Source organism: Pecten maximus, chromosome 5, assembly GCF_902652985.1.
Source record: "Pecten maximus chromosome 5, xPecMax1.1, whole genome shotgun sequence".
NCBI classification, from domain to species: domain Eukaryota; kingdom Metazoa; phylum Mollusca; class Bivalvia; order Pectinida; family Pectinidae; genus Pecten; species Pecten maximus.
In genome coordinates, this window is record NC_047019.1 from 9,914,134 (window position 1) to 10,155,363 (window position 241,230).

General features: G+C 35.2%; 11 protein-coding genes and 2 non-coding genes across 22 annotated transcripts; 7 read left to right on the forward strand and 6 right to left on the reverse strand.

Annotated features, from left to right (window-relative positions):
- Window positions 1-2,722: 2,722 nt before the first annotated feature.
- LOC117327098 (C-Jun-amino-terminal kinase-interacting protein 1-like) lies at window positions 2,723-25,103 on the forward strand. Its single transcript, XM_033883927.1, has 11 exons — window positions 2,723-2,965; window positions 7,675-8,104; window positions 9,418-9,538; window positions 10,263-10,619; window positions 12,432-12,599; window positions 14,461-14,541; window positions 15,125-15,222; window positions 15,981-16,085; window positions 17,304-17,386; window positions 17,933-18,031; window positions 18,878-25,103. The coding sequence occupies exons 1-11, from the start codon at window positions 2,922-2,924 to the stop codon at window positions 18,948-18,950; spliced, it is 1,659 nt and encodes a 552-aa protein (XP_033739818.1). The 5' UTR covers window positions 2,723-2,921; the 3' UTR covers window positions 18,951-25,103.
- A 2,243-nt stretch (window positions 25,104-27,346) lies between these two features.
- On the reverse strand, window positions 27,347-39,758 carry LOC117327099 (transmembrane protein 9-like). Of its 2 annotated transcripts, none has more exons than XM_033883928.1 (5): window positions 39,649-39,758; window positions 38,508-38,650; window positions 36,900-36,990; window positions 35,969-36,100; window positions 27,347-31,663 (listed from the first exon to the last, which is right to left on the reverse strand). In XM_033883928.1, the coding sequence occupies exons 1-5, from the start codon at window positions 39,703-39,705 to the stop codon at window positions 31,511-31,513; spliced, it is 576 nt and encodes a 191-aa protein (XP_033739819.1). In that variant the 5' UTR covers window positions 39,706-39,758; the 3' UTR covers window positions 27,347-31,510. The 2 variants fall into 2 exon arrangements, with proteins under 2 accessions (XP_033739819.1, XP_033739820.1); XM_033883929.1 differs by having other exon boundaries at window positions 35,978-36,100; window positions 39,649-39,745.
- Window positions 39,759-40,866: 1,108 nt separating this feature from the next.
- On the forward strand, window positions 40,867-69,955 carry LOC117327100 (coiled-coil domain-containing protein 28A-like). The gene is made up of 7 exons (XM_033883930.1): window positions 40,867-40,974; window positions 41,927-42,051; window positions 42,302-42,448; window positions 42,934-43,033; window positions 62,732-62,792; window positions 63,235-63,257; window positions 64,604-69,955. Exons 2-7 carry the CDS (start codon window positions 41,973-41,975, stop codon window positions 64,623-64,625), a joined length of 432 nt encoding a protein of 143 aa, XP_033739821.1. The 5' UTR covers window positions 40,867-40,974; window positions 41,927-41,972; the 3' UTR covers window positions 64,626-69,955.
- An 896-nt stretch (window positions 69,956-70,851) lies between these two features.
- Window positions 70,852-104,308, reverse strand: LOC117327102 (mediator of RNA polymerase II transcription subunit 14-like). Its single transcript, XM_033883932.1, has 41 exons — window positions 104,217-104,308; window positions 103,536-103,678; window positions 100,182-100,208; window positions 99,774-99,879; window positions 99,366-99,460; window positions 98,796-98,874; window positions 97,704-97,833; window positions 97,047-97,087; window positions 96,530-96,617; window positions 96,126-96,154; window positions 95,835-95,913; window positions 95,578-95,621; window positions 94,951-95,039; window positions 94,637-94,663; window positions 93,800-93,917; window positions 93,596-93,664; window positions 93,266-93,305; window positions 92,547-92,675; window positions 91,828-91,906; window positions 90,246-90,405; window positions 88,887-89,082; window positions 88,348-88,394; window positions 87,618-87,746; window positions 85,409-85,485; window positions 84,714-84,825; window positions 84,410-84,458; window positions 83,507-83,644; window positions 83,071-83,162; window positions 82,808-82,957; window positions 82,037-82,111; window positions 81,376-81,455; window positions 80,107-80,200; window positions 79,440-79,694; window positions 77,964-78,147; window positions 76,942-77,130; window positions 76,167-76,360; window positions 75,516-75,639; window positions 74,869-74,930; window positions 74,071-74,178; window positions 73,823-73,945; window positions 70,852-72,857 (listed from the first exon to the last, which is right to left on the reverse strand). The coding sequence occupies exons 2-41, from the start codon at window positions 103,661-103,663 to the stop codon at window positions 72,588-72,590; spliced, it is 4,305 nt and encodes a 1,434-aa protein (XP_033739823.1). The 5' UTR covers window positions 103,664-103,678; window positions 104,217-104,308; the 3' UTR covers window positions 70,852-72,587.
- A 74-nt stretch (window positions 104,309-104,382) lies between these two features.
- Window positions 104,383-111,683, forward strand: LOC117327101 (reticulon-4-interacting protein 1 homolog, mitochondrial-like). Its single transcript, XM_033883931.1, has 10 exons — window positions 104,383-104,495; window positions 105,278-105,611; window positions 105,936-106,087; window positions 106,415-106,483; window positions 107,079-107,203; window positions 108,363-108,411; window positions 108,580-108,716; window positions 109,059-109,242; window positions 110,070-110,162; window positions 111,136-111,683. The coding sequence occupies exons 2-10, from the start codon at window positions 105,329-105,331 to the stop codon at window positions 111,244-111,246; spliced, it is 1,203 nt and encodes a 400-aa protein (XP_033739822.1). The 5' UTR covers window positions 104,383-104,495; window positions 105,278-105,328; the 3' UTR covers window positions 111,247-111,683.
- LOC117328572 lies at window positions 110,513-110,663 on the reverse strand. The gene has a single exon (XR_004532990.1). It is a non-coding gene; the product is annotated as a U12 minor spliceosomal RNA (small nuclear RNA).
- Window positions 111,684-115,587: 3,904 nt separating the features above from the next.
- LOC117327103 (acetylcholine receptor subunit beta-type lev-1-like) lies at window positions 115,588-117,244 on the forward strand. Its single transcript, XM_033883933.1, has one exon. It carries the CDS (start codon window positions 115,712-115,714, stop codon window positions 116,960-116,962), a length of 1,251 nt encoding a protein of 416 aa, XP_033739824.1. The 5' UTR covers window positions 115,588-115,711; the 3' UTR covers window positions 116,963-117,244.
- A 2,051-nt stretch (window positions 117,245-119,295) lies between these two features.
- Window positions 119,296-119,446, reverse strand: LOC117328571. Its single transcript, XR_004532989.1, has one exon. It is a non-coding gene; the product is annotated as a U12 minor spliceosomal RNA (small nuclear RNA).
- Window positions 119,447-125,701: 6,255 nt separating this feature from the next.
- On the reverse strand, window positions 125,702-139,948 carry LOC117327105 (protein FAM76B-like). Of its 4 annotated transcripts, none has more exons than XM_033883935.1 (10): window positions 139,772-139,948; window positions 138,642-138,706; window positions 137,047-137,107; window positions 135,922-136,077; window positions 133,682-134,103; window positions 133,141-133,233; window positions 131,864-131,920; window positions 128,772-128,958; window positions 127,879-127,980; window positions 125,702-127,096 (listed from the first exon to the last, which is right to left on the reverse strand). In XM_033883935.1, the coding sequence occupies exons 1-10, from the start codon at window positions 139,850-139,852 to the stop codon at window positions 127,025-127,027; spliced, it is 1,296 nt and encodes a 431-aa protein (XP_033739826.1). In that variant the 5' UTR covers window positions 139,853-139,948; the 3' UTR covers window positions 125,702-127,024. The 4 variants fall into 4 exon arrangements, with proteins under 4 accessions (XP_033739826.1, XP_033739825.1, XP_033739828.1 ...); XM_033883934.1 differs by having other exon boundaries at window positions 128,772-128,961; XM_033883937.1 differs by lacking the exon at window positions 131,864-131,920.
- A 189-nt stretch (window positions 139,949-140,137) lies between these two features.
- Window positions 140,138-176,951, forward strand: LOC117327107 (centrosomal protein of 57 kDa-like). Of its 5 annotated transcripts, none has more exons than XM_033883942.1 (9): window positions 140,138-140,285; window positions 160,708-160,897; window positions 161,580-161,759; window positions 162,309-162,565; window positions 169,245-169,322; window positions 169,870-170,091; window positions 171,292-171,497; window positions 172,685-172,838; window positions 174,145-176,951. In XM_033883942.1, exons 1-9 carry the CDS (start codon window positions 140,265-140,267, stop codon window positions 174,394-174,396), a joined length of 1,560 nt encoding a protein of 519 aa, XP_033739833.1. In that variant the 5' UTR covers window positions 140,138-140,264; the 3' UTR covers window positions 174,397-176,951. The 5 variants fall into 5 exon arrangements, with proteins under 5 accessions (XP_033739833.1, XP_033739831.1, XP_033739835.1 ...); XM_033883940.1 differs by lacking the exon at window positions 140,138-140,285 and adding an exon at window positions 153,153-153,366; XM_033883941.1 differs by lacking the exon at window positions 140,138-140,285 and adding an exon at window positions 153,156-153,366 and having other exon boundaries at window positions 172,685-172,829.
- A 237-nt stretch (window positions 176,952-177,188) lies between these two features.
- On the reverse strand, window positions 177,189-188,712 carry LOC117327106 (tyrosine--tRNA ligase, cytoplasmic-like). Its single transcript, XM_033883939.1, has 12 exons — window positions 188,582-188,712; window positions 187,549-187,647; window positions 187,151-187,297; window positions 184,640-184,815; window positions 183,742-183,871; window positions 182,904-182,984; window positions 182,375-182,426; window positions 181,878-182,060; window positions 181,291-181,376; window positions 180,550-180,682; window positions 179,800-180,230; window positions 177,189-179,291 (listed from the first exon to the last, which is right to left on the reverse strand). The coding sequence occupies exons 2-12, from the start codon at window positions 187,612-187,614 to the stop codon at window positions 179,181-179,183; spliced, it is 1,596 nt and encodes a 531-aa protein (XP_033739830.1). The 5' UTR covers window positions 187,615-187,647; window positions 188,582-188,712; the 3' UTR covers window positions 177,189-179,180.
- Window positions 188,713-188,873: 161 nt separating this feature from the next.
- LOC117327108 (1-acyl-sn-glycerol-3-phosphate acyltransferase delta-like) lies at window positions 188,874-207,699 on the forward strand. Of its 2 annotated transcripts, XM_033883945.1 has the most exons (10): window positions 188,874-189,011; window positions 191,595-191,786; window positions 193,454-193,623; window positions 194,412-194,579; window positions 196,444-196,603; window positions 197,246-197,351; window positions 197,983-198,058; window positions 198,950-199,148; window positions 205,330-205,439; window positions 207,405-207,699. In XM_033883945.1, exons 2-9 carry the CDS (start codon window positions 191,600-191,602, stop codon window positions 205,428-205,430), a joined length of 1,167 nt encoding a protein of 388 aa, XP_033739836.1. In that variant the 5' UTR covers window positions 188,874-189,011; window positions 191,595-191,599; the 3' UTR covers window positions 205,431-205,439; window positions 207,405-207,699. The 2 variants fall into 2 exon arrangements, with proteins under 2 accessions (XP_033739836.1, XP_033739837.1); XM_033883946.1 differs by lacking the exon at window positions 205,330-205,439.
- An 8,803-nt stretch (window positions 207,700-216,502) lies between these two features.
- LOC117327110 lies at window positions 216,503-237,116 on the forward strand. The gene is made up of 4 exons (XM_033883947.1): window positions 216,503-216,603; window positions 232,718-232,902; window positions 233,374-234,822; window positions 235,461-237,116. The coding sequence occupies exons 2-3, from the start codon at window positions 232,721-232,723 to the stop codon at window positions 234,470-234,472; spliced, it is 1,281 nt and encodes a 426-aa protein (XP_033739838.1). The 5' UTR covers window positions 216,503-216,603; window positions 232,718-232,720; the 3' UTR covers window positions 234,473-234,822; window positions 235,461-237,116.
- The last annotated feature ends 4,114 nt before the right edge of the window (window positions 237,117-241,230 follow it).

Genomic DNA, 241,230 nt, shown 5'->3' on the forward strand with positions numbered 1-241,230 from the left:
TCCAGTGAGTTTCATTTTGACGACCTAAAAAACGAAGGAATGACCCTTTAAATGAGTAAAACCCAAATGGCTTGCCAAAATCAGAGATATCTGTTTTTGATACATTTATATAAAGATATCACACAAAACAAGTATAAGTATCTGAAATACAGATATATCTAGTATCTAGTCCTAATAATAAAAATGACGAAGGAAGAAAAATTTAAACTCACCATGTACGGCTTGTGACAACGTACTAGCTCAGGCTAGTGGTTTTCCTATTTAGGCTAGTGACAGGAGGCGAGAGGTCGCTTTATATTTCGAAGCACAGGCCTAGGGACTCGACAAAATTCCGTGTGATTCGAGGCCCAGCGCGAGCAGAGTATTTTTCATTACTCCTTCCATATACTGTAAATCCACTTATATTTCGCGTGGGATTTATTTTCGTATCAATACGCGAGAAACGTCAGTCGCGAATTAAAATTCCTCGCGATTATTTGTTAGAAAATGAAACCTTTGGCTGGTGGCCAAGCTGTCGGTTATCACTTAATTTAAAGTTATTTCTAGGTCAGCTTTCGCGAAATCATATATTCGCGAAATTTAAGTGATTTACGGTATGTATTGCTATTGTAGCTTCAGTGCTGTTTTGTCATGAATGCCGCCGTGGTATATTATTAAACTGCTTTGTTGGCTCTGTGATGTTTTTCTTTTGTATATTTTTCGGCATAGCCGTTTAATTTTCTTTTGGCCCCGGATATGACGCGACAGGTTGCGTAACTGGTCAAGATAAAGTATGTGATTGGTCAATGTAGCGGTAAATGCAGATATGCAATTAAAAACGAAACAAAGATAAGATTGAATGCAAGCTGAATAAGTAGATTATCTTTTTAAATGATTCATTAATAAATCATATTCCTGATTCAAATGCAGTCTTATAATTACCAAAGATGATTCAAACTGATATAATTTTGTTATTCGTGCTAAAACGCTTTAGTTCGTTGAATTTATTTCACCATCAGTTTTACATTAAAACCACCAGCATTAAAACTATGCCGTTTATCTTTTTTTAGAGATATTTCTTGTTCATTGTTGTTTAACGATACTTCCATCTCCTATGCTGTGATGTTTTGTCACGATTTCCGCGTTTTATATGTCGACTATTCATTTCGAGAACGTGGAATTATATGGATTTCACATTCCGAAACACCGTGTCCGTATTAATGAAAGCATCATCATGCTCACAACATGAAGTCTGTGCTCAACAACTTCCTTTAAATTCGCTGAAATCATAAAATAAGTTTAAATGGAAAACCTCAACATTGAAACTGATATCTCATTTGAAATCTTCCCGAAAGTCCTTCAAATCACTGAAACAGTATTAATACATTTAACAGATTTATGACCAAACATATTTGAGCCTGAGCACAAAATGTGTGATCGGGCATGCGGATTGTTTCATGGGCACAGGTCTTTTACTCTTTGCACTATTCATGGGTCTCATTGTAGTAGTTGGTGACTACCTTCATAGATAACATACGGGAGGCCCGTCGCATGCCATCCAGAGTAATTTATGGTAAAGTTTCTTGCCAAAGGACACAACCACGCCAGCACAGACTGAAACCGAAACACAAACTGACCACGGGTAGGATCGAACGTTGGATTTGTTATTGTTTTTCTTGTTTTTGACTAGATAATAGATTTTTGAGGTCAAAAAGTTTTCTAACCGACAGGGCTATCGCGGCCCATTGTAGTCTGGATTGTGATTTCGTTTGATAACCAATACAGGATGTTGTAGTTACGATGGTTCATTCAGCAAACTAAGAATATGGTTTAATAGTCAATACCTAATCGCACTAGTCCCCACGACGGTGCAGTGTCTACGGGAAAAAGCAGGAATACATCTTCAAAATCCAGGGGTTCTTCTCTCGTATCTTTACCATTTCTACACCTTTGGGCTATTCGTCATAACAAAACTGTTATAAAACTCACGTGTAGCCATTTTAGAGATTCCATGCATAAAGATATACTTTTATCGAAGATGGAAGATATATTTTCAAAAATAAATCCAGGTCAGTTTTATCAGGATGCGAACGTATGATTCCTTTTACATATTTATCGATTCCGTTCATTCACAAAGTGACGTGTACAAATCCTTCATCATGAATTTCATTTCAAAAATGTAATATCACTGATAAATTTTGAATAAATGACTTACAATTTGATTCCACAATATATGCGATCTTCGATAACTCGACAGCAGGCTGCCGAACTCTAGATTCAGGTAATCTTATTCACTTTGGCGTTTGAAATGTTCCCACTAGGTAATAGATTTGTCCCAATGGCGGGAGAAACTTCAGGTCAAATACAATTTATTTCAGAATGTTGTATTAGACATTTAATTAAACTTTGTCCTCCCAAAATCATAACCGGATTGTGTCTGTCAAAGACAACCTACATCTGAACATAACGAGTCGTACAGTTAGATGGTAATTATGATTGAAAGCATCAGATAGCAATGAAATCTAGCTAAGCTTTGTAGTTGCCATACAGTTTTAAAAAAAATCCATATAAATGATTTTAATTGTGTTTTTAACAACCAGAAAGATAAATAAACTTATCTATTTCAGCAGTAGCCGAAACTTGTTTAGTTGGGCCCATTGAGAATGCTGCTATATCGATTCTAAGCCGTCGCTCCCTAGTCTATTGATTTTTTCAATGCCAATACACACTGTAGTTCTGCCTACGTCAGAACTGACGATGTCTCGCTTGCATAATTTATGTTTCATGAGACTGTGTATATTGGGAATCATCGTAATATATGAAAGCGCTACAATGGCTGGTTGCGAATGTTCATGTCTGGAAGTATGTGACAGTGCCCTTCTTTAACCTCATCCTCTGATTCTCCCGACCGGACACTAGAGGGTTTCAGCCACCTTCTCATCATGTTGAAGATACAACGTCCGCTCTGCACAGAACTCACATTCAGGTAAAATTAAACAACCCTCTGTGAGTTTAAACAGCTTTGGACCTGGGTTTATAAACAGAATGGTTAGAACGGCAGACTTCTCTACCTAATTATGACAGGAAAGAGCATGTGATCGGTGTGTCATACATTTCTGTCAGTCTATGAATCATTTAAATATGCATGTAGGTTTAGTGCTGCAAGTAGGTACCGTGCAGGGTGTGGATTTGTTTTGAAAACCTGTTTACATATTCGAAGAGGCTGTGAGATTGTTTTGAAATTCCATCTGGTGTCTCGGTTTCTGTGAAAGCATTACCAAGAAGAAGACACCAGGATTCTTCACCAAGCGGTTTACGAGTTTGGAAAAAAACAGGGCAACTTACTGGCTACGAAGATGAAGAATTTTATGTTGTAATTTGTGTTTTTGAAATATTTCATGTCGTTTAAATATTTCACTTTTATGTTGAGTTTTTGTTGCCAATAACCTCTCCAAATGGTATGGTCTTGAAATGCGTATATTGTAGATATACTCCGATAGGCCAACGGCATACCTCTCTGGGCAAATCACAGGGCACGAACAATGGCCGTATTGTCACAGAAAGATTATGATAAGCATTTTTCTTCTTTGGCTAAACATGCTATGCATGTTATCATTTTTTTTCATTTTTTTTTCATGGAAAATCGAAAGGAAAATATCACGTGATGACTGCATCATCATGTACATGTATTGCACACCTAAGGTAGTTTCAGCGTTTCCAGGAAATGATTATTTATGAACTGGACTGCACTGTCCTTGTGGCTTTTACAATTAGAAATGAAGAAGGAAACGGTACACAAACCAGCATGTTATTACTTTAAACATGTACCATGGCAAAGCAGTCATATAACGTTATTATCTTGTGACACAGCGCACCAGTCATGTGACACAACACATCAGTCAGGTGACACAGCACACCAGTCATGTATCACAGCACATCAGTCATGTGACCCAGTACACCAGTCATGTGACACATCAAATCTGTCATGTGAAACAGCACATCAGTCATGTGACACAGCACACCAGTCGTTTGACACAGCTCACCAGTTATGTGAAACAGCACACCTGTCATGTGACAAAACACTCCAGTCATGTGACAAAGCACATCAGTTATGTGACACAGCACATCAGTCATGTGACAAAACACTCCAGTCATGTGACACAGCACACAAGTCATGTGACACAGCACATCAGTCATGTGAAAAAGCAATTCTGTCGTGTGACACAGCACACCAGTCATGTGACACAACACACCAGTCATGTGACACAGCACATCATTCATCTGACCCAGTATACCAGTCATGTGACAAAGCTTACCAGTCATGTGACACAGCACATCAGTCATGTGAAACAGCAATTCTGTCATGTGAACAGCATACCAGTCATGTGACACAGCACGCCAGCCATGTGACACAGCACGCCAGTCATGTGACACAGCACGCCAGCCATGTGACACAGCACGCCAGCCATGTGACACAGCACGCCAGTCATGGGACACAGCATACAATTCATGGGACACAGCACATCAATTATCTGACCCAGTATACCAGTCATGTGACAAAGCTTACCAGTCATGTGACAAAGCACATAAGTCCTGTGACACAGCACATCAGTCATGTGACACAGCACGCCAGTCATGTGACACAGCACACCAGTCATATGACACAGCACACAGTCATGTGACAGAGCACGCCAGCAATGTGACACAGCACATCAGTCATGTGAAACAGCAGTTCTGTCATGTGAAACAGCACACCAGTCGTGTGACACAGCACACCAGTCATGTGACAAAACACTCCAGTTATGTGACACAGCACACCAGTCATGTGACACAGCACATCAGTCATGTGAAACAGCAATTCTGTCATGTGTCACAGCATACAGTCATGTGACACAGCACGCCAGTCATATGACACAGCATGCCAGCCATGTGACACAGCACGCCAGCCATGTGACACAGCACGCCAGTCATGTGACACAGCACACAGTCATGGGACACAGCACATCAATTATCTGACCCAGTATACCAGTCATGTGACAAAGCACATAAGTCCTGTGACACAGCACACAGTCATGTGACAGAGCACGCCAGCAATGTGACACAGCACATCAGTCATGTGAAAGAGCAGTTCTGTCATGTGAAACAGCACACCAGTCGTGTGACACAGCACACCAGTCATGTGACAAAACACTCCAGTTATGTGACACAGCACACCAGTCATGTGACACAGCACACCAGTCATCTGACCCAGTATACCAGTCATGTGACACAGCACACAGTCATGTGACACAGCACGACAGTCATGTGACACAGCACACCAGTCATATGACACAGCACACAGTCATGTGACAGAGCACGCCAGTCATGTGACACAGCACATCAGTCATGTGAAACAGCAGTTCTGTCATGTGAAACAGCACACCAGTCGTGTGACACAGCACACCAGTCATGTGACAAAACACTCCAGTTATGTGACAAAACACTCCAGTTATGTGACACAGCACACAAGTCATGTAACACAGCACACAAGTCATGTGACACAGCACACAAGTCATGTGAAACAGCACATCAGTCATGTGACACAGCACACAAGTCATGTGAAACAGCACATCAGTCATCTGACCCAGTATACCAGTCATGTGACACAGCACGCCAGTCATATGACACAGCACGCCAGCCATGTGACACAGCACGCCAGCCATGTGACACAGCACGCCAGTCATGTGACACAGCACACAGTCATGGGACACAGCACATCAATTATCTGACCCAGTATACCAGTCATGTGACAAAGCTTACCAGTCATGTGACAAAGCACATAAGTCATGTGACAAAGCACATAAGTCCTGTGACACAGCACATCAGTCATGTGACACAGCACGCCAGTCATGTGACACAGCACACCAGTCATCTGACCCAGTATACCAGTCATGTGACATAGCACAGCAATTCTGTCATGTGTCACAGCATACCAGTCATGTGACACAGCACGACAGTCATGTGACACAGCACACCAGTCATATGACACAGCACACAGTCATGTGACAGAGCACGCCAGTCATGTGACACAGCACATCAGTCATGTGAAACAGCAGTTCTGTCATGTGAAATAGCACACCAGTCGTGTGACACAGCACACCAGTCATGTGACAAAACACTCCAGTTATGTGACACAGCACACAAGTCATGTAACACAGCACACCAGTCATGTGACACAGCACACAAGTCATGTGACACATCACATCAGTCATCTGACCCAGTATACCAGTCATGTGACACAGCACACAGTCATGTGAAACAGCAATTCTGTCATGTGTCACAGCATACCAGTCATGTGACACAGCACACAGTCATGTGACACAGCACGACAGTCATATTACAAAACACATCAGTCATGTGAAACAGCAGTTCTGTCATGTGACACAGCACACCAGTCATGTGACACAGTACACCAGTCATGTGACACAGCATGCCAGTCATGTTACACAGCATACCAGCCATGTGACCCAGTATGCCAGTCGTGTGACACAGCACATCAGTCGTGTGACAGCACACCAGTCATGTGACACAGCACAAAAGTCATCTGACAGCACATCAGTCATGTGACGCAACACATCAGTCATGTGACTCAACATATCTGTCATGTGACTCAACACATCTGTCATGTGACGCAACACATCAGTCATGTGACGCAACACATCAGTCATGTGACACAACAAAAAACAGGTAGTAAAATGTTATATTGTATTAATGTCATTGATGGTGAAGCCAATCAAGGACACTATTTATAGCATCACCAGACTGAGATATGGATCTACTAGAGATAAAAATAGAATTAAAGGTTTTTGAGTGTTGTAATGGAGACCCCCCTCAGCTCTCATTCTATTTTCCACTAATGTTTCATACATAACACAATTTTTTTTGTGTTGACAAATTAGGCTACATCCACAAATTTTAGGGTGTCAATTTATCCAGAAACTTATCAGCGAGAATGCACTAAAACTTGTCTGTTTTAATACACTAAAACTCGTCTGTGACAATGCACTAAAACTCGTCTGTGATAATACACTAAAACTTGTCTGTGATAATACACTAAAACTCGTCTGTGATAATACACTAAAACTCGTCTGTGATAATGCACTAAAACTCGTCTGTGATAATGCACTAAAACTCGTCTGTGATAATGCACTAAAACTCGTCTGTGACAATGCACTAAAACTCGTCTGTGATAATACACTAAAACTCGTCTGTGACAATGCACTAAAACTCGTGTGTGATAATACACTAAAACTTGTCTGTGATTATGCACTAAAACTTGTCTGTTATAATACACTAAAACTCGTCTGTGATAATACACTAAAACTCGTCTGTGGTAATACACTAAAACTCGTCTGTGGTAATGCACTAAAACTCATCTGTGGTAATACACTAAAACTTGTCTGTGATAATACACTAAAACTCGTCTGTGATAATGCACTAAAACTCGTCTGTGATAATGCACTAAAACTCCTCTGTGACAATGCACTAAAACTCGTCTGTGACAATGCACTAAAACTCGTCGGTGATAATGCACTAAAACTCCTCTGTGACAATGCACTAAAACTCGTCTGTGATAATGCACTAAAACTTGTCTGTGATAATGCCTGTTTAACAGTCAGTATCAAATGAACATTTTTGATTTTGTTTTCTCTTCAGGTTAACTCACGATATAAGTCCAGACCTTTACTGCGATGAAGATGACCATGATCTGGACCAAGTCAGTCGGGAACAATTCATCTTTTCGTGTCTCACCAAAAAGCGTGAGAGCTTTCCTGATAAAAAAGTTGCTATTATGGACAAACTCTCAGACACACTAACAGAGAGAAAGAAATCTAGTTTAATCAACGTAAAACTACCATCATCAGAAACGGTGGAAAAAGCAGAGGCGGAAAACTTGATACAGGAATGTGTGAAGGAGAAATTAAACAAAACGTCAGAGAAGGAGAAAAAATTGGAGATAGTAAAATCACCGCTTGATGTAAAACAAAAAACAATAGAACAATTACATAATTCTATCAATGTACAATACCACTGTAAACAAGACAGTGCACCTACAAAACCATCAGGCTCTGAGAAATACGAACCAGTAAGTACCAATTATTGACATTTTTGTTTCGAATCTTCCACTAATTGAATGGTTTTAGTCCTTTAACGTCACCTGAGAGAAAGTCTTAAGTGACCTATTACAATCACTTTCTATCAGTCTTTGTCCATTGTCCTTTAGTAACCAATTTATATTTTTGATTTCTTCTCAATAACCAAAAGACCCATGGGCATGATATTGGGTCATTAGCATGCTGGTATGAAGGGTTACCAAATTTGTTTAAATGCATGACCTTGACCTAATTTCAAGTAACAGGGGTCAGATGTGTTTAAATTTTAAAACAACTTCTTTCTTATAAAAACAGAGGACCAGGGTTTTTGATATTGGGCCAGTAGCATACTGGAATAAAGTGCTAAAAAGTATGTTCAAATGAATGACCTTTACCTTTAGCTACTTTCAAGGTCACAGGGTTTTAATGCATAAAATATCTAAATAACCTCTTCTCAATAACAAAGAGGCTTAGAGTCATGATCAGTATGCTGGGGTGAAAGACTACTAAGTTTGACCTATTTTCAAGGTCACAGAGGTCAAATGTGTTAACATATTTGAATATCTTCTTTCCAATAATCACTAGGCCCAGGATCAGGCCAGTAAAATGTTGAGATTAAGGGCTACGAAGATTGTTCAAGTAAATGGCTCTGGCTTACTTTCAGGGTAAGAGGAGACAAATGTGTTAAAATATCTAAGCAACCTCTTCTCAATAACAATTAAAGAGGTCCAGGGTCATAATATAAGGTAATTACAACAAGCTTGGTGGGTAAAGGTCAGAGAAAATTACTAGCATTTACTAGGCAGCAATAAGTATGATTTGGCTTATTGAAGTACAATGGAACAGTATTTGCTAGCATTGTTACTGAGCTGCAATAAGCATGATTTGGCTTATTGAAGGACAATCAAACAGTATTTGCTAGCATTGTTACTGAGCTGCAATAAGCATGATTTGGATGATTGAAGGACAATTGAACAGTATTTGCTAGTGTTGTTACTGAGCTGCAATAAGCATGATTTGGCTTATTGAAGGACAATCGAACAGTATTTGCTAGCATTGTTACTGAGCTGCAATAAGCATGATTTGGATGATTGAAGTACAATTGAACAGTACTTGCTAGTGTTGTTACTGAGCTGCAATAAGCATGATTTGGCTTATTGAAGGACAATTGAACAGTATTTGCTAGCATTGTTACTGAGCTGCAATAAGCATGGTTAGGCTTATTCCCAAAAAATGTGCTTATTGTAGTATACTTACAGCTTGAAGGTTCTTTTTATTTATAATGGATCGTTTTATGCCCTGATAGGAACTGAAGAAAAGTCCACGGGAGGATCAACATTCAAGGCCTCATCAATCCACGGTGCCAAAGGCAACCATTGCTAAAACTGTGAGGAAACCTCGCAAACTTCCAGAGATCCCAAATAAATGTGAGTTTCTGAAAGCTCCGTTTCAGTGTTATAGTGTTCAGTATTAATGATTTTAATGATTAAGAACATTGAAATTTTGATTATTTTGTCTAAGTTCTAAAGAGAACCATTTTTTGTCTTTGTCATGAAATTTTCAAGAGTATTTAAAAAATATAGAGAAGCGTAATTTTAAACCTTCTGGAATGAGTACCTCAAAACTGCAAGTTTGAAGTTGTCCTGTCTCCTGAAATAATTAGTATTTAAAAGTTATCAGTAATGATATGGTTTTATTGCTATTTCCTGTCTAAATTTTAGGTCCAAAATCGGGAATCTCGTCCCTAAATAGGGAGCTAGGGTTGGCATATATGGGTACATTTTTTCCTTTTGTGAACATGTTAATACAAAATGTATAGAGTTCATATGTATAAATAAAATCTGTTAGGAACCCTGTTTAATAGAAAACCTGTTCAATAGAAAACCTGTTTAATAGAAAACCTATTGGATAGAAAACCTGGTTAATAGGAAACGTGTATAATAGAAAACCTGTTTAATAGAAAAACCTGTATAATAGAAAACCTGTTTAATAGAAAACCTGTTTAATAGAAATCCTGTCCGTGGAAACCCTGTATAATAGAAAACCTGTTTCATAGAAAACCTGTCTATTCTGTGTATTCATTAATAAAATATTGATGACTGTTATTTGTTTCATTGATGCAATTTTATAATATGTAACATTATTTCTCAGCTCCAGATGGAGAAAGTTCTTCTGGTAATCCAGTTAATGCTAAGTGCTTGGCAGACGAACTCCAAGAGGCTTTGGTTCGAGACAGTCGTCCAAACTCAACAGATGACGATGACGATGTATTTTATCCCACACCCTCTGAAGGGAAGAGCTCACCATCATCAAAAGTATACCCCAAGTTTAGCTGTAAATTTCTAGAGGAACTTAAGCTAATAAACTTTAACAGTGTTTCAAAGAATACCCGACCTTACACATCTTCTAATAATGTATACTTGGAGGAGGATTCTACCGCTGACAGCCAGCGCCACCTGTCTGTGGCAACGAGCAGTAGGAGAAGACGAAACAGCTCTGGAGGTGATGGTTAGTATGACCTTAAATATATAAATTCCATGTTCAAGGTTTTATTTTATTTGAATATTAAGCTACCCAGTTAAATGCAAAGTATACTAGGTATATGATGAGAATATTCAATCAAATGTAAAGGTTCAGCCAAAAGCTAATTTCAATGTCAGAGGTATTTAAGTCTTTTGCTATATCTATAACACTGATAAGTCAAATATTTATAGTCATCTAGTAAGGATGGGGGTATTACCGATTAGGTCCTAGTTACAGGGAAGTCATCAGGTCCTAGTTACAGGGAAGTCATCAGGTCCTAGTTACAGGGAAGTCATCAGGTCCTAGTTACAGGAAAGTCATCAGGTCCTAGTTACAGGAAAGTCATCAAGTCCTAGTTACAGGGAAGTCGCCAGGTCCTAGTTACAGGGAAGTCATCAGGTCCTAGTTACAGGGAAGTCATCAGGTCCTAGTTACAGGGAAGTCGCCAGGTCCTAGTTACAGGGAAGTCATCAGGTCCTAGTTACAGGGAAGTCATCAGGTCCTAGTTACAGGGAAGTCATCAGGTCCTAGTTACAGGGAAGACATCAGGTCCTAGTTGACAGGGAAGTCAGCCAGGTCTAGTTACAGGGAAGTCGCCAGGTCCTAGTTACAGGGAAGTCATAGGTCCTGTTACGGGAAGTTCAGCCAGGTCCTAGTTACAGGGAAGTCATCAGGTCCTAGTTACAGGGAAGTCATCAGGTCCTAGTTACAGGGAAGTCATCAGGTCCTAGTTACAGGGAAGTCATCAGGTCCTTGTTACAGGGAAGTCATCAGGTCCTAGTTACAGGGAAGTCATCAGGTCCTAGTTACAGGGAAGTCATCAGGTCCTAGTTACAGGGAAGTCATCAGGTCCTAGTTACAGGGAAGACATCAGGTCCTTGTTACAGGAAAGTCATCAAGTCCTAGTTACAGGGAAGTCATCAGGTCCTAGTTACAGGGAAGTCATCAGGTCCTAGTTACAGGGAAGTCATCAGTTCCTAGTTATAGGGAAGTCATCAGGTCCTAGTTACAGGGAAGTCATCAGGTCCTAGTTATAGGGAAGTCATCAGGTCCTAGTTACAGGGAAGTCATCAGGTCCTAGTAACAGGGAAGTCATCAGGTCCTAGTTACAGGGAAGTCATCAGGTCCTAGTTACAGGGAAGTCATCAGGTCTTAGTTACAGGGAAGTCATCAGGTCTTAGTTACAGGGAAGTCATCAGGTCCTAGTTACAGGGAAGTCATCAGGTCCTAGTTACAGGGAAGTCATCAGGTCCTAGTTACAGGGAAGTCATCAGGTCCTAGTTACAGGGAAGTCATCAGGTCCTTGTTACAGGGAAGTCATCAGGTCCTAGTTACAGGGAAGTCATCAGGTCCTAGTTACAGGGAAGTCATCAGGTCCTTGTTACAGGGAATTCATCAGGTCCTAGTTACAGGGAAGTCATCAGGTCCTAGTTACAGGGAAGTCATCCAGTAGTGATAGGGTCCTAGTGGCATGATGTCCCATGTCCAAATTAAGTACAGTGAGTCCTAAGGATGTATGTATCCAAGAGGTACACAGGCAAAATGTCTTCATGTCAATTTGACCTGAACAAAAATTGACCTGAAATTGACCTGAAATTAACCTGAAAATGACATGAAATTGACCTGATTCATTTCTGAACTTCACATAGAAGAAATTTCAGGTCAATAGGGTATCGGATATTCCAGAGAATGTCATAGTGGGAAAGCATCTTCAGTCAAAAAAAAAATCATGTAAGATTGATTGATTCAAAAGTAAACTGTAAATTATTATTCATTTATATTTTAAATTTCAAACAGGATCAAAAAGAAAATCAACCTCAAGTGTAGCAAGTTCAAATTACACCGACCTGGAGGTCACCCATCGTGGAATGCACCGATTCATTCCTCGTCACAAAGATGAGATTTCTGTTGAGATCGGAGATCCTATACATGTGTTCTCTGAAGCTGACGATTTGTGGTGTGAGGGTATGTATATATATCTTATTTGTTTCGGTTTTATGTCATAACATATTTATCCACTAATAAGCCCATGTCTGGTAATAAAACCATGTCTGTTAATATTTAAGCCTATACCTGCTAATAAGTCCATGTCAGGTAACAAGTCCATGTGTGGTAATAAGCCCAAGTCTGGAAATAAGTCTATGCCTGGTAATATGCCTATACCTGGTAATAAGCCCATGTCTAATAATAAGTCCATGTTTGGCAAAAATACCATGTGTGGCAATAAGCCAATGCCTGGTAATAAGCCAGTGTCTAGTAATAATCCCCTTCATTGCTCAGTAATAAGCCCTTGATTGGTTATTAGTTCATGTCTGGTAACAAGTCCATGTCTAGCAGTAAGTCTGTGTCTGGTAATAAGCCATGACTGTAATAAGCCTTGAATGGAAATAAGTCAATGGTTGGTAATAACCCTTGAATGGAAATAAGCCAATGGTTGGTAATAACCCTTGAATGGAAATAAGCCAATGGTTGGTAATAACCCTTGAATGGAAATAAGCAAATGACTGGTAATAGGCCTTGAATGGAAATAAGCCAATGGTTGGTAATAAGCCTTGAATGGAAATAAGCACATCCCTGTCTTTTGCAGCTTGCAGTGAAAATGCTATTTGATTTGTCACTCCCCGTGTACAAATATGTGTTGTTAGTTGTCCCTCTTGGATTTTATTAGATAAATATGGTATTTGTAAGAAAATTTCACACCAATCTTATACTGTAAATCACTTATATTTCGCGAGTACTTAATTTCGCGAACTCACCTCATTTGACTTATTCGCGAATACATAATTTCGCGAATTCTGACCTCAAAATGACTTTAAATTCGTGAATGACGTTAACAGGTCGGCGATATTTCCATGTTGGTAGCCATTTTGTTTATGAGAGTCATGTGACGGTACAAGAAAAGTCATGTTATATCGATGTCTGTCTATACTGAATTGTATGTACTGTACCCGCCACAGATCTCAAATTAAAAAAATACAAAATAGTAACCAAAGATAATTTGCCGGTCCCAATTACGGAAACAGTGAACAAACATGTAGAATCAAGCGATGTGAAGTTCGACATACATGTATGTAAGCTTACATAAACAACAGCGCGGGTAATAAAGTATGACGTCTTCCAGGTGACCATCCAGGATCCTCGGGACCGGACCTACTGCGCTTAAATTAACTAAATCGTTGTCTAGAAGGTATTTAAGTCCAAGTTCAACTACAATATTAGTGTTCAGCGGGTTTTTTGTGTGTGAAGTTTTGGTGTTTTGTGAATATAAAATTACACTCTGATATAAGTGTATAATATATCATTCTATTGTTACTTTAATGGCGATGTCTGTTCACCAACTTAAGACTACGATCGATTCAAAATGGACACTTATTCTTGTCATTCTTAAATACAATATATATAAATATTCGCGAGAGATTTGAATTCGCGTTTAACTCTCCTCGCGAATTAACGCGAAAATAAATCCCACGCGAAATATAAGTGATTTACAGTATTTTATGAATTTGAAACCTGTACCTGTGAATCATTGAAAATGTTTAAGTCCTTCAAAGTAGCACTGACAGTGATTGATTATTCGTTTAAAAAAATAAATAGTGTAAAATTCCAATATTGAAATTATTTTTGCATGGAAGACATGGGGATCCATTCAATTGACTGAGAAATATTGATGCTGAAAAATCATTAGAAATTGTACACAGGTATAACATTGGAAAGTATTCAGAACAATTTGTAATTAAGCTACCTACATGAAACACAGTCTTTTGATAATATGCTATAATTATTCAAAAGATCGCTCTTTTCATTATGATTTTATATCCCATTTAAGGTGTGAATCTGCGAACATTTCACCGAGGAATATTTCCTTCAATGTATGCAACAGATCTTCAGTTCTTGGAGGATGATTCAGGTAACTACCTGCATTGAGAGACCACTGTGGTAATCTCCAGGTGGTCTCCTTACACAGGTTTAATTGTAGTTTTCAATAAAATTTACTTATTTTATAATAATATGTAGTAGTTATAGGTAGACTAGATCATTGAAATGTTAATATATTTTGATTGACGGCTATTGAACTACATCATAATCTTTGATTTAAATAATGCTTTTTTGCAAACGTTTGTATTTACATCTTTGGCTGTGGATGCTGCTTTTAAAAAGCCACTGCAGGGCTTGTAATAAATATTCATTTCAACATTTTGTGTTTACATGTCTGTAAAACAAAACTGTTTATACCCTACCTGGAAATATCAAGTTTCAATCAGAATGTTAATTGTACACATCAAAATGAAACGAATTTTGACTTATTTTGTAGGTGTTTTATACTAAAAAGGTTTATCTAAATGACTAAATAATTGTCGGTGGTTGGGTGGGGCCCGAGTGGTTAAGGTGTCCCAACACTATCACTAGCCCTCCACCTCTGGGTCTGGATTTCACAAGCTGGTCAGTCAATCTTAACTAATGATAAATTACATTTCTTTTTTCTACTTCAGAAACTGATGGCACCTCCCATTTTAATATGCGCTTCCTAGGGTCTGTCGAAGTCAATGAACATAAGGGGGATGCTGTTCTCTGTCAGGCCATCAACAAGGTAGGTTATCATTAAAATTATATCTTTGACCTTGGCCACTGCTCAAAGTCGTCATTGACCTTGAACACTGCTTTAAGTTGTCATTGATGTTGGCCAATGCTCAAAATTGAGTTTGACCTTGACCACCGCTCAAAGTTGTCATTGACATTGGCCAATGCTCAAAATCGTCTTTGACCATGGGGACTGCTCAAAGTTGTGATTGACCTTGGTCATTGCTCAAAATTGTGTTTGACCTTGACCACTGCTCAAAGTAGTCATTGACCTTGGCCACTGCTTAAAGTAGTCTTTGACCTTGACCACTGCTTGAAGTTGTCATTGATGTTGGCCAAGGCTCAAAATTGTCTTTGATGATAGCCACTGCTTAAAATTGTGTTTTACCTTGGCCACTTCTCAAAGTTGTCATTGACATTGGCCAATGCTCAAAATTATCTTTGACCTTGGCCACCACTCAAAGTTGTGATCGACCTTGGTCATTGCTCAAAGTTGTCACTGACCTTGGTCATAGCTCAAAGTAGTCCTTGACCTTGGTTTTTGATTTTTCAGCTTGTCAAATTTCTTTTCAACAGTATCAGAATTGACTTTATGTATAATTCCCAGAAAGTGTATAATTACATTCTGCAGGTATACAATCAAAAGTATGTAAGTTTGGCATATCGCTGTATATTCCTGTAAAGTACATGAATACATGTAACAGCTAGGAAAGACTGTATTTAGTAGATTTGTACAATCATCAATTGATACTGTTTCTTGGTGAACAGATTGCTCTTTCCCGTCGCTCTGCCAAATGCTCAACTCCCCCACCGCTGTGTACAGTGGAAGTCAGCCAGTACGGAATTAGGATGTTTGACAAAAGTAAAAGTGGAGTAAGTTACTTTTATCTTTTTTCTCCATCAATTTACCTTATTTATCACCCATTTTCCCTTTCCTTCTCAATTTTCTTTCTCTTTCTTGATTTTTTTCTTCTCTTATTTTCTTTTTTCTCTATCTTTCTCTATTAATTTTTTCTGGTCATTGCTTGTAATTTGACTTCTAAATACGGAGTCTTGTAAGATAAGTGAATCAACTAAAGTACTTTTACGACTGGTTATGTGCTTGCAGATATAAAATGTTAATCTGGAAAATAGAAATCATTAAAATATTCAGAAAGGTGTACATGTACATTGCTTCCATTGTAGAAAATGTATTGAATGAATGAATGAAAATGAATGAATGAATGAATGAATGAATGAAAAAGGATGAAAATGAATGAATGAATGAATGAATAAATGAATGAATGAAAATGAATGAATGAATGAATGAAAGAATGAATATGAATGAATAAATGAATGAATGAATGAATGAATGAATGAATGAATGAATGAATGAAAATGAATGAATGAAAATGAATGAAAATGAATGAATGAAAATGAATGAATGAATGAATGAATGAAAATGAATGAATGAATGAATGAATGAAAATGAATGAATGAATGAATGAATGAATGAACAAACAAATAAAAAAACAAATGGACAGACAGAAGGACGGATGAACGAATGAATCAAAAATAGAAATGGAAGTGAAAATAGTGTAAGATAAGAAAGAGACCTCCTGCTCTCCTGTGTGAGGTGACGTTTTGTTAGAGTTGTTAGACAGAAGAAACCAAGGCTACCGAGCCTGCTGGCATTTCTTTAATGATGTTGAGGGAAGAAAAAAAAACTCAGAAATACATTAACACACCCAAAAAAAGTCACTATATTTGTCTGAAGTTAGACAAGAGTTGATCAACAGACAGTAGGTAATTTAAAGATTTAGACTGTAGATTTTTTTCACAGAAATGCTTGTAGTAAAATTTCCTTTATTGATGAAAGATAAGTTGCTGCATGCTGAAAAAGAAAAAACCTTTGAATCTGTAAAAAAAAAATGGAAGATAATTTGAGAATTATTCATGGTCTTCCTAATATGGTATCGGTCTAAATGGCCTTGTGTGTATTGATTGACTTAAAGATGAGCTTTAAATCTGGGGAAAACATCTAACCCCACACCATTAGCTGGGACAACAACATTTACGAAAAAATCAATAAAATGTGTTGTGTGTTTGCAGCACGAAAGCGAATCAGATGCCTACACCCACTTCTTTGCCCTGAAGAACATCTCGTTCTGTGGCTTTCATCCCCGCAATGAAAGGTGAGATGCGTTGACACATAATATTTGTTTGATTGCGACTCTGTGTCTGGGGTTATTGTAACGGTGGCTTTTAAGGCCAATCTGTGTCAATGGCAAGCTTACACAGATACTGTTATATAGCATGGCATCCATATTGATTAAAGTTGGATTATCATACCAGACATATCAAAGTAAGTGGAGCCATAGAAATCTGGAATATACTGTATTATCAGTCTATTGAAGACCACAATAACTCATGAAAACAAATTAGTTTAGATTTCAAGGCATATGAATTGGCATATAGCACACATTCTCAATGTAGATATACATTTGTAATTAAAAAAAAAAAAAAAAAATTGTACTTAGTATTTTTATTTTTTTTTGCTCAATTGAAATTTTAATTGACTTTATTATTCATAACATACTTTATTTTTAAGAAGCTTCAGTTTGAATTTATAGCTGAATTGATGGTGATGACCTGATAATGAGCCATGAATATTGACTCTGCAGTAAACTATATGGTCATGTAGATAAATTTAAACTGATTTTTTTTGGATTTGTTTTCAGATACTTTGGATTCATAACAAAACACCCTAAAGCATACAGATTTGCCTGTCATGTATTTCTGGGAGAAAAATCAACCAGGAGTGTCAGTGAGGCTCTGGGGTAAGACAAGTTTGATAACCTTCTAGCTGTTTCTCACACAACATTCTGCACATGTATATACTGTAATAAAGTGTTTGTCCTCTCTAGGATGAAGGGCTACCAAGTTTAAAGTTCAAACAAATGACAATGACTTACTTTCAAGGTCACAGAGGTCAAATGTGTTAAAATATTTAAAAGACTTCTTGATAAACAATCACCAAAATGGGGTAAGTGCTACAAGTTTGTTCAAATGAATGACCTTGACCTACATTCAAGGTCATAGAAGTCAAAACCTGATAACTAAAAGGCTCAAAGTCATTCTGTTAGGCCTGTAGCATGCCTGCTACCGAGCTACCAAGGCAGGCTTCTTAAAGGACAACAAAATAGCATTTCTTGAAATATTTACTGAACAGCTAATACACATTGATTGGGTAATTACCAGACCTGTGTGTATTGCCAGCACATGCTGAGGTTTCAATGGTATTCCAATTGACATGCTACTTAAAAACTCGCCGAATGATGGACTAACTTGTGGAGACTCCATCTTACGGAGTCTCTTGTTTACTTTGAAATTTACTGAGGGTGCTATCTTTGATTCATTTTAATAAGATTTTTGCATCCAAATAGCAGTTGAAAGTCATGTTTTTCATTCAAAAGGTCAGAGGTCATCTACTTGAAATGAAAATCTATGTTCAATATATCTTTAATAAAGATCATTCTATAAAATTTATTTATCTTTTAGCCTCTTGGTCAAATTGAATTTGATCTGATTTATGTATTAATGAAAATTTTAGTTCAAGGTCAAAGGTCAAAGGTCACTCATTTATTGATGGTTTGATTGATTCTATTTCTTTCTTGTTATTTCAGAAATGCTTTTAAGAGATTTTACCAGGAATATATGGCATTTACTCACCCAACCGAGGACATTTATATGGAATAGAAAAAAACTTGTGCTACCATCCATAAATGAAAACTTCAACCTCAACAGTTGTGGAATATTAACATGTAGATATGTCAGTTGTGGCAATAAGGAAACTGCATCAAAATGCTGACTTAAAAATTTCAAAAAACCGAAGGATCAGTCCTTGAGATCGAAGTTGAAGGAATCGGGAAAATTAACAATTTTCTAAAATATTTGAGATTTCATATTTTGAATTTCAATGTTATGTCTCTTTTGATGGTTATAACAAATGTATTTAAAAAGGATATTTCACAAAAATATTCCTATTCAAATTCCAGAAACAGGATTTCGAAACACTGTTTTTATGTGAATTAAGAAGTGAAACGTGAAACAATTGTATTAAAAAATCACAGAGCATTAGATTATTTATCAACCAGAAGGTTTAAATGTTAACTGTGAAAAACTGATTATGACAAATACAGTAAAACTTGAATGTGTACGAAGTTTGGCATCAAACGAAGCCAAGGAAGATCACATACAATGGTATGTTATATATTTTGTGAAACAACAAAAAAATAATTAAAATGTGAAACACTAATCTTTAACAATGGACAAAAGAAAATGTGAAACAAAAAACATGTGAAACATCAATGTATGAAATGTGAAAACTTTCAATGGTAGAAAATTAATGAAAAATATGACAGGTATACTGATGATTTGAGATCAGATATCATTGACTATTTGTGGAATTAGAAAATATGCCAACATTCGTAGCTTTTAACACTGTGACACCTTTGAGGCCCTAACAACATAATAAATGTAAGAGGATTTGAGACACTTTTTTGAAATAGAGTGACAACGAATCGGGCATGTGCAAAAGTGACATAAATGAAACCAAATTTTACAAAATTAAATCATAACCACTCACTTCATTCTCCCCAAGTGTCTCTTGCCCCTTATATGTTTACCCTGTATCTAAGAATTTCGAAAGTGAAATTGAATGTACATTTTCCTCATAGTGTATTGGTCCATACAATGTATACATCATAGAAGTTTTCGTCTGAAAGTGATATCATTCACTTATAGACTTATGAATGGGAGTCAATCAAGCATGAAGTTTTAACTGAAAATTAATAATTCAAATTTGTTAGTGAGATGGAGTTCGTTTTCTGTGAAGGTGGTAAATTTATCATCCATATCAACCCATATTGATATTCATGCACTCAACCATAAAATCATCTGAGCAGCTGTTTTCATTCATGCATGAATTCTTTCGTAAAACATTCTAGTTTCGAATTGTAGATTATTGTCAAAAGGATATGAGTTGCTGTTTACAGAATTTTTTGTCTATGTAATTTTTTTTTTTCTTTTAATTTCATAATAAAAACTTCTCAATTAAAATAATTATGTAAAATTTGTACCTCAATCATTTTCCTTAAAATATATGCATATGTTTACTATTGCTGAAATAAATGTTTCCAATGAAAAAAATACCAGACACTTTTTCCTTACACAAATCTTTTCTTTGTGAATTAATATATTTTGCTAATTTTAATTTGACAGTAAATTTTTGTGGTATTATCTTTACTCTGAGCTCTAATGTAATAAATAGTTTCCATTGTTGATCAGATCAGCCACTCAAAATACAAAGCAGGCGGTATTGGGAAAGTTTGGAATAACTTTTTTTTTAAACAATTTATGTCAAGATTAATAAAAAATTAAAGCGGTCACCTGAAGAAGAAATCAAAATGCAAACCTAATGAATGAGATCTGTGATATAGGTAGACTATTATGCATGTCTACAGACTCCACTTTCTGTGGTACTGGGTTTCTCCTGGATATCACTTTAGTGAAATGTGGAACTCATCCTGGATTTTTGTGTGAATTAAGTAATATGCTGTACAAAAGTCATCATGGGTTTTTTGTATGAAGTTAAATTGTACAAAAGTCATCATGGGTTCTGTATGAAGTTATATGTATACTGTGAAAAAAAGTAACCCATGAGTTTTGTATGAAGTTATACTGTACAAAAAGTTACCATGAGTTTTGTATGAAGTTATACTGTACAAAAGTCACCCTGAGTTTTGTATGAAGTTATACTGTACAAAAGTCACCCTGAGTTTTGTATGAAGTTTTACTGTACAAAAGTCACCCGGAGTTTTGTATGAAGTTATACTGTACAAAAGTCACCATGAGTTCTGTATGAAGTTATACTGTACAAAAGTCACCCGGAGTTTTGTATGAAGTTATACTGTACAAAAGTCACCCTGGGTTTTGTATGAAGTTATGCTGTACAAAAGTCACCATGGGTTTTGTATGAAGTTTATACTGTACAAAAGTCAGCCTGAGTTTTTTTGTATGGAGTTAAACAGTACAAAAGTCACCCTGGGTTTTGTATGAAGTTATACTGTACAAAAGTCACCCTGAGTTTTGTATGAAGTGATGCTGTACAAAAGTCACCCTGAGTTTTGTACGGAGTTTGTAGTACAAAAGTCAGCCTGAGTTTTGTATGAAGTTATACAGTACAAATTCACCATAGGTTTTTGTACAAATTTCTACTTTATAAAAGTCATGGTCTTTTATACAAAGTTATACAGTGTGTTTACATTGAAGTTATACAATACAAATGTTTTTTTTCACAAAACAATACAGGTTTTTGTATGAAGTTATAAAAAAAACTTTCATGGGTTTTTGTATGAAGTTATACTGTACAAAATCACCTTGTTTTTTTGTATGAAGTTTACAAAAGTTATGTGCTCACATTACTAAAAACTTGCCTTTGGGTTTAGTATATTTATGGCTGAAATTCAGGAAAACAATTAAAAATGGAATCTACATTGATAAAATTAATGCACACAATAATGTATCTACGTGTATTATTTGTCTATTTATTATGTTTTAATAGATTAAAAAAAAAAAATTAAATTAATTTTCAAAGAATTTAAATTTATATTTAAACAAAAAGTCTATCAATATTTTCCACTTACAATTGTTCAAATTGCTTTGATAGTATACTATTTCAAAATAGTGTGTGTTTTTTCTAGTCTTCTTTTCATCAGACTCATAATTTGTGGAAAGGGTCATGTCAATTTACTTTGACTATACAATTTTGTATATGCATATTTCATCATTTTGCCTTTATTAATTAATTAATGCTTATCTTTATTAATTAATGCTTATCTTCATTGATTTATGCTAATAGCTATATAGCTAGTTACTGTGATGATGTGATTGTGAATATGTGATAATGAAACAGTTTTAGAAATCACCAATGTTATTTAATACATTATTATTGTATTGTTACAGCACAGTTAGTTTATTTGATATGTAGTACATCACTTTACAGTTATAACTCTGTAGTGCATCAATTCTTCCTGGTAAAAATTAAACTGAGTAAGATGAAGTGCATACAAATCAACAATGTTATAGTTATATATTCTAGAATCACATAATTTATGGTAATTTTATTTCCAATACACATCATTATTTAATTATAAAATCACAAAAGAATATCTCTGTTTTAATTTTTGATCAGTAAATCAAAATATTCTATCACCCCACCGTTGGATGTTACATAAGCTGTACATTTTAAACTCTGGTGTAAACTGTGCTTGTGAATTGTTGTTCCTGTTTAAATGTCTGTGATATGATTGTGTCAGGATGATGATGATGATGATGATGATGATGATGATGATGTCTTTTTTTTTGTCAGAGTTAATTACCATCAAGTGAAACAGATGTACATTCAAATAAAAATTTGTATCCCTAATACAAGATTTGTCTCCCTTTTCTTGACTATATAACCAAGATAATAGACTTGCTATATATGTAATCATTCCTAACCAGAATTAATGTACCAGTTACCATAGTTGCAGATAAAATATTCATTTTGGTATGAGTTACCATAGTTACGGATGTAAATGTCGCTGTTGGTATGAGTTACCATAGTTACAGATGTAAATGTCCCTGTAGGTATGAATTACCATAGTTACAGATGTAAATGTCCCTGTTAGTATGAATTACCATGGTGACGACTGTAAATGTCCCTGTTAGTATGAGTTACCATAGTTACAGATGTAAATGTCCCTGTAGGTATGAGTTACCATAGTTACAGATGTAAATGTCCCTGTTAGTATGAATTACCATGGTGACGACTGTAAATGTCCCTGTAGGTATGAGTTACCATAGTTACAGAAGTAAATGTCCCTGTAGGTATGAGTTACCATAGTTACAGATGTAAATGTCCCTGTTAGTATGAATTACCATGGTGACGACTGTAAATGTCCCTGTTGGTATGAGTTACCATAGTTACAGATGTAAATGTCCCTGTTAGTATGAATTACCATGGTGACGACTGTAAATGTCCCTGTTGGTATGAGTTACCATAGTTACAGATGTAAATGTCCCTGTTGGTATGAGTTACCATAGTTACAGATGTAAATGTCTCTGTTGGTATTAGTTACCATAGTTACAGATGTAAATGTCCCTGTTGGTATGAGTTACCATAGTTACAGATGTTAATGTCCCTGTTAGTATGAATTACCATGGTGATGACTGTAAATGTCCCTGTTGGTATGAGTTACCATAGTTACAGATGTAAAAGTCCCTGTTGGTATGAGTTACCATAGTAACAGGTATAAACATCTCTCCTGAAGTATTGCATATGCATTTATGTTGGTGTGATAGCTTCTCCATATTTATGTGATTGCTTCCTATGATACATAGCCATGTTAATATAATTTGAAATGCTTGCCTTCTTTTGTTGTATGATTTGGTGCTTTGAGAAAAGTTTGAAATTTTACCTTGGTAATTAGTATAAACAGTGTTTTTCAAATTATTATAAGTGAAACATTCAAATACATATGTATTTATCACTATGAAATCAGTACCTAATCTACCTGTAAATAACCCCCGACCACAAATTAGCCCCTTCTTTATTTTTGCAGAATCAGCGATTTCAAAAGAATAATAAATCTATTTATGGTTCACAAGTAAGTCATATAAAACTTTAACTGAAGTTTTACACTAGGAGAGGGGCTTATTTGAGGATAAATATCGTACTCAATTGTTAGACCAGGGGAGTACGCTTATTTCAGGATAAATATGGTACTAAACTTTTACACTATTTTTTTTTGGGAGGGGGCTAATTTGAGGATAATTTCTGTATGGTACTAAACTTTTACACTACGGGAGCGCGCTTATAGGAGGTTAAATATGGTACTAACACTAGTACTCCACACTAGTGGAGGGGACTTCTTTAAAGATAAACACTGTATCAATGCATGTGCTGTCTAGATTTAATTTTTCTTTTCCTATAGATCCCTGGGGATTATTTTTCATTTTTTTCCATATTAACTTTATATTCTTACTTGATTAAAGATCTGGTTCATAGTTCAAGTAAAATACTTAATCTTTAATCAAATGTATGATAAAAAGTTAATATTTGACTAAATACAGACAAAACTAAGTAATGTGCTTCTCTGTACCATCTGTACCGACAAAGTCACACCAAGGGAAGCAACTCTGACACATCAGATGCTTCAGCCAGTTAAACGGTGTACTGGTATATACGTATGTTAATATCTGTCTAGTACTGTAATACAGTAGTGCAATCATTTGGTTATGTATGTATGCACATATACATGTTGAGTAATTAACAGGTCTTAATTAATGCATATCCATTAATTACACATACCCATATGGAGGGAAAATGTTTAGCAACGTTTTGCTTTATGCAAAATATTACAACCGAGGAGGATACCAAAAAGAAAAGAATTTTTCTCACCTTCTGTACAATGCAAGTGAAAACAAATTATCAACTTGATATACCAGTAATTAATTTTTAAATGCTAACTACTATTTCTGCAAAAAGGAGTTAATAATTATACTCCAAATGATGATCATCACATACATAACAAAGCCATTGTTAATATCTTACATTCTAGATCTACATGTATAGGCAATGCTTTAAACTTCTATAATCAATATTGATAAAAATTCTGATGTTTTTGGTATCCACCTTGGTTTGAATATATATCTTTATTTCATTTCTATCAAAACTTTCACCTTGCTTTAAAACAGATGAATGACATGGCTCCATTCTCTACTCATCATCATCATTAACTAAACTGTGACAACTGACATGTTAGAAATGTTCACTGAATCGAAATGAAGAAACCGATGCTGAATCCATTTGAGGTGTTCTAGTCTTTTTTTAAACATTTACAACAAGTATAGAAACAATATTAATGTATATTTAAGTGTTGGGACTTATAAAAGAATTATTTTTAAGACCATTTTGGTTGAATTTTTTAGAGGATTAAATACAGAACAAATCAAGGGCAGATAACCCATTCTAGTATGTTTCATCTGGCCCCAAAGACAGATTTCAATCGAAATGTCTAGCATATGGTGTTGGGGCCAAAAGAAAATCAGATTACCTATTCAAACATTGAAGAAATACACAAGGCCCATTTGGGAAATTTGTTTTGGTGATCGAGAACGACTCATCACAGGGCTGCAGGAATCAAATTTTGTAGAAATGAAGAGTTTCCTCCCCTGGATAGGACAGGTGTATATATCAGTTATCTACAGACTACAAAATGTTTATTTGAACATCAATATCTTATTTCAAATCATCTGATTTTAAATCAACAATATCTGAATGTCCAAGAAGTGACTTACAGCAGTATAACTATAAAATTAAACATTTCTCATTTGCATATGACATTTGTTTTAATGATACCAAAGGCCAAGACATGAGAAATCATGAACAATAGACCAACCCACCAAAATATTGATAAAATTCTGCTTACTTTTGAATATTTCTGAAGTAATGTTTCTTAGGACTAGGCACCAAAGTTTGGGGAAAATGCAGAAAACAGATGAAAATTATTGAGTTTTCTTTTTGTTTTTAATCTTTGGTTTATTTATTTATTAATTTGTTCATTTGTGTAACATCCTATTTACAGCCATAGTCATTTAAGCATGTGCCAGGTTTCGAAGGTGGAGGAAAGCCGGTGTACCCAGAGAAAAACTACCAAGCTATGGTTAGTGCCAGGCAACTGCCCCCTGTGGGAGTCGAACTCACGACCCAGAGGTGGAGGGCTAGTGATAAAGTGTCAGGACACCTTAACCACTGGCCACCGCGGCCACTTTATAATCTAAAATCAATAATGGACATGACCTACTTTTTAAATCTGCAGGGGTATATTATAACTATACTGTCTCAAATTTCAAATATCATAAAGAACAAAACTACCAGATCTTGTTTTAAAGGGTCACTTTTATTTTGTACATATACACTGTAAAATCACATAAATGTGTGATTCACATAGTAAGGACATGGTATTAATACAACATATACTCCCATTTGGTCTAGAACTCACTAAAGCAGATACATGTACAACATGTTACACTCTGCGACTCGAACAATCTTCACCTACTTAATATCAGAACGACACTCAACATTATATTTAGCACATACAACTTACCTAGTCGACTTACATCCCAAATACACATATATAATGTATGTATTGGAATATTTTTTACAAATTATACCCTCATTTTCTGACAAGGCTGTGCCCATCCAGAAAACTCAAAACTTTGATTCATTGAATTTTTGACTACCAGTAGTTGTGTCAATCCAGAAAATTTTCAAACAGTTATTTCTATCAAATTTATACAGAAATATTTGTCTATTGCCATCGACTGTAACAAATGTTTGCCAATGTTAAGTATCAATCGATCCTACATTTCCCTTTTTTCTGATTCAATGACTTATTATTAGGGAATTTATAAACCAGAGTTGGTTGAAGTGCAAATGTTATATAATGTGAATGTTTTATTATGTCAAGTTTTCGAAAAGTGGCAAGATGTCTGAAAGTATGACATAAACTGGCCTGATCAGGTCTTAATGATTGATGGGAACTCTGAGGTAACTAGGTAACTTGTTGTGCCATACTGTACCACACCAAGCCCCAACATACACTTTGGTTTATTTTGTTTAATGTCCTAGTAACAGCAAGGGCCATTTAAGGATGGTCCTGGTTTTGGAGACGGAGGAAAGTCGGAGTGCCCCTGGAGACGGTCAGTACCTGGCAACTGCCCCACAAAGGTTTCGATCTCGCGACCCAGAGGTGGAGGGCTAGTGACACCCCCCCCCCCCCCCCACCACCAAATACACACACACACTCCCCTCAAACCTCATAGCCCCCCCCCCCCCCCCCCCCCCCCCCCCCCCCCCACCCACACAACCCTCTCCCGCACCCGCACCCCCACCCCCACTCCAAACTCCCCTCAAACCTCATAGCCACCCCCCCCCCCCCCCCCCCCACACACACACACACAACCCTCTCCCCCACCCCCACCCCTCCTTTACACACACTAAGTAAATAGAACTTAAACAACAGATCTGATCAGATCTTATTCTTTGGCAGTCCCTAAATTTCAGGTCCTAACATTTTTTTTCTTTTTTAACCCATTTTTTTTCCTCCTCTAAATAAAATGGGGATATTTTTCATAATTTGAGTAAGAGGGAAACAAAAATATTTAGGGGAAAGTGAAATAAAAACAAACTGTATAAATAATCACACAATCATTAAATAAACAATCAACTTCACACACATAAATATCAATAATGTCATTTTATAAAATCACTCCAAGTAAGAGCACTCTATTGTAAACCATAAACTATATATATACATGTATATATATATCTCAACATTCTCACAATGTAACAAAAGCTTCTGCAAGTTTTGAATGAATCCACTCTATTGATTAATTTTTTACTTTTTTATTACTTCCAATGAATGTTTAAAAAAAAAAAAATGGTTTATGCAAAAGATTTCTAAATGTAAATAGTTCCGATAAAATATGCAAATTTTGAAACTGAATAACTTGAATAATTGTATGATGCATTTAGATACAATGTATATACAGAAGTTATTAGGATCAGGAGATACGAATATCTATATACAAAAAAAATATGTGTACAAAAACATCAACAAAAATATCACAGATAGAATTTGGATACGTAAACAAGACTTTTGTTCTGAAGATCTGACCTCATGTTCATAAGAAATTTTACCTAAAAACCTTTGTCCATAGTAAACTGTGACTTATTTTATAACATAATGAAAAATTTCCAGGAGGCACTATATACGATTTAAAATTAATTCAAAAATCAAAATTAGAGACAATCAAAATGATCACTTCAGGCAAACAAAGAAAAACTTTAAATTCTTTCTCAAAAAAAGAAAAAGATTTTCAATATATATTTTTTTGGCTTGTTGAGATGATCGGGTTGTATCCCAATAGAATTAACATTGACATTATATTGAGACAATGTGGAATGTTACTATTAGTACTTGAGCTTGTATAACTATATTCTCCACTTTTGGATTTCAGATTCTGTGACAAGATTTTTGACAGCATTACAATTAACAATCATCCTGGTCAGCATTATTTAATGTATTATTACATTACATAATGAAATCTAACTTTCTTGGTTTTACACTGACAATAGTTTCTTCATTATCTATATCTGGGCCAACAAGGGGAATTAGTAGAAGTTCAAAACTTATTTTATAATTGTTGCAAATCAAAGTTTATTAAGCTAGAAAATGTTTATAATTATCATGGTCCCCGCTCCTAGGGCGATGAAAATCAAAGTAACTGGAAAATTTGACAAAAGAAATGGAGCAAAATTAAAGTCAAATTCTTATAGATATCATAAATTTCATTGATCTATGATGTAGAGGCAAAAAATATTTATAACTTTAAAATAATCAATGATCGTAGAGTGTGATGATAATATTAAATTATGCATTAAAAACAGACAAATTTAAAGTTATATATGTATTTACATGTCACAAATATAAAACATTTGCTGTGTATGAACTTCAAATGTTGAACATCATAATTTGACTTTCAGTTAAGGACAAATATAACATAATTAATAAAACGTGAAAAATCAAACATAAATATCTGCTTGTTTGGACACGATGCCTCGACTAGCTTTAATAGAACTTAAGGAACTGGTACGTTCATCTTTCCAGTAGTGTCTCTAAATCTTTTTGGAGTTAATAAAATTCACGATAAAAAGATTTTCCTAGGTTTGTTTGAGGGACATCATCAATGAAGATTAATCCTAACGATGTACAGTTTGAGAAGCTAATATTTGAAATGTATTACCACATTCATCCTGTAATAAGCCCAGGGGACCGACACATAAGCTTCGACTCAAATTTGAGATTGGGCATATTGCAGGACAATGAAATAACATTTGTTATCACTGATACTAAACTGATAGACAATGGAAAACTTACTACCAGACATGGGCTTATTGCCAGACATGTGCTTATTGTCAGGTATATGCTTATTGCCAGACATGTGCTTATTGCTGGATAAACATGGTAATGTCTGCAGCAATATTAACTTCAAGACATTGCCACTAAAAAGGTATAAGTATGCATGATTCAAGAGTCATACAAGTCCGCAAATCTAGTATAGATCAACCAAATTTGAGGTCGTAGGTCGTGTCAGTAATATGCAATATATACGTAACAGTTTTTAAAACAAGTAGACAGACAGTGCATTACAAATACATGAAAATGTCCTCATGCATCAATTTCATACAAAAGTAACAAAACAAAACATTTTTTGGCAGTATCCACAGTTTCCACAAATATTGTATAATGATATAGACTCTACTTCTATGAATTCAACCTTTGTAGTTTGTAGATCAAGGGGGGATAACTCTTTAGTAACACATCCTTAAAGAGTCATCATGTTCTTGTTTTGATGGACAATTTTCATCATTTTTTCGTTCAATTCTTTTTTAATTAACAACCAGTAGTTGTTTCACATTTCATCCACTGACATCAAATGCTTTTGGGACACATTTCCCTTTTTTGATAATTTTCCCACAAAACCTAGCAATGGTGTGGAAAGACACAACATTGAAGACTAGATATTCAAATTATTTTTTTGTCTTGTGAATTGTAAGAATATGGAACAATTTTCTCAAAAATGTTGTATTAGCACCCAATGTAAACAGTTTTGAAAATAAACTGGATAAGCATTTAGAAAACCAGGAATTCCTTTATAATCAGATCCGAGATCAGTCAATGACCCAAGTAACGCCTCTTTCACCTATCATTAAATATTTGAACGTTACAATTTTGAGATTGTGAAAAGGACCTTCAAATATCCTGTATGGGTAAATAAACTTAACTTATCTTAATGAAGTTGGCATAACTAACTCCACAGAATGCAATCCAATCAGTGCAGTCACGTTTTTACATCAGGCTATCAAACTGATGTCCCCTAATACATTAAAGACCAACATCTGGATAATGCTACCAGGATTTTCAAAATACATATCAAAGCACAGGGACTTGTCACCCAATACTCACTGCCTCTGTCTGTATCAGTATCGGTTTTATATTTACAATACAATATACAGACAATTGGACTGGACATCAAATCCCTGTGATATAGACCTACTTTCAGACACACTGATATCTCTATTTTACACTTACAGGTGGTAACAATTTTATCACAAGGAAATTTTTAACACAATCCAACACACCTGACAATATCCACCTGTGGATGTCAAATACCTGTTATATAGACATACTTTCAGAAACACTGATATTTCTATTTTACACTTAACAATTTTATCACAAGGAAATTTTCAACACAATCCAACACACCTGACAATATCCACCTGTAAATATGGAGTCTAATAATGATTTGATGACATCGCTTTAAAATACAGTATTACCTGATAACTTCATTTTAGCAAATGATTCTAAGACACCAACATACAATACAACTTACCTCACCTATCACATCTATAGGCCCCAGTTTCATCAACATTCCTGAACTTAATGAAATCATTACAGATTTAAGGTGAAAATCTTAGTTATGGAACCTTCCTTTAAGTCTGTAATGCTTTTAAATGGAACATTAAAAGTTAAGAAATTTCCTAAAGTTAAGGAATTTAGCTGAAACTGGGCACTGTTTCTTACATCAACACTTTACTGACTTTGTTTCAATGATGAATTCTAACTTTAAGATATATTCAAATTCAAATTCTATTATTGCATTAAGATTTACAGCTCACCTGCACATATATATATATATACATGTATATCTGCATGTATACTTGTACCTGCATATATACATACCTATATGTATACATGTACCTAATTCACCTGTCATTACAGCATCCATCTTCAAAATCCAAGGGTTTACAGTCTTGATTAGTTATCTGGAGATCGCCTGTCATCCAGTCCGATTTACCTAAGTTACACACTACTTCAACAATATTGGCTCTATAATTTAAGGTATTTCTGCAGATGTAAATATACCTTATCACATTTCAAATTATTACAAATTTCTCAAATACATTAGCTGTTTTCACAATAAATCATGACGTTACAACGGACCGTGATAATGAACGTAAACATGAAACAGGTATCATTTATGATATCGTGAACTTAGCATATCACTTTCATGATCTTGGTTTACGATACGCTCTTTTAAATACCATCCTGCCTTGATGAGTGGAAGACAGGAGTGTGGAAAATCCTTTAGTTGAGGAGAGCATGTCTGTCGTAGATTGTCTTCCTCTGTTCCTGTACTGTCCCCTTCCATTTCTTTTGTTCGTCCGTCACACGATTTATGATTGATCGCTGTCTGGTCATTTCCGGACGACTGGACATCTGGGAAACGGAGTGATCATCCTACGAAATAGTCAAGGTAGTAGAGTGTTATATTGCTCAGTGACTGTACTATACACTGTGAGGCTATCAAGTCTGTTATATTTATTGTAATACTTTAAATGTTTAAATGCTAAATGCTTTTTTTTTTCATTAACAAACTCATCACAAAGTAATGAAATTTTTTTTTTCCATTTCCATTTTCCAGTATTAATAATAACTTGGATATTATAATGACAGAGCAAACTATTTTTACACGTAGGTTGCTTACAATTGAAATGAAACCCCTTTTGATCAAGAAACCGATTTTATATGACTCACTACAAATCAATCCTATCTTCACAATTATATAGTTTCCATTTTCAAATGATAGACAATGGAATTGAATACATGTACCATATACATGTTTACAAATTATTCATCTCACTGAATAAATAACACTGGATTTCAACATTTAGAACTTATTATCAATAATATGATATACATACAGAGGTTATTAAAGTGAAAGTAGATATTTGAATATTGCTGATAGTACATTCTAAATCTAAAGTGAAAGTTGAAATTGAATGGCACCAATATACACTACATTTTATTAAAGTTAGTACACTCTACATCTAAAGTGAAAGTAGAAATGCTACCAGTATGGTACCTGTATATTGTATCAGAGTTAGTACATTCTACCTCTAAAGTGAAAGTAGAATTAATAGAACCAGTTTGTACTTGACCACCGAAGCTTTTAAATCAAAAGAAAAAAAAATGTCATTCAAAACTATACCCATATCACACATCATCACAAAACTATTAATACCGTCTCACCACACAAATAAGGTACATCAAGGTCAAGAATAAGACTGTTTTAGTTAGAATGGATTTATACATATTTTTTTAATCTATAATATTTTGTTTAAAAGGAGAGTAGGCCTATTGATGATCATGTGACCACCAAGTAATGAAGTAGAATTGAAAGATGAATCAGTTCGCCTTTAGCAAGTGCTATAAATTTGTGTTCTTATGAATGTGTGTTAAAAATTAAAATAAATTCATTTCCATTCCTTTAACAAAACCATGATAATTTTAACGCACACCTGTATATCAGTCCAGTCTGATATAACCTAAAGTTTACTCAACAGAGAAAAGGATTCAGTAATGTAAAATTGAGTAAATGCCATACTCTCAGAGATGATGGAATAGAAAATAATGTACTCAGAACCACAGCGATGGCTTTACTGGAAACCACTTTAAATTGAATTAATCTATATTATAGCAATCATTCACTCAAATGTAATAAAAACAAAATCATATACTCTTGTTTTATCAATAAGCCGGGATATAAGTGCTTTGTAACATATACATAGTTTGTTTAATTAAAAAATGCTAAGGTATAATTGATGAAAAGTATTTTTATTTTGTTGGGTTTGGGGTTAATTAACTAAACATTTTGATGTGAGCTTGACAGGCGACGATCAACACGAAGACACCGAGGACATATAACGTTAACAGATATGGTCATTATCAAGAAAACATTGATCTATTGTCAACCATGAATAATTCGAAGTCCCGCTGTTTCGAAGTTTTTCTGCTAGTCCCCTGAACTTCGAAACATCAAAGTTTGACTGTATATCCCATCCCCCCTTATAAGTTGTATAAAGTGAATGTTAACCTTTAACCTTTAACATCAAAATCTAATCAGGTGTAGACCTCAATAATGTTATGTCCTGGGGTTCATCTTATACCCTTATCTTATATAAGTAAGTAGGGTGTACAATAAAATTGATACATTGTATTACAGTATATACCAGTCCTATGTAATGGATTTCAAGTGACATTGTTTTAACTTGGATTGTATATAAACGCAATACAGATAAAACATTATATGATACACTACTGGTAATTATACGTCTGTATATACAAATGTATATTTTGTTTGGTTTGTTTTGTTTAACGTCCTATTAACAGCCACGGTCATTTAAGGACGTCCCAGGTTTTGGAGGTGGAGGAAAGCCGGAGAAAAACCACCGGCCTACGGTCAGTACCTGGCAACTGCCCCACGTAGGTTTTGAACTCGCAACCCAGAGGTGGAGGGCTAGTGATAAAGTGTCGCGACACCTTAACCACTCGGCCACCGCGGCCCCTAGCTTACAAATGTCTTGATATATATATATACACATTTTTGTATACATTATATGGTACATTACTGGTAAGCATATTTACAAAATGTATAGCTTGTAATATACATATATACATTTTTGTATATACATTACATGGTACATGGCCTGAAGCAACTCTAATATAGCATACGATCCTAATCAATCCAACAACCGACTAGCTGTAAATTACCTAAATTTTCTGAAATCTTTATTTTCACAATTGCTTTACTAATGACCCTTTCACACAAATTCCTAATGACCCTTTCACACAAATTCCTAATGACCCTTTCACACAAATTCAAATAAGTTCACTGGAGGAACAATGAACAACTGATATTTTCTGAATTGTATTTGTGTGATATATTTTGTGACCATGACTCGATGTTAATTTAAGTGAAAATGAATATTTCAGAAAATAGATATTGAAGTTATTTACATACTGTAAAATCATTAATTTCCGAGGAGGTCTAATTTTCGTGTATTCCATGGGTACACTTGATGCATGATTTCAAATGTCCATAAAAAAGTCAAAGTACATACATGAAGATATTCTTTATCCATGAACTCATGTCCTTACGAAAAAGCGTTTTTTGGAGAAAACCACGAAATTGTAACCCCACGAAAATATATGACTTTACAGTATATATACCATTAAGTGGTTAAGTAAGAATGTTAGTAAAGTAAGAAATGTGCTTTGTCACCATATCCTCTTATAGACCGACGTTTAATTTAACACTGTGGTACTGTATACACAGTTTTGTCTAATGTCTACCTACTAACACAATCTATAGACTAATATTTAATATAGAATCATTGTATTGTACCCACTAATACATTGAATTGATGTCTACATGTTGAAATCAATAACAGCTTATGATGAATTTTCCAAGTTTTCAACATTTAACTTCCCTCACATCTTGCCCTGTTTTATATTTCTTGATATTAAAACAGACAGATTTTTGTTACAATCCTTTCTAGTACACATCAGTGATCATGATCATTCTATAACCATAAAGACCAATTTATTTAAATAGCTTAAACTTTTTTTTAAAATTTTGCAGGATGTATCAATTTGAGATTTTGTTGCTTGTTAATTTTAATTAGGTATATTGATTACTTTTATATTTTTTTATTGTATTTAATTTACCGTACTAAATGTGCAATTAAGATAATTTAGCCGATCTTGTATTGGAAAATACAATAAAACCATAAAATAACACCCTGCACTAAATAGGTCTTCCTAATGCTTTTTTTGTTTTTGTTGAACGTCCTATTAACAGCCAGGGTCATTTAAGGACGTGCCAGGTTTTGGAGGTGGAGGAAAGCCGGAGTACCTGGAGAAAAACCACCGGCCTACGGTCAGTACCTGGCAACTGCCCTACGTAGGTTTCAAACTCGCAACCCAGAGGTGGAGGGCTGGTGGTAAAGTGTCAAGACACCTTAACCACTCGGCCACCGCGGCCCCTATCTTCCTAATGCTACAAGGTCATATTTGATTAAACCTTAAAAAGGATTTCAAACATAATTAGTTGGTTTTGATCAAACCTCTACTGCTATATAATATGTTTTGATCTGTTTTGATGATACTATAGACAGTCACATTTAAATGATTTACAGTCTTAGTTAATGCTGACCAGTGCTGTAATGGGCGGCTGAATAAATCTAACAAATTCAAATGTTCTATATCTCTGACAAAAAGACATTATGATCAACTGAAAACAGGAGTAGGCTGTTGTTTACTTAAATACAATACCACAAGTTCCATATTTAGACAATTACCATGCTCCAAAAGTTTATTTTTATCTCTTACGTAAATAAATAATCAGTTGTGAGTTTTTATGGGTTTAATGTCCTTGCAACACAAGGGTCATATGAGTATGGGAATCAAGTGCATTCTTAATGCATTTGCAATAATCTCTACATAGTACGCAACTTTTGGTCATAAAGCGATTTTTTTTTTATTAATTGGCGTTAATCACTGGTAGATTTTTTTTTTTGATGAGGGAGCCATTTTATGCATTTTTCAGACAAGCTGTCATAGGATTCTCTTGTATTATAGTTTAGATTATGAAGACCGAGATTTAAGGCAGATTATGAAGATCAAGATTAAGGGAACTAGAGCGAGGATATGGTGACAACGTGTAAGTCAGTATTAGCAGGCTACCACACCCGCACACTTTACCAAATTCACCTCCTCATTTGTCTGTTGTTGGTACTGGGTGGGACGTCGCGCGATCAGCGGATCCAGACACAGGAGGAACAACATGTACACGAACAGTAGAGACACGACACAGATGATGAAGATCACCACCACCTGTTTAGGGAAATACAGTGTCATATAGTGAATTTAGATTCAACAGCATATCCTCTACATATCTATTATAGCTTTATTGTTTTTTGTTCAAAATTATGTTGAAATTTGAACTTAGTTTTTACACTAAGGGCAAATGTGGTAATGTTGTACAATTGACCTGTAATTTCAATAAAATTATAGTTTCAATACCTCTTTCTACAAGTACATGTTTCAGACGCATGAATTTATATCACTTGCATTAACTACGGAAAAATCTCCTCTTTTTTCATATACATTTGAACATGTATATTTTCATGTTTTTGTTTACAAAACACGTATTTTATTTCCCCCAGCAAAGAATAATGAGCTGCCCGGGTTGGGGAGCCCTAGAGTCAGCTCCTAGGACAAAAATAGGTGTCCTATGGAAAAATCTTCAAATTAAGATTAATATTTGTGAACTTCAGTTTTCCCTTGTAGCTGGAGTTTTAAGAAGCAATGAGAGATAATGACAGTGATTTACTTATCTATATCTACCTTTACCCTCGTAGCCAATCACAGACCATCTTGTCTGTCAAATGTCTGAGGAAACTGATATAGTCTGACCTGTAAAGTTTTCCCTAGGTTCTTGCATGATACCATGGTATTTACATAAATGCAACATCTCAATTTCACAATGAAATTAGTATTTGGTGAATGACCAGAATACCTTGTGAAGAATAGAAGCTTGATATTCATGTGTCAAAATATCACTACACAATAACAGCCCAGGCAGAACATCAGTGATCACTGACACAAATTTTGTAAAGAAGATAAAATATACCTTGATAGTGGTCGTGTTACGTTCCTCGTATTTACATTCACACTGAACACAGAGTTCATCGGTAGCATTGGTCACCACATGCTTGCATTTACTGGAAAACCAAATAAAAATCCATTACATGTACTATCAATTACTTTTTAACAAATCAAAGGGCCAAAGGCCCTGAGAAACGTCAGGGTCTGAGGTCATATTATAAGAAATTTAAAATTGGATTTTATAGTCAGACAGTTACATTTGTATCAGATGAAATGTCTTCATCTGGCCCTGGTATTCCTGTTCTATATATATTCAAGAAAACATGTATAACATATATATCAGCTGACAACTTTACAATAGCTGAGTATAGTTCTTTCCTCATTTCTTTAATGCTTGTGGAAAATTATTGATATACTCCTGAATCAGTAAAGCTGCTTGTAAACTTTGAAAAAAGAATCAACTGAACGACAAATCGGTCTATTAACACAACATGTTGTTCAAGTAACTACAACTAAAGATAAAATCCAAGATGTACACAGCCGAAGTTTTTTTAAATTTTATTTATACTATAAGTTATTAATAAGGCCTATCAAACATCTATTTTATGACCCGTAGTAACACATTTTCACTCCGATAGAAAACTGTGGTCGCGTTGTCCGACGAGACATATCTAGTTTTGACACCGCCGCCAGTACATCATGATCAGTCACGGATCATAATCATTAGATTCTTTTCAAACAACAAATAATAACCTTATTTAATAAAATCCTCACGAAAAACGGCAATGTAGTTTGTTACAACTTGCCCTCAATTCCTGGTCATATTTCTTGCGTATTCTAGCGACATTCAAATGAATATGAAACTGCGAACGGTCGTTGGTTTAGTTACAGTAGACATAACCGAGTCACGTGACAGCTGAAGTTATCTCGTGGAATGCTCAGGTGCATTTGACTACGTAAATAGGATTGGTTTTAAGCTATCAAATGTTCCTGCGTATGAACTCAGGATGAACAGATATGGATAGTTTCTCTGTGAATGCATGTAAATTTCCACGACGATCGAACTGATTTTTCTACTTTCGTTTTCAAGGGAGTATCGAGACAGAACTACGTAATCCTACGCCAACAAAATTGCATATACTGACGAGGAAAAAGGTTAATATTTATACTCTAAAATAGTCTAGAACACCAAACATTCACATTTCATTTTAAATAATTGCAGTAAACACGGTTTACATCACTTAAATTGTGTCAATAATTGCTATCAAAATAGGAACTATATTAGGCTGCGGATGTATATCATTTGTATGACAGAAAAGAGGAATAGTTAGCCGGAACAGATCTGTCAGTAACAACATTTTCCCACAACGCCTATAACGGCAGGTGCCAAAGGCACCCCGACGTTAAAAATGAAAAATGGCAACAACTCAAATAGTGCATTTCAATCCATTACTCCAATTCCAATTAAGCTTTTCTGATATTTTATGACCCCCCCCCCCCCCCCCCCCCCCCATTAACTAATTATGATAGTAAACAAATTACTACTGACATTATAAATATGTAAATTGTTTCTTTCAATTTCCTGAATTCTCTGACTATTGGGTAACATTTATAACCAAACAAATATGTTTACCAATCTTCAGGATCCAGTATATCTTTGATGTAAACACTCTGTTCATTTTTGGTAATGTTGGAGACAAGTTTAGGACACACACACTTGCATCTCTTGTCCTCAAAGCTTGTTTGCTGTAGGGTTGGTTGGGCAGTGGGAACTTTCTGTCAACGAATAAACATATTTACAGTACATTCTTTCAAAAATCCTTATTGACATAAACATACAGAAATAAAGAAAATTGCACTAATTATATCCTGTAATAAATTACTTTTCAAAAGGAGTTACATCCCCTGAATTAAATCAAGGTGTAAATAGAGATACATCTATTTAAACTACAGATACCTGAATGGAATGGTTAAAACCAAAATAGCTTGCCATATTTCAAAAAGAGATATCTAATTCAAATACAGATATCTGTATTTTAAATGAAGATATATCTACTATTGAATTTTTGACATTTATAATGTACATGTATTATCTCCAATTTCCATGGTCATGAAATAAAGATATCTCCGTTTAGAATACAGAATTCTCTGCAATTGTTTTAATTCGGATATCTGAATTTAAATACAGATATCAGAATTCATTAGGTAAAACCAAACGTCCTATGCCACTAATAAAGTATGTACCATTTTAATGTATCATATATATTAACATGTCCCATTTTGTATCATATATATGGCCTATATTAACATGTGCCGTCTTTGCAGTTTTCGACTATGCTAAATTTTTGTTCTGTATATGTGCACGCGGATGTCATCGGTCCATTCTACCAGATACATGCATTTTCTCCGTGTTGAAGAAGAAAATGATACAAAACTATTCTTTACTTGGCCATGGTCAGACTTTTAGTGACTGCAGCATGTGCAGGGTACCCTTTTCAGCTTACAAGGTAGTAAGACTATTATGTAGATTGAGGTAGCTTTCTACATGGGTATAAGACTATAAGAGGATACATACATTTACCATATATAATCGCCAATCGGGTATTCATGTAAAGAGAGGTCTAGGACGTAGAAGGGGCGGATTGGTTGTAAATTTGATTTTTGTAAACATGCAATGCACTAGCCTTGCAGCCAATTAATTTCAGCTGAAATCACGTCTAATCAATTCAAATATAATCAGTAGCCTTATAAACAAGATTAATGATAGAACTCACCTCTGTAAATACAGATTCAACAACACAAATTACGATGAGTATGGCAAGAACCTTCATCTTGTCAAATCTGAAGACTAGTAGTGTAGTAATTTATTTAAGAAGAGTGGGATAAAAGGGGGGTAACTCTTTCTTGCAAGTAATGAGGAAAGAGGTAACGACAAGATTTATTACCTTAATTGACCAGAACATAGTCTCATTCTCAAGTTAGGATTAAAAATGTTCAGTAACTTGTGATGGCAGATATTAGCCACCATAAATTTAACATTTTCACCTAATGAAATAATGGACTATAAGTGTTTTCGAATACGCACCAATTCCAGCATCATCTAAACCATTCTCTCTATGTTCATTTTTTTTAATTAATTAATTAATTAATTTATTTATTTTATTCAAAGATTAAAATATGAATACTTTAGAATAAGTATAAGTTTAGAGATGGATTCTGTGAATCAAGGTCAGTATTGTCGGAATTAGTGATAATTTGTGGATGTAGCTTTGCGAGATCTGAAAATTTGAGGTTACCATCATATACGCAACTGTCTAACTACCAGTGTTTGTATAGCTAAATTCGCACACTATTGTTCCCCATAAATTGATACGTAGAATCAAACATATCCAACATACCAAAATCGTATACCCCAATTATCTTATTTACAGTTTTAATATTCAAGAGTATGGCATGCAAAGTTGCATATACCTTATAATATATCTTCTATACTTTTCTTTGTGAGATATATCTTACGTATTACAAAAGATATCTTTCATGATATTTTTTTTAATAAAATATAGGCCTATACTGCGATATCTCATTAACATGAACAGTTTAATAATGCCTTGTAAAAAGAAATATTTCAGATATCTTTTACATATGTAAAATATCTTATATGATAAGATATATATAGATTATAACTTGACTTGCCATACTTTAGACATGAACCAGTTTACTTTAACGGACTCTACATCAATATCGATTGAACAATATCCTTTACTGGCGTCTACAGGTCACATCTCTGAAATTAACCTTTTCAGTTTCATATACTGCACAGTACTGTATTTAGTTCCTTCAATTTGAAATTCTCGGTTTCAACTTCTTCCTTTCTGAATTAACATGCATAAATGATAATAAAATATAAGTAAATAGATATATAAATAAATAAATATGTCACTGTAGACGGGTCGGGATTGGGGATGGAGTACAAGATTTTACACGCACACCAACAAGAGTTAGCTCCCCTCTGCTTCCTGATCATATCCGTCAACACTGGTTTTTATTCCGATTCACCGTTTTATGCACATATTTCAGATTGTCAACACTCGTTATATCAGGTTGGTTAAATTTTGAAAGTCATATTATAATTATTGATGGGAAGGTAATGATACGAGGTTTACTAGCCCGGAGATTCCCGTTCGCCAACACCTTAGGCCGACATGCAGTCATAAAAAATGGTATCCAAGTCGAAGCCGGCCAGGTGACAGACGAAGAGAATATCGCCCGAAGGCTAGGCGTAACGCCAAAGATTGGTGTAGAGATTTGCTATGGGAGTTCGGGCAGAAATAAACTTAATTTAGTGATCGATGTAGTGTAATATCTTGGCTTGTTGTTGTTGGTTTCAAGCCCTAACCGTCCTACCATATCTTTGTGGATTTTGTCAACTTAAAATTAGAAAATAATATAATTTTATGCGCCTACACGCACACAAAAAATTACTCTTCATAATAGGTTTCAATATGACACAATGAGATAAGATTGAGGATACAATCTGACAAAATGAAGTTGATGATATAAGATGATATACATTGTATGACATTTTCAGAAATGTGAAACATGGAAAGGAAAGGGCCGAAATGTAGGAGTTTTTGATGCAGAATACTAGTTTTAATAAGGAGAAAATAGCAGAAAAAATGTGTTAGCTGATTAAATAGTCAGAGACATTGCCTGTACCAGTATCATTAGACACGAGATAATCTAATTTGTACTATCCCTTGAATTGATAGCTTGAGCTTATATGTATATGTATTTTTGTTCGCCTAAGTATTTTAACTATCTATCAAATGAGGAATTTGATAAAAACTTTTTTTTTTATTGAAAAATGGAAATGAGTGTTTTGTTTGACTTAAGACGTCCAGTTGTGGGTATTAAACGGCTGGTTAATATTTCAATAAAATTAAATTGTTGGCTCTTTGATGCATATTCCATTTTGGACAGAGCCTACTTGCAAATCAATATACGCTGTTGTCATAGTCTTATAAACATTAATATTATTTTCCCCCAAAACAGGTCTGGTAAAAGAATGACAAGGAAATACTGATAATTAGAATTCAACATGGCATCTCGGATGATGAAAAGTGAAACTTACCCGGTCAGCATCCAGTCTAGTGCTGAGAACAATGCTTCAAAACAAGGTATACTGATCTGGTTGCATTTCGCAACTTCTATGTCATTTCTTTCTAAAATTTACAGTAGGTATTTGTGCAAATTTTCAATTTAGATTAAAAACTTATTTTTGAAAGTCACAAATATATTTGATGTTAGAATTTTACAAATAATGATTTGGAAAATACTTAATCATTATTTTCATTGCAAATAGCACAGACATTTTGCACAAATTTTGCATTGTGTATTAAATTCTCCAGAATATATTTATTATTACAGTTTTGAAGGGAGAGAAGTCTGCAGTTGGTAGTAGCCGTCCATGTAACGAACACTCTTTCCTGACGGATGTGGCCGACGTACGAACCATGGAACAAGGCCTGCTCCAGCTCCTAGAAGATTTTCACTCAGGAAAACTTCAAGCATTTGGTACAGCGAATCACACATTCCTCTTTAATAAAGACTACTTGTGTCATTTATATAAGTTTTTTTGTTTCGTGATATCTGCTTTTGTATAAAATGTTAGTATGATATTTTAAGGTGCCATTAAAAGAAGGCAGATTCAGAATTAAGGTGTCTGTATTTTATCTTAACTAGACATTTCACTGTATATATTTGTTTTCCTATGACATATTTAGGTATCAGTATAACATGTTGTCATGTGATATTCAGGTAGTAATATGACATTTTTCGGTATCAGTATGACATGTTGTCCTGTGATAATTCAGGTGGTAATATGACATTTTTTGGGTATCAGTATGACATGTTGTCCTGTGATAATTCAGGTGGTAATATGACATTTTTTGGGTATCAGTATGACATGTTGTCGTATGATATTTCAAGTGGTAATATGACATTTATTGGTGATGAGTTTAGCTGGTAATTCATATAAAATACATGTTTTGTCGTGTTAGGTGGAAGTATGACATTTGAGAAGATGGATCATATCAGGGAACAACAGGAGAGATTGGCCAGACTTCACTTTGAGATGGAGCTTCTCCAGGACATGCACAGGTAATTCACCATCATCATGTTTCAGTCAGTTTTGTATTTTTAAATTGAAAATGAATTTGGCTCACCTGGACTAAAGGGCTGTCCATTGTCACCCGGCCATCTTGCATTGACTTTTCCATCTAAATGGTTTTTCATTAACCAAGTTTCCCACAGTGATGATATTTGGCTCATAAGTTCTCTGGATGAGTCCACACGTCATTTGCAAAAATCAATGACCTTGACCCATACTCAAGTTCACTGGGGTCTCCTTTCTTAAAACATTTAAATGACTTCTTCTCTCAAACCAAAAGGCTTATAATCAAGATTTTTTAATGATAGATTCCTGCAGTGATGCCCAACATAAAGAAAAGACCTTGAACTATATTCAAGATCACAAGGGTCAGAATTGTTAAAACATTCAAAAGATTTCTTATTAACTGAAAGGCAGAGAATATTTAAAGAAGTGAATAATGGGTGAGTAATGCAAGCCCTTTGGGCCTCTTGTATTTAAAATTGTTGATACACCATAATTTTTATGAATCTGGAAAATATATCTGGAAGTTTTATATTAATTAACACAGCGACAGCCTGATGAAGAGTTTGTCACCCTTGAGTTAAATACTTGATATAATTGACATGCAGATGAACATGCATAGTATGCATGTGGACATTCAGTACTGCCAGTAGAAGTGTACATTACGATGGCTTTCTGAATCAAAGAGTCACTGTGGAAAGCTTATAAATGATAGAGCCATGCAGTAATTGATCACACCTTTTATTAACAAAACTACAATTTACAATCCACAAGCTGTTCATACATGTTGATATAATTATTTCTATATACATAGAGGTTGCACAACGAGTGGTTGTTGTATATGTTATTTATTTTACTCTCGTTAATTATTTTCCAAAGTTACAACTTCCGAAAAATCGTTAGTTATTTTTCAAAAGTTAAAACTTCGAAAAAATAGTTTATTTAATGCCTTTGGAGTTAAGTAACGCCCACCTATAGCTAATGTGGTAGAAAATTTATTACAGTAGTCTATATCTACATCCGTTACGATGTCTGACCTTAGACCTTATGTTAATTCACATTTTATTTTCCAAAACAAAATATAGAAGACAACATATTTATACATGTATATGCAGTTGAATATTTCATCACCATTTAAAAATTCCAGGTTATGAATGAATTAAATATCTGCTCGGAGTAGAGACAAAGTCAATCACATTTACATGTATTAAAAATATACGCACTGGTACATACAAATAATTTCAGCATTAATACATGATATTAGGTATGAAGTCTTTGGTACAAACTTTAATACTTAATACTGTACAACAATGCAACATGATGGGTTCATACTCCCTTAATACGACTGACTTCAGTAATGATACATAATACAAGGTGTGAAGTCACTGGTACATACTCCCTTAATACAACTGATTTAAGTATCTATGATACGTTGTACCCAATACAAGGTGTGAAGCCACTGGTACATACTCCCTTAACACAACTGATTTTAAGTAATGATACATTGTACCCAATACAAGGTGTGAAGCCACTGGTACATACTCCCTTAATACAACTGATTTAAGTATCTTTGATACATTGTACCCAATACAAGGTGTGAAGCCACTGGTACATACTCCCTTAATACAACTGATTTAAGTAATGATACATTGTACACAATACAAGGTGTGAAGCCACTGGTACATACTCCCTTAACACAACTGATTTTAAGTAATGATACATTGTACCCAATATAAGGTGTGAAGCCACTGGTACATACTCCCTTAACACAACTGATTTAAGTAATGATACATTGTACCAATACAAGGTGTGAAGCCACTGGTACATACTCCCTTAACACAACTGACTTCAGTAATGATACATTGTACCCAATACAAGGTGTGAAGTCACTGGTACATACTCCCTTAATACAACTGATTTAAGTAATGATACATTGTACCCAATACAAGGTGTGAAGCTACTGGTACATACTCCCTTAATACAACTGATTTAAGTAATGATACATTGTACCCAATACAAGGTGTGAAGCCACTGGTACATACTCCCTTAATACAACTGATTTAAGTAATGATACATTGTACACAATACAAGGTGTGAAGCCACTGGTACATACTCCCTTAATACAACTGATTTAAGTATCTATGATACATTGTACCCAATACAAGGTATGAAGCCACTGGTACATACTCCCTTAACACAACTGATTTAAGTATCTATGATACATTGTACACAATACAAGGTGTGAAGCCACTGGTACATACTCCCTTAACACAACTGATTTAAGTATCTATGATACATTGTACACAATACAAGGTGTGAAGCCACTGGTACATACTCCCTTAATACAACCGATTTAAGTAATGATACATTGTACCCAATACAAGGTGTGAAGCCACTGGTACATACTCCCTTAACACAACTGATTTAAGTAATGATACATTGTACCCAATACAAGGTGTGAAGCCACTGGTACATACTCCCTTAATACAACTGATTTAAGTATCTTTGATACATTGTACCCAATACAAGGTGTGAAGCCACTGGTACATACTCCCTTAATACAACTGATTTAAGTAATGATACATTGTACACAATACAAGGTGTGAAGCCACTGGTACATACTCCCTTAACACAACTGATTTTAAGTAATGATACATTGTACCCAATATAAGGTGTGAAGCCACTGGTACATACTCCCTTAACACAACTGATTTAAGTAATGATACATTGTACACAATACAAGGTGTGAAGCCACTGGTACATACTCCCTTAACACAACTGACTTCAGTAATGATACATTGTACCCAATACAAGGTGTGAAGTCACTGGTACATACTCCCTTAATACAACTGATTTAAGTAATGATACATTGTACACAATACAAGGTGTGAAGCCACTGGTACATACTCCCTTAACACAACTGATTTAAGTATCTACGATACATTGTACCCAATACAAGGTGTGAAGCTACTGGTACATACTCCCTTAACACAACTGATTTAAGTATCTATGATACATTGTACACAATACAAGGTGTGAAGCCACTGGTACATACTCCCTTAACACAACTGATTTAAGTATCTATGATACATTGTACACAATACAAGGTGTGAAGCCACTGGTACATACTCCCTTAATACAACCGATTTAAGTAATGATACATTGTACCCAATACAAGGTGTGAAGCCACTGGTACATACTCCCTTAACACAACTGATTTAAGTAATGATACATTGTACCCAATACAAGGTGTGAAGCCACTGGTACATACTCCCTTAATACAACTGATTTAAGTATCTTTGATACATTGTACCCAATACAAGGTGTGAAGCCACTGGTACATACTCCCTTAATACAACTGATTTAAGTAATGATACATTGTACACAATACAAGGTGTGAAGCCACTGGTACATACTCCCTTAACACAACTGATTTTAAGTAATGATACATTGTACCCAATATAAGGTGTGAAGCCACTGGTACATACTCCCTTAACACAACTGATTTAAGTAATGATACATTGTACCCAATACAAGGTGTGAAGCCACTGGTACATACTCCCTTAATACAACTGATTTAAGTAATGATACATTGTACCCAATACAAGGTGTGAAGCCACTGGTACATACTCCCTTAATACAACTGATTTAAGTAATGATACATTGTACCCAATACAAGGTGTGAAGCCACTGGTACATACTCCCTTAACACAACTGATTTAAGTATCTATGATACATTGTACCCAATACAAGGTGTGAAGCTACTGGTACATACTCCCTTAACACAACTGATTGAAGTATCTATGATACATTGTACACAATACAAGGTGTGAAGCCACTGGTACATACTCCCTTAACACAACTGATTTAAGTATCTATGATACATTGTACACAATACAAGGTGTGAAGCCACTGGTACATACTCCCTTAATACAACCGATTTAAGTAATGATACATTGTACCCAATACAAGGTGTGAAGCCACTGGTACATACTCCCTTAATACAACTGATTTAAGTATCTATGATACATTGTACCCAATACAAGGTGTGAAGCCACTGGTACATACTCCCTTAATACAACTGATTTAAGTATCTTTGATACATTGTACACAATACAAGGTGTGAAGCCACTGGTACATACTCCCTTAACACAACTGATTTAAGTAATGATACATAACACAAGGTGTGAAGCCACTGGTACATACTCCCTTAACACAACTGATTTAAGTAATGATACATTGTACCCAATACAAGGTGTGAAGCCAATGGTACATACTCCCTTAATACAACTGATTTAAGTATCTATGATACATTGTACCCAATACAAGGTGTGAAGCCACTGGTACATACTCCCTTAATACAACTGATTTAAGTATCTATGATACATTGTACCCAATACAAGGTGTGAAGCCACTGGTACATACTCCCTTAATACAACTGATTTAAGTATCTTTGATACATTGTACACAATACAAGGTGTGAAGCCACTGGTACATACTCCCTTAACACAACTGATTTAAGTAATGATACATAATACAAGGTGTGAAGCCACTGGTACATACTCCCTTAACACAACTGATTTAAGTAATGATACATTGTACACAATACAAGGTGTGAAGTCACTGGTACATACTCTCTTAACACAACTGATTTAAGTATTTATGATACATGCTTCTAGTTGTGATGTCACTGTTACATTTCCCTTTATAATACAACTGACTTCAGTGATAATTCATAAGCCTGCTGTAACAAACATATTCTCTGTAAAGCTTACATAAAAAAAACTGCTTAATAATGTTATTGTGATATTGGCTATATGTCCGGACACAGTTTAACCTGGTTTTCCCGACCTCAGTGGGGTTATGAACATTTTTGAGATATTTGAGGTAACAGGTACCGGTATATTTCATATACATGTAGTAATTTTACTATAGAAACTGATTTTTTTTCAAGTTAAGCAGGGTCTTTGACAGTTTGAGATAACAAAGTTTGACCATAAATGAAAAAATGCAAAAAAATTCAAATGAAATGTATACATTTTCATATTGTCTCCCTGTTTTATTTGGCTGTAAAAAAAGTTATTTTGATATATACAATGTATGTAAAAGTTTGAGCTAATTTTGTAAGAGGCATATATGGTATTGGTTAGAATTTATGTCAGATGTGCTTTGCTTGTTGGTATAAGTTTTCAGAGGGACATCTCATTTTGATTTAGGAGGGCTTAAGCTTTTCTTATAGATCTTTGGGTTCAAACTAGTTTTGGTATTTACCTAGTATTAAGATAAAAGTGTGGTTATGTGCGATTGTTTGAACTAGTTTTAGTTTATATCTTTAGAAATGGCCTGAACTTTGTGCTCCGGTGTTTGTGTAAAACGTTTTTTGATAGAATGTCAGAAGTGAGCTAGGATTTGCAGAAGCCATTCCTGTGATATCTAAGGCTTCAAACTAGTTTTCATATGTATTTGAGGGATGAATAGAGTCATAATAATGTTCATCTTCCTTGCTATGGACAGGAGCACTACTGAATGATGTCTCACCTTCAATGGAGCTTTCATATCTTGGATTTTCTAGTCCTAAATCGGTGGGTGCAGTTCCCCTCTGTTTGGCAACAGTTTGACGTCTGTTACGTATGAAGAGTAGAAGAGCTGTACACATAGCAATGAACAAAAGTATGGAGAGAGTTGCAATCACTCCGATGTTGACAGTTTGTGGCTTATGGTTTTCCCCTATGACAGGATTTTGCTCTGTAGCTCCTTCTGATCGAGCCTCTGTTGGATCCAACACATAACATTCTCTAATGTTACTGATCCAGACTTGATCCGATAATGTCACACACACAAGGTCTCCTGTCTCGTCACTGTCATCCAAATCTGCCCAGGTATCCTCACCTACTGATGAAAATGTTGGCAGCCAGCTTACATTCCCTAAAAATCTCAATGTTGGCCTGAGATTGTGGTGTAGTTTTTACTGTCTGTGAATGAAAAAGGTCCCATTTTAGATTTTGGTTCTCAGCTGTCAACACTAATCCAGTCCTACACGCCTGTATATTTCTCTTTGAAGAATACACCATTATATCTTTGTTACAAGAGGGAGTTGCCAGACAGGTAGCTGAGTTACCCTTATAGGGATAGCTACACTGTCCCAGGTCTGTGATGAGGGTGTGGTCTCTAAGCCAGGCTGTGGCACAGGAGCAAAGCAGAGGGTTACCGTGGAACTGGAACACAGACAAATGTGGCCACAAGGAGGAACCAGCATCGGGGACCGTCAGGATAAGATTTCCTGCCAGATTGAGTTTTTGTAATCTTGATAGACTTTTTATACTTTCTGGAAATACTGTCAGTCGGTTAAAACTCAGATCCAGTTCCTGGAGATATGGAATTCCGATAAATGCATTGGGTGTTATGGTGGATATCTTGTTGCCAGTCATTACCAGGTATTGGAGATCAGAGGAGTTGGCGATTGGTTTCATTATCTCTGTGAAGCTGTTGTGACTGACATTCAACATAAAAACTTTCTCCAGTAAACATGTTTCATTGTTGGGTAAGACTTGGAGGAAATTGTGGGAGAAATCCAAAAGTACTCTTCCAATGCAGTTTACGTCTCCTAGAGAATCACATGTAGGGAATTCTGTCAGCAGGTTTTTGGTAATATTGATGAACATCGTGGTTGGAGACCAAGAGTAACTACCTATTTGACCCACAGTGTAATACATTTGAAATGCTTTTTACTTTATTTCTACTATAATCGAAACCAAATCTGTAGTGGTGATAATGTCTATTGTAATACATGTAATCTAAACTAATAACATCTTGGATTGACTCTATGTGATTGTCTGATGAAATTAGATGAAATAAGAAGATATGAAAATTGCTTGTTATGTTGCTTCCAATACTTAAAGGAATAGTATGTTTTAAGTTATTGTTGCTAATATCTACAACACTATCTAATTCATCGATGTCATCTAATGTATATCTGATGGTATTTCCCCTAGAAATATTACAGGAGGAAAAATTGATAATTCTTGTTTCCATTTTAAGCTTGTTGAATGGATAAGGATACACTTCTATGGAAGGGAGTTCCTGTAAATTGTTTAAAGAGACGTTCAAATGTAACAATTTCCTGTGTCCAGTTAGAGTGTGCACAGTTAAGGGAGCCATATTGTTTTCAGCTATATCTAAGTCAACCAAATCTGACATTTCCTCTAAGATATAAGATTCATTCAGAAAACTCAAGTGGTTTCCCTTCAAAGACAGCAATAACACTGTTACATTGAGTGAGCATTCCTGTAATGTCTCGATTCCATTTCTGTCCAGATTAACACTGACTCTGCCTCTGTACGGACCGGATTCATTTGATCTCAGGTGGCATAGTAATTCAGAGGAAACACAGTTGCCTGCTAGGTCTAGTGTAACATTGGAGAAAATCCAAATGTCAGGGATAGTGCCTTGTTTACACAGAAATGTTGTGTTTTTTAAAATGACATCATGTATAATCCGGTCAGGTAGACGAGTGAGGAAATACGTGACACTTGTCGTAGAAAACGGGTTATGAGATCCGTTAAAGTTAATCCAGGCAGGTAGATGTGAAGGTATGGCTTCTAACGCATTGAAGGAGATATCAATCAAGCTGAAGGTGCTGTCCCGGTTTGAGGAGAGGCGCATTGTATTGAGTTTATTGTGATGAATGGAAAATGTACAATATAAACAATCTAGAATGGTCAGATCTACACTGACCAGGAGATTGAAGGACAAGTCAAGGTCAAACGAGTGCATAAACCTCATTCCTATGGGAAGAATACCTTTGGTAACCCTAGTGATCGTATTATGATGAAAAGACAAAACCCTCACAGTCTGTTGGGGAACAAACGCTAGTCCTACTTCAGAAACCATGTTGTATGAGATATCAAATGCCTGTAGATTTTTCATACTGGATATCACGTTGTCGTCGACATGATCTATCTGGTTGTGTGACAAGTTAAGATTTCTCACTTGTTGTACATGTTCCAAAGAGAGCCAAACATCTCCAGTAAGTTGGTTCTGGGACAGATTGATGACAAGGAGGTGACTGCCAGATACTACAAACGACCTTGGATGGATGTATTCAAGCTGATTTTCACTCATCTCAACATTTTCTAAATTAGAAAACTGTTGTAGTTCATTCTGTCTAATTCTGTGAAGTTTATTTCCTGTGATGTTGAAAGTTTTCAGTCGGTTTTTGTTGTAGACATCTGTAGATATGGCAGAACTTAGTGTATATATTTGGTTGTAGGATATGTCCAGGTGTTGTAAGGAGCTAGGTACACTGTGTCCAGGAATACAGGTGAGGAAGTTCTTACTCAAGGTCAGTTCCCTCAGATGGTACAAATTATTGACCGAGCATGCAGGAAAATGAGCCAGCATGTTGTTGTCCAGGTTTAGAATGACCAACTCCTGTCTGAAATGGTTAAACACATCACACGACAAGTTTTGTAATCCAATGTTTTCAATGTGAGCTGTTTCACAAAGGGTGCACCAGTGAATGATTCTTTGCTCCAGTTTCTCATTATCCACTTCCTATAAAATATCAGCTGATTGAGGGTCCCGTCGTATTGTGGGAAACTTGGTATAACATTGATCTGGTCCTGGTAACAGTAGATTGTTTTATAATATGTAGACAAACTACATCTAGTGATGACAGCTGGCAGTGACCACACTGAGAGGATTACAAGAGAAAGGAATGTATACTCCATTTTGAGTATGTAAAATTCCACTATTACTTACAGCTTGGCAATGCACTGTATGTAAAATAACTTCCTGGTTTAAATATAAAGAGGGGGGAGGTTAACCGCAACAAGGACAAGTGTAACCAGGTAAGTGGGTTACTTATAATTTATTTGTCGACTAGTTTCGCCTCTATATGCGAGGCTTCATCAGGACAAATTATAATACAAATTTTCCCCCTGAAGTACATTTTTCGGGGTTCACATATTGAGACTGACATCGTTTGCAACTGATGAGATAGATTGCATCAGTGGTTTGGCAGTCTATGTTCCCTTTTACCTTGTATGTTTTTTTCGTAGTATGGCTTGTGAATGATTCGGTGGTATTCATATGTTTACAGATTTTACATTTCTTACCACACGGTCCACTGCCCGTGGGTTTGCGTTCATATGAGATGTCGCTACGGACTAGAACGTTCCTTAGCGTAGGCGGCTTGGTGTAGGCTACTAACATTCTCGATGTTAGTATTTTCATTGTTTCCGGGTCGTATTTAAGTATGTGTTCATTATCCTTCAGAATCTTTGTAATATCTGGGTTGTACGGATTAAATGGGAGTACAAACGGTAGAACCTCTGTTGTTATTCTAGTATCTGTTTTAACTAGGAGGCTAGCTCTCGTGGTGTTTCTGGCTTTCTCAATGGATTTCGTGATTAATACCAGTGGATATCCTCTGGTCACAAATCTATCGCGGAGTTTCGAGCATTCAAGTTCGAAGTCCGTTTCGGCACTGCATATTTTCCTGATTCTGAGCGCTTGAGCGTAAGGTATATTGTCCTTCTGGTGCTTGGGGTGGCTACTCCTATAGTGTAGGTATTGAAATGCATTTGTAGGCTTATTGTGTATACGGCTACCTAGTGTCCAATCCTCATTGAAAAATACAGTGGTATCTAGGAAGTCCACAGATATGTCACTGATTTCCGATGTAAACTTAATTGAGTGGTGAAATGAGTTTAGGGCCTCTAAAAAGGAGGTGAGTTCCTCTCGGGGGTGGGGCCAGATGAAGAAGATGTCGTCTATGTAACGCCACCACATTAGTGGGATGAGACGTGTTGTGGAAAGGAATCTGTTTTCTAGGTAGTCCATAAAGATAATTGCGTAGTTCGGGGCCATTTTGGTCCCCATCGCTGTGCCTTGTATTTGTAGGAAATACTCTTTGTCAAATTTAAAGCAGTTATTGGTGAGAATAATGGCTATCATTCTCAGTATATCCTGGATTAAAATTATATTTCACTGCTGTATTTTCTCTCGCCCGAGAGGGAAATATTAACATTTTCTTGTTATAAAACAGTGTTGTGTCAGTACTTAGGTATTTCAAATACATGTTCCTTGTGACAAATTTAAACTTGGCACAACATTTGTTTGTTCCTGGTAACAGTAGAATGTTGGATGTATATCTAGATACATGGCACATTCAGTGACTACAGCTGGCAATGGCCACACCAAAAGGATTACATTAGAGAAAAGGACTTACACCCCATTTTGAGTGTTTGTAAAACTCCACTATATGTACAATATCTTCCTTGTCCAAATTTTTAAATTACATTTCACTGTTCTCATGTATTTTCTCATTAAAAACTGACCAATTAGAAATGTTTTTTTTATTTTCACAACAAGTCGTTTGGTGCTCCGTTACATCAAGTTAACATAGTAAGGTCATATAAGGTTGGTTGGTTAAGAAAACTTGCAAAACTTGAATGCATGATGAAACTTCCTGATTAAATATAAGTGATTTATATTCCATTCTACCATGTTTGCTATGCAACGCGAGTTTTGATTGGTTTAAAACCATGTATTATTTTCCAATAACCCACGCTCGTACCAATAATACACGGTCGGGAGTCATGGCTGTAACAATTTTATATATCTAATATTCACCGAGTGGGCTAATGGGTTAGTCTTTCAATAAATTTGTATCACGACGCGAGTTCGAATCCTACGGAAGCCCCCCCCCCCCCCCCCCCCCCCCCCTTTTTTTTTCTTTTTTTTTTTTTATTATCAAAATCAATGCCATATGATAGATGCTCTTGATCGTAGTACTGTATTGCCTGTATATTTCATCAACAAATAATGCAATACTCAAGAAATAAATTACAAGGTTTTCTCAGGGTTTCTTTGCTGTTTTTCTAATAGACATTTCTAACATAGCCTCAGACGCGAACTCCGAGACCGACACCGACTATTTGAGGGGTCATCTCAAAATGCTAAAATACCGAATACTATAGGATTATGTCATATTTCGTTCGATCATGAAAAAATAAATAATAACTAAATCGATAGATACATTTCAACACATAAAGATATTTTTGTGTATTGTATTCACTTTATTTACTTTCACCATACGTGTTATTGTCAATTGAATTTTGAAGACGGCCCGAGAGGTACATGTCCTTGACTCACCTGAGATTCTATGGTGAGCAAGAGGCGCAATACATTATCACTCAACTTTTTATATATTACTGAAAATCATAATAAGATTTGTATGATAACTCATATGGTTCTGATGACCGTTGGCCTTAATGTCCCTATCTTAAATAAATGCACCGTTCCACAGCGTTCCGATTACACGGTAATTTCATTTCATTTCTCGGATGGCATGCTCCACTCTGACTCTGTAACTATTCAAAATGTTGTTAAATTTTCGGCATTTTCGACGCTGCCTAACGTTTCTTGTCAAAATCTGTTGTCTTATGTTGGGTGAAGTTAATGGATAAACATCACACAAGTATCACACAAGTATCCGGAACATCCATCTCCATGTTTGGACCTACGTTTAGTAAAAAAAATTAGAATTTGCATTACATGTGAGAAAATAAAATTAGCATTTATCTCCTGTAATGCGTACCTTACCGTCGGATTATCATGCTCTTGAAGTTAAACGTGTACATTGAAGGTGGTATTAGACAAAGGATGTAAACCATATTCATATGGTTTCGTGCTGTATGGAATCAACTGTATCAGCTCCAACACAACCGAAAACCAACACATAGGTCAAACTTCTGACATTGATCCAACGTTGTATGGCAAGCCGTTTGGGTTTTTACCTATTGAAATGAATATATCTCTATTTAATTAAAGATATCTATTCAAAATGAAGATATCTCTATTTAATTAGAGATATCTGTAATTTAAATAAAGATATCTCTATTTAAATAAAGATATGTCTAATTTAAAAACAGATATCTCTATTTCTACTGAAAATAGAGATATCTCCTTTTAAATTACAGATATCTCTATTTCAAATTCAGATATCTATTTGAATTACAGATAACTTCAATTGTAATGAGATATCTTTATTTTAAATAGAGATATCTTTAATTCTTGTCCAATTAAAGATATCTTTATTTAAAATAGAGATATCTCTATTTGAATTAAATGTATCCCTATTTTAAATAGAGATATCTTTAATTTTGTTTGAATAGAGATGTCTTCATTTTAAATACAGATATCTAATTCAAATACAGATATCACTAATTCAATTAAAGATATCTCTATTCTAAATAGGGATATCTTTAATTGAATTAGAGATATCTGCAATTACTTTGCAATACAGATATCTCTATTTCAAATACAGATATCTCTATTTGAATTAAAGATATCTGTATTTACACGTGCTTGCTCAGTGCGAAGATTAATATTGAAACACAAAGAAAATAATGATTACTCCCTAATCCTGATCAGTTTTAACGAAACGCTTGTAATTAAATTGGTCTATCCGGATCCCATATGCATGCATGAGAGATGTAGGTCTAAACTGATAAACTTGCTACTTGGAGGGGATTTCTAAAGAACAAAACATGGCAACTGTTCTACGGGAAATAGAGCGAACTGTTGCGGCTATACGCAGTACCATTGAAAGCAGCACACGGTATGCATTTCCCGCCATTTTGCGTCACTACTGCTTTACTTCCGTCATGCGCAAAAGGGAGAATCAAGGGAGCAGTCGTTTTTCCTATTTGATGGTTGCATACAGATATCTCTATTTCATGTCAAACAAAGATAGCTTTAATTCAAATAGAGATATCTGTATTTAAAATAAAGATATCTGTATTTCTACAACAATTAGAGATATCTGTATTTGAAATAGGGATATCTTTAATTGAATTAGAGATATCTGTATTTGAATTAGATATATCTGTATTTGAATTAAAGATATCTTTATTTTAAAAACAGATATATCTTTATTTACGATGAAATGCATATATATCTAATTGAAATAAAGATATCTTTAATTGAATTAGAGATATCTGTATTTGAATTAGAGATATCTCTATTTCGTGTTTAATTAGAGATATCTGTATTTTAAATAGAGATATCTCTAATTCAAATACAGATATATCTAATTCAATTAAAGATATCTCTAATTCAATTAAAGATACCTCTATTTAATTTAAAGATATCTCTATTTGAATTAAAGATATCTTTTATTTCTATATTAATAATGATGTCTTTATTTTGAATACAGATATCTGTATTTAATAGGTAAAAACACAAACGGCTTGCCATAACGTTGGTCCAGTGTAAGTTTCCCGATATTGCCAACGTATAGCCAACATAATTATTTAAATCTGATGTTGGCCCAACGATGGGCCAACATGGATTTGTTCATTTTGACGTTGGACCAACGTAGCACGTTGGACCAACGTTGCGCCGATGAGCAACATTACGTTGGCCCAACGTGATTTACCGATGTTGGCCCAACGTAAGCTTGCTGTCTGGGTATCACCATGCAGGCCGTCGAAAACATCACGAATGGCAAAAAATAACAGGTCAGATGTGTTCCATGAATTAAAACAATTGTTATGCAGCACGTATATATATTAGCGACCATCTTATTATGTGACGGTAGGCTAATACATTGCTAAAATTTAAAAAAAAACATATTCGCTGTTTGAGCATTTTGAGATGACCCCCCAATCAGTCGGAGTCGGTCTCGGAGTTCGCGTCACAGGAGGTCGATCTCAGAACTAAACAGTACATGGTAGAATTAATAATTAAACGAATTTATGATGTTTGAGTATAATTTTCACTCATCAATTATCATACTTAGGATTCAATTGCGATGACGTCGATGATCACGTGATTCAGTATTTAGAGCAGTCAATCATTCATCAAGCAATTCAATAACCCTAGCTAGGGGAGGGTATTACAACCATGGGTGGGCAATTGAATCCTAAGTATGATAATTGATGAGTGAAAATTATACTCAAACATCATAAATTCGTTTAATTATTAATTTTCACTCATCAATTATATCATACTTAGTATTCAAATGAGAGTTTAGAGTTGATGAAAGATTGACAAATAAAGATAAGAAATGACAAAGAATAACGTTTTGTCCATCATTTATATAGAAACAACTTGTTTTTATACATTTCAATGATAAACCAACCAATGTTATAGTATATTTCAACAGTCAGGCGTACGCCCACATAACTAAGCAAATCATTTGAGAAACTACTCTGATATAGTCCAACACTCAAATTTAAAACAATGAACCAAGTCACATGTTAATTAATACTTAAAACTGCAGTCAGCGAGTTAACAGTATCTGAGCGCATAATTAACCGGTCGTTGGTAGAATTTCCGAAATGTACAGTCTTGGCTCCATCCTGCAGCCTCAAGAATGGTATGAAGTGGGATGCCTAAACGTGCTGCAGCACTGGATGTGGCAGATCGAACACTATGTGAACCAAACTGTTGAATGTTAATACCTGCACTAGCTAGCACCTGTTTGATCCAATGTGATATGGTGTCTCTGGACACAGATTGATGAGGCGGTTTTGTTGATATGAAAAGACGACTAGTTGGGTTTTCCCTGAGAGGAAGTGTACGTCGCCTATACTCAATGAAACAGGTAAGCACACAAAGAGCATCGTCTGAAAACTTCTCTACTCTGATAGGCTGTTGATGATGTCCTGGACGAGAAGATTTTAGCAAAGTGGGAAAAGTAATGACTAGGCTTTGACCCTCATTAGAGTCCTCTATCACCAGGTCATCAACACACATAAGGTGAAGCGTTTGCCCACGTTGTCCAGTTACCAAGGACAGTAACATACATAATTTCCCCGACAACTGTAATAATGACAAAGATTGCATTGGCCATAAGGTACGTAAGTACCCCAACACAACGGACACATCCCACGTAGCTGTATACTTAGGTAATGACGGTTTACGCGAAAACACACCCTTCATAAACCTAGTAAGCAGGACATCATTACGCGGATTGCGCGGAGAAACAATATCCAAAAGGGAGGTAACCGCAGATTTGGCAGTGTTAATAGCACTGTAACTAAGACCTTGACACAATAAAGTGTTTAAAAACTTTAATAATGATGTTACAGGTGCTCGAGATGGATCAACTTGTTGTTCTTTACAAAAACACATCCATCTTTGGATATAAGACCCATACTGCCTCTTTGTAGAATCTCGCCAGGAATCGAGGATGACCTCTGTAATGTCTGTCGAAAGTCCACTGCTGATGAGGGCTTGCCTGATAGGTAAAATACCCCTAAGCGCATAGTTTGTAGAGGGTGTTTCCAATCCGGAAAAGCTGGATGGATCAGCGATGTCCTGACAGGTGGAAGTATGTAACTGGGCCCCGCTATAAGAGCCAGCAGGCTCCCGAACCAATGTTGTGTTATCCATAGCGGGGCCACACACACCACTGTTGCCTCCTCTGTTGCTATCTTCTGCACAACTCTGTCCAGTACACTGAAAGGAGGAAACACATAAAGTAGTCCATGAACACCCCAATCAAGTGAAAACGCATCAATAGCGAAAGCATCAGAATCTGGCAAATATGACACATACATAGGAAGTTGATGGTTAATCCTAGAAGCAAACACATCCATGGTAAGCTGTTTACTATATCTATTGTAGATACTGTCAAAAACATGGGGATATAACATCCACTCTAAGTCTGGGTTTAAACGACGCGAAAGTCTGTCAGCTTCTACATTGTCCACACCTGGAATATGTGTTGCTGATAACCAGATGTCACGATCAATACACCACAACCATATGGACCGAGCAAGAGAGGCAAGATCACGACATTTGCCCCCCATGTTGTCAATATAGGAAATGGCTACAGTGTTATCCAAGTACAATCTTATGTGGAGATTGGATTGATCCACTGAAAAACACTTCAATGCCAACCACGCCGCAGAAAGTTCAAGGAAATTGATATGATGATCCTGCTCAGTGTGGGACCAATGCCCACCGGTGCGTCGTGTGTCCCCATCAATAGTCTTTGCTACAGCCCCCCAGCCATATGTGGAACTGTCAGAAGTAATAGTCATATCAGGTTGACCCACTGTGATAGGCTTGGAACTACACTCAATATTGTCAACCCACCATTGCAAGTCAGCAATAGCCTCGTCTGATACCAACATGTCAGCATCATAATTACCCTTGTTAAATTTTAGTTGTTGATCCTTCAGTTTCTCTAACCTGTCTGTGAATAAAGGGCCAAAACGGACCCCAGGCGCACAAGCAATCAATTTCCCCACTAGAGTCGCCCAAGTCCTGATTGTGACATTGGGCCTGTTAATCACACTATAACAAATTTCTTTAATTTCGTAGGCCTTATCCCTGGTAAGCCGCACTTTCATATCCAGCGAGTTCAGAAGGAATCCCAAAAATGCTATCTCCTGTGTAGGGGCTAACACTGATTTCTTAGGGTGTACCGTAAAACCTAAGGTGTCAAACAGAGTAACTGTGTCAGATATGTTGGACCAACAGTCTTGACATGTGTCAGATACGAGGAGACTATCGTCAATATAAGCAACATTCATATGTCCAATTTTCCGTAAAGTGGAATACACAGGTTTCATAAGCTTGGTAAAGACACGCGGTGCTGACGTCAGGCCATTGGGAAGAGAAGTGAATTGGTACAGATTACCCTGCCATCTAAACTGCAGATACTTCCGGTCTTTGTCTACAATATTAACAGAATAATATGCATCCTTCAGGTCCACTGAAGCGAACCAGCACCTAGGTTTTACCATAGTAATGGCTGAATGTAAAGTTTCCATTTTAAAATGGTGATATACAACAAACTCGTTAAGTCTGCTTAAGTTTAGTATTAAACGATGTGAGCCGTCCTTCTTAGGTCTGGTAAACACATTAGAAATAAACCCACCATTAGGTGCCTCCCTGAGCACTGGCTCGATAACACTTTTATCCAAAAGTTTCTCAAGTTCATTCGAAAGAATAGATGTGTCGGACTCGTTGAATGTTAAATGTGGGGGAGGGGCATGTTGAATTGGTGTAGATTCAAAGTCTATGTGATACCCCAAGACTGAATCTAAAATCCACGAATCTGATGTAATAGTTTTCCATGCACTCCATGACCCAGAAATTTTCCCACCAACAAAATTGTCTGGAGTATTGACTATACGTTTGAGTATATCATTGTTACGGTCAGAAGTAGACACTACATTTAACCGATCACAGTTACTTACACGTGGTGAAGGGCTTTCAATGTTCAATGATGTCCGCTCTGGGGTCCCTTCCGCTTCTGCTGACCCCGGCCCCTCCCTAAAAAAGGTGCCTGTGAATTCGAATGGGATCCCTGTCCAGCAGTAAACGATCGCTGGGGCTTGGGAAATGTTGATCTGTTCCCATGGTGTGCATTGGCATGGTATGATTGGAACCGGTGGTTGCCTTGAGACACATATCCTCCATGCGGAACAAACATGTTGTAAGGATGTGGTTGGTGGCGATGTTGTGGATTCCTACGATCCTGTCGTTGTTTTCCCCCATCCCTGTGTCGTCCTTGCTTTGTTACTTTGTTTGTAACCTTGGACTCATCATCCATAGTTTTGACCTTCGAGAAATAATCAACTTTGACTCGTGTATTGTTGCAGGATATACAACTTGGACTCGGATATTTTGCAATTTTAATTAATAACTCAGGCCTGCGGCCTTCGTTATTAATTCAATTGCAAAATATCCGAGTCCTCGTTGTATATCCTGCAATAAAACACGAATCATCGTTAATTATTTCTTAATTAAAATGACATGAATGCATGTGTGAGGGATCACAAAGAACTTTTTTATGTTTTGACTGTAGAACTATTATTTATTGAAAGCAACAATGTTGTTAACATTTAAAAATTCTGAATCGGACAAGAATGTTAAAAAAGCACTGTTCATGCCCAGAGACAATAGAAAATGTTTCCTTGTACTGATATGTAAAAGCTTACCACAATAGCCCATTGTCATCGCTGATGTAAACATGTCAAAATCTTGTTGGGCAATCAGTGGAAATGGCAGAATGATGCAAATATTTATCAAACAATAATTGAGTCTATTCAACGTTTGCACATCAAAAGTAAATATACATAATAATTTATGGCTTATCTTCATCGTCGGTAGACAGTTTGATCAAAGATTTTATTAAACAGTAGTTTGTCAGTACTAAGGAGAGTAGAGCTTAGGTATTTCACATATGTGTTCCTTTTGACAAGACCGTTCCATTGATATAACCGATACATTTGCGGATCCGCTGACCTGACCTTGACCACAACCTTTGACCTATCATGGGTACACACACTTTAAAACTTAGGCCACAGTACTACATTTGCAGACCTGCTGACCTTGACCATGACCTTTTTAACCTTGGCCACAGTATGTTAACTTTAAAAGATGGGGGCTTTCATATTTGACATATGTTCCTTGTCACAAGACCTTTCTATTGCTAATACATTTGCTGACCTGCTGACCTTGACCAACTTTTGACCTACTTTTAAAAACCATTAACCTTGGCAACAGTATGTTATTAACCTTGGCCACAGTATATAAATTTAAGTGGAGAGAAATCCCCAAAGAACCAACATTCATTCAGTCTAGTTTAGGAAAAAGTTCGTCTTCTTGGTCTTAGGAGGATGCCATGGTATGCAGAGCGCTCTTAAAAAGTAGAAAAATCAAGGTATGAAAGAAGAGCAGCAACTCCAGAGTCCAGGTTTAAATTTGATCATGCCGACATGTTTACAGTTTTGGCCTGCTAAGCAGGCCGTCATCAGGGCACAATTTATAAGTGTGACTGTTACATTTTGAAGCTGAATAACAATAACAATTGGCCACAATATGTTAACAGTTTGAGATGGGGCTTTCATATTTAACGTGTGTGTTCATTGTGACAAGACCTTTCTATTGGTACTACATTCACAGACATGCTGACCTGGACTTTGACCTTTGACCTACTTTTAAAAACCAAAATCTGAATTTCTACCCACTCTGTGAGCTATATTGTCTTCTGTGTTCTTCTTGTTAATAATTGCTTGATATGTATTGGAATAGAGGCTATAAGTCCTTGAACATTGATTTCATTTTCTTTAAAGTATTTTCAGCTCATAAACGGGGCCGCGGTGGCCGAGTGGTTAAGGTGTCCCGACACATTATCACTAGCCCTCCACGTCTGGGTTGCGAGTTCGAAACCTACGTGGGGCAGTTGCCAGGTACTGACCGTAGGCCGGTGGTTTTTCTCCGGGTACTCCGGCTTTCCTTCACCTCAAAAACCTGGCACGTCCTTAAATGACCCTGGCTGTTAATAGGACGTTAAACAAAAACAAACCAAACAAATCAATGCTAATTGAAACTTATAAAAACTTCCTTACCTCACTGATCTGCCAATATTGTCTTTGATCTTTTAACCAAAGACTCTAGATTGTTTTCACTACATGAAAATATGTTAATAAAAAAAGAGGTCATTTTTTCCACCCAGATTTCACATGTTAACATTTCCCTGTACATGGTTTTATTAAGCACTCCCCTTTTGTGTTTTTATAAGTGCACAGTGTGTTTATTAGGTCAAATACGGTAATACATTTTCAATATGAGTCAATCTTTTCTACACATATATAATTTGAATTGACAGATAGCATCTGTGATAACACTGCATATTTTCTTCACCTTCACTGTAGGCGGGACACAGAAGAAGGCAAGTCGGCTAGTAATGACAAAATGTCTAAACTCATAGACCAGGTAAGTATGATATGACTTAACAGCAAAACTCATTTTCATAGATTATTATTGAGTTAACCATAATATTGATTTAACATCAAAAATGAAAAAAATATATCAGAGCTTTTGACTCTCTGATTCGGAGATTTATCTTAATTCATAATTAAAAAAAAAATAATTATTTTTGCTAACATAAAAATATGGATGATTATGAAGTTATTAATATTATGATAAGTTATACTATGATATCTACTAATTTGAAATGACAAATAGCAGAAACATCTTCTCCAGAGACAAAGAATAAATTTCAGTGGCTGAGAAACTAGAAAATTGATCCTTCATGTTCCAAATTGTCTCTAACTGTTCATCTTGATTGATATATGCAATGCATGTTGATATAAACTGTAATTAATATTTTTTTATTTAGGGCTGTGTAACTAAATGAATGTTTTATTTCTTGCAGCTCCATGCCATCAGTTCATCAATGTATCCTTTTCATATATCACCATTATATCCCCATGCCTGGTAATAAGCCCACCCATGTCCAAAGAAGTTCAGTGAAAATGTGTTTTCATTACCCATCCCCTCTTACCTGAGAGTTATTTTGTAAACACCTATTACATACCAGTGGGGAGGTTTGCAAACTTGTCATAGCATGTGTGACCTTATACATAGTGGATATTGAATGGTTTCTCATTCAGTTTTCTTTTTATTACATTTCATAAACTTAAAAACAAAATTGAAAACATTGAAAAATTAATTAAAAATTAATAGTGTCAAAAAGTGCAGGAATCAGTAATGACTTTATCTCTTTGTGACGTTACTCCACGTCAACTTAATGGCGCCATTTTGAAAGGACTGATCAGCACAATTTAAGAGTTGTCTGCTGTTATCGGATAATCTATGCAGGAATAGCTAACATCAAGTGATTATTTTGTCAAAAACTAGTCAAAATATTTCGGTAATACGGCTAATTTATCTATCTCCGCTTCGACTGGTAAAATCAGCAAGTTTCAACGAGGTGAATACAAAGGTCTGCTCTGATTGGTCAAAAATGGAAAACTTATATTTTCAATGCAAAATTTTATATTTTCACTGCTCATAGCTGCAATGAAAATTTAAATTTTATTAGTTTGATAAATTTCTACATTTCACTGGCAAACATGCAATAAATCAGCGTATCCCATAGTACTGTTCCATGTAAACTTACAGAATGTTTACACAACAGTAGGTAATCTTGAAATGGCAGAGTTTTGCTTATCCAGTCTCTGGACCTTTTTACTATATGTTACTTTGTCAAGGGAATAATAAAAATCTCCCTACTTATAATACCACCTACAATTGCCATGTATTTTGAGTACCTTTTAAAAGAGTTATGCCTCTTTCCTCACAGTCCTTTGTGTGGTCTGTGCCCCGTCCATTTCTACCTATAATCAATGATATAATTGCTGACTTACTGATAAGTTTTGCATACTGAAATCATGCCACATACTCATCTTTATTTATGTTTAATAACATTTTGGTTTCTCAGAAGTTTGCTATTTGCTTAGAGATTACTGATAAATTGTTGTCAGAAAAACTTTTAATTATTTCATTTAATGAAGTATTTTTTTTCGAGTTCACATTTATTGAGCTTGTTCCTCATGCGATAAAAAGTGTCTGAAATGCTTTCAAATTACATGTTTATCATAATAAAACAAACAGAAATGTATTTTGATATTATCCTTTATATGTATTAAAAAATTGTGAAATGGTGGAAAGTTTGTTTCGATGACACTTGGAGCACGACCATACATATATTGTACCATTGTTCTTTCCTTAGCTTTTCTTAGACAGAGAATCCAGAAAGAATGAATGGATGAAAGCCAGAAAATCTCAAAATGTCTGTCATTACCTCGTTATGTGGACCAATCAAAATGACGTACCATATATTCTTCATTTCAATTCTGCAACAAAAAGGTGTATCCTTGTGTTAAGAGAGAATGTCTTCAAAGCATGATAAGACAACAGTTTCATGTGTCACACAGCATTATCAACTTTCTTAGTTACTTACCATCCATGACACATTTATGTCAATGATAAACTTGTTAATCATACTATTTAAATGAAATTCCCCAATGTTGAAAATCATATATATGTGGACATTTTTTTTCCAAATGTCCAAAATAAGATTAAAAAAATCATTGGGTTTCATTATCATGCAAAGGGCATCTTTGTTAATTTGTGGTTAATTTTCTTGCAATTGTAATAAAAAAAGGTATTAATTTTGTTGAGAAATTGTTTGTTAGCAATTCAACTGACTGTTAATTTGTAATACTTTTCTTACTTTTTTTATTTACCAGTATATATAACCGATATGTTTTTTTTTATAGTGAAGATATTGCGGATTGATCTGAGACAAAATGACACAAATTTAGGTGCTGGTTTATTTTTTATTTAAGGAAATATGCTACCCTTTTTTTTTTTTTTTTTTGCATAACTTTTTAGAGTTATCCCCCTTAAAAATCCTATGACATTATCTACAACTTCAAAAGTTCTACTGTAAAAAGTCCCATTATTGATTTAATTCTGATGATTTAATTCATTATTAATTAATAATATGTTGCTGATCATTAGATTTCATATTGGCAGTACATCGAAAAGAAGTATGTTGTGATATTTTAATGAAACTATTGATTATCAAACAAAAGATTACATGAATCCAGTACTTTCTACTGATATGAGTTACTGCACATAAACAAATCCAAGTTTAGTGTAAAACTGATATATAGTATTATACATTTATGATAAATAACTGTAGTGTAGTATTCACACATTTAAATGTACAATAGATTCCCAGTGTGAGGATGGTTGGTGTACATGTTCATGTAGGTATAACTCCCGACTTTGTTGAGGAACATGGTCTTTATATAACTGTACAGATATTGTTTACTTTGAGCGATTGTTTACTTTGAGTATGGGTATGTAACCAGGTAGTGCATATGTTTATTACATATATGTGTTGTAAACTTAATCGTGATTGGACGAGAGCTGTCATTTACTCCATCAATATCTTTCAATATTAGAAATGGTTCAAATTTTCTGAATTCTCATTGGCTGAAACATGCTCACATGGTTGTCAATATTATGAGATACTGACTTGATATTTCTAAAATATTGACCTCAGGCTTCGCCCTGTCAATATCTGATTCTACTAGGTCAGTATAATACCATATTGACCTCACCAAAAGTCCATAATTGATAAATATTGATATCACAAGCATAGTTATATATTCTTCAATTTTATTGAATATGTTTGCATGCACATACGGTGGTACAGAATTTGTTATAATTGATGTGTCACTTTTTTGTGCATGCTGTAAAACCTCTATATAATGCCCCCTCATTGAAACCAATCTATGTATATTTATAGACATTATAGGTTGATATTTTCTATTCATTTTATAGATAAAACCTTTTTGAAAAAGATATTGCTAACCCTTTTTTATATACAGTAAAACCTTTAAAATCTCCTCTCTTTTGTTTGCAATCTCACGAACAGTAAACATATATTTATCAATTTTTCAGTTTTTTTTTATCAATTCCTTAGTTTTCAATTTATTGCCAAACCTTCTATAATGCCAAAATTTCCAGCATAAATGGCAGCAGTATAATTGTATAATGATGACAGTGTAACAACGTTTTAATGTAAAGTAGACGGCAGTGTATTAAGAATTTTCTGTACATTAATATACATTCTGTAGTAGGAGTGGAAAAATGCACGGCCAGACCGGGGTTTGAACCCGGGACCTCCGAACACTAGCCGGATGCTCTACCGATTGAGCTACCTGGTCGCCGATGATCGACCTGGTCCAGTTCCGCTACACATTCATGTTTCAGACAAAAAATTTTTTAATACCATTCCTATTTGTCTGGTCTCTCAATCTCTGTGATATCTTTTCCAGATTTTCATTCTTCTAAGAATAAGATTTCTGTGATAAATTGGATATTGTAAGTTATTTGGGAGTTATTTGTTTTTAAAATCAAATTTTTGACTATCCTCTATAGCATAACTACAGATGTTAGCAGAATCCGGGACAAATTCAATCAATCTCCCCTGCATGATGTAAATGGACATGGACATCTTAAGCAGTGGCCCCTTTTCGGACGAGGAAATATTTTTTATAGCCTTAAAAAAAAAAGCCTATGCTAAACCCCCCCTCCCCCTTATCGAAAATCTTATCCTCGAAAGATTGCAAAATTTGCTATAATCATTATGGCCCCCAGACCCATCGCCAAAAAAAATTTCTGGACCACCTCCTTTTCAAATTCCTGGATCCACGCCTGATTACTGTCTACATACCAATGGGTTGGTTGTTTATTCCCCCCCCCCCCCCCCTTTCCTATTAGAAACTGCAGGTTGTAAAAGTATTTTTCCCCAGACTTTTTTTATTAGATACTGCAGGTTGTAAGATTAAAGAAATAAAATGCTTTGCGCCATCATCAATAGTACATGGAATGTTTTGACAAATCTCATGACATTCATCATTTGTCATACAATTACGCAGTGACCATGATGACAACATTCTATTAGGAGTCATAACATTTTTGAAATAAAAGTGTATGTGAGATCCTCGTCTTTTCCTTGATCTCTATATATATTCTGAATAGGTAAAGACAAATTTCAGGTTGTTGGGTGGTACATTGGTAACACACTTGCATTTTACCTAGGCGGCCTGGGTTCGATTTCTCGATCGGATGTGAAAAGGTATTGGGGCACCTGCCTGACCACATCGGGCTTTCTCTGGGTATTCTGGTTACCTTCCATGGTAGGACCCATCGCACACTTCAGTCTAGGCCAACAAGCATGGTTCAAATAACTTGGTATAACTTGTTTTGTAATTGCTGTAAAATAGGATTACCAAAATGTACCTGTGAAATTTGGGAGACAAGTCATCATATACATATCCTATAGTATACTGCTGTAAAGGAAATGATAAGAATTATACATGAGCTCGCTAATCATATTTGTAAGTTATGAAAAATATTTGAATATTTGATGTCATTTTCTAATTCACTTGTTCAAGAATTAAAAAAGTATTTAGGACAATATCACTGAAATTAACCAAGAGACCAAAAATAAACGATAAAACAGTCACTTTTAGTGAAATACTTAAAGCTATTTGATTTAAAATTCCAGTAATGCTGTATGCTTCATTCCGATGTACCTGTATATTAGCTACAAACAATATTTTCTCCAAACTCAAAATTTCATTGCAATCAGTTGTAATTAACCTGATACAGACTGTATGAAAGTATGAAAACCCCTTGTTAGGTTGTAGATGAAGCCAAATCACTCGAATTCATATTTATTTTATTCATTGATTATATAATTGTACCAAATATCGGAATATAAATAATTATTTATATATCGATATACAAAAAAATATCTTCTCTATCAAGGTCTGTATATAAGTAATAATTTTATTTTATAATTTTTGTTAATTTTATTGTCTGTATATTGTTTATATTTCGTGTTGTATTAAGTTCAGCTTCCATATTGTTGCCTGGGTTAGCTTTCACTGTCCATAAAAGCACTGATCTACTTAAGACCAAAATTTAATTGTTTTTGTATAGGTTGTTTACATGTATATAATTCATCTTGTTTATATACCTTCTCCTGTAATATGTGATAAATACTGTAAACGTTGAAATTTACGCGCGGGGGGAATTTACGCTAATTACGCAGACTCTTTTTGTTCGTTAAAGTTTCCCCCAAGTGTATTATTTTTATATTAACTTGCGTAATCTTGAAATACAAGCGAAAGTGGATCGATCACGAAAATTACCCCCTCACGCATAGTTTACGTATTGAAATCGTGAAATTACCCCCCCACCCCCCCATAATGTAGAAATACACATACATGACCAATTATCACTGTATTTTCACTCTGTATAAACCTTATGAAAACTTCAAATTAAATTGAACAACAAAAACTACCGTGGTAGTTTTCTTATGAAGAATAATATTGATTAAAATTTTATAAAGTTTGGTTTTAATATCCCAGAAACTAACCACAGTACAATATTTATTGTTGAATGAATGAAACCTGATACACAGGACTGTAATGAAATACTTCATTTTGTATAATCTGCATTCGTATCTGTGATGAGTTTTTTACATTCCAGCTTTAGTAAGTCCAGTGTATTGGTATGTGTGAATTTGAGCACTAAGTGTATCTGCTCCATTGATAATTTTTTCTACAACAGTAACTGTTGTCAATGCATGTGATTAATTGGAGATGAAGAGGTGAAAGCTCATGGCCATGACACAGAGGGTTTAGTGGTAATCTTATTTTAGCGGTAATCTTATTTTAGCACTTATCACACTATACCATTCCGCTAAATTATGTTTGCGCTAATTGCAGTTTTTATTAATTGTTCCTACAAAAAGTAATTTTGGCGCACCAATTCATCAATGCACTAAATTTATATGGGACGCTAGGGTAAATTTGAAAATATCACGCAAGATAAAGGAAGGGAAGTAACTCTGATATGTCAGAACAGCAAGTATAGGTGTCATATTGATCAAAAAGTTAAAATTGCGTAACCATTCAGAACTGGAGAGAGTATGCTATGGTGATAGTAATATCACTGTCACATTAAAAATAGGGAAGAAAAAAAAAAAATCAAAATTACCAACAATCTTCATTTCTCATAATATACAAATACAGACCATGGGATTGGAAAGTTATCCATGTGGATGAAACAATGTTATCTTTTCAAGAAATACATATATATTTGAATTTTCACAATTAAATGTACCTAAGCTCTTTACAAAAATAGTTAAAGTGATCCTTGCAAATGTAACCAGTGTGTTGAAAAAATGTTGAATGCGGGTATTGTAATCATCTGATGAAAGGTCAAAGTTCGGTTTAGTTTACATATCATGGCTGATAAAAATGGGACGGCAATTTGGTTTTTGTATGGAATCCATTTTGATTAATACAAATGTACAACACATACATATCTATATATAGAACATGCTATGGTTAATGATGCTTGACTTACTTTGGGTTTTGATATATTTTCCCGGTATTGTTGAGAACATTATTGGCAATTCACTAAGTTCATATCATGTACAAACAAAAAATCTAATTCTTTTGTATTTATTTTGTTGAAAGAATAAACAACCATGTCCAATACTCTTGTCTGTTTTCATTATTTGCCTTTTCATATGAAACTGGTTAAATTTCCCAAACAGATCAACAAACTAAAATCTGTCTGGGCCGAGTTGTTCAAAACGTGATTAGCTTAATCATTTGATTAGTGAAAATCTCATTTCTCCGTTACGTCAAAACCCGAGTGTATGTATTCCTTAAAATTGTCAGGTGGGAAGAGACTGAGGAGTATTTTGTTTCATGAAATTTTGTCAAGTTAGTTTAACCGGAAATGATTTTATCAGGGTTATAAAATTGTTGTTAAATTGTGATTAGCCTAATCACTTTTTGAACAACTGGGCCCTGTGAGGCATTTGTATCTTGTTAAATTCTCACTATGAAGCAAAAATGACATGGAGACAATCCTTGCTTGTGGTCCAGGAAAGAATGACTACATCCAGAATCAAGGAAGTGAATTTTATAAGTGCGAACTAGCATGACTGGAGCGCATAGCTTGCATAATCTGTCATTTCGTCCCACGAAGCCTATATCTATATACATGCTGTGCTGAAATGGTTTGCTTCAGATGAATGCTGTGACGAAATGGTTAGCTTCGATGCGTCGACAAATTGATAATTCGCCCTGAAAGTGAAATACACATATCACAAAATCATCAGAACGTGACCCCTTATGGGACGTTAAATGTTCATGTAACAGAGTGAGAATGAGGATCTGGATTTCAATTAGATTGTTGCCCTTCAGAATTCAAAAGGAGGGGATTTTTTTTTGGTCACAGTCTGGTAATAATAAACATATTGGTACCAGTCAAATTTGATACAAAATGTCAGGAAAAGATTTTGATGAACACACTGGTTAGTACTGATACAATGAAATTAAATTTAGATTTAATGAACTGCACTAAAATCAAACATAACAAGCACTGCCATGATTCACATATTTATTTTTCCTCAAATGTAGAAAGTTTTAATACTGAAATATTGCCACAAATGACATAAAAATGAGACTCAGTATTGTCTTATCAACATTTGACAACAATTAAGATTACAAATTGTAATGTAATATTTATATAGTATAATGGTATATTCACAATACATCAACAAAATTATTTACAAATACAAATGTGATGCACCAAATCCGACACTTCATGAACCATATATCAACTTAAGTTGTACACACTGTATACAAGATCATACAATGTACATCAATTGTATTTTTTGACATCTTTCATTTAAGAGCTTCCATCCCGAGTCTGAAAATTTTACAGAATTGAGCTCTCAATATATCTTTCCTGGAGAAACATCATTAAGTGTTACTATTCTAAGTTCTTGATTTGCGAATTCAAATTCGTGGAAGTTGTTTATCTTCATTTTAGCCTTGAAAATTAACTACCTAACTCGGATAAAGAAAATTTGTCTACTTGTCTTAAAAGAACAACAGCAATATGTATATTATGCTGAAATAACAAATATATTAAATTCAAATTCTCCATAAAATTGTTAGAGATGATACAGTATTTTTGAAAAATATTAAAAATTAAATACAGTCAAACCTGCTCTGACGACCGCCTGTTATCAAGAGTATCGCTTGATATATTACCTTATAGATATCACTTTTAATTAAATCCCTGTAAGTTAAGGAATTTACACTCGGGTGCTTTGGTTTCATTTCAAATTTAACAAAAACAATAGCATTGCAGCATCAATTACACATCATAATGAAGACACAAATTTATTGTGAAGGGAAATACAGTGTACACACGATCTGTAAAAGCGACAAGGCCAAGCAAAGAGAAAACAAACTTGATTTTCAGTAATGCTGGTTGAGTTGATCACGCTTAACAAAAAAAAAATCTTCATAATTTGTTTTTCTTGCTTTTTTTGTATCTGAACATAAAACACCATACAAGATCACGTTAAAACACGTGGTTGGAAACGGGTATAGGATTGAGATTTTATCGACACAATTGAGAATTTATCGACACAATTAAAGCAAAGTGACTTTTCAATAATTTACACACATAATTATCATTACCACTTGTATTGGCCAGAGATTCACATCAATTCTTCAGAAAGTTAAAGATATGTTCCTGCTGGTTTTCAGTAATTTTACACTACATTTAAAAAAAGTTACAAAATGTATCAAAAGATTTCTATCCAGTCTCTGGTATCTGATGCAGCCAAGGTCAAATGTCACCACGGGAGATTGTACTCAGTAAGTCACATGATTATCGGGTACAAATCGGTAGAACATAATTATTCAAATAAGAAATGTATAAACTCCTGACTCTGGTTTGTAGACAATGTTTCATTGCCTATATACAGTAAATACTAGGCGTCTGTAAGAAATCAATGGTTTCCAAAACTGCCCCGTAACAGTAATCTCCAACAACATAACCACTGTACCACAGTACCACCGGAGTAGTCCCTGTCAACTCTACCCTAGTACACTAGAACCCTGAAAATCCCAACTCAGTGTCACAATACCTTATGCAAGTAGTGATCACCAATTCCCAACAACTTAACCCTCAACCCCACTGACAAGTTTTCTCCAGTATTACTAACCCCATGACAACTTAACCAAAGTATGGCTAAGCCCCTGACAACTTTACCCCTGAATCACTTATCCATGACAACTTTACCCCAGTATCACTACCCCCTTAATTTTGCCCCGGTAATACTAGTCCTTGCATGAGTTTATGTACTGTTGGGAAAAGGGCACATTCATTGGTGTTCTGGTGCATTTCGATCTTCTTCAGGAAAGCAGAAACGGCAATATGTGCCGGTGTAGGTTGCTGTGTGGGCTGATTCCGTGAGGGCACTTCCATCTGTATCACTGTATTAGCATTGAAGTCGTACAAAAGCTGGACAATAATGGACTGAGGTTCCACCCCCATGGGTGGCTGGACATCCGCTCTGGTCAGCTGCAGCTGTGGATAGATAGCGAAATGTTGATGAAAATGCTGACACAAAGCATTAGTACACTCTATCAGATCAATAAAATGTATACAAAGTTTAAAAGTGTTGGTAATGATAGAATTTTTCACCCCTTGGGGGTGAGACTGGGGAATCTCAACCCGAGGAGGAAGATTCTTAAGTTTCCATACAAGAGGCTTGCCGAGTGTTTGGCAGCTTAATTATCTTACCCCGAGGGTTGTGATTCCCCTGTCTCACTTCCATAGGGGTGAATGATTATTTTTCTCTTACCCTGTTTACCCTCTTATGTATCTAATATTGACGTTACACAATGGAAGGAAATTTTTACGTGACGTGATTGAACTGTCTACATGACATCATTGTATTGTCGCCGTGACGTCATGGAATTGTTGATGTGATGAAATGCAATTGTTGTAGCTCGTCTTTCCCCTAGGGTGAGACAAGAAAATCTCACACCACTAAAATTGAGGATATCTCTGTCCAGGGTAAGAGAAAACATGCTATCTATCACTGATCATTACGGATAAAAGTTTCAATATTTCTCCAAAGTTAACAACAATAAACAAAACATCATGAGAACAATAACAACAGATAGGCTAAAATTGCAACAGAAAAATACAATGACCAGACCGGGACTTGAACCCAGGACCTCCAAGCTCAAAACAGACACTGTAATCATTTTGAGCTACCTGGCCATTGGCACTCCGTCCAGTCCAGGTCTGCTATATTCCTTCCTCCTTCAATAAAGTCTTCTAATAACCTAGACCCTATACCACCACAGGGGGGATTTAGTTGGGTGCCAAATGTAACAGGAGAAACATGACAGGACTTGAATACGGGACCTCTGAACTCTAGACAGACACTCTTGACCATTTGAGCTACCTGGCTACTGGTAGTGTCCAGTCCAGTTCTGCTACAATAGCATGCCTCTCTAATTCTTACAGTAACTGAGCCTTACCATTAGGACCATCTTCTGTTTTACTGCAATGGCTGCCGCTCCAGCCGGGGCGATGGACGCAGCTGAGGGCGGAATGGTCAGACAGAAAGCTACTGTCCACTTCGTGTTACGTGTTTCATTCATCTGAAAGAAACGGGAATCAAATAATATCATTTGATATATACTACGAATAAATGTCGGATGAAACATTATCATCTTTATATCGCAATACTTGAGACAAATGCAATCATTCTTAACAGACCACTCACCATCTCCAGCCTCATGATCTGAATACAGTCCTTAAGAATCCTGCTTGGTAGGGGCAACAGTCTGCAGAATGCTCGAAGGGCATTCACCTTGTAAGGATGAGTAGCAACCTGAAGAACCCAAATGTTATCAAAACTAGGCATCACTTAAAGTAATACAAATGTTAGAAATAAAATCATTGTCACTTCAATTGTAAACTTAATTTGAGCAGGATACATCGCTATGGAATGGTGAAGATCAAAACAGTACATACTATATACATTGTAGGTAAAATGTTATTTTCAGAATTTGTCCTGCAATAAGCCCATTTTGAGTAATAAGCTCACCAAATTAAATAGGTACGCAATTATAATGAAAATCAGCAGAAATGCAAACAAGTGATATGCCCTTTTTCATTGTTCAAGCTTTCAAATCAAATAAGATTGGTAGGTATTTTTCAAAGTACATTTGGTTACAAGTTCTGTTCGATTAATTAAAGGACAATGTCCATGGACAGATTTAATAATCAGTTTAAATGAAGTTAAATTTAATACAATTTGAAAGAACTTCTAATTCAGATCTTTTAATTTGAACTGACCCAAATGTATAGCTGATAAAAGCTAGTAAGAACTACAAGTAGCTCTTTTGGTTCAAATGTTTGATAAAATCTGATATGGTGGAACTTTTAAAGAGATGAATACATCTCAACTGATAACATAAGCTTCCTGCATTTTGTTTTGCCCTAAAATATAAGGCCATGAGTTATGACAAAGAACAGAAATTGTCCTTACCAGGGCAGGTGATCTGAGAGAGGTACTTACCTTAACCTCGAAGAATCGCTCAAGGATGTTGATCAGTTCTGTGGGGAAGGGGTCTCGAGAGTCTGTAAAATTTTATATAAATACATTGTGTGGCACTATGACAGATATAACAGTGCTCGGACTTGTATTAATATTTCAGGTTCAGCCAGTGAGAATGAAGACACAACACTGATTAAGTGTTGATCCTGGTAACAAATTTAATTGATGTCTTTAATATTAGTTTTTTCTCTCAACTTGACTAATAAATCAGGAATTTTTTTATCATAAATCACAGTAATTTAACTATGAAAACTTTCAAAACTTATATATATTGATTGCAACATATTGATGAAAATTTATTAACTCAGTATTTTTGTTTTAAACCTTTAAATAAACTGTTATAGTATGAACATTTCTTTTCTTTATTAAGGTATTTCAAAAATATTCATATGTGATATTATCTATATGTTGGTTAATGCTTCTCAATATATTAAAACTTAAAACAATACTAAGATCTAAAAATCTAACAAGTATAAGTAATTATATTGGCAGACACCCAAAACAGTCATCAAAATTCAAAGGAAAAAGTTTTCTCAAATCATCCATACATATTTGATACTAGCAATTACAAAGTGCGTACCTGTCTTACTTGTATGTAGAATACCTACCTGGCAAGTTTGAAGCATTCATATGTAGACTTTGCAGAGTTGTTGCATTAAAGCTGACACGGAACTGTAGGTTGTCCACTTTAAATATCACTACATTGGCATCCGATGACCGGACCAAATTCAGCTGTAAACAAAATGTTTGAATGCAGAAATCCTTTTTTGTTGGGTTTTCAAAATATATGTTGTGACATAATTATCAATACCATAAAAAAATATTTGCTTTCTTCAAACATCTATGAAATTTTTTTCTGATGGTAAAAGAAAATTTACATTGAAATTTGAAAAGGGTTATGAAGTTTTTTCCATTTTGAAGTAAATATTTTATCTTATTCCTATCTATTGTCAAAATGTGTAATACATTTCCAAATCAATTGTTACTACAGGAAACATTTAAAATCTGGTTGTTTGAAGAACCTTTATCTAGTATTAATTTTCGATCAAATAATAAATGAATATTTTCAAAATTAATAAGTTTTAAGTTTTTAAATTAGACTGAAGTGAAATTAATTGTGGTGTTTCAGATTTAAACTTTTCTATTTATTTTTTTTTTTTTTCAATTTGAGTCAACGACCCAAAAAATATCATTTCTTTATTTCTATCATTACAAGGCAGACTTATATAGATCCCGGTGTAGCACAAGCATCAACTCACATTTTCCTCATTCTGTATAATACGTGGCAGATTCCTGGTAAAAAGCACACAGCCAAAGAACCTCTCCAAGGGCGATGTGACCTTGCCCTGTCCCGAGGGCGTGAGCAGAGTATCAAATGCATTATGGGATAGAAGTGTTGGGATGGAGGCTGCCCATGATCGATGTGTAAACACACGTGACGGATGGCCCATCACTGTCGCCAGGAAAGGAAAATTGATGAAAACATGAGAATATTCTATTTCACACATCAGTTCATTATGCCATTCACATTATTGGTACAATTAATATCAGGTAGCATTTCCAGAAGAAACTGTGATACTTAAAGAATATATTGATATTAAAAGAAACTATTCTGAAGAATAAAGCAGGCTAAGTTCAGTTTGTATGAAAAACATTTAATTACAAGGCCTAGGGTTATTCAAGTAAAATTGTTACCAAATGGCATGGGAGGGTTCCGGTTTCTCAATCAGAAACCATGTCACTCTGCCTTTAAAATAGTGATTTAATCAAAACAGTACCATATAATACGATTAATTTTCTACTTTACCTTTCCACAGAATACCTTTATTTCTGAATTCCTCCTATTGGATATATATTTTACTGAAATAGCCCTAAGTATGAATCCCTCCTTGCCATAATTAGTGTTAGGACAATAAAGACACCTGGCCAATGTCTACAGAATCCCCTGTATTATGAGCCACCTAAACTTTGTGTGTACTGATACATGTCAATTTTTTTCAGGGAAATTTTATTGGAGACAAGACTCAGACTTACCTCCAGGCTTGCTATGTTCCCCATCCTTCAGTGTTTGAGGGGAGTGGAGGGCCGGATGCCCGGGTGATGTGGCTGTCCCGTGACGTGACACGGGTGAGGGGCCCGGTACAGATGGTGAGTTAGGCCAGTTACGTTGTCCTGGCGATGGCATGGCAAGTCCAGAACTAGCAAACGGGGAACCTTCCATACCTGTCAACAACAAAATCAACTCAGGAAATGCATATGTTGTACACTTCTGTATATATGTTGTACACTTCTGTACATATGTTGTACTTGTACACCTCTGTATATATGTTGTACACCTCTGTACATATGTTGTACACTTCTGTATATATGTTGTACACTTTTGTACATATGTTGTACTTGTACACCTCTGTACATATGTTGTACACCTCTGTACATATGTTGTACACCTCTGTACATATGTTGTACACTTTTGTATATATGTTTTACACTTTTGTACATATGTTGTACTTGTACACCTCTGTACATATGTTGTACACCTCTGTACATATGTTGTACACCTCTGTACATATGTTGTACACCTTTGTACATATGTTGTACACTTCTGTTCATATGTTGTACACTTTTGTACACTTTTGTATATGTTTTACACTTCTGTACATATGTTTTACACTTCTGTACACCTCTGTACATATGTTGTACACCTCTGTACATATGTTGAACACTTCCCAAAGAATGATGTTTTTGCAATTCTTCCCACCACATATATCATCAAGAAAGAAAAAATCATGGTGTAATATATATCTTGGCATATGAATGAGTGTACTGTCTACATGTATAAATATCAACAATTAATTCACACCTTTTTACAATGACCACATGTCTAAGTGCAGTCTACCATGCCAAATTATCCCCAAAACTGTCAATAAGTCATAGCTTATCGTCATTACTTAATTAGCATGTCAGTATCAGAAAAGTGTTATCTTACAGCTTCAATATCTAGCCACTTTTAAATGTAGGCTAACAGTAAATAGACAAATAATTACACTCATACACACCTTGTGACCCCATGAACTGCGACGCTGGAGACTGCATGTGGATCCCAAGGGACCCAGGGGAGGGCGTCGGCACAAATGAGCTTGGGGAAGGGACATGGAGCTGTGGATTGCCTGGAGATCCGGCCCCGAGCAGAGTTCCAGGGGAAGGAGTACCAATCAAAGCTGTTGATGGTGAAGGGACGATCTGGAAGTGGAATTTACAACATTACACCAAGAGAATATATCTTACCTGTTCTAGGATCAATACCCTTATTTATCCTCAAATAAGCCCCCTCCCAAAGTGTAAAAGTTTAGTACCATAGTTATCCTCAAATTAGCCCCCTCCCCTACTCCAACAATGTTAGAGGTTTTACACGGCGAGATACTTTTGACAGGCGCCGTGTAACCTCTAACTGCCCATAGCTGATTTTCCCGATGCTGACGATGAAATTTTCAAAGTTCGTATATTGAAAAAATATAGCGTGTCAACTTACATTTAAATGATCAACGGGGTCCAATATATATTTCTTTACATAATCCAATGATTAAATTAGAATAATTTCGTAACAAACACAAATTATGAAGTTTTCTTCTTCCGAAGCGGAACAGAGCTCAAGCAGACAATACTGCCGGTAGTGATAGTAGAAATACCACGTGATTTGCCGGTTAATACAAAAATGGATTACAACCTATGTCCTACAAGCGGAATACAACAAAGTCCGTATCATTTCGTTCCGTTTGAAATAACCACAACTATTTTGTATCAACCTTTAGGCAGCCATTTTTAAAAACGACTAGAAAAGTGCTACAACGACATGGGCATGTATTTTGTGTGTTCTACACCGTATTATACTATATATTTGTGTCAGTGACATATATATGGGATATATATTGCATACATGATACGTAGGCATCGTTGTAATGACCTGTCAACCACTTAAGTGTTTTTTTCAAGCATATTTCGTTGCGCCCGGATTTCGGGCGGAAACTGCATCAAAGAATTAGTGCTTCAGAAATAAGAGGTCGCAGTCGGCAAAATAATATCCGATAGAAAAAGAACCAACCAGCGGCCTCTTATGTTATAGGAGTACCCCCTCCCCTAGAGTAAAAGTTTAGTACCATATTATCCTCCAATAATCCCCCTTCCCTTGAGTAGAAGTTATGTACCATATTTATCCTCAAATAAACTCCCTCTTCTAGTGGAAAAAAAAGCACCATATCTATCGTCAGATATACCCTTAACCTAGTTTAAATGTTAAGTATCATATTTATCCTCAACATTAAGTCCCTCCCCTTGTGTAAAAGGTTTGTACTGTATTTATCCTCAAATAAGCTCCCTTGTAAAAGTTTGAGGAGGGGTTATTTGTGAACCACTCTAAGCTTACTATTTTCTAAATTGATGATTCTGCAAAATAAAATAAGAATGGGGCTTTTTTGTGGGCAGGGGCTTATTTGCAGATAAAAATTGTTAAAACAAAAGTGAAACAGAACACATACCCCAGACATGCGAGCAGCGCTGGGTGAAGCAGGGGTGTGGGGGTTTGAGGGAGGAGTCATAGGACTTGGAAAGCGTAGTCCGCCATCTTGCCGTTGTCTTGACGCAGGAGATCCCATAGATGGCCCTGACGACAGACTGAACATGTCCATGGTATCCATCCCAACCGGCGAGGAAGGATTATCATCTTCTGTCGTCGACATTCGTCGATTGTGTCGGCCGATAATGGCATCGTCCACATACATATTTAAAAATGCCTGCATAAAATATGTAAATACATACAATTAACTTATCTTTATTTATAGGAATAGTTGCCAATGTAAGAGTTTCTATTAATATTTCTTCTGTTTCGCGAACATAGAAACAGGTACAAGTACATTGAAAATACAAATTGTGATCAGTTTCACAATTTCTGGGAAAGATACATCATTTTTATTTCAACTGTTTACTAGTAAAACTATAAAATGTGATAAGAAAACAAAAATATATCTTTACATGTGCACATCAAATCAGAGCATTTTTCCTTGGAGGGTTTGTGTTACAGGTCCATTAGTCAATGAAGTGCCGTTACGATGTCACTCAAAACTGGAACAATTTATTATAAATTGAGTATGGTATCTTCGAACAACACAGGTTTCACAACTTAGCCACCAGACGTCCTGTACATACCTTTAACAGTGATATCGGGTTGAAGCCCTCCACCACTTTACTGCTCTCTATGGCTACGATCTTGTTGCTACGGAAATGGACATCTATGGAGCTTCTGACACAGGTTAAGGTCAACAATTATACCTGTAAGATCTGCGTACATGAAAATACATGTATCTGATTCATGAAATAACTGGTTTTTGTCAAAGATTAACAGATAAAATGGGTATGGGGCAGGGGGGATATTTCCAAAATACTGAATTCCCTATTGATACTCCATACTTTCACACAGAACAGTGGTCTCACATCATACATGCACTACCACAGGTTGTAATAATTTTACAATATTTCTTTTCAGGCTTTACTTTTATTAATAACAGATTATATCTGAAGACAGAGAGTTCAATGGCCCTTTTTGTTTTATGTTTCTAGTACATGTATGTTCTTTTTTTTTTTTTTTTTTTTGTTGTATTTTTTGTTTGTTCTATTTAATGTTACCATCTTCATAGTAGTAGTTACTGAAGATAATCATGGACTAGCTCTATATATACATCTGCATATCAATACCTTTAATTATATCACATATAATTAAAAAAAATAACTCAAACAGATATTAATTTAAAAGTAAGTAACACTGTTTCCACATTATAGAAGCCATGTGAACACAATGAAATTCAATTACATAGAACGCATGATATCTGATTACATTCTCGTCTTTCAGATTGTGGGAGACTGGTCTCATGACTATTTTATTATTATATCGCTATGCCAGGATATTTTCTCGCCTTAGGAAATCCTAAACTTTCTTCTTCATACTCATGGAGAGAAAACATCAAGACAGATAGATTTGAGGGGGAAAGATAATGAAAATTAATTTTCTTAAGTCTGTTCATGGAGTTCAATTTCTTTTGAGACATTTTTTCAGGAAACTATAGCCCGAGTTCCTAGAACCCAGATATGGGACTAAATGGGTGTTTTTTGGAGTAAATAAATATCTCATTTATCCATATATGTAAGGTAAGTGTTATGTCACACCCGATTTTATTGTGTTTGCATCAAAATCTTAGTGACACCAAACAGTGTCAGAGAATTCCTCGTTTTCATACAGAAGAGCGCTCTGGCCTTACAGCCAGAGGAAACTCGGGCTAAGGAAATTAAATATAGAAGTGGACTTCATGCTCTACGATTTCCTGCTGTAAAAAGATTATAAAAATGTCCACGACTTTTCAATGTACTTTTTCGGCTGGAATAGAGAATCCCAACATTTAATGGTCGAGACTAAAAGGATACATGTTGCGGTAGGAGATTCGGATGTGTGTCGTAGACTGAGGGATGATACAGAAGGACTGTGCCAGTCTGTTGGTGTTGTTCTACAAATATAATAAAATTGTTTTAATATGCATTACAAATAAACTAATACTGTAAATGTGGAAATTTACACGAAGGGGAAATTTATGCTACTTACGCGGATCCCTTTTGATCACGAAAATTTTCCCTACTTGTATTATTTTGATATTAATTAACTACAAACGAAGGTGAGTCAATCTTGAAAATTACCCCGCGCGTATAGTTTAAAGTATCAAAATCGTGAAATGAAGCCCCCGCGAAAATCACCATGGTTACAGTAATACATCATGAAGCACATTAATGCATGAAACATCTCCATGATAATTCATCTCAAATACCATTAATCATAAATACTATATTATCGTCACATGAATACTTTCACAACATTAGTTCTCTCTATTACCATTTATGCTACGTTGTACATGTATATGGACAAGGCTGGTTGCCAAGCAACATGAAAACAAAAGTATTTTTAATCCTATGTACGACAAATATCTGTATTTTTCTTGAAATGAGTTGTGCTCCACAAGTTTCACTACCACACCTTTAAAATTCCTTTTACTGATAATAATACGATTATTTAAGAACTATTTTAAGAACTCACCCCAATAGGAGCATGCATAATGATGTTGGTGAGTTTGTTGATGGACATGAGCGGAGACCACGTGTCATGTAGTACCTGTGGCAAAAAATTTAACATGAAGGATTCAGTAAATGTATAATTATACATACATAAAACAAAATTGAATAATCCTGGTGAAGGGGTTAAAAGAAAAAAAGAAATAACTTAGATATAAATATGCAGATAATCGAGCAATTTTGCAGTTCTCCAAATGCTTACAATCTTATACAGATATTACTATCCCGAGCACTTTCGCAGCTCCTCAAATGTTTACAATCTTTAACAGATATTACTAATGATTGTTCAATACATGGAAGAAAGTGATAGAAGTACAAGGCACAGGCAAATCACAACTCAATCCATCAATCAATCCTATGGAATATCAGTCACATAAAGATCTTTTTTTAACTTCACTTAAAAGCTTTAGCAGATTTGAGAAAGTTTCTGATAGAATTACATATACAAGTCTGTGACGACTGACCTGAGGAATCTGGGCGAAATTTCTGACGACTGACATAAGCAACCTGAGCAAGATTTCTGACAAATAACCTGAGCAATCTGAGAGAGATTTCTGACAACTGACCTGAGCAATCTGAGAGAGATTTCTGACAACTGACCTGAGCAATCTGAGCGAGATTTCTTACAACTGACCTGAGCAATCTGAGCGAGATTTCTGACGACTGACCTGAGCAATCTGAGAGAGATTTCTGACAACTGACCTGAGCAATCTGAACGAGATTTCTGACGACTGACCTGAGCAACCTGAGCGAGATTTCTGTGACAGCTGAGTTCCTGCTGTATCTGTGTTGACATGATCACGTGAGGGTTGATCGTGATGGAGGGACCAATCGTACCGAAAGTCACCATAAACTGTTTACTGTCGCTCTTCCACTGGATGTGTACCTGAATTACAGCACAAAGTTATATCAATGAAATCTAATAAAGTCTATTAATACGTGACACAATGTATCAATTCTGGTTAAACAGGAGACAAAGTACACACATGTTGTACTCACCAGACTTGACCTGTTTGGGCCGTACACCAGGGTCAGTTTTCTGTAGCTGTAGGAGTGGACATCAACAGTGCTCCGCAGTCCAGACCGCTGATCTGTCAAACAACATGTCTGTTACAGTATGCTTTCACTATTTGTTTAAAATCATTAGTATAAGATCTGTTTCATCCAAACAGATGTGCTTTAGAAACATACATGCACAGACATTATGAAACAGATCATGATTTTTTCTTGTAGTTTTATTTCAAAGGAAATCATTTTTAGCAATTTCATTCTTTTTTTCTTCAAAAACAACAAAGAAAAAACAATTCCTTGAAAACAAACATTCTCAGTATCAAAAAAATCCTGTTGAAGGTGGATTTTCCTTTTATTTCAAGCTATCAGATCAATATACCATTGTAGATTTTCATTTCTATTTCAAGCTATCAGATCAATATACCATTGTAGATTTCAGCGAAGTCGGCGACGAGGCTATGGAGATGACAGATGGAGTACCACTCGTCAATCACTTCCTTTACCACCTTCTTCAGATTGTCCAGGTTTAACTCATGCATGAAAATCACACGCTGGACTGGACCTATAACCAAGATTAATTAAGAATATATAAGATTAGGGATAAAGCAGTATCTCATTTTACACAAAAAATGATTTTTTTTCCTTTATAAAAACAACAGTCTGTGCGCAGTAAACATATGGATAGTGAAACTCAAATACACGTAGTATCAAATATCATTTCATGACAGTGGATTGGCCATGTTCTGACACAGACTCGTACCCATGCGTAGCATTTGGCTTGGCACCAGAAGGAGAAAGAAAGATAGGAAGACCGAAAGAGATGTGGAGGCCAACCAAAGCAAAAGAAAGGATCCAGCTTTGAAATGTGGATAGTGGCAGCATGACCAGGCCAGGACAGAGATGAATCTTGTTCACTGCCCCGGTTCTCCAAAACGAGAAAAGGCACTAAGGCAGTGAAATATGATTTTCAAGTCAGACTGAGGTCAAAAGTCTACATTTAAGCTACACTGATATTCAACAGTTGCCTCCCTCTACCAAAATATCATGAGATTAGTCACCATGACAACAGATACTAGATACCCTGTCAACCAAGAATAGTTAGCTTGACAACTGAGACCAGTAACCTTGACTACAGAGATTAGTTACTTTGACAACTGAAATTAGTTACCTTGACAACTGATATTAGTTACCAAGACAACCAAGATTAGTTACCTTGACAACTGAGATTAGTTACCTTGACAACTGAGATTAGTTACCTTGACAACCAAAATTACTTTCCTAGACAACCAAGATTAGTTACCTTGACAACCATTATGACATATATTACCTGATTCCTTCTTGTTAGCAGTCTCTAAGGGGGCCTTGGCAAACAAGAACTGGAAAAGAAATGTAATGTTATATAAATTTTAGCTCCCTTCATTTGAAATGCAATAATTTTTTATCAAAAGTATGCAATAAAATTTTATGATTTATTTTAGTTTAATTCCTTTATCACATTTCATCAATAGAAGTAACAAGATATTTTGGGCACCTATGAAAGATAATGAATTTGTCAAAAATGATCAATTTGTCGAAAAATCATAACTTGATTTATTAATATTGCAGTTTTAGTTTTAACTCATAAAACCAACCTCAACAATCCAGTTCCGGGATGGCTTATTGAGGATGCGGAGTTTGAGGGACAGGAGAGCCTTCTTGAGACCATCACATGCTCTCTTTTCACAACCTTCTACTTCTGGCAAGCTACAACAAAACACTGGCTATTAGTCCTACAAGTCTGACGGTTAGACGAGAACACTGTAAGGTCATCAAAGAACTTTACAGTGTCTGATTATTTATCCTCAAATAAGCCCCGGCCACAAGTAAGCCCCCTTTTTTCTTTGAGCAATATCAGTATTTCTAAAATAGTAAACTTAAAGTGCTTCACAAATACGCTCTACATAAACTTTTGAATTAATTCTTAGCTTTTACAGAAAGGGAGGGGGCTTATTGGAGAATAAATATGGTACATTCCCTCATAATCACAAAGTTGAAGTTATTATCATAAGGAGGGTGATTTATCAATGAGGAAATATGGAAAGAGAGAGAGAAGGGGTATGTTTCTTGTAATTCTTTACAAAAGAATTCACTGAAAAATTAAATTTGGATTGGATACTAACACAATGAGCTATACTTGGAAGGAAATCAAATTATGATTTTGGAAACTTATCAAATGTAAACAAAATTTGGACAAACAGACAGATGGACAGCTGGAAGAGATGGTATATATTATCACATTATTTAACTATCAAATTTTGTTTGGGTAGAGTTGATCACAGCATCTTACCTGATGAGTGAGAGACAGAAACAGCTACCCTCCGAGTCCACCTGTATCCCAGAATGCACTACACCGTTCCTTTCAAACTACAAGACATGAAGTGATTACAATTGGAGATATACCTCACTGCATATTCCTGTGTTCAGCATAGGCCATAAATGAATTCTCACTTATACCTCAGACGATACTGTAGGCTGTACAGTAAAATTAGGAGGAGAGGTATCCATATAGAAACCCCTAGTGATGGCTGGTATCTATATAGAAATGCCTAGTGATGGCTGGTATCCATATAGAAACCCCTAGTGATGGCTGGTATCCACATAGAAACCCCTAGTGATGGCTGGTATCTATATAGAAACCCCTAGTGATGGCTGGTATCTATATAGAAACCCCTAGTGATGGCTGGTATCTACATAGAAACCCCTAGTGATGGCTGGTACCTATATAGAAACCCCTAGTGATGGCTGGTATCCATATAGAAACCCCTAGTGATGGCTGGTATCTACATAGAAACCCCTAGTGATGGCTGTAATCTACATAGAAACCCCTAGTGATGGCTGGTATCCATATAGAAACCCCTAGTGATGGCTGGTATCTATATAGAAACCCCTAGTGATGGCTGGTATCTATATAGAAACCCCTAGTGATGGCCGGTATCCATATAGAAACCCCTAGTGATGGCTGGTATCCATATAGAAACCCCTAGTGATGGCTTGTATCCACATAGAAACGCCTAGTGATGGCTGGTATCCATATAGAAACCCCTAGTGAAGGCTGGTATCCATATAGAAACCCCTAGTGATGGCTGGTATCCACATAGAAACCCTAGTGATGGCTGGTATCCACATAGAAACCCTAGTGATGGCTGGTATCTATATAGAAACCCCTAGTGATGGCTGGTATCTATATAGAAACCAATAGTGATGACTGGTACATATATAGAAACCCCTAGTGATGGCTGGTATCCACATAGAAACCCCTAGTGATGGCTGGTATCCACATAGAAACCCCTAGTGATGGCTGGTATCCATATAGAAACCCCTAGTGATGGCTGGTATCTATAGAAACCCCTAGTGATGGCTGGTATCCATATAGAAACCCCTAGTGATGGCTGGTATCTATATAGAAACCCCTAGTGATGGCTGGTATCCATATAGAAACCCCTAGTGATGGCTGGTATCCATATAGAAACCCCTAGTGATGGCTGGTATCCATATAGAAACCCCTAGTGATGGCTGGTATCTATATAGAAACTCCTAGTGATGACTGGTACATATATAGAAACCCCTAGTGATGGCTGGTATCCATATAGAAACCCCTAGTGATGGCTGGTATCCATATAGAAACCCCTAGTGATGGCTGGTATCTATATAGAAACCCCTAGTGATGGCTGGTATCTATATAGAAACCCCTAGTGATGGCTGGTATCTATATAGAAACCCCTAGTGATGGCTGGTATCCATATAGAAACCCCTAGTGATGGCTGGTATCCATATAGAAACCCCTAGTGATGGCTGGTATCTATAGAAACCCCTAGTGATGGCTGCTTATTTGAAGTCAGAAAATTAAGAAGAAATCTCTGACAAGGTTTTGTTGTACATGTATCTAATTGAAAACATGGATTCAGCTTACACAAAGAATGTCATAAAAGGGTCTCTTACTGTTACTGAGAGGCCCAAAGAAAACATAAATTTGGAGTTTGAAAATGCACCGAAGCTGGAATTAACTTAAATTATTGAGGAATATTTCTTGCAAAGCTCAGTCTAATAAATAACCTGTATATCTGAATCTTTGTATTATTCACAGGCTGTGGCCTCGGGAAACATTCCATCATTGGGTTGGTCCCAACACCTCAGGGGAAGAGTTTTGACTGTTCACCGATAAGGCGTTAAATTGTATACTGTAAAACCTGGAAATTTACTTGAGGGAGAACTTTATGCTAAATAAAGGCTACCCTTTTGATCGCGAAAATTCCCCCCTACGTCTATTATTTTGATATGAAATTGAGTAAACTCCAACTACAAACGAAGGTGAGTCAATCGCAAAAATTAACCCCATGCGTATAGTTTACGTATCGAAATCGTGAAATTAACCCCCCACGAAAATAACCACATTTACAGTACTACGTTATGTATTTTTGTGAGAAACAGCATACACTGACAGCAATGAAGCATCTTTAAAATGATGGAACTTTACAAAATAATTGAATGTACTGTACCTCATGTCCGACAGCTACCAGGGGTATCCTTTCCTCACAGCTTGCCAGTATATATGACAACTCTGGTACATAGTAAGCAGCACCCTTCTGTCGTTTAGCATGCGGTTCTTCCATCTCGCCTAGTAGGACCTATAAAAAGGAACGTCACTGTTTCAGTATAACTGTGAATTATAAGAACTCAAATTTTGCAATGATTTAATAGGGGTATAAATGGGAACAGCAGATTTTTTAATCAAGACAGTTCAAAGAACAACAGTCCCTCAATGAATGTGAAATTATATGCCAAGGTCAGATAACTGTTTTTCTTTGATGTAGGTCAAGGTCAAAATAGTGACCTACTATTGATACACGACACTTTGGCTGACTCGTGTTCCAGTATAATGTAGAAGACACATTTTTTTCGAAATTTCAAAGGCCATTAAAATTTGCGAAAATTAACTGACGCGAAATAGTTTCAATCACCAGTACAGTAGGACATTTATGACTGTAGACGTCATTAGACATGAAAACGTGAAATTAAGCCGCCATGGAAATACGTTTGTTTACAGTGTAGTCTCAACCCCCTCTCAGTGGGGGAACTGATAATGAACACTTTCATATGACATACTTACTATGTATATTATCGTAGACAGAAGGGGACAATTTCAGTAACAGAATACAAGTGTAACATATTACTTGTCACTGACTTGGTAGTTACATATCATTCTCTAAATTCAACAATAAAGATTACCTTTCTTTTCCTTCGCTGGAGTTCTACCTCAGTTTCTTCCTCGTCATCTGTAAGGGAAAGATTCTTCTTAAATTTATTTTCAATTTTAATTTTTTTTTAATTCTAATTTATATATAATTTTTTTTAACTTCATGTATAGCATTCTTTTTTTTTCTTTTTTTTTTGGTGTATTTTTTTTTTAACGTACTATTATTAACAGCCAGGTTCATTTAAGGATGTGCCAGGTTTTTGAAGGTGGAGGAAAGCTGGAGTACCCAGAGAAAAACCATTGACCTACGTTCAGTACCAGGCAACTGCCTGCCCCACATGGGTTTCGAACTCGCAACTTTGAGGTGGAGGGCTAGAGATAAAGTGTCGGGACACCTTAACCACTTGGCCACCACTGCCCCTACATAGCATAAGTCTACATCAATGATTCAAACTCTTCAGTCAAATCTCTCACATTTACTTATGATGGATTCTTACAACTTGAAACAATTTTAAGAGCTTTGAAACATTCTTGTTTAGACTTTGACATATTTGGGAGTAAGATAACTTACCAAACACTTTACTGTAGGGACCGTGTGTGAAAGCGAAGGTGTCAAGGGGCAGCAAACGTCCTGCAGACTTAAACAATTTGGCTCCAATGTCATCGGAGAGGTCGAGCTCCGTACCGTCGGCTGTGCAAGCAGTGGTCTCCACCAAGTAGTACTTAAACTCCACACATCGGTCTTTCTTCTCACGAAGTGACAGGACCTACAAGGCATTCAATACTGATAAATCTGTCTTACAAGGCATTCAATACTGATAAATCTGTCTTACAAGGCATTCAATACTGATAAATCTGTCTTACAAGGCATTCAATACTGATAAATCTGTCTTACAAGGCATTCAATACTGATAAATCTGTCTTACAAGGCATTCAATACTGATAAATCTGTCTTACAAGGCATTCAATACTGATAAATCTGTGTGACAGACTATCGCTGTTATGTTACAACTAGTACCAGAAAATCCTTCTCACCCTTTCATGAATATTTATATCTCAAACAAAACAAGCATACTTGGTATTGTTAAAGCAATACATGTCCCCTAATGGCCTCTGCTGAAAATGATGACAGTGAACTTGATCCAAAAACCCTGTCACTCAAACTAAGATATTATCACCCTTTATGATTGTGTAATATTATCACCCTTTATGATTGTGTAATATTATCACCCTTTATGATTGTGTAATATTATCACCCTTTATGATTGTGTAAAGTTTAATTAAAATCCGTTCAGTAATGAAGCCAATAAACTTTGGTGTTACCTACATATGTTTGTCCACACACATACAAGACCGACGGAGAGGAAACTTGTAGTCCCCCTCCCCCCAGTTTTACCGTTAGGGGACTTATAATCAATGTTGATGATATAAATCTTTCGAAATCATACTTATATTGAATTGATAAATCTTATTACAAATAACTGATGAAAACTTTGTTATCATTACACATCCAGAAGAGTAAGATCTCCAGTTAGAAAGATTCTCAAAGAATTAATTTCCTGCTACATCCATGTGTTATGGTTCATCTACCAGTCTTGTCATCATAATGCTTCAATGCTCAATGTCAACTCTTGGTCACATGACAATCAAAACTTTTTTTAAGATTATTGTTAAGAAATACATTGCAATCTTATGTCATGAAACCTGATGTATGCATGTATTCCTTTCCCTGTATTGCCCTGTAAAATTTGCATTGAAAGATGAAGTGAAGACAAAATATTCCTTTTTAATTTTGTTTTGGTAGTAAAAAAGTCCTCGATAATGACATGGAAGGTTTAAGATAAAACTTTCCTGCTGCCGCCAAGTAATTTTATGACCATGAGAGTTAAATTAAGTGCAGAAGCACCATGTCTACGACCTTTATACTCACCACATAATGATTGGACTGTTTAGGGATACGTATGTAAAGCTTGTGTGGTCCTAGCGTGTCCAACGGATGGTTCTCCAGATTGATGAGGGGCAGATGGCGCAGACAAGTTGTTTGTAAATACTGTATGGACTTTTCACAGCGGAGTAAACACAGCTGTAATCTAAAATCGAAATTCCAATGATATCATCAACACTCATCTTATAAAAAAGTGTATCCTACACTGACCTAAGAATGACGATGAGTTTATCCTACACTGACCTGAGATTGACAATAAGTTTATCCTACACTGACCCGAGATTGACAATGAGTTTATCCTACACTGACCTGAGATTGACAATAAGTTTATCCTTCACTGACCTGAGATTTACAATGAGTTTATCCTACACTGACCTGAGATTGACAATGAGTTTATCCTACACTGACCCGAGATTGACAATGAGTTTATCCTACACTGACCTGAGTGAGATTGACAATGAGTTTATCCTACACTGACCTGAGATTGACAATGAGTTTATCCTACACTGACCTGAGATTGACAATGAGTTTATCCTACACTGACCCGAGATTGACAATAAGTTTATCCTACACTCACCTGAGATTGACAATAAGTTTATCCTACACTGACCTGAGATTGACTGAGTTTATCCTACACTGACCCGAGATTGACAATGAGTTTATCCTACACTGACCTGAGATTGGCAATGAGTTTATCCTACACTGACCCGAGATTGACAATAAGTTTATCCTACACTCACCTGAGATTGACAATGAGTTTATCCTACACTGACCCGAGATTGACTGAGTTTATCCTACACTGACCTGAGATTGACAATGAGTTTATCCTACACTGACCTGAGATTGACAATGAGTTTATCCTACACTGACCCGAGATTGACAATGAGTTTATCCTACACTGACCTGAGTGAGATTGACAATGAGTTTATCCTACACTGACCTGAGATTGACAATAAGTTTATCCTACACTGACCCGAGATTGACAATGAGTTTATCCTACACTGACCTGAGATTGACAATAAGTTTATCCTTCACTGACCTGAGATTTACAATGAGTTTATCCTACACTGACCTGAGATTGACAATGAGTTTATCCTACACTGACCCGAGATTGACAATGAGTTTATCCTACACTGACCTGAGTGAGATTGACAATGAGTTTATCCTACACTGACCTGAGATTGACAATGAGTTTATCCTACACTGACCTGAGATTGACAATGAGTTTATCCTACACTGACCCGAGATTGACAATAAGTTTATCCTACACTCACCTGAGATTGACAATAAGTTTATCCTACACTGACCTGAGATTGACTGAGTTTATCCTACACTGACCCGAGATTGACAATGAGTTTATCCTACACTGACCTGAGATTGGCAATGAGTTTATCCTACACTGACCCGAGATTGACAATAAGTTTATCCTACACTCACCTGAGATTGACAATGAGTTTATCCTACACTGACCCGAGATTGACTGAGTTTATCCTACACTGACCTGAGATTGACAATGAGTTTATCATACACTGACCTGAGATTGACAATAAGTTTATCCTACACTGACCTGAGATTGACAATAAGTTTATCCAGTCCTTTCTTGTCACTGTTCAGACATTCTGTTATATCTTCAATGATTTGTAAATCTGAAATGTTGAAAACACAATTGATTATAAAACAAAGGATTTTTTATTAAGTAATCACAAACACATTGTGAAGGAAGACATTGTCAATAAAGCTCTTTTGGAAACACATTTCACAATAATTATGCAGGCGTTTAAAAATCTAAGTCTCTGAAAAACCTGTCTGACATATAAGTATAATTTTGATTATTCTAGACAAGAGTCCAAACAATTTTTGTAGTAAAGTCAAGACCTGTAAAAGCTGAATAATTTTCACACAGAATGAACAAATTTCATCTGCACACTGTCTATATTCACATTCTGGATCCTTCAGTATTCAAAAGAGATCTTATTCTAAGCATAATCATGACAGAATCTGTAAAGAGTTGTGCATTTCATAATGATTTTCAGATAGGACAATTAATTTAGAAAGGCTCTAATTAGAGGTTCTTAGATCTTGATAAGTGTCCCCAGATAGCTAGGGCAAGGAAAAAGTTGCCATATTATCTGCAAATAAGTCCCCTTCATCATTTTTACGGAATTGACAATATCAAAATAAAAACTTTAAAACTTTTACACCATGGGAAGGGTCATTTGAGGATAAATACGGTAATTTATTTAATGTGTAACTATACTTAGTGGTACCACAGGGACTGATCAATACCTGTCTGTGCAGGGGTGGAGGCCATCATAGTGCCTCTCTGTGAGTCGATCATGATCCGAAGATGTTCAGATTCCATACACGGCTGTAACACAGGGATATGGAGCGCTGTGGGCAAATCCTTCATCTCACCTACAAGGCACCACCAATAACATGTTATGTCATTTAATTTTTAACAATTATCTACTTCATGTTAAGTCATTTAATTTCTAACAATTATCTACTTCAATGATAAAACTAGAAAAAATTATTACAATATTAATATACAAATTATGTGAATTGAACTTTTGGAATTTCAAAATTTTGCAAAAATGTTCTACATTTCTTTATGGGGAATTTGACAGCTTGGTTTCTGTAAAATGCAATAGCACCATATTTTCTCAAAACTCTTCAAATAAACATTTTTTGTTAAATTGATCATGTCAAATACTTTGGAAAATGATAACAAATCCTTGTAAAATTGTTTATATATAATAAAGATATATCAATATCTAACAACTTCCTGTAAGGGCTATTCCAATAAAATATCTACCCGACCCCAGGACTCCACATTAAATCACATGGATGGATTACCTTCCTGTTACTTCTATGTAATTTTATCAAATAAATTCTATAGGTGGTACCCATTAACCAAACCTGGAGTCCTGGGGTGGGGTAGATATTTTACTGGATTAAGCCCTTAAGTGAAAACACAACAAAACATGGAAGTTAACTCTACTTACATTTTTCCACTTTGTATCTTTTCATTTCTTTTGCAAGATCCTGGAATCATAAATTTCATAATCACAATTTCTGATTTTCTTTATCAAATTGGAAACCATTTTTTTTCCTTTATCTCTTTTCCTTCACCCTCCGTTAGATAGAGAATTTTTTGATAAGCAGTTTTTAAGGTACTGACTCTGAGTACATATACTGAGTTTTAGTTGGACACTACAATTTAAATGAAATTTAAACTAATATTCACTATACATAATCATAACCTCGTTACTTAAAGAATATTATGTTGATTCTGTTAATCACACATTTTTATGTCTAGAAGAATTTTGATGTACCTGTAGTTTGGCATGTGTGCGGACCTCAATAGTCTGCATCAGAAGTCGTTCTATCGACAGGTGGTTACTCTGTAAAGGAAATAGAAACAATTAAAAACTTCTACAGGATCATAATATTTTTCAAACAGCTAGATATGCAGAGTAGGAAATTGACTGAAAAATTATTATCACTAAAGCTAATAGTATGTACTTTCAACACCATACCTTGATTGCGAGTCCGACTCTGTGACTCTCTTCAGGGGACATTGGTGGAGTGTGACTAATTTGTAACGGACGACCCCAGTCTTCTTCAGATACATGGATTGTAAGCTTGTATACTGAAATCAATGTTATTTCATATTAATTATTCCAGATAATTTGCAGAACAATGTTAAGTTGATTAAATATTTCATTAAAGAATGTTTTTGAAGCATGTATTGGCTTTCTCCCACTTCGGTGAACACATGGACCTAATTGTAAAAGTTAATTAAATTTCAGAAAATATCAAAATTCACTGCAAAATAATGATGTTCCTTCTCAAAAATATTAGTATCCTATCATAATTAATGAGCAATTGGTAAACTCTACAAAACCTCTTAGAACCAAATTTTTTGAACAGACAAACAAAGGATACGGTATAGTTGGTAATATATTCTGAGGGATTTGATTTCACTGTATTCAGTCATTAAATATACAGCACATAAATAAATACACAACGGAAATTTATATACACACACAAATGTTCACTGAATGATGTTAACAAGACGGTGTTAGTGCGAAATTTAATACCCATGAACTAGTTCCGCCTGGGAAATATCATCATTGAGAAATTCAACAAGTACACAGTACCATTATGTGTAGGAATAAATCAATAATACTTTTTTTACAAAAAATTTCAATGATTTTTTTTAAATATCCGATATTCAAAAGGAGGAAATTCTTTTCCATATGTATGCGAGACAATAGGAATAAGAATATATTTTAAACCATTTTCTCCCTTTTTCCGTTATGTATATGTTTTATGTCACTCACCAACAGGTTCCTGTTGTGGCTGCTGTTGTTGTTGTTTTCTCTCGCTTTAACTGGTCTCTGTCAAACAAATTGATAATGACAATGTAGGATCATTCTGGAATGGGATTTTGGTTTCTACAGTACTCTCTCCTACTCCTTTTAAAGCAGAGGTCTCAAAATTGTTGCAGGGGTCAATTTTATATTTGAAATTTCAATCTGGATAATTTAATCCTTTTATTTATTCATGATCAAAACCCTGAGTCTTACACAATTATATAATGAAACAGAATACATTCACAAAGTACCATGCTTTTTATGTATGCAACACTATTTAAACTAAACCGTAGTTTGGTAAGACAATATACCTCCAGTATGATACGACCAAAGATTTTCCGACCAAGTATTCTTCCACTCGGATACTGTCTCCCATCCTCTCCCTGATCAATCTTTGTGTCTGTGAAAAAAAATTCATTGATTTTTCGACAAAAGAAACAAGAATATATATATACGTAACTCGACTGAATTTTTTATTCATTTCTATAATACTGGACCTAGGGGTTAAAACAGCTGTAGCACTTCACTAAACTTCAGTTAGACATGGTTAAATTATTAATCACTTTTAGCTTGGCAGGAAAAGTTGACGGTGGAGCCCATGTAAACAGCCGAACTACATGTAGCTTGATAAAAGAATTCTTTGGGGACTTGAAAATTTTGTCATGAAGTAAGACGTTCAAATTGAAGCTTTAACACAGCTAAATACCTCTCTAAAAGGCAGAATCATATTTCTACATCCCACTCATTCGTAGAATTACAACACCAAAGCCATTTTCCCATACTTTATAAGGTAACATATATAACGATTAATACTCCTGTTACAATAGTTGATGTGATTTTAGTTGAATTACTTGAACAAAAATGTTCATCTGTTGTACAACAGATAATGATGTCATTTCAAATTACAGCTGAGGGTAGTATCAGCCACTTCAACTTACCTGTGAGTTCAACACCTCTAGCTGTAAGGACTGGCAAAATGAATCTTCAGAGGAGTTAAGAATGTTTTCAGGGGAGTTCACCAAAGTATTAATTTTAATATCACCTGAAAGACTTCTAATTTGAGACACGAATGAAGTTTTCACATAACATATTAAGTTTTTTTCCCCATAAAACAGAAGTTTTTAATATCATGATATTATATGCGAGTGTCTAGAATGAAGAAAACTTCCGGAATAATGTTGAAGAAAAAGGATACGAAGCACTCTATAAAGGTCATGAATTGGTCGATCGTTGTCAAGGAGACGGGACTGAGCCAGCTGATGAATATAATTCACCTTAAAAAAACAATAGTGAAACATCAAAAATACAATTAGATAATACATATATAAGATGAATGTAACATTGAAACCATAACAAATTTATTTGTTGTATTTCATCTTGGTTAAACACAATGATTAAAACAATTATATTTCATTTAAGCTGATAATTCTTAATTGTCTGTTTTTCAATTATCTTCTTTTCTGAATAAACAAATGTTCTTTCTTACCTGTAATGAGTGAACCAAGGACTTGCCATCTGAAATTAAAATTGTTCATAATTTTGATTTTCTGTCATTGACAATAAAGATGGAAATGAAGCATAGTGCAACATTCCTGAGAGTAAAAACACAGGTCACAGTGACCTACATTTATAGACTAATGTAGTTAGTTCTTGTAACAATAAAGATTTGTCCACATAAGGTTTTAAACCTCCAGTGGAAAAGTAACAGAGCTGAATTCAAACCAAAATATTGTACAGAATGACTGATGCAAAAATACATGGAAACCAACTTCACTATATTGTGCGGCAAATATGTCTTTTCTCTAAAATCTGAAAATGAGATTATTTAAAGCTCTCATTCCTAAATCCTTCTAAACCTCTGCCTTCATCTACCTTGACAAGCCTACTTACTGCCAGTTTCTGGGTCGTCCACTAAGATATTAATGTCCAGCAACCTCCAGGGAATGGTTGGGCTGTCACCCATCAAGGTCAAGGTCACCTGTGTAAAGTGAGGTCATCAAATTGCAGAACTTCAGGTTTTACAATGACCAGTGATTAAACACTGATTGATTTACAGATAATTAAAGACAGTTATAAAAAAGATTTCGTAGATTTAATAAACCGTGATCATGGAAAACAGGTTAAATGCAGTTTTGAAATTTGATAAATATTTTCAATGTATTTCCTGCCTATATATATGCTCCAATCCTAATCATCAAACTGGCTAACTCTAAAGATTAAATCAATCTCATAATTTTTATGTGAAGACACGAAATCCAGTAACCTTACACATTTGCAGAAAAATCCCCAATGTTCCACTATATGCCAATTCCTCGACCAGGAAAAATACTAATTTTTATGGATCAACCCTCACAACAAGACTTTGACCATAGTCATGACCCTTTACATAGTATGGTTCAAATCTTACCTCAAATTCATGTTCCACAACAAACTTCACCCGTCCATTCTCTGAAAATTGAAATAATTGTTTTAAAATCATTAACGATATAATTTGAGTCCCAGCATTCTGACGGCACAATTTCTTGTAGAGTAAGACAGCTATGTTATACACACTGTATTTTTTTTTTATTTAAGTTTCCCCATCCTAAAATAACTGCAAAGCCAAAACAGTGTTAACAGTCAACTTAGACAGAGGTCTAATTCTATGAAGACATTGTTTGGTATACTGTTGTTTTTACATTCTTGGTTACTGTAGGATTAAGTGAGATCTAAAGACACTAGGCATTAGTTTCCATCTATACTTTGTTTAGGTTTATCACACCATAAACAGCAAGCATTATTTCAAAGTGTGGTCTCCTTGTAGTAGCTGGTGGCTACCTCAGAGAACTGAAAACATACAGGATGCCCAGCTCATGCTTTCCAAAGTATTAAGATTAAAAGTGCCTTGCTCAAGAGACACCCATGACAGTAGAGGACAGTTTCCATGATGATTTCAGTATCCTGAGCAACATAAATTTAAACCTCCCAGGTAGGAATCGAACCATACAGCTCAGATTTCCCCCCAATGTTACATTCCAATGCTTTACTGACTGCCAGAGCTATCACTTCCCTTTTCTGTACATACCAACTCGTAACTTCCTCATCTGCTGGGGGAGGTCTGTGGATACCAGGCGATACTGTATCACCTGTGTAAGCTTGGACAACGTCAGTCGCTTTTCTGCAGGTGTGATGGAATCTTCTGGGACAATCTTTTCCTGTTGTTCACACATATATATTGTTTCATTAGTTGCATACTTCATGAACTAATATGATTTTTAATATACATACATAGTAACTTTTCGAGAAGTTAAGATGCCCACATTTTCCTATACATACACTATTACTTTTCGAGAAGTCAAGATGCCCACATTTTCCTATACATACACTATTACTTTTCGAGAAGTCAAGATGCCCACATTTTCCTATACATACACTATTACTTTTCGAGAAGTCAAGATGCCCACATTTTCCTATACATACACTATTACTTTTCGAGAAGTCAAGATGCCCACATTTTCCTATACATACACTATTACTTTTCGAGAAGTCAAGATGCCCACATTTTTCCTATAACTCAAATTTACCAAATCCAGTGGTACGTACATACTTCACATTAATTATTAGACCTAGATTCTACAAACTTTGATTTCATTAAAGGAGTCTTATTAAACTGATATACTGATGTAAAATGATGTTCAATCACTTCCATGATGAAATCTGCTATTGTTTTAATGTCTTACTAAAACAATAAAATGTTACTCAAAGGATGACCCTGATGGAAAATTACAAACAATATTGTGTTCAACTTCAAATATCTATTTAAGACTTGTCCATAAGAAGAGCCTTTGAAGACAATACAAGCTCCACTTAATCATTTCATTTCAACAAATTTTATTGTTAAGAAAATTTAATCATCTAGAAAGAGAAAAAAAAAAGGAAAAAAGAATATTATGTTTATAAGACCATATTCCCTCACATAGGTAGAAAGCTGTGGAAATAGTTCCCTAGTGTTGAACACAAATTTACAGCCTTTATAGAAATTTTGATGGTATCCAGTCTACAGAAATGTTGATGGTATCCAATCTACAGAAATTTAGATGGTATCCAGTCTAGAGAAATTTAGATGGTATCCAGTCTAGAGAAATTTAGATGGTATCCAGTTTATATATAACCTTACCCTGATACATGTAGGTAGCCGTGGATAGGTTCCCAGTGTTAAAACATCTATGGCACAGGGGATGGAAAAGTTGGGAAGTCTGTAAACGCAAACAAGTAATTGTTAAAAACTCAACTATTTCAGAATATCAGATGAAATATACCATTCTTAACAAAAGCTGATGAAATACTATAATATAAAGAGCAACTGAAAGTTAAGCATTCATAGCTATAGGGTCCTTATTTTTGTATTGGGACCCCAAAATACCAAATAGATTTTAACAGGTGTTTTAGATTTCATCATAAACTTGACATTGACCAAATTTTGGCCATTTAAGATTTCATCACTTACCTGGCATTGACCAAGGTTCCTCTGGCCATTTTAGATTTCATCACTTACCTGGCATTGACCAAGGTTTCTCTGGCCATTTTAGATTTCATTACATACCTGGCATTGACCAAGGTTTCTCTGGCCATTTTAGATTTCATTACATACCTTGCATTGACCAAGGTTTCTCTGGCCATTTTAGATTTCATTACATACCTGGCATTGACCAAGGTTTCTCTGGCCATTTTAGATTTCATCACTTACCTGGCATTGACCAAGGTTTCTCTGGCCATTTTTGCCAACATGTCGGCTGTATCCACAAACCACATGGACTGTTGCTCCAACAAGTTACAAATTTCCTGGTATAAAAACAAATTTTTTTTTTAATTTCTCTTCAAAATGTGGATAATTTTTTAGCACTGAGGAGTACATGACACAAAATTTGGATCATTTTTCAGCTCTTAGTATATGACATAAAATAATTTGTGTGTTTTAATGTTTCATTATTATATTTCAATATATTTACATTTATTTCTGTCCAATGTTTATAAATAACCCATTTTTTTCCACAAAATCCATGGAATCTGTCCTGGATGCTACATCTCTCTTTAATACTAATGTTATATCATTTAAACGCCTTTTATATAGAACTGGAATTATTGTTCTACTTACAGAACATTTATCCACTTTTGTAGCACTGCTAGCCCACTTCACAAGAGCCAGTAATCTGATGAACAACTGCCTTGTCCTTGTTGCAAATTGAACAATCTCAATTTTCCTGTAAAATAAAAAGAATGATTTAATAGTATTTTATTAAATGCCATTTCATTTCTATATCAATAAATGCTATCTTAAAATCTTTAATTAGCAAGTTTTTTTTCTACTTTCATTGAACTAATAAAAATCAACATTTATAGTATACAGTAACACATACAAATTCATAAACACTTCTACAAGATTAATATGATTTAAAAAAAAATTAATTTGCTGATAATAAATTTTATGATAGCAGTAGTTGAATTAATATATTATTGTTCAAAAACTTAATAATTATGATTTTGATTAGACCAAAGTCAATACCTCTCCATGTCTGTTTTTCTGGGTAACCTGAAATTGATAATACAAAGGTATGATTAATAATTAACCTCTAAAAATTAAGTTTTAATTAGAAACAAATCTAATTAACAAGTTAGCACCTAAAAAAATCATTACAATTATAACTTTTCACAATTTTATCTCGACAAACTTTTGAATCCAACATCAACATAAATAATTGTCTGCAGATCAGTCAGCAGTCACAACATTGAAGGATTTAAAATTACAATTCTGTGGGGTATAATTATAACTTGATGATGTTTTTTCTTCTTCTGTACATCACAGTTTCACATGACTTTCTTGGCATTACCGGGAGTGTGTGTGTGGGAAGCCATATTAGGGCATGTTCTGGGCATAGTTATGAAAATACATTTTCCTTCAAACAACATACAGTGGACCCGCGATAATCCGGACGCCGATAGTCCGGAAAACTCGCAGTCCGGACGGAATAGCACGGGAACGGATTTCCGTAACGTTATTTGTACTCACCAGTCCGGAAATTCGGTTTCCGATTCCGGAAGCCCATTTTGGGAACGGAAAGTACTTTTCATTAGTAAATTTCCCCCGATAATCCGGACGATTTTTTCACCACGAGGAGAGAAAAATGTCGGGCAAGTCACCCGTGTCGACAGCTGTACAGACTATCGCTTGACACTGTGCGTAGTCATAGCGACCGCTGCCAGGTCATAGCCCCGGGTGTTTACCTGTGTTACAATGTAGCTCATTGAAAGATGCATGTTATCAGAGACATATATACAGAGAGATTGGCAGCTCTCTATTTGCCCTTGTGTTTACATAGTGGCCCCTGACCTTCCCACAATCCTTTGCGGTCGCTCGGTTCAGTCTTCACTAGACGCCATATTGGAGAAAACTTGAAAACCAGACACATAATTATCGATAATTTCTATTTGAAATCATCACCAAGATCCAATTATGTGCTTTAATTTTATTAATATCAAAGTGCAGAAGTGTCATCAATATGAAATATATCACAATTTGCTGTCCAAGTGTTTGTATTTTGAGTATGAAAGTCAAGCACAACGCAGGAAAGATCGGCGGGAATCTCCAATTTTCGAAAAGTCCCTATGGGGTTTTCGAGAATACGGATAAATGACAACAATGTGCATGATAATCAAGACCACATTCCATAAGTATGATAGTTTTTGGTTAATGTGGTAACTTTTGTAGTGGCCTAGATAAAACAATGTGCTTTTTGTGTGCGTTTAAAATTGACGATGTTTTGGTCTGACGTAATGGCGGCTTAATTACAAACTTGGACATGTCGAATAGGACCCAATGGATTTTCGAAAATACGGATAAATGACAACAATATGCATGATCAATAAGACTATATCCCATAAGTTTGATAGTTTTTGGTTAATGTGGTAACTTTTGTAGTGGCCAAAATAAAACGATGTGCTTTTTGTGTGCGTTTAAAATTGACGATGTTTTGGTCTGACGTAATGGCGGCTTAATTACAAACTTGTGACATGTCGAATAGGACCCAATGGATTTTCGAAAATACGGATAAATGACAACAATGTGCATGGTCAATAAGACTATATCCCATAAGTTTGATAGTTTTTGGTTAATGTGGTAACTTTTGTAGTGGCCTAGATAAAACAATGTGCTTTTTGTGTGCGTTTAAAATTGACGATGTTTTGGTCTGACGTAATGGCGGCTTAATTACAAACTTGGACATGTCGAATAGGACCCAATGGATTTTAGAAAATACGGATAAATGGCAACAATGTGCATGGTCAATAAGACTATATCCCATAAGTTTGATAGTTTTTGGTTAATGTGGTAACTTTTGTAGTGGCCTAGATAAAACAATGTGCTTTTTGTGTGCGTTTAAAATTGACGATGTTTTGGTCTGACGTAATGGCGGCTTAATTACAAACTTGGACATGTCGAATAGGACCCAATGGATTTTAGAAAATACGGATAAATGGCAACAATGTGCATGATCAATAAGACTATATCCCATAAGTATGATAGTTTTTGGTTAATGTGGTAACTTTTGTAGTGGCCTAAATAAAACGATGTGCTTTTTGTGTGCGTTTAAAATTGACGATGTTTTGGTCTGACGTAATGGCGGCTTAATTACAAACTTGGACATGTCGAATAGGACCCAATGGATTTTCGAAAATACGGATAAATGACAACAATATGCATGATCAATAAGACTATATCCCATAAGTTTGATAGTTTTTGGTTAATGTGGTAACTTTTGTAGTGGCCAAAATAAAACGATGTGCTTTTTGTGTGCGTTTAAAATTGACGATGTTTTGGTCTGACGTAATGGCGGCTATTTACAAACTTGGACATGTCGAATAGGACCCAATGGATTTTAGAAAATACGGATAAATGGCAACAATGTGCATGATCAATAAGACTATATCCCATAAGTCTGATAGTTTTTGGTTAATGTGGTAACTTTTGTAGTGGCCAGAATAAAACGATGTGCTTTCTGTGTGTATTTAAAATGACGATGTTTTGGTCTGACGTAATGGCGGATTAACCAGAACATGTCGAATAAATTCCAATACTACGATACACACATGCGCATAGCCCGATTTACCTGCGCACGCGAGTGTTAGATAGGAGACAGGACGCTCTCGATAAGGGATATGCTTGAGTGGTCACGAATAAAGGGAGCCACTATGTGTACGGGGAAATAGCGATGTTACTAATCTCTCTGTATATATGTCTCTGATGTTATTAATTACACACATGGTACATTTACGTATTAAGCAGTGATCACAAGAACCGGGTTAATTACACACTAATAAGTCGTCAGATACCGCTGATTTACTTCAGTAAGTCACATTGTTAAGTGTCTTTCATTTCAGGTATTTAACGTTTGTAATTTCTACTCGTTTGTGAACCTCTGGGACGTAACCCATGTGTGTTGTTTGAAGGTCACATATTCCCGCTATCAATAAAACAACTTTCACTTCACATGTTCTTTTAAAAACATTGTTTATTTTTTAGTTTCTACAAAATAAAAGAAAACAAGAATCATATCAAGAACATAAGTATATTTATTTTTTTAAAAGACTGACAATTAGACGTGTTTATGAAACGTCATTAAAACGTCCCGTATTGTATAGAGTCAAGGGAGATAACTCTTACACAACAATTTTTTTTTGACCTGGTAGACGAAATTCGGTAGTCCGGAAAACTCGTAATCCGGACGGTTTGGGCTGGGAACGAAGGTGTTCGGATTATCGAGGGTCCACTGTATATCACTTTATTTTAATTAACTATCAGTACAGTATATAGTTTTTCTGTACATTTTATATATATTACATCAAAATTAACTGTTTCACTTACAGCTCTGACAAAACTGTCAGGTCATGGTAGGTACGTTGGATGATGTAGTTGATCAGGACGTCCAGGGCTATAGTACCTCCTCCTTGTGGGACCCCTGGAACCTGCATCTGCCCATCAATCGGTGGCATCTTTATATCTTACACCTGTACACACAAGTTGTTGGTGCATTTTAGGCAAATCTCTTGTGTACTTTTATATTATAGATTTCTTTCCCAGGTTCATTTTATTGAAAGATTCAAGTAATATAATGAGGTATTATTTATGAAATTCTGTGGAGTATTAATTTAAGATACAAGAACTTTTACTTACATCAAGTTCAACTTACTTACAGTCAGAATTCACTGGAATACAGGAATTTCTTTCCAAGATACAATTTTAGATTATCATTTTAGAATAAAATTGCATGCAAACGTGTAATAGTCTATTTCATCAGATTTTATATTGAAAACATCGCCTATGAATATTAAGGCAATAAGTACACGGAGTGTATAGAATAATATTTAGCGGGTCTTTTAATTTCTCAGCAGACTGAAACCATCATCTTGTATTATTTTTAGCGATGAATCTGGTTCAACAATGATTATTAGGAGTTTTCTGTGAAAATAACTGACAGCGAGGAATTAAACGGGTTTATACATCTATCAGGAACAGCCTTACGTATTTCTTAATGGATTATCTTACCTAAAGTCTTCAAAACAATCTGATTTTTAACGCAACACAATTCCGTTTCACATTTATGGCCGCCATTTTCCTAATCGATGTTTACTGGATGCTTTATTGACATAGCCCTAAGAATCAAGCGTTTGCATCACTCATTAAAAATTCGGCTACCGGCTTTCAGGAACGATAACTCTGTTATTGTTACCTAACTGAGCTGCAAGTGCAATATTATTGTGGACAAAAAAGGTTGAAGAAGAGGCTGCATTACTTGTTAATATAATTTGTGTTTAGCTGGTTTTGGTAGGTTGTTACACAAATCGCTTCATGCATGTGGTCTTACAATAGTTTGAATGTCTCTCATGAATTGAACACTTATGCAGCTGATGATCTAGTAAAATATAAGAGTCTACTCTAGTAAAATAATATTCAACAATTGGTACATGAATGACATTTTTATGTAAATTTTTTTAATAAAATACTGGTTAATGTTAATAACAAAATGTTGTTATGCTCTGTATAGACGTTTGAACATTATGATATTTCTGTGCGATCAGCTGTCTAACCAGTGAATTTGTAATAGAAGACTGAGTAAAATGCAACCACAAGACTAGACTCCATGGACTCGAACCTGGGACCCCCAAACTCTTGACAGACGCTCAAACCATTAAGCTAACTAGTCACCGGCGTTTAGCCCAGTTCTGTCCCTCTACACCATAATTTGACACTTGTTGTAACGTTTGGATAAAGACTTAAAAGACTAATTCAGACTTATGGTTTAAACAATTCACATACGGTACACATTAAATAGAATGATTAACATATCAACTTGATATATTATAATATGGTAAATCAATCTATATGTCTGTAAAAGAGGAAATTATACTCTACACTTTTACATATGTAAAAGGCCTTTATGTAGACTTATATAATTAATTGCCCTTCCTAATCCGTAATTCAACCAAGCGCCACTGCATCCTTAAATAACCTAAATTTTTATCATTATGTGTTGATAGGACGTTAAATGTTCACAACCGACCAAATGTAAAGTTAAAGTCACAAACATATATTTTTTTTCCTTTTAGATATTGTCATGAAAGACTCCAATTCTGAACTCTGAATAAAAGACACACAGAATGCATGTGAAGTTGGTGCGACTTTTGTCCCACCCATTATTGAAGTGCCAGCAGGGTTTGACGTGTTCACGGCTGCAGTACTGGCGACGATATGCTTCGGCCGAGGCAGAGCGAAAACCTCTACGACGAGCAACAATGGGATCTTGGCAGATGCATGATTATGGTGGCCCTGATGCTTTGACATTTTCCTCCACTGCACGTGTTCCCCGTATACACAGTCCCAATGAAGTGCTGGTGGAAATACATGCTGCCAGTGTCAACCCAATAGATGTTCTCATGACAAGTACGCCGTCCTCTAATCTGTTGTTAATTTAATTTATATGCACTATTTTCTTATTTTATTCAAAACACAACACATGATAACTTGATAGTTCATGATCAAGGGCTCTGATAGAGTATGATCAAGACTTGTTTTAAAACATTTGTTTCTCTAAGTGTGAAAGCTGTGAGAAATGTGTGTCTAGATGATGGTGATGATGATGATGATGATGATGTAGCAGACTGTTTAATTCATAATTCTAAATTTTATTCTGTTGGAGGATAAGTAGGTATGTAACAAATAACATAATTTATTATTTTAAAAGTTTTTTTTTTTTTTTTTTTACAGAGGGTTATGGAAAAGATATTCTGAATATCATGAGGGGCAAAACCTCCCCAATATCCACGGCTGCAGAATTTCCTTTGGTGTTTGGCCGGGACTTCTCCGGAGTGATTGCTCAGAAAGGAAAGGCAGTCCGTAACTACAAGATTGGAGATGAGGTGTGTTTTATATTAGATTAAAATTTTATTTAAAATTATTAATCAAAATTTTTTTATTAAGCAATATGGATAACGGAAAAGATATTCGTCAAACTTTTTTTTATTCAAGTTAAATATATATCAAAAACCTTAACAGAACAATGAGCAAAAATAAGAAATTATACCAGGTATTTATATTTAGCAAATGGCTCAAGAAGATCTCACTGTGTTGTTGCTTATTTATTGTTTTTGTTTTAAATATTCACCAAAAGGGCTACTTTTGTATTGTAAAAAAATTATATATATTGTTGTCATGACTACTGCCATCCTTTTTTTTAATTTTGAAAGGTTTGGGGAACTCTCGGAGGTCAGAAACAAGGATCACATGCCCAGTTCGCAGTAGCAGATTTGAATGAGGTTTGACATCACCTTTCCCTCTCATAATGGTCATTTGATTTTCCACCAATTGCTCACATGTAACATGCAGCTGTATAAATGGGTACCAGTTTGCTGGGAAGAAGGACTGGCTTTCTTCCATAAGATTTAAGAGTCTCTGACTTTTGTTCACTTATAGAAATAGCATTTAAGCTCTGCATACATCCAACATCTCAAATTTGACACTTGGAAAAATTATATGCAAGAATTAGAAACATATCGCCTAATATATGTCACCTAGTAAGGTAGTTTTTATGAACTAATTCTTTAAAATAATTCTGTGAAATTATATTTTGAAATAATTCTTTGAAATAATTTTACATTACTTTCACTGCGACTGTAAAAGACACTTGCAAGCATTGGATCTCTTGTGAAATCTATTGAACACTAAAAATATCTGAAAAGTCATCTGAATAAATTTGAACTGCTGTCTGGTTGAAATACAGCACTGAGAACTATTTTGTTTATGTAGTTATTAAAAGCCTAAGATCATCATGTGGTAATATAGCATGTTGATCTCGTTTGTTAAAGCCTAAGATTATCATGTGGTAATATAGCATGTTGATCTCATTTGTAGATTTCTAAGAAACCTAAGTCTCTCAGTCACACTGATGCTGCATCTATTCCATATGTAGCAGCTACAACCTGGGCAGCACTGGTTCAGGTCGGAGAATTAAACTCTCAAAATACACAAGGAAAAAGGTTGGTGTGATCCCTATAACATGATAATCTAGAAACTATTGAATAATTTAAAAATAATTACGATTAGTTCATAGAACAGCACTCAGATTAAAAGAAAAAAAAGGATCTAAAGGCGTGCCCCAAATTTTTTAAAATAATGAAATTAGGCCTTCGATCTTTCTTAAAACAAGAAATATCTTTAAAAAAGATAAACAGCATAGTTTTAATGCTGATAGTTATAATGTAAAACTGCTGGTAAAATAAACTAACGAACTAATGCATTCAGCACGGATAACAAAATAATATCGGTTTGAATCATTTTTTTGTGATAATAAGATTACATTTGAATCAGGAATATAATTTTATTAATGTGTCATTTGAAAAGATACATCCACTTATTTAGCTTGCATTCAATCTTAACTATGTTTTGTTTTTAACTGCATATCTGCATTTTGCATTGACCGCTACATTGACCAATCACATACTTCATGTTGACCAGTAACCGTACTAACGCTACCTGCCGCGTCATATCCGGGGCCAAAAGAATATTATACGGCTATGCCAACAAAGGAGATTCAATCTGAATCACTGTTCTATGTTTCCATATACAGAGAATATTCCATCTGTTCGTGATGTAGAGTTATCTGCTCTTGTGAGTAGGTATTGATCATTGTATCATTCATTTGTGGGAGTAACAACATGAATTTGTGAGATCTCATGCAAACTAATAATGTAACAATCAATACCTGCTCGCAATAGCATTACAAAATGACAGAATATACAATATCAAGTATGATTTTTATTATTCATGTGGCAGTCATTTCCCTTATAACTAAAATTACATGACAACTTTCAAAATTACTTATCAGTCATATAAGCATCAGTATAGCATGATTTAACTAAATGTGGTTTCTGCATTAACAGTTTTTGGTTGGAATAAGATAAAGAAATGTGAAATAATCAAAATAGTGTTTATATTTTGAACATGGGACAAAATGTTTTGTGCCAATAAATGTGTTTTTATAATTTACACCTGGCAGAATTTTTTCTAGAAACTTTGGCCTGTTTCTAGTTTTATAAAATTCATGTACAAAGCATGATTCAAATCAACAAGAAACAGCACACAGTTGGTAGTTTTTTTTACACTACTGGAGATCTGTTTTCTCATGACTTGTTTCAGGATTTTGGTTCATGGTGCATCTGGTGGAATCGGAACTTTTGCAATACAGGTAAATGCATATCCTTAAAAAATTTAATTGGTCCTTACTGTTGCAGAAGGGTCTGTACTCAGTCTGTCTGTTTTTCACTTCATCTGTGGCATAAATAGATGGATAGAAAACAACCAATATAATATATCATATCCATGTTTAAAAAAAAATGTTTTGTTTATTTGCCAGCTGTTGAAATCTTGGGGTGGTCATGTCACTGCTATTTGCGGTACAGACGGAGTAGACCTTGTCCATGAATTGAGAGCGGATGCTGTCATCGATTATAAAACCCAAGATCCTAAATCTGAACTGCTGCAAATGGAAAAGTAAGATCCCTGGTTGTGAGTGGCTGTTTGGACAGTGAACCTTTTTTTATCATAAAAGTAAAGGTCAAGGAAATATCTGTTTGACCTGAACATGGCAAATCTCACTGGGAAATCTAACAAAAATTGAAAAATGAATATTAATATTTATCAAAGTTGCATCAAGTAATTAACAAAGTAAGCAATGACTGTGTTCTCCAGTAAACCATAAAAGCATAAACATTGTTTAAGCTTTCCATGATTTTTAACAGGAATACTGCCTTGTCAAACCAGGTATAGAATGTTTGTTTATAAGCGAAAATGTTTTGTTGTCATCTTTAAATGAAACATTTTTGTCATTTTTAGATTTGATTTAATATATGATCCACTTGGAAAGGAGAAGACAGGCTATTCTATTGATTTTCTTGAAAATTGGAAAGGTGGAAAATTTGTAACGATAGCATCTCCCCTTCTACCAGAAACAGATAGCCATGGTCTCCTCCCTGGGGCCCTCAAATGGGGAGCTGACCTGGGACTCAACATCCTCAAGGTACATATGTTTTAAAAGATTAGTGTGTTGATTAAATTGAAATATGGAGTTTTTCAATAAGTTGCAGGTTTAAAACAGTTCGTTTTATGCTTCAGTGTTCAAAGTATAGATCAAAACCTTTTTCAACCTAGCAGAAATAAATCAAGATAAAGAAAGACAGAGACTATGGAGGGAGAGGGGGAAGGGTTATGGAAGAAAATAGAGAGAGAGAGGGGGGGAGAAAGATAGGGAGGCACAGAGAGGAATAAGGAGGGATGGAGAGAGTGAAGGGAAATAATGTTGAGATGGATAGAGAAAAACAGAAAGCAAAAAGTTAAGGAGACTGCAGAGAGAAATAGGACAGAGAAGAGGAATGGAATGAAAGAGATCGGGATATGGAAGAGAGAGAAAGGGGTCATGGAAGGAAGGAGGGTAGCGGAAGAAGCTTGGGGAAGGAAAACAAGAATGGGAGAATAGAGAAACACTGCTCACAGGATCTTGATTTATTTAAGATGATATAATGCTATATTTTGGTGCAGTGTTGAATTTTTGTGTTGTCCAAAATGCTAAATCTGTGGTGTTACTTCAGTATTTTGAGAAATATATATCCAATTTTACCAGGGACATACATGTATGTTGGTCCCTGATTTTACCTACATCTGCTGGAATATTAGTTACATGTAGTTGTAATCGTGCCTTCGCGACTCAGTCCACAAATGCAAAAGCTCAGACCATGTCAGTCTCCAAATTAGTGGAGTCTCTAATCCCTCTACGTACGTCCCTGGTTTTAATGAATATTTCTACAATAAGACGGATTCAATCATTCTTTACATGTTTATTTAACAAAGGGTTTCAGAGAAGGGAAAAATTACAGAGTTGCATTCTTCATGCCAAATGGGAAAGCATTGGGCACCATTGCCAGCATGGTGGATGAAAAGCAGGTGAGTTTGACAGGAGAGAATAGAAAGCATGCTCCATCTTAAATTCTCTTTGAATTATTTTTACCTCGAATTTGGTTTTTCAATCATTATCACATTCAATACAATGCAAACTAAACTAATGAAATTAAGGGAAATTTGTGAAAATACAAATTAGCTGCAATTATTTTTTTGCATATTTAATGTTGTGGATAGGGATTTTCGAGTGTTATAAATAAAACACGCCTGAAAAAAAAAACCACAAATGACATTCTATTTCAAAGGCTATTTATTTCACAATATGGGGCCAATTGAAATATATATATCATTGGTCTTATGAAATTTTTTTTTATTATATTGTTTTTAATTGGGGCAGGGCAGTCCACTACAACCCTGGCATCCTGCAAAAGTAAGCAGGTCACCTGGGGGTGTCCTGTACCCCATGAAGAAATTATTCCAAGATGAAACTTGGGAGCCTGTAGCTACCCAGGCTCATTATTTTCCTTACTCATTAGTTTAAGGCATAATTTGACATTGGAAACGTTCATGTCATATTCAATAAGAAAATGCTTTTTATTACTAGGGTTAATTTGCATATCAAATTATTCAAAGTGCTCTATGCAATGAACTTTGCTTTTATTGCAAGTTTTATTCAAAACAAACAGAAAAAATACTCATATGTGGAAATTAAGATGATGACTATGCATATAGAGTGCAAAGAGTTTCTAATTTATTATTTATTTTTCATCTTAAAAGCTTAAAATTGAAGGACGAAAAAAACATTGAACGTTCATGTAACGTTTTTCATGTACAAGGGAAGTAACTCTGTTATTCAGGAAACGTTGTACATACGTTTTGTGCAATCGGAAATCAGTCAAATCACTCGGTCTTTTCCGTTATATATTTGGAAAAGTACTCAGGGAGACGACGGAAAGGCCCGAGTGGTTTTCCGATTGACATTTTGAGTGCTGTTTTTAAGTACTTTCTTCAATTTCAGATTAAGCCTGTGGTAGAGAAAGTGTTCTCCTTTGAAGAAGTACCTGAAGCTTATGAGAAAGTTGGACAACTGCATGGACGTGGCAAAACAGTGATATGTGTGAAAACATGACAAAAACGATGTGATTCAAAGACAAAATTTTGAAATTGAGAATTTTCAATTTAAAAGAGATTTTATTGTATTAAATATCCCTGTGTTCATCTGTATATTTCAACATAATCATTTGCTTGTGTGTTGCTTCTCTCATTTTCACACAACCAGACAGAGACATATAGGAACCGTTTCCAAAAGAACAATTATGATAAGTCAGTTATTTCTCATATATTTGTCCCTGCTATTTTAGGTTTTTTGTTTGGAATAAGATTTTTGATAGGACCGACAGGAACTTAGCACGAATTCCCCACCCACGGCCCATTTATTAAAATGTATGTATGTACAAAAAATGTATTTATATGTGTCGTGTATATTTAGGACTTCGGCGAATAATTCGTGTCAAGTCCCCATGATACGATAAGACCTTTTTTGTTATTGAGTAAAAATAAAACCCATCCATTGGTGTCGTTGTCTGTTCATAACAGTACTGTTACCAACTACACAGTGCTGTATGGTGGTTACTGTATAGTTGGTAATATTAGCGGGATTTAATTTCGCTACATTTTCTGTCATTAAATACAGCGGGAAAGTGTTTACTGTATAATTAGGGTGGTTACCGAAATTCGACACCAACAACTAGGGTTAGGTCAGATTGTGAATATATGCAATATCGGCTCCATGAAATTTAACAATCAGGCAGTACGTCTCTGACATAATTAGATTAAAAACGAAAAAAAAAGTTAAATTTATCAAAATGTAATTATAAGTGGTTCAACCGAGGAAGAGCTAGGACCTGTCATTTCATAGAGAATATGAAATGCCTCGCAGAATATGTGGCCACAAAGGATTTTCTGAACCACAGCTAGTTATTTAAGAATATGTTTTATGTCAAATACGAAACCAAAACGCCTGATGACAAACAAGCATTCTGTGTATTGCTAAAGCAATGCATGTCCCCTATCGGCCCCTCTAAAAATAGTGACCTTGACCCCAAACCCCTGAAACCCGAACTAGATTTGTAGCTACTCATACTGAAGTTACATACTAAGTATACCAACTTTCACCGACATACCTTGAAGCAAATCTTGGTACCCACCGAACCGAAAGTTTTCTCATTGCAAGATCCTCAGTCAGAATGGAATTTCTCTTTCCTGTGAAATGCCAACTCTACTGGCTATATATCTTTTTGTGACTCTTCTGTCAGACATAACAATATAATGATCTTTATTGACCATTTCTGGGGTTGCAACATTGACAGGCCTTCCAGGACGGGTTCATTCTTAAGGCTCTGTCGGCCGCGCTTAAATTCCGCCACCCACCTTTTCACTGTGTCATATGAAGGGGCATTTTCCCCTAGTGTTGCTACTGTAACATTATGGATATCCTTAGGTGTTAAACCTTTTTATGCAGTCATTGGATCACTGCTCTTTCACCGATTTTGTCCATTTTGCAAAAGCCTCTTGTCTTGTTTGAACTAACCAAATGCGACCAGTCCATAAGTACACGGCTCTATATATAGTCGGAGAATAGTATGGCTTACAAAGAACCGTATCCTTGAGTACCTCCTTAAATACGAGGCTCATAACATATCAATCATTCCTTGTAAATATCTGCCGTCAAATTTAACGGCTGGTACATTTAAACTTAAGCTTTTTGTTAATTACTATTTCCAAATGATACATAAAAATAAACACACCAAATACCGAAATAATTTCTGAATCTGGCCTCGAACGTGACAAAAGTGACCAAAACAACAAAATGCAAGTAAAACGGTACAAACAAAGAATTTCACGGAGACCATTGAAAAAGCGCCATTAGGGATCATACCCCGCCTCATCAAAGGTATTTAAATTAAGGAATTTCCTTAGATTCATTAAAGAATCTACGGAAGGCTTCTAAGCTAAGATCTTCCTCTTGAAATTTTAGTGCTTTCTTGTGAAAAAAAATAAGCTAAGGAGTTATCTTAATTTAAGGGAAAATGATGAAAATGGACCCAGGTAATCCGAAAGGGAAAGCTCTCATTTTTAGTCGGCCATACTCATCACTTTTTACAGTGGGGGACAAACATATCTTTTTGCCCCCCCCCCCCCCCCCCCCCCCCCCCCCCCCCCCTTTTTTTGACATCTAAAATCTAAAAATAAGGAAAAAATGTAATGAATTTTTATATTTATTTCGATAAATATCTGAAATTTTTTGAACCGAAAATGTTTCCTTGAAGGCAACGATAAAAACTCAATCTTGTACATCCGGAACATTTTATACACCGACTTTTATACTAATATATCAATCCTCAGGCCTGCGTGTCGGTCGTCTGCACTAGCCTGGTAAGTCAATATTTATATCTTAATACGAAATTTTGCTTAACTTCGTCACAGAGATTCGATAAGTTGAGGATAATTTGTGAAGTTGATTGATTTCATAATGTGAACAAGACAGAAACACAACACGGATAAGAAAGCACGATTTTAACGTGAATAGAGTACATTTGTAATATTAATTACCAACAGGTACGAATACTGCACTGGCATCTGTTGTCGACAAATTAGCAGCATATAAGGTTCGCTTTAGATACACATTCTATCAGATTTAAAGTGAATACCTATTCTAGGAAAAATTTCCCTTTTTCGGATCGGCTCGCGCCTAGGGCGCTCGCATTATCACTAAATTACTGAATCCCCCTTTCGAAAATCCTGGCTAACTTTGCGGAGATGGCATACGATTTGTACTATAGTGCGTAAAAAGTTTAAAAAAAAAAAGAAGTATATATTGCACCCCACCCCCACTCCCACCCCCACCCACTTTTTGACGACTTCCTACGCCACTGCGGATTGGTCCGTTATAATTTTGTTACTTCTAGATGCTAACATCCTAGATAACGCCAGCTTTCTGGGTATACATGCAACAGTTTGCGAAACTTTTTTACGGAAAGAGTATTCCTTTACCAAGAGAGAAATCACCAGAACATTTATCCAGAATAATTTATGAATAATTATGAACAGTTTGATGTTGGAACTTTACGGCGTCATTACTTTCGCCGCGGTGGCCGAGTGGTTAAGGTGTCCCGACACTTTATCACTAGCCCTCCATCTCCGGGTTGCGAGTTCGAAACCCTCATGGGGCAATTGCCAGGTACTGACCGTAGGCCGGTGCTTTCTCTCCGAGTACTCCGGCTTTCTTCCACCACAAAAACCTGGCACGTACCGTGGCTTGTTAAAAGGACGTTAAACAAATAAACCAAATCATTCACAAAAGAAAATATCCAGCGACCATATATGATTATATATAAGTGATCCACGCGATAATCTGCGCGGTGGACAAGAGACATTAAGAGACGACTGTATCAACTTTTGAGAAATAACACCGAGAAAGTTTTATTCTCTGACTATTATTTACTGTTGGAGTTTGTATAACTATTTTAACAGATTTGTGTTTTGGTTAATGTTTAATACTATTTAGAAACACCGCTATTCGTAGTTTAGTGAGACTAAGCACTTTGTATCGAAGACAAGAAAAACATGTTCATACCTTTAAAGAAACAAACTCACATTCCTTAAAATGTATTATTAACATGTTGATATTTTGCCAAAGATTTTCAGTTCACTTATATACCGATATAGGTAGGAGTATGGAATAAGATGTCATGTGATTGTTTAAGACGAAATTTTACTTTTTATTTCCAAGCGTGTTCATATCGTTTGTACGCGAATGATTTGAAGCACAATTTAAAAAAAAAATTAAAAAAAAAAAAAAAATGAAATAAATCTATCGGTGTTTTATGAGACAGTTTTATACCTATCATTACCCCCATACCCACCCTAAGCGTTTAGCGCTGCTAGTGGACTTTATATCCCCGAGGTTTGTCGCTACCCTGAATGCCAACGGTTGTTTAATTCTTACGAATAAGGGACCGCTTCAGAATGATCTATTAAGATTATACATTATCCAAAAATATCTTATTGATAAGATTAAGTGGTTTATGTGTATCTTACAAAAAACAAACAAAGATGAGAAGTTCAATTAAGATTTTTTTTTCAGCAAATGTTTCATTAACGAAATCCACACCAAATTCGCTAGAAATAATCAATTTTTTTAGAACAATAACTGAAAGCTGTCGTTCGTGTCAAGAAGAAGAATGTATGCATGTCACCTGTCGGTTGGAACAAATGTTACCGGCTTTATACAATACTTATATTGTAAGGCCAACCAGTGTGGGTTTATTATATTGACTCAGGACTAGGTCATCAAATAAGCGGATCATGGCACATTTAGAAATTGTAAGATTTAAGTTTTGTTTGGATTACACATACTATAACGATTAAATCTTTTATGAAATGAGAACTTATAAAAACAATCAGTTCGGGTTCATGCTGCCAGAGCGATAGCGATACACAACCAAGTCGGACGCCTTGGTTTCATTCGGACAGATTCCGTTAAGAAGAAGCTAGACCATTTCTCCTTTCGAGTGAAGCTGAATCTTGTATTCATGATGGGGTTCAATATTTTCTGTGGTAGATTGTGGTTAGTAGTTTTCATATTAGTGAGCTTTACACGTGATGGAGTACTTTGCGCCAATTCTACAGACAAATCTAACCTGAACACAGCCTTGCTCACTGGATACAAAGCGAGCGTTCAGCCAGGATCCGACTATACGTCACAGCTTGGTGTAAATGTCAGTTTCATGTTCTCATCTCTCCAGTCCTTTGTGGAAGTTACCGGAGAACTTTCAATCGTGGGGTATTTTGAAATTTATTGGATAGATGAACGATTGTCGTGGGACCCTTCGAACTATGACAATCTGACATACACGACCATGCTACAACAGGAAATCTGGACTCCACCATTTATACTAGTAGACAGTGCTGGTGATCTTAATCTTATTGGTGACGATAACTTGCATTTACAAATACTCCACACCGGAAAAGTGTACTGGTCTCCACCAGGAAGAATATTGTCGTCATGTAACGCTGACGTCACAAACTATCCTTTTGACAAGCAGTCGTGTTTGTTACGTTACATGCCTTGGGCATATTCCTCTAACGAAATTCTGCTTACCGCCATTTCTCCTACACTTACTCTAACCATCTACAGTGAAAATCCAACATGGAAATTAATTAGCACTGAACTCAAAGCTGTCAACGACCCACAATTTCAACGTTTTGAAATGACTATCACGTTTAAACGAAGATATGCGTTTTACATCATCAATCTTATATTACCAATGATCTTCATGTGTTTTATCAATATGTTTGTTTTTTGGATTCCGATAGAATCTGGAGAAAGAATGGGATATTCTACGACATTGCTGTTAACAATAGCAGTGTTTTTGTCCATAGTTACGGACGCCCTTCCACAAACCTCCTCGCCGTCCATAGCATTGCTATGCTATTTATTAATCATTCATATTTTACTTAGCACGATGATAATGTTCTGTACTATCATTGGACTTAGAGTATATTCAAAACCCGCGGATGAACCAGTGCCGAAATTGGTAGAAAAATTTACTAGATTTGTACATGTAGTCACTTGTAAGAAAAACAAACCACGCTGTGACAATACCGTCGCAGCCATGACCAAAGATGGTGAAGTCTGCAGCGTGGACTCTGTCAAACCCGATGATAATGTTATAACGTGGATGACCGCCTCTGACGCTTTTGATAAAGTATGCTTTGGATCGTTTATGATGGTTGCAATGATTAGTAACCTGTCGTTTCTCTTTTTACTGTCTTATTCATAAAGGGCAATTCCTTCGTTCGGACATCAGGAAACAACATAACCGAATTTAAGGGAAGTTCCTTACGTAAGATTTTTCTCCTTGCATCCATTAATGCTTTCCTATCGCCAAGTTATGTAGTTTTCTTGAGGAACGTTGATGTAACCGAGCCAAGGGGTCCCGGGTTCGACCCCCTAATAAAGACATTGAAATAAATATATCATATTGTGTATATGTTCTATATACATGCGTTTTCAGTGTGAAATAATTTAAACTGTCATCCATTTTATCTAATAAAACTGAAAATCCCACTTATTTTAATCTTTCATTTTCTTTATACACGTTGCATGCTAAGAGGAGATTTGTAGATTTGAAAGAGGCGACTAAAAATTATGATTTTATCTTTCTGTAGAAACATTTTAACTTATTAATGTGGATTTTGGCCCTTGAGACGGGTGGTTGTCCCTGTCAGGAAGGCTGTGGAACCGGTCTCTTTGTCGTGACATAGCAGGTTTGTTAAAGTAGTATTTGCTACAAAGACATTGCGGGCCAATCCCGGTGTTGCTATATTGAATCTGGAAGGATGTGTCATATCGATCTTGGAAAAAAACGAGGAGTTCCGGATGACCGATATGCTTTTAATGAAAGACTAATGATCGAGCCAACAGATAATTAAACTGCTATACACAGCTATTAATCGTCAGTCTAGGACTCGCAAGTGATGCTAAGGGACTTAAGTGCTATACCTAGGGGTAATCCGAACATTTCTGATGCTTTATTAGGCTTTGAAAGATCTGACAGATTTCAAAGCCCGATAAAACATAAGAAACTTTCGGATTAACCAGCGAGGAGACTCAATAAATAACGAAGTCCGGGGAAATGTTAAAATATTGATGGACAGGTGCACGTTCTGTAGATTTGATGATTATCAATATTGAACACTAAAATATCGTCAAGTACATGTGTATATTTTGAACAATGTTACTATTCAAATTAATTTAAACGTAAGATACAGGTTACGGTAAACCTCAGGAACCAAAGTCCACCAGCAGCGTGTACCGCCTGCAATCACGAAGTATTGTACTCAAGACAAACATACAAACACGTACGGTATTAACACTCGATTTCAATTTCTTTATTAACTGTGGGCCATATTGCCCATTATTACATATTACTGATACACAATCGCAATACTAGTATACGTGAACAACGGCAATATAAAATACAAAGTTTTAGCCTGGATTCACCAAGTGTGGATAATAAGTTGACCTCATTCAAACAGGGACCGTCCTTACATGACCTTGTTAAGGGTAAGTATAAAAAGGTCTCTTACGAAACCAACCAAATAGGGTTAATCAGCATAGCATATTTATTTTTTAAAATCTACACTAAGCTTCAATATAAGCAGAGACGTCTATATAAGCTGGCATAATTTTCAATATACAAACCTCGGAAAATAAGTACATGTAAGCCGAATAATATTGATATAAAATTTATCCTGGCCGACATAAAACCGTATTACTAAATGAAATAGCTTAACGTGTTCCGTGTACTAAGTTGGAATCATGTTGCCCATCCTTCTTACATTCTGTGATCCTGCAGTTTTCCTTTTATTAATATTAATGGACATTAAATTCTGTAGTCGGCATACAAATATTATATCATCGTTAATATGAATTCCTGTTCTGTTTGTCGTCCGAGTACTCTGAAGACGCTGTGACATCTCGCCCGGATAACTTCTACAATGTTGGGGAAGTTTTATATATAAACGAATGTTATGTTAGACTTCCCTAATGTTTTAGTTTACGTACTGTTGTATTGCAACGTTGAAACAAAAAAAACCCCAAACAAACAAACAAAAAATAAACAGCAAAAAAGCAACAACAAACAAACAAAACAAAACTGTCTGGTAAGTTGCATAGGACGAGCCAGGTCTGGCAAGTTGCTTGCAGCTTGATTTCTAATGGAGTTCTTCGGTCTCCTAGATAACCTCTCGTGAAAAAAGCTTACTTCACCTTAAATACACACACGGATGATCCTCAACCCCCTCGGGGTTGTAACTAAATATTGTACAGCTACACTATTCTAGTAAAAGTTGTTTAGGATCAGTCCTACATTTCTGTCGGTATTTTTCACTTTCTAAGTAAATACCTCTTCTATTAATTTCATTAATCTATTTTCACGCACGATTCAAATTATCATACATACTTACCATACGTCCCTGGTTTTTGTCATGGCTTTCGTTGAATTCCCCACTCACTTTCATTTCGTCATTATTAAAGCAAGAAAAAAACATTTGATTACAACACTGTTCTCTAACCTTTATCCGATTTTCTTCTTTATTGATTATTTTGGGCAGGGCAGTCCACTACAACCCAGGCATCCTGCAAAAGTAAGCAGGTCACCAGGGGGTGTCCTGTACCCCATGAAGAAATTATTCCAAGATGAAACTTGGGAGCCTGTAGCTACCCAGGCTCATTATTTTCCTTACTCATTAGTTTAAGGCATAACGAATTGAGAGGAATATTTTGTTTATATGCAATTTTAAATACCAAGAAGAGAGAAGTATAATTTGCATGTTTCGGAAGTTTTAAGTAAATATTCCTTTAAATTTGATTAACAAGCACGAGTATTTATACATTCTTTAGGATAAATTTGAAATATCAATTCTTAATAAAATATTTTAACGATAAATACAAAAGGTACACAATCGGATAACGAAATTCAGTAATTTTTACAGTCATTTTAAAAAGGGAAGTAACTCATTTTTGGTAACAGTTGACACAAGTTTTCTTGGTGCAAGGGAGGTAATTCCGATTTTTTTAATTGAAATATGTGACTGAATTTTGAATGAAATTCATTTGATTTGATTTTGTGAAATTCAACACTGGATAGTATAATGCATAACGTATTTGATGAATTGATAAAAAACAAGGGACCAATATGGCTAACTCATTCAGTACTTAATTATGACTTTGTAAATAGGTTAAGATCATTCAACATCCAATATTTCTCAAAACTCTGACCATTGTAAAACCTTAATCTCAAGCATCTCCATTTTGTTTTCATGTTTGTCTTCAGAGCGACAACAATGTCATGATGGTTTTTTTTTTATTCCAGCGCCATCTTGGATGTGCTAATGAAAAAAAATGAATAGCAATAATTCTATATCCCTATACGCTTTCGATCTCAGAATGTCACTTAACCAATTACTGTGAATTAAAAATCTGTTGCATATAAATAACAAACACATTTCAATATTATGCTTTTTTTTTTAATTCAGCTACACTAACAAATGTATACACAATCATTATTGTACAAATATTAATTTACTTAATAAGATAAATATTCAGTACAACAGAGTTTTGGATGTAAATGAAATTAAAACTTTGACAAAAATACTATGAAATAGATGGTTCTGTCATGAACACATACATATGAAGTGGATTTAGTCAAACTATTTGACAAACTAATTTCTTAGTATCAATGAATGTTCTCTTAAAGAATGCCACATTTCAGATATCAAACAAACTACTATTACAATTGTATCCAAGACTACCATGATATGAGAAAAAAAAACCTAAATATATATGTTTATAAATGTAACAAAGAGCATGATGAATTAAATTTATTTCAATGCCTCCATTATGGATTGGTTAACTAGTCTTATGGAAACCGATTGAGCTAAAGAGATGTTCTCCCAAGCCAAGTGGTATATTGCAGCTAGTTCATAATTATGATTTCAAATTCTATTGCAATTATTTAAGAAAAAAAAATCAAATTTTCCTAAGGGAAAATCCTGGAAATTTAAAACATTTATTTTAACAACGTCCTTCTGTTGTGCAAAATAATATAAGCTAGATGAAGTAATAAATACTCTGTTACTATAGCACTTTTATAAAATAGTTGGATGTAACACCAAGAGACATTTCTGATATACCAGTGAAATCGTTCATCTCCATCATTCACAAATTAATCAATTCTTCATTAGGTCTCATAGTATTTCAAAGAAAATGAAATGGGAGATATCTCTTAATAAGAAAAATTGGGAGTCCTGGGGCAAGCTTGATGATTTCATTGAAAAAATCTGAACAGATCTTTGAGTTAATGTTTTTGAGTTTTTAATTACGTAAGAATTAAATTTAAATCCGAAAGTTTGGAAAAAGCTTTATCAACAAACTACCAGGTAGCTGTCAAGCATTTCAGCATCTGACTCGGGCACAATAAAAAAAAAAAAAAAAAACACGCAGTTACATATATATGAAATACAATATATACGTAATAATAAAGTTTTTCTTAAAGGAATTCTGGCTGTAACTCAGTGATTCTGGTTGATTTCAGTGAAGATAATATCTCTTAATAAAATACATATAAAATGAAACATTAAAAATCTAACAGTAAAATCAAATGTTTTTAAATCTCTGACAGCTGGATTAAATGTATAGTGATGGAAATATCAGTTACTTTACTAGGAAGACTATCATCAATCCAACAATGATTTTATGCTTATTTTGTAAATTTATGTAAATGGCTAAAATGCTGTCATTATTTTGGTTTACCTGTTGAGATGATTTTTTCTTCTTTTTTTTTTCAGAATTTCTTTTTAATGATTTGTTACGTCACAGTCACTTGTACTTGAAATAATCATCATCAAAAAATAAATGACATCGATATCATTTTTTTTTTCAAACGAATCAATTGTTCTTCACAGGGGTTAGGTAAATATCATTTATTTTGGGCTTTTAATTAATTGTATTTTAATTTATTTATCATGTATAGTTTTAATTAAGATGATACCAGAATATTCATGAAAGTTTCCACATACATGTACATATATGTAAAAAGAAAATTTTCCTTTCAATTCAAAATGAAAGCTGTTACATATTTTGAGACAAATGTAATACTTTGCCACCTTTCTACCATAAATATTTCAGTGCTGTGTGCAAAATAATAAATAATTTCTAGTGAGACAATATATTAAATAAAGTTCACATACAATGAGGATTATTTTGGGTATAAATATTACACAAGAATAAAATATTTCTTATTGAAATGTCAACAAAGAAAAAACACAACAAGCAACTATTGCGTTTCTAATGCCTTTTGAAAATTTAAATCCAGGTCTTTAACTCTTGTGAAAATAGTCATGGCAAGAAATAAATTGATTATGATTTATCATTAAAGTGGGACCTGAAAATAATTATTTTTAAATTTATTTTTCTAATTACAGAGGGAAATTTCACCACATTTTAACATTGATATGAACTTTTCTTCTGTTTTATAACAAACAACTTGATACAATACTTGTCATTTCACATATATATGAATTTTTGAAATACAAGGTACACTGTACAAGTAATCGTAAAATTGCCCTGATAATGATGATTACAACGTAACAACATGCAAACATACAAATGTAAATACCATTGTCTTTGATGTACAGAAAATTCATATACAAAATGTGTATCCTTATACATGTATTAAGTACAAGTTTTTGAAGTGTGACAGAACACTCTAAATCCTACACACTCTAAGTAATATTGTTTCCTGTACTGCTAAATTGTTAAATGTCTAATTTCCAACTGTTTAATAAAATACAAAAAAAAAGTGGATCTGAAATTGTAATAATTAAAACAACATTATGGGATCACTTGTAATGATATGCCATTTACACTTTATAGGCGAACTGACAATTCTTCAAATATCAAACTCTTATTTACATGAATACATTAAAATACTGGTATGTACAAAACATGTCCCCCTCCTCAAACTTCTTAAATATTAAACATAATGGGTGGCAGAGACATCAACATGGGGCACAACATATACGGTTCCTGTTTTGTACATCACTGCTAAATAAGTTATGTGAAATTTTTCGTATGTACATTTTTAAAAATTTATGTTCATGATTGGTCTTTTATATCCGTGACTTTTTTATGATACACTTTAAAAATTTCTCCATCATGTTAAAGTAGGTACCACAGCTTATCTGCATGCTGTTAAAAAAACCCATAACACACAAACTTTAAAGACACATATAAGATTTAACACGTGTTACATGTTGTTCACGACGGTCAGTTTGTATTGTTGGTTTAAATGCTATTAACCAACATTTAAATGAAAATGAATTTAATTTAAAAATTAATTAAAAATTCTAAGATGAAATTCTGAACAATAATTTTATAATATGTATCGGTAATAAAATGTTAAAACACAAATTCATCAGAGGTAGTTAAAACCTATATCTAATCCGTAGTAACTGTAGGAAGTCAGTGGACTGTAAACGTGATGACAATTCAAATGAACAAGAATATAATCATCATGGACCAACCTTCCAAATGTGTATTGTGGATAGTTTCTATTGTATGGAAGCACAGAGACCTCTGTCACACACTGTCATTAAATCTTATTGGAGTATAATTGCTTTGTTTTGTTAAACGTCCTATTAACAGCCAGGGTCATTTTAGGACGTGCCAGGTTTTGGAGGTGCCCGGGGAAAAACCCCTGCCTACGGACAGTACCTGGCAACTGCCCCACATAGGATTCGAACTCGCAACCCAGAGGTGGAGGGCTAGTGTCGAGACATCTCAACCACTCAGCCACCTCTGTCTCTAAGTATTAGTAAGCAGCACAAAATGTATGCCATGATATTGCCGAGCATACATTGCTACAAATTCTGTTTGTGAGCTTTCCATTGAATTTATTTTAACAGAAATTTTCAAGCAAGTAGCTGAATGTATTCTATGGATATTAATTTCTGTCAAAAGTTGTCATGAGGGGAGAGATCGCCCACTGAAGAGTTTCATCAGCAACTGATAATTGCCAATGTATCTCTTGTATATCAATGCACTGTGCACAATTATGTACCATGCATCGTATCAATTACCATATTTTAGCAGTTATAAGCCCTTGATCGAGAATATGCCCACCCCCTATTTTCCACATTTTCATTGCCTTGGCCCATATTTGGGGAAAACCCACCCCCTATGTTCCTATGTTAATGTTGTCAAAAAAAAAAAAAAAGGAAAAAAAAGATTGTTTCTTTTGATGAGAACATTTTGCAGCTGCAATAATTTGAATAAAATTTGTGTATAGTGCTTGACCTGGGTCAGAGTGCCACCCTTTTATTTAGACATACTCTTTCAAACCACATGACCCCCATTAATAAATTAATAAATTACCTGACATCCACTTTAACTTGGCAGTGATTTAATTTATTTTCAAGGACATAACAAAAGCATATTGAATAAAAACTTTTTCAACTTTAAAACTTTAAATATTGATTTATATTATTAAAAACATACCTGAATGATTTTCATACATTTGTAAAATAACTTACGACATTAAAAACGGGCAGAAACTCCATTAGGATCCAGTTACAACAGTATAGTACCATATAAAATAATCATATACCTCCAGCAATTCTACACTGCATTTCAAATTAAATAATAAATGAACTGTACAAGAGGGAGAGACTAAAATTACTGATACATTTTTTTTCTTAAATATAAATATTCTAATCACAAATCTCCATTATATTTCAACATACAGTGGAACTTCGTTAACTCGAACTCGGATAACTCGAATACCCCGCTTAACTCGAAGTACCTCGCCGGTCCCGGCCGAATTCTCTCTTTATCTTATTTAAAAAAAACTCGGATAATTCGAATTCGGATAACTCGAAAAACTCGGATAATACGAAGTAAAAATTTGGTCCCAACAATAAAAATCCTACTTGAAATGTTCGAATAACTCGAAGTATAATTTTCGTCGATTGGTGGCAAACACCGACATTTTTTAAGAGCTAAATTCCGTTTGTAATACTGAACATATCGGCACTACTAACCTACATGCTATTATAAGTGTTTCATAAATTCATAAAAGAAATTGTCGGTTGAATCTTTTAACAACAAGTCTTGGTGATAAAAAGTACTGCTTTACTTACATCAGGTAATTTCCCAAGGCGGTCGCCGATATCAGTACACACGATAGTCAACAACTCATCTACCCGTTCGCTCAAGCGGAACTAATCTCTGACACACCGGTAGATCTACCCGGCTGATGTTTTTACAGGTGTAGAAATGACACAGTCACCGGCGCCTATTAAATCTTTAAACTGCTGAAACAATAGCGTAATTACTGCCGAGGTGTTCAGAGTACAACTGTAACGGTCAGTGCTGTCTATTAAATCGGATAAAACGCCAACTCAGTTACAGTAACATTTTATACGCACATGCGCAGCCCAACTTCCGGTGCTAATACACATGGAAATGGCGTGGTTATCAATAAAAAGTAAGTAGGCCGATCAAACAGTATTTTATATATGTCCAATAAAAGGTAATGGTTCTGTTACGTTTTGTATGCAATCTGTGTTAAACTTAAACGGTTATTTGTTTTGACATTAATAACTTGTTATTTTGTCGAATTCCGTTTTATCGTTTACCTTTTGCAAACATGACTTGCACATCAGATCGTTATTGAAATGACTAAGTGAAAGAAACTTTATCGTGACTGTATATCGGCAAAACTACACCAAATAACAAGTGACATAACGAAACATTACATATATATTTACATGCATTGACCAGTCTTCACACTAAACTGATGAGCGACAGAGCGAAGTTATAATGATTATATAATGTTGACAAATATTGACCAAACTTTTCACCAAAAACGATAACTCGCTTAATTCGAACACTCGGATAACTCGAAGTTTTTTCGTGGTCCCGTCGACTTCGAGTTAACGAAGTTCCACTGTACTTGGACACTAAATAATCTGTAAATCATCTGAACCTCAAAGTATCATTATGTGCCAAGATTTCACTTCTACTGTAAACAGATGGTTTGAATTATCCACAATTGCAAATGTGTAATATCAAATAATTTTAAAGAGAAGAAATTTTCAGTACCAAGTACACACCTTTAAAGAGTTTCTAAAAACTCTTTTCCATTTATACTATGGCACATATGTTTTTCATGTTACGGAAACAGTTCATTGTAATTGGAACAAAGGTTCTTTCATTAACAGTTTAATGTGAAACTTTCACTATAATTTACTTCTTGGACAAATCAAAAATTTTTTCTTGCCACCTTCTACATGTTCACATTGTGGACTACAGGAGCATAGAGACTTTCATCACATTTTGAAATATGTCCTCTTTTCTTCCCCCGGAAAAGGCCGCCTTTAAACAGTGACAGAATGTTCCGAGTATCAGAAGTATATCTAAGTATGTACTGAGTAATTTTTATGAAATTTTTTATTGGTATGAAAAATATTACCATGTCTATATATGGTGTGAACTTTTGACGTCATCATGTTTCTATTGCCAGGGCATACACAATAAAAAGGTTAACATTATGCATTATAATAAAATACTATAAACGTGATACAACCTCCCATAATTACCTATATCGCTGAGATCTTACATCATCAATTATAAACGATACGAAAAAAACATTACATGATAATACTAGTACTATTTATGATAATTATATAATATACACATTTCAAATAAAAAATACTTGCAACATCCGCTTTCTTTAGAATTTGTAGATCAAGAAAAAAATATCCAAATTGGGCATTTACTAATCAAATTCAAAGAATTTTACATTTTTCATCTTTCATAATACCTTTGAGTTTGTGAAAAGAAATATGTGATGGATGCTATTTTTATTTTGTCTTCCTAATAAAAGAAAATATGTTAGTTTCTTGGTTAAAGGATCTGGTCAAGGATTGGTGAAGCCCTTTGTATCCTTTAGTTTGGCCAAACTGTAACAAATGACCAACAAATAATTTGATAAGAACTGGATATCAAAGCATACACATTCCAAAATGACCAGGGCTGCATGAACCGTCTTTTTTGTTCATCTTGCTTTCAAAGTCCAATTCATTCATCATGGCACCGTGTCCCTGGTTCTGTACTGCAAGCTTTAGCACAATAATGGAATACTGGGATTTAAAACAAATATGTTAAGGAGGAAAAAGAGGTCTTCACAATTACAGGGTGGTGTTAATATGTATATACTCTTTGTACAGATCTTTTGCTTCCGCAGTAAATTATCTCCCTTCCTAGAACTCTCTTCTAATCAGGAGCGTATATTCTTCCCTTTGGCAGGTTTCATTTCTTTAATTTGTTTCATTAGTTCTGCGTTCTTGCCCTGCAAATAAACAAAAAAGGTTTTAGAGTATATCTGATAGAGTAAAGGCCAATTTACTTATAAGGGTTTTTGCAGTAAAACATCTACCCCACCCCAGGACTCCAGGTTTGGTTAAGGGGTACCACCCATAGAATTTATTTAATAAATTACATAGAGGTAATAGGAAGGTAATCCAACCAGGGATAGAAGTGATTTATTGTAGAGTCCTGGAGTCAGGTAGATATTTTAATGGAATCGCCCTAAGGCAATCAAAATAAATTGATGCTAATGAGATTTCCTGTGAGATTTCAACAGATAAACAGATTCAGAGCTATATATCTCGATGAGCAAGGTCAAACATTCTGAAATTCAGAAATTATACGTATACCATATTAGGATCCTCATCCTCACTAGAGTTCTCTGAGAAGTATCATGACAGATTACTGAGACAACACCAAGGAGTATAAAATTTGAATGTGTGAATAAAGATATGACGGTAGGCTAAAACATTGCTAAATAGCATTAGAAATGTTTAACTATACCAAATATTACTGCAAAGTTACATGACATCTGCTATTTATAGCATTTTCGTGGTTCATTGTTTTACAAAACTACCATTAATGGAAGGGAATGGTAACTCTGACGATGACCATCTGTTAAATTGTCCATCTGTTGTCCTGAGCTATATTATTGCTGCTAAGAAGGGCCTAGTTTTCTTGGGTTTTTAATATACAATGTATATATATTAATAAGAAAGCGTACTCCTTCAGACTTAGTTAGAGATATAGTGGATTTCTAAATACCGTGAGTGACTCCAGTGTGCCAGCATGGTGTTTGTGGATGGTCTGAATCTTCAGTCTGGACTCCTTCTCTGCCTCGTAAGCCTGGGCTTTGAGTTCATTTATCTGTAATTGAAGAAAACCAATGATTCACATTTTATCTATAACTGAAGATAACCAATGATTCACATTTTATCTATAACTGAAGATAACCAATGATTCACATTTTATCTATAACTGAAGATAACCAATGATTCACATTTTATCTGTAACTGAAGATAACCAATGATTCACATTTTATCTGTTTTTGAAGATAACCAATGATTCACATTTTATCTATAACTGAAGATAACTAATGATTCACATTTTATCTATAACTGAATAACTAATGATTCACATTTTATCTGTAACTGAGGATAAACCTATGATTCACATTTTATCTGTAAGGGAAGAAAACCAATGAAAACCAATGATTCACAGTTTAATGGGATGTCCAACCACAACAAAGCAGTATGCACCAATAATGTTTCCTGAAGAGCTAAATTCATAATTACAGCAAAACTGTTATTTTTTAAAATAATACTGGCTCCCGACCTTATAATGCAACATGATTAATAACTCTTTTGAAAGTGTTTATCATCCTTTCTTTCTTAAAAGCTATGAACCAGATACTGAAATCCTTTATTTGATCAAACTACATAAAACTTTGCAGAGTTTGTCATAAAGTGCCCTAGGACCAAACCAATCACAGAAAGTTACAGAAAATTCCCCCTGCTGTCGTACGAGGTCCTTTAAAACTAGTATTCAGACGAATGATAAGTGAAATCATTACAAAATATATGAAGCCTGTTTTATCAAACTAATAACGGTAAGGTGAAACAGGTGTGGATTACACGTAGGATCTGGTGACCAAGTACCTGTTTGTCCTTCTCGAGGAGTTGCTGATCCTTGGCCTGAAGTTGTTTACGCGTTGCATCCAGTTGGTCCTGTAGTTGTTGCAGGGCGATGAGATGCTCGGAGCTGTGGGGGTCGTCTACTTTATCTGTGGCACTACTGGCATTCAGCATGGACAGACTCGACGAAAGGCTCATGGAGAAACTACTACTGCTATAACAAACAGGAATAGACCAGAAATAATCACAACAACAAAATACATCATTTTCTATAAAAAGATTTTATGATATAACAGCAAAATTTCTCCTGGAAATTCTTGTGCGCTTTTTGTCGCTTCAATTTTAATTTTTGAGACAACTGAAGTCTTTCACAGATACAAATTCCATTGATGATTATCAAAAAATTTGAAATATCATTCTATCACTTCAGAATTCAGGCATTTTCAAACAAACTCTACAGAATTTGCAAAACATTATGTACACCAAACAGTAAAGTAATTTATCATGTAGTTAGTAACAGTCATTTTTTCCTTAATATATTTCAATCTGATTAAAATCAACTGTTCATGGCTTGTACAACACAGTACAAATCTTCTGTTCATGGCTTGTACAACACATAGTACAAATCATCTGTTAATGGCTTGTACAACACATAGTTCAACTCATCTGTTCATGGTTTGTACAACACATAGTACAAATCGTATGTTCATGGCTTGTACAAACACACAGTACATATCATCTCATGTTCATGGTTTGTACAACACATAGTACAAGATATGAACAGAAGATTTTAATCAGACTGATTATACACTATGTCACATATTTTACACTGTAGACAACGTACTTTAAACACTTCACAGCAATATTGTATAGATATGCAAGTGCAGCAAGTTGACTGGCTTGCTCTAAGGTGCAGAAATGGTTTGTGAAATATCAGGGTTTCACATTTTGAAAGGATATACAGTTTAAAGAATGCAAACATCTATTTTGGAGAAAAAAAAACTCAAAAAAAAACAATTTGATGATGTCAACATTTAATATTACATTAAGAACAGTTTGCCTGGCTTGTTCTAGATGCAGAAGACTAGTGAGACACTAGGTTACAATTGTTGAAAGTAGACTGAAAATAATTTTACTTTTCATTGAATAAATTCAAATTCTTCCCTACATTAATTTATATGATAATACATTTTAATATGGGCAGAGTAGGAAAAATATGAACATGTTTCAAAGAAGCTTTAGTAAAATATCAATGCAACTTTTATAGTGAAACTGATTTAATATAACGATACCCTAGCTATTTATTTTAGAGTATGAAAAAAACAAAGAAATATGAAAAATTGCAGGATCGGAGAGGAGTTTAGATAACAGGTTTTATATAAAGTTGGATTTCATTTAAGACTATTTAGAAGAAAGAATGACAGAATACTAGGGGATCTACATTAAGCAGGCTTCCCTGTGTTGTGTGAACAAAACATTCAACGACTGGGCTTAGTTAAAGGTTAACTTCTTCACGGCACTGAAACAGATACACATTTCAACTGAATTGTGTTAAGAATGTACAACATACACAATGAAAGTCCACATATAGTTGTCTGCTTATAAACAGACAAACATGATACAGTATATCAGTCAACACCATTTAAATGTTTACATGTACATTACATAGTGAAACCTTTTTAATACAGCAACTCAACTTCTATAAAGAGGTCACCTCTTTTAAGAGACCACATATGTTAAGAGATCTATATTCAGAGATCATCTCTTTAGGAGACTACATATGTTAAGAGATCATCTATATTCAGAGATCAGGGCTTTTTCTGAGGGCTTTCTGGGGCCGTTATTGGGCCCCATTCCCAATTCACGGCAATTGGAATTATTTCATTTTTTCGCCAAATTCCCAAAATTTGCAGTTTACTCCTGAAAAAATCTTTCCCAATTCTCCAATTTTCTTCCCAAAATGGGACAAAAAGGACCCTTCCCAAACCAGTGAGAAAAAGCCCTGGAGATAATTTTTTTACGGAGACCACATATGTTAAGAGATCATCCATATTCAGAGATCATCTCTTTAAGGAGACTACACATGTTAAGAGATCATCTATATTCAAAGATCACCTTTTAACGAGACCACATATGTTAAGAGATCATCCATATTCTGGGATCACCTCTTGAAAGAGACCACCTCCATAAAAGACCATCTGTATATATGTGAAACAATCTATCAAAATATCACTTCTATCAAAAATATTAAAGATATCACTTTAACCTACTTGTTATTTTGAGACATCTTAACAGTCTATGCTGTGATAGATGTTTAATGTATTATAGAATTTCTATATAGGTTCTGGTTTAATTGACAATAGTTTATGTATCTCTAACACTTCGTTATCTTTATCATTCATAGATATAGACAACTTTCAGGGAATAGCAAACATAAGATATTCTCACACGGACCTGTCCTGAAATCTACAACACCAATACAGTAATTTTACAGCCCTGATACGCAGATTTCCACATGAATGAGACTTGGAGTTTTACCCACACCAACCTGCACACCGGGGCACAAACACTGGCGATTACTAAAACTCACACTTACTGTTGTAAAAATATGTAAATTAACACCTTAACAACATGCAGTACATGCTCAACATGTCAAACCTGATTGACAACTGCACTCACATGCTTTGAAGAAATGGCACCAACACAGACAGCAGGGGGATCGGGTTGGGTAGGAGGCACAGAACCAGACAGTATTGGGGAAAGGTATATCAGTGCTGAAATGGGATGGAAGTGAAAGCAGGCACGGAACAAGAGCTCTTTGGCCAAGGTGTGGAAATTATAAGCTCAATGAAGCAACATCAAACCAACAAAATCAGTCAAATTTAAATACAAATACTCTTCAAAAGAAAATAGTTGTATTTTAAACTTGTTATGTAAGCAAAAGATGATGTCAAGGTAAAGTTTCTCTCTACCGCACACTAAATGTGCTTAAAATTCCAAAACCCACTGTCAGTCTGAGGAATGACGTATACATCTAGTTAAAAATAAAACGTTTGAACAAGCCCCTTCCAGTTTTTGTTTGCTACTTTTTTTTTAAGATTTCTGAGATGGCTTACTCTCTTAAGAACGAGTATCGGCTCTTCTCGGTGAGGTTTGACACTTCAAGATCTTCTCTGCAACAACAGATTATATCAAGTTTACACACCCAGACAGGAAGAATAAATCGAGACCACTACAGTGACCAAGGGCAGACAACACACAGGTAGAGCCCAGTATATACACAGGCATCCTAAGAATGACAAGGGTTACTTTTAAACAAATCAATATCGGCAATCATGATTTGTTTGTGGACGTCAAAACTCTTGAAAACAGGCCAAACATCTTACAGGCACTTTATACTTGCAATAAAATAAATTATATATTAATACACAGAAAAATACATAAAACGGAGCATGCTTTAAGACAGGAACAGGCAAACGCATTGTCACAGAATTGTTCATTTATGTGGTCAAACCAGTTTGTCTGTTTTTAAATGGAGTATTTCAGGCATATATCTTGACGGACCTGCAGATGTTAATACAGACATTTAAAGTCTTTATCAAGGCTCATCTGACAACAACCTAAAATCACCAGGTCCGTCCTAATATCATAAACTAACGACTCTGGTCCAGTCCAACCAAATGGACCGCGATAAACAAAAAAATGGCCCAGGTTTTCCAAGAGATTATCCTCTAGTATCGTAAACAAACAATATTTAATATTCTTTACTGTTGACCTGCTGGTTTCTAATAATTGCCCTATATATCAAATTATGTCTTTAACAGTATTTTATTTTTGTTTTTTCTTTCTTTCTTTCTTTTTATTAAAACTCTTTGCCATGCTTTGTAGGCTGTTAAAACCGGAGAGTGCCTTCTCTTAGTTATCTCTTAGTACACTTACTGAAGAAGGGGAGCAGACGTTGGAGTCTTTCTTCACATTTAATGATATCAGTAAGGTCCATCACAAGACATTTTAGAGTCTTTTGTGCTATTTTTTTTTCGTATGCTTAAAGTTTAAATATTTTGGATAGATCCCAAATCAGAAAGCAGCACTTTTATTTATAAATGACATACAGATTATTTAGAGGCATCATCATCATGAATATTAATTTATTACAAAAACAGGGTGTTAATCTTACCTAACTTTGTTATAGATTCACAAATAATTTGAATGTTTTGAAGACTATCTGTAATATCACACTCATTCATTAGAATTAGTATTTCAATCTCCATGAAGTTCGCATACAAAATGTTAGAAATACCTACATATAATACTACTTGATACTAAATATTCACATTGTCCTTTTGACAAAACCTATTGTTTTTCACAGACAGGTGATTATAACAGGATTTACCTTTTTGTTGGTGTCATTCCGTTGGCACTACTGATCTCTACACGAGCTTTCTTTGTGGGGGGTGTCTGAGATGATGTGTCTGAGTGACTGGATCTAAAGGAGATTAAATTTAACTTCAGAAAAACCTGTAAGACATGAATTCAACAAAAAACATCTAAATTCTTTTTTTCAGGCAAACATTACAAGGAATGCCTTGGTATAAATCGTAGGAAACTGAATCATAACTTACCATGTAGCTGCTTAAATATTTTTCTGTATTTTTTTTTTTTTTTTTTAAATAAAATAAGATAAAAGATGTACATACCTGATACCTTATGTGTAATCTACTTTTTTTTCTTTTATTGTCTATTTTTTTCCCCAGAAATTTTGGAATATATATTTTTGTTAATGAAAGATAATATTATTATGGTAAAATGGTTGATTAAGGTTAAAACCTGTGACCCTGTATCTTACTAATTTTGCTCCACAAGGAACAGAGTGCATTTTAAAAATGGTGATAATATCATTTACTTATAATATCTTAAAACAAGATGCCACCTACTTATGAGATGATTTTGATTTTGTTGAATGAGACCGGCGATGGTCTTTGGACCTTGAATGCTTGTGATGATGATGATGGTGGTGGTGATGTTTGTGACCTCTTTGTTCCTTTTCCTTTGAGGAAGCACCTTCCTGTCCATCGGAGACACCCTTCTCGCTCCCATTGGACACTCTGTCCCCTTGACTACTATTGCTATGCCGGCTACTGGTACTTCCGCCACTGTCATGTTTTGAACTGTCTTCCTGCTTGTTGTTATTTTTACCCACAATACTGTCAAATAACTTTTCGGCTTTATCCGGTTTCTCTTTTGATGGCCTTAGAGATCCAAGATTTTTTCTATCCTCATCTTTCCGTTGTTTTGCCTTCGCTAAAGCTCGTTTATAAGCAAGAGTACATAACCAACACAACAACTTCCCATCAACCTGAAAAATATTATCAAAAACTGATGTCATAAATCATACTTCAGTCAAACTTAGTATATCGTCAAAAGTCCACTTTCTACTACTTCTCTCTTTGATATGTCAATCATTATATTTTCGTTTCTTTATCACATTTTTGAATATTATATATACAGAGGAGCCCACTTATTTGCATATTGGTTATTTGAATATCCCGCTTATTTGCATAAAATTCTCAGGTCCCGATTTTTTCCTTCTTTATCTTTGTATTTTAATCCCGTATATTTGCATCGACTAAAACACCAACTCCCGCTTATATGCATATAAAAATTCCAAAAAATCGAAAAATTTCAATTGATTTTAGGGTATTTTTGTGATTTTCCCGTAATAAAAGTTTTATGAAATGTGTTTTAACTTACATATTGATTCGACACGATGTACAACGTTATCTTATCATTGGTTCACACTTCGTCATTACAGGTTACGTTCGATGCATCGATATCGACATTAAGTTATTATTCAGACCATATCAGTAGCAATGTGCAGAAGAATTACTGAATAAAATATGTATATGCCTCATCTTTTGATGAGATTTGTTTATTTATTATAGCATCGATCCAAACCTGTGTTCTGTGCACTTGAACACTTGCTGAGGCAGGTTGCGATCGCCATGATTGTTTACTAGGCGCGTTGCATTGTGGGGGCATATGTGTAATGAACGACAACTCTTTGTGTGTGTGCGCCATTTTCCAAAACAAACCCAAACGACAATAACATGTCACGGTCATTTAAGACAGTCTATTGCTTCAGCAGTTCATCATCTATGATCAAACAACTATTATACTCATAGCAGGAACACAACGCATCTCGAGACGATAATGAATGTTAATTGAAACGATGACATTGTACATCGTAGTGCCAACCCACACGCGTATGACCGATATCGGACCCAGAGACTCGGAGTGACAAGTAGTAAACGATGAAGTGTATGCAAATATTTGTACATTTACAAAGAATAAACAACCCATGTATTTCGTATTTACTCTTATATTTTAAATAATGTGTTTTTTTTTAAATATATATTTAATGCAAATAACGTAAACAATCATAAAGCGCCCATTTTGAGTACCGACCTGACGATCTACAGGTGTATAAGAGGGGCCAAAACCCAACTCCGCCTATACGAATACTCCGGTTATTTGCATATTTTGTCGTGGAAAAAGGGGTATGCAAATAAGCGGGTTGCTCTGTACCGTCATGTGACTATGTTATTGTTTATTATTTTGTTATCATTATGGGAGAAGTTGTTTATAAGTTGGTAAAACTTGCTGACTAATCCCTTTGTCATTTTTGTATGTCAATAAAATATATTTAAACTAATAGTTGATAACCTGTTTTTAATTCAATAGCATTTGTCATAATTACATTATTACATAGAGGTATTTAAACATACCAATGTTTTTAAAGTAACATTTTTCAGGGGGCAAATAATTGCCAAGTGCAAACTATAGATATTAGGAAGACTAAACAGTTGAGACTTTGATGATTTGTCTTCATGCAAACATACAATATATTTTTTTGAAGATACTACATCGCTAACAGTATATACATTGCTGACTTCAAAACTTCATCATATGGCTTTCACAATATTGAAATATATCTCATTTTAAACACCAAAAATTGAAAAAAAAAATGTTTATTGTAGCATCCTCATATTTGCCGCTTGCAAAACCAAAAATTACACAAAAATATAGAGACGGAGCACTTTAGAATTCCTTTGGGATGCAAATACAAATAATTGTCCACTAGAAAGTTGATGTGGTGTGTAGCTGAGGAAAATACCTTTTTCCTTGTGCCATCTGTGCGGTCAAATGCACACTTCTGTTTACACTGCTCACATGTTAAAGGTGGACCCCATCTTCGTTCTGAATTGGCACATCTCTGACACTTATTGCCGATGAAAGCAGCGAGAATATTGCAATATTCACATACCGAAGGCTACAGAAATAACAGAAAAAGCATTTATCATGATCACATGTGAATATTCATCAAATTTTCAAAAATATACAATTCATTAAGGACATACATTTGTCCTTATTCCTATATATCTTACCCAAAAAGAAATATGATTTGTTCAGGTTTGATATTTAGAAACAATTATGAATTTTGTACTGTCAAGAAAAATAAAACTCAAGATTTCAACAGATCATTTCCAAAACAATGAACATACATTATATCATATATTCTCAATACATGTATTCTTTCTATTTCATTTCTTCATAAAGGACATTTTTTTCATAAGACATTTATACTTGTTCAGTGCCCAATAAAGACATATAAATTCATATTTACAATACAAATTGCAGAATTTCAATAATATATGCCAATCAAGTTATATGTATATTATATATATCAAACAAATATATCATGGGTATCTGTGCAATAGTCCAGAATATTTGACATGAGGTACTGGTAATTGACCTTTGGCCTTGTGCAATAGAACAATGGTCGATTACCAGTACCAGGGTCGACGTTGAATATTATGGACTATTGCACAGACACCAAATAGTCTTGCTTTATTACATAATCATTAAATCACAGTTAGAACCACTGACATCTTGACTTTCCTTTAGGCCTAAAAGTCAGCATGACTGTCGTCGGCAGTGTTGGCATCTGAGTGACTTAGATGCTTGAAAGGGTAGGACAAAAATTCAGTTTGCATGTGTCAGTGCAATAGTCATTTTAGCCATGAAATAGTTCAAAATATAGCTTATGTGTAAAGTTAAGGAAAATAAAATGCATTATGTAATAAATATATATATAGCACAGTTCTTGCTAGTCTCAACATCTATGGAGTGAAAGACTAAAAGAATGTAGCTTAAAAATATTTTTAAAATATCTGATAATTCAAAAATAATTTTACACCATTTAAACATCACATATGGATTAGAACTCAGCGCTGCTAACCTTTCCATGGACTTTCACATTCTGATCACACTTCTTACAAATGGAGTTGGTATTGCTCTTGCTGAAAAGAAAATCATACGTATAATTTTTCAATCCTAGCTATCTGTTAAGTTCACTTAAAATATATATCTCTTGAAAATATCATATTCTGTGTCAGTAATATAATCTGACCTGAAAATTGGTCCAAAACAGGATAAGATTTTTAGAATTTAAGATTCTCTCTGGTAATTTTAAAAGTTCATCACTGAAATATCCCATTCGGGCAACCCAGACCCCAGAAAAAAATATGCATCTAATTAGGCCACACCAGCTTGATAAGAAGTTCTTCGCTGCATTAGTATTATAATATTTAAAACTAAAGAATGTTTGTGAAACATGAACATGACCCCACGAGATGCTTTGATAAAATAAGGACGTTTCCATCCAAATTAGTTTTTCACCTCAGAATATTTTCAAATAGAGGAAAAGAGTAACTCAATCAAGTTCAGTTCAACTGGATTTCAATAGCTTTGTCGAAAGTTTTTTACCCAAAAAATACATTACCAGAATGTGGTATTAAAAATCTATTCTTCACACATTACCAGAATGTGGTATTAAAAATCTATTCTTCACACATTACCAGAATGTGGTATTAAAAATCTATTCTTCACACATTAACAGAATGAGGTATTAAAAATTCATTCTTCACACATTACCAGAATGTGGGATTAAATATCTATTCTTCACACTTTCCTTACGTGTTCTGATGGATGATTACTGTCAGCTTAACAAGGTTTTAGTTCAGTCGGATGTGTTTAAAACTTTGTCAGAAGTGAACATAAACACAAAAGTCAACATGTGTTAACGCAGTGTCAGACGAACGAGACAAACACTTAATTTCCCAATCACTAACATGGGCATATTAAACATCCATTTTTATAATTATTTCATTCCATTGCCGAAAAAACATATACTTTTTTGTATTTTGATGTAGTCTCTGTAATTTAAACACTTTATTTATGTACTCTTTGTTTACACTCTTTGTTTACAAATGCAGGAATGATTCAATTTGAGGAGAACATTAACTTTTGAAAAGTATATCTGGATTCGTAGAACGGTCGTTGTGAAAAGCGGGAGTGGTAATATTTTCATTTTATTTTTTCGTGTTCCTATCCAAAGTGTGCGGTAAATCTGATGAACTACTAATCCAATTTGAGTGGCCTAAAGCACTTGACCTAGATCAATAGTTAAAATGTTTCTGTGTTTAGACAAGAAAGAATTAAGCTTCTTTTTGGTCCTAACAACATAAATTGTGGTAGTTATAATGATTATTATACATAGTTAAGTGCCAAATTTTTGTACAGCAGTACCCAGAAGGCTGTTACAGCTGTCCCAACAGCAGTACATAGAAGACTGTTACGTAGGAGCTGTCCCAGTCATGATCACCTGCCATCTGGACTGCTTTATAAGATACTTATAATAAAATTTGATGTTATCGCCTTTAATCTGTAACAATGTTTTACCACTTCTATATATAGTTTGTTGAAATACAAGCTCTTAATCTTAGGTTAATTGTGACATATATTTGACACAAAACAAGGATTCTTGTATCTTACTCTTCTTGTTGAAACTCGGCTCTACAGTAGGTGCATTTCACTACTGGGAAATTGCTGCGGCACTCCTGTAAAAAAAAATACAGTAAACCTCAGATACAATGTATATACACAAACTTACTCCTTTATGTCACATGTACATTGTTCATTAAAGCTTAACACATGATATTATGTTAATGTTATATATACGTTTCTTAAAGGAAGTAATTCTCAAATGTAATCTCTGGATTCAAAACAAACAGGATATAAACATTATTCTTATTTCCTGATAACCTCAGCATAAGAGAATCATCTTGGTTAAATGTATTTTCCATCATTATAAAAATCAAGAGGACAGGGAATGTTCCTTTTATTGAGAATTAGCCATACTGTATGCCCTATATACATATCATTTCTGAAGGAGTTTTTGTTATTGATACCCCTTCCCCCTTAAGAGACCACATCTTTAAACGGCCAGTCCACAGGGATATGTCTAGTCCTATATTATTAAATTAGACACTGGAATAACTTGTCTAAGGGATTTACGTTCGCTATCATGGCCTTCCAGCTGACGAGTGAAGAATTACATAAAAATAAAGATGTAGTAAGAGTGGAAAAATGCACGGCCAGACCGGGGTGCGAACCCGGGACCTCCAAACAGTAGCTGGATGCTCTACCGATTGAGCTACCTGGTCGACCTGGTCCAGTTCCACTACAAAGACTTCATATTTCTGACTATTTTTTTTCCATATATATTCTCCAGATGTGAGTGCGAGTCATGGTCCAGAGTCCTGTACTCTTAGAATTTTAATGAGACTTCCTGTACTCTTAGAAATTTGATGAGAGCAACAGAATTTCTGGAAATACTTAAATTCAACATTGTGGGACTAATTGTTTTTGAAAAGGATTCAAGAAAATTAATTGTACATCGATCACTGATTCTCACACGTATATATGTAGCTGCTCTTATTTGTATAAGATTGTTCAATAGTAAACTTTGATTATTTCGTCACTCAATAAATGGATACACTCAAACGTGTTCAGTAACTTTTGTTTTTCAAACATAGCTTGTCTTATTTGGGCTTCATTTGACAAAGTCAACTTCACTGCTTGATGTTGCTATGCAAGCAAGTGATGCTGGGCATTAAACTTACTTTACACAATTGTTCGGCTTGAGATAATTCTTCAAATGGATGTCTAGTGTGACATTTTGTACATGCAAACAAAGCTGCCATATTATGTGTAGATTTTACGAGATTTTTTCTGTGAAAATCACCGATTTCACAGATATCTTCGCTTCAGCGGAAGTGGAGTTCATCCGGAAATTTGAATTGCGCATGTCTTTGTGAAGACCTTTGAATTTTCCTTTTTTAAACTAAATTTTTATTTCTTTGTCTTTTAATAACGATTTTTTGGTTATTTTAATTAGTTTTTTTTAACTAAAGCGTTAATCTCAATTTTGATTATATCTTTCAAAATTGACCAATCAAACATTGGCTTTTATTTCTAAATCCGGTTGCAGTTCCCCGGATGTTGAGGTATTTTCCCACTCAACTCAAATTGTTTACCTGAGATTCCCTTCAGCAGTAGAAAGTAAGGTGTTCGTACATGTTTGGCCGGGCAGAGTGAACTGCAGATGTGCAAGAGATGGAAGATTATTACAGCTCTGTGAGTAAATCAGAATCGCATTAAATCGAATGATGTATTTAGAACAGAAAATAACTTATTAATTCATGTTTAGAACTGAGGAAATGTTTTGTTGTCAACCGTTTGACAAATATGATACACGCTGACCTTAGTCTGATCCATATTGTACCTTTAAAAAGCATAGAGTCCTGATACTTTTTGACAGATAATTATATTAAATGAAAACAATACCGACTGTAAAAAGAACGAGTTTTCACTGAAAACAACGGCACACTGCAGGTTCGATTCGTTGATAGCTCGATGATCACGATCGATCGAATTAAAGTATAAATGTAAGATGTTCGACGCAGTTAGAGATAACACAACTCTGTCACACATTCTAACGCACATGACATACAATACAGGAACATGACTTTAATATAGGGTGATTATAGAAAGGCCCAACTTTCAGCAGACAACATCGATCAGTCATACAATAATAGTACTACGTGTATTGTATATAAAGCTCCTAGCAACTATTTGATAGAAAAAATTAAATAACTACAAAAACACATTCAAAAATTCTACATAACTTTGTTGCGATAACTTATATACTGTGACCAGTACAATTTCAACATTAGCCTAATATCCTACAATTTATATCTGCGAATTGTTACTGGAATAAACGTGATCATCATCATGATCACTGCATGTGTGTCTTTGAGACTGAGTGATATAGCGCTATTTAATTTTTTTGTGGATTTAATGATGGATTCTGAATTTCATGAAAGAGGTAATAGTATGACCTTGTTAAACACTTAAAAGTAATATGGCTGCAGCTGTTTAATATAGATAATCAAAATCTTAACGTTGAATACCTGACATTCTGCGCAGTGTAATACTAATAGAGGTTATAATATAGATAATCAAAATCTTAACGTTGAATACCTGACATTCTGCGCAGTGTAATACTAATAGAGGTTACACATGTACAGTACTATAGCTAGTGTTCATCATAAGTTTCTCACTTTGTTAGTACTAGTAAAAGTGATTGGAGCTATATGTTGTTGTTTGTATATATATATGTTTTGATTTATCAACATGCCAGCAACGCTCTCCAATAAATCGGACAATTTAATGATTGAATTTCCGTGTTGTGCACGCCGTTTTTACGCACACGTTTTGATTTATTTTTGTCGAAATACAAGTTCTTTCAAACTGTTACTCTGTTGTGTATGTTCGACATACAATGAAGTTTCTTGTACCTTGCAATTGTGACTTGTACCCTATATAATATAACTACCTACTATAAAAAGATAGCAACAGAATTCAAGATTCAATTCAAGAAAACAGTTTAAATGCAGTAGTTTTAGAGAAAGGTACCGGTGACACCAGAACCCTTCAGATTACGTTGATCCATGCAAGTTCTTTGTCTCTAATAAGGAAGCCTCTTAATTATATAATCTCCCATAGCTTAGATATTCCATGGTCAGTGGTACCAAATGTGTAATAGAGTAATATGTATACGTATGTATATATGTATACATATCCTTCCTGTACAGGAGCTTGAGCATAGATAGGGACCTCTTATAAAAAAATAATCTTGTTACCTGTGCAATGCCACCTACCACAAAGGTGAAGGGATATTCCCATTAGCCTTATACAGCTATAGAAGTCTCCACTTTTATTATATATACACATTATTAATTTTCTGAATGTTTTTATCAGTATTAATTCAAGTTGATCATGCTTTTCTGATGAATTATCTTAAAATGGAGACCATTTACTAAAATAAAAATTGTATAGGAGTAGTGCTTGTTTCGTGGTCATGAGACAAGATGAGTCAATGATGGAATGACATGTTTCCATTGATATCCATATTGTAGTATATATTTATAATTAGGTCAGTTATAATTTCTGAAGTAGGTTTGGGGTGGGGTGTCTTCTTGATTTTCCTGTTTTAGTGCACAACTTGAAAAGAAAAGAATAATTCATTAATTTTCTTTTCCAATATTGTATGTATGTATGTATATTTTGTCCAAAAGCAAACATGACAAGCAATTAATGTAGTGAAAATAGAATGTGAAAATCTGTGTTGTTTTATGAACATAAGACTAACTCACTACCCTGTAGAGCAAACTTCCAATTACCTACATAAACCGAATTATGCATGTTTAAATAACATGAAACAACTTCATATTTGAATGTGTTGTATATTAATTACATGTCATTGACTCAAGAACATATTTCTACTTCTATTGCAATTAAGTGAAAAATGCTCTCAAATGCTATTTTAATATGTATACCCTCCCTATACTATGAATAAAAGCTAACAGTTGGACCTTGGCCTTATATAGGGCCTGGCCCTAGGCCTGCATCAAAAATATATAAATATGTATATAGAATTAATGGGACCATTAATTTTACCTGTGTTAGAGAGATTTAATGGATTTCCATGTCTAAATTTAGTTGCTTTACTGTGATAATTATGTTGGATTGTATGTCAGTCATATATATGCTGTCCAACTATTTGATGTCAGTCTGAACTCTAGTAATAGTTGTTTATTAGTTTGCCCTAGCCTTTACTAAATATACAATCTCTGTGGAAGATGAGAATTCAATTTGATAAAGTCAGTATTTCCATAATATAATATATACAACGTAAACACAGACAAGATGTAACTTGTATATATAATCTAATGGTAGAGTTTCTGGTGTAGCATTCATTGTAGTGTAAAACTGTATACACACAAGGTACCTGTGTGTGTGCCTTATAAATTCAATCATAAACAAGGGAAATTCTTATATATTCACAATTTATTATACATGTACGCAATAATGTCAATTTCAAGTGTACACAAGACTTACATATGGCCATTGAGATAACAGGATGCTCCGTTATGAAAATTAAACATTGGCATTTTCAACATAACATTACCGTATATGTTTAAAGGTCCAATGACTAAACGACTATGATTAATTTTCCCACAGCATAAAATTCTAACTACGTGACCCCCAGTGTAGCCACCATATACCATTCCAACATGGACACTGTTGGACGTCCGATTTAGGGCAACGTAATTGGACATGCAAACACCTATACTGTTGACAGATGATGGTTGTCAACAAGTTTGATTGTAAACCAATCAAAATGTTATTGTGATTCCATAGTGTTGGCGAAGGTGCCATGATAACAGTATTCATTGTTATCAGACAGACTTTAAATATGGTGGATTATTGATACAATATCGTAGGGTTCTATATACAAGTTATATTGAATGTAGCAGGCTGGCTGAGATTGGAATGATAAACACCAGTTGCAAGATAACACAGAATTTATAGGCTCTGAAATTTAAATGAAATATTGTTGTTTTTTCTTGTGTACTTATAATGTATAATTATTACTTATACCCACTGATACATATCTAGCTACAAAATGTATTTCAATTTTGTATAAATGAAGGCAATAACTGTATTTTATTTGAAAATTTTCAGCAGTATATCTAATGTATTAATTTGGAAAGATATTCATGATTTTGTCATCTTTTTTTTTAAGGTAATATAATAACCACATTTTTAAAATAGGGTTTAAAATATCCCTGCGGGCTCGGGATGGGTAGTAAGTACACTTGTAACCTCAATCCCTGAACAGGAAATAATAAGTAAATCAAACTCCTGTAGCAGTAGAAGAATTTGAACACATTTAATTTGGTATTGACAATTCTGTAATTATTATTATAAATCAGAAGTCTAAATAAACAAGTCTGGAAACTTCAAAATGTAAATTATGTAAACATTATTTATTTTACAACAATTGCAAAAGCAAGTTATTTCAAGTTACGTATATTAATCATGCTTGTTGGCCTAGATAGAAGCGCACAACGGGTCTTAGTATGGGAGAAAGACAGAGTACCATTACCTGGGAAAAACTGATCGGGCTGTTAATACCTAACCTTTTCACATCCGATTCAAACCCCGGCCACCTCTGCCTAGGTGAAAGGCAAGTGTTTTACCACTGTGGCATCCAACCACCCAACTTCAGGTTTTGCATATCATATGAAAGTGTTACGTTTGAGCCAGAAAGATGTTGCATCCAATTTATACTGAACACCAGAAAAAGTCTAATCTAAATTTAAATGTCAAACACCAATATGTATATCGTACATGGTTATTACAACTTATACCAGTTTTAAGAGATCTGATCATAAACTGTGAAAGGAGATCTCCAGACAAGATTCAAGATCTAAGACAGTTCCATGTTCTTATTCAAAAGTTGTATATTTAAGGAACAAGTTTGCATTGGCATGTTCACAAGTCAAGAAATATCCAGATGTGCAGTAAATACAGGCCTTTGGATCCTTTTGTAGATTTTATCCTGAAGTGGACAAAACTTTTTGCAATACCATAGATAATTATCTGTATTTGAATATTGATAGACATGACAAAAAATAAAGAACTGCTTTTGTTTGTAAACCATTATCATGTGTCTGGGTATTGTTACATGATAGGATAATACATGAAACATGTAGTTACATAATGCTTTTGTTGTAACAGTGAATATACTACAGTGGTGTATGAATTATCAGTGGATTGATATATATCTTCTTGTACAAATACAATATATGACAAGGTCAACTTTACCATTTGTAAGAAGGGATTTAATTTTGAGGCCATGTACTAACATTACCATAACATTGATGTTGCCCTTTTTTTCGGCACACAGTGCATATATTTGTGAATTGTTACGGAACCTGTACATATGCTATATAGGTCCAATAGAGTCACTATTGATTGACACAATGGTTTCCAGGCGGCATTCACCCTCGTGGCCGGCTCAAACAAAAATGCAGCAGTCACAAAAATGTACATTAAGATTTGATGACTTTAAAGTCCGTCAACTGATCTATTGTTATGTATTGGACAGCCAAATGACAGCTCTATCGACAGTTGGACTCACGTTTCCAACATCTGCATAAAGACAATTGTTCAGTTGTAATCTGAATTGTATTAGTCTTGTACGGCTTTATCTGCTATATTGTAGTATTGTTGTTTACACGACTGGGTGGGTTTTCGACAGGTATGTACTCCCCTACCTACGATTAGTGTAGTATAAGTAGTGACAATCTATTGTCTCGGTCAGGTAAAACATGTGTATACATATATATATGACTCTATTGAAGACTTTGATACACATGTATATACACTATATGTGGGAGTATGATATGTTCTGGAACATTATAACATACCGTACATTCTCATGCATATATATATAAATTTGTGTTAATTGTATTCCTTTAATTTGGTTTTCGACCAAATATGTTAATGATTACCGGTATGTTTTGACATGAATTGGATTGTAAATAAGCATTTCTGGGACTTCTGCAACCTAACATGCATATCCGTTCTGTGTCTTCCAAATATCCAGTGGGATTTATGAAGTGGTGAATCTGTTCTGGTTTTCGGTAGCTGAAAAAAAAATGGAATTATTTGAATGTAACCTGTTTGAAATTAATAAGTAGTTGATAAGGGTTGTCTTTTTAGATGGAGATTTCTGTTATAAGTATAGAAGACAATATTAATTGTTTCAATTTGGATTTGTTTGACAAGTAAACAAAACAAAAATTCATCCTGGACTGGAAGTTTTCTTCAGACTCCCTGTTATAATAAATGTAGCTCTTATATATATATAATTACTGGTTTTTGGAATTTCCTATACAAAGTTATTTCAGCTTCTTGCATTTTGGTCATCTTGTTCCATTTCACCTTATACAAGTGGAAGTGACATGCACTACATATATGTGTAAAATCACCCAGAACTTGAATTGGTGCATTTGGATTTAAATATAAGATCAGCATGGCATACAACGTCAGTACCCCACAACGTGACGCTGGAGAGAGAAGTTTCGGATCGTTTACATCAACATATCGATCTATACCAGGCTCAGTTACACAGGTAGGAATGTGCTTAAGAAACTCTCAAACTTTTGTCATACTTGACTTATTGATCATGGATGATGCTAAAGGTATACAAAATTCCTGTGGTTTAGTATGCAAAGATTTTTGGTAATGCTCAAAGAAAGATTCTTGCATTGCATTGAGATAGACTCAGCGAGGGAACTGGTTTGAATTGGCAAGACTTTCAGGAAATAAATTTAGCTAGATATCAATTATTTGAACTGAAAATTTTCATTAAGCAATTGATAAAATAGATCAGGTAAAAAAACTAGTATAAATGTAGAGTATTTATTAATATGAAAAGTATACATTATGTAACAGCTTGATATAATTTTTAAGTAATGATAACATGACTTATGGTGGGGGTGCACATGTATGTAAATTGATATTCTCTGTCATTCAAAATCATGTACAACAATGCAAGAAAAAAATGTGACCAGTCTCATTAACTTAAGAAAATGTAATTTGTGTACTTGGTCTTCTTTTTGAATTTTAGAATCTTGTCTAATAAACATCTCCAATGAAAATTAAAGACGTTTTATCAGTTAACGAAAATAAATTATGTGACTTATATAAAACTCTATAGTGTGTACATCTTGTAATAGTCAATTATAGCTCATGAGCTAACACTATATAGACATTGTATATATAGATTTAGGTTAATTAGCTAGAGAGAATATTGGTAATAATTAGTGTCTTAAAATATAAGCTGTCCTGAGCCAAAAATACAGCTTATATTTTAAGACGTTGACCATATATTCTGTTTATCCTGCAACAGTCAGCAAAAATATGTATTTTAATGTGAAATGGTATCAACAATGTTCCAAATATGTTTGCCTGTTAAACGTCATTTCACTTGAAGTAGGGGCCGTGGTGGCCATGGCCGAGTGATTAAGGTGTCCCGACACTTAAACGCTAGCCTTCCACCTCTGGGTTGCGAGTTCAAAACCTACATGGGGCAGTTGCCAGGTACTGACCGTAGGCCGGTGGTTTTTCTCCGGGTACTCCGGCTTTCCTTCACCTCAAAACCTGGCACGTCCTTAAATGACCATGGCTGTTAATAGGACGTTAAACAAAAAACAAACAAAATCACTTGAAGTAGGTCAGTCAGTTGAACCAAATATATGTGCTAAGATTTTAAAATACACAGCTGTTTTCCGTCATTCCCAAATACAGCAAAAATATATGTGGTGGGTGCATTCCGACAATAGGGATGCCAGTTTCACAATAAAGATCGGAACATACACTTTTTACATATTAATTACGTAGGTAAGTGACACAATCTGGTAGAACACGCTCCAGAGAAATTGCTGTAGCTTATTATACAAGTCATATAGAATTACCAGTATTTAATGTATGTGAAGTGTTTGGCTGAAGGTGTTATATACTTGTGAAGTTCTGAATGTGAGGTAACTTGGTGACTGTACATTGGAGAAGATTCATACAGAAAAGTATCAGTGATCAAACATTTTATAATAGCCATAAATCAGAAAAGAGAAGTTCATGATTTTAGAACTGTCCTCTCCATTTTAAGAATTCCCACTTGATACAACTTTAAAATAACCTGGTTTATTTGTATTTGTAGATATTAGATAAGGGTTCACTTGACTCTTGTCTTGGAAATAAGCTTACCTGTGTACACCTGTTGTAGACAGGTATTTTGATTAGTTTTCGGTTCCATGACACAGCGACCCATTTATATGGCTGTAGATATCTTACCCTGAACAGATACACATATAGAGGGAAGTCTCATTTCATGCAGGATAATATTGGTAACTTGGTTGGTTGGTGGGATGGGCTTGTGCTTTAAGTTGAGGGGCCATGGGGCCAATGGCCTGGATCCATTCTAGTTATATATATATATGTACAGGGCTAGACAGCTTCCTTGAATGGATATGGGTGTGGGGACAGGTCCTCTATATATGTAAGTTTGTTTCAGAGTCAAACACCATATGGACTATATTACAAATTATATGCATTTACCAGGCATATATACCTGTGTATACTGGAATTGAAAGTGAATGAATTAATAAGAATATTAAAACCCAGTTACAATATATATACATATATATAAGCCATACAAAAATGTTATTTTGTATACTTGTGAAAATGAACCTAATTACCTGAAGAGACCAGAAATGGGCGAAAGCTGCTTGTAAGTTTGTATTTTCCAGGGATCACCATGGCTTCAGATTTTACTATGGAGGAACCTGCGGGGACATTTTCCCAGCGCGCCGCCAAGACCAATATTAATTAATTAAAGGGAGATAATTTGTTTACATGAGTTATGTCCCTTTTCATTTTTAGGGAGATGATTTATTGTACAGTAGTTATATCCTCTTAGAAATTGTTTTCAGAAATAATGATAAACTATTTTAATCCTGGTAATATGAATTTATTTATTCAATATGTAAGAAAAATAAATACAGTATTTACCAATCTCTGACTCATCCATATTTGTACATCCTTAAATAAATACATTGCTCGTTCTTCATTCTCTTTACCAACTCAGACTTTCTCAAACTCATGGTATCTCTCTATCTCTCTTTAAGATTACCAATTAAATGTTACTGATACACTTCCAAAGCTGAAGTTTCTTAAAATAATAAGCACTATGATATCACACTAAACACAATAACAATATGTAATGTCACAGCACTAATATAATATGATTTCCAATGTCACAATTGTCAGTCATTTTCACACACAAATTGTCCATTTTCTTACAGCCCAACTTCACACTTCATTGTCCTCAGGATCAAACAATGTGGTGATGGTGATATTTCTTTTTCTGATCTGTGTCCATATATAGGTCTGCTGTCCTGTTTTTAAAACATGCCTACAAATCAAATGAAACATTCAAAGTTAATAAAAATAAATTAATGAAATGTTTAAACATGAAACTTTCACTCTAGGTAAATACTTGGACCTAATCACTGAAAATATTGAAAAAGAATTAATTTTAATTTTTGGTTTTATGATTAAACAAAGTCAGTATATATTAGTCACTAATGTGAAATTTGGAAATAATACATTTTTTATCAAATATCAACTATTAAGTTTGTTTACATTAAATATACAAACTAGCCAATAACATTTTAAAAAATAATTTAAAAATTATATTTTTTATTATGACATGTAAGTTATTTATATTATACAAAATACATTTTAGTAACCATTTGACACCTAAATAACTTACCTTCATCTTCGTGGTACTTTAGCCATAAATATTTCTTCATTCAGTCGGTAAAAATGACGATCTGTGTTTTGACTTTGTCGGTGAACAGACCGGGCTAAGCCTTCTGTCATTTCGGCGAATTCTCGAAAAATGATTCAATAGACTGCTGCTTTAGTTGTAGCTTCATGATTACAGAATAAAATTATAATCATCGGTCTTTTTGTTCTATAGTTCATGTTACTTTCGTTTTGCAAACTCCTCATTTCTTCACAAACGCAACATCCATGTCACGTGTGTTATAAAGTAATCGGGGTCATATATGCGTTTTACTTTAATTGTCGAAGCCATTTAAGCCTTTATTCGACACAGATCGACCGCTGTCAAAACACAAACACGCGGTTCGTGGCCCTATGATCAATTAAGCCATCAATTAATATTGGTATGATTGATATAATTACATCGGTTAATTCGTCGGGGTATTGGACGTCCAGGTCATTGAATGAAGTGTCAAAAGTCGCCCTGGCGTGTGAACAGGTAATTAACTGGCCTCGAGCTCTTACCTGTGCAGTCGGTAAAACACTACACTGTTGGCGGTATCTGGGGCTCACCACGGGTTAACAGAGTTTTGAATACGAAGATCGGCGGGGCAGATTTTTTTTTTACTATGGCGCTACACGATTTTACTATGGCGGGTAGACATTTTACTATGGCGCTGCTCCATAGTAAAACAGCCCGTGGTGATCACTGTTTTCTCTATATGTCCCAACTCTGTGTGGACACAAACTGTTACTATATATAGGTGTAGTGGAACTGGACCAGCGACCAGGTAGCTCCATTGGTAGAGCATCTGGCTAGTGTTCTAAGGTCCCAGGTTCGAACCCCGGACTGCTAGGTACTGATGGTAGGCTGGTGGTTTTTCTCCAGGTACTCCGGCTTTCCTCCACCTCCAAAACCTGGCACGTCCTTAAATGACCCTGGCTGTTAATATGACGTTAAATAAAAAAAAAAACAAGTATGATCCTTGCCCCACTTTTTGAGTGGCAAAAAACAATATTTCGCTCAGAAAGATGAATTCAGTATAGTTCGAGAGGTTTGGTACACCATATACTTAGTATAATAGTTTCTGAATTAATATATATTTTAAGTTGAATAGACTCCAGTCAATGTACAAAGATGCACATGTGGGACTTTAATATCATACAGAAAATTTATATCCCATTCTGTTGAACCATATTGCAATGAAATATATTTAAACCTTATTATACATTACCGGTAATTGGTATGGACAACCAACATTACCAATTTGAAAAGTTCATGGTTGTTTCAGTTGAATAAGGTTCTTAACAATACGATGTTGCATATATATGATTATGAATAAAATTATATGGTACAATTATTAATATATATGTACTGTAAATTCTGTATATAGAGGTATACGTAGTTCTTTCAATATCTGATTTACGGTAAACCTCCGATTAATTCGAACACGCGGATAGTTCGAACACACATTTTTTTCTAGAAAAACGGTAATTTTTTAGCTAGTAATAGTTCGAACTCTGGCTGTTTATATCAGATACCATTTCGGATAGTTCGAACTTGTCAAATGAAGAACGTAAAGTAAGAAGCTCGCGACGACCCGGCCCCGATGACCGGGCGAAAAAAATTGCCAAGATTTAAATTTGATCAACAAGCACATTTAGTTTATTAGATTGTATGCGTGATCATTAGAATGCGTCTTTGATTTAATATATGCCGCATATTTTAGCGTTAATTCAGTTTTTGTTACATTGCAAAACACACCACGCACGAGACAGCTGATTGCAAATTTAGGCCCCGACAATGTATAAGTAACATGCGATATTTGTATTCGCGCTGTGTATGGCAAACTAAGAAATCGTCCGTGTATTTTCACATATAACTAGTGTTAACTTAGCATTATGATTATTTAATTGTGACTGGACATCTCTTAAGTATTGCCAATCAAGGTATTACATGAAAACCTGGGACCTCACGCTAGGTAAGCAGGCCACGCGAGGTGTCGCTAGCGGCAAAGTTGAAAGGATCGGCTGCCCGATCGTGCTGAGTGACGTGAAAAGCATTCATATCTAGTCAAAACAATCCACAGGTGTCCCAATTAGTGATGGATAATTATGCAGGTATCAACTACGTTTGGTAGATAATACGACTGGGCATATTTAAAAGCAGACATGTTGATATTCTGGCCTAATTTTACCAACATATAACGCCTATTTTTACAGTAGTGCTTTCGTAAACGCAACAGGTTATGTAGACTGCTTTTGACGTATTTAAGAGACCATTTCTTACAATAATATAGCGATAGTTTCTCATTCAGATAAAAAAAATATAACCATGCAAAGATTATACTGTACAAATGTTTAACTTTTGTGTCATAAATGAAACGTGTACTGTAATGTTTTGGGGCCTACTGACAGTACTGTAGCTACGCATTGCCCGAGCGGCTTCGCGCAATAACCATCATCAGTTATCGCGAAACGAAGAACGTTAACGATCAATTAACATTGAATTAAATGAAATACTATCATTTTACTTACTTGTAAATGTGCCATTGTTCAGGCCGCCGTTATTACGTATCAGATTTACGATGGATGTGTTTGTGTCTAATGATTTTACTCCGCCGAGATTTTCGCCGATATTGACTCGAATAGTTCGAACTCACGCTTATTTTCTTAAGCATAATTTCGAATAATTCGAACAGGTTCGTCAATATTTATTTAATTTTGTTCGAACTAACCGGAGGTTTACCGTATGCCTGAATACTTCGAATTCAGAAGTATATGAATACCCCTGGTGCCGTACAGACAATTTTGTTCTGTTACTTCATTTTTGGCCTGGAATTGAATTCAGCATCCTCTGTTCTCCATATGATTTTGTTCCCCAAAACTTCTTTGATGAAAAAAAGTTTTGTAGAAAAAGCGTGAAAAACATGATTTTTTATTTAAAGATTCAATAAAAAAGATTACATCCAAACAGCAATACACCACTGACTGATATGTTTATTTGACAGTTGCTAAAATATGTTTAGAAATAAAGCATAAAAAAAAATCTACCAAAAAAAGGTTACCCGTATTAATTCCATTATGTAACGGACAACAAATTAAAACTGCCAGAAATGAATCATCGTGATGAAGGGCAGGATCGATCTATACTATATGTATTAAAAATTCAATGGTATTTTTAGTCCAATGCCATGAATTAAATTGCCTTTAAAATTGTTTCTGTCACTGTACGTATGTTTCATAATGAAAGTTATATGACTACTTAATTGTTTGAGGAGAGCTACTAGCCAGACATCAGGTGTACTTCACAAAATTATCCAGGTGCATGCTTGACAGTACTAGTGCTTATATATATACAATGTACATTATATATGTATGAAGTATGCAGTCTTGTGTTACCTATGGAAATATTGGTGGATATAATTAACTCCATAAATAATTGACTTGTCCGATTAACAGGTATTGTATGTATACTGTCATTGGGGTAATTATGTTTGTTTGAGATCAGTTCACATTGTTTGTACAACACCGCTGTGATATAATTACCACACGGAACTCTATATCTCAGTCCAGGATTATACCACCTACCTGTAACAGTAATACTTGTCAGAGAATTCTTACAAATGATCATGACCATTACACATCAGATTTAGAAGGTTTATGATCAACAGTCATATTTTTGTCTGACGAAAGTATACATAGTCCACTGTAGAATATATACCAGGCATCATTCCAATGGGACTTATGTTATAAATTTCAACATGCAGTGGTGTTAACATCTTCAATTGTATCTCAAAATACTGTATTTTATCACTTTTTGTGAGACAAAGGAACATTTTAAAGATGTCAGAAAGCAGTGTTTCCCTGATGGAGTTTATGGATACAGGTATTGATATAGATGATGTGGACAGCGTGTCAAGTTACAAAGTTCTTCCTCCCGTCCAAACTTAAGGTAATTAACTTAAAGTGCACATGATTACCTATATATATACATGATGCAGCATGTTGCCTCTGAAGCACAACATGTAATTTAAGGATTGTCTGCATTATATTGGACGTATCATATGATGTCTACGGACGAAAATTTATTTACACGAAAGTATTTGTACAAGTTTGATCTCCAGTACTGGTAATATATTTTGTACTGTATAGTTTTCGGATGATCAAGTTGCACAGTGGTAACATATCACTTTTCACCTGAATATTACATTATGGTTTGATTCTCCAATCGGATGAGAAAAGTTATATAGGGAGGTCTTTGCTCTGGCCTTGTACATGGGTTTTTCCTGGTACTCCGGCTTCCTCTCGCAGTAATTATAACGTATGTACCCCTCACACACTTCTGTTCTTTCCTGAAGAGTGATATAAGCTGTGATACCTATTTGATTTTCAAAAGTGTTGTCAAATAAGTTATTTGATTGTTTATTAAATATTCCGCACGTTAAATTTTCACAAATGTTGTCAAATTAATGATAAATTGTTGTAAAATATTTTGTATGCATTGTACATAAGTAGCCTTTGTGGCCACAATTCAGTTGATTCAGTTGTAGAACAGGTACACTATATATGGTTAATATGTATACTGTATACATACTGGACCACCAGTATAGAGGAAATGTATAAAAGGCCTTTATATTATGGGTCCTAAATTTAACATGTACATAAATACAATCGTACATGTGTAAATAACTATTCAACAAGTGCTGAACAAAAACGGGACCTCCCTGTCCCTTGTATACGCCCTTAAGATGTAAGAACCGCCCCAATATTCCCTACTACAAGCCAAAAAAATATCCACACATATTCCACAACACTGATCAGTCCATGTCTCTGGTTTACCCTCACAGGTATTCAATCTGTATTCTAGATTCAACCCAATAAATCGAGTCAACTTTCCTGCACACATTTTGAAAGGAAATTATGTAAATAAGCAGAAATTTCCGTTCCATTGCACAGCAGTTTAGATTTGATGGTGATTCTGAACCAGATTTTCATGTTGTTTCCGAACCCAAGTCATGTAGGATTTTGTCAATTTCATGGTGGAGCCAGGATAAGGTTGAATTGATGTTTGGAGTGTAATCCTGACTGTATTTCAATATGTTTTAACGGTTTAAGTCTATTTATCAAATTATTCCTCTCACACTCTATAGAATTCAGCATGTGTTAAATGAGATTTTTCTGCAAAAGAAACATACATGCCATACCTCCCGGCGTGAGACAAAATCTCCCTTATTTTCAAGTCATTTATTTCCTCCCGGCAGGAGAGCCAAAATTCCCGTATTTTGTAATTCCCTCCGGTATTTTTGCCGACGCCATTTTTGTTTACAATTCAGTGTTTTTCTCGCGAGATTTGGCTAAATTTAGCGATCACGTGATCCATCTGTTCACGTGGTCACTCAATCAAAATGGCGCCTGTTCGACACGGCTTTCACACGAAGCTCTGGCTAGTGTAATGTTTGCGCTAGAATATCTATCACCATGAAATAAAGGCAAGTCGCTTACAAAAAAATTTAACCCCCTTAGCTAACAGACTTGAATTATGGTTTGTTTTCTTTTAGGACCATACTTTGATGATGGTAATTGATACAGAGTCTGGTCAGACGCAAAATCACACGTGTTTTTCATTTACCATGTGTATCGTTGATCAGTGATAGCAAGATGAAATCCGATAATTTCTTTTAGAAAACTATAAAAATTAGCACATCTGTTGGTCGTTACAAAGTGGTCAATCATGGTGTTTACAATGACTGTACAGTCCATGACAGAGACGAAATGATTACCTTAGTCTATTGAATACGGTACGTAAATTAAAAAATGAATGAATTCACTTATAAGTAGCCATTTAGTGGAGCTAATTTCATTTACCCCTCGAAGGAAATTATTTTTATGTCGATTTTTATTATGTCCATTATATAGTTTATCCTGTCAATGCCTCTGAAATCAATACATTAGTATTGATGATTATTAAAACGCTTCAGTAGATGTGATGAATTCTCTGACTCCGTTTGGGTTATTTGTCTAAAAGGTGCTATGTACATTTCAGTGATTTGTGAATAAAGAAACAGGAAATTGAAAAAAGGTCAATGATTTTAATATTTACATATATACAAGTCGATTCCTGTGTTTTTATGTGAAGGTATATGTAGCATATACCATATTTATCCTATAATAATTCCCAGGAGTCTTTTTAACTGAACTGTAATAGAGATGCAGGGGGCTGTGATAATGCATTCATTTAGAGCGTCAGCCACGTAACCTCAAGGGAATATCTGAGTTGTGTGGTTTGATGCTCCCTACCTGTACTGTACATGTGTGGGTTTGTTTTTCGGGCGACTAGGTGAGAGTGGGCTGGTCTGTACTGTCGTTGTGTCCTTTACAAGGCAAGACAATTTATAATTAACTTTAATGCTCTGGATAGCATGCAACGGGCCTCCTGTATGTTGTTCAGTGAGGTAGTCACCAACTACTACAGGGAGATCTAGACACCACCTCAAAATAACCCTTGCTGTTTACGAGGTGATAAACCCAGCAAACAAACAAACAAACAAACAAATCAATAGAGATGGGTGGGCTTATTTCTAGGTATGAGTTTATGCTGTTGGATGAAAATAGTACTAGTACTATAAATAACAGAAAATTCTTTTGAAGTTGTTGGAATTTGCATGTAAATTTGTATGAAAGAAATGCATACAGCATCAGTGTGATTATTCGATCCTTTAATTTTTGACCAGGACATGGTATTGTATCCTCGGCCCCAAGTGAATATTGCACTATCACTTATTTATTTTGTAATAAGCAAATATATAATGTGTTTTGATTCAGAATATATATGTTTGGATGTACGTGTCTATCTAGATGATGGATAACTTCTCAGACAGCCAGTGACCTGCTTTCTTTTGCAATAAGTATATAGATTGTAAATAGTAAAACACACTAAATATACTGTCAAGGAAATATGTACATTAGCAGGGGAAGTAACTCTTAAGCTAAAATAAATAATAATGCTTCATTTCCTTTTGCTTATGAAATAAAAGTTCCGCTTACGACTAAAATTTCTTTATTAGAAATCTAAAACTGACAATGATGCCCTCTGTCTTGACTTAAGTTGTTCTAGCTAGCCATACAATATAGTTATACTTTCCCATTCTACACAGAAATACACACACTAGTTAAATCATATGGCACCACATGCGGTTCTACCAGCTAGATCCTTCAAATCAGTTTTTAAACTTTTTTACATGTACATCATGATCACTTTTCAATAAAGTGTTACACAAATGTATTTTGGGTTTCAATATACAGTTTCATGTTCTTAATTTAAATTGACAGATCCTGAATGTATGATTGTTCAATAGTGTACATTTCAGTTAAAGAACTTGTGGGTTTAGACAATATAAATTTCCGATATTAAAAGGACACAAAAGTTCACAAAATTAAGCCTTCCGCTCTAAGATTTATTAAATTTTGAAATCAAAATTAAAGTTCTTTCAATCTCTTTCAACTTATGAATATTGTGGTTGGTCGTTCAATATATAAACAGCCAATATCTCTTACAGGTAATTGAAATCTTAACGGGAGAAAGCATATTACAATATAAATTGGACTTTTACACAAAAGTGGCTATATAGGTATTTATATATAGCCAAAATGCCATTATCCTCTCGAGGTATACTTGGGCCAAGTGTTGGTGCTAAGCCTTATCCTCAGACTTGCCATGACCTTTTGTCTGGCTAATGATATGCAGGTATTATGCTTGACAGTAGGGTGTAGTTATTTATCAGGCTTGTTAGCCGGGGCCCTACGACAGGTGGCCACTTGTCCTAGCCAAAACGTCACTTTCACCCGAAATCTGATCACAACATTATTTATTCAATCTGTACACATGTGTTTACTATATTTCTGGAGTAAATTACTTCATCGGGATTTATTTAACTTAATTAGCAATTATGCTAAAGGTAGGTAAATTGTGTTGCGTGTATATTGGAATTTTTTTTTTTTTTTTTTGATCTTCAGCCCCTTGTGGTCAGTACTTTACCAGTGAAAGGCTAGGTAACCCAGACTTGACTGTTTGGGTTTTGGACAATGTCCAGTGGGGACTACCAGGCACGTCTATGTAACTTAGTATAAATAGGTGACCCTGCATTAAAGACCTTTGTAATTAACTATGACACCGATACAGGTGTATAATCATGAAACTCACACAGGTACACCTTGTCATTAATGGAAATAATACATTTGAAGGTTACTTTAGCAAAGTCGACTAATTTTAAGATTACTAGTTGCAAAAATGTAAACCCATGTCAACTAAGCATGTCAAGTATTTAGAATCATTGAAGTGATCACGACCAGGGCAGGACTATTTTAGCCAAAGTTGCTCGGTGTGGGAATTTTTATAGAGAATCCATTTATGCAAAGGAAAATTAGTAGTTTTGAAAACATTTTCAAAAAATATTTCAGGTACAAGGTATCAGAAATATTGTTTGAAATAACTGATAAAAATAATCACTTACTTACTGGTGGAAAAGTTCATAATCTGTAACAAAGGTACGTACCGGTTGTAATGAAATCGTGTGTTTTCTTTGTATGTCTTGATCTTTAACTTTTACCCTTGAAGTGCCAAAATATTTTTCATTTATGAATTTTTTTCAGCTGACACTGAGCTATATAACATTTCAAAGTGAACCTTGTAAGACATTTAGGTGTTTACAGAATGGGTTACGTTTAATTAATTAACACAATCACCAATATATATTTATGTTGAAGTAATGCTTCTGTTATTATTATATATTGGTGTGTATATTTCAGAACCCTGACACGCTGGGTTATTCTTTTCTATTGTGGGACATAGAAATGAAAATTGTCAGAATTAATCATGTTTATTACAGGATATTGATGTTTGCCAAGTCAGTATCTGGTTGTCTGGTAGAACTTGATCTCACCAATATCTTTCTTAAATCTATGAACAACAATTCTCTAAATTTGAAATTGAACACTAGAACACTTCATTATGACCGCTATATACATTGTATGTCATATGTCAGACTCGAGCTCTGGTCTCTAAAGCAAACATCTCGTAAATGTATAAGTCCTTTTTTTTTTAACATCAAATATTTTTCATTGTCACCTGTAGTAAGTGTAATAATATACTTTGGTAAGAAGGAAACTTGAGATTTACTTACATAGAGGGATGGGCAGCCATGGCCTTATAAATGTGATTTTCTTTTAGTGTTTTATAATTAAGATTGATTTTAAACACTTTCATGAATGTTTAGATCAATTCAAGCTTCCTTCAATACTACTTGACACAACGTTAACATTCTTATACAAAATTTACTGCAGGTGTAGAATTATGGGCAAGCTCTTTCTGTCGTAAACTAAAATTTTATGTCAACATTTTAATTTACAGCTGGTCCGTGCTTGTCTTGCCAAGTTTATTTACTATGAACATTAAATGTTCCATAAACAATTTGTCTATTGACGTAAAAAAATCAGATTAAAAGTTTCACATTTTTATCAACTCAAATCATGCGAATAAATTGATATGACCCATTTACGATTTACTCACACCAAAAAAATACTTATTGCCGTATCAGGTTTTGGACTTATGGCATGCAAGCATGCGAAGTATCTGTCCGATATCAAAATATTGTATTTGTAACTTTAAATTTTATCGGGGATCATTGTTGTACTCATTGTTCCGTTATCAGATCGTGCCAGGAAACGGTCGTTGGGATCACCTTTTTTTACCTGGAAGGCTTATATAGGGAACTTTATACACAAGTACAATACAAACCTGAAGTCAAGTATCGGGTAATGTTAACTGTGTGTGTCAGACTAGAGTTAATTAATTAGAATCCTTCTGATTAGCTTGTCATCACGATATAAACATACATATATCGTAACCAAATGCATGTGGCTATGTATTTGGCATTTAATTAAAAGACCTTCAGTAAAAGATTTTTTTTTTTTTTTTGAGAAATTATATATAATTAGTACAGATTATAATTACATGAACATGTTTTGCCCTTTCTTAATTTTTGTGTTTGAAAAAAGTAAATACAACTTGCAATTGTAATGTAGATTGAAAAGCAACTATTAAATGTACATGTTGAGACTTTGTAACTTAACTATACCTATATAGTTATATATATGTTTGCCGAAGGGTTCATTGTTGTTTCTCCAGTTACTAAAACATTATTCTTATTGTATTTCATTGTATTTCCAGTACTCCTTATATATATTATGTGATTGTATTTGTATTTTTTGTGTTTTGATAAAGGGGCGGATTGCCTCGAAAATTTAACAAGCCTCATTGTCCACACTGTTTGAATTACTTCTTTGCCCCATATAGTTGAATTACTTCTTTGCCCCATATAGTTATATATATATACATGTAACATAGTAGCACAAATGATGAAGGAAGACTACTTTTTGACTCGTACCCTGACCGGGCCTCGAACTCATGATATACGACACCCAATCGCCTAGCCAGAAATACCCAAAGCTTATACCACTGCGCCACATCAGCTTTCTTAAAAAAGAAGTTTCAATGGCGCAGTTATGGTCAGCCCAATACGTATACCCTGACATGATCATTGTGGAAGTCGTTTATTAGCTGATATGAATACCTGGATCGCAATGTATTTATATACATGGATGTATATACTGGTATATATCTGAGCATGGAAGCTTATATTTATCGATGGCAAATGCTGCAGAACTAGACCTATTGCTGTTGAAGGATTCTGTACATGATGAATATATATATCTGAAGTGGTACATGTATACACCTATATGTAAACTGTGAAAGAGTTCTACTTCTGCTGATTTTGAGGATCAAATAAAGACATGTAAATCTAAAATGTTCAAAATGTAATGAATAGCAGAAATTAAGGTTCTTTTCATCCTAAATTCTGCAAAACACACCCCTCAACCCCAACACTTTCAAACTTTGTTGAAACAATGACATTTTGAACTGCTGAAAAAAAAATTGTACAAATATTAATGAATCAATGTAAGGGGGCTGTGATGGTTCGGTTGCAGCGCCTGCCACATAACTTCAGGTGAAGATCCCAGGGGCATAGTTTGAAGCTCCATCACACTTTACCCTTAAGCTTATTGCTCTAGATGGTGTGTGACAGGCCTCCTATATGTTGTTCAGTGAGGTAGTCACTAACTACTACAAGAGATTTTGTCTTAATATGACCCTGTCTGTTCTAAGGGAAATAATCCCAACTTATTAACAGAATCAATATGACATCAGAATGACTTGTGTTTTGTTTGTCCATCGCAGACCTATGCTCCTCACATCTCGGGCAGCCACTCAAAGAGCCCTACCAAGCGAGCCCTGTACCGAAACCAGGAGGAGTCCATGCATTCTACAGCCTACTTCGACTACCCCACAGAAAAACCCTTCATCAACGACAATTACCAAGATAATCCGGACAAATTGGTGTCTACATCACCTGAAAACAACAGACTAGGTAAGGTTATATTTAAACGACATCTCTACAAACTGGGCTTTGACTCCGGTGTATGTTTTGACTTCATATAATTAACAGGAAATGGTGATTTGACTTATGACAGAAAGTCCTATACAAATATAATCAGTTTATATTAGTTATACTTACTTTTGTTAATTTCCAATCTCCGCTAGAGGGCCAGAGCTGACGACTATATCTGCCAAGGGTTCATGGAGCGTAATGCAATCAGAAGCCTTGGCTAACAAACATATACAATTCAGTGATCATATGTTACACAGCACTAACCAGGGGGCCGCGGTGGCCGAGTGGTTAAGGTGTCCCGACACTTTATCACTAGCCCTCCACCTCTGGGTTGCGATGTTCAAAGCCTACGTGGGGCAGTTTGCAGGTACTGAGCATAGGCATGGTGGTTTTTCTCCGGGTACTCTGGCTTTCCTTCACCTCCAAAACCTGACACGTCCTTAAATGACCCTTGGCTGTTATATATATATAGGACGTTAAACAAAAAACAAACAAACAAAACCGCACTAACTGTCAGTCTTCTTAGTAATGTCATCGATAGTTGTGATTCATTACAATTTTAAATACACAGAGAAGGAGGTTATACAAAGATTTGAAACATTTAATTCAATCATAAAAAAAAAACCTTGTGTAATCTCGAAGTACTCTCTTCTTTTTCCAGCTGTGATATCGGCCTTGAAAAATTTGCGAGAAAAAATCAGGAAGCTCGAGACAGAGAGGGCTGCAGCAGAAACAAATTTGAAAAGTTTGGCAGCAGAAACGCATAGATACAAAGACATCTTTTCAAAGGAGCCAGAAAATGTGGAGCCAACACAGACTATCATGTCTCAACAGTCCCAAGGTAACTACTCGGATCATCGACAAAATACTGGTCCATGATAAACTCTGATCTGTGATAAGCATAATTTTTGTAGGAAAATTTCTTAAGGGTCAACTGCATAAAGTATGCTATTCAAATTATTTATTAGTTTGCCTGTTGGTTCATGGATAGAACATTTTGGGTTCAGCGATGTTGTTGGGGTGTAAATTGAAAAGTTTATTCAAATTCAATACTAGAATGAAAATTAGAGTAATTGCATTCTCTGTTAAATAAGCACTGGTATCAGATTTGAGGAATTCATTTGAAAAATTTGTCAAAATATCAGAATAATGTTTCTATGTCCATAAATGGATAACATTTAAAATTTTCCTTATATATGTTTAATCTCAGTTGAAAGTCAAATGTTCTATAAGACATTGTCTGTGATGTTCTGTCTTTGATTTAGATAGAATCCTCAGTACACAAATACAGCCAGTAATGTAATGAGACTTTGGAAAGTGAGATTTTTAAATACAAGTCTCATATATACGATCATGATATGCTAACGTAAAATTCATTTTCCATCACCAGAATTGGAGTCCCAGCTGACGGCAGCTGAGACACGGAGTGGACTGCTAGAGAAACAACTTCAACACATGAGAAAGTTGGTGGAAAATGCTGAGTCGGACAAACGTGACACAGCCACCAAGTCATCGCTTTTACAGGAGAGGCAGCAGCGTCAGGAGGAGTTTCATAAACCATCCATAACCTTTGACCCCCAGGCCGAAAAAATCAGTTACCTGGAGCGAGAACAGCTCAAGTTGACAGCAACTCAAACACTAGCAGAGGTGAGTTCACGATTGTTAAGTCTGCATGCTTCTTTTAATTAGGACATCAGGTGGCTTAGTGGGTAGTGTGCTCGACTTTCTCAAATACAGCAGGGCTCAGGTTCTCTGATGGGATGTGAAAAGGTATACATATTGGGTCACCTACCCAACTATTTGGGTTTTCTCTGGGTTCCACAGATCTGGTTTCTTCCTGCATTAAAACAGCAAATTCACTTTCATCCAAGCCAACAAGAGTGACAGAGATCAGTCGGAAGAACAGATTTAATGATTGTCTGAAAACTGTGTTATATTTAATCTATGTCACTGTTGATGTAAAATACATGAACAGTTTTATCTTGTTATGGATATTCAAATTTTCAGTTTTTGGTTTTTGCCTTTTTTGAAATTTATCAGAGAAAAGAAAATTAGGAAAGACATTAAACAAATTTAAAAAAAAAAAATAAGATAAAAAAAACAAAAAATACGATATATACCTTCATGAGTCTTTGGCAGGAGTGGCCTGATTAAAGATGTTTCAATCATTGGATCAGTCAATAACTGTCTTTATGAATGTACGTCAAATGGTTTAATTTGAAATTATTTTTACTTATAAATTTCTACGTATACCTTGATCGACTTATATCAATCTTGAAGAAGTACAAAAGTACCAGTTATCCTTGGTATTTAAGCAATATAAATACATGTCCAATAGAATATACTGTGACATGCATTTACAGGTAAGAAATGATGATTGAAAGTTTTGAAAAAAAAATTCATAAGATTGTTTTGAATTCATTGTGGTTTATTAAACTGATGATTTTCTTTGTTAATGATCATAATTGAAATGTTTTGTAGTGATTGTTATTGAAATATCTGTTAAGTAAACCATCGTACTGAGCTGTGTCATTATTTCCAATGATATCACAACATTGTAAAAGAATAATGACTGTGTGTTAATTGAGGGCTTGGATCATGCATCGATACTTGCATGGTAGTTTGTGTATGAGAGTTCTCTTTATGCCTATCCAGAATTCGCATTATTCAGTCTTCCATAGGAATGTTCTCTCATAGATATTTCGAGATCAATTGATGTCATATATTCCTAATGATAAAAAAAAATCCAAAAAAAATCCTTCCGTTTCAAGAAAACCATTCCATCATGCGTTTAAACATAAATGCTCTTTTATGTTGGAGGTAGAAATGGGTATTTGACAGCATTCGTACACACGTTAAATCCCTGTCATTACTTGCCCCATTTGTGGCTGATTCTATGCAAGGTGTCAGAGTAAATCAGATGTATTGTAGGTAATGGTTTTGTGATAGTGAAAAATGTAAAGGAAGGAATCTATGGCTTGTTTATGGCTCCCCTGTACTGTGAAGAACCATCACACCTGACAGGTCGATGAAACCAAAAAAAATCTGACCCGAGATTACAATTACACCTAATTTAATGAGATTTCGGGAAACCGTGAACATGGAATGACCCCTATTAAACAGCAATTGTAGATATGAAGCCATTTAAAAAAAAATTCAATTAGGTACAAATATTCGATCTGTAGCTGTCATTCTACTTACCGAATTGAGAACCAACATTATATGAGCATTCAGATATTCAGATTTACTCAAATTTCATGGAACATACTCGTACAGGATAAAAGATTTTTTTTGTCACACCTTTATGTAAATATATATATGACAAAAATTTCCCTCTTACTTATTTAAATGCATGTTTGACAACTCCTGTAAATTTGGAGTGTTTTCACGGCTGTTGTCCCGTACCTACTCAAAATCTTATCTGTCATTTCCTCACATTGACAGGGAAGTTCAGTGTAGGAAATTCTATTTGTTTGTGGTCTAGATAGAATCGTTTACTTTCTGGGGCCACATTTTCACCAAATTAAGGAAATTTAAAATTCACATCGCTGTATAAAGTTATTCAGAATATGTAATCAGAAAGTGAAACCAGTCCCAGCATGTACTTTAAATTCCCATCTGATAATTTTGTGTCCGGTTTGCTGATATCAGGATCCATATTTGTTTTTCTAAGTCAACATTTTTAAGAGATATTCCATAATCAATTTCAGATACTAGATGGTCTATTTTCAATTTCAGATAGGTTATTGTTTTAATTTTTTTTTTTTTAAATCTATATTGATAAACCCAAAAGTCTTTCAGCTCCAGTATATACCTGATAATGGTACATATATATTATATATTTGTACTCTCTGTAGTCAATTTAAACTTTTTTTAGGGCATAGCCTATCTTCAATTTCAGATATAGGTGATATTTCAAAAAAGAAAAATCTATTGATAACCACGAAAGTCTCTCAGCTCCAGTATATACCTGGTAATGGTACATATATATTATATATATTTGTACTCTCTGTAGTCAATTTAAACATTTTTTAGGGCATAGCCTATCTTCAATTTCAGATATAGGTGATATTTAAAAAAAGAAAAATCTATTGATAAACCAAAAAGGCTCTCAGCTCCTATATATATATTATATATTCATACATTCTGTACATCTACTATGTTCAATTTCTTTAATGCATTTCCAGTTCATTTAACGGGAGAAAGGTATGAACGTTTCTACAGGACGATTCATGTTCACATCATTTTAGTTTCTAGATCTACTGTCCAAGGTTTTGTAAATCACGCTGTGAAGTATGGGTCATTAAAGGTCAATTAGAACTTGAGATGAGTTTAAATGCCTTATCACATTACTTTAATTTAAATGTTTACCACCAAGTAGTCAAACATCACTTTTTGCTATATCCTATTTTTTTGTTTGCATATGTATACACATGAATGTTGACAACTTTTTATCCAACAAAATCACCTTTGACGTTATATAAGACTCTATCATATGTGGTCATGTAGGATAGGGATATTCCACCCGAGGGGTCACAAAATGTGGTAAAACCCGAGGCTCTGCCGAGAGGGTGAAATATCCCTATCCTACATGAACCACATATGATTGAGTATTTTTCTCTCATTGCCCAACCTAAAATATGCAAAAATAGGCACTATCTGTCGATAGCTTTCTCAGATAGACGCCATTTTTTCTCAATCCAAACTTTTTTTCTACTGCATATAATAAAAAAAGAACAGCGCCAATCGATTAACCATACCCCATGTATGCAAACAACGTTTGCTGTTCTAAAAACGAAGGAAACCATTCATTTTCACAGTCTAACGTTGTTTCAGCAGCCCTGTCATTGCAAGCGAAGCCAAATCACTTGATGTCGGCCAAGCTAATGTGTCCTTTCGCGTGAAAATATAGTTTCATGTTTTATTAATAATAAACAAATTTCGCATTAGATCTGGCCTAGCACATGGAGCAGACGATGTGTTTACAAATCTATAGATAGATCTACTTTCGGTTCGGCGACCTACTTTTGTATCATTGCGCGCGCGTGGCTATCCTACACCGGAAGCGAGGTAATACACACACAGCAAGCATGGGTGTATTTACCTGGACAGACCAGTATGATACCGGTAGGGATGAGAGATTTATTATGTATTGACTGTGGACTAAGAATTCGGTGAAAATTTCATGATTCTCCTTGTTTCTCAGAAGTTAATTATAGAAATCTAATTGTCATTTATTTGTGCATGAGTGATCAGATGGGGAAGATGTGCACTGTTTAAGTCCCAATTTCAATTGATAGTTAAAAATTTAACTCTTTGCTGAAATATTGAAACTATATGTGATAATTTAGGTACAGATACAGAAAACAAATCTGTCCTGGAATATTATATCAGCAATCATCCTCAGGTGAGATTTTCTCAGACATCTTGGTGTAGTTCTCAACAGCTTTTAATGAAAAAATTGTAAAACTGGGCGGGTGATTTTTGAATTTATAAATATATATCTTGTTAGAAAAAATGAGCTATAAATTATGTGTGTGTGCATGTGTATGTGTGTAAATTGACTAAGGATTCTGTTTAAATAGAGAATTTGGTCATGATTGCTCAGGGTCAGTTGAGTGTTTGTTATTGCTCTGGGTCCATGAAGTGTTTGTTATTGCTCTGGGCTAGCTCGGGTGTTTGTTTTTGGACTCAAGAGGCCAAACAAGTGAGCAGAGTGTGTTTACTGTTAGTTCATAGAGATAGGTTTATCAGGACAAACTCTCTCTGACCAAATCACAGTTTTAAACAATTCCCTGTTAAACTGTTTATAGGTAAATGTATATTGTGAGATTATCACTCGTGTACAATATTTGTTAGTCATCTTAACACCTTCCTTCAATACTATACTGTACATAAGGTAAATGTTCTGACTTGGTGAAAGTGGAATGGATGGTTGGAATATCTGAAGGTCAAAGTTCATCACATTTAATATTAATCAGTGCCCTGATAGAAAATAAGGTTGAATATATATATATGAACAGACAGTTGAAGATTTTAGACCTATACACAAATTTAAATCACTGCCTCCACTAGGGATCTAACCCGGGACCTCTAGCTTACAAGTCTTACGCTCAACCGATCGAGCTAAAGAGAAGACCTCCCTAGCCGAGCGGTATATTGCGGCTAGTATTAAATACTAGCCGCAATATACCGCTCGGCTAGGGAGGTCTTCTCTCAAACATTACACTAGCCAGAGCTTCGTGTGAAAGCCGTGTCCAACAGGCACCATTTTGATTGAGTGATCACGTGAACAATCACGTGATCGCTAAATTTAGCCAAATATCGTGAGAAAAACTACTGAATTGTAAACAAAAATGGCGTCGGCTAAAATACCGGAGGGAATTACAAAATACGGGAATTTGGTTTCTCCTCCCAAGAGGAAATAAATGACTTGAAAATAAGGGAGATTTTGTCTCACGCCGGGAGGTATGGCATGTATGGTATTTACCAGGGTTACATACTCCCCCTCCAGGAAAGAACCCGTCCTCGAGTTTCCAGGGGTAACAGCGATGCTTTTGCAAGCAGCGATGAGTATCATTCCCGATTCCCTACCACTAGGAATTACATCTATATACTGGCATGTGATATTTAGTCCAGACATGAAGTGTAGTACATGTATATGTGTTCATTAATGTAATCTAGAACCTTTTCTGAGTTTGAAACAATATAATATAGAATATAATGTGAACTTTATTACTTGGAAGCAATATGATATCAAATATAATCTTAACCCTTTCTAATGTGGAAACAATATTATAAAGAATATAATCTGCACCCTTTTCTAATCTGGCTGTTATATATATATATATATAGGATATTAAACAACAAACAAACAAACAAACAAAACCGCACTAACTGTCAGTCTTCTTATTAATGTCATCGATAATTGTGATTTATTACATTTTTAAATACACAGAGAAGGAGGTTATACAACTACAATACAATTCTAATCTGGAGACAAGCATTAATTTACAGATCTTACGAGTAATTGGGAAGTCTTACATTTTGTCAATTGCATTTTTCATTGTCTTAGGTGGATGGTTTCAGTTCCTCTGGTTATAAAACCTATTAATTTGAAATCATTATATAAAGTGATGTTTAAGACGATATTGATAATTCACATAATTAATGTATATTGTGTGTTGTACAGATTACGTGGATTACAATTTGATTGTTAATAATTATGGTCTTGTATAATTTTCATATTTTCTACATGCTTATTATTGTCAGCTTATAATCATGTACAATGCACTGATATTGTCTCTGCTAATGATCTGAGGACAAAAGTAGAATTGATTTTAGAGTGACACAAATTTGATCAATACATTCTTGACAATGAATATTGTTTACCATCATTATCAGCGGTTCTAGACATTAAATATTTATCCACCTTGGGCATAATGATGGTCACACTTCAGTGGGATTGTGTTTATTAAACTATTCTATCATTATCATACTACCTGTTATTTCGATCTAACAACAATACACTATTGTTTCTGTAATGGGTAGTTCTATAGTAGATGGTTCTGTCACATTTAGTCAATTCAAGTATATTTAGTTTACAGATTCAGAATCGGGAGATGAATAGTTTTACAAGGGAAGTAACTCTAGGCAAGAAAACTTCATTGGAAATATTTTGCACTTAGAACTGTTCTAATGGTGCTTTTTACCTGAAATAATGTACCATATACCCCATATATACTAGTATTTAGGGTATATACATATTTGTATGTTTCTTAAAAATTGATTTGTCAATATTCACAATCACAATTACTGTAAACTCACCCAGTAGCAATGCTTCATACTTCATAAGTATGTTGTGTAAGAAAACAAAGCTGTCAGAGCTTAAAAATTATTTTTCAATTATTTTCAAAGAATTTAATTTGTTGCCAGCACAATTGTTGTTATGTAATATGTGTTTGAATAAAATTGTTCATCAGATGTTTGAATCGAAATGATAGATCCCCTCCATTAGTCACACCTGAACATTATACAAATGTACACATTTTCAGAGTGGATTGCAATTTGTCTTTTGTCCTGATCACACCTCTAAACATGAAGATCCTTGTACATATAATATTGTCAATTGTACTGTAAGATACAGATTGGAGTTACATTGGCCATGGTTTGTCTGCAAATGAAATTACTTTCACTCATGTTGTTTATTTTTTATAAAATTTGGTTGAGTGTTTTGATGTATTTAGGATATATCTATAATCAAAACTGTTTCTTGGATCAAGAAAAAATTAATATCAGTTTAATGTTTTCTTGCCTATTATTTCAGGGTAAAATCCGAGACTTGGAGGAAAAGATTAAAGAAGAAAGGCACCAAAGACAGCTAATGTCAGAAAAAACAGCTGTGGTATGTCATGCTATCAAAATTAACATCTATTCAGGTCACTGTAAATTACCATTTATCCTCCAATAAGCCCACAGACGCTAACATCACTGTCTCAATCTAGGTAGGATGGCCTTATTGTAGACAAAGGATAAGAGTTAAGAAGTTTAAAAGGTATTGTCGTCTTGCCAGAGCTACCCGGCATAGGCTTATTGGCAGATAATATTGATATCATTTTGTCACATTCAGTTTCCATTATAAATGTATAACACTTTCAGTTTCCATTATAAATGTATAGTACTTTCATTTTCCATTATAAATGTATAGTACTTTCATTTTCCATTATAAATGTAAGTACTTTCATTTTCCATTATATATGTATGTAGCACTTTCATTTTCCATTATAAACGTATAGCTCTTATTTCTAATTAAAACTTCATATAAGTGATTTTGTGTAGTGTCTTATAATATAAGCTGTCATAAATTAAAATTTGACAAGAGCAAAGATTTACTGATTGTTAATATGTCAGCTGATATTCAATATTCTTTGCATATATTTCCCCTTAATTAGCTTGAGACAGAGGCACAAACAAACAGAATACTGATGCATGCTGGAGGATTAAATGAGAAACGACCAACATCAGCTCGGACTAAGAAAGTAAAGAAAAAGAAAAAATCAGCTTCCAACAAAAAGCAGAAGACACAACCCGTTGAGCCGGAGCCAGAACGGCGCCGAGAGGCACTCAAGCATTACAGACTTAACCTCGCTGACATTCCTTTTGTAGCTGGCAAGGTCAGTATAGATATATTATGCCAAGGTCAAATAAAAAAATTATCAAGATTAGTGTCTCAAAGTCATCACTAACATGTCAAATCTGTGAACCAATCTGTGAACCAGGTCACTATCTAAAGGTCATCGCTTAAAGGTCAAATCTGTGAACAAGGTCATTATCTCAAGGTCATCGCTTAAAGGTCAAATCTGTGAACCAATCTGTGAACCAGGTCATTGTCTCCAGGTCATCCCTTATTCAAATCTGTGAACCAGGTCTTTATCTCAAGATCATCCCTTATTCAAATCTGTGAACCAGGTCATTATCTCAAGATCATCCCTTATTCAAATCTGTGAACCAGGTCATTATCTCAAGGTCATCGCTTAACGGTCAAATCTGTGAACCGCATCAGTGTTTAAAAGTCATTACTTCAAGATCTGTTAGGTCATGTGACTCCTTTGTGTGTTTTTGAACAATTTACTGACTTCTCCATTGGACTTATGATCACATATATACTAAACAAACTAAAAGGTTGATATTTATATTTACAATATTTTCTTTTATCAATACACCATGTAACAGTATTCAAAAGTCAGACACAAAAATTTACCTTGCAATGCATGATCTACGTTTGAAATTATTTTAATGTCAAGTTTACCTGCATGCACATCAAAAGCCATCGGGAGCTAAACCTGCCCACTTTCTCCATGACACATGTTTTACGACAGCAAATTTGGTGGTGTTATAAACTCGAAATTATTGAGAAGTAAACAAACTTACTCACACTTATCAATCGAAAAACAGTGGCAGTTATAAATGTTTTAATGTTAAAGGACCAATATTACTCCCTGTTGGATTAATGGTTTGGCAGTTATGGACTTACAGAGTTTTGGACAATACTGTACACTGCCATACGCCCCACCCTGACCCGACCCGACCCGACCCGACACCCGACCCGACCCGACACCACCCTGACACCACCCCGACACCACCCCTTCACACTACACAAGTCTTGTAGGCTCTTTCCATAATCGGTGTGTTTGTACATTTTGCAGTCCTCTACCCCTAGTAATTCTGTTGGTGCTAATGTCCAGCGTGTGTTGTTTTACAGTCCTCTACCCCTAGTCATTCTGTTGGTGCTAATGTCCAGCGTGTGTTGTTTTACAGTCCTCTACCCCTAGTCATTCTGTTGGTGCTAATGTCCAGCGTGTGTTGTTTTACAGTCCTCTACCCCTAGTCATTCTGTTGGTGCTAATGTCCAGCGTGTGTTATCGCTAATGAAGTCACACAACATGGCCCTGTGTTCTGCTGACCAGTGTGATACTCAGAGGTCATCCAGTACATCATCCGGGTCAAGTTCTGACGGCCTGGACCACGACCTTGCCGAACTCTTGCTACAACTTCAGGACGAGTTTGGCCAGATGAGTGTGTAAGTGGTTTCACTCATAGTTAAAACCAGCTATTATACATTGTTAAATATTTGATATTTAGTAGTGGTGGGCCAATGATTAGAAATTATAGAAAAGTAGTCAAAGGGAAAAAAACATTAACAAAATGACCATCAATGATGATTTTCAATAGACATTTTATCGAAAATTTCTATAAGTGTTTGTAAATTTACTGCTTCGTGATTTTTATAATCTTATATTTTACGGATATATTCATTAATAGTTAAGAAGCAATTAAGGAGATTTAAATATATTAAATGTTAAAGGTGTGTTTGTGTTCAGTATTGAAAATATTGATAACAAAGGCTAAAATGTGTAAAAATTATACTTAAGATGTACATCAATTTTCTACAAAAGGGTAATTCTGTGCTAGTTTTAGAAAACAGATTATAATTGATAATCGATTGATTTTGAAATTGCCAATTATCAATTCTGAAAATGAAACTGATTCCCATCACAAATATTTAGAGTATATCAACAAGTTTAAAATAGAAATATCAGCGTTTTAAATATTATCACATGTGAAGGTTATACTCAAAATTTCTTCTGTCTAAATTTTCCTGAGGGATAATTATGAAGTTCTGATCTGATAAAAAAAATATGGTTTGATTTCATCTCAATTTGAATTAAAAGACTATAGCAAATCGTGGTTTAATTATATATAAGTGGTCTTAAAACTTATTCAAACAGAGTAATTAACTGTCTCAAATATACTCAGGTAGACCAGTGTATCATGTACTAGGATAAATATGTGTTGATAATTTATTGTATGAATAGATTCCGAGGTAATCTACAGTTTAAAATATGTGCTGATAATTTATTGTATGAACAGATTCCGAGGTAATCAACAGTTTAAAATATGTGCTGATAATTTATTGTATGAACAGATTTCGAGGTAATCACCAGTTTAAAATATGTGCTGATAATTTATTGTATGAACAGATTCCGAGGTAATCAACAGTTTAAAATATGTGCTGATAATTTATTGTATGAACAGATTTCGAGGTAATCACCAGTTTAAAATATGTGCTGATAATTAATTGTATGAACACGTACAGATTCCGAGGTAATCAACAGTTTAAAATATGTGCTGATAATTTATTGTATGAACAGATTCCGAGGTAATCACCAGTTTAAAATATATGCTGATTATTTATTATGTGAACAGGGAGCATCAGGAACTGTCGAAGCAGATAAATGAGGTGACAGATTCACGGGTTCGTGAGGACCTGGAGCGGGAATTAGACTCCCTAGTGGGGCGCATGGAGTCCAAAAGTCAGCAGATATCAAAAGTCAGGAGGCACCAAGATAAGGTACTACAGGTATAAACTGTCTGTTATGTCAATCAACGCTGATAAGGTACTACAGGTATAAACTGTCTGATACATCAATCAACACTGATAAGGTACTACAGGTATAAACTGTCTGTTACATCAATCAACGCTGATAAGGTACTACAGGTATAAACTGTCTGTTACATCAATCAACGCTGATAAGGTACTACAGGTATAAACTGTCTGTTACATCAATCAACACTGATAAGGTACTACAGGTATAAACTGTCTGTTACATCAATCAACGCAGATAAGGTACTACAGGTATAAACTCTGATACATCAATCAACGCTGATAAGGTACTACAGGTATAAACTGTCTGTTACATCAATCAACGCAGATAAGGTACTACAGGTATAAACTGTCTGTTACATCAATCAACGCTGATAAGGTACTACAGGTATAAACTGTCTGTTATGTCAATCAACGCTGTTAAGGTACTACAGGTATAAACTGTCTGTTACGTCAATCAACGCTGATAAGGTACTACAGGTATAAACTGTCTGATACATCAATCAACACTGATAAGGTACTACAGGTATAAACTGTCTGTTACATCAATCAACGCTGATAAGGTACTACAGGTATAAACTGTCTGTTACATCAATCAACGCTGATAAGGTACTACAGGTATAAACTGTCTGTTACATCAATCAACACTGATAAGGTACTACAGGTATAAACTGTCTGTTACATCAATCAACGCAGATAAGGTACTACAGGTATAAACTCTGATACATCAATCAACGCTGATAAGGTACTACAGGTATAAACTGTCTGTTACATCAATCAACGCAGATAAGGTACTACAGGTATAAACTGTCTGTTACATCAATCAACGCTGATAAGGTACTACAGGTATAAACTGTCTGTTATGTCAATCAACGCTGTTAAGGTACTACAGGTATAAACTGTCTGTTACGTCAATCAACGCTGATAAGGTACTACAGGTATAAACTGTCTGTTACGTCAATCAACACTGGGAGGGAAAGGTTCTCTCATGGTATTTATAGATGTTATAAATGACAGAGCATTGCAGGCAAACATAATATTTTGCCTTCGTGTGTGTATGCTAGGTTTTCATGCAAAGATTAATTTCATTGCAACAAATTTTATTTACAAAGTTGGTTGAGGTCATTTGGATGGAGTGACAGCCTGATATATAAATTCTCTCCAAACAAGGCTCAAATAATGGATGATTAATTTTTTACCATCAGTTTTAAAATGAAAATTAAAAATCCAAGAGGTAAAGGGAGATAATTCTTTACTGATATTCATTTGTTTATTATTTCAGCTTGACCTGAAAAAGAAGAAAAAGAAAAGTTCAGATAATTCGAAGAAAATACAACGACCAAAATCAGCAAACACCAATTATACACAAACAGCATCTGAAGTAGAAGTGACGACCACTATAAAAACGAAGGGACGTGGGGCGGGTCTAGTACACGTACGGCCGACTAGTGGTCGCGAGGTCTCACTCAATGTGTTAAAGGACATGCGCAAGTTACAAACGACGTTACGACGAGATGATCTCCATTGGGAATAACACTAGATCTTTGTTATACATGTTTACAACTTGTCCTGTGTTCTGATTTTGGTTCTTTTTGTGAGATATCATGAAAAATACAATGTAGTTGAAATGTTTAGGTTGAAAGTGTAATGTTTTTTCAAAGAACACTGTGAAAAGTGTTTGACAAACATCTTGTCAAATATGTATTGCAGTATTTTTGACAAAATTTAGACTTATTAATTACCCCTTTTTCATCCCTAGAATAAAAGTAATCAAAATCTTGCCTTTTTTTTATGGTTGATAAACTCCAGTAATGATTTCTCACAAGAAAACCCAGAAGATTTGTCGGTATGTAAGTGTTGTGTGTCTGTGAAGAAGTTAAGACAGGAAACCTTATCCTTGCCGAGTGTGTTTTGTCCATGTGTACCTAATAAATATCCATTTGTCTTTGTATCAAACTTATATGTTTAAATTATACTCATAGTACAGTAAAAACCTCATTAGTCAAGGCATTTAGTGTCTGTTGTATAAATTCTAGACAAATGCAGCTTTCAGATTATCAAAAACAAGAAAATAAGATTTATATGTGACGAGTTAATAAAGTGAGAGCAGCTTTAGAATTTCCAAGGTTATAAAATAGGGTTAAATGTTGTACTTGGAACTGTTATACAGAAATCAGTTACCACAGGGACATGGCACAGATCCTTATCGTGGGCCATATCTATATATTATTACCTTGATATATATTGTTCCAAGTCCCTGTGTCAGTTACTTTATAAGCTAAATCTCTCAAATCGAATGCATTCTCCTTATACCAAATATGTGTATACTCCGATATGAATATTTAATCATGACAAAACTATATCTTTTGAAAACTTAAGTCATCCTGGAAATGATTTCGTGATAATGTGATATAGGTATATTGGAGCAATATTGAATAACCAAGAACATTTTCAAATTGGGTTTGGGTTACAGATTTTCAGATTTAAAAAAATCGTTTTTTATTTTTTCAATGCAGGTGTATGTAAAAAATTTTTTTATTAAAATAAAGAATTAGGAAATTTTAAGAAGAAACAAAATCTGCATACTGTGTGTAAATATGACGATATAATCAAAATATACACAATGTTGTTCTCCAATATTCCACTTACCAGATTTGCATTTCAATTATAATAGAACTGTATTGGATGTTTAAAACCTCTGATATAGATCTTTTTTTACTCTGTTGTAAAGTTGGAATCGAAAGGTTGTCACTAAAAATGTTGGAAATGTCTTTCAACATCCATCACAGAAAATTAATAAAAGGACCTGTATGGAAGAGTGCTCAAAAGTATACATGTACACATATTTGCAGTACAACGACAATTTACTTAATGTGGATATTGTGCATTGTACTAAATATGGAAGCATTGTCCATTTATTATGCAAGTACTTCTCCATAAATACCTTCAAAATACAAGAGTTATATTCATTTGATGTGTAACCCTGGTAAATGTTAGATGCAATAAACTGCTCTTCTCTTGAGCTCGATCAGTTGAACGTAAGACTTAAAGTCAGAAGTGCGGGGTACAAATACGATCTCCGCACAGATGAGATAACTTTTATGGTTTTTGAAAATAACGTTAATTGGTCGAGTTGTTGTCTGTGGGTATACCTGTTTTATAAAGTGTCGCATACTCCTCTATCCCAAACGACATTTTTACACTGGCCACAAGGATTCATGTTTGCTTCGAACAATAAGTGATATTTCAACGATTCATCTTGCCTACTTTTGTGAAAATGAACATGCAAGTCTGTGATAATTGTTTAGTGTTCATTTACAAATTTTTCATTAAAAAACATAACTCAATAACATAATTCGAAATCGAAATCAAGCCTGTACATGAATATTACATTATGTAGTATGGTCAGTTAGAGTGATTATTCATACTTATTCTAAAGGTTAATTCAGTGAAATATCTACCCCACCCCAGGACTCCAGGTTTGGTTAAAGGGTACCACCTATAGAATTTATTTAGTAGATTACATAGAGATAATAGGAAGGAATTCCAACCACGGATAGAAGTCCTGGGGTCAGGTAGATGTTTTAATGGAACAGCCCTAATTGACCATTCTTATATAAAAGTATGACTTCATTAAAAGTAATTTTATTGACAGAATATTTTTTTATATTCTTAATGTTGAGTAATATTAGGGGAACACAAGTAGGAAACAGATTTGATTTACATGTAGATGAAGAATTATACATATTAGTTTTATTTGCTTGCAGAGAAAAAATTTGATTAATCTGGATGAGAAATCTTTGATAATACCCCGGTACCTTTTCATGTTACATTTTAATCTGAGAGAGTTTGGATGAATAGTATCATTCTATTTCACATTCCGCATTGGAAATCATCTGTCCTTTACTTGTGTAATTCCACATTGGTTAAAAACTGAACTCACATTCCTATCAAATGGCAAACTGTGTAGATTGGGGTAGCCCTACTGAATTGTCTGTGATTCTCATGTGTAAATATTTGTATATAGCTGTATAGTTATATCCTATAAATCTGATGTACATGTAATGCAATAAATATTTTATACACTTACGATTTCTTTTGTGTATTTGTATTGAAAATAGTAACAGCGACCTAGATCTTAACTAGACAACCAATAACCTTGAACTTGTCCGAGATACCATAATGGTCCTTTAATTTGTATTTGTTTGATCAAAATTCCTCAAAGAATGAAGGAATATGTTCACATGGATGAAATCATGAGCCCAAGACATGGTGAACATTTCCATATCGACAGTCAACAGATTCAAAGAAATATGAAAAAATCAATTTGACATTTTGTAACATTTATTCACCATTCTCACATTTTTCATAACATTTCATGCACATTCACAATTTCAAATTAATAAGTAGATAAGGAAATCATGCATATTCTTTCTACCAAGAAATAGTTCACACATATTTCTTAACAAATAAAGGTAATGTTATATAACAGACAATTAAAAGTACTCCATGTTTATAGCAAGACCGTGACGGTCTCTGTCTCCTTTTTTTTTTTTTTTTAATCTTTAAAGAAGCATCATCATTGAGAAATGATAAGTTCCTATAAAATGATGTAATAGTTAAAATCCATGAAGTGATTTACATATTCAATTTATCATATTATTGACAGCCGAATTTTCGTAACAGATGTTGCAACATTAGCTCCGAGTGATTTGGCTATTAAAAGACGGAACTTCAATCTCGGTTTTAATGTAGATTGTACAAGGTTTATGTGACAACTCTTTTCTGGAAATTCTTTTTATCCCTTCTGTAGAAGGAAAAAAAAATGTTTACCAAAAGATTGCTCAGGGGCTGAATGCAGGTCTCCTCAACCCTGGTAGCCTTATCATCAACAAATCTTACGAATTTTTTTTCTAATTCATTAAAAAAAAAAAAAATATTCCAAATAGTTATCTTGTTAGTATAAATAGCGTTTTTCATTAATATGCTAAGACTTCTATAAAACAAAAACAAAAAAACTGAAACAAAGGGTCAGTAATATGCTAAGACTGCTATAAAAAAACAACTAAAAAAACCTGTAAAACAATGGATCACTAGAGACGCTTAGTCCATGAAATTCATTTCCTGTGTACAAGAATATCATCTGAAAACATTCACTTCACGTTTCCAATAAGATTTTTACATCATAACAAAAACCTTAGCACTTGAAATGAAATTTCTGTGTGAAAATATTACACTAGCTAGACCTTCAAACAAGATGTGAAGGTCAAGGTGACATATCATGGGGCAATAAAATGTATGTATATCAGATTTTCACTGAGATTTAATGGTTTATACTGTATACATGTAGTTGGGGAAATCCTCAGGGGATTGGCTACCCAATTCTTTCCCCGGGGAAACTTTAACGGGGGAAAGAATGGACTCCTACACCGGAATTTGCACTCATTAATGTAACACAAAAATAGGTACCCAGTGAATATTTATATATACACAGGTATACAAGTGTTTACTGCAGAATGTTTACAAGACGTGCTTGCACAAAATTTACTACATTGTACCTGCGAATAAGGTCCAACTGGGGCAAATGTGAAATATAATCCCCATGATATTTAATACCTATACAGTATACAGTGTACCATGAAATAAAAGAGTAATAGAAATGAAAGAAGCAGGACTGACAACAGATATTACATGTATTGTGTTTCCTGATAACAATGGAAATATAATTGTCTTGTGATAAATCTCCCTGTTAAAGTGATCCTAAACAATATCAGCTTTTCATATCTTTATAATGAAATTAACCTTTAAACATATGATACAAACAAAACCTTAAATGTGGTTTGATAATATGAAAATATTGAAATAAATAAGATGTGTACAAAATGTACAGCTGTACTGCATCCAGAAAAACGTTGATCTCCACACACCTGAAGATATTTGTATTTCGATGCGAAGGGTGTGCTTTGAATTCATGAGAGCGGCAGATCTCTTTACAACATCCTCAACAAAATATGCAGATTGATTTTTGTTGGCTTTTGAAACAACCTCACACGAAACCTTGGATAAAATTTAAGAAATATACAGAATTGACTTCAGCTTCATCATAGCAATAAAATGGTGTACAAAAAATGAAAGCCCATTAAAGAGAAATCTGAAATCTTCATTCACCTATAAAGACAAATACTGTAAGTGAAATCACAGTCAATATTCTTCTGTTTTTATACGCTGCGTGGGAAATACCTATTTAACCCATGAGTTGTTCTGCAGCTGTTAAGTCCTGTCAGAGTAACTTGTTGAGATTTTGGTAGTCTACCCTGACTACTTGATGGGCGAGGATTTGAGCGTTTTACATGTTATGTTTCCTAGTTTTGTCTTCATTACACTTCCCTGCCATTCCGCTTCACGGTCTCCATTGGTTCGTAGATCAGGCTATAAAGAAACATTATGAAAAATATTGAATTTCCATTTTGTTTAAATTTTTGAACACTACATGAGCAAAATACATTTTTAATGACTTTCAATGACTAAGGCACTGAGCCAGTTGTGCTACAATGACATAAATCTCAAAACACTGAATTGTTATAAGCTTAATTCTTACCCAGTTAAAAAAAAAAAAAAAATTTCCTTGTGATAAAAGAAAACAATTTGGCAAATTAAAATCCCACCATAGGTCAATGGTCAAAATGAAGTTAAGAGTGACTCACATTTAATATGTGATACACTGCCTAACCTAGATAAACTCATGTCCAAAGCAAAGAGTTTCAGTGTATGAGATAGAGCCCAGACAAGCTCAAGTGCTGAAGGAGGGTCCGAGGGATGTCCGGACAGACGTACAAAATACAATCCTTTAGGCCTTTGATTCCCAATGAGGGGATAATATTGCTACATAAAGTGTTTGAGAAAAATTTCTAATGAATAACTAAACTTGATATCATACCTGTAAACTTTCCCAGACTTTCTTCTTTGGTTTGAGTTCCTCGTCGGGCTTGCCGTCGTAGCCATCAAAGAATACTTTTTCACCGACAGCACTTCCCTCTGGCGGGTCGAGGGGCTCTACAACACGTGGTTCGTCCACACTACCACACATGAGCATCGCCTGAGACTCGATGCCTCGCATCTTCTGTGGTTTGAGATTACACAGAAATACACCCATGCGATCTTGGAGAGCCTCCATTGGCACTAGTCCTGCCAACCCACTGACCACAGTCCGTGGAGACTCCTCCCCTAGGTCGACTGTCTCCACAAACAGGGAGTCCGCATCAGGGTGTTTTGTCACCGAGGTGATTTTTCCAACCCTCAGGTCGAGTCTGGCTGGTGTAAGTTTGTCCTCTGTGGACGTTCCTGTGGCTCCCTTCTGGCCAGGTTTCTCTAGAGTCATAGAATTATCAAATATCAAACTTTTCGTTTAGAAAACATGGGAACCCAACACATTTAATTTTTCATAATTGTCAGCTTTGAATAAATTGCAATACTTCAAAATATAACCTTTATCAGTCTCTATAAAGTTATGAAGAAATGTTTATAATGATAGATTAAATTCACTTTAACTATATATAAAAATATGAATGAGAGAACTCACATGAAATTGCTAATAACATGTAAAATTTGCTGTCAATCTTATATGAGTACTCATGATCAGTTTCCGATATACAACATCTGTAAACAAATGTTCTCTCATCAAACCTACTTTTCTTCTCGACTGGGTATGCTTTACCAGTCAGCTGCTTGAGCTCAACAGAAGAGAACTCGGCTCTGATTGGCTCCAGTAGCTCACTAAGGTAAAACTCCACTGCCACCTTCAGGTCTCCAGGATGTACTTCCTGAAGTAGACACTTACAGAGTTATCTCCCTTATAATAAACCTTTCGATCTAGGTGATTTCATTGAAGAACAACTGGATATATGAATTAAGGGCTATTTAAGCAAAAATATATGTCCCATTGAAACAAGGAAACCAGAAATAAAGAAATTCTATGCATGGTGGGTGCCATCTTCACTTGCTAAGGCTGTGCAATATGATGTAAAGGAAAGCATTGGATCGTAACAGTGTCTTATGTGTTACTGTTTGAATTAAATCATTCCTTCATTGGTTCCTGTTTGATGAACCTGCATGCCTGCCCCATTGAGGAAATATTTTACTAAAATTACACTTTCGGTGACATTTTGCTCTGTTCTAAACCGTTTAACACTCAGAAACACACTTTTACTGGCAACTTTTGTTCTTTCAGGAAAACCTATTGTTAAAATAATATTACATCAGAGGTTACGTTGTTCCCAGACTGAAGCATACAGTATGTCTGTATTTTCATATGGATTTCAACATGAATTCTACATTAATTCAACATTAATTCAATATCAATTCAACATTATTTTAATGGTTAAAATAGGAACTAAAATTAGAGCCTTATATATCACAGCAAACATTTTACCTCTTTTTCAAAGGCTGCTTCAAGGTCTGCAAAACATGAATAGATAGAGTCTCCACCGTGATCCGGTGACCTTGTAACCTTGAATTCTGAAAAAGATCTAATCATTAGTCTAAGCTTCCTTCTTCATCCTTAAGACTCCTACACACCAAAAATTACTCTTTTTAATACCAACAAATTAGAAGATTCTATTTCTACTTGGAAATATATGACTATATAGAACACAAGTCAATTATGGGGGAAAAACAAAACTGAACTGATACACCTACAATAGGAGTATAATTTTTTTTCGCAATTCTCATTGAATTTTCCTTTCAATTTTAGTAGAATGACAAACAAATCTCAAGTCCAATGACCAAGAAATTATTGTTTTTAATGATTTATAAGCACTTATTGAAACAAAATTTTCTTTGTAGATTTTAAAGGGAAAATCTCCACTTCAATGGCCAATTAAAATAGATTTGTGGTTTTTTTTTGGTCTTCTTTAAACACTGACCTGTGTTTTGAGAATTTTGTTCCTAGTGTTAGCCTTTATACAAAATAGAGATTAAATATTGTTTAGGTTATAAACAAATTGTTAGAATATATACCTCCTGTTTTCGACAGTGGGAACAGCACAGATTTACAGAAGGACAGGACACCGTTTTCCTTGATGTTTCCTGGCTCACAGAAGGCAGACTTTAATTTCTTCTTCAGCTGGGCAGGGGAGTCGAGAAGATCGATCTTGGACGATTCATCTGATGAACTCATCTTAGTCCCAGTAAGTCCAGGTACTGAAGATTGAGGAAGCAATAAATACACAAAGATCAATGTACGGACTTCCAAGAGTGGTCTGTCATGACAATTAAAATATATACAATATATTAGTCAATACACCTCGACATAACTTTATTCAATCCTTACATATAACATACATTATTCAATTAAATCCTTATAGAAGTGGGATTTGAATTTTTATCTCTGGGTATTTTTTGGTCTGGTAAAATTTTGTCCGGTCTGGTAAACATTTTTATTTCATCAGACCGAATGTCCTGTAAAAGATTTGAAAGTTTGGCACGCACTGGTTGGTGACCTTTACATTACTCACCCATGGGGTTCATCAAGTGGATCCTCTTTCCATATCCCAAATGTGGAAGGTACTGAAAACAGGTAACAATTACTTGTGTTATATAACATGTTTGTACTTTGAAAATATTGGTTTCCTCAAACAAGCCCTTTTTATGTCTAAAATACATGTTTTGTTTTTACCTGTAGCCACTTTTACACTGGAAACTACCACAGTGACATAATAATCATGATTAATGGTTTACTAAGTCATAAACAGATGAAATATATTTCCAAGAGGAACATTATAACAGAAATATAGGATTCTAATTGAGTTTTCATTTCAAATGAGTTTACATGAGAGAAGTTTAAGAAGTTTTCATTTTTACGAGCCTTGACGAGAGAAGATTAAAACGAGACAAGATTCCTAAAATCACGATGAAATGAAAACTTTGAGATACTTTTTGATCACATATCTCAGGTTAGTTTTTTAGAGAAAAGGGCACAGATTGAGCCAACACAGCTATATTTTAACACTGAATTTCAATTTTGAAAAATATTGAGGAACTTACCTTTTCTGCAAAAGTGAAGATTTTACGTTGATCAACTCCTCCAAATTGAGCATCAACCTTGAGGTATTCCTCATCAAGGGCCTGAACAGAAAGTGACACAAGATGCTGACAATGGTGTACATGTATATATAACTCAAATATTATGCACATATACAACAATCAATAGAACAGATCAAGGGGTGGGGGGCAATATTTGGTAGTAAAACCGGCCATACCCTATTCGCCATAAAATCCTGTGACAAAGTTATATTAATTCAAAACACAGACACAACTTCCTTAAAAGGACTGTACCAAAAATAAAACAGGGGGAGGTGGAGGTGGTGGGGATGGGATATATCAATGTTACAGGTTGTTATTTTTCATTTCACAAGTATGACCACCCCTATATAATTAACAATAACAGCTCCCAATATCTTCACCCAAGTAATATTCATATATCTCAAATTGTTTGGACATGATGAAGCCAAAAACAAAAACAAAATTCTGTTACCCTTAAAACTCTTTCTACAATTTGATTTTTACTATAATTATATTCATGATTTTACAAGAACCAAAACCCAGATTTAGTCATCATAAACATACATTTCTATTTAATTCTGACATTAATTTTACCTATTTTAAACCTTCCTTTCCAACTTTCTTATAACCTCGCAGTTTTGTGATAAGTAACATATTAATTCTCAAATTAGCCCCTCCCTTCCCTAATGAAAAAGTTTGAAAGCTTACCAGTATTTCTAAATTGATTTATTCCGCAAAAATGAGGAAGGATACTTATTTGTGGGCAGAGGCTTACAACCCCATTTGCCCATCCCTTCATTAAGAAATGGACCAGTCTTACCTGTAGACCGGGGTAGAGCAGTCCACTAAGCAAGGGGTGGTCTACCTGTTTCACCACCTCTGCTCCGGCTTTCTTGGCATCATGCTCCGTCACCAATGACGACAGTCTGTAGACATCTAATGTGTACTCTCTATAATTAAAAGACAAATTGTCAGACTTGGTTAATACCTTTTTAAGAACTTTCTCAAAGTCATTTAAATTCATCTCAGAAACTGATATATCGAGACTGTTTTTGGCAAACAGGATGTAAACATATATTTGAAATTAATTTGAAAATTCTTGCTTATGCTTCCATTTTTAGCTGGGGTTAATGCTCTGTGAACCATCGTGGTCTTTTTGAGACAGAATTTCCTTGCAGTGGCTATTTAGCTGAACAATATACCAAAAGCTCTCATGAATGTAGTCTGGATCAAATGGGGTAAAGTTATTCACCCAAGGATACAACCATGACAACAGGACAGCCCATCAAGCAAGCTGCCTGAGAAACACAAACTATCACGAGTCAGGGATGAACCGAACACCTCAGAATGATCTTTACTTGAGGTCTAATATACATGCTGCTTAAACAACTGAGATTTCTTTCATCATTCACAGAATTGTCTCCCTTTTTACTTGTTGTCAAAATTTTCTCTGTCAACCCCAAAGTTATGACTGATAACATGTGCAGGCGTTCTCAACTGGATTTAATCGTAAGCTTCTTTTATACATGTCGGTTATAATTTATAAACCTTTCTACCCTGCACGATACTGTAGTGGAAGATTCTATTAATCCAAGTATCGTATGGAGTTGTATAAAGTTTGGACAGATTCTGAAGATCTAATGTCCTCTCCATGCAGTCTAACACTATTATGGAAAGAAATCCTAAGAGTTGGTTATGTAAAACTCTGTCTCACTTACTTGCTGAGCTGGTAGTCTGTGCCTTTAACAAACTTGAGTTTATCAAGAGGTACACCAATTGACTTGAGCATGGCTTTTATGGCTGATTCGTAGTATATGACACGTAAATTCAACAACTCCCATGGGGCCTTCATGTTGTCAAGGTAGGCGTGGAGGTCGGCAAACAGGATTGTCACCTGGCAGGAAATTCAACATTACAGTATACTTAACAATTATAGCTTTTTGATAAGGTTGACACTGTACAATTATCAACCTTTTTTCATGTGAATATGAGGATTTATTAACCTGAAAAAATTATATTTCCAAAGGCTTAGGGGAGTATTTTATTTGTTTTAAAGCAAAACGAGCTGTGCCTGTTCGTAAACATTCATTTGGAGGAAGTCGGTTTCAATGGCCTTTGCCTCCATGTAGGAGCGCGGGACAGAAATTGCTATTTCCATGGCTCTCTTTGATTTTTTTTCGTATCCTTTTCGTTCAAGAATCTTAGATTCTTGCTACTTCCCCATCAGAAACATTTCCAGAAGGCATTTTGTCCGGTTTTTTTTACGTCTGTCATGACTGAAGCGACTAAGATGTCTGCCTTTTTACTGTACGGAGTTAATTTTTACTGACCTCTGATCATGATTGGTCAATATTTTTCAGCGGGTGTTGTTTTAGATTCAGGGGTTCTTGGATTTCAATATTAACCTCTCGTGCAATTTTCGTCATTGCAGGTTAATATCACATCCAACATTGACCTATGTGGACTGTTTAGACCAATCAGCGATGAGTAAATAGTGCAGTCATACAATAGATTAAAGAAATATCAATGGAGGACAATTCATAAATGATTCAAAAATTTAAACTTTCAGAGTTATTACTTGACTGTGTGTTTATTATGTGTTAGATATTTAACATTGATGGACAATAACAAAGGGAAGTAATTCACAATCTAATTTCAGAAACACAGTCAACCAGCTTTTTTCACCATTTTCTTATTTTTTTGTATATTTTCTATATCTTAATCATTATCAAAACAAGTCTAAATGCATAAAATTCATAACATTTAATTCATTATCAAAAATTAAAAACTAGTCTAAATGCATAAATATTGTGTCCATCTTTCATGTAACCTCCAGACACACTTATATATACATGTATTTCATCATTTATGTTTTACAGCAGATAACAAATCATATGTTTTAATCTTGAGTCTTAATTATCCTATTATATTAAAATGTGTTAAAATGAAAAACACACTTCCCAAATATGCTTATAAGAATTATTATGAATTACTTAAGTAAAGAAGAAAGGTGAATTCCAGTTTAGGTCTAAACAAAGTAAATTAATCACACAATCACTAATTGTGTGCACCTGAATATAATTAATCAAAGGGTAAAGATAACCATAACAACGTCATGCCGGATTACGCGGGAAGTGCCCGGAAAATCATTAAAATTTCCCCTAAATCCTGATTTGGTACATTTCCCGAATCGGTGTTAAATTTCTCCCGGATTTGAGCAGTCTTCCCTCATAAAACCCCGGAAATCTCAGACACTTTGACCCTGAACTGATTATGTAAACAAAACACCCCAACCACCTGTGTAGCTGCCCTGGCCTGGGGCTTGGTGAGAGAGGGGAGTCGGTCCGGTCACCATGCATGCGTGCCTGCTGACTGGTGTATACATTATAACCCATGTGGCTTCATTTGACACGGTCAGTTAATTTTGTGATTACAACTAGGATACATCACTTCAAGAACAAACACTGATACTATCTGTCAACAAGATTTACTCACATGAAAGCCAATAATGCCTTTCTTAATCGTAGCTGTCAGTACCAGCGTTTGTACTGCCGCCTTCTTTAATTGGACAATTATATAATATAAAGTTGTAAACTGCCACAAAAATCCGGATTTCAATTTGGGTCAGAAAAAAATAAAAATAATGTCATAATAGAACTACAAGTAAGACAAAAGTTAATAGATTACTGTGTAATTATTATTTGAGAAAGGAAGGGAGATAATTTGATAAATACATTTAGAAATATTTCAGAACAAAATAATAAAAAAAAATTCAGGAGATAAGTAGTTGCTTTGTATACTGGTTGCAAATTTCAAGTGACTACATCATTAATAATATAATTCACTAAATACAGTTTTTAAATGAATTTATCTTTTTTTTCCTATTTTTTTTTTTAATTATTATTATTCTTTAAAATTAACCATTGTTGTCAAATTTAAATATCAAAATGTATAGCCCGAGGTAATTTACACCTGCGCAAGCCCATAAGGAACATCACCTAAAGTATTAAAAATGTCGCGATTTTTTTCACTCACTTTCTCCCTCATTTTGGATGTGGAATGAGGGAGATCTCCCTCATTGGAGGTTCCAGAGGTTGACATGTATGGGTAGCACAGAACCATACCAAACTGTTTACAGAGGTTGGATCTCCAAGATATCAAGATTGGTACATAAATTATGATTTAACCTATCAAAATGATACACATTTCCCTGAATTAGCAGAACATACCTCACAACCAGCCTTGAGGAAATCTGCAATCTTTGACATAGGCACAAAGTAGGCTACATGAGGTTTACCAGTGGTGGCCGTTCCCCAGTAGATCTTCAAGTCTCGCTCCTTTAATATTGTCTTCAGTTTCTCCTCACCTATGGTCTCCTAGATACCAAAACATGCGTCAAATTTCAAGTATCTTACAACACAACTTTTGAGACAGAATTAAAGTCCCTCCATTAAAGTTCAACTAAATTTTTATCCCAAAACTTTGATTCTTCAATAAGATGTTTTCAATTTTTAACAAAAGAATTTGTTTTTTCCAACTTGTTTAGAATCATGAATATCATCTAGAACTAAATTCATATGAAGATCTGTAATACAGAGCTAGGAATGACTAATTCTTTTGTATTTACCTGCAAGTTTCGAGTAATTAAGGAAAACTTTTCCTCAGGTGAGAGACTCGTCCCGTTTTCTGCCATTCTTGATTCTCAACCACAATTGACCTTATAGTTCTGAAAGCAGCAAGAAAATCATGGTAAGAATTTTGAAAATTACACTATGCATTTGACATTGATATACATGTATATATGAAGTGAATTTCTTCTCGCATTTTGAAAATTTATAACTATTATTAGGACATTTTTTTCAGTATCTACTTACCTTTTAGTAATACTATATATATGAATCTTCATAATAAATTTTGGTCCAATTATGATGCAATACTTGCACAATGAATTAAGATACAAATGTAAGTGAGTTAATTATTTTGATAACCATTCATTGAACTACAGTATATATATCTGTTTATTTTTAGTATCCCCTTTACCTGTGGTATCATTAAGCTTTTTTCTTCATAAATTTTAAATGGGGTCGAAATACAGGCACTACTCTTATGATAATACTAATATAACTTCCTCTTTGATGTGCTTAATTATTGGCCAATGAAAATTCAAAACTGCATGTATTGTAACTATATATAGGCCATAGTCATGTACGCATTCAGAATATCCAGCTGGCCATGAATTTGAACTTGGGGCTTGCTGTATGCTGAAAAAAACAGTCCGATTACGTGTAAGGCCACTTGATACGAAATCTGGCTGACCCTTGTTTTGTTTTAGCAATTTGAGCACTCTACTCACTATTTCTCACGATATCTGTAGCGTCAAAACATAGGCTACATCATTATGAATTTGACGTGTCCCTTCAATCCGAAGTCAAGGAGACAAAAACATACTCTTGCTTTACCTCGTCACTTTACAGTCCACTATGACTAGTGCATTGTGATCCTCACAATCAGCTACTAAGGGCAATAACAATTAAATTAGTCTATGACAAGTCCCTGTGCTCGTCCATTCTATTACGACAGTGTGTCGACTTATTAATTGTTCTCTGAATTTATCTAAAATAAATTAAGTATCCCTACATATTTTCTATGTGAATACAAACCTGTTCGTCCTCTCAGCTCCGATCAGGAAGTGCCAGCTCTCTAGATTTGACAGCAATATTCACGTAACAGATCGACGTTACAACTTTCTGGATTGGAGTTTCATCATCGTCCACGCTTTTGCCGTATGTCGCAAAATATTCTGAAAGAAAATCTGTTACTGATCAGTAGTTAAACATATATTTGATATCATACTTGTTTATAGAACACAGAAGAATTAATAAAACACATATAAACGATTAAACAAAAATAATTATATTTTACGACAACCGAAAAGTAACACGTGCTGATTTTCGTGTGTTTGCTGTGTTTACGTTACGATAAGCCCACACGTTTGACCGGGCAGAGGTTTATTGTGGACTTCGCCCCTTTGCTCACAACTGCGTGCGTACTCAGAGGTTTACAACAGAACAAAAAGACAAGAAACCGTCCGTATGTTTAACTTTTTACTACTTTCTGTCTGTCCATTTTCGCAAATTCCAATCACACGTCATGTTAAATATATATCCTTAGCATCATGTCATTGATGACCATAACAAGGTAGGATATATGATCCACGCTAGTATATACCCCTTCAATGTCCCCACCATCAAATCCACACTTTGTTCGTTTAATTTGTTATTGGTTTACCATCTTAAGAAATAGTTTTCTGGTTTCCATTCCCACCGATGGAATCCTGTCATCATATATAATCACTGATAATAACCTTCCGATTTCCTGTGGATGACTTTCACAGCTCATACAAGTTACATGCTGCACTGTAAAATTGGAGCCTACACAAAGGACGAATCCAAGTTGTAAGCAACTTAAAGGAGCACTAATTTCAAATTAGCACCAGCAACATTTTATTCTAATATTTTTTTTACTTTCATTTTGTAGAGGATTTTTACCGAGTAATTGTATGTAAGAGAGATCACATACATTTACTAAGTACAGTGAAACCTGACTTTACTGTGGGTCCTCCTAAAGACACGAATGAACCTTAAAGGACCCAGATAGGTTTTAAAGTGTTTATTGCTTATGTGTAATTTCTCAGTGTTTGATACAAGAAGGGCCGATGTTATAATTTAAACCATTCTTATTCAAAAAGATGTTTTGATGATGTATTTGATTTCAAAGCTTGATAAATGGGTCACTGATCAAACTGACAAACATGGCAGATCTGAACAGGACCTGAATGGGGTCTTGTAAACCTAAACAGGAATTTAGCTGTAATATAGCTAATTTTGTGTGTCATTTTAGTGTAATGCAGGTAGGGTCACTCAAGTTGATTTTATTCATAATTATACATATAGCTAACACACCCTACGCAACGCTGAGACCTCCCCACATATTATCTACAACATATAGGTGTACCTGAGGTCAGCCCTGTAGCAGCCACCACTCCCATGACCTCAGCTTGCTTTTAATCCATGCCCCATTCCCTGATATCATCTCATTACTCTTAATACAATACACAATTAGGGATACAAACACCAGTTTATCACACTGCCCCATCCTGGAATGTGACCCACATATGCCCTGTTTGAAACTTATACCAGTTTTTTCCTATACTATGGAGTCCCAGTGATATCTTGAGCTAGACTTGATCAACGTCAGGGATTTTCCTACAATTTTTCTTCCGGTTCCAGGGTCAACTATATTCAGAGTTTTTACGTGAGAAAATGTGAAATTGGGAAAGCAGAGGAAAGTGAAATTAAAACAAATTCATGTTCTTCTTATAAATATAATTACCTTATATTTAATTCTGTTTTAGTTCAATTGGTTTTTACATCTGTTATTTATTCAAAATTGCCTGAGGTCTTTTCACATCGAGCAAATTTAATCTTGAAAATTTTCCCTTTATTACTACCCAAATAGACATTGCCCATTGTCTACTTCATCTGTCACTGTCTCTCCTCTCATCAGCACATTCGTACAGATAGTGTTTACATATATCCATATCTGTCCGAAGGTCTACTTGACATCTTTCCACGTCAATATGTGCATATCCGGTAGTGTCATTTAATAAAACATTAAGAAATTACATATTGATAAGTGATTAGTTAGTTTTAAAACTATTCAGGTCCAATCGCTCCCATTCAGGTCCACACTATCATACAACAAGCTCGAAATAACGTTACTAAATAATATTTTTATGAGTAAAATCTTCATGTTTAACTTAAGATCCCATTCAGGACCTGTTCAGATCTGTCAGGCCGTCGGTTCAATTAGCGACCCAGTTATTGAGCTTTAAAACACATCATCAAGAATATATTTTTAATAAAAATGGTATTTCAATATTTAATTACAAATTAGATTCAATGAGCTCCTTTAAAATCCATTCAGGTGCAGATTCAGGCTGAGTCGATGTGTCAACCTATCAGGCTAAAGAGAGGTTCTCCCTATATCTAATTAATCTTGCAGTATAGCCAGTATTACACTAGTGTCTGTTGTTAAACATGTACATATGCTTGTGAATTGTGATCTCTTGGTGCTAAAGTTACAGATCTGGCCTATTCAGGAAGTGAAGGATGTTTTGGTTTTGCAAGAAACCTTTGTATTTTAAAATTGCTATTTAAGTTGAAGTTTGTGCAGGCTATATAAAAAAAAATCATTTTTCATTTCAGTATATTACATTGATTTACCAGTATATAGTACTGTTAACATCTTAGGTTACTGGACACGAACAACACAGTTTTTAATTTTTTTTTTATTTCAAATGTTTCATGTTTTTATGGCTTGAGAGGCTATGAATTTAACAAAGAAAAAAAGAAATTTAGATAAAAAAAATTGAAATACAAATGTACATAATTTGGAATCATGATGTTCATCATATTTAGGGATAACATTTATATTTATGATGTCTGTACATGTGTTGACTCAATATTATATTAGTCAGCTATCATTTAATGGTACACAATAACTACAAAATCTAGCTTGTTATATGTATATATTGAATATTTTATTTAAAGCCAATGTATACCTTAATAATTAAATCAATTTCCTGTATCTTTTTTTCCTTTTTTTTTCCAGACAAAATGGCAGGCCTTCCACTTCCAAATAGGGTGAAGAAGTCCTTCCTTTTCTTCTTGGTGTTTATGTATACGTTTGTTGTCAGTACTTTAATCATTAACTTCCTCATGGTATGGACGCTACTTATTTGGCCATTTGACCGAAAATTGTTCAGGAAAATCAACTACATTCTTGGATACTCAAGCTGGTCTCGTAAGTATGCAGTATCAGTTTTGTTCAATGTACAATCTTCTTAATGGTTTGAAGGCTAGGGTTCTCATATGTTACATCACCATTTTAAAACTGTCTTCAGTGCCTTTCCTGTCTATGTATTAGAGGTTGATATATATTTACCCCATTCCCAATGGAAGAGGTAGAATTTTTTTTCAATTAAGGAACAAAATTACAATTTTATTTTTTGAAGATTAAAAGTCTGGCACTTAATATGTTTCATAATAAAGCTTATTGTCCTAATTATAATATATAGACATAAATCCCCAAACAGTTTTTGCACAGAACTAAATTGCTGAAAATTTCAGCTAATTTACTTTTCCAATTTCATCGAACGCCTCAATTTTTTCCCCAATTTCTCACTTATGTTGTAAAAAAATTACCCTCACATGGCAATTTCCAAAATTAACCAGGAAAAACACTGGCCTTATATATATGTACATGTCAATTTAATTGCATATATAGATATCTGAGGTGTAGAACTTGAATGAATATATACATGTATCCACCTTTTGTTATCTAAATATCTAATAAAAAATCTATTATGGTAACATATTCCCTTTTTGTTAATTAAGATGGTAAAATATCCACCTTTTAATTAAAACTGTAAAATATCCACCTTTTGTAAATTGAAACTGTAAAATATCAACCTTTTGTTAATTAAAACTGTAAAAATATCCACCTTGGGTTATTATCACGAGATAAAATTGGTAAAACTGGTTATCCGTGTAGACCGGCCACCAGCCCCTAAGCTTTATTGCTCAGCTAAGTTTAATTTTAGATTATCTCCCCCTAGTTTAAAACTTAAAATCAGACATATCCTTGAGACCAAAATCATAAACCTGAATTTTGTTTATAATTTCAATATTCTAGAGAGAGGGGCTAGTCTGACTTGAATGTTGATTGTCAATTTTCAGTTTTAAAACATCCGATCTGTGCCTAAACAATATTAATTGGTTACCAGTTTGATTTTGAGCGAGGTCTTTTATTAACTATTTACCTTAGGCAGCTGGCTGTTCCTTCTAATGTGAATACAAATGTGTAGCATAAACAACCAATCACTGTCGTGCTTCCAAATCTATGTGTAAATGAAGTCTTGATTTGTTTGGTCGAACCAAAGTAAAATCGGTGGTTGAACCTTAGTCGACCAGACATGCACTCCGTAACTTCTTGTTTCTGTACAAATTCATGTACTGTAAAGGTGATTATTTCCATGGGGCGTTAATTTCGCGATTTCTATATGTAAACTATATGCATGGGGGTAATTTTCGTGATCGATCCACTTTCGCTTTTAGTTCAAAATTACGCAAATTGATATCAAAATAATACGCACAGGGGAAATTTTCGCGAACAAAAGGAGGCCACATAATTAGCGTAAATTTCCCCCTCTAATAAATTTCAACGTTTACAGTATAACCAAAGTGAGTTCGTTCCAACTCTAGTCACTATAGTTTCTGAACAAGCAAACTTTGGCTTATCCGTCTGCTGCTCTACCAATCAAATGCAAGCTTAAAGCCAAGTTAAGGGAAGTTCCCAGTAGAGCAACACTGGAAGTCAATCGGTATAGATATACAGCTAAAACCTGCCACATGTTGTACAATGTATTTCACCAGCAATATTCTATTAATGTTAAAATTTGTATGTTCCAGAGTTTACTTTCGTCGCCCAGTGGTGGTCAGGGTGTGACATCATCTTATACATAGATCCAAAGGATCGGTTATTCGCAGGAAAGGAGCATATCTTGGTGCTGATGAACCATACTTATGAGATAGATTGGCTCATGTTATGGATCCTAGCGGAGCGATACGGCGTCCTCGGGGTATGTTTTATTTATTTCATACTTTACAGAGAACCACCAAGTCTTGTATAATGTCCTGAGGTACAGATCTAGGTTTATGATATTGTACTGAGTTTCAAGATATCTTTTTGATCAATAGACAGAAAAAAATTGTTTCATGCATTTTGTCACATTATTTTATACTGATTATGCTGTCTTCTATGATTTTTTTTTTTCATGTACAGTCACCTATTAGCTATAGCTAAGCTATACATACTTTGTATTCAAGTTATATATATATATACTGTTTGTGTATGTAAGTGTGTGTGAAATTTGTCTTTGTTTCTTTCTGTATCATGTGATTACTTTTATGTTGAAAATCTGAATAAAAATGTCAAAGTAAAAAAGTTTCAAGATATCAAAGAAACATATACAGTAAACCTTCAATCAGTTTGAACAGATATTGATGAGTCTTTTCGAACAATACACAATTATTTGAGGCAATATTTCTAGACTGCTAAATATTCATCAAGCCTTGTGTTTGTCAAATTAAAAATATCCCCCTTGGGTTGATATCCTCTTTTCTTATCCCAAAGGGGATAAAAGATTCTTTTAGTTCACTACTTGAGCTAAAACTGAATTTTTACCGCTTTTAATGAACGTAATAAAGAAATATTATCAATCTTTCCGATCAGGAATAAGTTTTGATAATGTCAAAGAAAAAAACTCCTAAAAACTAATGAGAAAGTATAAATCTTTTGGTTAATTGCAAATTTTACCAGATAAAATTGTAGGTAAAATTAATCACTTTTAATTTTTTTCTTAAACAGGGTGCAAAAGTTTATGGTAAAAACATGCTACGATATATTCCCCTGATAGGATGGGCATGGTACTTTACAGAGTGTATTTTCTTAATGAGAGACTGGGCTAAGGACAAGAAAATCATTCACGACACCATGAAAGAACTGCTCGACTTCCCCGACAATTATTGGTTTACGGTAAGTTCATGATTCTAAGAATTTAGTGCTGTTCTATTGAATTCTCATTTAAGAATAATAATAAAATCTTGCTTGTAACAAACATTTCCATTGGTTTAAAAATTTGTGTTATCAAATAACGTCGGTTTTGATTGGCTGATTCAGCGGTGGCTTAATAATTTCTAAGAGAAAAAAGTTGGACAATAAAAGTAGATTTCCACAGGGATTGTCTATAGTAGATTCAATTATAAGGATTAACTTGGCTATTCAAATCGCCCTGTGTCCGTGGTCCGTCGTCCGTCCGTCCGTCCGTCCGTCCGTCCGTCCGTCCGTAAACAATTCTTGTTATCGCTATTTCTCAGAAAGAACTGAAGGGAAGTTTTCTCAATATATTTTACAGTATTATCTTGACTTTCCATCATAAGTGTTCAAGACATAGTGGAATTAACCATTCAGTGTTTCAGAATTCCTCGTTAGTATTAATCATTTCAAATGATTCCGTTCATGTATTTCAGCTTATTATCAATTATTTCAAGTTGAATCCGTTTATGTATTTCAGCTTATCAGTTATTTCAAGTTGATTCTGTTTATATATTTCAGCTTATTATCAACTATTTCAAGTTAATCCTGTTTATATATTTCAGCTTATAATCAATTATTTCAAGTTGATTCTGTTTATATTTTTCAGCTAATTATCAGTTATTTCAAGTTAAATCCGTTTATGTATTTCAACTTATCAATTATTTCAAGTTGATTCCATTTATATATTTCAGCTTATTATCAACAATTTCAAGTTGAATCCGTTTATGTATTTCAGCTTATTATCCCCTCTCGACGAAAGTCGGGGAGGGGATATAGCGTTCCGTTCGTACGTAAGTACGTATTTTCACTTTTTGTCAGCGCTCTTGCGACTTCATTTTTGAACGGATTCTGACCAAACTTCGTATATGGGTCCAGCATGGGAATACCTCGAACGAGTTCGTGTTTCAGGGTGCCAAGGTCAAGGTCAAGGTCAAGGTCACCGTTACTATTTATAGAAAATCTTTGTCAGCACTCTTCCAACTTCATTTCTGAACGGATCCTGACCAAACTTCATATTTGGGTCCAGCATGGGAATACCTCGAACGAGTTCGTGTTTCAGGGTGCCAAGGTCAAGGTCAGCGTGACTATTTATAGAAAATCTTTGTCAGCGCTCTTACGACTTCATTTTTGAACGGATCCTGACCAAACTTCATATATGGGTCCAGCATGGGAATACCTTGAAAGAGTTCGTGTTTCAGGGTGCCAAGGTCAAGGTCAAGGTCACCGTTACTATTTATAGAAAATCTTTGTCAGCGCGCTTGCGACTTCATTTTTGAACGGATTCTGACCAAACTTCATATATGGGTCCAGCATGGGAATACCTCGAACAAGTTCGTGTTTCAGGGTGCCAAGGTCAAGGTCAGCGTTACTATTTATAGAAAATCTTTGTCAGCGCTCTTGCGACTTAATTTTTGAACGGATCCTGACCAAACTTCATATATGGGTCCAGCATGGGAATACCTCGAACGAGTTCGTGTTTTAGGGCACCAAGGTCAAGGCCAATGTCACCGTTACTATTTATAGTAAATCTTTGTCAGTGCTGTAATGCGACTTCATTTTTGAACGGATCCTGACCAAACTTCATATATGGGTCAAGCATGGCAATACCTCAAACAAGTTCGTGTATCAGGGCGCCAAGATTAAGTTCAAAATCTTTGTCAGCGTTGTTGCGACTTCATTTTTGAATGGACGCGAGGGGATTTGTATCGTTTGCGATACCTAGTTATCAGTTATTTCAAGTCGATCCCATTTATATATTTCAGCTTATCAATTTTTTCAAGTTGATTCTATTTATATATTTCAGCTACTTCTGTTCCCAGAAGGTACAAGATTTACAGCAGAGAAACACGAGGCCAGTTTAAAAGTTGCTAGAGAAAAGGGTTACCCTGAGTTTAAGCACCATTTACTGCCGCGCACAAAGGGGTTCAGCTACACCATCCAGGCCCTCCAGGGCAAAGGGGCAGGTAGGTCACAAGTCATAGGTCAGGTCACAGGGCAAGGGCACAGGGCAAGGGCACAGGTAGGTCATAAATCAGAGGTCAGGTCACAGCGCAAAGGCGCAGGTAGGTCACAAATCATAGGTCAGGTCACAGGGCAAGGGGTTGGTAAGTTTCAAATCATAGGTCAGGTCAAAGGGCAGGGTCTAGTAGGTCACAAGTCATAGGTCAGGTCACAGGGCAAAATATCAGGTAGGTCATAATACTTGTTTGTAATCACATGATACATTGCTGTCATGAGCATAGAAGATGAGAAGGTTATGGTGATATAACCATCGCACGGAAGACAGAATTAAAATGTGTGAGTTCACAACTTCACATAGGCAAGTTCATCAGAACAGTATTGGGATACATTACTCCAACAATGTTAGAGGTTTAACATGGAGAGATACTTTTGACAGGTGCCGTGTAACAGTCGGCAAAATCATATCCGATAGAAAAAGAGCCGACCAGCGGCCTCTTATGTTATAGGAGTAAGGGATACATATGTCTAATTAGGACTCAAACTGACAAAACAAAACAAAATTGGACAAATTAAGATTTCCATCAAATGGTGACATATTTCCTTGTCTCCAGCAAATTCCTTTTAGGTTCTGTTTGTTTTTTCAGTTGGCGCTATCTATGACATTGCCATAGGGTTCAAGGGAAACAGTGTTAAACCAACATTGATGAACGCCTTCAGAGGCAACACCATCACAGCTGACCTCAGAATGAAGTATGTATGACATTTATCTTAGAGGTAACACCATCACAGTTGACCTCAGAATGAAGTATGTATGATATTTATCTTAGAGGTAACACCATCACAGTTGACCTCAGAATGAAGTATGTATGATATTTATCTTAGAGGTAACACCATCACAGCTGACCTCAGAATGAAGTATGTATGATATTTATCTTAGAGGCAACACTATCACAGCTGACCTCAGAATGAAGTATGTATGATATTTATCTTAGAGGCAACATAATCACAGCTGACCTCAGAATGAAGTATGTATGATATTTATCTTAGAGGTAACACCATCACAGCTGACCTCAGAATGAAGTATGTATGATATTTATCTTAGAGGCAACATAATCACAGCTGACCTTAAAGTAAAGTGTATATGACATTTATCTTAAAGACAAGTCCATCATGGCTGACCTTAGACAGCCGCCACATACCCCCATCTTCGCCAGCCAAGACTTCTGATTACATTTCCCTTGACGAACGTTCTAAGAGAGAATGAAAAGCTTCTCTTTCGCGACTACCAGCTTTGAGTGATCCACAACACTGCACATCAGTACCATTTGTATTGTTTTATATTCCAAACTGTTACTAGAAATTTTACTCCATATTTTTTCAGGCGTTATGAAATGGACAGCCTGCCAAAGGAAGAGGAAGAGTTAGCTAAATGGCTCCGGGATTTGTTTAAGGAAAAGGTGAGCATGCAATGTGATGTGTAAGACTACTTCTTTATAAGATGATCTTGTTTGAAGTTATAAATATCTCGTTGGCATTGGAGTATCTGTTTGAACCAGCTTAATGATTTGGTTCAGGCAATGACAGTATATCACCTTTTATTTTTAGCTCACCGGTTACGAGTAACCGAGAGCTAATGCTGTCACCCCGGCGTCCGCGTCCACATCCCACCCCAAAACTTTAAAGTTTTTGGGGTAAGTTTTTGGAAAGCTTGTAAGTCCAAAAGTATACACCTCATGCCCTTCTAATTTGGTTTATACATTCATTAGAGGTCTAGGAGTGATGGTATGGCAAAATCATGCAGAAAAAAATTGTGTTTTTTTCGCATTTTACCATTTTGTGGACTTAACGTTTTTGGCACCAAAACCCACTTTAAAGTTTTTGGGGTAAGTTTTTGGAAAGCTTATAAGTCCAAAAGTATACACCTCATGCCCTTCTAATTTGGTTTATACATTTATTAGAGGTCTAGGAGTGATGTTGTGGCAAAATCATGCAGAAATAAATTGTGATTTTTTTTTGGCATTTTACCATTTTATGGACATACTTTTTGGCACCAAAACCAACTTTAAAGATTTTGGGGGTTAGTTTTGGAAAGCTTGTAAGTGCACACCCTTCTAATTTGGTTTATACATCCATTAGAGGTCTAGGAGTGATATAATGTGACATACAATTTCAAATTTACATGCTTATACATACATAGAAAATGAATGCATAGTGTGATTGCTGCCGCCGGTGAGCTTTCACTTGTTCTTCGTCTTCCACTTTAAGCAAACACTATCTATCAATCATTTGTTTCAGGTTTCGACTTTGAACACTATCAGTGTTAAATTTGTGACAATTCAATTTTGCAGGATGATCTTGTAGACGAGTATTTTAAGACAGGAAAATTTGACCTCCCAGCATTCCATCCTCCCCAGCGACCAAATGACCTGTTAAACTGGATATTCTGGTTACTTGTGACAAACGTTCCACTGTATTTTTACTTAGGGAGTATAGTAATAGCAGGGACCATCACACAGCAGCTTATTGTTGTGGGTGTTGTGATATTAAGTAAGTATGATTTCTACCGTTGGTTAGTTATCTCCCTTGGTTGAGAAGCTAAAAACTTCAGGTCATAGCAAACAATACATTGACAAAAAAAAGGCAAAAAAAAAAAAAAAATTTAAATTAAAAAAAAAAAATTACAAACAAGAAAAATCTTTCAGAACCTGAAATACATTACATAATTATCTACATTTTGGTGGGGAACTGCAAATATCAATGCAATGTTATTAAAAGAAAATTGGTGAGAATATTCAATCTTATATAATTTCTGGTAACTATTTCTAGATTTTACTGTGACCAAAAGTCTTGATTAGAAATTTGATAGAGACTCCATTTCTTAGTCACTGCACCTCTAAGGACAGACAGCCATCTAGCTACATGTAGAAGCGGGGCGTTATTGTCGGAGGTGTACCACACTGGACTTTCTGATCATGTTACTGCTATATATTATATCATTACATATGATGACATACAGCTATATACACAAATCTCTGTACTACCAATGTTGAAAACGTTTGTACTGCAATATAACTGTAATTTTATTCTTTCCTGCATTACCATTCTATACAATAACACAAAGCTACCTAGTGGCGGGACATCCCATCCAAAATCAATTGTTCCGTATCAAAAATAAAGTTTATGTTGATGTAGAGATATTTCAGCCTCCAACTGACCAAATTAAGATTCTGGCTATTTACAATTTACTCGGGGAAAACAGGCACCATCCCCCAAGGCTATTTGCAGGTTAATAAAAAAAATTTAAAATTCAGCCACCGGACCCTCACACAATAGTTTTTCAGTACAGACAATATTTGTGGTACAGAGATCTCTAGTTATCTTGCTAGATTCTGCTAGTTGTGCTATATCTACAATTAAAAAGCATTCAAATTATGGAGGTCACTTCTATTTTAAGAGAAAGATATATTCACTTTAATTCACTACTGGAGAAAATCATGAACTTACATGTTTCATGAAATCTTTCTTCATGAATATAATTATAAATGTGTAGAACAGGGGGGCACATGTTCTGTAGTACTTTTTACTGTAGCAAGGATTGGTGGTTCGCCGATTTCTCAAAAGCTAAGTCAATCTCACCTGTGCTACGCTAGAGTAGTCATTGTATCACCAACTAAAATATACTAGAGTAGCCATCGTATCACCAACTAAAATATACTAGATTAGCCACCGTATCACCAACTAAAACATACTAGAGTAGCCATCGTATCACCAACTAAAATATACTAGAGTAGCCATCGTATCACCAACTAAAATATACTAGAGTAGCCATTATATCACCGACTAAAATATACTAGAGTAGCCATCGTATCACCAACTAAAATATACTAGAGTAGCCATCGTATCACCAACTAAAATATACTAGAGTGGCCATCGTATCACCAACTAAAATATACTAGAGTAGCCATCATATCACCAACTAAAATATACTAGAGTAGCCATCGTATCACCAACTAAAATACACTAGAGCCATCGTATCACCAACTAAAATATACTAGAGTAACCATCGTATCACCAACTAAAATATACTAGAGTAACCATCGTATCACCAACTAAAATATACTAGAGTGGCCATCGTATCACCAACTAAAATATACTAGAGCCATCGTATCACCAACTAAAATGTACTAGAGTAACCATCGTATCATCAACTAAAATATACTAGAGCCATCGTATCACCAACTAAAATGTACTAGAGTAGCCATCGTATCACCAACTAAAATATACTAGAGTAACCATCGTATCACCAACTAAAATATACTAGAGTGGCCATCGTATCACCAACTAAAATATACTAGAGTAGCCATCATATCACCAACTAAAATATACTAGAGTAGCCATCGTATCACCAACTAAAATACACTAGAGCCATCGTATCACCAACTAAAATATACTAGAGTAACCATCGTATCACCAACTAAAATATACTAGAGTAACCATCGTATCACCAACTAAAATATACTAGAGTGGCCATCGTATCACCAACTAAAATATACTAGAGCCATCGTATCACCAACTAAAATATACTAGAGTAGCCATTGTATCACCAACTAAAATATACTAGAGTAGCCATTATATCACCAACTAAAATATTCTAGAGTAGCCATTGTATCACCAACTAAAATATTCTAGAGTAGCCATTATATCACCAACTAAAATGTACTAGAGTAGCCATCGTATCACCAACTAAAATATACTAGAGTAGCCATCGTATCACCAACTAAAATATACTAGAGCCATTGTATCACCAACTAAAATATACTAGAGTAGTCATCGTATCACCAACTAAAATATACTAGAGTAGCCATCGTATCACCAACTAAAATATACTAGAGTAGCCATCGTATCACCAACTAAAATATACTAGAGTAGCCATCGTATCACCAACTAAAATATACTAGAGTAGCCATCGTATCACCAACTAAAATATACTAGAGTAGCCATCGTATCACCAACTAAAATATACTAGAGTAGCCATCGTATCACCAACTAAAATATTCTAGAGTAGCCATTGTATCACCAACTAAAATATACTAGAGTAGCCATCGTATCACCAACTAAAATATACTAGAGTAGCCATCGTATCACCAACTAAAATATACTAGAGTAGCCACCGTATCACCAACTAAAATATTCTAGAGTAGCCATTGTATCACCAACTAAAATATACTAGAGTAGCCATCGTATCACCAACTAAAATATTCTAGAGTAGCCATTGTATCACCAACTAAAATATACTAGAGTAGCCATCGTATCACCAACTAAAATATACTAGAGTAGCCACCGTATCACCAACTAAAATATTCTAGAGTAGCCATTGTATCACCAACTAAAATATACTAGAGTAGCCATCGTATCACCAACTAAAATATTCTAGAGTAGCCATTGTATCACCAACTAAAATATACTAGAGTAGCCATCGTATCACCAACTAAAACATACTAGAGTAGCCATCGTATCACAAACTAAAATATACTAGAGTAGCCATCGTATCACCAAGAGTGGCCATTGTATCACCAACTAAAATATACTAGAGTAGCCATCGTATCACCAACTAAAACATACTAGAGTAGTCATCGTATCACAAACTAAAATATACTAGAGTAGTCATCGTATCACCAACTAAAATATACTAGAGTAGCCATCGTATCACCAACTAAAATATACTAGAGTAGCCATCGTATCACCAACTAAAATATACTAGAGTAGCCATCGTATCACCAACTAAAATATATATAGAGTAGCCATCGTATCACCAACTAAAATATACTAGAGTAGCCATCGTATCACCAACTAAAACATACTAGAGTAGTTATCGTATCACCAACTAAAATATACTAGAGTAGCCATTGTATCACAAACTAAAATATACTAGAGTAGTCATCGTATCACCAACTAAAACATACTAGAGTAGTCATCGTATCACCAACTAAAACATACTAGAGTAGTCATCGTATCACAAACTAAAATACACTAGAGTAGTCATCGTATCACAAACTAAAATATACTAGAGTAGTCATCGTATCACCAACTAAAACATACTAGAGTAGTCATCGTATCACCAACTAAAATATACTAGAGTAGCCATCGTATCACCAACTAAAATATACTAGAGTAGCCATCGTATCACCAACTAAAACATACTAGAGTAGTTATCGTATCACCAACTAAAATATACTAGAGTAGCCATTGTATCACAAACTAAAATATACTAGAGTAGTCATCGTATCACCAACTTAAACATACTAGAGTAGTCATCGTATCACCAACTAAAACATACTAGAGTAGTCATCGTATCACAAACTAAAATACACTAGAGTAGTCATCGTATCACAAACTAAAATATACTAGAGTAGTCATCGTATCACCAACTAAAACATACTAGAGTAGTCATCGTATCACCAACTAAAATATACTAGAGTAGCCATCGTATCACCAACTAAAATACACTAGAGTAGTCATCGTATCACAAACTAAAATATACTAGAGTAGTCATCGTATCACAAACTAAAATATACTAGAGTAGCCATCGTATCACCAACTAAAACATACTAGAGTAGCCATCGTATCACCAACTAAAACATACTAGAGTAGTCATCGTATCACAAACTAAAATATACTAGAGTAGCCATCGTATCACCAACTAAAATATACTAGAGTAGCCATCGTATCACCAACTAAAATATACAAGAGTAGCCATCGTATCACCAACTAAAATATACTAGAGTAGCCATTATATCACCAACTAAAATATACTAGAGTAGCCATTGTATCACCAACTAAAATATACTAGAGTAGCCATTGTATCACTAACTAAAATATACTAGAGTAGCCATTGTATCACTAACTAAAATATACTAGAGTAGCCATCGTATCACCAACTAAAATATACTAGAGTAGCCATCGTATCACCAACTAAAATATACTAGAGTGGCCATTGTATCACCAACTAAAATATACTAGAGTAGTCATCGTATCACAAACTAAAATATACTAGAGTAACCATCGTATCACCAACTAAAATATACTAGAGTGGCCATTGTATCACCAACTAAAATATACTAGAGTAGTCATCGTATCACCGACTAAAATATACTAGAGTAGCCATCATATCACCAACTAAAATATACTAGAGTAGTCATTGTATCACCAACTAAAATATATATAGAGTAGCCATCGTATCACCAACTAAAATATACTAGAGTAGCCATCGTATCACCGACTAAAATATACTAGAGTAGCCATCATATCACCAACTAAAATATACTAGAGTAGCCATCGTATCACCAACTAAAATATATATAGAGTAGTCATCGTATCACCGACTAAAATATACTAGAGTAGTCATCGTATCACCAACTAAAATATACTAGAGTAGCCATCGTATCACCAACTAAAATATACTAGAGTAGCCATCGTATCACCAACTAAAATATACTAGAGTAGCCATCGTATCACCAACTAAAATATACTAGAGTAGCCATTGTATCACCAACTAAAATATACTAGAGTAACCATTGTATCACTAACTAAAATATACTAGAGTAGTAGTCATTGTATCACCAACTAAAATATACTAGAGTAGCCATCGTATCACCGACTAAAATATACTGGAGTAGCCATCGCATCACCAACTAAAATATACTAGAGTAGCCATCGTATCACCAACTAAAATATACTAGAGTAGCCATCGTATCACCAACTAAAATATACTAGAGTAGCCATCGTATCACCAACTAAAATACACTAGAGTAGTCATCGTATCACCAACTAAAATATACTAAAGTAACCATCGTATCACCAACTAAAATATACTAGATTAGCCATTGTATCACCAACTAAAATATACTAGAGTGGCCATTGTATCACCAACTAAAATATACTAGAGTAGCCATTGTATCACCAACTAAAATATACTAGAGTAGTCATCGTATCACCAACTAAAATATACTAGAGTGGCCATTGTATCACCAACTAAAATATACTAGAGTAGCCATTGTATCACCAACTAAAATATACTAGAGTAGCCATTGTATCACCAACTAAAATATACTAGAGTGGCCATCGTATCACCAACTAAAATATACTAGAGTAGCCATCGTATCACAAACTAAAATATACTAGAGTGGCCATCGTATCACCAACTAAAATATACTAGAGTAGTCATCGTATCACCAACTAAAATATACTAGAGTGGCCATCGTATCACAAACTAAAATATACTAGAGTAGCCATCGTATCACCAACTAAAATATACTAAAGTAGCCATCGTATCACCAACTAAAATATACTAGACTAGCCATTGTATCACCAACTAAAATATACTAGAGTAGCCATCGTATCACCAACTAAAATATACTAGAATGGCCATCGTATCACCAACTAAAATATACTAAAGTAGCCATCGTATCACCAACTAAAATATACTAAAGTAACCATCGTATCACCAACTAAAATATACTAGAGTAGCCATCGTATCACCAACTAAAATATACTAAAGTAGCCATCGTATCACCAACTAAAATATACTAAAGTAACCATGGTATCACCAACTAAAATACACTAGAGTAGCCATCATATCACAAACTACACATATAATACGCTAGATTAGCCGTTGTATTTTATGTATATTGCACTTTGTTTATATATCACCTGAACCTTGACCTTTCAGTGGCGGCATTTTCTTTCTGGATGATCAGCTTAACAGAGATACAAAAGGGATCATCCTATGGCAAGGCAGCAGGAAGCAATGGAGTGAAGAAATCCGAATGATCATTGCTAGTAATTGTCTTGTAGTTCTGTTGTCTTCCTCACCTCTGCTTTTGTACACTAATAGAATCTAACAAGGGCCTGTTCCGTGGACAGGGATATCTCAACCCTCATGTAAATATAATAATATTTAGATTAATATTTTGGCCAGTCAGCACCAAGCTTGCCAAGTGCTGGTCAGCCAAACTCTTACATGAGGGTTGAGATATCCTTGTTCGCGGAACAGACCCATGTTTGATTATTTTTCTCACATACTTGCAAGCAAATGTAAGTTTTCATGAAAAATTTTCATCACGCCATCTGCAATGCTCCTTGGAATATACATCAATGTTAATGACGTCATCATCATTTACGACATAGTTACTCAACGAAAAATGATGACGTTACGTTATTGTGAACAGCGTCATATTGCGCGTGTCAGCTGTCTTTACCCTCCTGTGTGATACCGAGATCAATTTATCTTTTTCCTAGCAACCACAGGATAACCCTGTGAAGTACGTGAGAAAGTTTTCTTTTTGTTTGAACTCACTCTATTGTTTTGTTTGCATCAAGTTTTAACCTACTCACATGTTACATATCATTTCACCTCCTTTACATATCCAGCAAGAAGCCCACGTCTGGAAATAAGCCCGCCTTTAAAATTCTCAGCTAACCTTAGATTTTCGTCATGTAATACGCAAGCAACAATCTGGTGACAACTAATGGGCTCAAAAGCATGATTATCATTGTTTTCTACGTTTTTCGACGAGACTTTGCGGAAGTCAATTATGCTGTTATTTTATTTTATTTGTGAAAGAGAATGATGTTACTTATTCCCTCTCGAACGTATTCCTGAGTTTATCAGAAATCAGTTTGGTGCACTGTTTTTGTTGTTGACCTTGCCATCAAACAACAACCCCATGCCTGGCAATAAGCCCACCTATGTCTATTACTGTTCAGTAAAACTCTATTTCCTCGTCTTGTGACCAAATTACTAGTGATGTTACGATTCACAAAGTTCATCAAGTATCACTTGTTTGAAGTGTTTGACCAATTTATCTAGAAGAAATCTGTAATCTAGTTTTGTCAGAAATGCCCGACATCACGATAACCCAAAGAATATTAGCCGATTGTTATAACATGCGCATAGACAATTGCTTGATTGTGGTTGTGGCTAATATCATATAAAATACAAGCACCTAGAGGACTGGAACGGTGCAATAAGCACAAAGGAGGAATGTAAAAAAAAAAATTTAAAAAAATGCTTAAATTCCAAAGAAAGATCATGAAAAAAATTAAATGATTTTAATCAATTAATGATTGAATTGACTAAATTGGTGATTGATCAGGAAATTTCAACCAATTCCCATCGCTACAAATCACTTAATTTGTTTCAAAGTTTATATCGGCCACTGGACTGTAAATAAATAATACAGTATTAAAATTATCTCGACAACTAATTTTGAATTGACACATCTTGTGTATGGATATCTGACTATTTTTCATGTGATATTAAAATATTTAATTCTTTCATGTTGATATACAACACTCGCTCAACTAATGTGCTAACCATGAATTTTGATTTCCATAGGGATCTTTTCAGTTAACTTTTAAAAACCATGTAAATGGGGTGAAGTGTATGGGATCACCTGACCGACACAGTGCGTGGGTTTTCACCAGGTACACTTGTAATCTAGTGTCAAAACGGAAGACCCCTCGCATGCTGCCATCAGAGTCAACCAGAGTGAAAAGTATAAGTCGATTGAACTTTTTCTCTATTTTATCTTGTAAGGTTTGTTTTTAGACACATACCATTTGCCAGTGCCCTTCATCATAATTACTGTATATTCACATAAATTACAATATTAAAATCTTCTTATCCTGTTCCTATAGAACCATCCTAACCAAACTCTTTTTTTTTACAATTATATTATTATTAAAATCTTCTTATCCTGTTCGTATGGAATCATCCTAACCAAACTCTTTCATATTTTCCAGTGACCTATTTTTCACGATGGATGATTGGCTTTTCCGAAATAAAGAGGGCGTCATCATATGGATCCATGGTGACGAACAGCAAGAAGTCAACGTGAAAACTGCTAGCAATTGTGATGACTAAAGCTGCACTGTGATTGGATTTTACTAACTTACACCAAATATGAACACCGTGTGCCCTTTAGATGACCTTTGAACTCAGATTTATATTTTGAAGTTTTGTAAACATTGCAAGATGGGGTACAATTAAAACAGGTTTACAATGAATACCAACTATATATTGGGACAGATTTGAATAGAAAATAATAATAATAAAACATTTAAAACAGTAGTGTTAATTGCTGATTTTCTAAAGAAGGAATTTCTTAGTTGTTTCTTGATTTCATTTCAAAATAAAATTAAAAATTAGAATTTAGATTTAAGATATATTTATATTTTGTAATAAACCTGTTTTTTTGCACAAGGAATTAACACAAATTCCCCACCAATGTATACATGTATGTATTAAAGTAAACTGGTCGGTCGGACAGCACAGTGGTACCATATATACCTGGTAATACGGGTATATCAGTATAATTTTTTTTAAATCCTTGTCCAGTTTTTTCGACCGGGGAGTTATTACCCGTGATACTGTAATACATATATATATGGACCCTGGGCTGGGAATTCGTACCAGGTCCCTGTGATTCCTTAATGTATACATGTACTTATACCGGTTCGCTTGACAAAGATATCATTATTTGAGTTTCATTATACCAACACCAATTTCACTGTGTTACGACAAAAGACATGGCATGATTTTTACAGCATTTAATGATTGGAAATAATAATTCCAAGAAAATGTTTTTCTATATTGTTATTTTTTAAAAATGTTGAATTTGCAGAAAATTCTCTGCTTATCCTTGCTTTCTTCTATGGAAACATACTCGGTTTCTTTAAGATTATCACCCTAACCAAATGGGAAGGTAAAAGTGAGAGTACACACGTTATACAGGTACATGTAGTCCTTCCATTGATACAAAACCCTGTGAAAATGAAAGTATCCAGTCATCTTTTGAAATAGTTATCATAATCGATGCAGATTCTACTTTAATGTATGAAAGTAAGGATTGGTTTTATACAGTGGAATAAATATTACCAAAGTGATTATTTCATTAACTGATATATTTAATTTAAATTTCACCATTCGAATTTTTTTTGATGATTATTTATGTGTGAACAGGTTAGGGTGTTTATGTGGATGTTGTCAGTGATACAGTTTTATTTAAAGAATTTGAATGTTTATATTTTCCTAGAAGTGTATTTTAATTATTCTATTATTGGGATGAATGCAGTACAAGTCTGTTACCATTTATTTAGATGTTAGTACTTTTTTTTTTAACAAATCTGAAATATTATCATTAGTAAGTAAAGAAATTGACCAAAGATTAGAATTTATGATGTAGACAAACTAGATGTTATTAAAAATGGATTGGAAAAACTTCAGCTCTATACAATGACTTAGGGCACAGGGAAATGGTACAGAATCCTAAACTTATATTCTTGTTATTGGTATTATGTACAGTCGAACCTGTCTATAAAGGACACCTAAGGGACAAGACAAAAGTGTCCTTTATAGAGAGGTGTCCTTTATATAGAGGTTCAACGAGTTATGTCCCTTATAAACGAAGAAACAAACCAAAGTCTGTTTATAGTACACTATATGTCTCCTGATTTATTATATTTAAACACTTAAACAAATGAATAAAAGAGAAATAATTAAAGATAAATGCTTAATTAATTTTCAATCATTCATCTGACACAAAAATTGAAGTTGATATTTTTAATAATTTACATTAAGCCTATAGTTTTTAAACCAATCTTCACAATATCATACTATACTGAATATCTATTCAGACAAATACTCAACATAGTCAAAAATGTAAAGGTAATTCTTATCATAGTAAAACAATTTTCATCAATCCTCAATATTTTGGAAAATAAATATTTTTGAAATATCTTTTCTATTACAACATTAACTCTTTATAAATGAAAGTGCTTTTTTCTCTGATAATTATAATCCCTAAGCATTTATTTTGAGACATAGTTTCCGAAATCCATGTAGGGATTTAATTAATAAATACCGTTTTCTGGTTCAGTAAATTAGTATAGTGTATACAAAGACACTCGGAACTCTTCGGCTGTTCTTAATAGGTTACGTAGTCATATTCCGAGGAGTTCCGAATGTGAGAAAATGGCGGCTGACAACCATGTGCCTGCCCTGTCAGATTTGCATACGGTGGATTTTGTAAGTAAAACAATTATGACAGACATAACTAATGCTTTGTCCCTCTTTTGTTGGTCTTGATGATGATTTAATTACCCCCTGACCATTCTTGTTGTCTAGGCTATGGTTGAATGGCTAATCTTAGCTGTCACCGGTTGAGTAAACAAACACCTCTGCCGACGGCGATCGGTCACTCTCTTGTAATTACTGCCCATTGTTACAGCAACTTACAGGTAACAGGACAATTAGTGACCGAGGAAGTGGCTTCCTAAGTTAGCATTGCTGCCAGGGGAGTTGAGTAATTAAGGCTTTGCTTGTTATTTAGAAACGTTTTACACACAAATATCAACACGGCTATGGTTTCACGTGTCCGTTATACGGAATTTTTAACAACTTTACGGACAAAAATAAGTGTCCGCTGTCCGCATTAGGAAGGTGTCCGCTATATACATGATATTTATATAGTGATTTTCATTGGGGATTCCTGGAAGTGTCCGTTATGGACAGGTGTCCGCTATATAAGGGTGTCCGCTATTACAAGTTTGACTGTATATAAATTATGGAATGTGAGGTTGGAAAATTTGCCAAGTCCCTGTGCTTTTAAGTAAATACAAATTTGTGATATGTGTCAATGTGTTGGCTGCCCTGTTTACTAGTAGGTTGGGATGTTTAATATCCTTCATATATTTGGAATGTTTTAAAAGAACTAACTTCGAAAGAATTAAATTCGGCCTACATACAAATCCAAATGATGCAATAATTTTCGACAGTTTTAGTAAATAAAGACATTTTTTTAACTGTAATATGTGCTTCCTAGCTACCAATAACTTAAAACTTTTTCAACTGGTTTGAAAATACTGTAATATTTGCCCAAATTGAATACCATGCTTCAATTATTTTTTGCAGTGTTTGGGAATTTGTGAATGTTTAAGCTTTACATTTGTGATTTGTGATAACGCCACCCACCTTTAATATATATATAATTACTCCCTTGAATGGTTTTAACTGGTGGATCTGTGAGATTTCCCAGGGTTTTGTTTTGGTGGTATTAAAGTTTATTTTTAATTACTATATTTTCTCTATCATTATCATGTTTGACAGCCAAATTTATTTTTTCCGTGTCGATGTTATTATCTTGGCTGTACCAACCCTTTCCCGTGTGTAAACATTGTACATAGGGACGATGATGTTGAAATGAAAATTATTTTCATGCCAACAGAAACAGATAATATGTACATTTTATTAGTCATAACACTTTATTGAAGTGAAATGTTGGCAAAAATTATGTGAAACTTTTATATGCAGCAAACATTTCATTATTCATCAGTCTTGTCAAGTTCTGGTAGACAAAATGTTAGAAAACTGCAACAACCATATTGTCTAGTTTGAAAGATCATGTTTTGAATTCCACATGTTGTTTCATTTTTTCATTTTACATTCCCATTGAATTTCGTTTTTGTGTTATCACTGCAAGCAGTGCAGGGTCTCGGATTCAAGATATTTGTTTCTTTAAGTGGACAATGAGAGTGATATATGTGTAGTATTGCGTAGTGCAATCTACCATGGGTATCTGACGATAGAGGATCTTTTTGGTATGACCTAGCGTATACACAAATATTTAGGAAGTCCTAGATTTAAATTAGAATCATCCTAATCCCGTGTCCCGATCCCGTTACAATTTAATCCTAATTTGTTGAAAGTTAAAGAAAAAAAAACATATTATTGGGAATTGAATTCATCATGGAATTCAAATAAGTGGACATTTTTTAACATCATAGAAGGGTTTTGACTATCTATAGACTCTGAAGTAATACATGCAAAAACAGATCAGCCTCATTTGCAAGTTTATTATCAAGGTTTTATTGTTAAGACTTTTATTATACTTCCAGCTTTTACCCAGCAAAATTCTTGCAGTATAAAGAAGTTTGGATATAAGGATAGGCATATAAAATGTGAAAAGTGTAAAAGAAATTTTTTAAAATTGAGCACAGTCAGTCGTTAAAGATACTTGGGAGTGTTAGTTTGTGCTTTGTTCTAGTCTATATTGTATTATATACCTCTAGTAGAAAAAGATATATGTAAACAAATACAAACTCTTAGCAAGTTGGTATCTTAAACCAACTTATTTTCGTATTTTCATGCCTAACAACTTTTCTGTGGTAATTTCAATTTCGTAATTTACAGTCATAAAAGACCTACTTTTCCTGTGATTGAAACTATTGTACAGCAATTAATTTTTTGCAAATTTTAATCACCTGTAAAATGCGTGAAAATTAATCGCACACAGAAACTAGTTGGTTTACAGTATCCTAGTCAGATGTTCAGTTTGTTCCTTTGGCCGATAGTGTAACCACAAACAATGTAAATGGAATTTTAAATTTACGTCAATATTTTTAATGACTTTATTTTAAGTGTGTACAAGTTTTCATTCCGATATTTCTTTTAAATATAATTATGTTGAATTTCATGAAAATTGGTCCAGGAGGACGATTGAGGGTTAAAATGATTATTTGTATACATATATATATTGTGTGTGCTGATGGAGAGCGTTTTGTTTACAGTAATTGTTTGTTTATTTGTTTACAAATATGCACAGGGATGAGAGGTGAGAATGCGTAATCGCAAATGTGGTCAATTGTGTTTGGAAATGTGAAGCTTAGTGTGACTAAATACAAGAATGTATGTGTCTGTGTGTTACAACGTACTAAGTTTACATGTATTTCCTAAGTGTCCATTAATTATGCAAGCAGTGATATAATCATGATTATTGAAACCTTTTGAGTTTAAATCTGTGTCACATTTACCAGCTTTATGCAATTTGTATGGAGTAAACAATTATAGTTATTAATTACATTCATATTATCATATTTATTAGTATGTAAACTGATGATCATTCAAGTACTGTATTACATTGGGGAAATATTAAAAGGGTTTCTACGTGGCAAGAATTGTAACGAAAATTAAGACAATTTGTATCACCATATCAAAGCAATAAAGCAACAGTTTCCTAAAAAAATGGTGTAGTTGTCGTTGTTTTTATGCTCGCGGAAAACGTTCAGGTAACATGTAATTGCTGCTGTGTCCTTTCGTCGATACTGTTGGTGTCCAGAGCATAAATTGTTGTTTACATAAGTTATTTACAGAGTTATTGCCCTTTATTAAAATTTTGTGTCTGGACCATATTAACTTTGCTTGTATTTAAACCACGATAATGTTACTTTGTGTGCACCTTTGTCATACTATGACGATGCACTGTGTACCAAAGTATGGACTCACAACCCCTTAATTAGAGTTATTGCTCTTTGTTAAAAAAAATTTGTTCACAACATACAAGTAGCTTTATTTTGAATTAATACTGATAGAACTTATAGCTGATATTCAGTATACAAAATATTAGACTGAGGGAAATATACCCTTAATGATATATACATTCGTAGCTCAAGTAAGTACATGTTGAAAATTATTCTCCTTCACCAAATTCTCCACTGCCTCGCTAGCTCAGTCGGTCAGACCGCCGGCCATGTAACCTTAGATGAAGGTCCGAGGTGTGTGGTTCGAAGCTCCCTTCTGGTGTCGTTTTGTGTTTCTTGTGAAGCTGAGAATGTGTCATTTGGGAAGACACTTTACCGTAATTGCTCTGGATGGCATGCAGACCTCCTGTATGTTGTTAAGTAAGGTAGTCACCAACTACTACAGGGATTCACCACATAAAAATGAGTATGGCTGTTCACGGTGTGATCAACCAAGCAAATTATCAATTTTAACATTTTTATGTATGTGTCGTCAATATGTCCATTTGGCAAGTACACAATTCACAAGCAGGAAAATGCCCATAATTAGCCTTACGATCATATAGCATCTGCCCTGTTGTAACAGAGATGGAGAGCTATCCATTTTGTTTTGGTAAATGACTTATTCACGTAACACGTAATAAAACAACTTCCTTTCCATAACTACATTGAGCGATTGCCCTACTTTCAAGGACATGGTAGTCAAACTTCTTCATTACAACTTGAGGACTGAAGCTGTGATAATTTGTTTACCTATGTTATGTAGGCCAGTGCAAAATATTCTCTTAAATCTTCTGTTCAGGTCAAAGAATCTTCAGCGAACAAGCCGGCTGGTAGGTCACCGTTGGATACATGATCTAGTACCCAGGTTAGGTAAGATGTCGGTTGGCGTGACCTGAATAGTTCATGGTGTGGAACAAACTTCACTTAAAGTCGATTAAAATAGTCGTCTGCTATTCTGCTAGATTTCAAATTCAAAGGTTGTCAGCAAAAACAAAATCCCTTATTTGACAAGTCCTGACCGAGACTTTCAGTAAAATAGCCAAACTGTACTGGACATTTTAAACTTAGCCCAAGTTTTTCTGGAAACATCCTGGTGTCAAGGCCGAAGGAAACTCGGGATATTCAAAACTATGAAAATATTCTCTCCTGATAGAACGAGAACACATCACCGTACTTTTTTTCACACTGGCCGGCGAAGTTGCCAATCTTCACCCTGGACAACAGCAAGGAATGGCTGGCAAAACCAGTGTCAATGGAGTTAATAAAATAAAAACGAATACCATGATTTAGGAAGAGTTGACCTTTGGTGGAATATGTGCGGAACTGTTCACCAATTGACAACTATTGTGGATATTAAATATCTCCATCACAATCAGGCAAAGACCATTGATATAGATTTCACATTCATATAACGTCCTCATTACGTCACCGCAGGTTCTTTCTACGTCAAACACGTTTCCGCCAATACCTTCCCACGTACATGATCACGCGTGCACCACGCCCACTGCGTTCTTAAATTACTATTTTCTCCCTGCGACTAAAAATATCTTTCAACGCGCGCATCAGGCGTGTACCATGAACCTACAAATTCTCATTGCGTTCGTCCGCTTAGAAATAAGTAGTGCGTTAATGCTCTTTGGTCATTAGACTCATGGCCAAATTAATTGTCTTCCTTTCAACAAAAGCTAATGACGAACTCAGTAGGTTGTCTTCTATTCCTTCTTCTTCTCGGCATCAAAAGTGTAACTTAAATTGGGCATCAAACAGAACCTTTTGTCCTTGGATCAAAACAAGGTGCAGAAGAACTTCGAGATTCTGTGTTGTCTTTTACTGTGGTTGTATTCGATCTTCTATGGCGGTTCGAACGAACGTGGTACAGGAATTTGACTTAAATCTAGCTGTCATAACGTAGCTCTGGACGACGGACGGACAATTTCTGACATTCGTTCTAACTTGAATCCAGTACTTTATAGCCGATTCCCTGAGCGTGGCATAGATGAAGAGAGATCCTGTTGCAAATATGTCATAAACGTAGTAAGTATCACCTGAACATATTGACAAGCTTATGTGGTCTTCGACAACGTGGCATGGGTGGACATTGGTCATTGCGCAAGCGTAGGGAGGTCTCGTTACAAGAACAACATTGAGTTAGCAGGATTGCAGAGAGAGACAGCACTCTGAGAACGCCATGCACTCCTTTCCATCCGCGCTACGCTTCTACAAGCATCAATGAGGCCCCAGTTCAGTCTTTCCTATGCCGACACTACGTCAAAGCTGTCCTGATTAACATGTTCAAAGTACAGTTGGGAGCAAACTAAACTTGGTACCAAGTGCACTTCGTAGTATTAATGTATGTCCACATCCCTCACGTCCGTGAAGACCATGTCATATCCTTATCGGTTTTTACGGAATGCTTACTACCTTGTACCAGTTCTTGCTGACTTCTCATTTCGTCCGCCAAATTTTCCGGGACATGGTTGGACATTGTGGGAGCGTGGTATAGTGTGATGAGGGTTAACCAACTGAGCTATGGGGGCCCCATTTCATAATTTTCAATATTGTATTAAAAATAAACAAACAAACAAACATAAATATTGTACAAAAGACGAAATACAAAATGAGGGTTACATAGTATGGTGTCTGATTTCTGCCATTTCGTTGTTTCGTTTTGCCGCCTCGACAGAACGATAATCTTCGTCTTTTCGCCCCCGATATTTATCGTCAATTTCCATTGACATAACGAAAAGACGCCATACCTCAACGCGCAATATAACGAAAACGTTAAGTAGCTAATTCGCGAGGCAAATTAATTCTCTCCGCTTATTATCGTCGTTTCGCTACGCTAATTGTCACCTTTTCGCTGCAACAAGACGATAATTATCGTAATGTCGCCCCACTGAATATCGTCTTTCGCCTTGCGGTTTTGGAATGAAAGAAAGTGTCCTGTTCTGTGTTTGTAATGAATTATCAGATTTTTGAGAGAAATGTGTTCTGTGTTGTAATAACTGTCATGAAGATTAATAAAACCGAAAAAATACCCAAACCTAAGTTACAGCAGAGTCAAAATAGATATACCATTTTTCTTTACTTATACATGAATAGAATGATTTTTACACGTACAGGTAGCGTTAGCCCGAGTTTCCTCTGACCCTGACACCATGTCTGGCACAAGGTAGCATTAGCATCTCTAATGTACGATATACAGAACGCCCGGCATGCTATCAACAGTTTATTATCTGGAAAGCATGTTTTCGTATGGGCTAATGCGATCACAGGGACATGTCTAGTCTTATATTAAAAAAATTAGACATGTTCCTGTGATGCGATAGAGTGATACAGTTTAAATTCTAAATACTTAACATCATATTTTATTGAATCAGTTTGTACTATTTTAATGAAAAGTAGTATTTTCTATTTAGAATCAGTTAACGCGAAGGTAGAACGTACCATTTTGCCTTACTAACATGCGATATGACGTAAACTTCCTGGTTACTGGGGATTTCCTTTCACATATAAATATCCAGACAATGTTGATTGGAGGTGTGCGGTAATCCTCCAGGTACAATGTATCTGAAGACCACTTCTCTTGTGACGTATTGTTGTGAGCTGAGAGAAAGTGTCGTAAAGAATATCGGCAAATTCGGTGAGTATATAGTAATATTGTTTAATGTGAACAAGACGTTTTCCCTGTTTTAAGTGTATTTGTAAATTCTACATTTTCCAAACGTGTACCCAGCTTCGTTAACGAACTAAAACCTACAGAAAAAAATCCTTATCGATGTGATCAAGGCTATTGATCGATTGTTTCCAATATTTTGGCGAAATACTGAAACGTGAAGTGAATGATAAACGTTTCAACCGTTTTGATGCTGCATGGAATTACATTTTATAAACATCTGTCAAGCTAACTAGTCATTATCTACAGAGCGTTCTGTTTTACTGCCAACCAGGCCGCTTTACAAGTTTTATCTACTATTACCCGAGGTAGGTAATATATCTTTGTGTTTCACGCTTCTTCGACCATGTAGGCTGTAATCATTCGGATATATTACATGTACTCCAAACAATTCTTTCTTTATTAATCTTGAGATTACAAGAAAACAAAAATAATACAAGTCAGCTCGGGTAGAGCAATGCACATATGCCATTATAGCATGCACATATTTGTATATATAATATATGTGTGTGTGTGACTCAATATGGAAATGAATAGTATGGATCAAACTACTAGTTACTAGAAGCCAACAGAGTAGAACGTAGTAGCGATGCTTGGTATAAAAACTTGCCCAGATTACTGAATTCTTTACTTTAACATTACCTGTTGATAGTAAATTTATTAACTTATAGACAGGGGGGTCATCTATATAGCAGAATAATGTTGAATTTCAAACACGAATAAATATCTTAAAATTTGCACAAAAATAGTCATGTAATATACCAAAATGTGTAAAATCACAACTAATTTGATGTAGATGTTAACAATTTCTTCTATAGAGTTACTTTGTGGTAAGTTGTAGCATGGAATAATTCTAAGTCACAAAAATAACCAAACCTGAAAAATAGCCCAGCTATCATGCTCACTAGTGTCAGTAGCACAGGGTAGGAGCATTTATTTGACCGGATTTGACTTTATGTACGTATAAACACATATTTTGTTTTGACCTTGAAATGCAAATGGCGGCTGTGGATGATATTACACAAATATGGCATAAAGGGAGGCATTTCAGCCATTACAAATGCTCCTATTTAATACTTTTAAGACATCTGATTATAGTAAGAATGACCTTTTTAAGACAAATTGTTAAACTTGTGAGTTTTGGGCCTTTTTCAGAAATATATATCTTTTACCCCAAACTCAACGGATGAACATTATTTCCTAAAAACAGTCTTCCTGCCATGTCTAGAGTTCTCTATAGTATCTAATATGAGCATTTTTGGCGTTTGAAATACCTTCTTATATGCCATAATTGAGTGATATTATTCACAACCGCCATTTGCATTTCAAGGTCTAAATAAAATCAGTGTTAATACATATCATAAAGTCCAATCTTGTCAAACCAATGCTCCTATTTTGTGCTTTAGACCCTTGTGAGCAAAACGACATGACTGTTTTTCACAATAAATGCGATACAAATGAGGTAATTATGTCCCCCTGAAACATGCATTTTTCTCATGTTTTGTTGAAATTTACGAACTACTGAACAAATTAAATGTCAACAGCAAGGCCCACAGTTTGACATGGTACATATCAAAATTGTATCAAGTTACTTCTATCAAATTGCACCCTAGTACGGATGTATAGCCTTGTAAAATATCAACTGTTTTGGCTGGATTTGCTGTTTAGATGCCCCTTAACCCGATAATGAGGCTTTATATATTTTATTCTGAGACCGTTAAAGGAGGGACATTTTAAAATGAAATGGTATTCATCTTCTTTGTCATTTCTACAGAAAGGAGAACATCTTAAATTGTGAGGATTTTTTTCTATGTCGTCCAGTTTCAATTAACAGGTTATGTGAAGACAAACGTATTTTGACAATTGCCTTTTTATATTTAACAGGAAAAGGCTTACTTAAAGTGTACCCTGAACGAAAAATTATATTTAAATATGTTATTGGTATTGATTAATAAACAAGAATGCAGAAAACTGTATCAAAATCGGCCGACCCATTACCGAGTAATTGCGATTTTTCTCGAAAACACACCTGAAGCCCAAAGCCGAATACCTCGTTTTGGTGACCTCTGACCTGTGACGTCACAGGTTGAACACGATCGGAGCCGCCTTATAGGAAATATATATAGAAACAAATGTGAACACGTGCCTGTAATTAATGCGAATAAGACAACACAAATGAAAGTGCTCCCTGTGTTATATTTGTGAATTAGTTAATAACAAGTGCTACCGAAACCAGGGACATATAATTTTCTTTTTAAACGGGCCATATATAACATGTAGCATCTCACTAATTTTCTCTCATAACGAGCCATATACATGTACAACATGTAACATCTTACTAATTTTCTATTATAACGGGCCAAATACAACGTGTATCATCTTATTTATTTTCTTTTATTACAGGTCGTATATAACATGTATATTTATTTTTTTTATTATTTTAACATCAGATACTGTATATATGTCTCTGGTAACATGTATGACATTTGAATAACGGGCCGTTTATAACGACTTACATCATATAGCCTTTATTATGAGCAGAGACCTATATACTATATAGTATATAGGTCTCTGTTATGAGGGCATGACCGGTTTGTTACATACAAATGTACCAGTATTGATTTCGGTTATAATACTTCTAGTAATACAAGTTTAAAATGCAATTCATACAAGATGTGAAATAAATGCTAATCATTTTGAATTTTTTATTAGCCAAAACAGCAATGATACCGTTATTTGTGATTTTTGGGGTAATTGTCCGCAATTGATAAAACGTGTCCATGAAAGATCAGTAACTCCCAGACAAGATTCATAAAGTAAATTTTCAACATCATGTATATATATATATATATATATATATATATATAAATGAGGTAACTTTGGTTAATTATTCTATAGACAAACCTTTGAGATACGAATTTTGTTCGTTTGTAAGGAAAACGAAACTCACTGAATTCCAAAAATAATGTGTTTGATTTCAACAACTTGAAAATGTATTCCCTATAGTATAAACGCAATTCTTAATAAAATTCAAGCTCAATTTATGTACAACCTGTAAAAGCATGTCTTCGGAACTTTTTTGAAGTGCACAGAAACCAAACGCGTGAACTCACAAGCAATTATCGGCGTGTGCCGATTAGAACACCAGAAATCACAGACACCTGTGGTGCAGTGACAGGTGTGACGAGCTTGTGGACCGTAATTTCACACCTGGTAATTGTTTAGCGGTATACTAACCCATTCAAACTTGAGAATTTGTAATTCTCCGAACATGTTTATACATCTGTTAAAAGTCCCTTTTTAAGTGAAGATATGACTTGCGACACGAATGGAAAGCAAAACCACAAGGATCTGGATCACTTCACAATAATGACACAATTAAAAAAATAATAGCAAAAAATACATAAAAATTTGAAAAAAAAATCATACACGAAAATCATTGCGAGTTTATAAGTTTTAGTATTAATTATGATTAGTCACAATGAAATAATTTGTAGGTTTTTTATCATAAAAATTGGAGCTAAAATGATGGTTTTAATAAGTAGCTACACTGTATGCTTTATACCCGTACAGAAAGTATCAATTATATTATAATGGTTGCGAATCACTTTTATATAATTTCACTGACAACGATCGTATGTAAATTATATCTTTCTCAAGCGTTTAATCGTCCTTAATCCCTGAGACCATGGCATGTAAAATAAGGGATAAAATCTGTATATGTAGAAGTTTGTTGTAGACTTCAACACTGATATTCATACGGGAGAGAGATTTAGTCTATTGTAGATCATGATGATTATAATATATTACTTTCTGAATTAAGTGTCCTTCATGACTAGAAGCAGGTTTTGTATAGAATATAACGCATGAATTTACTGTACGTGTGTTCGTCTGTTCTCACAAACCAGAGTATCCAGAACTGTTGTATTGTTGGTATGTTTATTTGAATATTAATTTGCGAATGAAATGGCACATTATTTTATCTAAAAATGTTGATGCTGTGTTCCTTTCTTTGGTAATGAGTAAGAGATGGTAAACACATAACTAATATACATTTATTGGTGATTGACCGATTATTACACCAGTCTGTGTTAACCAGATTTCAGATTTCAGATTTCAGAGTCAATTTCACTATTTTTTTTTTTTTTTTAAACTCAAACTTATATTGTTGGATTCCGACTTCTTGTCGGCAATTTTCGCCAAATTCAACAACCTAAAATCTCATGTCCAGATCGTATTCAGACATGTTTGTGCTGCTACTGTTCACACTGTCCTCTATGCTACTGGCCACCATAACAGTCACTCCGTTCAACCTGTGACGTCATAGACTGAAGAGTGACTGACCGATACGCTGATTAGCAGTCGACCGACAGGTGCAAATCGCGTAATTCGATGTGCGATATCTCGGCACTCGGCAAACCGATTTTGATGCGGTTTGCGACATTCTTCTTTGGGGTTTACAAAGAATAACATATTCGATTATCGTTTTACGTTCAGGGTACACTTTAAATAAGGTTGCAGACATACATGTACATAGTCAATAACATTTTTATACAATGTGCATTTTTACGAGGTTAAAAAGAAAGACTCACAATCTTGCTTAAAAATGTCTAATCGCCGTTGTTTTACTAAGGCCAAAAAGGTTCTAGTATTAAAATTACCCTGCGCCTGCCCGTACTCGGCCAAGCCAATGGCACACATAGTTCCTGCTTAACTGAAGCTACCCAATTTTTACAATGTGGATTTGATTCACAGCCTATGCACATATCTTGATAACATGCACTTAATATACAGTTATTGGACCTCAACAATTTACACCAGTACTTGAAGATTCGTATTTTGCGCAAAATGAGAAGAGGAAATCTACCAAGTTCAGAATAGATCATTGCGTTTGCTGTAGATCTACGAACTCCTAAAATGTTTTTACAAAGTCTGAGTGAATTTGCTCGATATCAGGCGCTTTGTGAAAACCCCACACCTCGCACGCATAGTTGGCTACACTGCCAACGTACGCGTCAAAAAGAGACAGCAAGGTACAGAAATTTAATAACATTGAATTACATTATCTTTTAAGATAAAAAAAAAAGTGCTTTCCTACACTGTGAAGCTAACTGTTTCTGTGTTACATTGAAATTTCCATTGTAGTTGAGTTCAACACCTACATTGTAAATACGAAAAAGAATTTACGCACTCAAGTTTAGCACCATCATACTGCCATGTTTCGTTTTCCTGTAATACAGAAGATTTTCTGAAAACAACTATTTTATTTTTTTTTAACATTTACTTGAAGCGACCACCTTCTAGTGTATAGCAACAATTCATCTAACATGCGTTGGAGACCTTCTACACTTTCAGAAAGAAGCTCCATGTCGTCGGCATACCAATCGCAACATCTCGGGTCGGCGTACATTAGTAAAACGAGCGGTAACTCTTGTAACTCTAAAGGTTGAACACCACTGTTTAGAAATTCCGTCTCACAGTCGTTTACAAACATACTGAATAAGATCGAGGAGACAATTTCCCCTTGTAAGACACCGGTTTTGTTGTAAAAAAAAAATCTGATAGTTTCCTATCTACAGTTACACGTGATTTAATCTTATTATACATTGATTTAATCACATTTAAAAGCTTGCTCCTGACACCAAGTTAGAAATTTTATACCATAGCTTATATCTATCTATGGTGTCGAAAGCCTTACTATAACCTACGAAGCAGCAGTACAATTTTTTCTTGCTTGAAAGCGACTTGTTGATAATACAGTGAAGGGCAAAAATAGCATCTACCGTACCTAAGCCGGAACGAAAACCAACCTTGGCATCAGTTATTACGTTGTAATTGTCAGCCCATTACACTAATCTGGTGTTCAGAATACAAATAAATAGTTTCAGGACATTACTAATTCCACGGTAGTTACCAGGGTCTGATGTGTTACCTTTTGTCAAAACACGTACAATTAAGGCATTAGATAAAATTTTGGGAAAGTACCCAACTTCCAGAATAGCATTGAACATCTTATGTAAAATAGGAACAAAAAGCTGTTTAAATTCAATTAGGTATTCATTAAGAATTCCATCAGTACCATGACTTTTTTCTTTTTTCAGTTTCTTAATAGCAGCTTCTATCTCAACTTCCAGGATTTCAGAATCGAATTCCTCGAATAAAGTATTTAAATCATCAAATTCCTGTGTATCACCTCCTTCTGCAGCAGGAATAGTTAGGTTTTTAAAATGTTGATAAAAATCGTCAATACTGGCGTTAACCTTTGATTTGGAACCTTTTCTGAATTTCTTGTAAAATAATTTGGGATTGTGAACTTTGATATAGTCTATCATATCACACTGCACGTTCAAATAAGAACGTTTTAGTCTACGCTCTGTTATTTTATAAACCCTTTTACTTGATATTAACAGCTCATGATTTACACACGATGGGTCGGCGTTAAATTTAGTCAGTCAAACATCGCTATCTCGAAGTCAGTAGGGAGTCATGAAAAACTTCGAGGTATCCCGAACGTATTGAATAGATTTTTTTTTACTGTCTGAACTGAATTTTTACTTCAAATTAAGCGGTGTCTTCGAGTTATCAGAGTTCGTTATAATGAAGTTTGTAGATAATTTACTATTGTTTTATCTAATCTCCGTGTTGGGTAGTTAAACTTATAGGTAGGTGTTTTATTCAACACAAAAGACGATGATTCAACACACATTCAGATTCTTTATTCACCGAAAGACGTAGACTTATAGGGGTGATAAGTAAATATATGCATAATTACAAATTATAACATTCTGACCGCTTAATAATGCTTCAGCAGCCAGATGGACAGGAGAGTGACATAGGAAAGAATGCTTCAGCGAACATTGAACATTATACATATTAGCTTAATCAAATATGCATTTGTATACAGATAACGCTACTTAGCATTGAACAGTATACATATTAGCATAATCAAATACATGTATAAACAAACAAAGCTACTCAACATTGAACATTATACATATTAGCAGAATTAGATATAAAACATAAAGTTGCTTAGCATTGAACATTATAATATTAGCAGAATCAAATATCAACAGCTAAATTTGCTCTGCATTGAACATTATGCAAACAAAAAAGTTTTCAATTAAGCCTCTTGGATGCTAGAAATTTACCTTAAAGGGTTTCTTAAGAAATGAAGCGCGTCCATAGTTTCGTGTAGCTTTGTCATTTGCCTGCCATTGGGGTTACGTAAAACTGTGCTTATTGACATAAAAAATCGTTCGGAAAATAATTTGGTACACTTACAAATCCGTAAAAATAACTATGAAGAAATTGAATGAAATATAGATTTGTGTGGAGACCCTTAAAGAAGAACAAGAGTAGTAAAACCCAGGTGTTTCAGAGGGTAACCGTCTTCTGTTTCATCGACGACTCCGACATGCAAATCTAGGTCGTAGCGATTATCGGGTTAGATCTGTATAATTAATTGTACAGCTCATTAAAAAACAACAACAACAAAAAACAAAAAAAAAAAAAAAAAAAAAACAAAAAATCAAAATAGAATTTAAAAAAAATGAAAAAAAAGAATTAAAAAAAAGACAAATAAATAAAAAAAATACAAGGGAAAAAACGAGAAAAAAAGGATAAACAAGAAAAAATCAATGAGACTAAATATAAAATAAAATAAAACCTGGTCATTTGTCTGTTGGCGGTGTTTCAAGCTGTTAGACTGTACAAGGGCGCACATGAACGTCACTGGTTGTATCAACATAATCATATCTTACCAACATGAACAAAATCTTCCGCAATTAAAATGACCAAATCAAATTTTATATTGCACGACATGTGGTCGTTCTTTCGAATCGCCTACCATAAACCTGGTAACATCGTTAGTCTGGTTTACCGTTATGATAAAATCTGTGCCACAACGGCCATTAAAACGTTTATAGTGGCTGTAAAATTCTAACACCTACCATATTGTACGTCTCCATGATCAGGCAAGCTAAGTACTTTTCCTTTTTTCTATATCATTTCAGCATTATTCACGAAAGATTTCATGAAGCATGGGGCTATCTCTATAAACATTTGAATCCATCTTTAAAAGCATCGAAGGTGAACGATGATCTTTTGGTTAGTATGCTTTTTGTTGTTGTTGTTGTTGTTTGGTTTTTTCGGCATAACCGTATAATTTTCTTTTGACCCCGGATATGACGCGACAGGTGGCGTTACTGGTCAAGATGAAGTATGTGATTGGTCAATGTAGCGGTAAATGCAAAATACAACCATGCAGTTAAAAACGAAACAAAATTAGATTGAAAGCAAGTTGAATAAGTGGATGTATCTTTTCAAATGACACATTAATAAAATAATATTTGAAATTATATGTATATGCTTATTGATGTTTCCACTGAATAAAATTTTGTTTAAACTAAAATTATATTCCTGATTCAAATGCAGTCTTATTATCACCAAAAATGATTCAAACTGATATAATTTTGTTATCTGTGCTGAAACAAATTAGTTCGTTCATTTATTTCACCAGCAGTTTTATATTATAACCACTAGCATTAAAACTATGCCGTTTATCTTTTTTAAAGATATTTCTTGTTTTTGTTTTGTTTTTTTGTTTTGTTTTTGGTGGGTTTTCTGTTTTTATTTGCGATTTCTGGTGGAAAGTGTTGCTGGCAGATATTTGTCAAAACATGGTTTGGGACATACCGGACATACCTTTGTATATTCAGATTGTAAACACATGACTTCATCAATGAAATAAACAAATACCAAAAATTTACCAAATTCATTAATCGATATGGTTGATACACGTTTGTTGAGGCCGATTTTTGATAATTAACTTTCTTCTTAATTTCCACAATCTGTGATTTTTTGTACAAGTGTGTGTATGTATACAACTTATTAGTCAACCATTTCAGCAGTTACCAAAATCAGCGCGGGCAGCTTTATTCAATATGCTTACAACTCAACTGAGGCATGTGATTTCACTTTTGTGCAAGACGTTGCAATATAGTATTAGGACATCTAGGGCAGCGTTGTACACCAATCGCAACATCTCGGGAAAATTTCCGTCAACACTCGGAATATAGTTTATCTAGATTTCCGAGTGTTGACGGAAATTTCCCCGAGATGTTGCGATTGCGTTGTACACGTGATACCTCAGTGTAACAAACGACTCTTACCATCGCGTGACAGAAAAATTTATTTCATATCGCTACACATTTTGATTACATTTAACTACATTGTACTGGTAATATGTAATGTTCAGTTTAAACATATTTCATTGACATTAAAATGACAACGGGATTACTTAGCAAGTTTTACAAACTTATAAATGACTTCTCCCGTAAGAATGACATAATGAAATAAATATTCAGTAATCACGTGATGGCAATATACAAATATTATAACTTGAAGAGTATGACAAGGTAAAGACATAATATGTAATGATCATTCATAGTGAAGCTGTTTTATATTATCTCTAAAGTATTAATTAGCTCATTTCCGAGTATTCGTTCACAGCTAATCGGTAACACTGGTGTCTGTGCTAGCCATAGAAATAGAGTATCGAATGTCTAGCGCGATACTATAAAAAAAAATATCCCCATGTTTTTCTTATTCAACAATGTCCTAACATTACGGATACCTGATCTGCTTAAAAATATTCAAAAAATAATAATAAACTTTGGTTTCACGGGGCGATGAATTCGCGTATTTGGCATTCTGCACACCATATATATCTACACAGGTACTTGTGGACATGATTATGATGTTTTTAATTATTTAAATGTTACATTATAGACGAGTAATTATTGTATTAGAATCGCATGCTTAATTTGGCAAAAAAAAATCGTACCTTGGCCTAATACTAAGGCCAAGGTACGATTATTTTTTTGCAAATTAAGCATGCGATTCTAATACAATAATTACTCGTCTATAATGTAACATTTAAATAATTAAAAACATCATAACCATGTCCACAAGTACCTGTGATATATCTATACACTGCGGATGTTGTATTCAATAATTTCCATGACTCACCTGTATATCTAGGTACAGTGGTAGTATTACTTCAGTCAGATTGTTTGCTGGGTTATTTACTACCTCAATGAACAACACACAGGAGGCCTGTATCGTGCCATCCAGAGCAATCTACAGGCGCTTGCATAGAAAATGAGAATGTGAAAAAAAATGATATCAGTGGTATGTGTACTGTGTAATACAGAAGGCCGGAAACTCCGCCACGAGCGAAACGGCACCCCATCTCACTTCAATCGACTAAAAAACACATTTATTAAACTGACACGGTGCACACTATATGCGACCGTCATCAGGAAACATCCATCTTTAACCTACCGTGTCACTCAATACGAATTGTTACATCCAAAAAACACAATAATCCGTGAAAACATCGCCGAATTCCTCACTCAGAACGCCATTTTTCAAACGGCTCCCTCAGCCTGTCCAGATTCTTCATTTACATACGGGGTTCAAAGTTGCTGAATTCCATCAGTATCGCCAAAATGACCAAATATTTATTTGAAATACTATAACATATAAATGTAAATGTAAAAGAAACGCTCAACGGAATAGATTTATTAGGCTATCGCAATACTTAAGCGATGAGAATTCAATTTCTTTCATATCAATTATTCATTTCTTAATTTATTGTTTTCCTGTTAATATGTTCGGTAATCTTCATGCAATTGGAGGAAATAAAGATATCTATCTATCTACGGGGTTCAAAGGTCATACGATTATATAATCGACTGTCACCAGTTGCACTTTTTGGGGCCATCTCGGCATACTTTATTTTACAGGTGCATGCACAGGACGTCGTTTGCGATATGATAAAATGTTTTAATGCCATGCAGTGATGAGATCGTCCTTTCCTTTTCTTCAACTGCATCATTTCGGTAGTTGTTGAACTTCGTTTTCAATCAAAAAGATTGCATATAACGGTGCTCAATAACTTGTTCAAGACAGGGCCGGGACATTATACGTATACCATGAACAAGCAGTATCAGTTGAAATTTTTCGAAGTTAAAATTTGGATGGGGTAATAGCTGATAGTTGTTTGATATATGACTAGTTAAAAATATATAGACCACACCCAATACCGGTAAGAATAAGAGGTTGTTCTGGGTATTCTGGCGTTAGCCCTAAAATACTATAAAAGTCTGGCGTTGACACAAAATAACCACTACTGCCCCTCAAGTATTCTCTTTTCTTTCTCATTTCAATTCAGTTTCATAATTCTGTAAACACTTCAACCAGCTTGATTATTATTAGAGTAGCGTTTGATGCTTACACACTCAATTAATCAGGTAATTCATCAATAACTTAAATTTTATATATGCGAGCGATGTAAAGTGGAATTAATGGATAATCAGTATTACAAAGAATACAATGTGTTAAACTATTTGACATTGTCACTGGCGGATTTCAAAGCCTCCCCCATAAAATTGTCAGAGTAAGGGTATCTTAAAAAACGAATTCCCGTATCAATCAGCGAAATAATATAAGATCGTTAAAAAACATCTCTCATATACTTGTTTTTATAAAACACACCAGATATGAATCTATCGTGAAATACACTAGAATGCAGGAGTTTGCATTTACCTGCTATTTTTTTCAGGGGGAGTACCCGCGGACCCCCCCCTTTAATTTCGCACGCCCCCTAATTGAAAATCCTGTGTCCGCCCCTGATTGTAGACACTAAGGGGCAAACTGATATCGAGTGTATTAAAATCGAAATCAAGTAAGAAAGTAATTCTGTTTCGAAAATTTGAATATAAAGGGGTTTAAAACAACATGACTGAAGGAACTCCTCCACAATATTTCGATAATCATACAGTGATAGATCTATAGGCAAGTCCCGAGTCTTGTATGTACTCATAAAAGGATTGAACTCGAAGAACTTCTGGCAAACATTAAATCTAACATTGTGGGAAATGAAAATAAATTGATGATGGATCATCGATCACAACGTACAAATCGTTTGGCAGGTCTGAAGTATGATTTTCGTATTTGACGACGACATGATATTTGTAAAATGTGCAGAAATAAATGAACAGGTGAGGAGTAAGTAGTGTTGGTACATATGTATACGTTCCAGTAACCTGATGACAGTCTTATTCGTGATTCACTTTTCTTTTTGTTCGTCCAGATTTCAGTAAACTGACACAAAAGTAAATCAATAAATAAGCATTTTGTTCTACCTTTGTGACAAAAGTATGCGAATCCATTTCCCTTTTACCATTTTTTTTCAAGCATAAAATGTCTAGGCCTACTACGTGAATGTGATTGCAGAATAGGTATTCTTGACTTCTTTTGCTTTTCCTGTGTACTAGCAGATTCAGAGGGGGAGGGAGGGGTCCATGGGGTCAGAATCCCCCCCCCCCCCCTTTTCGGATGAGGAAAAATTGTTTATAGCCTTAAAAACCATTCATTATTTAGAAAACGATACGATAGTGACGTTCTGTGTGAATCAATTTATGCCCCCCTCCCCCCTCCCCCCTTCCACTTATCTTATTCTCAAAAGATTGCAAAATTTGCTATAATCATTTGATCATTTCATTTTTCCGAAATTTTGTTCCGAATATTTGGCCCCCAGACCCCTCGCCAAAAAAAATTCGGCTCCCGCCTATGGCGCTCGCATTACCACTAAATTACTGGCTCCCCCCCCCCCCCCCCCCCCCCCCTTTCCAATTCCTGGATCTGCGCCTGCTGTGTACTGTCATATACGGTGCATGGTACTCTAACGTTCAAAATAATGAATAATGTATGATTATAAATCATCGTTCATCGACGAAACTCTTCAAATAATCGTAAATTAAACGAAACTCTTCAGCGAGCCGAAGCATTTTCTGGACAAAATGCATGCGGAGATGACCCCAAAAAGTACACCTGACGACTGACGATCATATAATCGCATGAACTTTGAACCCCGTATGTAAATGAAGAATCTGGACAGGCTCAGGGAGCCGTTTGAAAAATGGCGTTCTGAGCGAGGAATTCGGCGATGTTTTCACGGATTATTGTGTTTTGGATGTAATTGAGTATTGAGTGGCACGGTAGGTTAAAGATGAATGTTTCCCGATGACGGTCGCATATAGTATGCGCCGTGTCTGTTTGAATAAAAGTGTTTTTTAGTCGATTGAAGTGTAGTGGTCTGCCGTTTCGCTCGTGGCGGAGTTTCCGGCCTTGAGCTTAACAGATTACACATACCACTGTCAAATAAAAAAAAAAAATGAAAATCACATTTTCTATGCAAGCGCCTGTGGAGCAATCAGGACAGCACTGACCGCTCCGTTTTTCAGCTTCCTAAGAAACGCAAACCGACAAAATGGGATCGCATCAGTTTGTTGAACTGTCTTTCTCCACAGTTTCTTGTTGTGTCGGAGCAATTTGTTTTTCTTGTTTTAAACATCAACGAATAAAAGTCGGGCCATGGCTTCTTGACTTTGTATATAAATACAGTAGAGTTGTATTGATCGATATCTCTAATACAGAGGAGGGGCCGCGGTGACCGAGTGGTTAAGGTGTCCCGACACTTTATCACTAGCCCTCTACCTCTGGGTCGCGAGTTCGAAACCTACGTGGGGCAGTTGCCAGGTACTGACCGTAGGTCGGTGGTTTTTCTCTGAGTACTCCGGCTTTCCCCCCACCTTCAAACCTGGCACGTCCTTAAATGACCCTTAAACAAAATAAACCAAACCAATGCAGACCACCGTATAACATTGAAATAAAAACATCATTTTGTTGTATTTTATGAATAATATAACCAGTATTAGCTATTATACACCTATTCAAATTGTTAAGTGTTTCATGATATTACACATAATTGAAACTTGTTTAAATACAGTACAACTGTCTGAAATTGCATTCATAGATGTCGGAGCACTGTTCTTGTGAAGAACTACTTGAAGGTGAGGTTGGGTTGGAGGGGCATGGTATGCTTGATCGAGCGAATCATGAGGAAACGGCCAATAGCAGTTTAGGAGAGGTTCAAACAACACACTAAGGACTCAGAAAAGAGCAAAATCCGGTCAAAGACAGTCACCACATTGGGCATCCTCGGCCCCAGGTGAAAATTGCACTATCGCACTAACACAGCTTCTAACATTACGCGCATTGTCGACGCGTCATCGGCGACTCGGAACATAGTTTACAAGTACACTGTATCAGGTTACGTTTTGACAGCGATGCTTGGACAAAAAGGAGAGTTTGTGTATACGTTTAACTGAACATTAGTAACACAACTCTCAGAGTATACTGCTGGAGATGAGGTCAGTCTCTAAAACACTGATAGGTTTTTTTTTAAAACAAATCTGTTAAATTACAACCTTCCATTATATGAGCTAGAAAAATCGGATTCGTTTTTAAAGTTTCAAGCCTTCTGTATCATTGGTATGATAGATATGTTTGGGTGGTCGTGTGGCACAGTGATATATCATTTTCCTTTCACCTAGGCATCGTCGGATACCCTAGTCCGAGTTTCCTCTGGCCGTCTGGTGTTAGGACCAGAGGAAACTCGGGCTACGGATACCCACGCTTATCATCCGTGTGTCAACTTGGTGAAAAAATCTCGTTTCAATGACGTCATTCTATAAATATAAACGAATTAATATAACCCTTTCAGAAAAAGAACTCTTCAGTTAAGAGGGGGGAAATGTGGCTGCGCCCATAAAGGCGTGCAGATTATGTGATAAGCATATAGTGGACAACGAGCATAACCTGATATGGCAAAATGTTTTTGGATGTTAGGAATAGCCAAGGTGTGCGTAGCATGTAATTTGTGTAAGGTAAGCAACGAAATAGAACAAAGATTTGCGGCAATGCCGGTGTTCAAACAGGCTGAAATTCCTCTTATTGATATAACCGACTTTTCCATTACCTAGGCCCGTATAGATTGATAGGAAGATATCTCTATAGGGTGTCAATAATATTCTTCTGAAACGGTTTATAACCTTTGGTATTAAATTTTCTGAAACATGTTTTCGAGATCACTCGCCGCCACTGCTGTTGATATGCAGCTTGCATAAAGCGTATCTGATTGGCTGAAATTCCAATGGGAAATGTGACGGAGCCAATCAGATAGCCTCTATTGAAACGAGGATTTTTCACTAAGTTGACCCATGGCCGGATAATACCTGCAGCGTAGCGTAGTGTATTCGACCGTGGGTATCTGACGATGTCACCTAGGCAAAGTATGAGACACGCTAAAAGATCAAACAAAAAAGGACATCGTCCACAAAATGGCCGCCCTGGGGAGGCTTCTAATTGGTCGAATTTTAAATGTCTGATTTTCATGAAAATTGGTGAATGTATATCGGTGTGGCATAACATGAAATCCATTTTGTAATTTGACAATTTACAGACTACCAAAATGCTGAATTGTCCATTTTCGGTATTAAGGTGTGTTGTGACGCTACAAACACGACTGTTTTAGGATTATATGGAAATAGCCGCCATTTTCTGGATCGGTAGAAAATTAGGTATTGAATAGGTTGGTTGTCATAGTAATGAAATGAAGATCTCACTTGTCAAAATTTAGATGATGTATGATTTTGCCAAAAATAAGTACATGGGGTTTGTGGGATGCTGAACAAGGCGACAACAGTTTCAAAAGGTTGCCATGGTAATTACACGGAAGCCTCTGATTGGTCAAAAACGTACTTGTTGTCCGATTAGATAAACTTTGGTATTTAGGTGAATTATGACATAGACGACTTTGACTTCTATTTTCAGGATTTTGTTAAGGCTTCGATTTTGCGTTCTTCTGATATGTGAAAATTTAGCCATTCAATTTCGATTAAATATGGTGTTAAATGTATTGTAATATGAGGAACACTATTGAGGCTTTTTTAAGCTCCATTGTCACCTGCATTGGGTAGTTTTGGGGACTTCTGTCGCAAACACAGCTACAACTATACTTTCGTGGGTGTTTTAATCATGTGTACTAATTAGTTTTAATTTGTTAGTTTATTAAGATATTTTTGATATTTTGATTCCGTACATTTATAGAAACAGGGCTTCTTTGAGAGCATTTATAAGTTCCTGAAACATGTCTTTTAATATACATTTCCAGAAAATGCTGAAAACAGAACCGCCCGATTCTGATTATTTCGAGATTAACCAGTATGACATTTGTGACCTCCATGCCGGTCAGCCTCTTGGGTCTGTGTGCCTCGACTGTGAAGAGTGTATATGTGACGAATGCTTTCGGTTCATTCACTCATCACATCGTCGACAGGAACTTGCAGATTACAACAGGTAACTACAAAGACATGAAAATGCATGATATAAAGGAACATTGGCATGATTCATTCCGAGGAAACATGATTACCTAGAGCGGTAATGTTATTACAAAATTAAGCATCCTGATTCGATAATCCGTTTTAAACTTAATTTGTAGACCACAGCTTTCATTACTCAGCTGGGATGTTTTTTTTTCTTGATAAACAAGGGTTTAAAAAACCATTCTTGAATCATGTTTCATCTTTAATTTATCACATTTTAGTTACATGTTGAGTACATGACTAATATAAATATTGTACGACAAATCGTCTAACATATTACATGTAATTCGTTCTAGCACCCTTTTCATGAATTCTCATGTACAGTAATATCTGTTTGTCCACTCGTCTAGTTGTTCCTCATAGTCTTTTCGTGTTGTATTGATAGTTGTTTTGCTTGTTTATTTCTATGGAATATGTATTTTCCTTCTTCTTTATTGCGCAATAGGACTCAATTGAAAGTACTGGAAGGCAACAGGCGAAAACTGACCGACATAACAGCAACAAATAAAATGGAAGTAGCTTGTCTGACAAAACAGATTAAAAGATGCAACCAAAAGTCGACACTGGCAGCTAAAGAGGTTGAGGCCGCAGTTGAGTTATTATTTCGTGAAATAACATCCAAAAAGGAAGCTATCATCCAAAACATGAACAGCAATGCTTCTAGTTGCATTGATCATTTAAAACAACAAAAACAGGAATTAGAAAATCGGCAAAAGCAATTCACGCTCATTACTGAAAGAATAGACAACGTGACAAAATCAGCCCACCCGGGCGAACTCTTTAAGAATGTGGGAGGATTAAAGAAACATTGCACTGGAGCGCTCAATCAGAAACCACTGAGCTCGCCTCCAGTGTTTATACCGGAATTCAGGGTCAATCCAACGCTTTCATCAGATTTCGAGAACCTGCAGATCGGCGTAGTTGTTGACTCGACAGATCAGAGTGATGATGAATCCGGTGAACACGTTTATGAAATTGAAGAAGAAGAATGGGTCTACGAAGTTGAACCATTGTCTGTTCATTCTTTTGGCGTATCTGCAAAGGATGGCGATATGACCAATAAGAGAGAAGACGGGGCGTCCGCTGGATCGAGCTATTGTGAGCACTCGGGCTCTGAATTGAATGCAAATCAAACTACATATCAGGCAGGTTCTGATAACGGGTCCGCTGGGTCAAGTTATGCCCATCTTTCAAACACATGTCTTCATCAGAAACGTCAGACTCCTAAAAGTATTGACAAGTTAGCGTCTGTGTGTTCAGGGATCTCGTCCACTGAATCGAGTGCATGCATACTCTCATCTAAATTAGCACTCTGCAAACACCCCTGGCAACACAAAGATCTTACAAGAAAGCAGGTTTCTGAATCGACCGGACATTATTCTCTTGCGCGTCCAGCCATCGCTTCAGAACCTGGTCATCAAACACTTGACGATGATGACAACGAATGTGTCTACAACGTCATCGATGATCACCACATCGGGGACGATGTCTATGAGCGTCCTTCTTCCAGGAGTAGACAAATCATCTCAGCTGTTTGTTGTTGATAAATACGATTCGTTTCCGGATAGTACCATGTCTCTAGATCAAATCAAAGACAGAGCGGTGTTGCCACAAACGTTTCAGCTGAATTTCAACAAATATGAAATTATATCCACTTCGGAGACTTCCTTACATGGCAAAATCCTGAAGAGGATATTTCTTCCATTTGGAATTACTGGTTTTGCAACAGTTTCCAGACACAAAGACATGCTTCTTGCGTTTGTCACTACTAACAAAGAGGTTGTCCTCATTCGAAAGAACGGCGTAGAATTCATCAGAATAAGCGAGCTTACCAGTCCGTTTGATGTTGCTAGTAGTGGGTGTTCTCCTTATAATCTTTATATAACAGATGGCGGTGAGTATTTATGAGATAAATCACACTAGCGGCCCATCAACCTTGTAGACTGGGTACTCCTAAAGCAATATATGTCCCCTAACTACCCCCGCTAAAAATAGTAGCAGTGACCTTGATCATGACCCAATGCCCCTGAAACTCGAGCTTATCCCCGAGATATTATGGTCCTTTATCATTGAGTGACGTTTCGCCGATAGGGGTCTAACAAACAAACAAAAAAATGCTCGCTCTCTTTCTAATCGCTTTTGTCCATGTATCTTGTTTGTTGTAGTTGCTTGTTTTCTTTTTGTTTGTTTGGGTTTTTTCATGAGAATGATGCGTACAAATGAATTGCGCACATCAGCTCCATTCCCTGTCAAAATGGCTTCCCTGGAGGCTTTTGGTGGTCTTGAGAAATATTTGTAAGGGTACCTGACGGTATCAAAGAGGTTTATTTTTGGTGTTCCTGGCTTGGATGAAGTTTCTAAGAAAACCATGTAAGGCTACCCGATACTAACTCACAGATTATTTAAGCGGTGTTACGGGTCATAAGATCTCTAATAAAATTAGTTATAAATTATATAAACTGTAGCGTTCTTAACACGAGTTATCGACCCGATGACATATACTTCCATAACAGTTTTCTTTTCTTTCTCTAGGTGCTAATCGTGGCGAGGGTAGTGTAAGAGTGTACAACTGTGGAGGGGGATACCTCGACACATTTGCCGGTGGACTAACTGCGCCGCGTGGTATTGACGTAACATCAGATGGCCATGTATTCGTCTGTGATCAAGATGACCGCTGTGTGTATGGGTTCTCTCCAAAGGGTCGCAAGACCTTCCGACTGAATATTTTGGGGTCTGGCTTCCCAATATACGTGTCAGTATTAAGTTGTCGCCGGCTGGCCGTGTCTGACCATGCTCGGGAGAACCTCATTATACACGACATTGATTCTCCAAAGAAGAAGTTTCTGAGGACAAAACTGAATGGTTTACTCTGCCGCGGTATGTGCTTCGAGGACGCTAACCATGACATGTTATGTATAGTTCACCCCGAGGTCAATAGTCTCCATGTGGTACGAAAAGACCTGCATGAGGTCATCGACCTGAGAACAATCCACGATGCAAGGCCTCTTGTTCCCTTGGTAGACGAAACGGGGAACGTTTTTGTATTCTAAAGTCCAGGCAGAGTCTTGTAAATGCAATACATAGAGGACCTGCACTCATGTCATATAAGATTTTGATTTTTTTTTTAAATAATGAGGGGAGGAGTGTTATAGAGGATGGAGTGTTATAGAGAGTGGAGTATTATAGAGGGTGGAGTATTATAGAGGGTGGAATCTTATAGAGGGTGGAGTCTTATAGAGAGGAGGAGTCTTATAGAGGGTGGAGTCTTATAGAGGGTGAAGTCTTATAGCGAGTGGAGTATTATAGAGGGTGGAGTCTTAAAGAGGGTGAAGTCTTATAGCGAGTGGAGTATTATAGAGGGTGGAGTGTTATAGAGAGTGGAGTATTATAGAGGGTGGAATCTTATAGAGGGTGGAGTCTTATAGAGAGGAGGAGTCTTATAGAGGGTGGAGTCTTATAGAGGGTGAAGTCTTATAGCGAGTGGAGTATTATAGCGGGTGGAGTCTTAAAGAGGGTGAAGTCTTATAGCGAGTGGAGTATTATAGCGGGTGGAGTCTTAAAGAGGGTGGAGTCTTATAGAGGGCGGAGTCTTATAGAGGGTGGAGTCTTATAGTGGGTGGAGTATTATAGAGGGTGGAGTCTTAAAGAGGGTGGAGTCTTATAGAGGGTGGAGCCTTATAGAAGGTGGAGTCTTATAGAAGGTGGAGTCTTATAGAGAGAAGAGTTTTATAGAGAGAGGAGACTTATAGAGAGAGGAGTCTTATAAGGGGAGGAGTCTTACAGAGGGGAGGAGCATTACAGAGGGTGGGGTCCTATAAAGGGGAGGAGTCTTATAAAGGATGGAGTCTTATAGAGGGTGGAGTCTTATAGAGGGTGGAGCCTTGTAGAAGGTGGAGTATTATAGAGAGCAGGAGTTTTATAGAGAGAGAAGTCTTAAAGAGGGGATGAGTCTGAGAAATGAGTCTGGTAGAGGGAATGAGTCTTAAAGAGGAAGGAGGCTTAAGGAAGAAGTTGGAGGGGTCTTACAGAGGGAGGAGTCTCAAAGAGTTGGAGGTTGGAGTTTATACAGGGGAGGAGTCTTATAGAAGGTGGAGTCTTAGGAAATGAGTCTGATAGAGGGAGCAGTCTGAGGGGGAGTGTTATAGAATGAGGATTATTATAGTGGTAGGGGTCTTACAGAGGGAGCAGTCTGAGGGGGAGGGTTATGAGGGGGAGTGTTATAGAATGAGGATTATTATAGTGGTGGGGGTCTTACAGAGGGAGCAGTCTGAGGGGGAGTGTTATAGAATGAGGATTATTATAGTGGTAGGGGTCTTACAGAGGGAGCAGTCTCATAAAAGGGTGTTGTCTTATAAATGGAGCAGTCATATGAGAAGGCGTCTTACAGAGGGGCAAAACAGTTGTATGATTATGATACTGTTTTATTCGTTTTACTGCAATCTTCAAAACTTGGTCATACAGACTGTAATGTATTCAATTTTCTGCCTCATTAGCTGAAAATGCAATTGAATCGGGGAAATTATATACTGGTAACTCGCGTATCACAAAAAAAACGATATGTACTGCAATGTTATGAATTATTACGAATAGATGTAGGAATATTTTAGCTGCAATGTTATTTCAGTGTTTTTTGCGCTGAAAGCATTCCGCTCGTGTGGAATTATGTGTTAGATTATAACGATGGTTGTATATACGGATGGTGTGTTTTCTTGACTAGTAAATAACAAAAACTGTATTCACCATGTCGGTCGGTCATACCTTATCAAGCTGGAAATCAAAGACATTACAGACTCCTCATATCCCAACGAAACTAGCGGGGACAGTGTACAACAAAGCTGCACGATAAGCATGTCTATTTCAATTTCTAGTTTCTGGATAGTAGCATCCCTGCTTCCCCAGCCTACGGTGTTGATTCGATATCAGAGGACCTGCTTTTATTCCATGGCAGATGTCGACTACATAATGATCTGGTTGCGAGAAATACGGGTTAAAGACCGTGGGGAAAGTTCGATGGTCGATATCACGATCTCATTTGGAAATATTAGTTTTGCTTCGATGCTTGTTGATGTGCCTAGTTCCGTTGTCACTACCTTAGTTATCATTTTGAAGACATGACTTAACCCGGATTTGACCTAGATTTGTATGGCGGGTGTCGTCGTGACCTAGATTTGTATGGCGGCAGTCGTGGTGACTTAGTTTGTATGGTGGGTGTCGTCGTGACCAAGATTTGTGAGTGGATGTCGTCGTGACCTAGATTTGTATGACGGGTGTCGTCGTGGCCTAGTTTTGTATGGCTGGTGTCGTCGTGACCTAGATTTGTATGGCTGGTGTCGTCGTGACCTAGATTTTTTATGGCGAGTATCGTTGTGACCTAGTTTTGTATGGCGGATGTCGTAGATGAAGCAGCGCTTGCCCTTTTGGAACACATGGTGTCATTCTCGTCGAATATTGAATGTCCTCCATACAAATATATTGACATATATATATTTGTACATAGTTTGAGTTAGAATTACGGTTTCTTTATAATCCCCCCCCCCCCCCCCCCCCCCCTTATATATTCTGTTGTTTTAATGAGCACCGAGTGATTCTATGTAATACAGACTGTAGTTTATCATATTGTCTAACTGACAAAAGAACATTTAACTGTAGTACTTTTAATATCGTATAAAGGTCACATAATGTTGTGATCTACATACAGCTAAAAGTCTCAGGTTCTCCTCCATATACCATCCCATGGATTTTATTCGCTGTGTCCATTCATTCATTCATTCATTCATTAGTTCCTATTGAGAGAGATACAGAAAAACAGCGGAGTGTATTATTGCTCAATCAAGATTTTGCACAATTTGTATTTTTGTTTTAGTTTGCAATAGAAAATGACAATGGAAATACTCAGCTGTAGAAGTGATGCTGGCCAAGTATCCCGTGTACGTGTGAGTGAGGGTATGTGTGTGTAGTAGTGATGTACGTGTGAGTGAGGGTATGTGTGTGTAGTAGTGATGTACGTGTGAGTGAGGGTATGTGTGTGTAGTAGTGATGTACGTGTGAGTGAGGGTATGTGTGTGTAGTAGTGATGTTAGCCAAGTGTCCCGTGTACGTGTGAGTGAGGGTATGTGTGTGTAGTAGTGATGTACGTGTGAGTGAGGGTATGTGTGTGTAGTAGTGATGTACGTGTGTGTGAGGGTATGTCTGTGTAGTAGTGATGTACGTGTATGTGAGGGTATGTGTGTGTAGTAGTGATGTACGTGTGTGTGAGGGTATGTCTGTGTAGTAGTGATGTACGTGTGAGTGAGGGTATGTGTGTGTAGTAGTGATGTACGTGTGAGTGAGGGTATGTGTGTGTAGTAGTGTTGTACGTGTGTGTGAGGGTATGTGTGTGTAGTAGTGTTGTACGTGTGAGTGAGGGTATGTCTGTGTAGTAGTGATGTGCGTGTGTGTGAGGGTATGTGTGTGTAGTAGTGATGTACGTGTGAGTGAGGGTATGTGTGTGTAGTAGTGATGTACGTGTGAGTGAGGGTATGTGTGTGTAGTAGTGATGTACGTGTGAGTGAGGGTATGTGTGTGTAGTAGTGATGTACGTGTTTGTAAACTTGTTAAATCAAAAGTTTGTCTTTAAACATTCTTGTTAAATGCGCATGATGTATTGAAATAAAGTATTGAACAGTTAAGTGTCGCTGTGTTATACCGTGGGTCCCAGGGTCCGATCCCTAGGACACGTGTCAATAATAAATGATCTTGAGATCAGACCCCCCCCCCCCCCCCCCCCCACACACCACACCACACCACACACACATATTTTTTTTCTCTTTCTTGGCCGAACATGTCAGTCCCCTTTATTGATAAGTGATCTAGGAGTCGGACCTGGGGTTATTTTTAAATTCTGTGTCATAGGCACGTGTCAGGCCATTTTATTTAGAAGACAAATGATCTAGCTTTAGTCAGCGGAATCTTTTTTTTTTTTTTTTTTTTGTGCCAAGCTAAAGAAATCACAGCGCTATACCAAATAAGGATATGTCTAATTTATAGACAACGTCGCCTTGATAATAAAATTGCTTACAACATTTTCAGGATATGAACTGTTCTGGAATGTAGAACAACATATGGCGGCGAATTTTGTTTTATCCCCACCTAGAACCAAATGATATCTTGTGTACCAAATTATGTTTGAAACTTGAAAATCCAATTCCGTCGTTTAATATAATAATCAAACGGCCAATTTCAATCACAACTAATCTTTACCTAGACGGTCTTGTATGAATAAAAAATATTTACACGCTTTTAATAGTTTCTACTTTAAAAACAATGCTAAAAGTCATATTTATGACTTAGCCAAAGCCTTCCTCACAGGGGCGAACACTCAACTAAAGGCCAAAAGTGAGGCATTGTCAAGGGAGACATTAGGAAGAAGAAAGTTTTTAAGAAAGAAGAGAAAAGATAAGATCTCAAATTTAGTCGCCTCTTACGATCATGAAATGGGGGCAACAGGTACAATTCTTACGCCCTACCTGCAGGTATTCGAAGGGCGCCTCGGTGGCCGAGTGGTTAAGGTGTCCCGACACTTTATCACTAGCCCTCCACCTCTGGGTTGCGAGTTCGAAACCTACGTGGGGCAGTTGCCAGGTAATGACTGTAGGCCGGTGGTTTTTTATCCGGGTACTCCGGCTTTCCTCCACCTCCAAAACCTGGCATGTCCTTAAATGACCCTGGCTGTTAATAGGACGTTAAAAAACCCCCAAAAAACAAGTATTCAAAGGACCTTCTGTATGTTGTTCAGTTTGGTAGTCACCAACTACTACAAGAAGAGTAGACCCGCCTCAAATGACCCTGGCTTTTCAAGGGCAGATAACCCCATGCCAGTAAACACTGAAGAAACAAACAAACAAAAATTCTTCAGAAGAACATCAACAAATTATATAACACGTCAATTGAACCAAAAACACACGAGCACAGACGTTTTAGTAGCAAGTTAGTACTAATTGGACTCTCATATTACCTTATGTTTATAAAATAAGCGGAACATTCAAATGAAATACCCAGCATCAAAAGCCAATGTTTCCGAAATTAGACATGATAAATACTATTAAAATCAGCAACTGATGACACCATACTTCATCTGATTCATTTGTGGTGTGATGTGTACCTGATGACATCATTTCTTCATCTAATTCATTTGTGGTGCGATTGTGTAACTGATGACATCATACTTCATCTAATTCATTTGTGGTGTGATGTGTACCTGATGACATCATTTCTTCATCTAATTCATTTGTGGTGTGATGTGGAACTGATGACATAATTCTTC

What these genes read in the sequence shown, in the direction of transcription:
- LOC117327098 (XM_033883927.1), top strand. Translation starts at nt 2,922, where the DNA reads ATGTTGAAGATACAACGTCCGCTCTGCACAGAACTCACATTCAG. An exon ending in TGCACAGAACTCACATTCAG is followed by an intron (nt 2,966 to 7,674) that starts GTAAAATTAAAC and finishes TTTTCTCTTCAG; the next exon opens with GTTAACTCACGATATAAGTC. An exon ending in AAACAGCTCTGGAGGTGATG is followed by an intron (nt 10,620 to 12,431) that starts GTTAGTATGACC and finishes AATTTCAAACAG; the next exon opens with GATCAAAAAGAAAATCAACC.
- LOC117327099 (XM_033883928.1), bottom strand. Translation starts at nt 39,705, where the DNA reads ATGAAGGTTCTTGCCATACTCATCGTAATTTGTGTTGTTGAATCTGTA. An exon ending in TTGAATCTGTATTTACAGAG is followed by an intron (nt 38,651 to 39,648) that starts GTGAGTTCTATC and finishes ATTCGTTGACAG; the next exon opens with AAAGTTCCCACTGCCCAACC. An exon ending in CAAATGAGGAGGTGAATTTG is followed by an intron (nt 31,664 to 35,968) that starts GTAAAGTGTGCG and finishes ACTATTTCGTAG; the next exon opens with GATGATCACTCCGTTTCCCA.
- LOC117327100 (XM_033883930.1), top strand. Translation starts at nt 41,973, where the DNA reads ATGGCATCTCGGATGATGAAAAGTGAAACTTACCCGGTCAGCATCCAG. An exon ending in CTTCTCCAGGACATGCACAG is followed by an intron (nt 43,034 to 62,731) that starts GTAATTCACCAT and finishes CCTTCACTGTAG; the next exon opens with GCGGGACACAGAAGAAGGCA. An exon ending in CATGCCATCAGTTCATCAAT is followed by an intron (nt 63,258 to 64,603) that starts GTATCCTTTTCA and finishes AGCTTTTCTTAG; the next exon opens with ACAGAGAATCCAGAAAGAAT.
- LOC117327102 (XM_033883932.1), bottom strand. Translation starts at nt 103,663, where the DNA reads ATGCCACCGATTGATGGGCAGATGCAGGTTCCAGGGGTCCCACAAGGA. An exon ending in GAGTCGGACTCGCAATCAAG is followed by an intron (nt 93,665 to 93,799) that starts GTATGGTGTTGA and finishes TTTCCTTTACAG; the next exon opens with AGTAACCACCTGTCGATAGA. An exon ending in TCCAGCGAAGGAAAAGAAAG is followed by an intron (nt 87,747 to 88,347) that starts GTAATCTTTATT and finishes TCCTTTTTATAG; the next exon opens with GTCCTACTAGGCGAGATGGA.
- LOC117327101 (XM_033883931.1), top strand. Translation starts at nt 105,329, where the DNA reads ATGCATGTGAAGTTGGTGCGACTTTTGTCCCACCCATTATTGAAGTGC. An exon ending in ACTACAAGATTGGAGATGAG is followed by an intron (nt 106,088 to 106,414) that starts GTGTGTTTTATA and finishes TAATTTTGAAAG; the next exon opens with GTTTGGGGAACTCTCGGAGG. An exon ending in TGGGACTCAACATCCTCAAG is followed by an intron (nt 109,243 to 110,069) that starts GTACATATGTTT and finishes TATTTAACAAAG; the next exon opens with GGTTTCAGAGAAGGGAAAAA.
- LOC117327103 (XM_033883933.1), top strand. Translation starts at nt 115,712, where the DNA reads ATGATGGGGTTCAATATTTTCTGTGGTAGATTGTGGTTAGTAGTTTTC.
- LOC117327105 (XM_033883934.1), bottom strand. Translation starts at nt 139,852, where the DNA reads ATGGCAGCTTTGTTTGCATGTACAAAATGTCACACTAGACATCCATTT. An exon ending in AAGCCGAACAATTGTGTAAA is followed by an intron (nt 138,707 to 139,771) that starts GTAAGTTTAATG and finishes TTTTTTTTACAG; the next exon opens with GAGTGCCGCAGCAATTTCCC. An exon ending in AAATCAAAATCATCTCATAA is followed by an intron (nt 133,234 to 133,681) that starts GTAGGTGGCATC and finishes AATCTCCTTTAG; the next exon opens with ATCCAGTCACTCAGACACAT.
- LOC117327107 (XM_033883940.1), top strand. Translation starts at nt 153,313, where the DNA reads ATGATGTGGACAGCGTGTCAAGTTACAAAGTTCTTCCTCCCGTCCAAA. An exon ending in ACCTGAAAACAACAGACTAG is followed by an intron (nt 160,898 to 161,579) that starts GTAAGGTTATAT and finishes TTCTTTTTCCAG; the next exon opens with CTGTGATATCGGCCTTGAAA. An exon ending in TGTCAGAAAAAACAGCTGTG is followed by an intron (nt 169,323 to 169,869) that starts GTATGTCATGCT and finishes CCCCTTAATTAG; the next exon opens with CTTGAGACAGAGGCACAAAC.
- LOC117327106 (XM_033883939.1), bottom strand. Translation starts at nt 187,614, where the DNA reads ATGGCAGAAAACGGGACGAGTCTCTCACCTGAGGAAAAGTTTTCCTTA. An exon ending in TCTTCACTTTTGCAGAAAAG is followed by an intron (nt 182,427 to 182,903) that starts GTAAGTTCCTCA and finishes ACCTGTTTTCAG; the next exon opens with TACCTTCCACATTTGGGATA. An exon ending in CCACTTGATGAACCCCATGG is followed by an intron (nt 182,061 to 182,374) that starts GTGAGTAATGTA and finishes CTCAATCTTCAG; the next exon opens with TACCTGGACTTACTGGGACT.
- LOC117327108 (XM_033883945.1), top strand. Translation starts at nt 191,600, where the DNA reads ATGGCAGGCCTTCCACTTCCAAATAGGGTGAAGAAGTCCTTCCTTTTC. An exon ending in TGGATACTCAAGCTGGTCTC is followed by an intron (nt 191,787 to 193,453) that starts GTAAGTATGCAG and finishes TGTATGTTCCAG; the next exon opens with AGTTTACTTTCGTCGCCCAG. An exon ending in CCGACAATTATTGGTTTACG is followed by an intron (nt 194,580 to 196,443) that starts GTAAGTTCATGA and finishes TATATATTTCAG; the next exon opens with CTACTTCTGTTCCCAGAAGG.
- LOC117327110 (XM_033883947.1), top strand. Translation starts at nt 232,721, where the DNA reads ATGCTGAAAACAGAACCGCCCGATTCTGATTATTTCGAGATTAACCAG. An exon ending in GAACTTGCAGATTACAACAG is followed by an intron (nt 232,903 to 233,373) that starts GTAACTACAAAG and finishes ATTGCGCAATAG; the next exon opens with GACTCAATTGAAAGTACTGG.